The 261,550-nt window shown below is 44.9% G+C and overlaps 10 protein-coding genes, 2 long non-coding RNA genes, 6 other non-coding genes and 1 pseudogene across 26 annotated transcripts; 12 read left to right on the forward strand and 7 right to left on the reverse strand.

Annotated features, from left to right (window-relative positions):
• Positions 1-11,215: 11,215 nt before the first annotated feature.
• On the reverse strand, positions 11,216-26,120 carry PTGES3L (prostaglandin E synthase 3 like). Of its 4 annotated transcripts, XM_090290812.1 has the most exons (17): positions 25,932-26,064; positions 25,232-25,345; positions 25,075-25,141; positions 24,872-24,970; positions 23,299-23,388; positions 22,578-22,631; positions 19,367-19,498; positions 17,337-17,496; positions 16,130-16,187; positions 15,529-15,685; positions 15,317-15,433; positions 14,956-15,086; positions 14,691-14,757; positions 14,439-14,530; positions 13,955-14,009; positions 12,890-12,984; positions 11,216-11,449 (listed from the first exon to the last, which is right to left on the reverse strand). In XM_090290812.1, the coding sequence occupies exons 1-17, from the start codon at positions 25,937-25,939 to the stop codon at positions 11,314-11,316; spliced, it is 1,632 nt and encodes a 543-aa protein (XP_090146938.1). In that variant the 5' UTR covers positions 25,940-26,064; the 3' UTR covers positions 11,216-11,313. The 4 variants fall into 4 exon arrangements, with proteins under 4 accessions (XP_090146938.1, XP_090146935.1, XP_090146937.1 ...); XM_090290809.1 differs by lacking the exons at positions 22,578-22,631; positions 23,299-23,388; positions 24,872-24,970; ... (1 more) ...; positions 25,232-25,345; positions 25,932-26,064 and adding an exon at positions 19,628-19,709; XM_090290811.1 differs by lacking the exons at positions 11,216-11,449; positions 12,890-12,984; positions 13,955-14,009; ... (6 more) ...; positions 17,337-17,496; positions 19,367-19,498 and adding an exon at positions 21,673-22,089 and having other exon boundaries at positions 25,932-26,120.
• Positions 20,610-22,281, forward strand: LOC149998523 (uncharacterized). The gene is made up of 2 exons (XR_016513943.1): positions 20,610-20,743; positions 21,583-22,281. It is a non-coding gene; the product is annotated as an uncharacterized LOC149998523 (long non-coding RNA).
• Positions 26,121-26,451: 331 nt separating the features above from the next.
• Positions 26,452-35,152, forward strand: RUNDC1 (RUN domain containing 1). The gene is made up of 5 exons (XM_090292300.1): positions 26,452-26,976; positions 30,453-30,611; positions 31,621-31,819; positions 32,254-32,373; positions 32,799-35,152. Exons 1-5 carry the CDS (start codon positions 26,482-26,484, stop codon positions 33,662-33,664), a joined length of 1,839 nt encoding a protein of 612 aa, XP_090148426.1. The 5' UTR covers positions 26,452-26,481; the 3' UTR covers positions 33,665-35,152.
• A 3,909-nt stretch (positions 35,153-39,061) lies between these two features.
• On the forward strand, positions 39,062-41,875 carry RPL27 (ribosomal protein L27). Its single transcript, XM_090290568.1, has 5 exons — positions 39,062-39,144; positions 39,388-39,470; positions 40,394-40,563; positions 41,570-41,680; positions 41,788-41,875. Exons 2-5 carry the CDS (start codon positions 39,390-39,392, stop codon positions 41,834-41,836), a joined length of 411 nt encoding a protein of 136 aa, XP_090146694.1. The 5' UTR covers positions 39,062-39,144; positions 39,388-39,389; the 3' UTR covers positions 41,837-41,875.
• A 1,654-nt stretch (positions 41,876-43,529) lies between these two features.
• Positions 43,530-53,645, forward strand: IFI35 (interferon induced protein 35). The gene is made up of 7 exons (XM_090292521.1): positions 43,530-43,711; positions 51,795-51,911; positions 52,285-52,432; positions 52,505-52,611; positions 52,715-52,901; positions 52,994-53,100; positions 53,322-53,645. Exons 1-7 carry the CDS (start codon positions 43,691-43,693, stop codon positions 53,514-53,516), a joined length of 882 nt encoding a protein of 293 aa, XP_090148647.1. The 5' UTR covers positions 43,530-43,690; the 3' UTR covers positions 53,517-53,645.
• Positions 53,646-53,795: 150 nt separating this feature from the next.
• Positions 53,796-60,652, reverse strand: VAT1 (vesicle amine transport 1). 2 transcript variants are annotated; one of them, XM_090292519.1, is made up of 6 exons: positions 60,126-60,651; positions 57,116-57,323; positions 56,547-56,717; positions 56,364-56,453; positions 55,537-55,778; positions 53,796-55,380 (listed from the first exon to the last, which is right to left on the reverse strand). In XM_090292519.1, exons 1-6 carry the CDS (start codon positions 60,534-60,536, stop codon positions 55,297-55,299), a joined length of 1,206 nt encoding a protein of 401 aa, XP_090148645.1. In that variant the 5' UTR covers positions 60,537-60,651; the 3' UTR covers positions 53,796-55,296. The 2 variants fall into 2 exon arrangements, with proteins under 2 accessions (XP_090148645.1, XP_090148646.1); XM_090292520.1 differs by lacking the exon at positions 56,364-56,453 and having other exon boundaries at positions 60,126-60,652.
• Positions 60,653-61,960: 1,308 nt separating this feature from the next.
• RND2 (Rho family GTPase 2) lies at positions 61,961-65,488 on the forward strand. The gene is made up of 5 exons (XM_090292522.1): positions 61,961-62,205; positions 62,671-62,758; positions 63,542-63,651; positions 64,348-64,482; positions 64,677-65,488. The coding sequence occupies exons 1-5, from the start codon at positions 62,104-62,106 to the stop codon at positions 64,929-64,931; spliced, it is 690 nt and encodes a 229-aa protein (XP_090148648.1). The 5' UTR covers positions 61,961-62,103; the 3' UTR covers positions 64,932-65,488.
• Positions 65,489-79,695: 14,207 nt separating this feature from the next.
• On the reverse strand, positions 79,696-126,650 carry BRCA1 (BRCA1 DNA repair associated). Of its 3 annotated transcripts, none has more exons than XM_090292728.1 (23): positions 126,455-126,650; positions 125,425-125,523; positions 115,733-115,786; positions 114,067-114,144; positions 112,850-112,938; positions 112,145-112,284; positions 110,943-111,048; positions 109,763-109,808; positions 108,481-108,557; positions 107,752-107,865; positions 104,047-104,141; positions 101,544-101,715; positions 99,726-99,849; positions 96,855-97,045; positions 94,063-94,370; positions 91,731-91,818; positions 89,014-89,091; positions 88,457-88,497; positions 85,858-85,941; positions 82,836-82,890; positions 81,183-81,256; positions 80,738-80,798; positions 79,696-79,869 (listed from the first exon to the last, which is right to left on the reverse strand). In XM_090292728.1, exons 2-23 carry the CDS (start codon positions 125,502-125,504, stop codon positions 79,724-79,726), a joined length of 2,301 nt encoding a protein of 766 aa, XP_090148854.1. In that variant the 5' UTR covers positions 125,505-125,523; positions 126,455-126,650; the 3' UTR covers positions 79,696-79,723. The 3 variants fall into 3 exon arrangements, with proteins under 3 accessions (XP_090148854.1, XP_090148853.1, XP_090148851.1); XM_090292727.1 differs by having other exon boundaries at positions 97,014-97,045; positions 104,497-107,865; XM_090292725.1 differs by having other exon boundaries at positions 104,497-107,865.
• Positions 126,651-127,538: 888 nt separating this feature from the next.
• On the forward strand, positions 127,539-158,323 carry NBR1 (NBR1 autophagy cargo receptor). Its single transcript, XM_090292729.1, has 22 exons — positions 127,539-127,641; positions 128,141-128,307; positions 131,032-131,142; positions 133,821-133,883; positions 134,566-134,584; positions 135,354-135,376; positions 141,807-142,001; positions 142,703-142,777; positions 143,243-143,457; positions 144,158-144,325; positions 144,694-144,903; positions 145,384-145,543; positions 145,640-145,930; positions 146,586-146,735; positions 147,214-147,289; positions 147,816-147,926; positions 148,187-148,351; positions 149,494-149,914; positions 150,675-150,769; positions 151,408-151,465; positions 152,179-152,287; positions 156,581-158,323. Exons 3-22 carry the CDS (start codon positions 131,041-131,043, stop codon positions 156,752-156,754), a joined length of 2,880 nt encoding a protein of 959 aa, XP_090148855.1. The 5' UTR covers positions 127,539-127,641; positions 128,141-128,307; positions 131,032-131,040; the 3' UTR covers positions 156,755-158,323.
• LOC149998531 (pancreatic progenitor cell differentiation and proliferation factor pseudogene) lies at positions 136,665-137,396 on the forward strand (annotated as a pseudogene).
• A 596-nt stretch (positions 158,324-158,919) lies between the features above and the next one.
• TMEM106A (transmembrane protein 106A) lies at positions 158,920-168,473 on the forward strand. Of its 2 annotated transcripts, none has more exons than XM_090292341.1 (8): positions 158,920-158,984; positions 160,860-161,089; positions 161,610-161,673; positions 162,823-162,976; positions 163,851-163,991; positions 164,103-164,146; positions 164,612-164,665; positions 167,935-168,473. In XM_090292341.1, the coding sequence occupies exons 2-8, from the start codon at positions 160,882-160,884 to the stop codon at positions 167,972-167,974; spliced, it is 705 nt and encodes a 234-aa protein (XP_090148467.1). In that variant the 5' UTR covers positions 158,920-158,984; positions 160,860-160,881; the 3' UTR covers positions 167,975-168,473. The 2 variants fall into 2 exon arrangements, with proteins under 2 accessions (XP_090148467.1, XP_090148466.1); XM_090292340.1 differs by lacking the exon at positions 167,935-168,473 and adding an exon at positions 165,021-166,362.
• Positions 168,474-171,574: 3,101 nt separating this feature from the next.
• LOC149998533 (uncharacterized) lies at positions 171,575-180,252 on the reverse strand. Of its 2 annotated transcripts, none has more exons than XR_016514222.1 (3): positions 180,110-180,252; positions 176,389-176,691; positions 171,575-172,476 (listed from the first exon to the last, which is right to left on the reverse strand). It is a non-coding gene; the product is annotated as an uncharacterized LOC149998533 (long non-coding RNA). The 2 variants fall into 2 exon arrangements; XR_016514223.1 differs by lacking the exon at positions 171,575-172,476 and adding an exon at positions 173,064-173,286.
• A 283-nt stretch (positions 180,253-180,535) lies between these two features.
• LOC149998534 (U2 spliceosomal RNA) lies at positions 180,536-180,726 on the forward strand. The gene has a single exon (XR_016507293.1). It is a non-coding gene; the product is annotated as a U2 spliceosomal RNA (small nuclear RNA).
• A 3,240-nt stretch (positions 180,727-183,966) lies between these two features.
• LOC149998535 (U2 spliceosomal RNA) lies at positions 183,967-184,157 on the forward strand. The gene has a single exon (XR_016507288.1). It is a non-coding gene; the product is annotated as a U2 spliceosomal RNA (small nuclear RNA).
• A 3,278-nt stretch (positions 184,158-187,435) lies between these two features.
• On the forward strand, positions 187,436-187,626 carry LOC149998536 (U2 spliceosomal RNA). The gene has a single exon (XR_016507289.1). It is a non-coding gene; the product is annotated as a U2 spliceosomal RNA (small nuclear RNA).
• Positions 187,627-192,179: 4,553 nt separating this feature from the next.
• On the reverse strand, positions 192,180-192,370 carry LOC149998537 (U2 spliceosomal RNA). Its single transcript, XR_016507291.1, has one exon. It is a non-coding gene; the product is annotated as a U2 spliceosomal RNA (small nuclear RNA).
• A 3,278-nt stretch (positions 192,371-195,648) lies between these two features.
• On the reverse strand, positions 195,649-195,839 carry LOC149998538 (U2 spliceosomal RNA). Its single transcript, XR_016507292.1, has one exon. It is a non-coding gene; the product is annotated as a U2 spliceosomal RNA (small nuclear RNA).
• A 3,240-nt stretch (positions 195,840-199,079) lies between these two features.
• Positions 199,080-199,270, reverse strand: LOC149998539 (U2 spliceosomal RNA). The gene has a single exon (XR_016507294.1). It is a non-coding gene; the product is annotated as a U2 spliceosomal RNA (small nuclear RNA).
• Positions 199,271-208,707: 9,437 nt separating this feature from the next.
• On the forward strand, positions 208,708-210,640 carry ARL4D (ARF like GTPase 4D). The gene is made up of 2 exons (XM_090291084.1): positions 208,708-208,804; positions 209,361-210,640. The coding sequence occupies exon 2, from the start codon at positions 209,456-209,458 to the stop codon at positions 210,056-210,058; it is 603 nt and encodes a 200-aa protein (XP_090147210.1). The 5' UTR covers positions 208,708-208,804; positions 209,361-209,455; the 3' UTR covers positions 210,059-210,640.
• The last annotated feature ends 50,910 nt before the right edge of the window (positions 210,641-261,550 follow it).

A 261,550-nucleotide genomic window follows, 5' to 3' on the forward strand; every position in this document is an offset into this window, starting at 1 on the left:
GCCTTTTAAGACAATGACTCCTTCTGGTAAAATAATAACTCGAGCATTTCAAGGAACGTTGGTTGCTGTTATTTTTTTGGTCTTGCTGAGTTGACATTTGGGAAGGTGACATTTGAACTCACAGGTTATTTTAATTTTTTAAAATTATAGCTCTTGGCCTGGCCAAGTGGCTTAGGTTGGAGCATTGTCCTGTACACCAAAGGGTTGCAGGTTTGATTTCCATCAGGGCACATACCTAGGTTGCAGATTCCATCCCCAGTTGGGGTGCCTACAGAGGCAACTGATGGATGTTTTTCTCTTACATTAGTGTTTCTCTCTCTCACTCTTTCTTCCTCTCTCTCTCCCCCGCCCTTCTCAAATCAATAAAAACATATCCTCATGTGAGGATTTTAAAAAAACATAGTTCTTGCTTTTTCTGACTAGAAAAATATCACACAAAAGAATTATAAAGAAGACTATTTCCCTAAGAAGTGTTGGAAACTACTGTAAAGTATAAAGATGAAAATGGGAACAATTTAAAGATTTTTATTTTTTTAAAAAAAGCCAATCTCATCACCCAGAAATAATTCCAGCTAACATTTTGAAGTAAGAAGTATTGAGTGTAACAACAACAACAAAGAAAAACCAAATCAACATGGAATTAAATAGCTGCTGATCTTCAGACAAATATTTCATCAGGTACATTAGAGATTTTTCTAAAAGGTAAAAAAATAAAATGTAAAAAATATTAGGAATCAGTTGGACCGCTATGATTTTATCCCCAACTTATATAGTTGTAATGAAAGTCATCAAAATGGTATAGTTCTGATTTAAAAGTGTGTATTTATGAGAAAACATCTCCTGAGTTAAAACGTCCTTATAATCAAAATGGCAGAATAAAAACTGTGGGGTCTAAAAGTGTCAGGCTTTCCCCAATTTTTTTCTTTTTTGTTTACTATACTTTGCTGTGTGTTTTTTATTTTTAATTAATTTGAGAAACATTTGTTTCTAGATAGTTAAACTTAGTCAATCCCATAAAAATCTGAAGACCTCTCTGACATGTAACTGGATAATCACAAACCTATTTTTTAATTTTTAAAGAAGTTTAAAATCCATGCCTACTTTTAAGTTCATTTTCCAAGAGAAAGGCCTAGGGAAAAGCTGAGTTATAAACACAATATCCAGGGCTGCTCCAGCCAGTAAGCACCATGACAGACACCCTGGCTGCGCAGAGGTCCCCACGTGACCCTGCTCTCCTGGCGCCTCCCCCAGGACCCGCACCCAACATCGCCACAGCAGCGAAACCCAGCCAGGGCCTCCCAGGGCCCGGCTTCAGAGCGCCAGGCCCTGGCTGACTGGCACCATCCTTCAAGCTCAGGGGTTGTCCTTCACTCCTGTCTCACACCCACTCCCACATCCAATGGCTCAGGAAGTGCCCTAGGCTCTACCTTCAAGTACATGGAGAACCCAGCACCTGGAGCTGAGCCGCCACCTTCAGTCACCCTGCCGACAGCATGGGCCTCCCAACAGACCCCACCACCTCCCCCGGTGCCTCCTACAGTCTTCTCTCAATAGAACAGGCACGCTGATTAATTTTTAAATGAAAGTCAGTAAAAAATAATAAAACCAAAACAAAAAGATAATGAAATAAAATTAAAGTCAGACCCTGGCCCTGGTACCTAAAATGCTTCGGTGGGTGAGATGTCATTCCGAGTAGGAGCTGTACTTCTGACAGGTCCACAAACTCCCATCTCTCTAAGCTCCTCTCCTCCCACTCCAGCCCCCACTCCAGCCACTCCGGCTCCTTGCCGTCCCTGGAGCAGGCCAGGCACATTCCAGCCTTAGGGCTTGGCACTCTGTCCCCACACTCTGCCCTCAGATACCCCTTTGCCTGAGGCCCTCATCTCTGTCAAGTCTGCCTGAATCTCATCTTCTCAATGAGGTCATCCATGTCCATCTGATTTCGGATTTCAATCCACCCTACTACTTTCCTCTCTCCCCTCCCAATTCTCCTCTTCCCTTCTACCTTTTTTGTTTTCTATATTGATCATATTTATTGTTTATTGTGTGCCTGGATCACTCAAACATAAGCTCTACTAAGGGCAGGAATTGTTTTATTCACTGTTGCATTCCAAAATAGTGTCTGGCACAGGGTAGGCACTCGGTAAATATTTGTTGAAATAAGTCAGTGCTCATTTCATAGCAATTAATAAATAATTTGAATATATCACCTAAAAATATGCTATAAAAAGCAGTCAATGGAGCCCTAGTTGGTGTGGCTCATGCATTGAGCACCTGCCTGTAAACCAAGGGATTGCAGGTTCAATTCCCTGTCAGGGTGCATCCCTCGGTTGCAGGCCAGGTCCCTGGTCGGGGGCATGTGAGAGGCAGCCAATCTTTCTCTCGCACATCAATGTTTCTTTCTCCCTCCTTCCCCCACTCTAAAAATAAATAAATAAATAAATTTAAAAAAGCAGTCAATGGAAAAAGAAACAGCAAAGTGCATCATGGGGAAACAATTGTGGTTAGCAACTATTATAAATCCAAAATGATTGTACCTGAAAAAACATACTGTACCCAAATTTAGAGCATCCGTCAGTCCCACCCCGACCCCAGTTTACCTGACTAAAGTCGGCTTGGCCTTGGTGCTAGAGAAAATACTGCTCCTGCTTTGTCAGTTCTCAATTTCATTTCAAAAAATTATAACTTGCTTTATTTTCAGATTGTGACTTTCTTGAACACTGCATCTCTCTCTCTCTCTCCCTTTTTTTTTTTAGAAGTTCCTAATTGTCTTTCCATTTTCTCATTGGAAGATAAAGACCTGTGGCTTCAGCTCATGGAGGACTTTGGTGTTCCTCGTTATGACTCAGCTGCTACGTCGCGATTTCCTTACCTGCAGCCCTCCGTCGTTTTGCTGTTTCTTACATCCTATGTTTTCCTTTCTTGAATTCATCTCTTGTTTTGCTGAAGTTCACCCAACAAATCAAACCAAAAAGTGTTTGTTTGTTCCTGAAAGGAAGCAGAGGTGGTGATCTTTCTGAGTCCTTGTCTGTCTGTCAATAAGTCACTTTTGTTCGTGTCTAGAACCTTGTCAAGTGTATGTTCCGGGTGAGTGCTGATGCCGTCCGCGGCTGGCCTTGCAGTCACAACTTTCTTCATATGTTGCCCAGGGTCCCTCTGCATATCCCACTGTCTCACAGTGGCTATGAAACCACATAGAAACAGTTAATGCCAGCTCTCCAGGGTAGATATGCCCTCTGCTTGTAAGAAGTAGCGAACAAATTCAATGTGAGTCCATCAGGTAATATTATGAAGTCATCAGTGTGTCTTGCCATGGAAGTCTGCTATGAAAGGTTTTATAAAAATAAATCACCCGTTGACTTATCACTGGGGGACATCTAGATTCTTATAAAGCAAAGTTGCTTAGAGCAAAGCATGGCTAAAAGAGCCAGAAATATGGAACGTCATTGTTGCTCTCTATCAACAATCAAGTGGTAAGAGGGCTGCAGGAAATTAAAGATGCAGAATGTCAGGAAGATGGAGAAAGGTTGAGAGACAACCCAGAGGTAACATTCAAGCCTCAGTTTTACAAAGATGAAAAGAAAAAAAAGAAAGAAAAAGTTATCTTGTAGCCATTGGTAGAATCAGTACAAGGAAATTCAGAGGGAGCCTAGGAAAATGGGAATAATAGGTGTTGTTTTCTGAAGTAAATTAGGACCCACCACTATTCAGAATCTCTGGTCTTGGTGGAGTTAAATGCGTAAAGTATGGAGCATCAGTTTAATCGGAAAAGGGTTAAAATTCTGAAAAACGCAAATGATAGATTATTTCCAGAGGCTACCTCATCTCCTGATTCCCTGCTTGCATTTTGGGAAACATCTGATTACTCCACAGCCCACAGATGAGGTCTTCAAAAGCAACAAGAGAACAAGACAATTAGAAGCCGCCTTTCAGACTGACTGAACGAGCAGGGGCTCTTTTATTCTTTTTCTGGCCGAGGTCTGGGCAACCACGGGCTCACAGCACCCTCTGCTGTTCAATTTCAGAAGATGGTGCCCGCTGGGTGTTGGGTCTGAGACTGCTAAAGGATTCTGGTCCAGGACGAGAGGCAAATTATAAGAGCAGAAGAAATTCAAATTATATTTTCATGCAAACCGTTGGAATGAGTTAATCTGGCTGGTAATAGACAGCAAAGACAAAGCAAAATAAAATTGGGCAGCTGAACTTGTCCAGCACGGCAGCCTTTCAGCCTTTTCCAAGCTGAGTGAAGTTCCCCATTCACCCACACCAAGGCTCCAAAACAGGGGGTGGAAAATACACTTTTTCTAGCACCATATGTGAAACACATGTAATTCTGTCTCCAGAGACATCGAGCCCAGAATAACAGAAAGGGGGTGACAGGAATAGAATTAAATGAAGGGAATTAGGGGCTTATCTTTCGGACCCTAAAAGTATAAACCCCTGGCTTTTTGGTTCCAACATTATAATGTATGTACCTGACCTAACAGAGATAAAATTAGAGACTACATGGTAACATTATAATGGCAGGTTTTCACTTCTATTTATATCTTGCTTATTTGATCCTTTTTCCTTGCCAAAAGCATCAGACAGCCTCAAAGTCCTTAAATGCCCTTGTCCTAAAATCACTTATTTCACCATGAGAGAGGCTAGTTTATAAAAGAAAAGATATTGGTCATATATATAATTTTTGCGCTCTTTTAAAATATATTAATGGGCATATCAAGAGGCCATACAGCATGATAGTCAGGCAGATGGACTCGAGAGCCAGCCTGCCGGTTCAAAGTTGTGCCTGCCATTTACTAGCTGAGTGACCTCGGGCAAGCTCCTGTTCCTCGGGATACTCATCTGTAAAATGGGGGCGACGATAGGATCCACCTCCTGGGGATGTTATGAGAATTAAATGAATTGCTTAGAACAATGCCTGGTAGAACTAAAGATTAAACAATACCAAACAATAAAATAAAACTTGTGCAGGGACCCTGAGGTCTGCTTTTCATGATTTAAAACAGCAAATGGCAGAGGTTTCTATCAAGCATACTTCCCCTGTGTTCACGAGGTCTGTTCCGGACTGTGTGTCTTTCACCCTCTCTCTGCCAAGATAGAACACTGGGTTTGCCTTCCGCCAACAGGGAGGGAGGGAGGCCTCAGGGGTCAGAAGAGGTGGCCTAGCAGTGGGGAGAGGGGCTCATTTGGGTGAAGAATAGCACAAGTTTCATGTTGGTCTTCCTTTTGCCTTCTTGTAGCAGCCACATAAAAGGTACCAAAATATGTATGAACACAGGGGTGAATCTAGCAGCCTCTTCGAGATCCTGGTCACCTTTTGGGGCTGCAGACAATTCTCAGCTCCAGAATTTTCACAAAGAAGGGCTTAGCACTGGCCCTTGTAAGGGAAACCATCAGAATTGTCTTAAAACAATCTTTCATTTTTGTTTCCCTTTTAAGCACACTGCTTTCTTTGAGATGTCCCAGATGCTGGAGATCCCGAGAGGACTGAGTTCCCCACAAGCTGTCCTTGTCACTGTTACAGCCCGCCTCTACTCCCCAACCCCTGTTTTTCTCTGTTTCTTCACCCTGTTGTTTTCTTCTTTAACAGATGTATAATTTTACACTTATCCTCTTTCCTGTCTTTTTTCCTCTGTGGCCATAAATGCCATCAGAACAGTGACCACAGTTGTATCGTTCATCAACGTGGCCCAGTTCTTAAAACAGTGTCCAGCACACACTACTCTCAATAAATATCTGTTGAATAAATGAACAGATGAATTCTGTGTTTATTATATGCACAGGAATAACAACAACAACAAGTAAAATAATATGAAAGGAGGAGGAATTGTCATTTACACCGGAGAAAATGATGACCCACCCTTATTTCTGCAACACTTGGCTTGGAGGCTGGTGTTTAAAGATGAACAGGGATATTTACCAGCAAGCTTTGGCTGAAGGTTGCTTCTGCAGGGAGTTTACGCAGAGGCTCAGCAAAGGAGAGAGAAGGCTGTCCCTGTGAGCGTCTCCTCTGCCCTGGACGCAGGTCCAGGTTAGTTAACCAAGACTTGCTCTTGTTCCTTAACGTTGAGAGCCTGGCATGCTGTCAGCAGTAGTCTGCACAGAAGGTACAGACTTTTCGGGAAAAAGAAGGAAACTTCTCCATCACTCTTTCCCAAGTAGCCCTGGTTGCCCTCCATCAAGGGCTCTTTAGTCATAGCTTGGATCAAATTCAGGAAAGAGATGGGAGACACAGAAGCCTTCTGCAAGACAGTTTCTCAATAGAGTATGTTGAGCTGTCTGTTTTCCCAGCGTGGCCCTAGAGTTTATTTAACTTCTAATTAAGGAAAAGACCTGGCATTCTAGTGCAGCTTGGCCGACTCACTGATTTCCACTCAGGATCAAAGGGTGGGGCTATAGGACATTTAGGCACAATAACTTTCTGATTCACTCTGTCACTGCTCTTTGTCCATTTCTCACACTAACATTTGACCCAGTTCCTACCTACCTGTGCACATACAGTTACACAAAAGAATCTCACCTTGGTGCAAACCACAGTCTCTATGCTTTAGCAATTTATGGGAACTTAAGTCATAAAACTTTCTTAGACAAGGAGCCCCTTCTTACTATTTTTAAGCTGTAGAAGTGGGTTATAATAATACTCTGGGATATATCATCTATTACATGTATGTGTACATAAAACTCTATCACATTTTGTGCTAATTAATAAAATACCTATTATTCTGTTTGTACTAATTTCATGTTACTTTAATAAATAATCAAACTGTTCCTCTCCCCTCGCCCCCACTCTCCTTGGGGCATTGGATTAGGGCCCCTTTCACAGGCACAAATGACATCACCAGTTCAAAAAACAGCTGCTTCATTTCCCTTTATTTATACAATGAATTACTGTTTTCACATAATTTGCTCAAGTGTTTATGTGTTTTGCTAATTCAGTTATTTCACACAGTTTCTCTTTCTTAGGACACTGTTTTCATGTCCCCAATTTTAGGTGAAGGGGTTCAGGGAGAGTCTCCATGGGGAGACCAGACACCCTGATTTGCCTGAGATGATCCTGGTCCGAGACCGTGGATCTGGTGTGATGTGTGGACACCCCTTTCGCTCTCAGAAGTGCCCAAGTTTGGATAACAAGCAGAACCCACCTGAGTGCTGGCAAGCAAGGGTGGTCTCCATCCACTGCTCTCTTTATAATAAACTGATGAAACAAAGGTGTAGAGGGACAGAGGGAGGTCACAGCACACACACACATGAAAATGAATTCACATGGGTTTCTGTTCAAGGGAATCCTGCTTGAGTCCTTCTGTAAGTAAGGGATCTTCTTTGAAGCAAATAATACTTCCCTGTCTCCCACCAATGAGTCACTTTGTACTGCATGAATTTTACACTATGGTTTTGTCTTACTATATAGCACTCATTTAACCAAGAAAAGCAAAATGCAGGGAATGTACAGTATGCTGCCATTTGTGTTCCAAAAGAGGGAAGATTTGTACACACCTATATAAAAATACTACCAGAGGATACATGGGAAATTGCTGACAGTAGTTGTCTCTGGCAAGGGAAATTGGGTAGCTCAGTAGCAGGGTTGTAGGAAGACTTTTAAAAATCCTCACCAGAGGCTATTTTATTATTTATTTTAAAGACAGAGGAAGGAAAAGAGAGAGAGAGAGAGACATCAATGTGAGAGAGGCATCGATTGGTTGCTTTCATATGCACACCAACCAGAGATCGAACCCGCAACCCAGGTATGTGCCCTGACCAGAAATCGAACCTGCAACTTCTTGGTGTAAGGGAGGACACTCCAACCAAGCCACCTGGCCATGGCGAAAAACTTTTTAAAAATACATTTTAACAATCTCTTGATGATGCCTTTTGTACCTCAAGATATGCCTACATTTTGCCTCCAACTCAAATTCCCCTTTTCTCTGGCCATCTCCCTGCAGCTCAGCTCACCCCCTAATCCGCCTCCCAGCTCCAGCTGAAAGCCTCGGGCTCCAGATTCCTGCCCCTGACAAGCAGGCCGCCTGTGGCTTTCAATCTCACTAGACAAGGTGTTTCAGCTTCTTTCATTTTAGAAGACTAATTGGACTCTGTCATTCTCTCCTTGGGGGCTCTGACACCTGAGGAAAATTAATTGTCCACCGGATCTGTTTCAACCCAGAGGCCCAGTCCATGCAACATCAGTTCTCTCCCATTAAACCGTGTTGACAGCCAGCAGCTCATTTAACAAGGCTCCTCCCAGGGCTGAAAAAAGAATATGGAAACAGCTCCCACAACCACAGCTTATCTCCCCTGGGTGTCAGTTTTCTCATTTCTCTCCTGTTATTTCATCCTGGCTATCTATGCCTTGACCATATTTGTTCTGATAAAACTTGGAGCTGGATCTGAGTGTTCAGTTGATTTCAGTTTAAGATCTTAATTACAAAAGTGAAAAATTTTTGCCAACACCAGCAGAGAGCTTTTTCCGTGAATGAAGGGCTACATGTTTATCACTGTACATGGTTATGTCGGATTTGGGCCCATCGTGGACTCGGCTGTTTAAATGACTCACAAGTCACTGGAGTTGGTGTATTATTTATAAGTCAGGTACGAGGTCCCCTGGGTTATGAAACCTTGAATTTTGAGGCAGTGCTCTGTGGGATGGGAAGAGATGCCTTTGGGCAAGTCACGTAAGAGTTTATCTCCTTTAATGGTGAAAATAGCAAATTTTGTGTTATTTTACTGGAATAAAGAAAAAAAAGTGCTTATTTCTTCATTTACCAGATCAGGTTGTCAATCTCTAAGGTTCCTTCCGGGGCTAAAATTCTGTGTTAATTCTGTGACCTTACTTAGGATAGTCCTCAAAAGATTTGAAACCTAGTTGGAAAATTGGGAATCAGTGCTAGACAGCTTCTAAAATTGGCGTTGTGTTTAAATAAGAGGTAACTTGTGAACAAGTGCCTCCTTTTTATTTCAAAGACTAAAAGGATTATCGGTCGGATTTCCTAGTTTTGCAGACTACATTCTTATTCATAGTACCTTGAACTTCCTACAGGTATATCACATGCACATGTAATCACATTACTTCACCAGGAGACCTAGGATTCAACCAGAAGTTTGATTTGAAGGACCCTCACCACTCCAAACATCAAAACTGATAGACCCTGTGAGGAAAGAACTCAGGGGCTATTTGGGGGGATTTTGTCTACACTTTAAATGAAATGGCACATTAAATATTACATGTTAAATTTGAAGCTAATCCTCTCAAGTAACTACTTCCAGGAGCTTATTGCGCAATGGTACTGCCACTAATTAAGAACCCGCTGGCCCCTAACTTCCCTGAATTTCATCTATAAATTAAGGTGGTCGCACTAAACCAATAGTTTGCACATGGTGCCCTGTGGCACCACGCAGCACCTCGGGGCCTTCCCAAGAGCCTGCAGAACTGCGAGCCTCCACTCCCTCTTCCAATCAGACTAAAGCAGCTTTCATCCATTTCTACATGTAAAACTTTATGAAAGAAAGTTCCCATTATCTAAATGGAAAAGTCTGGAAGCCACTGCACTAGGTAACCACTCCATTCCCTCCAGCAAAATTCTACAAAGCCCCGTTCCTGGCCTGCCTCGGTTGCTCTAGCAGGGACAGCAGCAGAATTTCCTCATGAGGACTTTTACCTGAATAAAGTCCTTGTGTGAACAAGGTGAACAACCCAACAGAAGCTATTTGCTGGTAGCTATTGGGCTCAAAAGAAGCCTCCCTTGGGCTCAATCATAGCTCCAAAGTAACCTAGGAAAGCACGTGGGGTGCCTGCACCCTGTCCACAGCACCCCCAGGGACACAGCTCACCTGGGGTTGGCCATAGGGCAAAAAATCACCTGTCCTCAGGTCAGCTTGGGAAACCCAGTGTTTTCTTGAGCACTTATATCACGACACCCCAGAGAAGTAGGCACTGCCCTCACTGCCATGTTATCAGTGAGGAAACTGCAGGCTGGATAACTTTCCCAAGGCAAGTAACAGAACCAGAATTTTTTTCAGTGTACTCTTTAATTTGTGAAATATAGCCTCATGGAATAAAACATACATGTAGACTATAGTGAATATTACAAAGCAAACACCTGTGTAATATGTAACTGCTACCCAAGTCAAGAAATGGAACATTGCCGACATCCCAGGCACCACCCTCCCACCCCCATGCTAGGTCCCTTCTCTATCCTGCTTCACGCCCTCTCCACCCCCGAGGTAAATGCTGGCCTGAGTTTTCAAAGTCATCACTTCCTTGCTTTATTTTTATTTTTTATTTTACCACCTAATAGATGTACATAGTCAGGATTTCTACTCAGGTCTGTGAAACCCCAAAGACTGTGCTCTTAACCTCAGATGCTTCCTCTTGTTCTATCAGCTGCTGAAAGATGAGTTTAAATCTTCTATCAATTGTGAATTTGTTTCTCCTTTCAGACCTGTCAATTTTTGCTTTCTGTATTTTGAGGCTGTTATTGGACACATACAAATTTAGAAATACTTTATCTTCTTTCACTAATGTCCCTCGTGATCTCTAACAATGATTCTTAAAGTATTATAGCTTATAGCCTTAACGTCTCATTTGTCTGATTTTAATAATGCTACCTCAGCTTTCTTTGGATTAGTCTTCATGCATCTTTTTCCATACTTTTTCTGCCTCAGTAAAAATTGGAACATTTTTCTACTATATATTTTTGTAGCTTCTTGACCTATTTACAAAGTCATTAATATTTTATAGTTCTGAAATATGAGGCTAGAAAAGGAAATAAGGAAAAAAAAAAAAAGATGTGAATAATGCCCTGGCCAGGTGGCTCAGTTGGTTAGAGTGTCATCCTGCTACACCAAGGTCATGGGTTCAAATCTCAATGAGTGCACATACAAGAAGCAACCAATGAATGCATAATTAAGTGGAGCAACAAAATTGATATCTTCCCCTGCTCCTCTCTAAAGAAAAAAAATTTTTTAACATGAATGAGTCAAAGCCCTAGGACAAGCCTCCAGCCTGACTCGCACTCTCCTTTGGCAGCTAGGTTTTGATAAACTAATGCACTTCATCAGGATACAGCTAGGTTTTGATAAACTAATGCACTTCATCAACATAACACTCATTCACACAGGTTATGTCTAACATGACCAACTTAGTAACTGTTTATTCAGATACCTATTGCATAAACACACTAGAGTATATTATATAAAGCAGTTACACATGGTACCACAATTATTACAAGTCAAACTATTTTATTGTCCAAGAGACTCTGGCTGTGGACACCGGAGGCCCGTTCTCAATGGCAGGAGCACCAGGGAGACGCTGAGTCCTCACTCCTCAGCACTCTGCGTGCTGATGTAGTCCTGGAGAAGCACCTGCACCTCTGCCCGCCGGCTCATCTTGGTGGCCTTACCCTGAAAGCGGCCTTTCTTTCCTGCTCCTTTCCCTTCCAGCACCTCAGCCACCCTGGGAAACAGAGATAGATACAGTCAGGGGAGGGAGGTCTTCAAGGGAAAAGCCACAGAAAAACCCAGAGCAGCCCTGAGTCTTTCCCCATGGGCTAAGGGGAGGGAGGAAGAGCAGATGGCTTCTACAAATCCTTCATAAAAATACTTGCCCATGTGAACAAAAGTAATATACCGTGTTTATTGTAAGAGTGAAAAACTGGAAACAACAGAAGTGTCTATATAAATTACGGCAACCTCCAGGGAGCAGGGTGAGTGTACACCAGGGGCAAAGGGCTACAGACGTAACACCTTCGGGGAGCAGCGGGGACGCAAACTGCGCGTGAGTGAGAAAGGTGGGGCCATGGCAACCTGCGCCAGCCTGTCCTGTCTGAAGACAGGTTCCTCACAGCCACTACCGTGTGGGAATGTGAGCCCAAGGTTGCCAGAGTGCCTTTTTCTTTTCATTTTTTGAGAAAAGCTAGAATTATGTATTTTAGCCCTGGCTGGTGTGGCTCAGTGGGCTGAGCACCGGCCTGTGAACCAAAAGGTCACTGGTTCGATTACTAGTCAGGGCACATGCCTAGGCTGCGAGCCACGTCCCCGCTTGGGGACAAAAGATAACCAATCAATGTTTCTCTCCCACATTAATGTTTCTCTCCATCTCTTTCTCCCTCCCTCCCCCTCTCTCTAAAATATAAAATCTTAAAAAATAAAATAAAAATAAAAAATAAATTAAAATCTCCTAATTTTAAAATGTAGCAAGTAATTTAAAAAATTTAAAATAGCACACAGGCCAAACCAGTCTATAAGCCAATTCTGGCTACCTGTCAGGATCCTCTATTTTAAAAGCTTGTTTTCCTACAATGCTTTACAGTGAACATATATTCATCGGAGCCACTCAGGACTTTGAAAACTTACTAGAAAGAACAGGGGGCGCTACACCACCATATCTAATTTAAAATAAAATATAAACAATAATATAAGGGGAAAGAAGTCCAACAAAGTTCTAATTTTTCACTACCAATTACATCAATGCCTTTTTTATTTCATTTCAAAATTCCGATTTTATTTTTCCCCAAAGAGTTTGTGCCCATGCTCTGCTGGTGCCTTAAGCATCTGCTGTATCTGCCTACTGAGAACCCAGCACCTATATTCATGTATAACTTATGAATCCCAATTTCTAAATGAAAAGGCAAAGCACATGAAGTTTAGAGCCAAAAGACCTGAATTCAAGTCTCAGCTGTGCCACTCTGTGAGATCCCAGGCACATGGTGTGTCATCCCTCACCTGTGAAACTGGGAATGAGCGCTGGTGATAATTACTGCAGCCACCTCACAGGTCTGTGGGGTGAATCAAAATGAGATTGCAGATGCGGTGGCCTCTGCCCATGGGGAAAGGGCTGTATGAGGTTAGGCCTGTAGGCTCTCCCACCCATGCCAGACAGCCCACAGAAGGTTACCTGGGCCCCAGGGTCTCTACGGCCTCAGCTGGCCCTGCCAGTAAGAAGAGGCCAGCGCCTTTCTCATCGCCCACAGTTAAGAACAGGAGGGTCTCCTAGGAGGTAAGACAAGGAGATGAACCCTGATACTTAAAAATTTGGGGTCAAACCCCTCAAACAGCACACTATGCTCAGTCTCAAAACAGATTTTAAAATCATATTCAATTATAAATACATCAAATCAACATGCTGTATACCTTAAACTTATACAATGTTGTATCTCAATTCAAAATAAAACAGCTTTTCTCCCCTAAATCACAAGTGATGCTCTGGGTGAGTGATAATGCAGACCCTCCACTCTGGCCCACTGGAGCCATCAAACTTTTTGACCACAGGAACTTAGGTGCAACATTAAGAAGACACTACTGACCGCGGCCAAACATAAAATGCCTTTCGGGACCTGAATGTCAACCTTTGCAGCCTGGCCACCGCCCCCCACACCTCACCCCCCATGCACCCCATGTTTCCTAAACCTCTGTTTCCCTCTGCCTGGCCGCCTCTGCTCCCTTGTCTATGATCACTTAGCAGTCTTCAAGGCCCTCTTCCGTCAAATCTCCCCACCTTTTCAGGTAAGGGGTCCCTCTGCCTCTAGCATTTACCACCCTAAATTATAAATGTTGACAGAATTATGAAAATAGATATACACACTGCTTTTCCCAGAACAGGTATTCCAAAAAGTGTTTTCTTGGAGTAAATATGAAAGAGAGACCTGGAAGTCAGGGCTGTCAGGATGGGAAAGGGCAGCTGAAGCCAGGGGAAAGGGAAATGGAAGGGATGGCTTTCAAAGGGCCTAGCTAATCCTCATATTTCTGCTACAAGTGGCTTGGAAACTGGTAATGTCACAGCCCCAGATCTCGCTCAACACCTAAAACAGAGCTTGGCTCATAGCGCTGATCATAAGAAAAATGCTGACTGAATTTCTATTCCCTGCTCTTCGCGTGTTCCTGTGGAGGGACGGCAGCTAAACTAACGCCCTTCATTTAGGTCTCCACCCAGGGTACATAGAGGACCTCATGCTCCTCTTACCTCTGACCGGATCTCATTGGCAATGATATTCATGAACTCAGAATCACCCTCCTTCCTACAACAAAAGGCACAGACGTGAGATGCGTGTTGTGGAGAGGGAGCTGGGAAACCGCAGGGTGCCCAGCCTCCCTGCTGCCTGTTTGGGCCAAGCCCCAGACACTCTTAGCAAAGAGAAAGAGCACTGGCTGAGGGCCAGCAAGATGTCCTTCTCAGAATCAGCAGTTCATACAAGCTCTGCATTTATTTGTCTCCCTTTAATAGGATTCACCAAGACACGTGGAGATGTTAAATGGTAAAGGAAGCGAGGGACAGTGATGAAAGTCAGAGTGAAGATGTTACACCAAACCCAAGAAATCTTATAGGTAACATTTCTTAGGGTCCACCCAGCCTTGAGAATACCAGTGAGAGACCCGCCACCGACGACGCACTGCACGCAGGGGAGAGTCCGAGCCCTAAAGCCCAACGCTCCTGCCCTGTCTCTCACCTGTGCAATGTGACCACGCCTCCCCAGTCAGGGCTGCTCCTGAGGCTGTGGGCAGTGTGCACCGCCAGGTCTCTCAGCAGATTCAGGTTGTTCTGAAATGGGTGGAAAGGATAACAAGAGAGCGCCACCCTCCCTCCACTTCATCCCCGCCCCCCACAACAAACTACACATGTGGTTAGGCGGAGAGGCTGAGTCCGGGGAGCCTGTTCCAGGCAGAGCCCATGCCCTCTGTAGCCTCCAAGGAATAATCACCTTCTGCAGGAGCTTGCTGGAGTTCTGCAGCTTTTTCACTGCTTCCACGTGATCCTCTGATCCACACCTGCAAGTGAAAGGTCCGTGGAGATCTGCCCAGCTTCCCAATTGCTTTTGGCGCTGGGTGCACATCCACAGCACTTACCAATCATGAGTACATCTTACCCCCCCAGAGACAGATTATTCTGTCGGCCTTACAGGTAGGAAAGCTAAGCCCTGGGGTGTCCAGGACCTGAGAAACAGGAGGCAACAGAAGGGGGCATACTTCAGCAGGGCAGTCAATGCTTTTTCAGTTCCATAACTTCTCTCCATCCACTTAAGCACCCGGTTCCCAGCCAGAAATATCAGGTTGGTTTTGTTCTTCTTCCCCTTCTCAGTGCCCAGAATTTTAATGACCTACATGAGGTGAGGGGGTAACACACATACATACACACATGCAGAAACCACAATGGGTGCTGGACCTGAGGTAAGGAGACATTTAGACCTCCCCCTCAGCTAGAAAGCAAAAAAGGAGTGATTTCGCTCAGGACTCCCCAACTGTCCCCACTCTATCACTCCCAACCCTGTCATGATCCCATACTCCCTAACACCCTCTCCCAACCATTCAAAAGTCCTTCCTCACCTACCTGAAGGTCACTGAGATTGCTCACATGGGTCCCACAGCACATGTTGGAATCAACACTCTTGATGGTAACAACTCGAATGGGCCCAGCATGATCGTCCGGCAAACCCCGGCCCCTAACCTAGAACTCAGGGGAAGGAGAGGGGCTGTCTGAATTTTGATGAGGACCCTCAGAGGGCCATCCTACGGAAGCCACCCCACTGGCTCTTCCCTCACCTGCTCCACCTCAGGATCACCTAGGCTCAGTTCTCGTACAGTCACAGGCAACCGCTCTCTGATTTTTTCATTGATGCTCTGCTCAATGGTAGCGACTTGCTCTGCCGTCACAGAAGGGCAGTCCAGCTCGATCACGCTCCGGAGTCGCCCTAACTCCCTGTCAGAAGAACAGTAACCACAGGATGCTAATAATGACAATAATAATATCTGAAAGTTTGCAGTTTACAAAGAACGGCCATGTAAATTATCTTATTTAATCCTCGCAAAAGTCCTGCAAGGTAGAGAGTGTCACTTCCATCTCATAGGTGAGGGGTAGTAATGAATGTGATCAAGGCCACAGCACCCAGGACTCACCTTATAGGTCTTTAGGCTCATAATTCTATGTTCCTTCCTAAGCAATGGCAGATCTCTCTCCTCTCATCCAAGTGTTTCCCGCAAGAAACACGAGGTCATCCCCACCCCATCTTCAAGATGAGCAGGAGAACACAGCAGACTTTGAACACTGCCCTCTCTTTTACCCTCCTATCCCCGACCCTTTACTGGGAAAGGAGCCTGTAGTCAGGGGCCACGCTCTACAGTTAGGCGTATGCCTCGTGCTCACCATGATGTTGTCTGCAGCCCAAACAGATGATCAGCAACCGCTGTGATGAGATGCTGCGCTGAGCATAGAGAACAAGAGAGCGAAGAGTGAGAAGCCCAGACAGCCACCTAGTCCCACAATATCATTATAGAAACTTTCCTGGTTGAAGACTTGTCGGGCAATGGGTAATATCCTCGAGATACTTTATCGAAAATTCACATGAGAATTCTGCAAGAGGCTTTATGATGCCAATTCACAAAAGAGGAAACTGAGTCCTAGAGATGTCAAATAAAGGAATGTAGCCTATCAGAGGCAGAATTTGAACTTAAGTTCTAATGTGCCACATTCATTCAACAAATATTTATCAAGTGCCTACCACATGCAAGGCACAGTGCTTAACATTAGAGATATGGTATTATCCCTGATTGATGACAGTGAGGAGGAGGAAGAAAAGAAGGAATTAACTATGAAGGCAATGGGAATAAGACAGCCAAAGGCCTTGAAGAAGAAAAGAAACAGGAAAAAAGAGAGAAAGGCCAGCATGGCCAGAAAGCAGAGCAAGAGGGAGGGACACCAGCTGAGGCTGGAGCAGCAGACAAGTCCCAGCCCAGGTAGGTCTTGGGAGCCATGATAAATTTAGCTTTATCAAGAGCAACAGGAAGCCTTTGAAAAGTTTTAAGCAAGAGCAACATGATCAGATTTAAAATTTTTTTTTAAGTCTCACCCGGGGACTTTTAAAAATTTGCCTTTTTAGAGAAAGAGAGGAAGGGAGAAACATCAATGCAAGAGAGAAATATTAATCAGCTGCCTCTTGCACGCACCCCGACTGGGAACCAAAACCGCAACCCAGGCATGTACCCCAACCGGGAATGGAACCAACAGCCTCTAGCCTCAAGGAACGATGCCTTTCCAACTGAGCCACACCAGCCAGGGCTGGGTGACTTTTTAATTCCATTTTGGACATTTTGAGTTTAAGAAGCCTATGAGGTATCCAGATAAAGACACCAAGTAGGAACTTAATAATACTCAAATCTAGCACTTATTCTAATAGTTTTACTTTAATTGCTCATATTGCTTTTATAACATCTGTCATGTCCTGTTGATTCTGAACGTTTCTCTTTTCCAAAAAGCTCACTCCTAGAGAACCCAAATCATACCTCAATCATCGCTGTATCCCCACACACAGTATCTGCCCCTTCAACGAATCCCCTGCCCTTGCCCCACCTACCTGAATGCTGCTGCATGTGGTCAAACCTGCGCTCCCAGTCCACCCGAACGTGGACCTCAGCCCCAGGGATCAGGGGTTTCTGTGTGAAATGATCAGCCTGGGCCCCCCGGCGCGTCACTCTCAGCACAGAGATGTCATTGATTGTACCACGGTCATCAGGCTGGGGATAGAAGTAAGGATAATCAGTGGTGGGAGGCAGGGCTCCCTTAACTCCTGGATACAAAGACCCTCTAAGGAAAGTGTGTGAGAAACATGCCCAGAATTTGAGATTCCCTATGGAAAGCCAAGCGAGGTGGTCCACCTTGTTTCAGGAGGGAACTGTCTCTGTCCACTTCACTGAATACCTATATATTTTGTTCTTCAGAACAGAATAACAGGATTAAAACAAAGATGGTAACTACAGCAATGAAGGTTTCAGTAAAATCCAAAGAACCTTAATCCTCACTTTCATTCCCTTACTTTAGATCCTTATCTTTCAATAATTTTTAAAATGATCTTAATTTTCTTCCTTCCCTCCATTCCATCCTCTACACTGCTACTAGAATTAGATTCAAAAATATTCCTTCAGCCCTGGCTGGGTGGCTCAGTTGGTTGGAGTGTTGTCTGTACAACAAAAGGTTGCGGGTTAGATTCCTGGTCAATACACATACCTAGGTTGTGGGTTCAATCCCTGTTTGGGGCACATACTGGGGGCAACCAATTGATGTTTCTTTGTCACATCAATGTTTCTCTCTCTCTCTCTCCCTTCCTTACTCTCTAAAAATCAATAAAACATATCCTCAGGTGGGAGTTAAAATAAAAAATAAATTTAAAATATTCATTCACTTAAAAAATAGCAAGTGCCAACTGCTTACAAGACACTGTGCTTACGAAATACAATGTAAACAAGACTTGATCCCTCATGGAACTTCAGAGTCTGGAGAAGAATAGACATGCAAACAAGTAATTGCAATATCATCTACAACATGCCATAGAGGAGCTCAAAGGAAAGAGACCTAACAGTCTTAAGAAATCAAGGAAAACCTCCTAAAAGAAGTGATGTATAAAATGAGATGTTCTATGGCTGCCTGAGGTCACAATTTTTCTTTGCAGGTCAGAAAACCTCTGTGTTGGGAAAATCCTTGTAATAATGATGACACTGATATAAAATTGGAACTTTGTCACTATCAAGTTTACTGAACATGTTCTCCCATGTCATTTCTTTGCCTAAGTACCTCCATGGCTTTCCATAGCTTCCTGAATGAAGTCCACACACCTTAACACATCCTTTAAGGACCTCTGAACTGACCTCCACTTACCATTCCAAGGTCATCTCCAGCCTGTGATCTATCAACACACACCACAGACTCCAACTATATCTGACTATTTGCAGTTCACTAGTTTTGTCAGATTCTTTCAGGCTTCCCTGCCTTTGTTTGAGCTATTATCTCTGCCGGAAAAACCTCTCCCATAATGCCCACCTTTGGTGTTATTATCCGCCTTCCCCATGTTCACACTGGACCTTGTCACTACCCTGTTACAGCACTGGTAAGTCAGCCCTCTGTCATGCTCGCTCCCAGTAATGACTTTTCGTTCCGGTCAAACATTAAGTTCATTCCTACCTCAGGGCCTTTGCACTTGCTATTCCTGCCACCTGGAATACTTACCCCTCCCCCACTAGCACTAGCCAATTACAACGGCTTACCCCCCTCACTTCTTTTAGGTCTCTACTGGAATAACTTGGCCCCCTACCTAGGAGAATATCCCTACAGTTTTGTCTGTCTTCTCCAGTGAATACTAGTATTCTACGTATGTAGAGGAACTGTTTTGTTAACCCCTTATCCTCAGGGCCTGGAATAGTACCCAGAATGTGTTATGGTTAGGTAAGTATTTGTTGATAAATATCTGCTGTGTGGACAAGTGAAGTGAATTGAACGTCCATCGTTTTCATTGCGGCGGGGGTCAGAGGGACAGCAGAGCATCTTCCAACTGGGCAGAAAGGAATCAAGGGCTTCGTGGGACGGAGGAGGAGTAAAGGAGATGTCTGTTACCTGTCCCCCGCCCTCGGGGAAAAGCAGCGTGTCTTCCAGCACCACTTGAAAACCGTTCAGCACTTCCTTCTTGCCATTGCTTCCTTCGGTCTGCAGCTCCGCTGGGCGGCAGGAGACCACGGTGGTGGTGAACTGAACAGAAAGATGAGAGTGTAAGCCCGGACCCCAGCCCTCGGTACGCCGGGACTGAATCTAGCTCGGCCCTCCCTCCACACGGCGCCCTCTTCCCCCACCGCCCCATCTTCGCCAAGCCTGCCACACCTCCCGAGCGTAGCTGTCCCGCTGACACTGGAACGCCATCACTGTCGTCTGGGACGCGGGGAACGGCGCGCACTGAAACGCCAGGGGCGGACGGAGGCCGAAAGGGGACAGTCCTCATAACGTGTGTGTCTCTGCGCGGAAGCGGGCAGGTAAGGATGGGGGTTGGTCGGGACAAAGTATTGAAAACGCAACTTGCAGGCGTTCGGGGCTGTTTAGCAACTGTTCTGAGACTTCGAAAATGAGCAGAGGATGAAACTGCGTCCTGAACTTGTCAAGGCACTGAATTTAGCCCGTTGTGCTCCAGGGATGTGTTAGGTAGAGGTGGGGAAAGTGCCTGATACACGGCAGCGTGCCCAATAGGAATGTAATGAAAGCCACATTTGTTAATAATATATTTTATTTAACTCAACATATCCAGAATATTGTTCATCGTGTAGTAGGTATATAAAAATAAGATTATTTTCCCGTACAAATTTTTCGAAACCTGGTGTGTATTTTACACTCACATCTCAGCTCGAACTGGCCACATTTCAAGTACATGTGACTGACTAGTGCTACCTAATTGGTCAGTGTAGATAAAGAAGTTATCAAGCTGCAGTCAATGCCTTAAAACTTCAAACTATTTAAAGTTAAAATTAACTTTCTTTCTGCTCTTTCAAACAACTAATAAGCCTGAAGACTCCGATGTTCCAGAATTTAGAATTTTCAGAAATTAGGATTTTTAAGGTAGTAATGGAGAGCATACTCTATGTGTTACCTAATGCACTCCATTTGGATTTCTAGAGCAACATCATGTAATCAAACTCAATATTTATGCTGAGAAATACGCTAAGTGGAATAAACAGACTATATAAATAGCCTCACATCATTTTAGGTCAGGTCATGTTTTGCTGTCAAATGAGTTTTGGTGTTTTTCTTTTGCTTGGTTTTGTTTGTTTGTTTTGAGTTTTTTTGGTCAGTTTTCAGAACTTCTCGGTTTTCAAAATTGTGGATAGGGGATATGCTGTACAAATTCAAGTCCCAGCTTTGCCACTTATTGTGACCTCTTTGATCACCTATGAAGAAAAGACCTAATTATGTTATAGGGCTGATATGAAATTCAAAAATTTTAATGAGGTAAGAAATAGTAAATTGTAAAACATAATATACTCCCCCACTCCCTCAGGCAATCCCCCCACTGTTGTTCATGTCCATGGGTCATGCATATAAGTTCTTTGGCTACTCCATTTCCTTTACTGTACTTTACATCCCCATGGCTATTCTGTAACTATCTATTTGTATTTCTTCCTTTTTTTAAAAGATTTTATTTATTTACTTTTTAGAGAAAGGGAAAAAAAGAGGTAGAGAAGCATTGATGTAACATCAATAGATTGCCTCTTACACACCCCCAACGGGGGACCTGGCTCGAAACCAGGGAATTGGGAGTTGAACCAATGACTTTCAGTTTGCAGGCTGTAGGTCAATCCACTGAGCCACATCAGCCAGGGGGCCCTCCCAAGTTTTTATCCACAACACCTGGTGAGAGACTGGCCTGTTCCACATCTGCACGCCTCCTACCAGTCTGGATGGATGTGGTTTCTTTAATTCTGTAGTTGTTAAACATCTATTCAACCCAATTTCTGATGGTTCTGAGGGATGGTTGTTCTATATTTTAGTTGTAATTTTGATGCGGTTGTGCAAAGAGGAGAGCCATTTCTGCCTATGCTGCCATCTTGACCGGAAGTCCATTAGCAGTTGCATTTAAGTTTAATAACTGATGTCAGCTTTAAAAGTATGTACAAAGAGATTTCTGGAGTATGCAGGAAGCTGAAGTAGGTTTCTGGCTGGTTCTAGGGTTGGCAGTATTAGCCATATAGCAAAAGACTGGTTTCTGCTCTGAGAAATCAGAGCATGGATCTGTGCATGGGAAAGTCCCCCAGGTTGGCTACAGCCTATTCCCACCATCTTTCTTCCAGTCTCAACAATGAGGACCAGGATCTCTGACACCCACGAGGGAGAAGAGGCTTGCCTCCAGGAAAAAGAAATACAAGCAAAAAAGAAACAGACCAGTTCCTAGAGATTTATTATAGTCGATATGCTACTTCTTTGGCTTCCGCTCTACCACATATATACACATGCTCAAATATTCAAGAGAGCCCTGATGAGCAGCCCAAACACAGAGATTATAGACAATTTGTAGGAAGTCAGAAGTGCCACCAGTCTACTCCTTTGCTATTCTGCCATCTGATACAGCAGCCATAGTCAAGTGCCTAGTAAAAAGAAATAAAGCATGAAGGAGGACCCTTAATTAAGAGCTTCTAGGAAAGATCTGAGATGCCAGAGAACCCTGGTGCACAGCCAAAGACCTGGACAAAGGCCCAGGCCCTAGCTTGTCATAATGACTGGAGGATAGCCACAGCATCCTCCCCAGCTCTGCTGCACAGAAGTTAATTATTTGTCACATCAGCACCGTCAGAATCATCCTAGAAAAAAAGAAAAAGACAAAAGCACCTGTAGAGTATGCAAAGAGTGCACATGTGTTCATAAACACTGCTCACTCCCTTCTGCTCTCCAAGTTTTCTTTTGTGATTTTCTAAGTCACGCAACTTCTTGGAAGGCTAATACAGAAGGATTTAAATTTTGGAAAATAAAGTAAACCACTAGGACTCAATAAACAGCATTGTGTCATGTATCATTTAGTTTCAGAATTTCAATTAATGCTACTGCTCCTTACAACTATAAAGATAGTCAACAGTGCCAGATCTGTTCTAGGATGGAGAAGCAGAGGAAGAGATGGAAGTGAGGAGGGTATTGCTGGAGTTTTTAAAGCCTGGAGAATATTCAACTTCCTCTGTTAAATTCTAACATGCATTGAGAACTACAGTGTGCAGAACAGAGACAGGAGCTTTCCAGTACCTTATTTTTAAGGGCCAAAAGGAAATTCAAGGATTGAGAGACAGGCTTTACTTACATCCAGATCATCCATGGCAGGGGGAGGTCTCTTGGTGCTGACCTTGTTCAGAAGCTAGTGGGAAGAGAAAAGGAGTCACAAGAAAGGACAGCAACCTGCATACTGATGGATCACAGAAGAATGGTCCCAGCCAGACAACTGCCTATTCTTAAAGCCCCTAATACATCAGGGAAATGAATTAGAGAAAAGTAAATTCATTTCCTTTTTAAAAGGAAATTTAAACACACACAGACAACCCTCCTTACTAATCCAACTCAGGGTCTGCTAGTGTTTTTGCAACTTGAGTAACTAGTACTGAAATTCTGAAACCAAATAACTCATGGCAGGGTACAATTTATTGAGAAATAGTGACTTTTAATGTGAATTTTATACTGCTTAGTTTGAACTTCCCTTGAAGTTGTCTGGCTCAAGAAAACAAACACACATAACACACACACAATAGAGAACAAAAATTACAGAAAAATAGAAGAAGATTTAGCCAAATTTTTTCAGAACACAGGCTATCTCTATTAATAGTGAGTGAATGTATGTATATAATTTCACTAATAGAATATTCATCTCTCCCATCCCTACTAAATAAACATCACATAAAAAATGTAAAGAGTATCAGCACCAATGAGCAGCCAGTCTGAGGAGCTCATATATTTCTGCCTAGCCCTAATGACAATCCTCCAGAGAATGTGTGCAGAGAATAATCAAGATGGGCAGAATATGGCATTACCTCTGCATAATGTTCCACCTGAGCCAGTTCTGCCTCTTCATCCCCTTCCCAGTCTCTCCAGTTATCAAAGTCCACAGACAACCACACTGGCTACAAGAAGAAGCATGGACAGTCAAAGGCCAGGAGGGCAGCAGAAGTGCATAGAAAAACGTGCTTGTGTGCACAGAAGCATGCTGGGGGAAGAAGGTCAATGGAAGTAGTCTTCCCAACAGTACCCCTTTGACTAACCCCACCTTCAGACTGCCACATTATAATCATCATCCATAAAGATTTCCAAGACCCTATTAAGCACAATGCCAGGCATAGTACAGAAAAGCATAGAAATTCTGCCCTCCAAGAGCAGATTGACTAGGGAGATAACACATCTGGAAATATAACTGTCAAAAATATCATAGAGTCAACCAAGCATGGAAGGGAGAACCCTTTGAGGCCCGTGTTCCAAGTTCCCACACTTAGAGAAGTTATTCACTCATTCATTTAACAGATATTTATTGAACAGATAGTATGGGCCAGACTCTGAGATTGGCCCTGGGATTATAAAAGTGTTCAATACATAGTCCCAGACATCAAGAAGCAAGTGGGGAAGGGAAATGTAAATAAATCATTATAATACAGTGTGGAAAGGGTGTTGGTAGGTTGTATAGGGGATATTTTGGGAACCCAGGCTTCTTGAAGTCACAGCCTTGAAGGATGAACAGGGGTTAGGTGGGAGAAGGTAGTGGTGATGGAGGCTTTCCAGGAAGAAGACACAGCTTGAGCAAAGGTACAAAGCTGAGAAATAGCCTGATGTCTGTCAAAGAGCTGCAAGCAGCTTGCTGTGGCTGGAATGTGAAGTTTGAGGCAGAGAGTAATGGGATATGAGGCTATAGAGAGAGGAATAGCCAGGTCATGATCTTATATGTCACACTGTGGTGCTTGGACTTCAACCTAGAGTACAGAAGTTATGAACTCAAATGCCCAAAAGAGTCAGGAAGACAATGAAAAGGAGTCAAGTGAGGTGAACCACATGCCCCATTTAAAGCTCCAACTCGAGGCATTTGGGAATTTTAGATCAGTGTGGCCAAAATCTCCATTTTTCCAGAGAAGCTAATAATCTGGATTTGTAAGTGAAATCTCCTCATTTTTATATGTCAGCAACTAATCAAAAATTCTAAATATCAGTAGCCAAAGTAATTTTTAACACTGTGAAGACCACTAAAATAAATTTGAGAGCCAGTTTCAACCAGCAGACAGCCAGTTTGCAGCCTTTAGGAGAAAAGAAGCCAGTGGGGGATCTTAAGTAGGGGTCTGACAGGGTCAAATGCAGTTTTAGACACACCATAATGGGAGCGCTGCATTAAATAGATCGGGGGTGGGGCTTAAAATATGCAACAAACTTCACCCAGTGACGGATGAGGCCTGAATTAGGAAGAGATAAAATAATGGGTTCAATATTATCCAACAAATCAGAGGCCGGACCTAGTGAGTAATAAAATGTTGGTGGTGGGAAAGAGGTTAGGGTGATTCCCAGACCTAACTGGGGCACCTGTGTACATGACAGAGAGCCCAGGAGAAAAAGCAGGCCCCTCCCTACCTTGATGTCCTCCTTGGTGAGCCTGGGCCAGGCCACTTTCTCCTTCCATTTCCTCACAAAGCAAGTAATGGAGCGGCTAGAGCGCTTATCCTGAGAGTCCTGCCAGAGAGAGAGCCTCATTCTTAGGGTCTGAGGTTTAGAACGAATCTCCCATTTCCCAGGCGCCTTCCCATCCAAACCTGACTGTCCCACCCCATCCTTACCTTGGAGTTCACCTTGGCGTAGAACTCAATCTCGTTGTACAACTCCACTCCATCGGCATTCTTGCAGCTGAGGAGATGCGCGAGACTGACAGTGGGGGCAGTGGGAGAAGGGAAACGTTCCTGGGAAACCGGGTCCTACAGAGGGGAGGGCCATTACCTGAACACAATGCGGTGGTCTTCTATGAGCACATGGACATCCGTGCTGTCCTCCACACAAAACTCCATGAACACATACTTGGGCCTGTCGTACCACAGGGTCCGCGCATGCTGCCTGAAGAGGAGTCGAGGTGGGGCTTCATAGGGGTGGGAGAGGGAGACTGAGCGCATTTGGGAAAGATGGGAGGAGGTGGAAACCTAAGGATATTTTATGCTACAGGCCTGTTACAATGGAGCTAAAGGAAACATGAGGAGGTGCAAGCAGAGTGATGGGAGTGGTGTGTGTAGTGAGGGTGAACCTGGAGAGAATCAAAAGTGTGAGAGTATCGTTGGCCCTGACTGGGTAGCTCAGTTGGTTAGAGCATCATCCTGTTGTGCTACGGTTGTGGGTTGGATTCCCAGTCAGGGCACATACAAGAACCAACCAATGAATACATAAATAAGTGGGACAACAAATCAATGTTTCTTTTTCTCCCTTCCTCTCTCTCTCTCTTTAAAAATCAATAAATTAAAAAAAAATTTAAGTGTGAGAGTACAAAGGTAGTGAATTAGAGAGACCCGCAGAGGTCACATGGCCTCTAACCACCCCAAAGTTACAGAGACCTGGGGTCTGGGGTTCCCATGGGACCTCGCAGAACCTGTTGCGCCCAGAAAACGTGAGGCAAGGAATATAAAGGGAAAGGGAGGCCAGAAACACTCACCGTGCCATGGCGGCTCCCGCTGCCCGGTTGCGTTTGGAGTGCGAGGCAGGGGCCGCTATCTTTAGATCCTGGTGACTCCCCCAGCAGCTGCCTCTCCTTATATGGTCAGGGGAAGGTTCTAGAGGCTGGGAAAACGTGGCCCTACAATCAGGGGAGCTGCACTCTGAAGAGACTGTAGGACAGCATAATCCCTGCAGCCCTTCACGTCTCCGAGTCTCCAGAAATGTACAGATTTAGGAAGAGACGACCCGCCTTCTGAGACCAGGGCAAAAGCTACACTACACTATAGATAACACGGAACGACTTGTCCCCTGCTTCATTCACCTGTTTCCCCAACGCTTAGTACATTCAGTGCTTGATTCACAATAGGCGTTCAATACAAAATTATTGGCCCGAATTAAATCCTCTGGGAAGGCCGGCCCTCCACGACTTCTGAATTCGGTGACAGCTGAGCCCCGCCCACCAATTCCTAGTGTTTCCCTGCCTGCCCGCGCGCCGTTGCCAAGGCAGCAAGGAGGCGCGGCTGACGTGCGCCAGCGTTTCCGGGAAGATGGCGGCCGTCGAAGTAGCTACGGAACCGGTAACGGGGGTAACGGCTCCTGAATCAAAGGCAAAGGACGAAGAGGAGGAAGAAGAGTCACTGCTGCCGTGTGAGGCGGTGCGCTGGGCCCCGGTGGGGGCGGTGGCGGAGGCCGGTCCTGGAACGATTGCGTTCTCGGAAGAGGCGGCTGCCGAGGAACCCGGCGCGGTCCCGGGCTCCCCGCCTGACTCGCCTGGCCGGACATTGCGGCGGCTGCGGGCTGAGCGGCGGCGGCTGGACTCGGCGTTGCTCGCGCTGTCCTCGCACTTCGCGCAGGTGCAGTTCCGCTTGCGCCAGGTGGTGCGCGGAGCGCCGGCGGAGCAGCAGCGCCTTCTGCGCGAGCTCGAGGACTTTGCCTTCCGCGGCTGCCCCCACGTCCTGGGTTACGGGGAGCCCGAGGACCCCGCCAGCGACGAGGGCGACAGGCTGCCGGGGAACCGGCCACTGTTGCGGGGCGAGGACCAGGTGAGCAGCTGGGGCCAGGCCCGACGAATATGGGAATAGGAGGGGTTGGGTAGGTAGCGATGCTGACGAGGATGGAGATAGTATCGGTGAGAAGGCGACCCATCTAGGTGAGTCTGCGCGTCTAGGACATGATTGAGACAGATGTGTGGGGCCCGCAGAAGTGCAGGACGGAGGCCTGGGAACCTGGGATGAGAACGGTCCACCGAAGATGTGATGACATGAAGGGCAGAGGAGCTGTGAGCGAAGAGAGTGTTCAGAGGGCAGCAGAGCAACCAACCAAAGCAATGCTGCTCCTGCTCACCTTATACAATACCTAAGTCCTGGCACATTTGCTGATACAATGCCCGGACCCTGGGGATTGGGAAAATTGGCTAGTGAAAGAGCAAGTTAACTGGAAATCATGGAAATTTAGATCTACTCTGTCTGTGCTTTCCTGGAACCTAGAGAAATATTCATCTTTAGACTTTCTTGTCTGATCGATAGCTTTGGTGAACAGCAGAGTATCTTAGTAAGTAAAAAGAAACAACTCCTGATTACATGAATTTTCTAATGCTGGTATTTTAAAATTCCTTCCCCATTCTGCTTAATAACTAGGTGTTCTAAATGAGGTTCTTTTGGTAACTGACAAGATTTGTTCACTTAGCCTACCTCAAGAAGTTATGAGAATCTGTATACCACACCAAGGGCACATTGCCTTACAGGAATAAAAAGGATAGAAAAAATTCCTCTGGTCAGTCTCTGTTAGATGTGAGGAGCACCAAAGGTTCTCTGTGGATTTGCTCTTTTGATTGTTCATTTCACTTTCAGAAATAGTACAGCTTTGGGGGAAGGGGAGTGTAGTGCTCAAAAATACCTAATAAGCAGCTGTAATCTTGTGTGCATATATTGACACAAGAACAGGTAGTGCCAAAGTGAGGGATATATGCCAACCAAATGATTTACTTATTTTCAGTTTCTAGTTTTTTTAAACCAGTATTTTATCTCACTTCGTAGTGAAGATTATTTCTGTTATTTCCTGTCTTGCACCAGAGCTCATTGTTCTATCTTTTTAAGCTTGTTTGCTCACATTCCAATAAATAGCTTACTAGAACTGCTATGGCAAGTGACAAAGCTCAGCAGATATTCTCATGAAAATGGAATCAGGATTTATACCTGGTTTCTTTTTTCCTTGGCTTCATACAGTTAGGGTACAATGGGAGCACAAAGTTAGTTTACCCAGTTCTTGCTCCTTGAGCTGGTTAGACAGCTTCCTCAAGTCAGTTTATCACAGTAGTCTCCACTTATCCAAGGGGGATACGATCAAAGACCTGCCATGGATGCCTGATACCTTGGATAGTACTGAACATATATACTGTTTTTTCCTATATATGCATACCTGTGATAAAGTTTAATTTATACGTTAGGCACAGTAAGAGACTAACAACAATAACATAATAAAGTAGAACAATTATACTGTAATAAAAATTATAAAATAATGGTTACCTGAACACAAGCACTGCGGTAGCAGTACCACAACAGTCAGTCTGATAACCAAAATGGCTCTTAAGTGACTAATGGGTGGGTAGTGCATGGAGCGTGGATACCTGAATACTCTGGACAAAGGGATGAGTCAGGCATAAGATTTCATTATGCTGCTCAGAATGGTGCACAGTTTAAAACTTTTGAATTGTTTATTTCTGGAATTTTTCTATTTAATATTTTTGGACCTCCATTGACTGCAGGTACCTGAAACCACGGAAGACGAAACTGCTGATAAGGGGGGACTGTTGTGTTTAGAACATGTCCTTCTGTACCTGATTCAGTAGCATAAAACAAATGTATATTGAGCACTTACCCTGTGCTAGGCCTTGAGGGTACAAAGCAAAGCCTTTGCCTGTAAGGAGTTCAGAGACTGGAGGAAACAGAATCCTAAACAAATAACTATAATGTGACATGAGCTAAAGTATAGGTGTGTGCAAAATAGAGCAGAGGAAATGATCAGTTCTGCCTGGGGAAATCAAGGAAACGTCATAAAGGATAGCTAGGCCTACATTAAACAGGAAAATGAACAGGAGTCTAAGAAAACACAACACTCAAGAAGTATTGGAGAAGGAATATTCTGAGAAAAGGTTTGCTTTCATGTCGAATAAAGGTAAAGCAAGAACATTGCTTTTTAAATAACTTGGACAAAAAGTTAATTTGTTGTTTTCCATTTGTTCTCTCTCTCATACCTTACTTCTGGAGGGTTTGGTGAGTACCATTTTAAGGTTAAATTTAATATCCTACAGACTTCTAGTTTAAAATGCAGCCTTATACCTGCATGATCTGCTGGGTTTGCTTTGTTTTGATACTAAAGAAAGGCATGGAAGAACCAGTGTTTGAATATATACAGTAGTCCCTCTCTATATCACAGTTCACTTATTGCGGCCTCACTGTATCGCGGGATTTTAAAAAATATTATATTTAATTATTTATTGCGAATTTTTCGCTATATCACAGGATTTTGCGGTACTGTATACGTATGTTCTTAAAGTTACGTAGGTTTAAGAGTGTAGAATATGTTTAAGAACATAAGTAGTGTTTATAAAAGTGTGGAAAAGGTTAACAAGGGAGTGGGAAAGGTTAATAAGGGACCGGGAATGGTTTATAAGTGTGTGGGAAGGGTTTATAAAGCCTTAAAATATATATAAATACTAAAATAAATATAAGGTTCCTACTTCGCGGATTTTCACCTATCGCGGGGGCAGGGCAGGGGACGTGTCTAGAACGTAATACCCGCAATAAGTAAGGGAATACTGTATTAGCAAGACTTTGCCACCCTGAACGGATTTTAATAATTTAAATGCAGAAACTGCCTGGTGGCCAACAGTAGGAAAAGGAGTCACTGCTCAGAGTAACTTACCAGATATTTAAAAAAAAAAAAGGGAAAAAGCACTATGACCTTCCCACCCCCATTACTTAGCTTTGGACTTTTTTTTTCATTGTCCCAGGTATCTGCATTTATTCTTTTGATTTTGAAGATAGTTATAATACATTGGAGGGCCTCTGAATCTTTAAAAAAGTGGCTATGTGTTATAAAGCCTTTCTCTACAACCTTAACTCCATATTCCCTGCACAAAATATTAAGGAGTTGTTCTGTGGAAATTGGCTGTGGAGGATGGCACGGCTCATTCCTGGGAGGTTGTCTAAGATAAGTTATCTCAGTCCTAACCAGACCTTTGGGTGGAAAAAGCAATATTAACAAAAGGCCCCGTTATATTCATAGATTTTTTCCAATGAGAGACAAATATTTTCTTAAAGAAAACACAAAGTTAATAAATTTCCCCATGTGAAATAATTATTCCTATTTTTTAGCCTATCTTATAAAGTCTGCATTTCATCTGAATTATTTGGAAACCTTTTATATTTTGTTAGTCATTATTAGCTTTACAGGTTTCTTAATATGCCCTAAATTTTCCTTTGCCTGTGAAGTAAACCTAAGTATTTTTTCATCTTAGAGTGAGCAGGAGAAACGGGAACGTCTGGAAACCCAAAGGGAAAAGCAGAAGGAACTGATACTCCAACTCAAAACCCAACTAGATGACCTGGAAACGTTTGCCTATCAAGAGGGAAATTATGATTCCCTGCCACAATCCATGGTCTTGGAAAGACAGCGGGTAAGTAGGTATCAGAGGTGCCTCCACCATTGCCTAAGGTTACCTCGTTCCTTCCAGTGTTTATTCTTTCCTAGCTTGTTTGCCCTGGGCCTTACTGAAAATCCCTTCACTGGCCCAAATCAAAGGGAAATTTTACTGTTACATGGGATCAGTCTTGATTCACCATGGAAACACAAGTTCCAAAGCCTTAAAATATGATGATTGAGCTCTATCTTTTTGTTGATTCTTATTAATCATAGTAATGATACATAACAATAACTAATATTTAGTATTTTCATTTGATCATTAAAACAGTTCTACTTGCGCACATTGTACCATATAAACTAGCTTTTTTTCCCCCCACAACCAGTTGATAAATATTCTAGGAATCCACACTGACTTTAATGTTGTGTTTATCTAAGCCACAACTAGGTAGACAGGTAAATCTGCTAGTAGAAATACAGCTACAGCCTCCCCTACATGTTGGTCTCTCACTGTGATGTGGCTTCTTCTCTGACTGGGTTTGAGTTACATTACCTAGATTTCATTATTATTAATAATGTCACTGGGATATTTTGGCTATAATGTACTTTGATGTTTTGTAAAAATTTTTCTTTTGTTGCCTCAAGTAGGGCAAGAAGGGATGAGAGGACTAGAAACTAAGAGAAACCAGTATTTATTCTCCTGAGACCTTGGGGGAAGCTAATTTGAGGCTTTTGGGATCATCAGCCACTTTGGGTTATTCACACTTTTGGTCTCCTGAGTGAAAGTCGCCTAGCCTGGTGGAACATTTGCAGTGAGAGGAGCCATTTCTGTCAGAGAGGAACCAAAGGTTCTTGTTATTTGCATAGAAGTAAAAGGTCTCATTGCCTTGATAAGCACTTGTATCATTTCTCTCACAAATTTGGGAGTTCTCCATGTCTTTGATTTCTGTCTAAGGATAGGAGGTGTACTAGTAAAGATTCTCCTTCTTCCTGATCTTCTCCCTGAAAGTCCCAAAGGGTGTGCTCGTTGCTTGTGGTCTTGACAGGTGATCATAGATGAGTTAATAAAGAAACTGGACATGAATCTGAATGAGGACATCAGTTCCCTGTCCACTGAAGAGCTTCGGCAGCGTGTGGATGCAGCTGTTGCACAGATTGTAAACCCAGCCCGAGTGAAAGAACAGTTGGTTGAGCAGCTGAAAACTCAGATTCGAGACCTCGAGATGTTCATCAATTTCATCCAAGGTCAGAGGAGGGTGGACAGATGTTGTGATAATTATATGTATTGTAAGTAGTAATACCTAAAGGTGCCAGTCTCGACATACTATTTCAGATGTTCGATCACATAGTGAGGGACCCAGCATGCAAGAGTAGAAAGAGCTTGGATTTTAGAACCAGATAGCTAAAACCCAAGCCCTGCCCTTTACTGGCTTCATGCCCTCGGGCAGGTTCCTAACCTCTTCAGTCCTGCTCTCCTCACCCATAAAATGATTCATGCTTCCTTCACTCAGCAAATATTTATTGAGCCAACTACCATATGCCAGTCACTGTTCTACACAATTAAATAAGATATATTTGTAAGTCTTGTCATGTAGTAGACACTAGTAAACGTTCTTCCTTTAAAAATCTGCCATCAGGGGGCTAAAGAAGTATCTTTTCTTTGTAACTCCTCATTACAGATGAAGTGGGAAGCCCGTTGCAGACGGATAACGGACACTGTGAGCACAAGGCCAGCGGGAAGACAGGAAATGGCTCCACCAGAACTGGCAGCAGCCGACTGCCCTCAGGAAACAGCAAACGTAAGTACAGCTTTCAGATTAGCACATCTGTAGGGACAGAAAGTAGATTAGTGGTTGTCTAGAGATTGGGGGGTTGGGAAGAAGTGAATAATGAGAAATGCCAATGGTACGAGATTTATTTTTGGGATATAGTGGTTACACAACTCTGAATATATGAAAACCACTGAATTGTACACTTTAAATAAGTGAGTTGTTTGGTATGTGAATTATATTTCAATATGGCTGTTGTTAACTGAAAAGAAGAGAAGTCCAGTGGCATTCTTAACTAAAAAAAAGTAAGTCCAGTGACAGCCTGGTTGGCTCTTGGCTTTATGTGGGACCCATACATAGCTCAACAGCAAGACTTGATTTCATCTTGTGACTTGTTGAACATACCCCTGTGTCATTATGGCCCTAACTGACGAGTCATTGTATTTTCCAAACAGCAAAGGCAGAAGATGTGAGGAGAGATCGGGAGACAGGGCTGCACCTGATGCGGCGAGCACTGGCAGTACTCCAGATGTTTGCTGTTAGCCAGTTTGGTTGTACCACGGGCCAGATCCCACAAACGCTGTGGCCAAGGGGCCAGGCTGACAGGGACTACTCTCCCTTACTGAAGAGGCTGGAGGTGTCTGTAGACAGAGTGAAGCAGCTAGCCTTACGGCATCAGCCACGTGACCATGTCATCACCTCTGCCAACCTCCAAGACCTCTCTCTGGGAGGCAGAGATGAGCTGACGACAGCTGTACGCAAGGAGCTGACAGTGGCCGTGAGGGACCTGCTAGCCCATGGACTGTATGCCTCTTCACCAGGGATGAGCCTTGTCATGGCCCCCATTGCTTGTCTGCTGCCAGCCTTCTCCTCGGCCCCTGAAGCCATGCACCCCTGGGAGCTCTTTGTAAAGTACTACCATGCTAAGAACGGCCGCGCTTATGTGGAGTCCCCAGCCCGGAAGCTCTCCCAGTCCTTTGCCCTGCCTGTTATGGGAGGCACTGTTGTGACCCCCAAGCAGAGCCTACTGACAGCCATCCACATGGTGCTGACAGAACACGACCCTTTTAAGCGGAGCGCAGATTCAGAGTTGAAGGCCTTGGTGTGCATGGCACTGAATGAGCAGCGTCTCGTGTCCTGGTTGAACCTCATCTGCAAGTCGGGGTCACTCATTGAGTCCCACTACCAGCCCTGGAGCTACATGGCACACACAGGCTTTGAGAGTGCCCTCAACCTGCTTAGTCGCCTTAGTAGCCTCAAGTTCAGCCTCCCTGTAGACCTCGCTGTGCGCCAGCTCAAAAACATCAAAGATGCCTTTTGATGAGAGTGCCCAGGCCCTACCCTAGGACCTTGCTTGGTAAAGATAGATGGTTAGTCTTCTAAGATAGGAGTAAAGAGTGGGAGGAAGGTTTAAAGATGGCTTTCCTAGACAAATGACTGCAAAGTCTGTTTTCCCCGCTGACTTGGCATCTCAGAAAGAAATTCTGAGACAGTTAATGGTTCTTCCCTGGTGTGTAACCACAGTGTGTATGTGGGACATATATTTGAGCCTACATAAAAGAAATCAGTCGTGGCACACTGTTAATGCACCAACTCCTGATGCCAGGTCTGATGTTCAAAGAATCCAGGTTTCTCTAACCATTCTCTTTAAGACAATGAAGGACAACGTGAGTGAGTGTTGGTCGTAGAAGACATTTGAGTTGAGGCTTCTGTAAGTCAAGTTGGGAGCCGAGGTCAGGGGAGGCTATGTATATTCCATAGCTGCCTCGAAAACTAGGAATGTGGGAATATTCTAAGAACAGCATTTCTAAGGGAGTTAACCACAAGTTAATTTTCGTATGAGCCCTTTTTCATCTAGAGGTAAGAGCTAAAGTCTGTTCCTGATGAGGGGGTCCTCTTCTCATGCACAGACGATGGTTTTGGGGTTTGGAGAGGGTTTATAAGGAATGACAACCATCATCTGGTACCATGTCCTCGGGCAAGTAATCTTTCCTCTGTGCACCTCCCAACAAGACATTGACAGTGATCTTAGGAGTAGATGTGTCAGGGGTATACTTCTCAAGAGAACCCTGCCACTGAGTCAGGTGTGGATAGGAAAACAAATCAGTGACCAGCAGCAGCTCCTTCCTAGGCTGTGACTCCATTTGTCCTGGAGGCTGGATGATGGAGGAGGTTTGATCATGTAGGGGGTGGGAACTAGGACAGATTGCTAGAGCAGTCCTATTTGGTCCTCAGTGTTTTAGCCTTTTTAGTTCATATTTGCCATTCAGCCTGCGTACTGCTCCAGGACTGATAAAGATGGTCAAAGTGTTAACCACTTTCTAGAAAACCAAGTGGGCTCCCAACACTACTGATTCAGCATGTTTCATGTATTAAATTGCCAGCTGCACTTTATGTCTGCACTATTATATAGTGCATTTTAACTTAATTTTTTCCAGCAATGTTATTTATGATGTATCGTTGATAATTCATTAGAATTAGTTTTCCTGTGTGAAGCAGAATAAATGTGAATGTTGTGAAAAGTGATATATCTGTGGTTGCTAGTAAAGTCTAGTATTTTGTGTAGGTTTCTTGTAAAGATCTTAAGAGATCCTTGATTTTGATTTGGAAGTCTGTCTGGGCATTATCAGCCCATCTGACCCAGATCATTTCCCAGAAGTATGTCTGGCTCCTGACCTTTCTGTCTTTTCTCTGCCCTCTGCCCTGGATCAACTCAACTTTGGTGGTGGTATTTTTCCCCCCATGAATAAATTCACTAAAAAGTGCCCTTACAGAAAAAATAAAAAATAAAAATAAATTTTAAAAAGTGCCCTTGGCTATATCACCCTGTCTCACCCAGGCCTGCAATTCCATCCCCACAGCAGATGTCACCACACATGCCACTTTTGGAATTGGCACTTTTAAACCCATTTGTCTGGGTATCATTTAGGGTGGGTATAACTGGTATAGCCATATGGTGTAGTCCTGTATCACCCCAGTATTTTTCTAATCCTCAAAAATAATTTGTATTAGGCTTTGTACTAGCATTGTGGGAAGCATTATTGTTTGTCTCATCCTAATTCAATTCTTACTACTTGTAAGGCAGGCCATTGTTACCCCATTTTATAGCTGAGGAAAATAAATGGCAGAAAGGTTAAATATTTTGTCCAGGTTTACATGATGAAAGAGCTGGGATTTGAATTCTAGTTGCCTGAGTCCACATCCTATAGTCTTTGTACTCTCATGTTACCTTATTGAATTGTGCTTCAGGGAAGAGAAGCTATTTTCCACATGCCTGCCAGAAATTTCAGCTGCCAAAGAACTAGGCTGCAGGGAGATGTTTAGGCAGCCATTGCTCTGCCAACTTCTTCATGAAATAGATGTGTAGACAGACAATCAATCCCATCAGCATCCCAGCAAATATCTGCTAGTCACTGATCCGTCGGCAGCCGTCCGTCTCGAGAGACGATGGTGTAGCTTCTTAAGAGTCTATCTGCACCGCCGAGAATGGCTGTGCAGTCCGACTCGGGAGTGACACGGTATCTGTCTCCTCCCGTGTTGAATCGACATCTTGCGATGACGCTGGAGTGTCCTCTCCAGTGAAGCTGAAGCTACAGAGCCTGGGCAGGGTGATATGGAGGGTCTGCTGTTGCCCATGCAGCAGACCCCCCCTCTCTTCGCAGCTGAAGGGTCCAAGGGAAAGACGGAGTCAATACAGCTTGGCTTCAGGTGCGCCGCAGGAGTTGCCGGTGTTGACTACAACGTCAAACCGCCTTAGGGACTCCGGCTCCGGATTTTCTGTCGGGGTTTACTCCCTTAGCCTTTCCCCTGAAGAGGTATGCCGCAAGGCAGCGGAGGTTTTTTGGAGTCAGAGTTTTCAACCTTCTCTGATGTGCCCTGACTGGAAGATCGAACCAGCGACACTTAGCTCGCAGGCCGACGCTCAATCCACTGAGCCAAACCAGCCAGGGGAAAGTCACTGATACCATCTGCATTATAACTGAGGACAGAGCTCTGCCCTTGTCTTAGGGTGAGGTAGAGGGGACAAAGGAGGAAAGGAGGAATAGTCAGCTCAGGTCTAAGGCTGTGCAAGTATAGAATGAAAAAGCCATGGAACCTTGGCTGATGTGGCTCAGTGGATTGAGTGCAAGCCTGCGAACCAAAAGGTTGCCAGTTCTATTACCAGTCAGGGCACATGCCTGGGTTGTGGGCCAGGTCCCCAGTTGGGGACATGTGAGAGGCAACCAATCACACATAATATTTCTCTCCTTCGCATTCTCCCTTCCCCTCTCTAAATAAAATCTTAAAAAAAAAACCCCAAGAACCATGGATATGTGTTCAATGCCAGTGCAGGGTCTGTTGTAAAGATTACTAAGGTGCTCTGCATTTATTCATTACTGAGTGCCTATCAACTGCCTGGGCCAGGCCAGATGCTGAGGAGAGATAAGAAAAACATAACTCGCTGCTTTCAAGGAACACACACCTAGCTAAGGAGATACCAAATGGAGATTTGGGTGGCTTGTTAAAACGCAAAGTGCTGAGTCCCATCCCCAGAGTGTTTTAGTAGCTCTGGAATGGAACCTGAGAATTTGCATTTCTAACAAGTTCCCAGGTTTTGTTGCTGCTACTTGTCTAGGGATCACACTTTGAGAACCACTGATCCAAACCAACTAAGTTATGTTCTACAATGAATATAAGTATGGATTAGATTGCTGAGGGAACACAGAAAAGAAAGAGATTAATTCTGCCTGGGAGAATTTTGAAGTGGTTTTGAAAGATAGATAGGATTTTGCCTGGCTGTAGTGAAGATGAATGAAGATACATGGAACAGTCTGAATAAAGACCCCAGGGCTCAGAAGAGGTTGGATTTTTGAGTAGCTGAGCTGGATGGAACACATGGGGTACAGGAAGGGTATGGAGGAGTCAGGATCTTATGCTGAAGGAAAGGTAGAAAGGAAAGGAGTGAGTTCAAACAAAGTATTTCAAGCAAAGTGGTGGACTTGAGAGTTGTGTTTAGAAAAGTTACTCAAAATAAGATATACACATTATATGGCTCCACTCCAGACCTGACTTGGAATCTTTGGATTAGAGATGCATCTTTAATAAGTACCCCAAGCAATTCTGACCACAACAAATTTTGAGGAGGGTCTGGAGAAGAAAACAAACGGGCTTGATCAATTAGGGAGCAGGTGGAAACAGATAGAAAAAAAAGGCTTAAAAGTCATAAAGAGAAATTCACAGGGTTTAGTTATTGATTTGATGGGGAGAGCATTTGTGAGAAGAATCCAGACAATTTTAAGATTTCAGGGTTTGGTTTGTATTTTCCAAGGGAGCAACAGCAAAAGAGGCAGAAGCAGATAAGGAGGCCAGGAGAAGACCATGGAAGTGGAAATGGGCAGGGTGGTGTATTATAGTGGGAAGAGCACTGGGTTGGGAATGGGGAGAACTTGCTCTGTGTCACCAACTCTGACTTTGCTGCTGTAGAACTGTCATCTTTGAGAGGGCAGAGTAGATGACCTCTGAGGTGCCTTCCAACTCTAAAATGTCATATTCCAAATTAAAGTAAAAAATATTTTAATTGAATATAGAAATATAAGTACATAATTGAGGTGATAAACCATTGGAATGGGGTCCTGAAGCCTGCAGGGAAAAATTGGTCCCTGAAGAATCTCAAGAAGAGCATTGATGAAACTGATTAGGCCCACATCTTGCCCGACACCAATCCTTTAGATTTTTCAATATTCAGATGAGCAAAAACTGTAAGATGGTCTCTTTTTCTTTTGCACTCAGAAGACGCCTAAAAAACCATCTGAAAGCACTTCCAGTAAGTAGTGGAAATTCAGTTTGAGAGCCAAATAGACCTGAGTTCAAACCTAGCCTTGACTCTTACTATTGATTAGGCTCAACGTCAGAAAGATAACTTATACTTTCTGAATCTGTTTCCTCATGTCTAAACGGGAAGATAATATCCAACATGCAGAGTTGTGAGAATTAAATAGGCTGTCGACTTAACTAGAACAGAGTGGGTGCTCAGTATCTTGACAGGGTAAACAGTATAGGCTCAGAAGGACTGTTTAAGTCTGTGTCCAAGCTCCACCACTTACTAGCTGTGGAGTTTGGGCAAATTACTTAATTTCTCTAAGCCACCGTTTCTTCAACTGTAAAATGGAGATAATAATACCCATCTCCTAATGTTGTTATGAGGATCAAATGAAATAATATACATAAATAGATTAACTCGGCTTAATTCACTGATGTTATCACTATCGTCCTCCTTCACTGCTTATTCTAGTCTCTAATGTCTAAACATCACGACACTCTAAGTGTTGAGAACAATACCCTTGTTTGACTGATGTTCGTCTCTCCCTCCTTACGCCTAGTAACAGTTCACATGGTGGGCACTAAAAATGTCCATTTTGTTCCCTGACCCTTCCAAAGCAAAAAAGGTAAATTTTGAACTGTGTTCCCTCCTAGCGCCAGAAAAAGGAACTACAACCAAGGAGGCTGCGAAGCAGCTGAATGAAAACGGTACGAGCAGGGTAGCCTTCCTTGCTCTTCCTTCCGTACGCGCAAGACGGCACTCCTTGGCTTTTTTTCTACTGCTGGATCTGCTAATAAAGTTTGATTTGAATAAATGAGAGGCCAGGACTTGCTTTCCCCACAAGAGCTTCTTCCGCCAGCAACCTAGAGGCTGAGCGCCTCGCAATAGGCAGGTCGAGACTCAAGGGGCAGTACCGGAAGTGAGATCACATCCTCCGGGGTGAAAGGTTAGCGGAAGTGCGGTTCTTTCTTTTCTGCGCTAGGCCCCAGCGGCTGCTGTTGGTGAGTAGAGGGTAGGGGAGTGTGTTCCAATCCACCGCCATCCGCGGCTTGGGGGTCGAGTTGTGGGACAGTGCTGAGTACATTCCGTTCCTCCGTCTCTGGCAGCTTCGTAACGGATCCTGTTCGATGAGCAGGGCCCGCAGGGGCCTGGGCTAAGACGACAGTAAGCGCAGCCTGAAGTTCCGGGCCCGCACGCAGTCTGGGCTTGCGAATTTCTGAGCGGCTCCTTGTTGCTCTCTGCAGAAATGGGCAAGTTTATGAAACCCGGGAAGGTGGTGCTGGTCCTGGCTGGACGCTACTCTGGACGCAAAGCGGTCATCGTAAAGGTACCGTTCTCGCGAGCCTTTATGGTCGTGTTTCCCAGGAATCGGGCCGGTTTCGGAGGACGGCAACCTTGGAATTCAAGAACTAGTTTAAAGCATGAACCATTGAGCATTGTGGGTAGAGGTGGGGGTGTAGAGAAATTTTGGAAGAGAACAGTGGAAACTAAAAACAAATGAACTAAATTGGGCACCTAACCGAATGCGTCCTCTACCAAGAAGACAATTATCGTCAGCGCTTGTTCGGCCCCTGGCACACTGGCTTAAGGGGTTTTCGTGTCCACTCCTTGCCGTAACCATAGGGGATTCCTTTAGAGATGTTCAGTAACTCACCTGAGATCAAAAAGGTAGTAAGTGCTGCAGCTGGGATTCTGTAAAGAGGAGAAATTGTTTCTACGCAGAATGGTCATTTAGCGTATTTTGCGCTTCAGCATTTGCCTTTTACCTACATCTTGCAGCCTCTTGAAATATCCCTAAACTCTGACCACATGCAGTACTGGTTCTAGGTGTTTGAAGGATGCTGGTACTCCTGGTTCCTCTCCCCGTCCTACTTGAGACTGGTTTCTGGAGTTGGACTGCCAGTTTGGAATCCTGCCTCTACCCCTTACTAGCAGTGCAGTCCTGGGGGAAGTTAAGAATTGTAAAGTCCTAAGAAGCAGTACTTGGCAGGTAGCAAGCACTTCATAAATATTAGTTGTTTTATGTCTCTTACCTCCCAGGACCCTTTCCAGATTCTTCCTGGTGGGCATGAATACTGCTCTTACCCTTGGTACTCTTCAGTGTCTGCTTTGTGTGGTTTTTCTCTGTGAGATAGTGGGTGTCTGAGACCTGGGAGTGGGGGTAACCTTTCTATACATGCTGTACCTACGTCTAACACAAGGCCTAGGTAGGCCCTGAATTGATAACAAATGTAATTCTTGCTCATTCAGAACATTGATGATGGCACGTCAGACCGCCCCTACAGTCATGCTCTGGTGGCTGGAATTGACCGCTATCCCCGCAAAGTGACAGCTGCCATGGGCAAGAAGAAAATCGCCAAGAGGTCTAAGATCAAGTCTTTTGTAAAAGTTTATAACTACAATCACCTCATGCCCACCAGGTGAGCATTTCAAGAATGGGAATAAAAGCGACTGTTTCTTCACCCTTCTCTGCCTTGCTGAGTACGGAGACAACCTTGCAGTCATTCCAATGTGGGGGGAAAGGAAAAGATACCATTTTCAGTCTGTGGCTTAGTGGCTGTGGTTTCCAGTCTTGCCCCTTTCGTACATCTTAGAGTCACCTTCCTGTCAGTTTCCGTAGTGATTTCCCTAACTTGGCCAAGCGGAATTGGAAAGTCTCCTCCATGCAAAAGTTGTAAAGATGTTTCACCTGTTTCCATCCACAGTAAACACAAGCATAGGATCTGGCTTGCCCTCCTCTTCCACTGTTCCATTTTCACAGGATAGTTGTTACAGGCTTTCGAAAAGGGTGAACAAATGAAAGCAGGTCTCCCTCGGCTTCCCTCCGTGTTTTATGTACAGTATTGTGCGGCACATACACTATCCTGATACAAGGGTTATGAAGGACGACAAGATTTGAAAGAGTCCCAACCAATAATTGCCAAAACCCAGCAGCATGTGCCTTACAGTTTGCGCCTGGGGCTTTATGTTTACTCTTAGTTTGCTGACGTAAAAGAGCAGAGCCATTTCTCGCGTGCTGGAGAGGTGTGAGATTGAGGCAGCCAGCTGCCCGGCTCTTGCATTGTCATGGTAAGGCTCATGGACCCTGCATAGGCTGAACTTGAACACTACTAAATGCAATGGCTCCAGATAGAAAGCTAGCCACCCACTGGGATCAAAGTAAAATTTTAATAAAGTGATAGTTCCTAGAAAATGAATAGTTGGGAAAATGGAGAATGAAGTGTGAAGTTTTCCAGTGGTCAAATCTAAATGAGGCTGTTAACATTGGAGATTCCAAAGACTGTCATCAGGACTTTTAAGACAGCTTTGGTGATTGTTCCTATGGAGTCTGATCCTGGCACCACAGTGTCCCAGGGGGACTTGGGGGACTGTGTAAAGGCTCTGGTAGCATATGAGCTGATGCTACCTTCCCATAATTGTCCCCAGATACTCTGTGGATATCCCCTTGGACAAAACTGTTGTCAACAAGGACATCTTCAGAGACCCTGCTCTGAAACGCAAGGCCAGACGGGAGGCCAAGGTCAAATTCGAAGAGAGGTAAGTTCAGCTTTGGTGGTGGGTGTTGGGGTATGGTGTTACTAATTCCCATGAAGGGAATTTTGTCTTTATTCCTCTTCTCATTGATGTCCTTTTTTCCCCTCTAGGTACAAGACCGGCAAGAACAAATGGTTCTTCCAGAAGCTGCGGTTTTAGATCTTTTTTGTTTCAATCATTAAAAATCCAAAAAAAATCCCTGCGTCTGCCTGTTGCATGTATTACTTATTAATCTGGGAAAGGAGAACAGTCATTAAGATGAAAGACTAGTGGGTGAGGGGCTGTGGGGAAAAAATGAAAATGAAAAGCTAAATTTGCCTTTGGGATTATCAACTAGCACTAGTCCAAGTCTCAAAGGGTAACATGTGGTCTGCTGCGCTGCTTCCCAAAAGGGCTGCTGCTGACATTTTTAGGTGAGGAGTTCTTCAACATCCCTGGCTTCAGCTCATACCTAGAGAACCTGACAACCCACCACAAGTTGTAACAACCAAAGGCCCCTCTGAGTGAGTGGGTGAGCACTGGCTACTTTGGATTGAGAACTAACCTGAGGTTCTCAAACCTTACCACTGGTGGTTGACAAACCAGGGTCCCACCCTGTGGTTTAGATTTAGTTGGTAAGCATATCTAGCTGTTCTCTGGTGATGCTGGTATTCCTCTGACGAGGACCACACAGTGGGAATGGAGACCCAGAGCAGCCATTTCTAGTGGGACTGGAGAAAGGTCCCCTAACAGCCTGGCTAGCAGAGACACAAGAAAGGGTCTGATTCAAGGGGCATGGGATACTTGTGACCCTGTTTTATAGATTAAGTAGACTCCAGCTGAGCTGGTTCTAAGTCACTAGATGGAGCTAGGATCCAGGGTCCTGTTTGCCAAAGCTGAGGTGCTTAGCACACTTCCACCTGGGGTGGGAGGCTGTGACAAAGAAGCTCAGTAAATTATTGGTGTAAAAACCCTGGACTAGGTGAAAATACTAGGAAACCACATGGTGTTTTATGTAGTTTCATTTTGGTTCCTTACCTGTTAAGTATTGGGCATCTTATTGAGACACTTCTGTTAGCTTGTCTGCTCAGTCACAAATGGAACTTAAACTCTCCTTTGATCAAAAATTCAAGTTCTTGCCCTGATGTGTGCCTCAGTTGATTGAGTGCAGGCCTGCAAACCAAAAGGCTGCTGGTTCTATTCCTGGTCAGGGCACATACCTGGGTTATGGGTTAGGTCCCTAGTTGGGGGCGTGTGAGAGGCAGCTGTTTGATGTAACTCACACATTGATATTTCTCCCTCCCTAACCATCTTTTTAAAAAAAATTCTCACTCTGCCTCAAGCCCAAGTTCAAATACTGTCCAACCAGGTTTGGATACATGCTTCACTTCCTATGTGACATTGGGCAAGTTTGTATATTAATGTGCTTCAGAAGTTTGGAATTTCAAATGTAAAATCATTAAAGTAAGACAGCCATTGTTTTAAAGATAGGGTTTAATTCATTCAAAGCAGAACCAGTACTGGGCGCAAAATAGTTCTCAACAAATTAGGTATAACAGCTTTGTGAACTTGGTGGAGATTTGTCCTGGTTGCATTTGTCATTCAGTTGCTTCATCAGTGCATGCGCCGGGCATGATTCTGGGCTCAAGGGAAATATCCATTAACAAAGTAGACAAAATTCTACTAATGGGCTTGACAGGATACGATTGGTTGATTGGGGCGAGAATTCAGTTTGCATGTGGTAAGGAAGCTTCCTCTGAGGCCTCATAGCTGGATGAAGTTGATTTAGAGAGCAGGAAGTCTCCTCCTAAGAGTGGGGAAAAATCTGTCGGGGGCGTGTGAGCAAAGGGCAGGGCTTTAGCTGAAACGAAAGTGGAAGCAAAAAGATTGCAGGCAGAACCATTCGAAGTGCATTTCAGGCTCTGCTGGGGGAGGTCAAATCTCAGAAGGTAGAGGCAAGGTGTAGTCTGGTGAATTCTGCCACTTTGTTTCCAGTTTTGAAGACTCAGCTCCTGCGAGCCAGCTCCCAGACCCATGCCAGTGACTGAAGATGATGTAAGTGAGGAGGGGAGTGTTGAGGGTAGGAAGGAGCAGAGGAGCACTCCTCTTGGGAGGGCTGGGTGGCCAGGCCTCTCCCTGTCCATCTCGATCTGCTGAAGGTCTGGGGAGAAACCTGGTGGGATTTTCCTCTCCCATATGGAGTTAGTGCCCTAACCTAGTGCCTCAAAGACAATTCTCTATAAGCTACACTTGAGCTGGTGAATTCCTTGTGTGAATATATTTTTCTGGGGAGAGAATTCATAATTTTCATTAGATACTCAAAGGGTTCTGTGACCTATAATTTTAAGAATTGTAGACCCTGGCTGGGTAGCTCAGTTGGTTAGAGCATCAACCCAATACATCAAGGTTTCGGGTTCAATCCTCAGGGCACATACAAGAGAACCAATGAATGCATAGGTGGATGGAGCAACAAATGGATGTTTCTCTCACTCTTCCTATGGGAGCAATAAAAATTTATAAAATCTTTTTAAAAAAAGACAAAATAGTCAACCAATGAATGCATAAATAAGTGGAACAACAAAATATTTGGGACAACAAATCGATGTTTCTAAAAATCAGTTATAAAAAAATCAATAAAAGAATTATTCTAATGACAATTCTAAACATTTAAGAAACGCTCACATTCTTATTTCCTAAGATCTTCCCTAACAAGTTCTCCCTCTCCTTATACTTCCATCTCAACCTTGGGCCCTCTTCTGGGTCAGAGGAAGAAATATACCTCCTCTGAGAACTAACCTCCCCCCTGCCTATTATGGTCCACAATTCCTTGGCCTGCGAATGGTCCTACTCATGGGAGAGTAAGCTCTGTGAGAAATTATCCCTGATTTTTTTAAAAGATTTTATTTACTTTTTTTAGAGAAGGGAAGGGAGGAAGAGAAACATCAATGTGTGAGAGATACATCGATTGGCTGCACATGTGCTCTGATTGGGAATCAAACTGGTGACCTTTGGTTCGCAGGCCAGTGCTCAGTCCACTGAGCCACACCAGCCAGGGTTAGCCTGTTCATTCTTGATCCCCAGTGCCTAACACTGTTCCTGGCATGCAGTAGACACTCAATAAACAGCTGTTGGATCTCATCCCCTCTTCAGTTTCTTCAATCTTTCCTTCCCTGATAGTACCCTGTTACAAATACACTGATCTCTCACTTAGAAATTTTTCATTTGCCCTTTAAATGTAATAAGAAAGACCACAGGCTCTAGAGCCAACCTGCCTGGTTCCAAATCCTGGTTCCTGCAATTGTGTGGCCCTGGGAAATTTATTATTCACTCTATAAAGTTGTCATCTAAGCCCCATTTCCTTATCTATAAGATGAGAATTATAGCCCTGACCGGGTGGTTCAGTTAGTTGGAGCATCACCCCATACACCAAAAGGTTAATGGTTTAATCCCCCTTCAGTGCACATACATAAATTGTGGGTTCAATTCCCCACCAGGGTGTGAACAGGAGACAACCAAACACCATCTCTCTCTCAAATCAATAAATATATCCTCAGGTGAGGATTTAAAAAATGTTAAAAAAAAAAAAAAAAAAAAAAAAGACAGTTATAGCAAAGCCTCCTCGTAAGCATACTTAACTGAAAGAATTAAACCAGATAATCCATACTAAGCACATAATACACGTTCATTATTGCTAATATTATTGCCACCCTTTTCAGAACCCAACTCCCCAGGACCATCTTGATTCACCCCCACCTCAGGCCTACCTCTCTGCTAAAACTCCTTTAAAGGGCCTTACGTATTAAAAAGGAAAAAAGAAAAGTGAGTTCAGAAAATTGTTTTTTTTTAAGTTACACTAAATTCATTATTGAGAGAACCCTTATTATTAATATTTTGGTGTCTAATTTCTCAGAGTTTTTATGCATTGATAAATATCCTTATGAATTAAAACTTTTTAAATCAACAGACTGGGCATCCTACCTTATATACAGTTCTATATTTTGCTTTTTTGTCTTATTGTGAGCATTTTTCCATATTGTTAAATGTTCTTCATTAATGTCTTTTAATTGCTACATAATATTTTATATTTATTTGGCTATTCCTTTGTGGTTGGATATTTTCTTTGTTGTTGTTGTAAACAAGGCTACAATAAGAAGTCTTGTACATGAACTTCTGACCATTTCCTTATGATAAGCAGGATTTTTTTTTTCCTCAATCTCGCTAGTCGTTTTTCAGTCTTCATCTTGGTTGGTCTGTTAGCAGCGTTTGGCTTAGCTGTTAGCTCCTTCTCCTCACTGAAATCTTTCTTCATTCTTCACTCCTCTCCTCTCTCTCAGGTTTCACTAGCAACTCCTCTGCATTCTTCTTGGCTGGTTCTTCCTTGTTCGCCTGACCTCTTAGTATTGGGTGCCCCAGCAATCAGTCCATGGACCTCTTCTCTGTCTACACCCACCCCCCTGTTGCTCTCATTTAGTTTTGTGACTTTAAATCTCTTTAAATAATTCCAAAATTTATACTCCCAGCCTAAACTTCTTCCCTGAATGCTAGATCAGTAGAGGCAACTGCCACTATATGTCTCCACTGAGATGCTGAATAGGCACTTCATACATAACATGTGCAAAATAACCCCCGAACTTTCTGCCCCCAATCTCTTCAACCCACAGTTTTTCCCATCTCAGTAAATGGCTCTTCTTCCCTCCAGCTGCTCAGATCAAAAAGCTTAGTCATCCCAGACTCCTCTCTCTTCCACACCCTATTTCTGAATTTCTGATCTATCAGCAATTACAAGACTTTTTTTTTTTTTGTCATTTTTATTTAGACTCTTGACTACTCCTACTTTTCGATCTTCCAGTCAGGGTACATCAGAGAAGGAAAACTCTGACTCCAAAAAACCTCCGCTGCCTTGCGGCATACCTCTTCAGGGGAAAGGCTAAGGGAGTAAACCCCGACAGAAAATCCGGAGCCGGAGTCCCTAAGGCGGTTTGACGTTGTAGTCAACACCGGCAACTCCTGCAGCGCACCTGAAGCCAAGCTGTATTGACTCCGTCTTTCCCTTGGACCCTTCAGCTGCGAAGAGAGGGGGGGTCTGCTGCATGGGCAACAGCAGACCCTCCATATTACCCTGCCCAGGCTCTGTAGCTTCAGCGTCATCACAAGATGTCGATTCAACACAGGAGGAGACAGATACCATGTCACTCCCGAGTCGGACTGCACAGCCATTCTCGGCGGTGCAGATGGACTCTTAAGAAGCTACACCATCGTCTCTCGAGACGGACGGCTGCCAACAACTCCTCACCACCTCCACAGCTACCACCTGGTCCAAGTCACTAACATCGCTCACCTGGATGCTATAATAGCCTCTTAAGTGATCTCCCTGCTTGTGCCAATTCCCCACATCAGTCTATTTACATAACAGCCAAGGAATCCTGTTAACATTTAAGCCTGCCTATGGCTTCTCACCTCACATCAAGTAAAAGGCCCTGCTTGATCCAGCCCAGTTTCTTCTGTGACTTCATTTCCAATCACTTTCTTTCATTCCCTCTGTTCCAGCCACATTGCCCTCCTTGCTATCCCCCAAATACACCTGACAAACTCCTGCCTCAGGGCTTTTGCACTTGCTCTTCCTTCTGCATAGAACTTTCCACCACATGTACCCATGGCTTGCTCCTCCAAGTATATGGTCAGATAGTGAGGCCTATTCTTATCACCCCATTTAAAACTGTCCTCCAACATGCTCTGTCCTCCCTTCCCTGCTTTGTTTTTATCCATAACACTCAGCACTAACATAATATACATTTTACTTATTTATTCTGATATTGTCTGGCTCATCCCCTAGAATATAAATTCCACAAGGAAATTTTCTTTGTTTTGTTCACTTCTGTGTCCCCAGAGCCTAGGACAGGTCCTGGCAAATGGTGGATGTTCACTGTTGAGTGAGTGAATGAGTAAGCAAGTGAGTGGTGAGCAAGTGGCCTTCTGGTAGCCCTTTCCATTCAGCTCAGTTTCATCCTTCTTCCTCCTTTGTAGCTGACACTTTCCAGTCCTGGCCCTGGCACTGCTTATCTCTGACCATGTCTTCTGTTTCTTCTCTGCATTCTGTCCTGACCCCTGACCAGGTTGCCTCAAAGGCTCTTTTCCTCAGAAAGCTCTTCCATCTTCTTGGCTTTGACCATCACCATGGGCTGTTCTAACCCAGAGTCTTATCCACCAAGTCCTGTCCCTGACCTTGTGTGTCTTCAGTAGCCTTGGGTGTGACTGACTTTGGCCCATTAGTTAACCTTGATGAATCTCACATTCCTCATCTACAAAATGGAATTTATTAAAATAGAAAACATGAGACATAGCAGTTATGTGCCAGGTACCACTTCCAAACAAAATTAAATACTGACTGCTATTCTGCCCATTTTATAGGTGAGCAAACCAAGGCACAGGGAGTTTTAAAAATAACAACAACAACTTGGAGCAGTAACAGGAGCTGATGTATACCCCAGAGGTTTGGCCCCAGTTTGTGCTCTTAACCATTATGTTAAACTGCCCCCGAATACTGCCATGATGAGCATAGATAACATGAAATTTTATCTTATGTGGTGGTAAAGTTCTAAACTCAGCAAGTAAGGCAGAAGAATGTATGTAGTCAAAATTAACCTTACATCATGGACTTAACCCAGAAGTATCCAGAATTGACAGTATCTCAATGAGCTCAATGTAGAGTGAACTGCGATTTTTGTCAGTTGAGCACCAGATGGACAGAGCTTACATTTACAGACTATGTTATCTTGTTGTATAAATAAACAACCTGTATTGTTAAATTCAAGTAAGTGACTACAATTGGCCTGTGTTGTCTTTAAAAGGGTCCTGGAAGAGACGAGTTTCAGTTGGGAGTTGGAGACAGGAGGCAGTTTTGTGATATATAAATGAGATGGTGTCCAGCTGTGCCCAGCACTTAGCAGGCCTGGCTCCCTTTCCTTGCCCACTGGGTCAATGGCATTATACCAAACTCTGGGACACCCAGGTCCGCAACCTGGCATCATCTCTCCTGTTCATTTCCTTCTGTCTCCTTAATGCAAAGATCCACAGAGTCTGGGAGCTTTTCCTCATGAAATGTACTCACCCTCATGTGCTAGTTTGTGCCTCCTGCCAGAGGCCCAGGTCAGCTCCTATCACATCAGTGGAAACTAGAGCCACGGAGCCTGGGTTTGTTTCCCTCACTCCATAGTTCCTGCCCCAGTTCATCCTGCCATCACTGCCAGGATCTCTTTTGAACACTACATGCGTCACCTCACGCCCCCTTTCAGAAATCTTCACTATTCCCCATTTCCTACTGCTATCACAACTAAACTCTCTTGATTGAGTTTTTCTGTAAATTACTCTATTTATAGAGCTGCTATTTATTTTTATTAAGCTATTTATTGAATAGCATTGCCAATTACTGGATTTCCAATTATGTATGATTAAAGATTTAAAGCAGGCTCTGACTGTGTGTCTCAGTGGGTTGGGCATCGTCCTGCAAACTGAAAGGTCACTGGTTCAAGTCCCAGTCAGGGCACATGCCTGGGTGCAGGCCAGGCCCCCAGTTGGGGGTGTGTGAGAGGCAACCGATCAATGTTTTTCTTGCACATCTATGTTTCTCTCCCTCTTTCTCCCTCCCTTCCTCTCTCTAAAAATAAATAAAATCTTTTAATTAAAACAAATATTTAAAGAACTAAAAAGAGGTTGAACTGAGGACTGAATCCAGCCCACTATTTTATTTTTCATATATATTTTTTAATTGATCCATCTTTTTCAAATAAAAATCCAGATCTCTGATTTCCCTTAAAAATGAGAAGATATGGGATACTGGCACCACAATCCCATGTGAGAAAACTCAGAGCTAAGAAGAGGTTGCCACTTTAGCGGGGACGTGCTCTCCCAGTTTGTCAGAGTCCCCACCACCCCCTATTATACTATACTGGCTCCTTTGATTCATTAATGTCATCTAACCGGCCCTTACAGGTACTGAGTTTACAACCCCTTGTTTACAGAAATGTAAAGAATGAGGTACATTTCTCACTATTCATAAGCCAGCATTATTCAAGCCCTAATATTCCTCTGCTTAAAAGTGAACTCACTGAATGTCTTCAATGCTCTCTGTAATATGCTTCCACCCTATTATTTATTCACTTCATTCATTCATTCAACACACATTTTCCGAATGTTTGTTTTGTGCCAGGGACTCTACTGAGTACCAGCAATAACAGAGAAGACCAGGACAGAGTCCTGTCTCCCTAAGTGAGTTCACATTGACACTCTGGACTGACCTTACTTATCAGGCTTCCTAACCACAAGATACTCTGCCAGCTAATGTCTACTCCAACCGACAAACAAAGGTGCATTTATTCATATCCTTGGTGTCATTCCCCTGCCCATGCTGTCAGCTCTTTTTCTCTGGGCCTGCTCCAAATCACACCCATCCTGAAACACTGCTTGGAGCACTGGAAAGGGTGGCAGTCAAGGGACAAGCTGGGAGGTGTGGAGTAAATTACTCTCCAACCCTGGGTTTAATTTCTTCATTGTAGAAAACAAATTGCAGTGCAGGGTCAGACTGCCTAGGACTGAATTACTTCCAGTAAGTCACTTAACCCTCTGAGCTTCGGTTTCCTCACCTATAAAGTAAGAATAAGAGGGTATTTACCATATAGCATTGTTGGAAGAACTGAGTGATATAATCCACATAAATGGCTTAGCACAGGTGCTCTCCCTTTACAGAGCACACCTACACCTTTCCATCCCTCTGTCCTTACCCCCAGGTGCATTACCTTTGCCTTTCTCTCTCCTAAGCTCCAAGGGCCTTCCTTCTGCCTCTGTAACTTGTTTCTTGAGTCTCTGTAACCCAGCTGGCTCATTTCTACTACATCTGTAACTTTCTAAATAATCTTTATCTTATAATTTGAAAAAAAAATTTTTTTTAATATTTTATTTATTTATTTTTAGAGAGGAGGAAGGGAGAGAGAAAGGACAAGAGCCCTGGCTGGTATGGCTCACCTGGCTGGTGTAGCTCACCTTTTAAATGAGGGCCTGCAATCCAAAAGGTCACCAGTTCAAACCCCAGTCAGGGCATATGCCTGGGTTCTGGGCCAGGTCCCCAGTTGGCAATATGTGAGACGCAGCCAATCAATGTATCTCTCTCACATTGCTGTTTCTCTCCCTCTCTTTGTCCCTCCCTTCCCCTCTTTCTAAAAGTAAATAAATAAAATTTAAAAAAAGAAAAGGAAGGAAGGAAGAAGGAAAGAAGGGAAGGAAGGAAGGAAGGAAGGAAAGAAGGAAAGGAAAGAAAAGGAAAGAAAGAAAGGAAGGAAGGAAGGAAGAAAGGAAGAAAGAGAAAGAAAGGAAGGAAGGAAGAAAGGAAGGAAGGAAGGAAAGAAAGAAACATGGATGTGTGATCAATCAATTGCCTCTCACACACCCCCAACCAGGGACCTGGCCCACAAACCAGGCATGTGCTCTGACCAGGAATCAAACTGACAACCTTTTGGCTCACTGATTAGCAGTTAGCATTCAATCCACTGAGCCACACCAGCCAGGGCAGAAAAAAAAATTTTTTTAAATAAAAAAAATAAATGGCTTAGCACCTTGCCTGACATGTTAGTGCTTAATACATGTTAGCTAATAGTATTATAGCATTTTGCAACTCTTACGCACCCACTCCTCCTGGAGACCTCCCTCGCTGTGTTAACCCCTTTGTGATTGCCCCTCCTCCAAACTCCGGCTGTCCTCCACAAACAGTTGTGTGATTGTGCACAGTCTTGGGTACTGTTTTGTACAAGCCTGAGGGTTAGACTCTTGTCTTCCACTGTCCTGTGTCAGTAGTACCCAGCACCTCTCAGCAGGAGCTCAATCGGTGTTTGTTAAACTCGAGGTATCAATAATAAATCAGCCATGGCTGCGACAAAGGCTCCTGCCCTTCAGAGAGTGGCTGAGGCCGCCAAGTTCTGAGTAGAGGAGGCCAGGACCAGCTCAGAGCCTGGTAAAGCAGTTGGGTTGTTCTTGGGCTGAGCATCAACTCTGCTCCTGGAGAGTCCAGAATAGAAACCCCCTTCCCCTGGGCTCATTCATTGTCTGGGGAGGCCAGTGGATATTTGGTTGTTTCTCTCTTCTCTAACAGGCAGTCTACAGGGAGAGCCTATTTCACACCATTCAGAAGGAGCAGGCCAAACTAAAGATGAAGCTGCAGCAGCTGCAGCAGCTGAAAGGGGAACTCAGGAACTGCCCCCAAGATGAGGTAAGCTGGGAGAAGGGGTGTGGCCTGGTAGAAAAAGCTGGAGAGTTCTTAGTTTCATGCCTGGCTCTGCCACTTCTTGCTGTGTGACCTCGAGTATGTTACTTGAACTCTCTGAATCTGTTTTTTCATCTGTAAAGTGGAGCTACCTCCCTCACAGCTTGTGTGAGGACAAACTAAGATCCTGTATGTAAAGTGCCAGAACAGGCTTGACCTGTTTTCATCCACTCATTTATCCAGCTCTCCTTCCAATAAATGTATTAACCCCTTATACTCAGTATCAATCACATAGAACTGGGAACACTTCCTTCCTGGGATGGAGTGGGGAATTCTCCCATCCTTGAAGCTGCATCAGCTTCCCCTCCCCCATCTCCAGGTCCCATTCCCAATACCTGAAGTTCCCCTGGTGTTCCGAGGACACACTCAGCAGGGCAGGGAAGTGCCCAAGACTTTGATTTCCAACCTGAAGATCTGCTGCCCTCTGCCTGGAGGCTCTGCTCTGATCACCTTTGATGACCCCAAAGGTGAGCTCTCTGGGAAGCTTTGGGAGGGAAGCTGGGAGGCTTCTCAGTACTGATCCTGCTCCTCCCACCCAGTGGCCAAGCAGGTGCTACAACAAAAGGAGCACAAGATCCACCTGGAAGAGTGCAGACTGCGGGTGCAGGTCCAGCCCTTGGAGCTGCCCATGGTGGCAACTGTCCAGGTGACAGAATGGCAGAGTCCTGGGACATGCAGGGGGTGCCATGCACCTGGACACTGAGGAATAGGGGTGTGCCTGGGACCACCTCTCTCTCGTATACTCCTAGGTGTCCAACCAGATGAGCAGCCAGAGAGTGCTGATCAGTGGGTTTCCTGCTGGGCTCAAGCTGAGTGAGGAGGAGCTGCTGGACAAGCTGGAGATCTTCTTTGGCAAGACCAGGAATGGAGGTGGTGATGTGGAAACCCGGGAACTCCTGCATGGGGGTGTCATGCTGGGCTTCGCTAAGGATGAAGGTAAGGGCCCTACAAGGGAGATTACAGCAGATGCATCAGGCCCTGGAGGAAAGCACTGGATGCTAACGGTCTGCTCCTTCCTGTCCCCACAGTGGCCCAGAATCTGTGCCGGATTGGCCAGTTCACAGTGCCACTGGGTGGGCAGCAGCTCCCTCTGAGAGTCTCTCCCTACATTAGTGGAGAGATTCAGAAGGCAGAGGTAAGTAGGAAGGCGGAGAATGGGGGCTGGGCCACGTAACCTGCCTGCCAGAAGCTTGCCCAGAGAAAATGATGAGCCCCCAAACCCCACTGACCTACCCACTACCAGCCTTTCCAGGCCTCTTGCCCCTCCCATGCTCACAGGAGTACTGCCTGCTCCCATCTCCACCCCCAGCCCCGGACTCTTATGAGCCTTTGCTCATCTCGTAACTCCTTTTCCAGATCAGGTCCCAGCCAGTGCCCCAGTCAGTGCTGGTACTCAACATTCCAGATGTCCTGGAAGGCTCGGAGCTGCATGACATCCTGGCAATCCACTTCCAGAAGCCCACCCGTGGGGGAGGGGAGGTGGAGGCCCTGACAGTCGTGCCTGCAGGAGAGCGAGGCCTGGCGGTCTTCACCGCCGAGAAGCAGGGCTAGGAGCCTGCCCTTCCCAAACTGGGCTGGGTCAGGTACACGCAGAAGAGACATCATGCTAGTCACCAGTGGGCAGGGACTCCGAGTTGTGAAACGCTGCCCTAGAACAGTAAAAGTGTTTCCATGGTGTAATATTCTTCCTCATTTTATTTCATTAAAGGAAACTTGATTTGAGCATGGAAGGAGGCTGGGGGGAGGGCAGAAACCCTAACTTTCCATCATTAGCTCTGGTCTTTCACCAGCTCACCTTCCCCTCAGCTCTTAGAGGCAACATCCAGGAACCAGGGTTTGGCTTTTTATTGACACAAACACAAAAGGCAGCTTCGGTAATGGGGTGGGGTACACAAAAGCAGAAGTCGCGCTTCACACCATTTAGGCCTCATTTAAACAATGAAGAGGCTGAGCCCTCCCCACCGCCTCCCATTGGCAATGGCTGGGGCAGTAACCCTTCTTAATTCCAGCTTAGAGAGCAGAGGAAGTTACACCCCTACCCCAGGAAGTCCCCACTTTGGTTCCAGCGGCCCAGGTCCTAACCCCCCACATTTTTACTCCCCTGCACCATCTCCCCACCCATGTAAACAAAGTTTGGGGCTGAGTTTGGAAAGGTACCTCCCGCTCTGAAAAGGCAGGGGGCAGGGAGCCTCCCATGACTATATGGGGATGTGCTTTAATTTTTACTTTGGTCCCATTATAAGAAATAGCATTGCCTCCCAGAGCTCTGGCTGGTAAATGCCACACTTATCTGCAAGGCTGAGAAAACTTTCCCACCTCTTTCTCCTCAACTACTGATAGAGAAATGACACCCTCAGAGAGAGAGACAACATGGCACAGAACCCAGGAGGTTAAGGGCTGCCTCCCTCCCTGTCCCCACCCCCAACCCTGGCACACACACAGATTTTTGGCAGTGTTGTGGGACTGGGGAGCAACAAAACCAGCTCCACCAGAACAAGGAAGGCACTGGGGACTTTAGGGGTAGAGAAGGAGGTACAAGACAGGAACCCCCCCACACACACACACACACATACACAAGCACAGGTTTTCCAATGCTAAGGCACTGAGAACAAATCCAGAGAACTCAGTGAAGGCAGGGGGCTCTGCGTCTCTCCCAGAGTCTTTACCTAGGAGAGCAGGTGTGATTCCTGCCCTTGTTGTAAGAGGCAACGCTGGTTAAGAGTGGCAGAAAATCTGGAGGTGGAAGAAGCCCAACTGTGCTTAAGAAGTTGGGGACAAGAGGACGAGGCTATGCAGTGAGGTGAGGGGCTTCACAGGTGGGCGCTAGTCAGCCTGGGGCTGAAAGGACAGTAGGGCAAAACAGGGACATGCTGGACTCACACAGATTGGCCCCATTTCCTGAGCCGACATTTCAATTCTTTGGGGAGGTAGTGGGGCAGGGGCAGGAGGGGAGATGAGGCAGAGGCGGAAGCACGTAGAACAGAACGGGAAGGGATTGGCTAGCCTTGGCACAAAAGCAGCACAGCAGGCCCAGGGAAAGGGTGGGGGCAGGAAGCAGCCGGTCTCCTTCTGACCCTCCCTGTCCCCTTGGAAGGGCCCAGACATCCAAGTGGTCGCTTCCCAACCTCTTCAGAGGGCAGGAAGGAGGGAGGGGGCATCCCTAGCTAAAGAGAAAGAACAGAGCAGGGGAGAAGTCATCACCACGGAGACCTCTGAGAGAGAGAGAGCAGAGCATTATGATAAAGGATGAAATGCAGAGGGTCTGGCGGTCAACGTAACACAGCTTCCGAGCTTCCCTCTTCCTGGGTACCAAGAGCCTCCCTGCCCCGCCCTAGTTCTCCTTCTCCGGCCCAGGTACCAGGATGACTTTGCCCACGTTCTTCTTCTCCTGCATCTGCTTCATGGCATCCGCCACCTAAAAAAGAAGACAAGACTCTGCTCCCAGTGCCATCCAGCCCCTCCAGAGAGCCAGCCTAAAGGAGAAGGCTCTCCTCCTCCCAGAATCCAACCCCTGGGACCTCAGCCTTCCAGAGTCCTGCCCAGGCCCTCTCAGCAGAACCACCCCACTCACCTTTTCAAAGGGCCACACGGAGTCAATGTGGGGTTTGATGTGGCCCTGATTGTACAGAGCCAGGAGGCGGGCCACCACAGCACCGACCAGCTCCACCTCGCCGTCCAGGTAGCCCAGGTGGAAGCCACACACAGCTCGGTTGGCCTGCAGCAGCTGCAGAGCTGTCACGCTGAACTGATTCCACCATGTGCGTGCCAGGGCCATCAGGTTCCGCTTGGGGCCTGTCAGCAGGTTGGCCATCCCTAAGAGATAAGGAGACACAGCCTGTGAATCCAGGTGCCAGGCACATCCCTGCGTGTCTGGATCCATGTTCATTTGCCCCCTCTGGGCCCCTTACAATGATCCATACCAGTGCCTGGGAGTGCCAGGATAATCCCTCACCTGCAGGCTACCAGGCCCAAAAAGACTCCAGCTAACTCAAAAATGGTCCTAATCTTTATTTATTTTCATGTATGTGAAATAGTTATTTTAAATTTCATTTTGCAATTACAGTTCACATTCAATATTATTTTGTATTAGTTTCAGATGTATGAAAAAATTTTTTAAATGGAAATGCAGCTTGCCCAAGAAGCCTAGGAGAGTAGGACAGAGGAAGGCAGACTGGCTGATTCTGCATCAGGAATAATCTCTAAACAAGAGCCCAGAAAGAACAAAATTTACTATGACCGGCATGAAAGGTTGTGAAAGAAAATGACAGTAGCTGCACCCAAGAGGCAGCAATATGAATGCAACACCAGGCTGCCCCTTTTTCATTCAAAAGCCCCGTGCCCCTCTATCCCACCCTGCTTCCCCTAACTCTCCCTCTCCAGCCCTGCCCACTAACTCACCATAAGTGATCAATTTGCCCGTGGGTTTGAGGAGGTTATAGCCCTTAGCAGTATCTGATCCACCCAGAGGGTCCATGACAATGTCCACGCCTGTCACAGAATAAAGGACCCAGGAACACCATTAGAATCCATCAGTCCGGAACTCCCCTTTCTGTCCCATGCCATCCCCTACCCTGACCCCACCTTTGGGGGAGATCTTTTTGATCTCATCCATGTAGTCAGTCGTGTGGTAGTCAATAGGGTGTGTGACCCCATTCTCCTTCAGCACCTCATGCTTGCTGGCCGAGGCCGTTCCAAACACCGTCACATTGTCCACCGTACGGCACAGCTGCAAGGCAGCCATACCTACACCCCCTGCAACAAGACACTTTCATAAGGAGGGGATACAGAATCACCCAGCTACCACTCTCCATTCTCACCTCTCAAGAACTGAGCCCATCACCCACATTTTGCCTGGGCTCATTTGGAGACTTTCTGCCTTCATCTTATGTCCAATTTCTATGACTGAGAATTGGGGGAAGGGTGGTTGACTAGGACGGGGTGCTGAGTGAGGGCATGTTGCTATGGATTGCACACCAGGCTGGACCTGGTGCCTGAATGTTGCCACGGCAACAATACTGCAGGGGCCTAGGCGCCATAGGCCAAGGCAGCCAGTGTTACCATGACAACAGTCCAGACATGCCGCAGAGAAGGGGCCTCTAAGGAAATAAGGGTAGGGTAAGGAGCAGCGATAGAGGGAAGGGGCCTGTTACCTGCAGCCATGTGTACCAAGACGCTGTGGCCAGGTCGTAGGTTGCCAAAATCAAAGAGGACCATGTATGCTGTGACGTAATTGACGAGCAAGGCAGCAGCTTCCTCAAAGGTCATGGCCTCAGGCATCAAGAAGGTCTGGGCAGAAGGAACTGTCACCTCCTCTTGCCACATGCCTGACCGAATCAACACCATTACCCGGTCCCCTACCTTGAAGAATTGAAGGAGAGCATGATTTATCACTCATTCATTCACCCATTGGCAATTTATGACCTTCTGTTATGTACAAGGCCCTCTTCCTGGTAATGAAGTAGCAGCAGAAGCAGCAGTAGTAGTTATGATCATAATAATTATTATAATATATCATCAAAAACAATTACAACGTACCTTTATTGAGTGCTTACCAAAGTCCAGGCCCTATTGTACTTTATATATAAACATTTAACTAATCCTTACACCAGCTCATTGAGGTAGATACTATCTTTATCTCCATTTTACAGATCTTTAGACTTCACTATTGTGTAAGGTCCCTGATGTAAGAAGCTTACAGTTAAGGGCAATATGAAGTATTATTAAAGAGATCAAACTACTTCTATTTAAAAAAACAAAAAACAAACAGGTTCCACTGTTTACTGATGATGTGACTTTGGGCAAATAAAAAATTACTTAACCTTTTTGAGCCCCAGTGTTCCTATCTGTAAAATAGGGCAAAATGAGAGTTAAATGACAAAAATATCATTTAGTGACTTTTTTTGGCCAGATGTCAGCCACATAGTAGACACTTAGTAAGGTTAGCTAACAATAACAATAACAATAATGACAGTAACAGTAGCTAGGAGGAAGGTCACCAATCCAATAACTGAAGGAAGAGGAGTATGTGGTAAGGGCCACAACACAGCACAGGTAAAGATCTCTGAGGAGTTAGGGCTGGGTGTGGCCACCTCAGGAGAAGTATCTGAGTCAGCACTGGGGGCCCAGAAGATATTTTCACCCAGAGATGGGAGGAGGGGTGATGGACAAGGAGAGCCCACACAATCCCTCCCACCAGGAAAAGGTATTTTTCTCACTCTTAGCCACCTGCAGGACAGCCTGCTTTCAGGAAGGAAAGGGAGCAAAGAAAACAGAACCCTTCTCTGGGTATTCTCAGGGGACAGGAAGGCCTCTCCACACTGAAGAGCAGAGAGGGAGGTCTGGGTGCTGTTCTGGGACAACCCAGGTCCATCTCAGTCCCTTCCAGGAATGATGGGAATTCTGTATATTAGTGAGACTTGGGATCTATGGGGAAGGAGGATGGGACTCCCCCACACACCCTTTTTCATGTCATCAAAGCCCCACATTCTATTAACGAGGAGGACTGAGAGCAGTGTGGGCTCTTTCCCTGCAAGCACTGGTCTGAGATGAGGTCTGGGGAATGGAAGCATTCCACCCCAGGACTCAGGACTTAACAGATTCAACAATTACCCAGGAGAAGTGGGAAAAGTACTGTGGTCAGTTTGGGTGGTAGCCAGTCCCAGATCTGGCCCAGAACGACACTCACCACTTACCCTGACTAAATGCCCACCCGTCAGCCCATCGCAGAGCAGGGTCAGCCAGCCCTGATATCAGGAGGCAGGGAGGGTTCTCCCCTCAGAATGCAGCCTCTTACAATCAGATTCTTACACTGGACAGGATATCCTGTATTTACCAAGTGGAAAGTGTGGGGAGGGGAGATTAGGTGGGTGGCCTTCAGCAGTAGCATGAACTATGACTGCCCCCACTAAAAAAAAAAATCCCTCTTAGCAGCTTTTCAAGAGTGGGATTGTTTAGAAGTCAGTGGAAAGGGTGGGGCCATAGCTGAATCCAGGAAGAAGCCCTTTAAGGAGGGGATGTCTGCATGTACAAGAAATCTAAGAATTCCAGCTCTGGAATCTAGGACTGGCAGGTCCAGCAAGAAAAAGGCTGTATCTGAGAGGCCTCTCTGCAGGAGCCTGATTTGTAAATAAACCCCTAAACAAATGATGTGCAAAGGCTCACCCCAGGCCTCTCCAAAAGTTGGTCATTTGGAACTCTCCGGTGTCCAGGGTTGTGGCCAAGATTAATGATAAACGAAAAGGAGAAACAGACCGGCAGAGCTGGGTCAACCTGCTGCCGGTGCCACACCTCCCACCCCAGAGCAAACAGGCATGGCCGGGGGTGTTTTGAGGGTCCTCCACAAGGAAGGCTGAGCCAGGTTCTGCCCGCCAGAACGTCCCCAAGGGCAGCCATGGGGGTCGTGACTCGATGGCTGAGTCACTGGAGGAGATATTGCAATCACGCGAGACAGAGTCCAAAACAAAGGTCCAGAGACCCAAGCTCAACTCCGTCTCTCTACCTCATCCCTGCCACCACCAAAATCAGGCTGGCAGCCTAGGGCCAGTGGACGGGTGGTGGCCGGCTCCCTCTCTTCCACGATGGGAGTGCCTTGTTCTCTTGGCCCTGTTCTGGGAGGGGCCGCCTCACACACCCACAGACCACGGGGCTGCATGTGACTAGGGCTCTGGCCCAGCCACGTGCCCCCGCCCAACTAAGACTACATAGCTCCTCAAGCTCCCTTGAGGAACAAGGCACCAACCGTCATTTAGGGTCACAGACCACAATTACCCGGGGAGTGTTTGGTGGGCAGGGGTACAGGTGTGGTTTTACTGGGGATTTGGGGGGGGGGGTGTAAGGTCAATGAGCGCATGCGCCTGGGCGCCTTATTGTTTCCCCCTCCCGGCACACACACCCACCACCACCACAGCCACTTCTGGGCGGCGGCCACAATTAAAAATGGTTGGGAAGCGGGCGATAACTCTGTCTCCACCCCCTACCCCCAAACATAAATCCAGCTCTCCACTGGCCTCAGAGCCCAGGCTCCTTTCCTACTACGCCTTCCATGGCCGTCTACTCCAGTCCGTGCCACTTTCCCTTGCCCTGCCACACCCCCGGCGCCCGCCCACTCCTGCCGTACTACCCAGTGGCCGGCGCAGCCCTGCTTTAGGCTGGTCCGCTCACCTTGCGGTCGCTGACTCCCTCGCCCACCGCGATCACCACTCCCGCGCCCTCCATGCCTGGGGTAAAGGGCAGCGGCGGCAGCCGGTCGTACAGCCCCTGCCGGGCCATAAGGTCTGCGAAGTTGAGGCCGCAGGCCCGGACGCGCAGTGTCAATTGGCCGGGGCCGGGGGCCGGGGGCGCGGCCGGCCGGCTCTGCAGCTTCACCTTGTCGTAGCCGCCGAAACCAGTGAGCACCAGGCTGCGCAGCGGCGGCTGCGAAGAGGCGGCGGCGGCTCCCTCTGAGGCCGTGGGTGGCTGGGCGTCGCCAGCTGCTTCGGCATTCTGAGGCTGAAAAGAGGCGTCTTCCGCGGCCCCTGCCTCGGCCTTCGCCACAACGGTGGCCACCTCGGCTACCTCCCTCTCCGCGGACATTGCTGGGACTCCCGACTTGCGCGCACAGCTGGACTAAGGGTGCACAGCTGGGGAAGGCGGGGCGCGCGTCAGGGTGAGCCGGGGCTGCGGACTCTGAGCGGTAGGGGCGGGGTGCCGGCCTGGAGGCGGGGCCTCGCGCGCCCCCTTAAAGGGCCAGAGCCACAGTACGGGTGCTGCGGGCGCGTGAGAAGTGTAGATTAGTGTAGACTGCGGACAGACACACGCGAGGGCATTCTTGGGGTCATGCAGATCACGATTTAATTCATTTACTTATTCATAATAAACTTTTTGCTGGTTAAAAACATAGGTTAAGGGGTGATCCCAAAACCTGAGCTGACATCTGATTTGCGGAGCCAGCCACTTGTGGACGGGAACCCAACCAAGTTGTTCCTCAGGCTGACTCTACCCATTTGTGATCTTTTTAGTGTGGTGTAGCAGTGACAAACTTGGATCAGGGAGACAGAGTCGTTAAAACTTTCCGTTTGCTTTTGTTTGTTAAAGCACTGTGCCTTAATTTTCTCTTCTGTAAAATGGTGAAAATGTTGCTTGGTAAAGGATAAAGATAAAATTAAATCGAGTATCCTCGATTTAAAGACATACTTTTAAAAGGAAACAGATGTTATATAAACGCAAAACAGTGACTCGATTATTTTTAGATTCCGGACCAAGTCTGAAACGATTTTTAGAGCTTGTCTCTGGCTCCAGGAGGGTTATGACTCTGGGCAATTTGATCTGCCTCTTCTTCACTCCCCAGCTCCATCTCCCTGTAGTAACCACCAGAGGACGCAGCTCCCCCAAAACTTTTCACCCTGCTCTTGGCTGGAGAAACTCAGTCTTGCCTCCCTGCTAGTCCAGTCCCACAGTTAAATCACCAGAGCCTCGGACTAGGCCATCCGTTGCCATGGGGACGGAAAGCCCTGACGTCGCCACTTCCCTAGTGGGTGTGTTATGGGGGAGTCCAGACCATCCTAACCCCAAGACTCCCCGCCGGGACATGAGTATGGAGGAGGGAGACCGGACCCAAAAGGCTCCCTCCTTCTCCTACCATCTCGCGCCTCCTCCTGTTCGGGAAATGGATGGTTGCCCCCGTGCGTGTCCGCAGTAGCACATCGGCGAGCCCGCTAGAGCAAGCAAAAGGCCCGAGCTGCGGGCGCTTGCTGATCCCACCCTACCCCTCAGAACTTAACCCAAGCTCCGCCCGCCCTACCCCCAAGGAGTCAAATCAGACAAATAGCTCAGCTCAGCCCGCCCCAAACCGGCAGGGGCCCCTTGGATCGCAGCAGAGCACTAAAACCCTTCTCTCCCGCCTTGCTTTCCCTGGGTCTCTCCTTCCCTCCAGCTCCCCTGAGCCCCGCCTCCCGGCTGCGCGGGCGGGAGGCGGGGCCAGGGGCGCGGCCACCGGGCTGGAGGCGGGGCAGAAGGGGGGCCACGGCCCGGGTAGGGGCTCGGCGCGGGCCCGCGAGATGCCGGTGTCGGCGGCCGGAGCGGCTGCAGCTGCAGCGGTGGGGGAGGCAGCAACGGGACCCAGGAAGGGGGCAGCGCGGGGGACCGGCGTGTAGCCGGGACCATGGAGGGGCAGAGTGGCCGCTGCAAGATCGTGGTGGTAGGGGACGCAGAGTGCGGCAAGACGGCGCTGCTGCAGGTGTTCGCCAAGGACGCCTACCCCGGGGTGAGGGACCGGCGTCTTGGGAGGAGGGAGCTGAGGCCGCGGGGTTGGGTGACTGGGGCCTGGGGACGGACAGAAATGGGTGCTGGGGTCAGCAGGTCCTCTGGGCAGAGGACCAGGGGGTGGTGTTGGGGGCTCTGGAAGGACTGCAGAGGATTGGGGTGGGAGGAAGTCGGAATCAGAGTGAGATGAATAGGGTTTAGGGGAAGCAGAGGATCCCAGAGGGGGCCCTAGGGAGATTTCGGGGGTCCAGGGCATCGGAGAGGGGAAGAACTAGAGGCTGGAGGGGCTGGGAGTGGGTCTAGGAGCCTGAGATTCTCTGAGGCCTCCGCTCCCAGGATCTCCCCTTTGCCCAACACCAAACCAACTTGCGTCCAGGGGCTGGGCTGGAGGGGGTGTGGGAATGAGGAGAGCATTTGTCAGGGGTGAGGACTGCAGAATCTCATCTTGACCCATCCGTGCCTGCAGAGTTATGTCCCCACCGTGTTTGAGAACTACACTGCGAGCTTTGAGATAGACAAGCGCCGCATTGAGCTCAACATGTGGGACACTTCAGGTAACCAACTCTTTGGGATCACCCTGATGTCCAAGGCCCCCACCCCAACCCCTTCTTTGGCTGGACCTTTAGGCTTCAGGTCAGTTCAGCCCATATATCTAATTCTAGGAGAAAGGAAAATAAATTTTCTGCTTAGAGCCAGATAAACTGAGGCAGAGCTTGCTGACATACAGAGAAACCATGTCCTAAAAGATAAAAGCCTAGTATCCAATCCCCTCTGCTGGATTCTGCCTACCTGGGAGAGTTGAGAAGGGATGCTGTTTGATTTGGGAACATGTTTTTTAGGAGATTGGGTTGGGTTTAGGAAAGATTTAGAATTTCTTTGCGTGTGGGAACTACTTCTCAAAACTGAACTATAGAAATTTGAGATCAAGTCCCAAGAGGAAGGGAGAGCTCTCTCGCTTGTCCAAAAAGGAGGGTTTTTATTTTTACTCTGGTCCCCTGGAGGTCATTAGAAGATGTCTGTCAAAGCTCAGAAAGCATATGCAAAATTTTGTGAGAATGTTCAGAGATTTCATGAGCTTCTCAGACTCAGAAAAGATTGAATGATTACTTTTAGAGAAACCCCTAGGGAAGTGGAGAGCTGTTTTCTGCTGTCTAACCTCCCCTCTGCCTGTCGCCGCCTTGGAGAAACACAGACCCCTTGATGGGTGTTAATAACTGCTCGTTTCCATTCTCTGCTCCTAGCATTTCTTGGCCCAGATTGCTGAGGGCTCCCATTCCCTTCCAGGCCTTCCACCCATTCAGGACCCTCGTCTGCCCTCTCCCCATGTCTTTTCTCAGGTTCCTCTTACTATGATAACGTCCGGCCCCTGGCATATCCCGACTCAGATGCTGTGCTCATCTGCTTCGACATCAGCCGACCAGAAACACTGGACAGTGTCCTCAAGAAGGTGGGAGCCTGGGGAAGAAGCAAGCTAGGCTGAGGGGGACAAGAAACCATGGTCCTGACACAACATGAGCCATCAGCTGGAGAGTGTGTAAAGCTCTCATCATTCCGACCCCCTTTCCAGGATAGGGCTGGGTAGGGCATCTGGGGGCAGTGGGGGAGAGCAGGGAGAGGTACTCAAGAGATTTCTTAGTCATTCTCCCCATCTCCTTGGGCATGGGAGCCCCAGATGTACAAATTGAGAATGCCTCTCCTAGAGCTCAGGAAAGCCCTGTGGTCTCCTCTCCAGACCCCTGTTTCCATGAGAAAAGCCCATGGTGAAAGGACAGAAGTCAGCTAAAGCAGTCTCAGTTCTCAGGTGGGGGAGGGGAGGGCTGAATGGGTCTGTTCCCAGGAATACATTTGGGAAAGAGGGTGGGAATGGCAAAGCTCCAGACTGGCAGACACTTCATGGCCCGTGAATTAGAAGCAGGGTACAGACCCTACAGCCCCACCCCAGCCCTCTCTTCCCTCTCCTCTCACACCCTATTCCTGCTTTCAGCTCAATCCCCCCATTCCCACCTCCTTGCTCACACAAGACAGTCCTGAGGGGTATTGGTTTCTGCATGCTGTGAGGAAGGGTGGCCTCCTAGTGTGGAGCATGGTTCACCCTGCGCCTCCTTCTACCCCTCCATAACTCTTATTTTCTTTACCCAAATAGTGGCAAGGGGAGACTCAGGAGTTTTGTCCCAATGCCAAGGTTGTGCTGGTTGGCTGTAAACTGGACATGCGGACTGACCTCACCACACTGAGGGAGCTGTCTAAGCAGAGGCTTATTCCTGTTACTCATGAGCAGGTGGGACCCTTGACCTTTGACCTCATCCCAGCCTAGATCTCCCACTTCACGGACCCTCTCAGTCTCTGATTTGAAAAGACACTACTTTGTTCATCCATTCTCCTGGCATCTGACCTCTGACCTCTGACACCCCTCACCCCTACTGAGCTGCAAGCTAGTTCTCATAACTCCCTTCATGTACTCCATCCTTCCAGGGCACTGTGCTGGCCAAGCAGGTTGGGGCTGTGTCCTACGTGGAGTGCTCCTCCCGGTCCTCTGAGCGCAGCGTCAGGGATGTCTTCCATGTGGCCACAGTGGCCTCCCTTGGCCGTGGCCATAGGCAGCTGCGTCGTACTGACTCCCGCCGGGGACTGCAGCGATCTGCTCAGCTGGCAGGACGGCCAGACCTGGGGAACGGGAACGAAGGCGAGATACACAAGGATCGAGCCAAGAGTTGCAACCTCATGTGAGGAGCAGTGGAGGGACAGAGTGTCAGGAGGGGTGGTGAAGGGCACAATTGTTCCCCTGCCTGCACTTGACTTCCTGACTTCCTGACTCTGGCTGGGACTTCAGGGCAGGCAGAGTGAGCAATTCTCCTAGACAAGGGACCAAGAGGCAGAGGGTGCCACCATCCCCCACATCATCAACCCCCTCCTCTCCACGGGAGGTTGAGGGAGCTAGCAGAGCAGCTATCTGCCAGCAGCTGGAACGGAGCAGGGGGTTTGGGGAGCTGGCATCAAGCAGTGACCTTGGTTGAGTCTCAGTATATGAAGGGTGCCTTCCTACCCCACCCCTAAACCCCATATCCTGCTTCTGGTTTTCTTCCCTAAGAATAGTGTCCATTCCATGACTTTCTATTTCTTCGCCTCTCACTTCTACAGCTGTTCTCACTCATCTTAACCTCCAGGCAACCTGTACTAAACTGAAAAGCAAATTGAGAAGCTCCTCCCCCCCATATACCCACCAGTCCTAGCTCCTTCGTCTTCCCCCAACAGTCCCCAAATAAAGCCCATGTCCATGGAAAACAGCTGTGGCTTTAGTTTTGTTGCTTTAAAAACAAACAAAAAAACCAATCTACCAATCTTTAGCAGCAGTAGGGAAAGTTAGACTTCAGGAAGAACTGGCTCACAGAAAAAGCAGAGGAAGCACGGGTTGGATCAGCGGTGTCCCTTTAGGAGCCAGAGGTGGGGAAGTGAGATATTTTGGGAATATTCATCTCACTTAATGACCCAGACATGCTAAAGCCATTAGGGAGTTTTGAAGTAGACTGATGCGCAGTTCATCACTCAGCCCACCTGGGGCCCCTTCTAGTGTGGGAGGGGTCCTGCTGAAGTGGCCCAGGCACTTTGCTCACCATTTCCATACCCCCCCCCCACCTTGGAATCTGCTAGTGCCCTGGGAGCTGTGGGGGTAGGGAGGGCATCAAAAGCCTCCACATCACAGAAGCTGACCCTGGGCCCAGTGAAGTTTCCCAAGGGGACAGAGATTTGATTACGGGATCTCCTCAGAGTGGGGACAGGGGTTTTCACCCTCTTTCCATTCTGAGCTCCTTAATGATTTTGGAGGGAGCATCAGCTGAGTTTAGGGTCACCTCCCCCAAACCCCTAGAGAAGGAAAGCTGGTGGAGGGGCTGGCTGGAGCACTTGTGGTCAGGAAAGACAGTGCGGGTCTGTTTTCTCCGGAGTCTGGTTTCACATTGTCCTGTATTCCCTCCCTGGCTCTGGTCCCACTGGCCTCTTTTCGGTGACATTCTCCCGCAGGAACCATCCCTGGCCCTCCCCTCCCCCAGCCCCAGACAGTTCTTCCAGACACACTCTGGGAGAAAATGCAGACCTTACCGTCCCATCTTCTGGGATCCCCCTTAACTCACAGCCCATCTCCCCATCATTCATTCAGCAGATATGTACTGAGCACCATCTGTGTGCCAGACGCTGACTTGGGAGACTGAAAGAACCAGTCTCTTTGACCTGGGGACCAGTCCATCAGAAATAAGAGGTACCCCAGGTGTGACAGTGCCTTGGCTGAGGGAGCTGCTTACAGCCTCAGGAGCCAGTCTTCTGAGCCAGGTCCTGAGAGTTGAAGAGGAGTTTGCCAGACAGGAAAGGGATAGGAAAGGCACTCAGGACAGAGGGTAGAGCATGTGCAGGCACATGGAGAGGAGGAAGAACATGGCACGGTTGGGGCTGCCGTGGTGGGAAGGGCAGAAGGCAAGGCTGCTCTTGAAGGTCAGTGCAGAGCCCATCAAAGAACCAGGACTTTCTTCTGAGGACGTGAGGACGTACTAGGGATTTCACGCAGAGAATGAAGTGACCAGATTTGGTTTTTGGATAGATGGTTATCTGGATAAGGTGATGGGGGCTGGAGGATTTGGCTCTGAGATATGTCATTTAAAATAGCTTCTCCTGTCCTGGCGGGTGTGGCTCAGTGGACTGAGCATCAGCTTATGAACCAAAAGTTGCCAGTTTGATTCCCAGTCAGGGCACATGCCAGGGTTGTGGGCCAGGTCCCCAGTTAGGGGTACATATAAGAGGGACCCAGTCAATGTTTCTCTCCCTTTCTCCCTCCCTTCCCCTCTCTCAAAATAAATAAAATCTTTTAAAAAATAAATTAAAATAGCATTTATTGGTTGATTCTTATATGTGCCCTGACCAGGGATTGAACCCTTGGTGTATTGGGAGGATGCTATAACCAACTGAGCTGTTAGAGCCTCTCTTTGCCACTTTGTACTTTGGTACAAAGCAGGCTCAAGCCTGTAGCAGCCAAAGTGCAGTGTTTGTGCCCCTCTTCTCTCCCAACCTCCCTCTCCTGCCTTGGCCAGGAAGGCAAACACATTTCAATATCCGCCTAAAGCAAACATAATTAGGAAGATAAATCAGTTGGAGGAGCCCCCAAAGTTTAATACATTTCCAATACCACTAGCAACAGCTTTTCGTCCCCTCCGCAGGTCTGGGTTGCCAGACGTTTCATTTCTGGGGAGGGGTCGTACCTCTGCGCTGAGGAGCCCAACAGGTAGGAGGAGGGAATGGGGCTGATCCTCAAAGCCCCTGCAGGCTGGAGGGAGGGACCTAACTCCCACCCCCACCCCAGTTGCAGGAGTCAGACTCCGCTTCCTCCTCTGCAGCTGTTTCCCCCACAAATTAGACACCCATTTGGGAAACAATGTAGCCTCGTTAATAATTTAATGAAATAAACAACTAATCATGCTGTGATGCTTTCAGTGTTTCTTAACTTCAGCAATCAGCCTGTCCCGGAGGGAGGAGGAAGGGCTGGGGCAGGGGCTGGGTCTAACCCCTGAAATGCTTCAGCTGAGCAGGGTCCTCTCCTTGTGACTCCAGCCTTCCCAGGAGGGACAGTCTTGTAAGGATCTTAAGAACTGGAGGCAGAGGTTTGAGGGCCTGGGTCCCAGCTCTTCCCCTTCTCCCTGGGGAGCCTTTGGCAAGGCTCTGCACTTGTCTGAACCTCAGTTTTCACATCTGGGAAAAGGGCGCTGACACCACACCTACCTCGTGTTGTTGAGGAAGATTCAGAGGAGAAAGGGAGTAGAAAGCTGTTTGACCCTTAAAAGAGGGCGGAGCTGATGTCAACCTTAATTTTTTTACACCTTAGACATCCAGTGCTTCGGAGCTGGGCCTGAGGAAATCAGGAAGGCTTCTTGAAAGGGGTCCCTGTGCTAGGAATTCAGAGGCTGGAGCAAGGCCAAAATGCAGGAGGAGGAGGTGACTGTGCCTTGCTCTTACACCTGTCCTAACGTCTAGAGAGAGCTATGGTGACTCCTCTAAAGGCTGGGGCTTTTGGTCCCTGTTTTCTACCCTCCATTACCTTTTCTGAAGTCTCTGCGTGAGGACCCCATGTTGCCATGGCGACCCCACCCCAGATACACTCAGACTGGTCCTGAAGGCTGAGGAAGGTAGGAAGAAGGGGTCCTGCCCCTGAGGTCACCAGTGGACACCAGCAGTCCAACACAGCTCTATCCACCAACTCCACACTCTCTTCCCCAGGAAAGGGGGTTGGCTCTTCTGTAGTATCCCCGCTTCCCTCTCTGCCAACAAAAGATTTTGTTCCACACACTCCAGCCCCTCCCCTGCCTTCCCCCTGCTGGGTTCCCAGGTCTCTCTCCATCCCTTTAGTCAATTCCCTACTCCCTCTCCTCAAGGTTGGGGGTGAGGGTCTGACAGGGGGAGGCTCCAGCTCGAGGCCAGTGGGATGATTCCCAAGCAGCTACCTCCCAGGAGCCACAGAGACAACAGGGACACGTACCACGTACGTAATTGCTCCTACCCCCAAGAAAATGCCTCTGCTGTTGACTCCTAAATAACAGATGTCTGTCTGCATATTAATGAGATGGGACGAATAATTGGTGAGTTTTTCATTCAGTGTCAGAATGAACCCAGAGGCCTTATGTTCATGCACATAGACACCCACTCACTACCACCCCCGCCCGCTCTCCCTTCCCCCCAGAGCACAATGAGACAGACACAGATGCTGGCAAGCTTGACCCGCAGAGGGAAGGGGCAGACAGGGAACTGGGAAAGGGTGTCAGCAGGAGGGAGACCTCAGAGGTCTGGGACTGGGCTTGTCGGGTTTCTCCGTCCTGATTGCCGTCTCCCCAGCCCCCCAGGGGCAAAAGCATGCATTTGTGAGATTTCACCACTGTTCAGAAGGGGCCCAGAGGAAGGTGGGAACAAGGGGTAAAGAGGGGCTGTCTAGGGAGGCAGGCACTGCCTAGGGGAGAACAACAAAGCAGTGGCTTCCATCAGCGAGCTTGTGCCTCCCCGGAGCCTGGAATCAGTCGATCTCTTGCCTTGCTTTCCCCTGTGCAGGCTGGGAGGTGGAAGAACGGAGGTTTTGGAGTCAGACAGGTACTGCTTACCAGCTGGGTGCTGTAGTACAAGTTTCCTAACCTCTCTGAGCCTCTCAGAATACCTACCTACCTTGCAAGATTGAAAGGATGAAATAAGATAGTGTCATGTGTCTGCTTTAATGCTTGGTTTATAATAGGTCACAACATGTGTTTGTCCTCTCCCCACTTATCCCCCAAAACATACCAATACAACCTGAAAATTGTTGCCTCTCCTACCTGACCCATCCTTGTTAAGGCAGGGGTTAACTAGAAGTTTAGTAATTATCCTGGCTTCCTGGAAATTGAGAGGAAAAGAGAGAAAGGGGCAGGAACCGAGAAAGAAGCTTTGGTGGCCATAGGAGAGAAAACTGTTGGAAACCAGGTCTGGAATAGAGGGAAGAAGCCACAGAGATAAAGAACCCTGAGCCAGCTGGAAATGGAGTCGGTATCGCAGGAAAGTGGAGTGAACCCTGGAATGAGTCTAGAATCTAGACTATAGATTCTAGAAGCCCCAGTTCTGCCATGAACTCACTGTTGGACCTTTCTTAGCAAGTCTCACCCCATCTTAGCATCTCAGCCTCCTCATCTGTAAAAGGATGGGGTTGGTTTGCTCTCTAAGGTCCCTTCTCATTGTGTGAGAGTTCTAGTGGCCTGGGGGAGCGTAGTGGAGGGGGGCAGACTTGCCACCTCCCGGCGATGGCCCATCAGTCACTTTTGCTTTCTCTTCTTCCCCTTGGTAAATGGATCTGCTGCGCCAGCAAACAACTGTCCATTGTGTCCTAATGAGGGACGAGCAGGGAAAACCAATTACTTATGATGCAAATGAGCGGCGGCTGCAGCCTCCTGGCTTCCACTGAGTGCCTCTCTTTTGCCCAGACCCCAGCGCTGCCCCATTGGGCTTTTCTGCCTAGCCCCAGCTCCCATCTGGTCCTGGAGGAAAAGGGGGGAGGCCCTTCCCATTGTCACGCGTTGCCACTCCCTGCAAGGAGCCTCAACCTTCACAGCCTTGAGAGGCCCAGCTTCTCTCTCCTCTCTCAGAGCAGCTCAGTTTTTGTTTTTAATTGAGGTGAAATTCACATAACATACAATTAGCCATTTTAAGGTGTACAATTCTGTGACATTTTGTGCATTCACAGAGGGGGTGCAGCCACCACCTCTCTGGGCTCAGGAGTTCTGTCCTCTCTGCCCATCTCCACATCCCATGGCCTCCAGTGGCACAGGGAAGCGGCTGAGGCCTCAGCCAAGGGTCAAGGAGTAATGGAGGCCGGTGTTGGGCTAACAGCTGAGAAAAGTCCACAGCTGCCTTGGGGTGAAGGGGACAAGCCCTGCACTCTGGGATGGAGCCAGGGTAGAAGGCTTGGGCTTTGGTGGGAAGGGAAAGATCATCACTGCCTCCCCCAGCACAGCCTTGGGGCTGTATCTTTGGGAAATGGCCTCTGGAATTTCTGTGGAGGTTTTTTCTCCCCTTAAGTTCTCTGGCATTGGCTTAGAAACCAGATCTTGGTTTCCATGGCTTTCAGAGCCTCTGTGGGCTTGGGGAAGATCCCACTTTGGCAGCTGTGGAGGGACCTAAAACAGCCCTCACAAGCCCCGTGCCAGGAGAGATCTTCTCTCACCCGGCCCCAGGGACAGGCTTCACTAAGGGAAGATTTTCTACCTACTTGGCACTAGTTTATTCCAGAGTCCTATAGCCTAACAGCTGGGAACACCCACACAAGTTGTAATTTGAGTTTCTCTTGCTAATATACAATACCATTTGGTTTTGTGTCTTTTCAAGAGAAGATGGCAAACATCTGCTTACCTGTGTGTCTATTACTTTCAGATTGACCTTGTTTTCCCTTTTCTAATCTAGGACATGTGGTAATGCTTAAAAAAAAAAAAACCAACAAAAAAACCTCTTCTGGAGTTAACCAGTGCCAATCGCTGCAGCATTGCAGAGAAAAAACTTTACAGGGTCACAAACTTTCCTTTATCTTCCCTAGCACCTGCCTTCACTCAGCTACAGTCCACACTCCCTCCCTCCCAGACAAAACACAGTCCAGACAATATAATGAGGGCATTCCCATCTGTGGGCTAATGAATAGGGACTCCTGGGTTGGTTAGCTCCCGGTCTGCCACCAACTCACTAGGTGACCTTGGGCAACGCCCTGGCCCTTAGTTTTATCACCTATAAAGTGGGGATAACAATTTTTACCCTGGCCATCTCCCAGGGAACAAGTGAGGAGGGAGAAATAATGGCTGTACCGGTGCTTTGAACTTGCAAAGAGATGATCATGAACATCATAATTATTTCTGCACTAATGGCGGCAGCCATTTATCTGTCCTGAGTAACCGGCCTGGAGGTGGTGGCCTGTTGGAGGACATCTGGGTGGGGAAACTGACGTTTTCAGTCTGGGTGGGTATTGTTTTGATTAATTACCAAGGGGTAGGCTTCATAATCGCCAAAAGAGAATCAAGGAGGAAATCCGTACATGTGGGCTGAGAAGAGGAAGAGTGATTCATTCTTGGGTATTTAGATCTTTTATATTGTTTTTGAGGTAAATCGGGGTCCTGGAAAAATAAGTGGGAAGATTGAAAGGAAAGACCACTCCCAGTGGCAGAATGTCTAATATCATTGGTAGTTTGCCAGGGACTAAAGTTTTTGAGGGCGGGGCCAGCAGTTGATAAACCCTTCACTCAATGAGACCATTCATTCATCCTTGAACTTACTCATTAAGCAAACACTCATTGAGTCCATAGCAAGGAATCTGCCAGGAACACAGCTGGGTTACAATGAAGACAAAGTGATACTAATCCTGCCCATAAGGGCCTTCTAGTCAGATAGAGGAGAAAGTGTCATAAATAAAGCAAAACTTCTGGGGTGTTGTGAATGGGGAGAGATTCTGGCCTGGAATACCTGGGAAGGCTCTATGGAGGAGGTCAGGTGGGTAGGACTTGGGCCTGTGGAGATGACAGAGCAGACCTGGCTCAGGACAAGATACAGTGTGAGCAAAATCTGTAGGTCCCCATATTTGTTGGTCAGGGTGCCTGACAGGGAGCGGCAGGCAAAGCATGGAGAGCTTGGGTTTGGGCTTGGGATGGAAAGTCTGGGGAGGCTGGTTGGGTGGATCAGAAAAATATACCCTTAGAATACTCTTCTCAAAAAAGAAAAAGAAAAGAAAAAAAGAAAGACTCTTCTCTGTGGATCAGGTACTCCCTCCCCCATTCTGGCAGGTGGGGTTCTTACCTGGGCCTTCTGGAATCTCCTGGCTTCCTTTTCACATGGCCAAATCCTTACCAAGCTCCGAAGGCCAGCCTGAGATGCTTCACTCAGAGGTTCTCCCATAGCAGGCGAGAGCCTGACCCCACCACACAGCCCCCCAAAGGGCTTCCAAACCAGAGGCACAACTCTGCAAAGATTTTCTGTAGCTTTCTTGCCTCACCCATTGAATAGTAAGCAATTTGAAGGCCAGAAATGGATCTTTTCTCTCTTCCACAACCCTAGTATATATGGACACATACATACACACAGGCTACCACAGAAGTGGGCATGGATTCTCCCCTCAATCATTGCATTATTGGTACTCGTTGCCTCCTAGGGCTGGTTCCCAGCACAATTTAGCTTCACACAAATCTTTGTTTGAATCAAAGCTTTGCCACGTTTGCTTGACCTCTTAAGGCATCATTTTCCTCTTTTGTATGTTGGAAATAGTTCATGGGACTTAGCAGGAGAGTGGCAAATGAGTCACTAATGATTATTATTATTATTATTTTCTGAGAGCCAGCAAGATCAGATGAGACGGTCTTCAGAACCCAGGGCTGGGTTTGCTGGATTTCTGTTTTCCTTCCATTTTAATTTATCCTCACCCGAGAGAGAGAAAGGGAGAGAGAGAAACAACGATTTGAGAGAGAAGCACTGATTGGCTGCCTCCTACATGCACCGAGACCAGACCAGGGATGGTTTGCATCTGGACTGGGACTAGGACAACCTAGGTGCCCTGATCGGGAATCAAACCACACAGGACAGGGCCCCATCACTTTCTTTTTTAAAAAAATTATTTTATTTATTTCTAGAGAGAGGAGAAGGGAGGGAGAAATAGAGGGAGAAAAACATCCATGTGGAAGAAAAACATTGATCAGTTGCCTCTCACATACCCCCAACCGGGGACCTGGCCCACAACCAAGCCATGTGCTCTGACTGGGGATCGGACCGGCAATCCTTCGGTTCATAGGCCGGCACTCAATCCACTGAGCCACACCTACCTTTTAATTTAGTGCTCTTCTCCCATCTGCCTCCTGTTTTGTCCTCTTTGGGTCTTTCCTGTCACCAGTCTACAGATCTGCTGGCCTTTCTCCCTCTAGGTTGCCTTTCTCTTGTCCCCTCAGAGAGCCCGCTGGTAGCTAACTCTCACTGGGCAGGTTGTCTGTGCCTTGCTCTTCATCAGTCAATAAAACTAAATTACAAAATCATTTGTTTTATTTGTTCTGGTTACCTTGAGGGCTGTCTGAAATTGCCTTTAGAAAGCTGTATTTGCACATCTGTGTGCTGGAGTCAAAACTGCAGCTGTGGTTCCATTGCAATTTAAATATAAATAAAACCTCCTAAACCTCTAGTTTTCTTTTTCTTTTTTTTTTTTTTAAAGCAGTCTGGCACTTCTGCTCCTAGGTTGCTAACATAGTTTAATCTTTGTCCTTTGCTTTTGATTTGTTTCAAGGGCCATTCTGAAGTCAACTGAAGCCAGCTGCTGCAACCTGGTAGATAAGAACTAACTATTCAGCCCATAAACCTTAGTTTTTCTTAACAGCCCTAAACTAAGATTCACCTCTTCTGGAGACAAAAGATTAGACTATAGGTAGCAGCTTAAAACAATTAGCACCCTCTTTCACTTGAGCTTGCTTCAGAATCAGATCGCTGGGTCCCACCCGGTTTCTAAGACAGTAGGTCCAGAGTGAGGCACCAGGACTGGCATATCTAACAAGTTACTAGATGATATTGTTACCTACTTCCCTTCCCCATCAGGGGACCATGGTTTGAGATTCACTATACTAAACTGCAAATTAAAGTTGCTTTATGATTCCAGGTCCCTGAAACAAGGAGTCCAAATTCCTTGTGACTGGCCCCCACAAAATGGGGGGGGGGGCGTTCTCTAGTTCTCCATCCCCTCAAACCATTACTTAAGATTTTCCTGATCATTCACTCATTTAAGGATCAGCTCCTTTGGCCACCCCCTCACTCCCTGCTCTCCACAGGACCTGGCTGTCTCCAGTTCTTAATTATCTATTTGCTCAGATTCATTTCTTTAATTTTCTCCTTGTTATGGGCAGATTTACAGGCGGTTTGAGGGAGCTAAACATCACTGAAGTACGGAAACGGGGCTCTGGCTCAGCCATTTTATAGCCTTTGATAAGCAAGCTCTCACGGTGCCTGGCTAGCAAGCCCCATTCTTTGTTGGGCTTCTGAGTGTACATCTGCGGGTCCCCCGCACCCTGCCTTCTCTCTGCCCTGCCTGCCTCTGGCGCTTCCCTTATCTACTCCTCGCAGCCTTCACAGGATACATTCCGGGCAGCTTGGCTCCTTCTGCTCCAAACACCCAACCCTGATTTCTTTCTTTTTCTCCAGCATGTTTTTGAGTCAATACTTTGTTGGTGATTCTGGTTGTATTTTTGAGGAGATAATCTACCAAACCCTTCTCTAGGCCCCTCCCCTCGCCTGTGTGATAATCCCTCCTCTTCATCCTTTCCAGCTCCTTTGCAGAAATCCATTTCCTGAAATTGTTACCAGACGAGGGGCCTGGCCCTGAGCGGGTCTGCCTTGAGCCCGCTGTAGTGTGTGAGTTCTTGACTTTGTGTAGGAAAGATTTCAGAACATGAATCCAGGTGACTTATGAGGATACATTTATTAAAGCTGGGGGCAGTAAGACAAGGAGGGTTTAGCAGGGAAGAAGCAGCAGGAGAGCCTAGGCTGGGCTGCCTTGGCAATAAGGAAGTCAGAGAAAACGGGGCTTTGGGGACAGGTTCAGGGGATCAGCCTGGGACAAGCTGCCAGCTGCCCATTGCCTTAGAGTTTAGGAGACCCGTGCCTGTGGGGAAAGAAGTGGGGCAAGAAGGGAATGGCACAGGCTGCTCCCCAGAGGGTAGCGCATGCCGGGTCCTTTGTCTTGAGTCTTTTATCTCTTTTTTGCAGGTGGGAATCTTAAGGGAGGTCTCAATAGAAAATTCATCAGTTCTCCAGGTGTGCCCTTTCAGGGTCATGGTCTCCACTGATTGGTCAGTGACAGGGCAGGGACTCTTTAGCCATCACAGTTGGTCTGGCGTCGTCTGCCTGGTTTTCCTGCTTTTCTGGGCCTGGAGCTGAAATACAACTGAGGCCTAGATGTTACCTCCAGGGAGGAAAGGCCATCCTGGGGGCGAGGTCCTTGTTTTCCCAGTTTTGCTCTCGGCCAGGTCTTCTGCCCTGGTGACCATCTGCACCTGGCTGTGAATTGTTTGGCTAGTTTGTTCAGCTCTCTGTCTCAGTTTTTCTATTCCACTTGACAAGGAATTTCCTAGCTTCTTGCTATCCTATCTCAAAATGAGATACAGGCAACACAGGAACTAGTTCCCAAAACACTGCTTTGATCAGATAGGGCTAAAAATTGTGGGATGGAAAACTGGGAGGACATCTTAAAACCAGAGGTTAAAGGAACAAGTAGATTTACTCCATTGTCAGATAAGACTCTTAAACCCAGCGGAGCATCATGAGGCAGGGCCAGAAGTTGACTTCCAAGAAAAGGTTACAGAGCTCAATAAAAGGGGGTGCATGAGGGGAAGCCCTGGCTGGTGTAGCTCCGTGGATTGAGTCAGCCTATGAACCAAAAGGTCGCTGGTTCGATTCCCAGTCAGGGCACATGCCTGGGTTGTAGGCCAGGTCCCCAGTTGGGGGCATGTGAGAGGCAACCAGTCTGTTTTTATCCCCCATCGATGTTTCTCTCCCTCTCTTTCTCCCTCCCTCCCCTTTAGCTAAAAATAAAATTAAAAAATCTTTTTAAGAAAATAAAAATCATTGGGGGGACAATTGTTGGGAGACTGAGATAATCACAGAAAACATTTCAATGTATCCTAGTCATCTCTGCTTTCAGCCAGGATTCCTAGGAAGGCAGGCTGTCCTAGAGAGATGTTGCGTTTTCTATTAACCTATCAGTGATGGGGGCAGCAGGCTGAGGCCTGGCTCACCCCTCAGGGTCGAGTAAGCCATGGCTTGTCACCGGAAATGAAACACGTTTGACTAAAGACTGGGTGTGTGTAGCATTTGCTTCCTGCCTGCCTTTACTGCTAACGCTGAGACCCATGGATAGACTCTCTGGCAGGTAGAGGGGTCTGGCAGGGGCCCTCAAGGGTCGTGCTGTAGGTGAGGCTGAACTGGAAGGCTTTGACAACAGAAAGAGAAGCAATCAAAGCTGGGAAGCTGGATGGGAGCGGAAATGGAGTAGCCGTGATTCAATCCTGTAAGTCCCTTTGCTTAGGGCCACTTTCCCAAGCAGAGCTGCCACGTGGAGGCAGGAGCCTTCTACAGCCTCCCACCATGACCCATAAAAGAAGCTAGAGTGCTAGTTCCCCTCACAACACACGCCTCTCTCCAAATTCCCTTGAGGCTTGATGCAGTGCCTTCTGCCCTGGGTCAGTGATTGATGCAGAGGGAAAGCTGACTGATGGGACAGAAAGGGCATAGGCTCGTCTACTAGCTGTGCAAACTTTTGAGCGAAATCTTTATTTTCAGTTCCCATTCTTCAAATGAGGTGACAAGTACCCACTTCCTAGAGCTGTGATGAAGATGAAATGAGATAAAAATGTAATAATGGCAGCTAGTTCTATTTTCTCTGTTCTTCCCTCACCTGCCCACCCTCTTTACAAATATAGCAGCACAGAATTGTGTGAGGATTTCATTCTCTTTGCCTCAAAGAGGATTCCAATCTGACAGTGTAAAGACCAAGAAATGATGACACAGACTATTACCTGTGGATTAAGCTTGTTAAATAGGAGTGGTTGTCAGAGTTCTGAAGATTCCTCCCTAGATTTGTCCCCAGGTTATTTAATCAAACAGGAATTTAGGTACTGCTTTGAGGAGGCTTTGTAGATGTACTTAAGGTTATGGACTATAAAACAGGAAGATCACCCTGGATTACCTGTTGGGCACAATCTAATCACTTGAGCCCTTAAAAACAGCTGGCTGGAACATCACCCCATACACCAAAAGGTTGTGGGTTTGATCCCTGGTCAGGGCACATATCTGGGTTGCAGGTTTGATCCCCAGTTGGGGTGTGTACAAGAGTCAACTGGTTGCTGTTTCTCTCTCTCCCTTCCTGTCCCTAAAATCAATACGGTATTCCCTCACTTATAGCGGGTATTACGTTCTAGACCCCCCTGCGATAGGTGAAAATTTGCAACGTAGGAACCTTACATTTATTTTAGTATTTATATATATTTTAAGGCTTTATAAACCCTTCCCACACACTTATAAATCGTTCCTGGTCCCTTATTAACCTTTCCCACTCCCTTATTAACCTTTTCCACACTTTTATAAACACTACTTATGTTCTTTAACATATTCTACACTCTTAAACCTACATTAACTTGAACAACATACGTATACAGTACTGCAAAATCCCGCAATATAGCGAAAAATCTGCGATAATTAAATATATTTTTTAAAGTCCCGTGATACGAGGCTGTGATAAGTGAACCGCGATATAGAGAGGGACTACTGTAAACATATCGTCGGGTGAGGAAAAGAAAGAAAGAGAGGGAGGGAGGAAGGAAGGAAGGAAGGAAGAGAAAGAAAGGAAGAAAGAAAGAAAAGAGAAATTCTCTGGCAGGAATTAAGAGAGATGAGAAAGAAGAGGAAGTCAGAGAGACTCTAAATATGAGAAAGATTTGACCAGCCATTGCTGGTTTGAAGACAGAGGTAGGTCACCAGAGCCTAGGAATGTGGGCGGCCTCTGGAAGCTAAGGATGACGTCTGGCCAACAGCCAGCAAAGAAACGGAGATCCTACACTACAACTGCGAGGAACAATTTGGCCAACAACATGAAATTGAGCTTAAAAGTGGATTCATTCCCCAGAGCCTCTGACAGGAACACAGCCTTGCTGACACCTTAATTTTGGCCTTGCGAAACCTGAAACAAAGAACCCAGTTGAGCCAACTTGGACTTCTGACCTACAGAACTGAGTAATAAATGGTCATTGTTTTTAGCCACAATGTTTGTGACAATTTGTTATGACAGTAATAGAAACGAATACAATAGGCTGTAAAGTCCCTTAATAACCCTATCAGGTAGGTATTGTTACTATCCCCATTGTAGAGACAAGAAGACTGAAATACAGGGAAAAGGCCCTGAGAAGGCTGCGGGCTTGAGCAGTAAGAACAGTTATACGTGGTGGAAGCATTTGCTACCAAGTTTATTTGCAGGTGAACAGTACAACATTTACAAAACATATTATGTACAATCAAGTCTGCACTACCCTCATACACTAGGGGCTAAGGAAGACCTAGTCCTTCCAACAGCTATAAACAGTCCTGGGTAATGAGTTTATGAAAAACACTTTCTCTTCCTTCAGCAAGCAAAATTATTTATGAAGGTGTACATTCAGCAATAGGGAGCAAAAGGGAAAAAATTACCTCAAGGAACGCAACAGCTCCTTTCCTGGTGGGATCTGTCATTTTACAGATATGAAATATTCATATCAGAGATCTTATATTTCAAGAGGAATGGGTGACATATCAGAGCTACAAGAGTAAATATTTTATTTATTACCAACAGGGAATTAGAAGACTCTCTTTGGACACCAGTTCTTGTCTAGACTTGGAGATCAGCATCAGCGTGACCTCCCTCTCTAATTAACCCTCAAAATTCATATTCATATCCACTATCTGCCTCTGAATTCCCTTCCCTATGCTCCACTCCAACATCTGAGAGCTCCCCAGGACTGTTCTGATGTTAAGTTGCATCACAGATCCCTAAGTACTCACCTTCCATTTAAAGGTTTGATTCTTGGCCTTTATGAACACAGGGTTTTAAGGAAACAAACTCAGGGAAACCATCTATTCTCCTGAGGCCAGCTACTCTGTGCCCCAGCTCTAAGCCGACAGCCCCAGTACAAGGAATAGGGCTGATAAATAATGAATCAGCATCTTGCTCAATTGGTGGCATTTAAAATTCTTTTCAGGTGAAAAATTACCACAATTTTGTGCTCATGGCAGATTTCAAAGGGAGACTTGAAGCAGAAAATCTTTAAGGGACCCTTGCACAGCCAGAAGTTCTTTTCAGGCTGAAATACATAAAATATTTAGTAACTAGGACTGTGGAAGGACTAAAGAGGAAATCCCAGGGCCTGGAGAAAGGCCCTTTCTTAAGCTTATTCCTGGGGGGGTGGGGGTGGGGGCTATGGAGACAGGCTTTAAATACACTATACACATGGTTGGCAGGAGTTAGCAGCAGCTCTGGGGATCTGGGGTATCAGGTAGGTGTCCAGCTCCTGGCACTGGTAGAGGGCTACGCTGTCCAAAACCCACTCTCGGGTCACCACAGGTGCCTCACACATATGCCCAATCACTGAGGAGAGAACACAAGCAAAGATTAGTGTCAATTCACATTTTACCGGACCAGGCTCTAGTCAATCTAGTCAGGGGACCTGGTTGAAGGAGTTCTCATGGTTACTGAGGAAGAAGCCAAAGTGTTGCTTTTAATCGATGCTTCAGGCCAGAGCGCCTTACTCAGGAGCCTGAGGAGTGACTGCTGGTAAAAGCCTACAGCTTCTGATAACGTTATTAACACAAATTTCAGTGCGTTAAAGGAAAAGTCATCAGAGAGAGCAAAAGAGCATTGAAGTTTAATGATGGGGAAACATTTGCAATATCTTAAGTGAAAAAGAAAAGTAGTATGATAATCATGATCACATTCGTGTGAAATACATAAATACACACACACAGACACACACACGCATGAGCACCTGGAAGAATTTTATGGTGATCATCTCCAAGTGGCGAGATTACTGGGATTCTTTTATTGTTTATGTTCATTTCTATTTCATGTAATGAACATTCATATTTAACCTCCCCCCCATGGAAATAGTTCATGCATTACTTTTATAATGCAAAATCAACCAATATACAAAAAAAAAATGTTTGAAAAGGACATTTTAGCCATTCATTCATTCATTCAACAAATATTTATCGAGCACCTCAAATGTGCTGAGAACTGTGCTCATTAAGCACCAGGTCACCTGTGCTGACCCAAACTCATCCCACCGGACTCCATATGACAAACACATACATGTGGCCTTCTGAAGCCACACAGGTGCACCATCCACTCCAGTTCATCTAAACAGGACATTTAGACCTAAAAACACCAGTCATCAGCACACTTAACCTGGGCTCTCTACCCCACATTCCTCCTGATAAAGGTTTACAGCAAGACTTACCATGGCAGCCACTGTCCTCTGTCCAGGCATCTGGCTGCATGACCACGATTGGGTGAGTGCCCTGCATCCCCAGGGAGGAAACAACATTGAGGATGTCAGAACAGGACTTTGGGAACAGTCACTTCACCATTTCTTGATGGTGTGCTGAAGCTGGCTACTCTGGGCCAACCACACAGGATGACAAAGGGCACACAGCAAAAAGGACTAGAGGTAAAGAGCCTCCGCTCAGTATTTTAAATACTTATAGCTTTCAGGTCCTTACTCGTCCCTTACAGATGAGTCTCCTGGCACAGATGCGTGGTCAGAGAAGGCTTGGGGTGAAGGGAAGCTTCTCAGGCTACACTGGGGTATGAAGGGGTGGTTCATAGGGACTGATGGGGGCCTCCTTGCTCAATCAGCAGACAGAATATTGTGTCCCCGCCCCCGTAGGGCACCAAACGCTTACCTTGCTGAAGGTGAACGATGAAGGCTCCTTCACCACAGAAGCCCCACAAAGCTGCACCATCCACTCTAGTTGATCTAAATAGGCATTTACACAGAAAATCACCACAGTAATCTACACATTTAACCACCTTGTATACCACACTCCTTTGAATGAAGACTTCTCAGTGGGAGTCCCTGTCTCTACCCCAAAGGGACAGAAAGGCCTTACAGGAGAGGGGTATGGACCCTAAGTTAACAGTCACTGATATGCAACCTATTCTAGTTATCAGTCCCCATAAGGCCACTTGGCAGATAAGATTTAATAGCCTCTCAAACAAAACACAAGAAAAAAAAAAAGATCTAAATTCCATCAATTTGCTAAATTGCTGGCTAAGATACTGTGAAAAAACAGCCAGTCTTCTCAACCTTCTTGCCTAATTCTATGTTGGTAATTGGTAATTATGGCCACTAAGAGCACCAGACTCAGTGGTAATTACTGTAAATGTTAAGAGACGGGAAGACAATTCAGGAAGGAAGGAAGGAAGGGAGGGAGGAAGGAAGGGAGGAAGGAAGGAAGGAAGGAAGGAAGGAAGGAAGGAAAGGAGGAAGGAAGAAAAACCTTGTCATCCTGGACAGAGACTCAGCACATCAACTGGAAAGGCTACATGGTGAGCTGGTATCAGCAATGTCAGGGGAATGGAAATCAGAAGAGATTGTACCTAAATTTTATATGTCCCTGGAAAATTAGGAGAACTGACCAAGGGTGGCTTCTGGACCCCTTTGGGTACTCTTTTCTGTCAACCCATTTATAAAGATTGCTAAGATACTCCTCTTTGTCTTAATATTTGAGGTCAACTGACTCACTTCCCAAATGATACCCACTAGAGGCCCTGGTTTTCATTATACCGAAGTACAAAAACACTGAGAAATCTATGTGTGACATGTGGGAATTTCATAAAAATTCAATCAATAGCCAATAAAGAAGACATAAGCAACATTACTTTGCCAGGCTCTCTTGCTGCCAGTCATCTATCCCTGATCAGATGTCAAGACCCTCTTTTGAGAAGAGGACTTGATCCCTGGGGCAGAAGTGGGCACAGCCTTCGTTTTCAAAATAACGAACCAAATATACACATACACCAGCGCCTCAGTACCACACAACTCCATAGTTGAGCCCCACAGCACTCCTGAACATCACATCACAGGCAGTGTCAAATTTAATGGGAAAATGTTAATCAAGTCTTCTGCTACTCTGGGCCTGTACTGGGGGCCCACGTTCACAGGGGTATGCAGCTGCGGTACTTTCTTCACTATCAAATGAAGACGGTTTAGGAAGAACAGAACTCTCTTCCTAATTTATTTCTCCCCCTTTCTTAGACCAAAGAGCAGGTAAGAGAAGCTCTAACCCATCTGGAAACAGAACGTACTGTTTCTTAGACATTAATTCTTCACTGGCTTCTAGCTCTTGAGAAAGGGGCACAGGACTAGTTCTTTTTTCTTTTTTTTTTTTTTTGTCATAGGGTAACATTTAGGTGCAGTTTTGTCCAACAGGTGATAGGGAAGGAGACTAACCTGCCACTAAGCTGAGGAACCCCCATAGATGATCCTTCCTATAACACTCCACTATGTAAGGGAAAGGCTGGTGCTGGGCTCTGCCGTTCTCCCAGTCTCTTACCTGTGGGCATGTTGGTGAAGGGCCCATAGCAACATATTTCTAGGCCCCTGAAGATCTGGGAGGAGAGAGGAACAGAGGGATAGAGAGAAAAAACACTAGTTACGAGAGTATAAGTTTTATAAAAAACAATGTAAAGAGACTCTCAGAAAATAAAAACTTCCTTTTTTCTTTTTGTTACCATCTGACAATTTCTACTGTTAGTTCCCAGAGACAATCAGTCCAATGTCCAGAACACTGGTGGAATTTAGGAGACATTCCCGAAGTGTGTATGCGGCTGGTCTACCCTATAGTCATGCTTTGTCATTCAAGGGCTGAGCATCCCACCTTGCCACCAATCAGGCCAGGCTCCTCCCTGATGACCTTTTCTTTTTAGAGATGAGAGGGAAAAAAGTCCTTATTTTGTTTAATGGCAAGAAATTCAGCTATTTGCTGATGTTTGATGTTTATCTAAACTTGGTACCTCAGGACTAACTAACCATGACCCTAACTGGAAGAGAGGTCTACATTTTACATGTACACACTCCTCTCTTCCTGGTCTCAGGGCATCTTGTTCCTGCCTTCATGCCGCTCTGAGAATGCTCAGGGTTCCTTCCGAACAGTGAAGTGAAGCCAGGTTCTGCCTCTCCCCACTGGGCTGACCTGACCGCCTGGATTCCAGGAGACGCAGATCACATCATACCTCCTAGGCGCCCCTTCCACTGACAGCGCTTGATAGCACCATCCTAAAGAACTTCCTCTGATGACGGGAATGTTCTATATTTGTATGAATAAGGTAGCTACGAGTCATATGCAGCTGTTGAGCACCTAAAACGTGGTTGAGATGAGTGAGAAACTCAACTATATATTTTATTTTAGTTATTTACAACTTAAACAGCCCATGTAGCTGGTGGCTACTGTGTTGGACAAATTCTTACACACGCGCTGGCATTGGTTCTTAGGGAAGGACTTGCGTGTCATTTAAAAGAATAAATCTAAATTTGTGCCAGTTGGCTCGATATATATCATTTGAGTAACCCTCGTTTCCTTTACCCTCTTTCTTTCTTCTCATTCCACTAAAAAGAAAATTGCCTAGGCCTAGAACTCACCTTGCTTCAAATATAAGACTGGGATAAAGAAAAATCAGGAAGCTAAAAACACATGACTACCTTTTAGGAAATCCCCACCGTCACCCCCATTTTAACTACAGCCAGAGGACAGGGGAATGAAAAAGGACAGCAAAATAGGTCTGTTTCTGTTTTAAGTGACAGCCTCCATCTGTGCCATTCTCGATGTATGAACAAACTGAATCCCCAACCTGTTAACAGGACCTAGATGCTCATAATGCTAAAAGTTCTCCCTGGGTAGCCAACTGGAGCCCAATGTTGCTATAAAAAGTACAAAAGATTAGAATTCTTTTTCCATCCAGGCTGATAGTCATTGAGGAGTACGTCTAGTTATGAGATAAGAAATGTGAAGTTTCACCTCTACAAATACATTTCTTTTCCACGGGAAAATACTATGGTGATATTTTGTATCTTCAGAATGTCATTACTTTAACCAGGTCCTCTTCATCACTGCCACCCCAAATACAGGAGAAACCCCCAAACACCGAAATTTCCTTTGAAGGAGGGGAAAATCTGGTGCTAACTCTGCCTTGCACACAGTGGAACAGAAACAAATGGCGGCTGGCAGAGCACCCCTGGGTGAGGGCAGGAGCAGAAGCAGGGCTGGTAGCCTTTTCTGGCATCTGGAAGTCCCTTGATAGGTGATAAAGGTTAGGGTGGGCTGACCCCAAGGACTCAGAGTTCCAGGGCTTGATTTGTGATCATCTCCCAAAGCAGGCTTCCTTGGAAAATCATCTCTACTGGTTCTCCCTCAAGTTCTGTAAAGGGACAGAACATCTTGGTGGGGCTGTTCTGAAAAGCCTGGTGGTGCACTTGAAAGAGGAAGAAATGCAGACTGGGAGCATAAGCACTCAGTTAGGGACCTGAGCAAGCTGCTGGCGTGGGCCTGACAGGCAGGTGTGAAATCTTGCCTGGGCTCCTCCCTGAGAGAAGGACATAGTTTTGGTCACATCGTTTGCTACAGGATGATCTGGGGAACATCGCTTGTGTGTTCCTGGGCCTCTAGTCCTTCATTTTCAAAGTTGTTAGACTAATCTATTTTTCTCCTTTGTGAAACCTTCTATAATTTTCCAAGAAACTAGAACACTGGCATTTAAAGCTCAGATACTGAAGCTAGACTGCCTGGGTTCAACTTCTAGTTGTGGGTTCATAATTAGCTGTATGAGTTTGAGAAACTTACTCCACCTCTCTGAGCCTCCATTTTCTCATTTATAAAATAGGCGTAATTATTGTACATGTCTCAGAGGTTTGCTGTAAAATTATTATAAGTTAAAATATGGTTGAGTGTTTAGTACTGGCATATAGTGAACATTATATAGATGTTAGCTACTGATTATCAATCATTTTCTCCTCTATGCATGCACTGAGAGCATTGTGTACATCCCCTTTATAGCACTTACCACACTGCTTTAGAGAAACACACTATGGTTAAGTGGAAAGAGCAAAGGGTTAGATTCATATCTGTTTCAAATCCCAGCTCTGCCACTTTATCAGCTGAGATTTGAACCCCAAACTGGACCAAAATTACATTGCTTCTCAAAATCACTCATATAATGGATATAATACTTACTTACCTTATTGGCCAGAACTAAAAAAGAACCTATGTATTCCCTCACTTATCGCGGGTATTACATTCCAGAACCCCCCGCGAAGTAGGAACCTTATATTTATTCTACACTCTTAAACCTACGTAATTTCAACAACATACGTATACAGTACCGCAAAATCCCGCGATATAGCGAAAATCCGCGATAAATAATTAAATATAATATTTTAAAAAATCCAACGATACAGTGAGGCCGCAATAAGTGAACCACAATATAGAGAGGGACTACTGTATATGGAAGCACCTAGCAATATGTAATGCCCCTTAAAGATGAACTAAGGGGGCTGGAATCCATGGGGGAGGAGGGCTTTACCTTTCTGTCTTGGGATTCTCTTGCTCGCTTTGGACCTTGGTGGTTCCTTCCGTTGACAACATCTCCTCTGACTTCAAAATCACGCTGAAAGAAACCAAACCCAAACCACAGGGCTCAAAGAGAAGCCTCCTTCAGTAGAAGGATATAAGGAATTGAGCATTGCCAGGCAATGTTCTGACCGCTTCCCCCAAATCACACTTTTTGGTGGATTGTGTGAAATGACCAGCATCTCAGCTGCTGAAATCAATTTCCTGAAGCAAATCTTTGTGGGCAGAAATTAACAACTTGTTTTTCACCTCACTGGGACTTAATGTATTTTAATTTTCAACATCTATCTCCTCTCAAAACATTCACTTAGCATTTAGATTAGACTGCTAATTCTGTGCTGTTATAAAGATAACTGGAGAGTTCCTGATCTGTTAAATCAATTGTGTATTACCATCTAAGGGCTTCTCAGATTTTCACTGATAGAGCTAATAAATAAAACCAAAATGATAAAATATATTCAATACATTTAATACACTGAAGAAAAAGGTTTTTCATAATCACTATTTTGACTGATCAAGGGTGAGGATAATGGGATTGGGGCGGTTAGAACTTTTGGGAGAAATCTAGGGAAGAATGCTTAGAAACAATTCTGACAAAAACTCAAGATTGTAGGGGAAGATCATATCTGTTGCCAAGAGTATTACAAAATAAAGTCATGGTAGTATAACCACGGGCTGATATTAGGGGAAAGACTATTTAACACTTCCTAGTCACTTAAGTGAGAAGAATCGGTGATAAATATGTCATCTATTTGGAGATGACTCTCAAATTTATAGGCTTGATTTTACCCCTGTCCTTACTTAACCTCTCTACCTAGATATCTAGTATAAACCCCAAAATTTACACATCTAAATGGAGCTCTTTTTTATAAATTATATGATTACTGACATAACTTAAAACAGCTCTTGATTCTAACCCCTCTCCTCCACTATTAATACTAACATCCATCCCATTGTTCAAACCCTCACTTCCTCCCTTTACCTCATCTTCCAAATTTAACCCATTAGTAAGACCTATCTCCAAATGTATCTCAAACCAACCTCGTCTGACCACCTCCATGCCTCCAATTACCCTACACAGAAAATCGAAATTCCTTACCACGACTCACACCAACTCCTACCTGATCTGGCCCTTGTCTCTATCTACTCCAATTACTCACCAGTTACTACCCTCCAGCTACACTAGTCTATTTTTCTCTAACAAACACTTTGTTACCTACATTTTTCAAGGCCAATTCTTTTATTTTAGGTTGCAGCTCAAGCATCTCAGAAGCCATCCCTGGTCTCCTTAACTAAAATACTCAATATCTTCCTCTGGTCAGTAACTAATCTGCTATTTACAATATTTATTGGTACGTTAAATGTTCTTTATTATTGTATATTTCCCTCAACAGAACAAGATTCTGACCAGACGATGGACCTATGTGCTGCATTGCTGGCGCCCAGCACACAGCAGGCTCCCAATAGTATAAGCCACTGAATGAAAGTTAAAACTAACAAAAATGTCACTTAATTATGAATATACTGAAAAGTACATAATCTATATTTTAAAGATTTTATTTATTTATTTTTAGAGAGAGGGGAAGGAAGGGAGAAAGAGAGGGAGAGAAACAGCGATGTGTGAGAGATACATTAATTGATTGCCTCTTACGTATCCCCAACTGGAGGCCTGGCTCACAACCAAGGCATGTGCAATGATTGGGAATCGAACTGGTGACTTTTTGGTTCGTAGTCCGCACTCAATCCACTGAACCACACCAGCCAGGGCAGTACATAATAGTTTAAAACTTTTTGCTAGTTTTACTTTTCCTGATCTGTTGTCACCAGCAGCTCTTAAATGGCTCTGTTCTAAAATTATTCCTCCTCCTACACTCATCTTATTTATCTCTCACTGTTCTCAGTATCATAAAGAGTAACATCTCTTTGAAGGAATCTGATTTCTAAACAAATAGATTTGCATATCAAAATGAAGGAATTTTCTTCACCAACAGTTAACAACCCATTCTCTACCATTGTCTATGCATATAAGGAAGTAAGATTTAGGAGGGCCTACTTCTTTTGCTTATGAATCTCTCTTTTGCTTTATAAGTTTCTTTTCCTTCCTCCAAGGAAAGGACTGTCTCTACTGAAATTTAGAACAAGTGAATGATGCCACAGAATTTCCAGGTTTGCTCTTGCATAACTTTTTTTTTTTAATTTTATTTTTATGTATTTTTAAAGAGAGGAAAAGGGAGGGAGAAAGAGGGAGAGAAACATCGATGTCAGAAACATCCATCAGCTGCCCCTTGCAGGTGCTCTCACCGGGGACAGAACCTGCAACCCAGGCATGTGCCCTAACTGGGAATCAAACCAGCAACCTTTAGCTTCACAGGACGATGCCCAACCAACGGAGCCACACGAGTCAGGGCTGCTTTGCATAATTCTTGATGATTCCAGTCATCAAGGGGAATCTGTGGAAAGTTTTGCGAGGAAGGGAGCAGCTAAACTTTCAGCGATTATGTGACTCAATGGCACCAAGTCTTTCTGATTAGTTTTTAACATCAAGTACCTACCTCATCCAGAATCTTTCTTTCTTTAATAGACTGGGTCACCCCTAAAGAGACCACAGAAAAGTCAGATCACAATGCAGAAGAACATGCTCTTTTAATGGAAGTGGATAGTGAAGCAATTCACAAGAGAGCTTGGGAGGAATAACTCTGAGCAGAGGTCCCCTCTCAATAACGCCACAGCTCTTTAATAAGGCTTGTAGATTTCCTTCTGGAGACACAGTTGACGCTTAATCCAAACACTATAATAGTGCCTGCTACACACGAATTTCTGCCTGCTATTAAATAAATCCCTAGTTCACTCTAACGTTGCTAGGAGCAGATTAGGTCCTATTAGTTATAAAAAGAAATCCATTTTCCCAGCATTACCAGCTTATCTGCACAAAGAGATATGCGTTAGAGATAAAGCTTGTTTTTATCATTAAAGACCTTTTGGTAATTCAGATACAACATCGGCAAACAAAAACCAAAAAACAAAACCTTAGGTGTTAAAATGTTAGGTGTAAAAATGCATGCAATTCTGAAGTGTTAAAGGGAGGAGGGGAGAAATACACTGTACTTACAGAAATAGCTAACTACCCATTTTCCTCCTGCAATTCCCAGAAAATATTTCAGTGTCCGTTCACATACAAACTCAGCATCTGCAGAATGAACAATATCCGAAGGATTAGTAGAAGTTGAAAACAAAATCAGGAAGTGCTGCTCTCACAAGCAAAAGAGCTCCAGCTCCATGTGGTACTTGAAATCAATCTGGATCGATGATTCCAATACTCCAGTGATAGAATCAGAGGCTGGAAGCACCTCTGATTATACCAGCATATATGGATCTTTGGAAGCTGGAAAAGATTGATATGAAGTTAAAACCCGAGAAAATGTGTGCCCCATCTTCTAGATGCCAAGACTAGCTAGAGACGTCCATTACTGTGTTCAGGGAATTATCTACATCAGTAGCATTGATACATATGGATGGGGAAGCTTTATTTTACTGGATGACAATATGTGAAAGGAGAAGAAAAAGACTATTGTTGAAATCCTATATCTGAAATGTCAATGTAAGTGACAAATTTTCACCCCCAGACTTCTACCTGGGGAATCCTAATCTCCTAATTCCTAATTCCCTTGAAAGGGACAGGAAAATACAGAATATTTTCATGGCTTTTTCCCTTTCTACCTAAGTATTTCAGAAAGCAGTAGCTTAAGAATCACTTGTTTATTTCCTAGTGTTTCAAAAACCCCTTTGAAGAATAAGCAAACTGAGGAAAGAAGAAATGTTTTTAACTAAATCTAAACACAGCAGCCCATCTGCCATTAGTAGCAACAGCCATTCTCCCTCACACAATTCTTCACAAATTATTAAATCTTTTTTATTTCATCACAGCTTTATAGCTTTTTGTTTAATGGCTGCAAAAGTTGATTTTTAAAAATATTTTTAAAATTTATTTTTAGAGAGAGGGGAGGGAGAAAGAGAGGGAGAGAAACATCAATGTGTCAGAGAAACATCGACTGGTTGTCTCTTACACGCCCCCAAGTGAGGACCTGGCCTGCAACCCAGGCATGTGCCCAGATCGGGAATCAAACCTGCGACCTTTTGGTTCACAAGATGATGCTCAATCCACTGAGCTACACCAGCCAGGGCAAAAGTTGATTTAGTAATATGCTTTAAACTCAGAAATTTTAGCTCATTTTTAGTTCAAAAGTTATACTGCCTTTGAGTTTAAAGATTAATCACTTCAGATTTAATCTACATTTTAAAGTTTCCTTTTTACCTTCCAGCAGCTTTGATGCAAACTTATAGCTTAACATATATTAAACTTTAATGACATTCACTTTTAAAATAGTACTTGAAGTACCTTGTTCTGGCATTTGGTTCCTGTATTACCCTCTGACCCTGTGGTATGATGTGTATACAGTAGAAACCTAACATCTTAGAGATTCTAAGGCAATGTGCCCCTGGCAAGGAGTTGGGACCCTCTACTCAAGGTCCTGCAGAAATGTGAACAGAGTGGCCCATTGTATTTCCTGAAAGTCAATTTTGTTAGAAAGGTTTTAAGAGCTGCATCTCCTAGGTGCTGCATGCACTGGTTTTTGCTCCCTGGCGCCCATGAAGGAGTCTAACTGCTCTTCCCGATAACAACTCTTCAAATATTTGAAGACAGTGGTCTTCTTCCCTTAAGCCTTTTCATTCCTCTCTCTGTTCTTCAAATAACATTGTTCTAAATTCCTTTTCCCCATCCTCATCCTCAATCTCTGGATAAATACTCTCTAACATGTCAGTGACCAGCTTTAAAAGAAGGCATGTTGCTCAAAACAGAGCACATATCTTCCAGACAGTCACTCCAGCAGAGAATATAGTAGGGGAGGTGGGGGTCAGGATTTTCACTTCACTTGTTCCAGACATTGGGCTTGTATTAATTAGGCCCAATTTCAAACAAGCTTTTTAGCAGCCCTGAAATGTTTACTCAGATTTAGCTCATAGTCAACTAAAAGCCTCTGAGGTCTCTGTTATCATGGGAGTCATAATTAAGATTTAAAAAGGGGAACGTGGAGTACAAATGAATTTTCCCTTTCTATTTTTCCTTTTTCATATGCTAGGCTATCTCAGAGGTGACAATGCACTTGTTTCCTGAAAAACTCTCAACCACACTCAAACCAGTGTTTGCATGGACCTAGGACATGAAATTGACATGAAACTAGGGTTCTAACCACCCAGATATTGAATAAAAACTCATTTCTGTTCCATTCTCCTCTTTGCGCTATCTGTTCCTCCAGCACTTAAACTCTGCCTTACCAGAAAGCCCATACACAGAGTAGTCCAGGCAGGGTCATTCTGGTTCACCACTCTCCAAATTTTTTTTAAATAATTAATTTTTTATCCTTACCCAAGGACATGCTTATTGATTTTAGAAAGAGGGAAAGGGAGGGAGAGAAACATCCATGTGAGAGAAACATCGATTGGCTGCCTCTCATATATACCCCAACTGGGGACCGAACCCACAACCCAGACAGGTGCCCTGATCAGGGATCAAACACCACAACCTTTCAATTTGTGGGACAATGCTCCAACCAAGTGAGCCACACCAGTCAGGGTGACCACTCTCAAATCTTAACCCAAAACTAAAGGGGGTCAGGAAATAGGAAAACTATTATTTTTCTTTCACAAAATAATAATTGATGGACTACTGGAAGACTTCCACCCATGCTATGCTTAATGAATACTCCCATTTCTTCATGTAGTTCTACGCAACACATGCAACACATTTTATAAAGGTTCTTGGCGTACCTGTTTTCATAATGACATGAGTAGTCTCTTCACTAATTAGATCAGTTAAAGTGATGTGGTGTTTTCTGGCAAACTTGTGCACAAGCATCTGAAATCCAATAAAATATTACATTATTATGTTACCTCTAGTGCACAGCTTAGAGCATTAGTTATCTTAGTTTTGAATCTCCGTTTCTTTTCCTCAGAAAAGGTACATTCTTTTATTCGAACATGTCTGAAGTCTCAAAGTAAATAGCAATTTAATACAAATTATGTACAAATCAGAGTAAGAAATTCTAAAGCAGTTCATGCTAGCAGACCTGAACTATAACCAAAGATTCAAAATAACATTAATATTCCCTTTCAGAGTGATATTCTGCAGAGCATTGGATTCTTCACAGAGTGATACTCTGCTATACTATAATTTAGAGTCATCAGCCTATACTATATAAACTGAGAGGTAACTAGCCTACACAGAAAGTTATTCTACAGATATATGGCTTAAAAACAAGATACAATTCTCTGACAGTTATAAAACTTTCAAGTCAAGAGTGTAAAAACTATCAATTCCTCTTAAGGAGAAGAACTGAAGAGACTCATACTACTCCCAAAAGAAATTTAGAGCCATCTAGCTATTATCTATCAATCAAAAAAAAAAAAAAAAAAAAAAAAAAAATCAATAGGCAGTTAAAGAAATTAACCAGATCCATTATGGAGACAGCTGACATAATTAGTAGCTACAGTTTGGTAAATAACAGTGTTTATCAAGGCCATCATTTATTAGCCACCGTCACCCATGCCAATATTTATGCGCTGTACAATCCTGCAATGGAGATCAGGCCGTGCTTCTTTCAATGCTGCCTCGTTCCATATTGCCACAGGGCACTAAAAAACAGGCTAGAGGAGCTAATGATATCCTCCCCGCTTTTGCCACTGCCCTCTGCCAGGATCATTAGCAATTCTGAACTGATTAATTGCTGAAATCCCAGCCTTGAAACAGTGTTCAGTTAGAAGAGCAACTGCTGAAAAGATCATCTTAATATGGGCTTCAGAATTAATCATGTGTAATACAGTCAGCAGCTTTCATAATAAATTTACCACACTTCAGCAAGTCTGAATAGAGCTGAAAAGTTTTCCTCTTTGCTTGTTTATAGACAATATGTACCCAAGCCACTTATAGTCTAATCTGCAGTTGCCCATGGCAGGAGAGATTAGATCATTATAGCCTTTTCTGAAAAGCTGAACTCACAAAACAAGGAGTGCTAATTTTCAATGAATAAATGGGAATTTAAGATATTCTGGAAACAATCAAGAGCAACATAGACCCAGGTATGAATGTTCAGAGCAAATAGCTGGTCTGGGCACCTGGTTGTGAAATCAGAATTCTAGAATTATTGATGAGAATTTACTCATTGTATCTTCGAGGGCAGACATAGCTTCCTTTGCCTTTTTAGTAGTGGGACACATCTGGCCACAGAGAATGTGAGCTGAGCTGCTACCCAAAGAGAACTCAGAATGAGAAACGGTTCTTATCCTAGGAAAGATGTATTAAGAAAGAGACTTAAGAATGACTGGGTCATCTCTCAGTGTGTAATTTATTACAACCTACTACTGAATCCATTTGATACTCTCATGTGTTATCTTGTCATGGTTCTTTGAGATATATTCACTCAATTATTTTATTATGAAGCGATAAGATGTCTGCAATCTACACTCAGTCCAAGTAGAAATAATGTCTCATTGGTTTAATATTTTAATGGGTAGTTTTCCACAGTGTGAAACAAATTCCTGTTTCCCCATGAGGGGACCAAAGAGATGTCAAAATCCTAATAGGAGAGAGGGAGTGTGGTAGGGCAGAAATGATAGGGCAAGCTATTAAACACCTTTGTCACAAGCCAGGATAACGGCAAATAAACACCGGAGAAATGTCACTGTCTGGTGGTGTGCTTGGAACCAGCTTGAATTTAGTTAATCAGCCCTATGTTCTCTCAGATGTGAACCAAGGTGCGGAAAAGATGCCTTCTGGGGAGTAGAGCTACACTTACTTGCTTTTTTAAAATAAAAATAAAGATAAAGTTAAAATTAAAACGTTCTATAACATACACAAAACTATAATCTCTCTGCTAATATTTAATAATCGTTTCCTTAAGTAAATATAGACAAAATAATCCACACTACAGTTTTATCTAGGTCCAAAATTTCTGAAATTTGTAATGGAAATTAAATTACATAGAAAAGTTTCTATTTCCTAGGTTTCTTCCTATAGTTATTTATTGCTATTACCTATTTAAAACGAATATTTGTAGTACATTAATGAAGTCTCAATCATAGGGAAATGCATACAGATACTTACAAATTCTTTGGGGGTCAAGCCTGATGCCACCATAGATATTTTTTTGTTGACTGTTTGTGTAGAAGATATCACTTCAGGCTTCTCCCTGCTCACACTTTCTTCCCTCACATTATACCTGGCAGTATTAGTAGTCTGAGCAGCAGCTGGACTCTTGGCAGATTCTTCAACTTGAAAAAGGGGTAGTTTCAATGCAGAGGTTGGGGTTGACATGATGCTAACATGAGCTGACTCTGGGGCTCTGTCTTCATTGGGATCATACTCTGGGTCATCGAAGAGGCTGATTCCAGATTCTAGGTAAGGGGTTCCCTCTGAAAGGAATGGGGGGATAAGTTTAACTTACATGACAATGGATCTTGAATTACGAAGTCTAGTCTCTGCTAAGAATTAAAAAGATAGATCAGGTCCTGAGTGGTGTGGCTCAGTGAGCTGGGCATCACATTCCAAACCGAAACGTCACTGGTTCCCATCAGGGCACAGGCCTGGGTTGTGAGCCAGGTCCTTGGCTGGGGGTGTGCGAAGGTCAGCCTATCGACGTTTCTGATGTTTCTCTCACACATCGAAGTTTCTGTCCCTTTCTCCCTCCCTTTCCCTTTCTCTGAAAACAAATAAATAAAATCTTAAAAAAAAAAAAAAAAGATCAAGTTAAGTTAAAAGAAAAATAGGTGTGCTAATACACTGTTGGTGGAGATGCAAAGTGGCTTAACTTTCTAAAGCACATTACGTTCCAAAAGTCTTGTGTGTTTACACTTCCAGTCAAGAGTTCAATTTAGAAATATATCCTAAGGAAATAAAAGATGTATGCACAAATTTAGTCATAAAATGTTCACTGTAATATTGTTTATAACAGTAAAGTTTTAGAAACAACCTAAATGTCCAATAATAGACTAGCACCTCTATTCCAATGGAGTACTCTTCATCCGTTATGTTTAATTACAATAAAATAGAAATGCACACACCTATGTTCAATACAGTGTGGGTTTTTTGGTAATTAAAAAAAAAATTTTTTTAAGATTTTACTTTTTTACTTTTGCAGAGAGGAGAAGGGAGGGAGAAACAGGAGAGAAAGAAACATCCATGTGCAAGAAATACACCAGTCAGTTGCCTCTCACATGCCCCCAACTGGGGACCTGGCCTGCAACCCAGGCACGTGCCCTGACTGGGAATCAAACCAGTGACCTTTCAGTTCACAGGCCAGCGCTCAATTCACGAGCCACACGAGCCAGGGAACAGTGGTTTTTAAAAAAGCTAATTGAATAGCTATATAAAAAGAAGGAAATCCTGTCACATGCTACAGACATGGATGAACCTTGAGGACAGTATGCTAAGTGAAAGAAGTCAGTCACAAAAAGACAAATACTGTACTTTTCCACTTATAGGCGGTATTTAAATAAATAAATAAATAAATAAATGTTTAAATCCTCCCCTGAGGATACATTTATTGATTTTACAGAGAGAGAAAGGCAGGGTGGGGAGAGGAGAGAGACATATCCTGGGACAGAACTTACAACTTAGATATGTGCCCTGACTGGGAATTGAACCTGTGACCTTTCAGTGCACAGGATGACACTCCAACCAACTGAGACACACCAGCCAGGGCCATTTATACGAGGTATTTAAAGTAGCCAAGTTCTTGAAAACAAGTAGAATGGTGGTTGCGCCAGGGAATCGGGTAGGGGAAATTAGAAGTTGCTGTTTAATGGGTACAGTTTCAGTTTTGCAAGATGAACAAATTCTAGAGAACAGCTGCATAACAACAGGAATGTACTTAACACTACTTAACACTTAAAAATGGCTAAGGTGGTAACTTTTGTTATATACTTTTTACTGCAATAAAAAATAAAAAATAAAATGCCACTGATTTTAAGATGCTATCCTATTTTAGAGTCCAGTCCTAACATGAAAAAAATTTGAGTCTTAGAATCTATGACATGTCATATTATAAGGTTTGATGTCTATAATTTTGGTTATTTTACTTAGTTTAAATATTCCTTTTTTATTACCTATATTATCCAACTGCTTGGCAACGAACATATAGTACTTTAGCAAGGAAGGAAAAAAAAGGTTGAAAATGAGAAATATTCCATTTTTGTTTTATCATCCATGATGATATCAATTAACTTCTTCACTTAATAAATCATCAGGTATCATCACCCAATTAAAAACAGAAAACCATCCCAGAAACATTTCAGAAAATTTCACTCCATCAGAAAGTAAGGATAGCTATATAGAGTGTATGAGATTCCTAAAATGACCCTAATTAAAACGGACAAATACCACATTTAGATGACAAAGAGCACCTTTTATGATAATGTGTTTTTGAGGATTCATTTAAAATTTTCTTTAGTAATTCAAACTTTGATTCACAAGCCATAAAACACACCATTCATTTAAAGTGATTTATAAAGCATAAAATATATAGCCATTTATATTCATTTATTCAGAAAATAAGAACTTACTTTGGAGATTTGACTCATTTTTCAATCAAGGACAGGCCTAAAACTTTATTCTAGGGCTTTAGAACTCTTATCTAACAGTTGAAATAAAATATTTAGAGCACACCAAGCCTATCTCACCTTCAAAAAGAGTTATACCAATATACACAGATTAACAAATGCAATAATTTTCAAGTAAACTTGGATTAACATTCAGGCTATTTTTTAAAAATGGGTTTAACTTAAACAGATATATTCATAACATACCAGTACATCTAAAAGATGATGACCAGAACATCTTTAGGTAGGATTCAGAGTAAAATAAAAGTGTTTTCTCCAACAGAGTAGATGAGATATTACCTAGATCTTGTCTTGGCAAATAAGACTGTTCTGTTAAACCTTGAGCCTCAGACTTGGTCAGCTGTTGCTCCTCTATATCAATACCCTTAACGAGCTCCTTTCGAGGTGGGCAGTTTCTGCTCTGAAGACGCTGGGAGTGGCTGCGCACATACCACTTACCATCTAACAACTGGGATTTAGAAGGGGAAGGCCTAGAAAGAATGAAAGGAGAAAACCATTAACCCAGCTTTCCATGAAAGGACTTATACTTTCTGGGCAGCCAAAACATAAATGAAGCAGCTCATTGTCAGGGCGATACCCAAGTGATGGCCAAAAGTCTGGATTCATGATGTTTCCCAACATGTGAGGGTTACAAAGAACATCACCCCTTAAGATCTGGTCTGAGGCAGTAAGTATACCTCCTAGTCGTTTAAAAAAGCATGTCAGTAAATTTCAGCAAATTATCTGTCGCCATTCACTCAAATTCCTGAGTCCCCATGGTTGTGTTAGAATTAGATCTCTCATCAAAGTAGAAAGTTGATTAATTTTGACATTGTTACACTCATTCTTTCTACTAATTTCAGCAAAATTCATAGAATCATCCCTATCTCTTGCCTTTTCAACATCAAATCATTCTAAAAACAAAAGGCAGTTATATAATAATGTTTGAAGACTTTATGCACACATACACTCTTTCAGATTTTAGGACTTTGCTGAATAATTTAAGAGATTTTTTTTAAAGATCTTATTTATTTATTTTAGAGAGAGGGGAGAGGAGGTAGAAAGCAAGGAGGAGAAATATCAGTTGGTTACCCCTCACACATGCTCCAACTGGGGACCTGGCCTGTAACCCAGGCATGTGCCTTGACTGGGAATCAAACTGATGACCCTCCCGTTAGCAGGAAGACACCCAACCCAATGAGCTACAACAGTCAGGGTGATACTTAACAGATTTAAAGGACCCCAGAGATCAGCTACTTAACTCAAACAATTACTATGTGTTTACTATGAGTCAGGCACTAAAACTAAGCCCTGTGGAGTAAAGATGAGCAACACCTAAACTGCTGCTCTCAAGTAGTTCAATCAATCGTGTAGGTTCTTTAACAGAAGTCTCTTAGGGGAAGGGAAAGGAAGAGCAGATTTATTTGGTCTAAATATTAAATGGGTGGTTAGCTCAACTAGTTAGCTTGGCAATGAAGCCATTACCTCTCAACATGGGTTTAATGACCCATGGATGTGAACAATGGTGTGGGGATTGCCTGAGGGAGTGGGAGGTGCTGGGTGGAGAGGGGGAAAGAGGAAAAAATTTTGGACAACTGTAATAGCATAATCAATAAAATATAATTAAAAATACACTTTTAACAATAAAAATAAATATATAAACATGGGTTTAGTGCCTATGGAGGCCAGACCTTTTAATTCTGTCACAGCCACAGGGCCAGTACTCCAGTCTCAAAAATATATCCTCGGTCCAATTCAAGAGGTTGGGAAAGATGGTGTGATTAGAATTTTGACAACTTTGTCACGATTTCCAGAAAGATAAATATACATACTCAGTAGGAACTCAATAAATATGAATTTCTTTTCTTTCCTGGAGTGCTGAGATATGTGATCTAATGGCTCTGAGACTCTTTCCTAAACTATGAAATAGGAATAATAGTCCAGAACTTGTCCTTTTACCTTCACAGTGTTATTGTAAGGATCAAATGAGAATGTAGGTAAAGTAATCTCAATAGTGATTTGAGCCCTGGCTGGTGTTGCTCAGTGGATTGAGTGCCAGCCTGTGAACCAAAGGGTCACCAGATTGATTCCCAGTCAGGGCACATGCCTGGGTTGCAGGCCAAGTCCCCAGTTGGGGGTGCACAAGAGGCAACCACACATTGATGTTTCTCTCCCTCTCTCTCCCCCTACCCCTCTCTCTAAAAATAAATAAATAAAATATTTAAAAAGAAATGATTTGAATAGACACCCTGAAAGATATTGTCAATAGTTCCTGGAATCGTCGTCGGCAGCTGTCCGTCTCGAGAGACGATGGTGTAGCTTCTTAAGAGTCTATCTGCACCGCCGAGAATGGTTGTGCAGTCCGACTCGGGAGTGACACGGTATCTGTCTCCTCCCGTGTTGAATCGACATCTTGCGATGACGCTGGAGTGTCCTCTCCAGTGGAGCTGAAGCTACAGAGCCTGGGCAGGGTGATATGGAGGGTCTGCTGTTGCCCATGCAGCAGACCCCCCCTCTCTTCGCAGCTGAAGGGTCCAAGGGAAAGACGGAGTCGATACAGCTTGGCTTCAGGTGCGCCGCAGGAGTTGCCGGTGTTGACTACAACGTCAAACCGCCTTAGGGACTCCGGCTCCGGATTTTCTGTCGGGGTTTACTCCCTTAGCCTTTCCCCTGAAGAGGTATGCCGCAAGGCAGCGGAGGTTTTTTGGAGTCAGAGTTTTCCTTCTCTGATGTGCCCTGACTGGAAGATCGAACCAGCGACACTTAGCTCGCAGGCCGACGCTCAATCCACTGAGCCAAACCAGCCACGGGAGTTCCTGGAATAAATTAATAGATAAAGGCAAAAATTTTTCCTTTAATTAGGGCAAGGGCTGCCTTGCAGAAGTTTACCATTAGCCTCCAGGCTTGTTTAGGTTTTAGTTCTATGCTTTGTTTTGACCTTCATAAGGAACAGATAGATCATGCATTTCTCATGTTGTAGCTCATGCCTTGTATAGGTCCAAAAAGCCTATATACAACTATACAAAAGAAGTATCCTAGAGCAATGAGAGGTTAGAAGTGTCTGTGTACAAAAAACTAGAGATAGTATGGTGAAAAATATTTAACAATAAGAGTTCAAGATAAGTAAAGATGTTACTTAGATACCACAATTTGACTTTTACTGCTTCTTACCTTTCCACTCCTGGTTCTTTGTTTTTACTCATGGAACCATCCAGAGACTCTTGAAGCTTATCTGCAGAAAGGCTTCCTGGATACTGACTTACAGGATATTCACTAATTTTCTCTGACATTAATACTGTTTTAAATGGAATGAGAAAACAAAGAAATTTACTGCTTTGTCCTGATGGTGAGAACTCAGGTGAGTATCAATGTTTTTCAAAAGCAGCAACCTGTGACAGTCAAATTGGTTTTTAAGCAAGTATATCAGACACAATTTTATCAACACAAGTGATCCAGCACTAAATGGAACTACAAAAATAAGTAAGAGGGACACTATAAGACTGGGTAAGTAAGAATACCCAACTGAGACAGGGCTGAAAAAAACCATAATTTACATTTTTTAGCCCTGAATGTTAAGAAAACAGAATTGGAAAATTTTTTTTTTTTAATCTCTACAGAAAACTAAATTATACTCAAACCCCCTTACATAGAAGAGAAGAGAAAGTACTGGAAAGCAAAGAACATTCCCCTTTCCATCCCTACTCCCTCCATATCAAAGATTATAAAATGGGATGTGAGCTTTCACATGTGTGGGAAAATAAGAGGGGAGGTGTCACATGCGAAAGAAAAAACAGGTGATATTTTGCTTCAGATTTTCAATTAAGAATAAAAGAACAAACCAAAAACACCCATTCACACAAAAAACCAACGTGCCGACTTTTTAAGGAACCCTGACTACATGGAGCTAATGATGAAATGGCATAAGAAAAGAAAAAACACAAAACGGACCCAAGGCAAAGTTCTGACACATCAGTATATTCTTTTTATTTATTAATTCCTCCAAATGTATTTCTGTGTCACTGCTTTCTAGGAAGTAGCTCGAAGGCAGGCAGAAATATTTAAGAAGCAAAAATACTAAAAATTACAAATGTCTTCTATCCATTAAAAAGTCACCAATGGCTAATTTATTTCAAGCTCTTATCAGAAAAGCTAAAATCCATAAATTGAAGCAGAAAAATGTAAACAAAGGGCTGTATTAATTAAACTTTTTAAGATACTGGGTGACCTGGGGGCACATCATTATTGATTTCCTCAGTTAATTCGCAAATGCATTATTTATAATTTTCTTCGTGCTTATCTTTTCTGGACCTGTGAGTTTCTAGGGACATAAGAACCCTGCCTTGGAGCCACCAGCTGCTGAAAGTAAACAGAATCTAACTATGCAGGTTTTCTTCCAACTGCACATGTAAAGCTTTTTAATAAGGGTATCATTTCCCCCCAAATTTAGGGTGATAATTGGTAAAAGTAATGTGCAGTCGCTAAGCAATCACACCGAAAAGAATTAACCACTGCGAAAGGCCCTGGCTAGTGTGGCTCAGTAGATTGAGTGCCATCCTGTGATCAACAGGCAGTTCCTGAGGTAAAGGGCATCTCTTCCAACAAACCAGAAAGCACATGGAATAGCGCTTTGTGATCTGACACCCATGGTATGAGTGTTTTCTTGTTTATAACAAGCTTTCTAAACTAATGGGGTTACCTATTTCCAATCTCTCCCATCACACTCAGCTTCCTATGGGTTCCCCATAGCCTCTCCTTATTGTGGGTACTCAGACAATGCCACTTTAATGACTATCTCGGTCTCTCTGAATGGTAAGTTAATTGTAATCAAGTACTAGAACCAAGGCTCTAAAATTCCCCATGGAGTGACTCAAAAAATATATGCTGAGCAAAGATCATAAAGTGTTCAAGCTAGGTCAACATTTTTCTGGAGATAAAGACTTAGAGAGGGGAAGAATTTTGCTTAACAGGAATTTGGCCAATATTACAAACCTTTTTCTGATGTGTTTTGTTCTGGATTCAGCAGGTCCTCAGAGGCACAAGAATCAGCTATGGGGGACGGGGACCTGCTGGAAGGCTGGCTCCCCTGCTGCTCTAACACAGCTTCCAGCTGGTCCATTTCCTGCTTGATCTTTATCAGGTTATCTTGCATGGTGTCTCTCTGCTGCAAACACAAGAAATGACACGGAGAAAGCTACACTCTTTTAGAAACTTGCCAGAACGAAAGAATATGTCATACCAATTAATTTTAGCATGGGAATTAAAATCACCTAGTATGGAATTATAAGTTCTGGCTGAACAACTTTTAATCCAACCATATTCATACAACTAATACCCATGAAATTATTTCAGAATGATATGAAAGGAGGAAAAAAAACTCTTCAAATTCTCCCCCAAATAGACTTGCTTTATTGTGATGTCCTTTTGAAGTTGATTACAGTGCTCTTTTAAAAGCTCAGAAGCAAAAAAAAATAATAATTAAGGTGCTTAAACACTTTTGATATTTAAAATTAGCATGACTGTTAACATTTTACACAGGCTGTGTTTCAAAGACTTAGTATTGTGGGATTCATGAGATTTGGGTTAGTCCATACAAAAATGTCAGATCGCCGACCATCTGAATAAAGCCCCCATAAAGAAAAAAAAAAAAAAAAGTCGATTTCTGGCTTGTGAGGACACTTCTTTTTCTGGGATCCTTTGAACACTTAGTTTCTAACAGAAAGAACAAAGAGATAATTCATTAATTTGTCTATTTGTTCATTCAACAACTATTTGTTGACCATCTATTTTATAATGTGTGTGTCAGACACTGTCCTAGCGCTGGGGATCTAGTCCACATGGTGCTGCCATTGTAGATGGTGACAGGGTATCTACAGAACTTCACAGAGAAGGGAAGGGACCAACAGAAACAGTCATATGAAAGCCTATAAGGACAATTATTGTTTTCAACTCAAGATAAGGGGCTCTTCATTTATGGGGGTCATGATGTTTATTTCTCCACTTCAGAAGGATATCTGCTAAGTATAAGGTTTTTGATAAGCAAAGTATTTGGTAATTAATGAGATTTACAAAAATATACCTTTCTTCATTACTTTTAGAAAGAACATTAATGGTTGTCAGCAAACCCTGGGGAAACACAGATTGTTTCACCCTCCTGTTTTCTTCTTCTGACCCTTGAAAATGATTTGCCCTCCACTAAGAACTAGCCATCTACTTTCTCCTGCTACACTGAGTTAATAGTCTTCAGGAGGTTTTTATGACCAGAAAATGTATTCCCAGGTTCGTAATGGCTTCCAGTGCCATCCTGAGACCCTTGCTGCCAAAGTCTGCAACAGCGCCGTTGCCACCGTGTGGTGCTTGTGAGTAGTTCCACTGCTGATCAGAAAGAGCTGGCCTAAGGAAATCTGGAACGAAACCGGATATCCGTAAACTTTAGAAGCTGTGTTAAGACACGACTGTCATGACCATCACATCTAATCTCTATGTGGCCATTAAATAGGTTAGAAAATCAGAAAAAAATAGTAATGGGAGAATTAGTTAACTTTCCTTTGGGTTTTCCCAAAGGAATTACTGTATAACTTGGACAATTTCCCTGTAGGCAAATGGACAGATAACATTTGAGCGAGCTGAACCAAACTGGTTACCAAGTTTTCTTGATTCTAATTCTTAAGTGTTTCTCAAAGTAGCCCACTCTTCTATTTCCCACTATGCTACCCTGATTTCTACTTTTAATACAGATATATTACTGTGGAAATTCCTCAAAAGCATGTTTATCATGCCTCTTACTTCCATGAGGACCTTAGTGGTATACCTGCTCAGATCAGTTAATGCTTTCTGAACACTACATTATTACTCATTATAGCCTGCAGGATAAAGTCCAAATTGCCAAGCATAGCATTCAAAAGGCCCTTTGTACCCTGATTTCTTTTATTTCTCCCCCAAACACTCATATGCCCTGTCTTCTAGTCACACAGGACAACTTTGCGCTTCCTGGGCAGTTCATACCTCGCTCGGTGCCTTTGCCCAGATTGCTGCCTCCCTTCTCTCTCCACCTGGAAAAATTCTTATCTTTCAAGGCCCAGTTCAATTATCTCCTTCAGAAGTTCCCACCAAAAACACATCAACAGATGATCCCTCACTGCTTCATTTATACTGCTAATGCACTGGTACACCAAAGTGGAATATGTGACCCTCCTTTGATACAGTACCGCTTTGATGTTTTCCCTTTAGAGCAAATGGATTTTGACAGTTTAGCTTATTCACTAAATCCAGTATTTAGTGTCAGTGAGCTCGGTGGTATGTATGTGGGTATGTATGAAATAAAAGGTAGCGTAAGTTCTATCTAAATAGTGATTATAATCTGAGGAGACAACGTACCACACACAACTGTTACACCACTGATTCTAAGGGATGATACAAGCAAATCTAAGAATGTGGGATGCATTCTACTGAATGCAGAAGACACCACACAAACACATTCATGCGTGCTTTTTACCTGAGTGGTTAAAATGTCGCTCTGAGAGGACAGCTCTGAACAGTCTCCAGAGAGGTTTATTGCACTCTCATACTCATACTCAGATGCTGCTTCATCTTAAATGATAATAAAAATAAAGATTCAAATGTAAAAATAGCCAATACTGCAATTTGCTGTAGCTGTTTCTTCCCACTGGCAGGACAAATATTGCTTTCATGTTACAAAAAATGATTACACTCCCTTGTTTTGGGACACCCGGATTTCCTCTAGAAATCATAACAACCAGAAGCAAGTCCACCAACAATTAGGGCATTTAGAGGTGTTCCAGCTAGGTGAAGGACTTTTAAGGAAAAGCATCTTAGAAGAAACATGCTTCAAGTTCAAGAAGCAGCTACTTTAATTGGAAATTCATAAAATGTGCTCCCTCAAAGAATAAACATTTAGCTCATTTCTATAGAACAGTTGCAATACCTAAGTTTGAATCCACACTCTGCTCTTCTTGATTATCCTCTTCCAGGTCAGTTTCCCCTCTGTCATCGTCTGAAACCAATTCCTTGTCACTCAGAACTTCCTGGTTTTCAGACTGATGGCTCACTTGCTTAGAATGAGAATCAAACATCAAGAAAGAATCCTGGGTGTTTGTATTAGCGTTCGAGCCTTCTGCTACACTGTACTGTGAGAAAAATAAGCTATGAGAACATCTCGCTTTTTCGTTGAGATGATGTTCCTGGAATGCCTTTGCTGCCGTTACCTGGTTACTGCAATTCTTTAAGCTACTCTTTGAAGATACTAGGTTCTCCTCTGTTTTCTTAGACAGACTCTCTGTGGCAACATTATGTCTGGTAGATGGAGAAGGTATATTGCCTACTTTACCAAATAATAAGTGTTGGAAGCAGTGAAGCTCTTCATCCTCACCAGACATGTCCTCTTCTGAGGACTCTAATTTCCTGGCCCTTCTTTGGTGACCATGAGTCAAACATGTATGAGATAAGGGGGTAGGGCTTCTTCTGAATTCTTTCTGGACACTTTTGCTAAAAACAGCAGATCTTTCCTTAATGTCAATTTCAACAAAGCTGCTATTCTCATTTATTTTGTCATCATTTAACAGGCCATCTGGTGTCTCAGAACAAACCTGAGAAGCAGGACTACTTCCCAGAGGTTGTGCCAGGTTATCTAAAATCTGACATGGAGAGGAATCTGCGTTAACAGCTTGGACTACTTGCTTTTTTATTTCAGGATGTTCACAATTACTTATAGGAAGGCTTGGCTTATAGACTTCGGGTTGCATAAGACCTGATCTGAGAATAGCACTTAATTTTGATCCTCTGTTTCTGCCTAGTTCTGCTTGAATATTTTCACCACTGGAACCTACTTCATTGATACTAGAGCATACTTCGTTAGTACTGCTTGAGCTGCCTTCTTTAAAAGTACTTTCTCGGTTATTCTGGCTAACTGTGCACACTGTACTTTGAATGGTGTTCTCATTTCCCATTGCTCTTTCAGGTGACACTGACTGTTCCTCAAGCTTTTCGTCTGGCAGGTTTTTCTTACTTACAGTTTTAACAGATGACCTGTTGGGGGAAATGGATGGTATATGATATGGGTTTTGTGAAATTCTGAGTTTATTTTCAAGAGTGATTTCAGTTTCATTGCCTCTGAACTGAGATGGCTGACAGAGCCTAGAGATTCCCTTCATACTGTACTTGGCATACTCTCCTGGCTTTTTGTCTTTCTCACAAACCACAGGAAATCCTGCAGCTGTGTGAACTGCCTGTACATGTTCGATTGTAGAGTCTTTCTCTCCCTGATTTTCTTCTTTTTGTTCACATTCAAGAGTAACTTTCGGACTTTGTTTCTTTGTGGACCCAGATTGGGCATAGATCGTTGCACATTCCTTTTCTGGATTTCCTGGATTTGAAAATAGAGCAAATGACTGACGCTTTGAAACTTTGAATGTATTCTGTAAATATTGTGTATCGAGTTCACTCTCTTCCATTTCTATGCTTGTCACCCAAGTGTGGTTAACTTCACATCTCAATAGATCCTTAAAGCCCTCTGCATCATTTTTAGTATCTTTAGAATAATCATAGATAAGCTCCTTTGGGATTTCAATTGCTGCACACCCACCTGCACACTGATTTGGTGCCGTTTTTGCCTTCCCTGAGGTGTCAGGTTCCAGTAATGAGATACTATACTCAGTGCCATAACCAGTTTCAGGTACCAATAAAGTATTGGTACTCTCCATAGATCTATCAGTTTGCAAACTTCTTCCTCCACTTAATATCGTGTCTTTGAGGACTTTGGTACTATTAGACACTTGAATTGTTCCTAGGTTCTCTTCTATTTCTTCTCTTTGGATGTTAGAATCAACAAACTCTTGACGTTTATTAGAACTTGAACCATCAGTAAAAATACCAGGTATGTTTGTTAAATTTAGTTCTGGAAAAGCATTACTGGCAAGTCTTTTATTTATTTGTTCATTTGACTTGTTACTCTTCTTGGCTCCAGTGGCAGGTTCTTTACCTCCCATGAGTTGAAGCTCTTTGCTGTGTCTGACTGGTGTTTGGTCAGAATTTTTCTTCTTCACCTCTTCACTGCTAGAACAACTATCAATTTGTAATTCAGTATGAGTAGGGCTTGGATCTTTATTCACTATGAGTTCAAGTGCATAAATATGCTTGGTAGAGGTCTTCTTCCTCAGCTTAGTCTTCTTGGGCGCTTTTGAACTATGGATATTTAATTCTAGTTCCATATTACTTATGCTGCTGCTTATAGGTTCAGCTTTAGTTCTGAAAGCAGATTCTTTTCCCAGTGATTCTGTTGGGTTAGCATTTTTCTCTTTCTGAACATAATCAACTTTTGTTTCATTCCCATGACCATTATTAGTAATATTCATCACATAACCCTTCTGTTCTATTTGGTCAGTTCCCTCAATTATCTTCTCAGCAGTCTTTTGAACAACTGCCAAATCTACTTTCTTGATAAAATCCTCAGGATGAAGGCCTGATGTAGTTCTCCTTTTACGCTTTAGTTTATTTGTAAGGGGACGCTCTTGCGTTATCTGAGGTTCTGTAGCAGATACTCCTATAATTAGGTTTTCAGTTGTCTGGTTCAAGTTAGGGAGGCTTGCCTTCCTCCGATAGGTTTTCCCAAATATTTTATCTTCAATATCTACTGGTTTGGAGTGGACTCTTTCACTTTCACATGTTAAAGCAGCAGGAGGTTCACTGGTCATTGAGACTATTTTCTCTGGAGAACCAGAATATCCATCTACTTCACTCGGAGCTTCTATTGCATCAACTACTTCCATATTTGATTCAGACCTCTCATCATGTGAGCCATCAGAAGTGAGTATTTCATCACGTCTGGAAAACCACTCATTAACTTTCTGTATGCTACTATTCCGTATTATCCAAGGAGTATCTGGGGAATCTCTAGGATGGTCAGAGCATGGAGATTCTTTTCTCCCATTTGGGGGATCAGCCTTCAGAACTACCCTTTTCTCTGTGCTGGGAGTCTGCCTATCACTACATGTTTCTTTACTTTCAGCCCATCTGCTCTGCTGGCTCCTTGCTAAGCCAGGCTGCTTGCTTTTATTACAGAATTCAGCCTTTTCTACATTCATCCTGTCTTTAGTGAGTAGTAAACTGCTGTTCTCATGCTGTAATGAGCTGGCATGAGTATTTGTGCCACATGGCTCCACATGCAAGTTTGAAACAGAAATACCCTGATACTTTTCTGGATGCTTCTCAGTTGCATGATTCTCAGTGGTGGTCAAATCTTTATTACGGGACTGATGATGTTCAATATTTGTTATGTCCTCAGACAATTCACAAGCAGCTGTAAGTATACAAAAATAACAGGTAATTAACAACTAAATTATAATGAAAAAATACATACATACAAGTTGGGGGTAGAAATTAAACAACTGGCTATTTTTAGAGAAACTGTCTTTTTAAATAACCAAGTATAGTGAAAATGTAGTTCATACTCTTTAACATAATTCCTAGATTCTCATTAGTTCCACTCAAGATAATTAGAACTTAAATTTCAGAAATCTGCCTACTCATAAACCACACCCCCTATTTCCGTAACCTGTAACAGTTAATTAAAAGCAGACTTTGGGCATCAGACATAACTGTGCTCTGTTCTATATTTGGACTCATACACCCTATATTTAAATACCAGTATGCAAAAGATGAAATATAAACACATAAACTTAAAGTAAAAGGCTACAACCAGTTACATGGGGTACTATTACAATCACACCACTCTAGTACCATTGAAATAGATCAGGCTGTACCATAACAGCAGAGAAAGAATGATATTCTACCTCTGCCAAGAGATGTTGTGAATTATAAATGTCCCAAATGGTCTTCAGAATAATCTAATTACAGTACTGTATCTACCCATTCTCTCGTCAGTGCCTGTTATGTTGGGAAGACTTGCCATTACCCTTTTTTGCAGGACGCAGACTGGCTCCAGACCCGGCTCCTTGAGAGGCGATTTGTAGTAATTCGTGCTCCACCACACTACAGGGGAAAGACAAAGGCCTTAATGAGAAACACTGCTCACGTGCTCAGAGAGTTGTCAGGTGAGCAAGATCAAGTATTTTAGCTCCTTTAGATGGGGTGGCAGTGAACTGGTCAATTTAATTCACTTTTCGAAATCTGCTCTTTACTAACTACTAGTCAGATTGAAAGGGTCAAAGACTGATACACAGTCACAAAAATCAGAGCAGGAATGCAGAACATTGCTTTATGGACATGCAAATGAGAACCAAAATTTAAATGATAGCCTATTTAAATACAAACAATAACCAAAAGACAGGAAAGCAAAAACAAACAAAAAGCGTTCCCACAAAACTGATAAGTATATTTTAATGAGAATGCAGGAACAAAGATATGTAAAAAAGGGAGCACTGGGATGAACAGAATGTAAAGAATGCACCCTTCTGCCACTCTGCCTTTTGTGCTTCTTTTCAGGCTAACAACCACTTCCTCTCAATTGAGAGATTAGGAAAAAGCTATTTGCAAACAAATTCTGATTGGCAATGACATCATTATAGTTCAGACAAGATATCACAGATCTTAACGGCAAACAATAATTCCTAAGGAAAGCAATTTGCCAGGTAACAACAGTTTAGGGCTGCTTGTACATTACTGTATAATTTACATAGGAAAAGTTTGAGAGTTAGATGGAATTAAGAAACAGACAAAACAAAGAAAAATGGAGTCCTCTAGCCCTAACTAGTGTGGCTCAGTTGGTTGGGTGTTATTCCGCAAAGCAAAAGCCCTCCAGTTTGATTCCCAGTCAGGACACATGCCTAGGTTGCAGGTTCAGTCCCCGGCAGGGGCATGTATGAGAGGTAACCAATCAATGTTCCCCTCTCTTTCTCCCTTCCCCTCTTTCTAAAAAAAAAAAAAACAAAAAAACCTTAAAAAATAATATAAAGTGGAGTCCTCTAATATTTTCAGCAGCCACAATGATCACTGTATCAATACTACTGTACATGAGGAACTAAGCTAGAGCAGAGCAGAACCATCTGCTGGAAGTGAGTCTGTGAAGAGTTGTTATTTTAAACAAAAAAAAAAAAGGGAATTTTGTCAGCTATAAAATGAGATTAAAGTAGATGGTCTATTTCAATGCCATAATTCTAACCCAAAAAATATCAAACCTTAATGTTAACTAAATACAAAAATGCTGGCTTCATGGACAAATGCTCTCTTTGACTTACCTATAATAATTTGCTTTATTAATTGTATCTTCAGAAGAATCAGATCCTGAAAAACATCAGATGCCAAAATCAATAAAAGAATTTTTATTGAAAGGTTAAACTAAAAAAGAAATGTACTTTTTGTAAAACAGACACTCATTCAATAAATATTTACTAAGCACCCACTATACGGCAGGCACAATGATACATATGTCAGGCAATACAGAGAAGTAGTTGTAAGCACAGGCTCTGAAGCCAAATTTCCTAGGTTTGAATCATGGCTCTCCCACTTACCAACTTCACTACCTCTCTGTGCCTTAATTTCCTCATCTGTAAAATAAATATAATAATACTAACAACCGCAGGGGTTTGTCAGGCCTCTCCCATCAGTTTTACAAGTAAAGTACACAGGACCTGGACTACACTAAGTGCTCCTAAACATTGGCTCTTGTAATTTTGATTACTGTTGTGTCACAAAAATAATCAAAATAAAAAAAATCATAAGTCTAGGAAGTTATGATTTTAAGAGGGAAAAACACATACAATTTCAAGAGAATCTGGTAAGTGCTGTGGTAAACATATAGTACTGCTTGGGAGCCCAAAGAAGGGCCACTCTTTCCAATTATAAACATAGTCTAAAGGATAAGACAATTAGAGAAAACTATCTGAACTGAGCTCAGCTCTTCTTAGAAGTTTTTCTAGTCTAGTACAATATATTTTGGATCCTTCCAAATGCTGTAGCCAATCCATCATGTTCTTTCTTATCCATCTTTCTAAAGTATAGTAAGTTCTCACTTAACGTTGTCAATTGGTTCTCCAACTTCAAGCAAACTGACATATAACAAAACCAGTTTTACCATAAGTAACTGATATAAACAAGAGTTACGTTCCTCTGGCATCTCATCATGTTATAACAAAATGATGTTGAAAGAAATGTTATTCAAGGACCTGCTGTATATTTACACATACTTATAACCAGATTATCTTTCTTTTGCTCTCTTTATAAAGTAAGGTTCTTCAAGGTAAGAGCTTCATCTTTTGCATTATTTATAAATACAAGATAAGGCTAATAATATTATTTTATTTTCAACTCCCAAAGTTCCCTGACATTGTGTTCATTATCACCAAGGTTTCTGGTAAAACTGTAACACAAAGAATCTAGCAACTACTATTCTAAACTTGAAAACTATGAGGTTCTTACCCAAGTCAATGTAGACAGATTTACTCTGAGATTGTACCTGCTGCTTTGTCCTCAGTGATCTCTCAATTTCAAGGTTAGAAAGTTGGACACCAAGACTGGTTTCCTGCTAAGTAGTAAAAAATAATCAACTAATTATTGGCTAGTTCTTTGCTTTTTTTTTTTCTCCTGAAGAAAAACTTGAGGCCATGGAAAAAACAAATAGACCATATTAAATTAGCTAAAATTTATGACAACTTAGAAAAATCACTCGGCAAACTATACATCAAATGTATGTTATGCTCTGATGGTTTGAATATTTTTTCCTCTGTGTTTTACATTTTTCTAAACAGAATATGTATTATCTGTGTAATTTTTTGAAGTATAATATAAGAAAAGCACATGTTGGGCCGTGGCCAGGTAGCTCAGTTGGTTAGAGCATTGTCCTAATACACTAAGGCTGTGGTTTCGATCCCTAGTCAGGGCACATACAAGAAGCAACCAATGAGTGCGTAAATAAGTGGAACAACAAACCGAAGTTTCTTTCGCTCTCTCTCAATTCAATAAACTTAAAAAAAAATTTTTTTTAAGAAAAGCATATTTTGAAGCTAATACTTTATATTATAGTATAGAAAAAGAATAAGATTCATTTAGTACACATTTCCAATCACATCTCATAACAGGTTTGGCAACTAAGTTTTAAAAAAGAATAAATAAAAACAACAAAAACCCACCAATCCTAAATTCATGCAGTATAAGAAAGTATTTAAAAACCCAACATTACTCCCATGAAGTTTTCCTTCTCCTTTTTGAGCCTTTCAACATCTACTGAAAAATGAATGCTGATACCATAAGAACTATTATTTTTGAGATCTCCATTATTCATTCACATGAGTAACAACAACAAATCACTTTTTTTTTTTTTTACAATTATACCTTTTTAAATTGAAGAAATTTAAGTATAAAAATTGATTTTCTTTTCAGGCAACTTCTCAGAGGAAATAAAATAAATACACTTCCTCATGCCTGGAGGATTGCCATATTAGGTACACAGACCTTCTCTCAACTCCTCTAACCCTTGTTCATTAGAACACTTGTCCAACTACTTAATTTACCATGTTACCTTGTTTACTGACTTCTTCTATAAATCCATGAGCACACAGCACATTCACTAATTCACAATACTCAATAAAGAGATTTTACCATATAAACGAAAATGTCTTTACCAAAGTAGGATTTTCGGGTTCACTCTGTCGAAGTTTTTTGGCACGGTTTCGGTAACCCAAACTATGGATGATAGAAACTTCCTCCTCTAGATGCTCAGGAGAATTATTTCCCTTTTTTGAAAAGTTGTAACTATTTGCAACTGTGAATTACATGGGAAAACATTTTTATAATTGGAAAAATGTATTACTTTTAATTACAGAACCAAGAGAAATCCTGTGAATGTTCTTTGTTGTATTAAGACAACGCATTATAGGTTACTTATAATTTTTAAAATCAACTTTGGAAAGTCTGCTAGGAAACAAACACACAGATCATCAAAGTTATTTCTACTCCTTTTTTCCCACCTCAAAACTAACAAATTTGCTTACTAATACCATAGTTCACTGAATCTAAGATACCAACAATATAAGAAGCACCATTATTTTCTATGCCACTAAGAAAGAAAACACACAATGACACACCATTGATGATAAATTGTCCTCAATTTTGGAGACCTTAAAATGTAAAAAATGTGCATTTTAAGATTGAAAAAATAAAGTGTGAGACCAGCGGGAATGATTTAACAAAGAGATTATAGATAGAGCTAAAATTAACCTAGACCAAAAGGTCATATCACCTATTCATAGAAAATAATTGCATAAACCACCTGCTGAGTTTTACCCACAGTCACTGAGCATTGGCCCCTGGGGCTATACAACACTTACACTGCAATCCTGTGTCAAGCTCAAAAGCATGAATAATTTTCAATAGCTCTTCAACAAGGTGACTAAATCTTGTACTTTCTTGTAAGCTTCTGAAATTAAATTATTTGAGAGACACACTTAGCAAGTAATTACCAGCTTTTTAAGGACACTAACATAAGGAAAGATGTGTAAACTAATTTTAAAAATATGTAGAAACAGTAGAAAAACTATATTCAAAGAACAGAGCAAATAGTGACATGACATAATCAAAACATCATTGACTTCAGTATTTTTAATAAATTTTTTTTTTTGCCTTTCAAGCCTACCAAAAGCCTATAACATCTAAAACAGTATTCTGAAGACATAGTAGGTATACATCCACTGCACAGAAAACTTAGTATTCTTAGCATCCGAACCCCATCCAGCGAACCTCCTACTTCTAGCTCTCAGGGATTTCTGTCAAAGGATGATTACATTATTTCAAAAGCACAGATAGATCACAATGTCCAAAGAAAGATTCTGATTTACGGAAGTTGTAGGACAATATAATTCATTTATCTCTTTAAATATCTGAGTAACTACTAGGTGCCAAACACTGGAAAAAGCGTTGATTGAGACAGACAAAGCCAGTAACCTAATAGAACTTAAATCCTGGCCAGAGGGATGCATAATATATAAATACATTGTGTGTGTGTGTGTATAAATAATTAAGTAGAAATTAAGTGTGCAAGGAAGAAAAATAAAAGGGATCACAAGACAATGGGGGCAGGTGATACTTTAGATAAGATTACAAATTCTTACACCATTCAAAAGCATTAGAAAAGGACAACAAAGTGCTAATACCTGTATAAGGTACCATGACATTTTCAGGAAAATCAGCCCTGGCTGCTGTGGCTCAGTGGATTAAGTGCCGACCTATAAACCAAAGGGTTGCCACTTCGATTCCGAGTCAGGGCACATGCCTGGGTTGCAGGCCAGGTCCCCAGTTGAGGGGTGTGCAAGAGGCAACCACACATTGATATTTTTCTCCCTCTCTTTTTCCCTCCCTTCCTCTCTCTAAAAATAAAGAAAGTATTTTTAAAAAGCTTTCAGGAAAATAACTTAAGAAATAATTTATTCTGTCAGCTAAACACCCTTTTATACATTTTTCTGCTGAGGAATGGTTTGACAGGAACACCAGCTATGGTATTAAGGAACTCCTACTTTTTCCAGCCTCCCATCACTACCCAATTATATACCTTTTGGTTACATCATTCTTACACAAAGGACACTGTGAAGGCCCTTTCTTCTGTTTGAGAAGTTTCAGCATACAAAATCTATAAATTACGAAGAATAAAAAGAACAATTCAAGTTACTCTTTTTTGTAGAGGGAATATTCAAAAAGTTAATAGCCATGAAAAAATAATTTCACAACTGCCATAAACAGCTATTTTAAAGGTAATAGCAGGTGAATTACAAGTAATGGCTTTCTTTAATTGTTTTTAGATGCTGCATAAGCAGAAAACTAAACTACATAAGCAATGATCTATGAAAACTGAACTTATATGCATATGGCTTACTGTTTTGAGCAAATAAAACTTATTGAAGAGTTAATAAGGTATATTTATATCAATCAGACATGAAGGGTAAGTATTTCAAGTAAAATGATTATAATTAACTTAAAAACTCAACACCTCACTACAAAGATAGTCATGATGACAGTGTGGTAGTGGTATAAGGACAGGCATATATATTGATGGAACAGAATTGAGAGTACAGAAATAAACCTATTCATACATGGTCAACTAATTTTCAACAATGGCAAGACAATTAATTGGAAAAAGAATAGTCTTATCAACAAATAGTGCTGGGACAACTAAATACCCACATGCAAAAAATGAAGCTAGACTCCTACCTCACACAATTCAAAGAAGTTAACTCAAAATGGATGACAGAACTAAATGTAAGAACTAAAACTAAATCTTTGTGACCTTGGGTTAAACAATGACTTCTTAAAAAAACAAACAAACACCAAGAGTACAAGCAATCAAAAGGAAAAATAGATACACTGTACATCAAACTTAAAAACTTTTGTGCTACAATACCACGAAAAAAGTGAAAGAACAATCGACAGAATGGGAGAAAATATTTGCAAATCATATATATCTGATAAGGGACTTGTATCCAGAATATATAAAGAATTCTTACAATTCAATAATAAACAGAGAAATAACCCAATTAAAAATGGACAAAGGGCCCTGACTGGTGTGGCTCAGTGGATTGAGCATGAGCCTGCAAACTGAAAGATCACTGGTTTGATTCCCAGTCAGGGCACATGCCTGGGTTGCGGGCCAGGTCCCCAGTTGAATGTGTACAAGAGGCAACTGATCGATGTATCTCTCGCACTTTGGTGTTTCTCTCCCTTTTCCCCTCCCCTCCCCTCTCTCTAAAAGTAAATAAACAAAATCTGAAGAAAAAAAAAAAGAAGAAGAAGAAGGGGAAAGTGGGACACGCAGAATGTACAGAAAAGGAAAAATTCAGGGGAAAAATTGAGATAACTGTAATAGAACAACAACAAAAAAGTTCAAAAAATAGAAGAAAAATTGGCAAAGCTGTAACACAATTTGTTTATTTCACAATGCTTGCAATCTGCTTTCACCCATGGACACACACAAAAACAAACAGCTGTTCCAAGTGAGTTGACATCCCACTAGATAAATATGTCAATATTTTACCAGGAACTATGGCTACAACCAACTTAGGATGACTTTCTGAGTATTTTCTGAGGCAGAATGAAATCAAGTTAGATTTTTTTTTTTAACTTAATTGAAGAAGCTAAAGCTTCTATAAAGTTAGGTGTTTCCTGTGTTATGAAGAATAAGTACAAAAGCTAATAACGAAGTCAGATAAAACATTCAAACTTACTTGCAAAATATGTGGTCACATTTTGTGGAAACAGGTTCTTTGATTAACTCCAGACTAGAAGGGTAGGGGGGAAAAAGATAAAGAAAAAAATGCAACTCAATAATTCATTTAAAAATAAATATATTCTTAGTAAAGAATTTCAACATTAAGTGGCTATAACTAAGTCAACACAAGGTTTTAAGTTCATTCCATAAATATTTATTAAATGTCTGCTGTGTTAGGAGCCAAAAATACAGCAAAGAATATGATCCTTAGCTTCACTGAGCTTTCAGACATAAAAACAGAATATATATTACTCTTTTCAATATGCTATATTATATTGATAGCATTTAAAAGATTAGCTGATATTACTTCATATCAATTAGGTTTCAATGATATACTTTTTTGAGCTATCAGTGGGTACACATCCTATATCTTAACTAAACTTTAAGCTTCATAAAGACAAAAACTTCTTGTATTTCTTTTGGATTCCCACACAGCATTTGTTTGTTTCCTGCATGTGATTGCCTTTTAAATTTCAAGCATTTATACAAATAAAATAGTAAAATGAACTCCATGTACCACCCCAGTTTCAACAGTTATCAACTCACAGCCAATGTTATTTCATCCATGACTGACACCCACACAAGGTCCAGGTTATTTAAAGATAAATCCTAGCCATCATATCATTTCATCTATAAATATTTAGGAATATATCTTTAAAAGAGAAAGACTTTTTTAGAATAACTATAAAACATTACTATTCCTAAAAAATAACTTCCTTTATATATATATATATATACATATATATATATAAAATTAATGTTCTAATTTTCCTCACTGTCTCATAGAAATTTAATAATTAATTGACCTGTAGAATTTCCCACATCCTGGATTTTGCTGATTGTAACCCTATGGTGTGTGGTTTAACATGGTCTTCTAGCTCCTACTTCCTGTAAACTTAGACCTACAGGCTTGATCAAATTCAGGTTCAATTTTTTAGCAAGAACAGTTTTTGCTACTGTGTGTACTTGTATTACATCACTTCAGGAGGTACATAATGTTTGGTTTATGATTACTTTGTAAAAACAGAATAATAAATACTAACTGAGCCCTGGCCTAGTAGCTCAGTGGGTTAGAGTGTTGTCCCGATACACCAAGGTTGTGGGTTTGATCCATGGTCGGGGCATATACAAGAATCAACCAATGAGTGCATAAATAAGTGGAACAACAAAAAAATAGATGTTTCTCTCCCTCTCTCAAATCAATAAAAAAAAAAAAAAAATTAAATACTAACAAAAAAATAAACTTAGAAAAATATCAAAATTTGAAGAAAAGAAAATACATCACCCAAATGCCCATTTCTACCCATCTATCCACAAAATCTCAAGGCCTTCCTGAGATTACTTCATTCACTAATATAAAAAGTGTTTACTGAGCATCTACTACATGCAAGCAAGCACTCACTGTTCTTGGAGATGGAAACACAGCAGTGAACAAAATAAAGCCTGTCCTTAAGAGAACTTAGATTCTAGTTGTGGTGGACAGTTGATTGAGAAATAAACAAGAACATATGGGAATAGTGCCAAAAGTAAATAAATAAATAAATAAAGTGAGTGGGCTAGGGAGTGCAGTGTCTGTGAGGGACTATACACAGGTAAGGAGAGGCCTCAGAGGTGACATTGGTGGACAGCTGAAAGATGTGAGGAAACCAGCTGTGCAACAATTGGGGGAAGAGCATTGCAACAGAGGGAGCAGAGAAGACAGACTCAAGCAGGACCATGCTGGTGTATGGAATCCAGATGACGAACAGGCAGCATGTTAGGATGGAATAATAAAGGGGAGAGAAGTACTAGAAGAGGTCAGAGAGGTAGCTGAGAGCCCGAGCAGGTAGGAACCTATTGGCTTTCATTCTGAGAGTTTTAGAAACTGATTTTTGGTAAAGTTCAAGCAGGACATCAAACATTCCTGTGTATGACAGGAATGTGGTTCTTTTCATTCAACGTTTACCTTTTTAGAAAAGGATCACAGGAAAACCTGGGGGGCGCGCTCCCTCTCGGGAACAAGCCTGCACCTTTGCCCTCCCCTCCTCTCCTCACCCCAGGCCGGTTTACCTCTGCCTTTCCCTCTCTTAAGCTCCAAGGGCCCTTCTTTCACTTCTGTAACTTGTTTCCTCAGCCTAGCACCCCAGCTGGCTCACTTCTACTACCTCTGTAACTTTCTAAAAAAACTTTCCCGTATTCTTTGAGTTCCTGGCTCTGAAATCTTTCTTTGCTGAACTCAGGAACCGAGGTGCAATTTCCCAACACCGCGGTAACAGACCAGGACGAGCAAACAGAAAGAAGAAACTTAGAGAAAACAGGGATGATGATGCAGGGAGAAGGCAATCAGTAACTGAAACAAGAACAGGCTCCGACTGGGAAAAAAGAGAAACTAGCATTCCGAGAATGGTCCTGGAAATTAAAATTTAGTAAAAATGAAAAAAGAATAAAAGTTTTGGAAACTGAAGCAGAAAATGTCCAAACTGTCATTTATACCCAAGTTAGCCTGACCTCAAAGCCCATGAAAATAAAAGAAAGATTAAAAAAAAATAGCTGGGGGACAATAGCCTCATTGTGGAGTGTTTGGTAACACAACTCTTAAAATCATGGGGTTTCTGACGCAGCACAAGGGAAAGAAAAGCAAAATATCACAGTAAGTCAGAAGGCTGGGTTTCTACTACCAGATCTCCTTTTTCTTAGCACAGTGACCTTAGGCCAAGCACTCTACCTGACTGAACCTTACAGGAAACTGTCACCCACTCTACAGTGAGAATAAAATTAAATGCTACTTGGGAAAATGACTTGTACTAATGTTAGTATTATTATTAGGACTGAATGTGATTAAAAAAAAAAAAGAAACCTGACAAAAAGAACTCTGATTTGTTACCAAATCGCTATTCCACCAATAAGCTAAATATCAAAGACATTTTCATTAAAAGGGAAAGTGGATTTAGTTATACCACGTGGCTTTCATTCTCACCACTGACTCAATAATTACATTTCAGTATGGTAATTACAAGCCAAACTATACGAACATACTCTAAACAAACTTTGAACGGATGAAAACTCCAATATGTAAAAAGGTAGAAACTGTTGAAAAAAAGGCTTGAAGAGGGATTGGGAATGAAAACACAAAAATGAAATGTTCCTCTAATAGGTCCTGATGAGAGTAAATGTTTACTATAAATAGTAAAGTGACTCAAATATTTTAAACACTTTTTAAACCAAACACAACTTAGGCCTACTACATGTCTACATTTTGAGCTTCCAAAATGGATACATAATTGGAAAAAGAAGCTAGGTTAGGTTTCAATAATAACAACCACCCATCAGGATACGCATTTTAGAACACTGTTTTGAAAGTCAAAAATTTTATATAATCGTATGTAAAAAGTTAGAATGAACTACCAATTATCAGAAACAAATGCCAATAGTGACTTAGGGGCCAACCAAAGGAATTTTAGCTCCAGAGACCTCAAGAAGGTCCGAAACCTACTTTATAGCTACCATTAAGTATCAGTGTTTCCAGTAATTATTTATTAAGACATAACAGCAAAGCATACTGTCCTGGGCTCTGTAAAAATAAGAAATGTGCAGTAGTTATGATTCCCATCCTAGAATTTCCCATTTAAATGAGTCTAACAATGACTAGAATTCAGTTTTACTAAGTTTAAAAGACTAAGTATATTTCTAATAGAAAACAGATTTTAAAAATGTAAGCTGTAAAATATATAGTATTTGACTGACATGAAAATTCAGCATTAATTTTCATCTTGCATCTTTAATTTTTATGTATCTGAGTTTTTTAATTGATGGTTTAATTTTCTGCAGAAATGTGAAATAAATGGACCCAAATGCCACACTACTGAGGACATTTTGATCACTCTTTGTAATTAGGAGTTTTATGGCTTTTTGAAAGCAATTTTTTCCCCAATTGCCATTTTCTGCTTCTCTGGCTCTGACGTTTCATAAATTAGGCTATAAATCTCATTTAGCTCTTGTTTTTGTTTGGCTGAAATGCTGAGGGGCAAGGGAGAAGAGGGTTTCCTATAAATCTTGTATCTCTCTGAAAACACAACTTGTATTTTCTCTTTTTAAAAAATATTTCATTTGTTTATTTTCAGAGAGAGGGGAAGGAAGGAAGAAAGAGAGGGAGAGAAACACCAGTTGTCCCCAACTGGGGACCTGGCCCCACAATCCAGGCATGTGTCCTGACCAGGAATCAAACCGATGACCTTCCAGTTCACAGGCCAACATTTGATTCACTGAGTCATACTGGCCAGGGAGCATTTTCTTTCATCTTATTTACTTGATTTCAAATATGACAAACTTTCATGAAGCACAAAGGAAAATTTACTTCAATTTACTCTCCTTTGTTCAAGATAAGGAGCAATAGGTGCAGCTTTCCAATTTATTTTTTGAATGTTACCCACTATACTAACCATCACCATGTGAAAAACCACTAAACTATCAAAGAACCACTTTAGTTTATTATTTAATATCTTCAACAAGTGTTTACCATTGGCTACTATATGTTCCAGGCACAGTTCTAACTCCTAAGGATATGGAAGTAAACAAAATAAAAACCTCTGCCCTCATAGTCTATATTCTGTAAGGATAGAGAAACAGTAAAATAATTATATAATGTCAGATAGCCGTAAGAGTTAGAGAGAAAAATAAAAAAGTTTTAAAGAGTGTATTGAGGGTGGGTGGGGGTGTTACAATTTTAAATACGGTTGTCTGAAAATTCCTCTTTGAAAAGGCAGTATTTCAATCAAGATTTGCAAGCCATGCAATTAGCATGGGAAGAATATTTTAGATGAATAGCAAACATAAAAGCTCAGAGGCAGGAGAATATGTTGCAGTCTGAAAAACAGTTAAGAGGCCAAAATGACCAGAGTAAAGAGATTAAAAGGGGAAAAGGTAGACAATAACTTTTCTAAATTTCCTTTCTGGATTTTCACCAAGAGACTGAGGTATGATTTTAATTTATTTTGTAGGTTTAAGAGATGCCACAGAGATCATCTAGTGACTGCTTGATAAGGTTCTTAAACTTTGTTGTGTATGGACTCTCTTTGGCAGCTGGTGAAGCTCAAGAACTCCCTTCTCAAAGTAATGCTTTTAAATAACTTTAAAAAAAAGAAAAGATTTTATTTATGTATTTTTAGAGAGAGGCGAAGGGAGCGAGAAAGAGAGGGAGAGAAACATCAATGTGTAGTTACCTCTCACATTCCCCCAACTGGAGACCTGGCCTGCAACCCAGGCGTGTGCCCTGACAGGGAATCGCACCAGTGATGCTTTGGTTCGCAGGCTGGCACTCAATCCACTGAACCATACCAGCCAGGGCTCAAAGTTATGCTTAATGCATTTTTAAAATATAAAACCACATAAGAAACTAATTATATATATTTTTAAAAGTATATTTCATTGATTATGCTGTTACAGCTGTCCCAATTTCTTTTCCCTTTGCTCCCCTCAGCCAATGCTCCCCTTCCCTCCAGCAATCCCACTCCCCTTAGTTCATGCCCATGGGTCATGCACATAAGTTCTTTGGCTTCACCCTTTTCTATGTTATTCTTAACTTCTTCCTGTCCATTTTGTACCTACCCATTATGCTTCTTAATCCCTGCACCATTTCTCCCCCTTCCCCCTCCCAGCTGATAACCCTCCAAACGATCCCCATACCTATAATTCTGTTCCTATTCTAGTTGTTTGCTTAGTCTGTTTTTGTTTTTATTTTTTAATTCTGTTGTTGATAGTTGTGATTTTGTTGTCATTTTAATGTTCATAGTTTTGATCTTCTTTTTCCTAAATAAGTTCCTTTAACATTTCATATAATAATGGCTTGGTGATGATGAACTTCTTTAGCTTTACCTTGTCTGGGAAGCACTTTATCTGCCCTTCCATTGTAAATGATAGCTTTGCTGGATAGAGTGAGTAGTTTTGGTTGTAGGTCTTTACTTTTCATCACTTTGAATGCTTCTGGTCAGTCCCTTCTTGCTTGCAGTTTCTTTTGAGAAATCAGCTGTTAAGTCTTATAGGGACCTCTTTATAGGTAAGTCTCTTCTTTTCTCTTGCTGCTTTTAAGATTCTTTCTTTATCTTTAACCTGTAGCATTTTAATTATGATGCATCTTGGTGTGGTCCTCTTTTGGTCTAGCTTGTTTGGGACTCTCTGTGCTTCCTGGTCTTGCATGCTATTTCCTTTGCCAAATTTGGGAAGTTTTCCTTCATTATTTTTTCAACTAAGTTTTCAATTTCTTGCTCTTCCCCTTCTCCTTCTGGCACCCTATGATTCACCTGTTGGCACGTTTAAAGTTGTCCCAGAGGTTCCTAAGCCTCTCCTTGTTTTTTGTTTTTTTTTTCCAATTCTTATTTCCTCATTCTGTATTGGTTCACTATTTATTTCTTCCTTATGTCCCAAGTCATTGATTTGAACCCTCGTTTCCTTCCCTTCACCATTCTGTGATTTTCCTTCGTTTCACTTAGCTTAGCTTTCGCTTCTTCCCTTATGCATCTGCTGCATTCAAGCATGTCTGCCAAGTTGTGAGCATCTTTATTACCTGTGTTTGGAACTCTGTATCTGTTAGGTTGGCTGTCTCCTCATCACTTACTTCTCCCACTGGAACCCTGATCTATCTGTTCCCTCTTTTGGGCCATACTTCTCTGTCTCAACTTGAGAGATTCCTGTGTTTCCCTCTGTGTCTTAGGTAGAGCTGTCGCACATGTTACGTTGTAAGGCGCAGAGCCTTAGCTGATCATCAGTACCAGCGACCTGTTTCAACACATGTGTTGTGGCACTGTATGTGGAGGAGGGGTCTGAGAGGGAACAATGCTGCTTGCTTGGCACTCACCCCTTTTCCAGGCACTTATCCCACAGCCATATGGGACTCGTGCCCCTCTAGCTGTTGTCCTGGTTGTGGTTCCCAGAGTGGGTGGGTCTGCAGACATTCTAGGACCATGGGGGCTCTCCAAACAAACGGAGTTGCTTGAGAGACCCACAGTTTCTTCCTCTGCCCCAACCCCCACTGGTTTACATGGTCAGAAGGAATGAAGCCTGTGAGCTGCGTGGTCTGGTCTGGTGCTGGGAGCACTCCCCATGTGTCCCTTCCTACTTTTTTTTAATGTGCTACTGTGCTTTCTGCCAGCCTGCCACTGTCACTGCCGCTACACCGCTTCCTCTCTGCCCCAGCTCCACCCCTTACTTGTCTGGATGAGTATTTCTTCTTTATATCTTTGTTTGTTGGGCTTCCATGTAGCTTAATTTTCTGGAACTTCTGGTTGTCTCAGTTTTGAGGGAGTTGTAGTCCTTCTTAGTTGTGGAGGGAGATGCAGCATGTCTACCTACACCTCCATCTTGGCCTCTGGACTCTTTTGTCTAATTATATTGAATTACAGTTTTATTCATAGGCCTCCAAGGGTCATGGATGGTGATCAAATTAAGAGCTCCAAAATATATACAAATCTTTCAGGGTGTTGAGAATGTTCTATATCTTAACTAAGTTACACAGACTATATATACACACACACACATATATATGTAATTATATAATTATATATAAATTATTCCTGGCTGGTTTGGCTCAGTGGATTGAGCGTCGGCCTGCGAGCTAAGTGTCGCTGGTTCGATCTTTCAGTCAGGGCACATCAGAGAAGGAAAACTCTGACTCCAAAAAACCTCCGCTGCCTTGCGGCATACCTCTTCAGGGGAAAGGCTAAGGGAGTAAACCCCGACAGAAAATCCGGAACCGGAGTCCCTAAGGCGGTTTGACGTTGTAGTCAACACCGGCAACTCCTGCGGCGCACCTGAAACCAAGCTGTATTGACTCCGTCTTTCCCTTGGACCCTTCAGCTGCGAAGAGGGGGGGGGTCTGCTGCATGGGCAACAGCAGACCCTCCATATCACCCTGCCCAGGCTCTGTAGCTTCAGCTCCACTGGAGAGGACACTCCAGCGTCATCGCAAGATGTCGATTCAACACGGGAGGAGACAGATACCGTGTCACTCCCGAGTCGGACTGCACAACCATTCTCACAGATAGACTCTTAAGAAGCTACACCATCATCTCTCAAGACGGACGGCTGCCGACGACGATATAAATTATATAATCCTTGTCAAAACTCATTGACTTACATACTTAAGATCTCTGCATTTTACATACTACACTTGGCCCTGGCTGGTTTAGCTCAGTGGATTGAGCGTCGGCCTGCGAGCTAAGTGTCGCTGGTTCGATCTTTCAGTCAGGGTACATCAGAGAAGGAAAACTCTGACTCCAAAAAACCTCCGCTGCCTTGCGGCATACCTCTTCAGGGGAAAGGCTAAGGGAGTAAACCCCGACAGAAAATCCAGAGCCGGAGTCCCTAAGGCGGTTTGACGTTGTAGTCAACACCGGCAACTCCTGCGGCGCACCTGAAGCCAAGCTGTATTGACTCCGTCTTTCCCTTGGACCCTTCAGCTGCGAAGAGAGGGGGGGTCTGCTGCATGGGCAACAGCAGACCCTCCATATCACCCTGCCCAGGCTCTGTAGCTTCAGCGTCATCGCAAGATGTCGATTCAACACGGGAGGAGACAGATACCGTGTCACTCCCGAGTCGGACTGCACAGCCATTCTCGGCGGTGCAGATAGACTCTTAAGAAGCTACACCATTGTCTCTCGAGATGGACGGCTGCCGACGACATACTACACTTCAATTTTTAAAAAACTTAAATATTCTAGTTCCCTCTTTATTTTATGGATGAAAACAGACAAAAGCGCACTCAAACAGTCAAAGAGACTTGCAGCTTTGAGGACTTGCAGTATTCTTATTTAAATATACAGGGCTGGCCCTGGCTGTTGTGGCTCAGTGGATTGAGTGCTGGCCTGTGAACCACAGGGTTGCCAGTTTGATTCCCAGTCAGGACACATGCCTGGGTTGTGGGCTAGGAACCCAGTTGGGGGCACACAAGAGGTAACCACACATTGATGTTTCTCTCCTTCTATTTCTCCCTTCCTTCTCCTCTCTCTAAAAAAGAAATAAACTCTTTTTAAAAATAAATAAATAAATAAATATACAAGGCTTCCCTGGTGCCTGCCTGGGTTGTGGGCCAGGTCCCCAGTTGGGGGCATGTGAGAGGCAACGGACAATGTTTCTCTTGCACATCGATATGTCTCTCCCTCTCTTTCTCCCTTTCCTCCCCTCTCTGAAAATAAGTAAATAAAATCTTAAAAAACAAACAAACGCAAATTAATTCTAACAGGGCTAGTTTCAGCCAAAGGTTATCCCTAAGACCTACCCACTCACAGACACCAATCATTCCTAATTATTTTGCCATTATTAAGTATGTCCATTCCAAGTCATCAAGCTGGCTTTAAAGTTGGATGGAAAGCTCAAGTGCCACTCAGTCCAAACCAGATCCCTGCCCCAATGTAGAACCAGTCAAGACAGTGTGTGGACTAGGGAAGACATGAGGCTGTCGGTATTGAGACAGTATAAAGGAAGGGTAGGAAAAGTGGAGGAGTAGTAATATTTTGTATTCTTAAAGCTCTTCAGTTAAGAAAGGCAGCAACTTTAATAGCCTAATCTTAACAGACATAATTTTTTCTTCTTTCTGTGTAAGTTCAATTCTATTTATTTGCATAGGATATAATCATACAAGGAAGAATCTCAAATTAATAAAATCTTCTGTTGACTTACCAGATTGGACACTCTAAGATTTTCTGCATAGCATTCAGGACATTTTGTACTTCTTCGATGCGATCTGCACATAAATCCATCTCTTCCTTTTACAATGAACTTTAACACAAACAGATGTACATATAAATAAGTCACTTTAAAAGTCTTCAAAAACAACAGCTTAGTTTCACTGTCATTTTTAAATGAGAGAAATTTAAGACTGAAGTGCTTTAAAATAATATATATCAACCATAGAACTAATAACAAGAACTTTACTTTTTTAAATTCTACGTTTTTCACTGTAATTAAACCACTGTAAATTCTGTTTTTTTCATTTCCTTTTGGTCTCTTCCTTTCTCCAAGCAAGGGAAAGTCACACTGGGTGACTGGGTGAGTCGTGGTAGCCTCAGATTTCTCCAATCATCCTGTTTTCTTTTCTTGCATAAAACCAAAATGAACGAAAAGAAAATCAACACCAACCAAGGCTCCCCACTCCTGTCCTTCCCCAGTGTTTTCCACTGGCCTGCACTCAACTCAGAAGCCTCAGGCACATCCATGCCAGCAGCATCTGTGGCTAGTGATACCGGTCTACTTTCCTCTTGTCTCTTCTCGGAAACGCATATGAATTCAGTTCACGGCTCTCCCTCCCACAAAATCCTGTCTTCCCAAACACATTCCTGCCCCTATTCTTCCTCAGGGTCCCCTTCTCACATTATCATTCCGTCTCTTTACATTATGGTGTCCCCCTCAAGACACATTCCAACTCCTGTCATCAGGATTCCCCTTCGGACACACCCAGCCCCCTTCCTTATCCTTGATGCGACCCCCACGTCCCGCCCCGCCGCGACCCCAAAGTGCGTCCCTCCCCACGATTATCCCATACTCAATATCTTAGCCTTCTCAGGTTCCACCCTCCGCCCGCCCCAGCCGGATATAACACCCATCTTGCTAATCCTTCAGAAGTCCCCTTCCCAACTGCCTCCACGCCTGTTTCTTGCCGGTCCCCCGGAGCACCCCTTGGGCCCTCCTCCCCTCCCCAGGGCTCTCTCACCTTTACTCAGGGCAAAGCATCTGAGCTTTCCGGGCCAAGGGATCCAGTTATCTGTAAAGCCCCCCAGACCCTCTTCAGTCCGGAAAGGTCAGTGAACCTACGCTGCGCAGTCGCAGTTTCAATTTAATCTGTAATTCCCGCGCTTTTCCGTTGCCACGGAAACCGGTCAAGATAGCTGAGCAAGAACCTCTCAGAATGCGACATCGAAACACGTTAAGGAAGGGCGGAAGAGTAGAACAGAAAGAGCCAAGTGTGTCGAGGCTCCCAATTGGTCATCCAGTCTGTCCCTGTATTGCGTAATTAGTGAGAGACGGAAGAAAAGGAATTCTCCCGGAGTTTTCTATTAGGCGCCAGCTTTCTCACCTCTACGCTTCCAGGGGCCGCTTATTACGTCACTGTAATTGCTGTACTAGGGTAGGACTCGCTGAGGTCCAAATTGAGCGCGAGGTAGTGCCTACACGCTCGCAAGAGTAGGTCTCGTTCCTCAACCCTTCCGCCGCAATGGAAGGCTCCAGTTTAGGTGAATAAAAGGATTGTAGGCAAAAGAACTACGATTTCCAGCATGCATTGCGGATCAAAAGACCTTCGCCAAAGTGTTCCTTTGAAACTGTAGTCTTGGGAGGGGAGCTTCCGACACTGGAAGCGGGCATGATTCTCAGGGCAGCCCAGTTGACAGACTGAAGAGCTCCGCATTCTTATGCACGTCAGCAGATATAGGTTGGATTGTTAATGTTTTCGTACCTTGAGAGCGGAGAATAAGCTAAAGAACTTACAAGTCCTTGGGAGACTACAATTCCCATCTATCCTCACGCGTTCGGGTAAGTAGGCCTTTAAGGTCAGTGACCTAAGGGAACGCAGTGGGCGCTGAATTTACCTGGGAAGGGGACTGGTTCCAGCCCACGGCTGCGCATTCGTAGTTCCGCCCCTCTGCCCCAGTATTTGTTATTGTTGTGCAGTTCTGGCTGCTCTTGTCCAGCCCCCGCAAACGCATCCTCAGCCAATCACTAGGGTGGTAACTTTGAGGGACAAGTAGTGAAAGCCAATCACCTTGTCGGAAACTTAGAAACTGGGGACTAGGCCCGGTCTCTATCCGCCATGTTAGATTCATCCCGCAGGGGTAGCAGCAGAGCTGGCAGCGAACGGTCCCTGCACTGGCTCCGGCGGCGCCCCCCGGGGGCGGAAAGCTGGTAAGGACTTGCTGCGGTTACCTAGGGGAGGGGACACGTCGCACTGAGGGGGCTTGGGGAAGTTCAAGGGAGGAATCCTGTAAGGAAGAGGGGCGACTTTTTCTACGTCTGGGGGCAACCGTTCTTTTCAGTGACTGGATGGGAGAGCCGTGCTTGTTCTGAGGGGCCGAGGGGGCGGATACCGCCGGAGGGATAGAGGGTCCTTGGCTCAGAACGGCCGGCTTCTTCGGATAGAAGACTTGAAATTCACCGGCACAAAGAAGGCCTATGCAAAGAAAACGACAGAGTCCTTAGACGGTGGTGACACTGCCTTTGGGACATGGAGTGCTAGGAAACAGTAACTGGAAGACTAAGATGAAATCTGCAAGAAAAAATAATGACCACACAACCTTCTCACACCATCCCCCTGCTCTTTTTAAGAACCTCATGAAGTAGCCTCCTTGGTCAGGGACCTCTGATACTAGAAAAGTACCGTTTTTCTATTTTGTTAAACACTCAGGTTTCCAGGTCATACATTTTAACGTCCGGGATATCTTGTAAAAGCCTCTGGTGGAGACAGTAATCAAAGCTCAGGTTCCCAGGCCTGCTTCATTAAAGAGATTTTTGGTATCCTGGAAAAAAAAAAGAAAACGACGTAGAGGAAAACCTGACTTGTGCCAAGCGAAGGTGAGTCAGTGGCATGAAGTTATAATAATGCCATTTAGTAAAAGCTGAAGGCCTAGGCGCCAGTTTGGTGATTTTATTGTCTTTAAACATAACAAGGACAGATGGGCCTAAGCATAGCTTTGGTGTTTCCACAAGTTCAAGATATATGTTCTTGCTAAAAGAATTTTCACATGTAAGCCAAACGGCAGTTCTTGATGAAGATTTGAATGTGATCCAGCTAAACTAGCCTCCCCCACTTCCTGGTTTCTCATCAGCCGACCAGCTGGATGAGCTCCAAAGTATCTAAACTAATTTCCAGTTGTGTAATTTGAGAAGAGGGGAGGAAGATTAGTTTCCTCTGGACTCTGGAAAGTGTGGAAGTGTGTCCCTCCGAAGTTGAGAAGTGAGAGTGTTTCAGAGTCCCCACTTTTGGCAGACTGAATTGGTCACTTCATTTCCCTGATTTTTTTTGCCCAAGATTCTGGGGAGTTGACAGGAATTCTTTCCAAGATTTAAGAACCTCCGAAATTGTATTCTATAAGACTAGATGTCAGCAGGATTGCTAGAACTGATATTATTTTGGTGAACTTGACTCTAGGTGGAGACAAAGAATGACAAAAAAATCCTTGGTCCTCAGACCGTCAAGGTCCTTTTTAATGACCTTGTTTGGTTTTGTATTGTTTCACAGGACAGTATATTATGCTGTGGAAAACAGAACTATTTTAGATTCTAAAGACAGATTTATCATCATAATTTTTACATCTGAGTAACATTTTCAAAGAACTTGCACACATTTTTTATTTGATCCTTACGATAACATTGTGAGGTTGTCAAAACACAGATATTCAACCTATTTTGCAGATTAAGGAATTGGAGCTCCGAGGTTAAATGACTTGCTCACAATTATATGGCTAGTAATGTGTCTGGAACCCAATTCTTTTCAACCCTGTGCCCCCTCCCCCATTATACTGTAAAGTTCTGGGATTTAATCTTATTCATCTGTCTTCTGTGCCTGGGTCAGAACCTGACTCTTTGTAGATGCTTAATAAAGGTATGTCAGTGAATATGTTTAAAGGCTGACATTTTTCATTACAGCTTATATTTAGATGTAAACAAACTTTTTTCATAAAGTCATAAAAACAAGTCAACCTGACAAGTACTAAGTAAACAAAATCCTTAAGTAAAAATAGACCTTGGCCTGGTAGCTCAGTTAGTTAAAGCACGTTGTCCCAAAACAGCAAGGTTGTGGGTTTGATCCCTGGTCAGGGCACATACAGGAATCAATAAATGAATTCATAAATAAATAGAACAATAAATCTCTCGCTCTCTCTCCCCCTTTTCTCTCTCTAAAATCAATAAATAAAAACAATTTTTAATTTTTAAGTAAAAACAACTGACCAGAATAGACAATCATTTAAGGAACTGTTAACTCTTTAGGCACGATGATGGTAATGTGGTTATGTGTTTAAAAATTCTTATCTCTTAGAGGTACATACTCAATTATTGTGTGGATGAAATTATGGGTATCTGTCAAAATAATCCAGTAGGAAAAAGGTATTGTTACAAAAAGATTAGTCCTGAGTTGATATTAATTATGGAAGATAGCTGATGTGTCCATAGAAGTTCAACATATATATATATATTTAAAAAGAGGAAGGGGGAGAGAGAGAAACATTGATCCGTTGCCTCCTGTATGATCTCCTATTAGGGATCAAACCTGCAACCTTCTGATGTACGGGATGATATTCCAACAAACTGAGCCACCCAGCCAGGGCTCATTATGTATTAATCTCTTCTTTTTGTATAGGTTTAAGCTTTCCCATAATAATCACTTTTTAGAAAATTAAATTGCGCCCTGGTTAGGGGTGGTTCAGTTCGTTAGAGCATTGTCCTGACACACCAAAGGTTGTGGGATCAATCCCTCGTCAAGGCACATACAAGAGTCATCCGGGGATGCATAAATAAGTAGAACAACAAATCGATTTTTTCTTTTTCTCTCTAAAATCAATTTAAAAAAATTTTTTAAATTAGATTGCTATAGTTTGGTTAAAACATTAGTTGACTGCAGTCAATCCACATTAGGGGGGTTGAAAGTATGCAGAGGTATAGTTGAAGTAAGGTTAACCTTGAATTGATCATTGTAGTTAGGTGTTCATTACTCTTCACTTTCTTGTATGTTTGAAATTATTCATAAAATAGACTACAAAAAAAGATCAACTTGGGTGAAGGGTGTTGAATGCTACCCTAGTGTAGTTTCTTTGCTAATGTTTTGGCCTCTTAAGTTGTCAAAATTGATCTAATAGAGAACCTGGATTGCTCAAGACTTTTTCCAAGAAATGTAGAGTGTTGCTCTCAAGTTATAAGAATATAAATTCCCTGATGATAGAGACCTAATCCAATTTATTTATCTTGATATCCTGCTATTAGTAGATAGTAGGTATCTGCTTAGTTAACTAATTATTTAAAAGTTCCAGGAAATTCTAAAGAATTTTACAAATGTTAGATGATTTCTGTGAGCGTGGCCAAAACTTACATTCTATCAGCATTTACCCTTGAGATTTGTTTTAAACCACCCAGTAGATTGTAAGAGGCAGAAGAACATAGACATTGTTTTCTCATTCACTGCTGTGTCCTCTTAGCCTAGCCCAGCCTATACTAAGTTCTCCTAAGTATTTGTTGAATGTATGTTTATGCAGTTTACACTCTTCCTAATGTGTTTTCTCTTGCTCATCCTCTCAACTCTAGCTCCCCAGCATGGAACCACAGGTTACTCTAAATGTGACTTTTAAAAATGAAACTCAAAGCTTTTTGGTTTCCGATCCAGAAAATACAACTTGGGCTGATGTCGAAGCTATGGTGAGTTTCAGCTTTTTGTTGTTGTTAAGATTTTGTTTATTTTTAGAGAGAGAGAAAGAGAGGGAACATCGATATGTGAGAAAAAACATTGATTGGTTGCCTCTTGCACACCCCCAGCCGGCAACCTGGCCTACAACCCAGGCATATGCCCTGATGGGGAATCGAACTGGTGACCTTTCAGTTTTGGGGATAGTGCCTAGTCAGGGCTCTGTTAACTTTGTTTCTCCATTTTTTAAGCATATGTGTGTGTGTATATATATTTTTTTTTCTTTTTTTTTTTTTTGCCCCAGAGGTAACTTTTTAGCAATGTTGTTTCATAGCTGCAGAGTCTGTTATATTTACCATTTCTGAGCCTTTTGGAAAATTATTTTGACAAGGGTTCAGTATTCACATAGGAGACATGCCCCAGTAAAGGGAACGAATAAATACATTTCTTTTGAAAAATTTAGAAAGGAAAGGTAAAGTTATATTTTTAAGTGAGATAGAACTTAGAAAACCTATTAATTTTGGAAACCGTCTGAGGAATGAATTGGTGTGGGCCCAACCGTAACCAGGCCCCAGAGGAATGTTCTCTTGCCTGAGAGCAAATATGTTACTGTGGTTTGTGAACCATTTGAGATATAACCTAATGTTTTGCAAGCGCTGATTGCTTGCTTTTATTGCTATGTCAGAGGTTATCTCTAAGTCGAGCAGAAAAAACTACTGGTGCTTAGACAGCAGCTCATGTTTTTTGGGGGTTTTTTTTTGGTGGGGGCGGGTGGTTAATGCTTTTCCTCCTCTTGGTTTGCCCTTTGTACTTTTGTTTGGTTTGCAGTAGTGAATGTTTTACTTCCTGTATAACTATTTATCTAACAAAACCCTTTGGTAAAAATCTGCTTTTACTTGGTTAGTAAAAACCTTTTAACTGGTTGTGTGTTATGACAACTAAAAGGGAAAAGAAATCGTGGAGAGACCACAAATTATGGTCTAATCTAGTCCTCTGTCTTTAAGCAGATAAGTTCTTTATTCTGTCTTAGACAGATGGTTATCCAGAAAGTTGGATCTTGTTTGTCAAATGATCTGAAAATCAAACACAGTTAATTTTTTTCCTAGTAAATTCGCTGACAGCTTACCATTTTTCTTTATTGTAAAAGTTAAATTATAAAAGTGTAGTATGTGCCCATTATAAATGGAAGTGAAACAATCCAAAAAAGTTAACATACCTCCATTCCCCCCTCCCTGCATCCACTGTTTCCACCTCTCTGGGGTAGACAGTGTTAACAGCTTTATATGTATTTAGCCACATTTCAGTCCCGTCTTCCCATGTTTATACAAATATCATACTAGAATCGTATTATAAACATAGTATGCAGCTTGCTTTTTTTTTTTTACCAACAGTATATTATAAACATAGTTTTCAATGAATAGATAAGAATCCAAACTCATTTTTTTTAAAGCATAGTTTGTCCACAGTGTTGTTGGTATTGTATTACAATTTAATCCTCCCTTATTGAAAGACTAGTTATAGTTATAGTTATAATTTTTATTTTTTAAGATTTCTATTCATTTATTTTTAGAGAGAAAAAGAAAGAGAGGGAGCAAAACATCAGTGTGCACTTGCCTCTCGTGAATCCCCAACTGGGGACATGGCCCACAACCCAGGCATGTGCCCTGAATGGGAATCTAACTGGTGGCCCTTTGGTTCTCAGGCCAGTGCTCAATCCACTAAGCCACACCAGCCAGGGCTATAGTTATTTTTTGTTTTTTTTTTTAATTGAGATATAATTGGCATATTAGTTTCAGGTATTCAGCATGATTATATACATACCACACTAAGTCTAGTTAATATCTATCACCATGCATAGTTACAATTTTTTTGACTGGAAGTTTGTATCTTTTGACTACCTCCACGCCCTGCCTCTGGCGATCACAGTGTGTTCTCTGTGTGTCTGAGTTGGTTGGTTTGTTTATTTTTAAGATTCCACATATAAATGAAATCATACATTATTTGTGTTTCTCTCTCTGACTTATTTCAATTAGCATAATGCCCTCAAGGTCAAAAGGTTTCGTGTTGTTTTTTTTTAACCACTATAAAATAAACTACAAGGGATAGCTCTTTGTATATAACTTATGCACTGTTCTGTAGGATAGTTTCCCAAAGTAAGATTAATGGGTCACAAGACATGTGATTTTTATTTTTAATTAATATGCCAGGTGCTTTGCAAAACAGTTGTAACAACTCACAGAAATATATTACAGTGACCTAAATTTTTGACAACTTTGGATGTTATGGCTTTAATTTTGTTGTTGTCGTTCTGCTGAGATGACATCACATTGCTCTAATTTGCATTGTTTTGACTACCATTAAAGTTTTAACGTCTTTTCATATATGTTACGCATATCTGATTTCTTTCTTGTGAAATTTCTGTACATTTTTGCCCAGTTTACCTAGGTTGTCAATCTTAGGATTAGCAGTTTTGCAGATGCTCTTTGTGTATTACAGATGTTAACTCTTTGTTTTGAGTTGCAAATATTTTTCCCAGTTCATTGTTTGTCTTTTGACTTTGTTTATGGTATTGTTTTTAACCATATGAAATGTTTACTTTTTATGCCCATCGTTTCTTTTAAGACATCTAGATTTCTGTTACAAACTCCCTTTTTGATACCTTGATCATAGAGTGTGTACATTTCATTTGCAGGTAAAAGTTTCATTTGATCTGAACACTATTCAGATAAAATACCTGGATGAGGAAAATGAAGAGGTAAAGTATATTATGGTACCCATTGTCAGGTACCCAGAGTGGAGACCTTATTTCTCAGGACTGATGTGGGGCTCAGAATGCTGTTTATCCCACTTGAGTAGTGATTTAAATGTATTTGATAATTGCATATTCTAAGTTGGCGTGTGACACTTGAGATGGAGTTGAGAAATGAGAAAACATTTAAGAAAATTTGAGAGAGAACTTTTAAAACTATGTAGTGATCTTAAGTGTAACACAAGTTGCCGTTTAATTTATAATAGTAAAAATAATAACGACCATCAAGTGGTTACAGTGTGTCAGTTTAAAAACAACACTACATATTAGATACTTTATTATCATTGCTGTTTACCCATGAGGAAACTGATGCTCAGAGAGGTTAAGTAATTTGCCCAAAGGCACAAGAGCTTGGACGTACAGTAGAGTAGGGGTTCATTCCACACCCTCTGGCTCCAGAGCCCAGGCTCCTAATTATTATATTATACTGCTGCTTAATGTACCTGAAATAAAGGAGGATAAAGTAGTTAAGCAATAAAGTTTCTTAATTATTAGTTAGAAGTAGTTCATGGTACTAGAAAAACTGAACCCCTGACCTGAGATTTGGCATCTATCCTGTGAGATTTGTCCTAGAAACCTGCTCAGTTGTGAGAGGTTTATAATTCACTGTTGCTCTTCTCTTTTACAGGTATCTATCAACAGTCAAGGTGAGTCAAAAGCCTTCATCTGTTCATGGGCTATGCATTTCCATATACACTCAATCTTGTTGTAGTATTCATTTTAGAATAGAATTTTGTATACAGTAAATTGACATTGCACTCATTCATCCATAGGCATCAGTTACGTAGCAGATTTTTATTTGATAGCAGTTTCTGTGTATCGACTGGTGCCTTTCATTGGAGCCTAAGAACAGCTTTAATGGGAGCTTCTTTTATATTTAAGGTGTTAATCTTCTGAAAATATGCCTCCCGGTTCAACACATGTAACTTGTTCTCCTGTGACTTGGTATATATATATTAATGTCAATTTATAAACGAGGGGTATAGAGGAGCTTATTTGTGAGATGATTGTTCAGAGCCTGAGGTGCATTTTCCCACAGGAACAATGTTATATTTGAAGTTTAGGTTCCCAGACTAGCCCCCCAAAACTTGTTTTAACCAACTGAAATGATAGTATTAACACTACTCATGAACTCCCTTGAGTCCTGAGCTTCACTAGGCCTAATGTAAGGGATCTGGGTGGAGGTTTCATAATTAGAAGGCTTCAGTAGCAAAGAGAGGAACTTAAAGGGGAGAGCTAACCTGCAAGTAGTGTCTGTTTGCAAGGTGATGAGAAGGGAGCTTGTCAGCAAAAACGTAGTAACTGTTCATGTGTAAGGAATGTAAGCTAAGAAATCTTAAAGGATTGGCTATACTTAATAGAACCTTGTGGGCTGGTGAAGAAATATCACAGTATATATGTTTTTTGTCCTTTTAGGAGAGTATGAAGAAGCACTTAAGGTAATGGTTATTGCATCTTATTTTCAAATAATTTAAGAAATATTTATGACTAAAACTTGAACCTGATGGCTATTAGCTATGGGGAGAAACTAATGAATGTAAACAGAGAAACACCTGTTTTTAGGGAAACTACGATGAATAGGGCATACCACTCAGCAAAAGGTAGCTCCTAATATAAAGGTTTTTTTCAGTTATCATTCTGTCTCATTGCTGGTCTTGGTGCCAGTATTTAAAAATACAGAGAACTCTCTGGAATGATGCTTTCTGCTTGACATTTTTTATTGTCTTTCTCCACCTTGATCCTCCTACAGAATGTTGCAGTATAATGTGGAAAAATTTAAGGTATAATGTGTCTAGTTACAAACAATCTCTTGTTCGTCAGTGATGAATTAGAGCATTCCTGAAAGTCACTTCTTTAAGGTGTGCCGGCTGGCCTTTCATTACTATCTTTGTAATTAAGGCTTTTCTTTAAAGTTTGTCCTTATGAACTTCTAATGCAAGACTAAGCGATTTTCCATAATTAGTTTTGGTCTAGGGAGGGAAAGGCAAGATTTTCTTATTGGGAGCTGGATTTACCCTTTTTGGTTTCTGGTCAGAATTGCTATTCTGGGTGCTACTTGTTTCAGTAGTTTAGCCAGTGTCTTCTTGGTTTTTACTCAGAAATCCTTATTTACCAGCTAATCTCTTGGTTTTAGATATTCAGACTCTTCCCTAGATTCTCATAGTCAAGATACCCATCTCTGTTAATAATTTCTCATGCTTCATAATTTCCCTGTGCCCTATTTCATGTGGTCTCCCTATTTCCCCTTTGCTTTTAAGCTAATCCAGCAAGCTGTTCCCCCCATGCCTCTTCAATTTTATGCAACTTTTCCTGGTTTTCTCTTCCTGTTCTCAGAAGCTACAGTAGTTTCATTTAAAAAAATCATCTAATATCTTCAAAACTAATACCTTTCCCACAATCACTATTAGTTTACTTGTCAGTCAGAAATCTTGGACCTTAGGAGTCTAGAGTTTATATAAGCCTTTTTTTTTTTTTCAGGAAGCAAGACTTTATATATAATAGTACTATTTAATATTTAAGGTCCCATATTTATATTCAGACACATTTCCATGATAAATTTTTTTCTACAAGCTTTACCGCACATCTTACTAAAAACTTCCTAATTTCTGATGTAAAATTGGGTTTGGCAAACTATACCTAGTGAGCCGGCTGTATATAAATAAAGTTTTATTAGAAATAGTCATGCCAACCCCCGCATGTCTCCGTCGTAGGCAGGCCTCGCGGGGCCTCCTCTTCAAATGGGCTCCGTGACCTAGCGCCTTCGTTCCCGCCACCCGTGATCGCGCGCCGAGGTCCGCGAGGGGTTGCCGCCGAGGTTCCCACCAGCCCACAAGCAAGAGCATGGCAGCCATCCCCTCCAGCGGCTCGCTTGGTGGCCACCCACGACTACTACCTGCGCTGCCTGGGCTCCACTTCCAGTAACAGCTCCTGCGGAAGTGCGGAGTACCCTGGAGAAGTCCTGCCCCACCATCCTGGTCTCCCCAAGGCTGACCCAGGTCACTGGTGGGCAAGCTTCTTTTTCGGGAAGTCCACTCTCCCATTCATGGCCACCGTGTTGGAATCCCCCGAGCACTCGAAGTCCGCCCAGGCCTCCAGCAGCGTGATCACAGGTGACCTGGCTCGGGAAGCCACTAGGAAGCCTCCCGGCAGCCAGCCTGGCAGCATCAACGCTGGGCCCGTGTCCTGAGTGGCTGCCACCAGCCACCAGACATCCAGAGGCGCTAGGCTCTTTTGAGCCCCTCCCCCTCCCCCTTCCCCCCTCCCCACTCCCCACCCACCCCATAGACTAGGCAGGCTGCAGCAAGCAGAAGCAGTGGGCTCTTTTATATCAAAAGCAGCGTAACACCAGAAAGGAGGTTGAGAGAGCCCCCTCCTTATACCCAGACCACATGCAAGCCTTCCTAACCCCTGTGACCACGTGCCTTGCCCCCAGTGGAAAATAAACCAGGAGCAGCCAGCAAAAAAAAAAAAAAAAAAAGAAATAGTCATGCCCATTTCTTATGTATTGTCTGTGGCTGCTATTCTGCTATAATAGCAGAGTTGTGACAGAAACTCTGTGGCCTGTAAGCCTAAAATATCTGTTATGTGGCCTTTTAAAAAGTTTGCTGATTCCTAATTTAAATAATGTCTTTCAGACTTACTGGCCATGGAATGGTGTTTTAAAATGAAATCTTAAGAAGACTAATGTGTGAAATACTGGGTGACAAGTTGGGGAAGCTAAAACCCCATAAATATGACTTCTAATTTCTTGGACACTGGAGTACCTTCATGGAACCTCAAATGCTTCTTATAGTAGAGTTTTCAAAACAGGATTTTTAAGATGTTCTTCAAAAAGAAGTGACCACTTAAACAGGGTTTCTAAAATACTATTTTTAGTAAGAAAAGAAACTCTCAACTCTAGGACATAATTTTAAGTTTCTCAGGTTCTGGTATTGAATTTTTTTGAAAAGTTGAGATTTAAATCCATAAATGAACACCTACGTAAAAATCAGTTAAACAGAAAAGTAGTAACCCAGTTAATGAAAATATCTCACCTAAGAAAGTGCTGCACTAAAAACCTCCTTTTGTGTTTTTAATAACAAAACTATTCCTAGTTCACATTCTTGGCAAAGAAAAAGCAGCTGACATGGTATATGTCATTTAATTTAATTAAACATTTCCCAGCCTAATTCACCATACCTCCTCTGTTTGAGTGTCACTTTTTAAATCATTTTTAAAAGTTTTCAGTTACAGTTGACATACATTATGTTAGTTTCAGTTGTACATCCCAGTGGTTAGACATTATATAACTTCCCAAGTGAGCATCCTGATAAATCTTGTACCCATCTTACACCATACATAGTTATTAGAATATTATTGGCTATATCCCCATGCTCTACTTTACATCCCCATGACTCTTCTGGAACAACAAATTTGTGCTTTGTAACCCCTGTACCTTTAGCACCCATGCCCCACCCCCCTCCCATCTGGCAACTGTCAAAATTTTCTCTGTATCTATGAGTCTGTTTCTGTTCTGCTTGTTTATTTTGTGTTTTTAGATTCAAATGTTGATAATTACTGTCATTTTATTGTTTATATTTTTGCTCTTTTTTTCCTTCTTACAGAAGACCCTTTAACATTTCATATAATACTGGTTTGGTAGTGAACTCTTTTAGCTTTTTCTTGTATGAGAAGCTCTTTATCTATCCTTCAATTCTTTTTTTTTCTTCTCCAATTCTTTGTTATTCAGGAACAACAAAGAATTGCAGTTCTGAACACACACTTTATGGTGAACCACACCCAAGTCCAGACAATAAAGGAGAGACTGTATTTGTTTTTTAAAATTGATTTTAGAAAGGGGGGAGAGGAAACAGAGGGAGAGAGTGAAAGAGAAACTCAGTTTCTTGTTCCACTTATTTATACATTCATTGGTTGATTATGTGCTCTGATAGGGAAATGGGTATCAAACCAGCAACCTTGGTGTATGGGGCAGGACTGTTCTTTTACAGATGGAAGGGGGCTGTTGTAAACAAAGAATCCACTGAAGGGAACTGGGAGTTGGAAGTGTTGTGGCTTCTTATTGGCTGAGCTTTAACAGTTTCTCATTGGTCTAGTGGTTCCTGGGCAGGAGAAGATCCTCCTTCCTACTGGTGTAGAAGAGCAGAAAAACTTCTTTCCTTTTTCTTTTTCTTTTTTCTTTTCTTTTCCTTTTTGTCCTGGCCATCTTTGGAAATGTTTCTTCGTCTGTCTGGAATTCTCTGCATCCACGCAGGGCTTCAAATATTAACTTATTATTTTTCAAAACTCACACTGTCCTTTGATTCTAAATGACAGCTTTGCTGGGTAATCTTGGTTGTAGTTCCTTGCTGTTCATCACTTTCAATATTTCTTGCGTGTCTCTTCTGACCTGCAGGGTTTCTGTTGAGAAACCAGCAGACAGTCTTATGGGAACTCCCTTATAGGTAACTAACTGCTTTTCTCTTGCTGCCTTCTTTTTTAATCCTCACCTAAAGACATGTTTATTGATCTAGAGAATGGGGAAGGGAGAGAGAGAAATATGGATGTGAGAGAGAAACATCAATCAGTTGCCTTTTCTTATGTGCCCACAACCTAGGCATGTGCCTTGGCTGGGAGAAAAACCCACAGCCCCTCAGTTTATGGAACATCGTTTTAACCAAATGAACCACGCTGGCCAGGGCTCTTGCTGCTTTTAATATTCTCTTTGTCTTTAATCTTTTGTACTTTAATTATGATGTGTCTTGGTGTGGGCCTCTTTGGGTCATCTTGTTTGGGGCGCTCTGTGCTTCTTGGACTTGTATGTCTATTTCCTTCACCAGGTTATGGAAGTTTTCTGTCTTTTCTTTTTTTCAAATAGGTTTTCAATTTCTTGCTCTCTTACATCTCCTTCTGGCACCCCTATGATGCAAATGTTGATATGCTTGAATTTGTCCCAGGGGCTCCTCACACTCACATTTTTTGGATTCTTTTTTCTTTTTGCTGTTCTGATTGGGTGGTGGTGTTGTTTTGTTTTGTTTTGCTTTGCTTTCTTCTCTTCCAAATCTCTGATTTGAGCATCACCTTCATCTTCTCCATTGTTGATTCCTTGTAATGTGTTCTTCATTTCAGTTAATGTAGTCTTCTATGATCTTGTTCTGTTATTTCATTTGGGCCATGTTTCTTTATCTCCTAATTTTGGCAGCCTCCCTGTGTTTGTTTCTATGAATTAGGAAGAGCTGCTACATCTCTCAGGCTTGGTAGAGTGGCCTAATGTAGTAAGTAGGTGTTCTGTAGAGTCCAGTGGCACAGCCTCCCTGATCCACCCAAGCAGGGCACTCGAGGTGCCCCCTCCCCGTGACAGCTTGTACACCCTCTTATAGTTGAGCCTTGATTGCTTTTGGCACATCAGAAGGAGAGATTTACTGGCTCCGACCACCATGGAGCCTCAGCTCTGCAGGGGCCCACCCCACAGAATAGGATTTACTTCAGCAGGTCTCTGGTACCTGCTGAGTCTACCCCAAGTATGTCGATTATGGAGGTGGTTGGGTGGTGGTGCTTTGACGTGGTCTATAGATGTCCATTGTGTGCACTGGCTCTGGGGCCCTCTGGGAGTTGCAGGCCAGGGTCAGCCGCCACCTGTATTCTGCCTGGAGCCATCCAGCATGAGCTGTGAAGTGATCTGCAGATGTCTGCTACTTGTGCTGGGCTTAGAGGTGTCCATGCGAGGCCAGGCTATGAATCAAGGCCAGTTTCTGCTAATGCCCAGCCTGGGATCAGTTAGGGAAAGGTATGTGGCTTGCTAAGGCCAGATGCCGATTGTTTAAGAGATTTTAGGAAAATCTGAAGCTTGAGCCAAGATAGGCCATTCATATGGAAAACACACTGGAAACAGTTTGGGTGGGGCAGGGCCTCAGGGAATCCCTAGGGCAGGGCAAACAATGTGAGCCAGGTTGATGGAGTCTCAGATATGGCACCTGCCTTCCAACTCTGTGGGGAGAGGGCTCATCAAAAGAATAATGTCCCCTGCCAGCACTGCTCTCTGGGAGAAAGCTGCCTCCAGCCCCCAGCTCTCACCCTGATGCCAGAAGATTTAGTTCCTCCCCATATGTGTCTGGTGCCTTTCAAACTGCTGCCCCAGTGCTAGAGCTCAAACGGAGTGAGTCCAAGTAAGTCAGTGTACTGACCCTTTAAGGGAAACTGCCTAGGACTCTAGAAGCCCTCCATCTGATTAAGCCACAATCCACACTGGTTTTTACAGCTGGAATAATGGGACTTCTCTTCCTGGTACTGGAACCCTGGGCTGGGGGGCCTGGTGTGGGCCTAGGACCCCTCGCTCCTCAGGGGAACCTTTGCAGCCTAGATGTCCTTCCTAATTTTTATCTCCCACACATGGGTATGAGACCAGCCCATTCCATGTCTTCATCCCTCCTATCCGTCTCTATGTGGCACCTTTTAAAAAAGATGTTATTAATTTTTAGAAAGAGGGGAAGGAAAGGAGAAAGGGTGAGAAATACCTATGTGAGAAACATTGATCAGTTGCTTGTATGCACCCCAGCTGAGGATCAAACCCATGACCCGGGCATGTACCCTCATCAGGAATCAAAGCGGTTACCTTTCGCTTTGCAGGATGATGCCCAACAATTGAGCTACACCGGTTAGGGCTGGCTTCTTCAATTCTCTAGTTGTAGGACTTTCATTCAGCCAGATTTCAGGCAGTTCTGAATGATGGTTGTTCTGTAGTTTAGTTGTAATTTTGATGTTGTTATGGGAGGAGGCAAGTACTGCATTTACCTACTCCACCGTCTTGACCAGAAGTCCTGTTTGAGTGTTTCTGAATTTTCTTTGGGGAAGGAGAATCACAGTGTGTTTTTATTTCATAACAAATGTTCTCAGATGGCAGTTAAGCAGGGAAACCAACTGCAGATGCAAGTCCATGAAGGCCACCGTGTTGTTGATGAAGCCCCAACCCCAGTTATAGCAGAAAAACAGCTAGTTACCAGGACAGGGAAGAAGCCACTTGCACATTATTCTTCACTGGTGAGAGTCTTGGGATCAGATATGAAGACCCCAGAGGAACCTGCAGCACAGGTATGAAGGAAATGGACTTGTCTCTACAATTTTTTTTTTTAAGACTTTGTTTTTAGAGACGGGAAGGGAGGGAGAAAGGGAGAGAAACATCACTTGGTTACCTACTGCCCCCAACTGGGGACCTAATCTAGAACCCAGGTACGTGCCCTGACCAGGAATCGAACCAGGGACCTTTTGCTTCGCGGAATGACACACAACTAACTGAGCCACACCGGTCTACAATTTTTTAACCTTTATGTTTCATTCTCTCTGGTGACTCTTCAGAAAGATTGGGAGTTATGGTGACCATCTCTGAGTTTGTTTGTTTTTTTTAATCCTCGTCTAAGGATAGGTTTATTCATTTTCAGAGAGGGAAAGAGAAGCATTGGTGTGAGAAACAGTGATCAGTTGCTTGTCATACACACCGCAACTGAGGATCAAACCCACAACCTTTTGGTTTATGGGACAGCGCTCTAACCAACTGAGCCACCTGGCCAGGGCTATGTCTGACTTTGAAATTACTAATAGTGGTAACTTCTGGAGACGGGCGAAGAGAATGACAGAGATTTTGTTTTTCTTTTATACTCCTTCATACTGTCTCTTTTTATTACCACATTTTATTTGGAAAAAAAAATCCTCAAGATAACGCATTTCAGGAAAATTATTTTAAATAAAAATAAAAAGTAATGTCCAAGATCTCGGATTGTGTTTTCTTGTGGCAGTTTCCACTTGATCCACATGACGGGGACCAGCCTCAAGACAAGCCCCCAGACTGGTTCACAAGCTACCTGGAGACAGTAAGTATTCTCTGTGACTTGGGTTTTAGCAGCACTGTGTGGAATGTGGAAGAAATAGAAAGCCAAACCCTAATGACTGCTGCCTCTGGTAGCTAATAATTTCTAAACTAGAATAGTTCCAGTAAAGAAAGTTCTCAACTTTTACAGTGATGTACCAGAAAAAGAGTACATTTAATTCTAAGGATGTAAGGGAAAGGGACAGATCCATACTTTAGAAGGAAGAAGTTGGAAATTTACTCTTCAAAAGAATTTCTTGATATTTTTTGAGTCATTTTAGCTGTGGGAGAAATACACCTTCTTTTGCTATGTTTCTGTCCATTCATTCAGTAGATATTAGCTGTTTATTATGTTACATCATACCATAGATGTGTGATGGTCTGTTTGGTATCTTCATGCCTTTTCCCAATATTGAAACTGAGGTGTCCCTCCCCTGCTAATCTTCTGTCCCATGTTCTTGTGTTCTAGTTCAGAGAGCAAGTGGTTAAAGAAACTGTTGAGCAACTTGAACAGAAATTACATGAGAAGCTTGTCCTCCAGAATTCATCCTTGGGTTCCTGTCCCTCAGAAGTCTCAATGCCTATTTCAGAGGAAACGCTGTTTTTGCCAGAAAACCAGTTCAACTGGCATATTTCTTGCAGCAGCTGCCAAAGGAGAATCTTTGGTGTGCGCTACCAGTGCAGGTAAGCAGTAACTTGGGAATGAATAGCTATTGGTAGGCCTTAGAGCAGGCCTTCCTGGCATTCTGGGTAAGTAATGGGAAGTTGGCTGTACGCTATCTCTGAGCATCAGATATAGCAGCTCTGGATTAGAGACAAGCTATTCTTCACCCACAAGAAAAAATAACTGCCCTGACCAGCATGGCTCAGTTGGTTGGAGCATCCCATAACCAAAAAGTCGCCAGCTCAATTCCTGGTCAGGGCACGCACCAATTGGGGCATGTGCAGGAGGCAGCCAGTTGAAGTTTCTCTGTCACATCGATGTTTTTCTCTCTCTCTCCCTTCCCTTCTCAAATGAGAATAAAGTAAACCTTTAAAAAATAAAAATAACTATTTGAATAACTATTCAGATTGTTGTGTTCAGATATGCATTTGAATAACAGAATCAGACAAAATTATATTTCCCAAAACAAAATAAGGTCTCCAAAATTTGTCTCCCTGTTCTAAATGCTTTCATACCTTGTTTCCTTCCATAGATTGTCCTTTGAAATGGGTAGAGGTTAAATGTTACTCTCCTCATTTTATTAATGAGGACAATTGAGACATGGCATGGTCGGGTGGCATGCCCCAGTTACCACGTTGCTGGTAATAGAGCAACTATGGAAGTCTGGTCTCATAGCTCCCTACCTCAGGTACTTCCCTCTGTGCCACTTTCTCCCCATAGTCTATGTCCATCTTACAACATTTGTGAAGATTGTGAATCAGGGCCATATGCCCATGACTCCAACCATGTCCTGCTAAAGTTGCGGAAACCTGTCGTGGCTTCCTCTGAACCATTCTCTCACTCAAGGTTTTCTACTCCTCGTCTTCCTGCTGCTCTGGAACAAGCCAGGTAAACCATGTATACATGGGATGTGTGTTCTCTGTTTGCCCTGTTCTTTCTAGTGACAGGCTGTGAATCACAAAACTACAGTCTGCTTATTTCCTGCCCATTTCTAGTTGATGTGCAATGATTGGGACAATTATCCAAAGTTAATGAAATGGAAATGAGAACTGTAGAAAGAGGTTAAGAAACTAAATTATATACCTACCTGAAACCTATATAATTTTATTGACCAATGTCACCCCAAAAAGTGCAACTGAAAAACATAAAAAGAAAAACTAAACTAGAAGCTGACACTGACGGAGACTTCAAGTGGCTCAAAGTAGCTTCAAGATTTGTGAGATTTGTTTTTCATTCTGTCCTTTGCTATCTCACAGGCTCCAGAAACAGGTTGACAAGAACTTTCTTAAAGCAGAAAAGCAAAGGTTGCGAGCTGAGAAGAAGCAGCGTAAAGCAGAGGTCAAGGAACTTAAAAAGCAGCTTAAACTCCGCAGAAAGATTCACCTGTGGAATTCCATCCATGGACTCCAGAGCCCCAAGTCGTCTGTGGGCCGACCTGAAAGCCTTCTGCAGTCTCACACCCTAATGTAAGCCCAGGGCCAAGGTGGGAGCCAAGACGTGAGGTCCAGCCCTCTAAGACTGGAACTTCAGCCAAATTCTGTCATATTTATTGGCAGTTCCTAACACCCAAACCCTTAAAATTTCCCATTCTCTGACCCTAGCATTTATTTTGACTTCTTTTGTTTCCACCTTCAGAAAGATAGGAACCAGTAAGGTTCAGAACTGGTGGTGTGATCTGTTTTCATTGGAAGCAGTCTGGATTTGAAGCAAAAAGAGCAACTATTTTAAGCCTGACTAGTTTTATTTATAGACCCTTTCAGTTATTCTTCATAGCTTTTTAGTTCAGGAGTCAGATCTGCCTTCCGTTTGTTAAAAAATGTTATTAGTAGTTTAAGTCAAATGCATTAGTACATCCCCAAGAGTCAAGAGTCTGGGACTACAGTGTTGGTCATTTAGAAGCCATCACACCCAACAGCAAGCAATTGAGTGTCTGAATTTCTGTTCAGGCTTCCTTTGCAGCCCTGTGCTCCCGTTATACCAACCCTCAGTGCAGCATTTGTGGATGAGAATTTGCCTGATGGGACTCACCTTCAGCCAGGAACCAAGTTTATCAAACACTGGAGGATGAAAAATACCGGAAATGTAAAGTGGAGTACAGACACAAAGGTATTTTTCCCACAAAAATGTAAAGATAAAGTGATTTGAAGTGACAGTGCTCAGCTGACAGGCTTGCTCTCTTTCCCTTGTCACTGTTCATTTCAGCTCAAGTTCATGTGGGGAAACCTAACTATGGCTTCGACAGAAAAGAAGGATGTTTTGGTTCCCTGCCTGAAAGCCGGCCACGTGGGAATTGTGTCTGTGGAGTTCATCGCCCCAGCCTTGGAGGGAACATACACTTCCCATTGGCGTCTTTCTCATAAAGGCCAGCAGTTTGGACCGCGGGTCTGGTGCAGTATCATAGTGGATCCTTTCTGCTCCACAGAGAGCTCTGATAACATTGAAGAGGGCATGATCAGCCCAAGCAAAACTGATGATTTCACCTGCCAGCAGGAGGTAAAGAGCCCACTCACAGCCAGTCATTCTTTCAGAAATCTGGAAAGGCTAGCTTCATCCTCTCTCCCCCAAAACACACTTATATTGGGTCTAGTCCTCGGGGGGAGCCTTTTTGGGTGTGTATCCTTCACATCTGGTGCAGGCAGCCCTCAGTGCTTCTGTATCTCTTTGTAATGATGCATTGTCAGCCTCTGCTGTGTGAGGGAATGTAGGGCTGCCTGGCTGGCCTGTGGAACTGCTGGACTGATGGCTTTGCTCTTAAACATTCGTCTCTCCTGAGTTTCCCTTGTGTATGTTCCCTAAATACTAATGAAGTCTTACCTTAGTTGTTACTTGGTGCAGCTTGTCTTAGGCATCTTCCCTGTATTAGTTGGGCACTTTTTTTTTTGAGTGTTTACTGTTTAAATTTAGCTACCCAATGTTAATGTCCTGGTTTTGACTCCTGTTACTATGGTTTATCTAAGTTGTCATTATGGGAAGCTAGGTGAAAGGGGATAATAAGTGAACACTATACTGTTTTTTGCAACTGAATTTTGTAAGTAAAATTACATCAAAACAAAAAGTTTAAAGCGTGAAGTACAGCGTTGTTTGTCAGCTTGCCTTTTTGAGTTCTGTTGAAGGGCCTAAAATTTGTCCCAATGGTTTTTCTCTGTAGGAAGCTTTTCTTCTAGCTAAAGAAGAAATTCAAATTGGTGAAGCAACTGAGCAGACCGAAGGGAAAGGAACCTGCATCTCACAGAAGACAAAAAATGTTGCCAGCGAGAGAGAGCTCTACATCCCATCTGTGGACCTTTTAACTGCCCAGGTGGAAGATTGAGCACTTTGAGGGGCAAGGGACAGAAAGCCCTGGGGAAAGAGTTCTTAATTTGTTGAAGGTGGTATAACCATAGATGGTGCCCAGAAATTTAGAGATATGCCCACTGTAATCCAGTTGGATGCATTGAATGGCAAGGAGATCTGTAGAAGCAAGTTTTTAGACTAAATGTTTGCTCTTCATTTGGGAACTCAATCTTGTGGTTCACCACAACTTCCCTTTAGTTGCCTCTTCGTTTCTACCTGTTGGTTCTCCACCCACATTGTACTTTTTCTCTTTCCTGCCATTTGGTTATATGAACATCTAGTTCCCATTTAACTCTCTTCCTTGATTTCACTTGACTGAGGTGAGGAATGAATTTGAACAGAGTTTAATCTAGGTTAATGTGGAGCTCAATGCCCTGCAAGTCCCATAAAGACAAAGCATGGCCCAGTGTGCATCACCTAACATTGCCTATTTCCCCCTCCAGGATCTGCTGTCCTTTGAGCTGCTGGATATAAACATTGTCCAAGAGTTGGAGAGAGTGCCCCACAACACCCCTGTGGGTAAGAATGTCACTCAATCTACCTTGTTGGTTTTATTAACAGGAACAAAGGAACCACAACCTAGACTCTGGTAGTTTTTATTCTGAGTAAATCGACAGCAAGGAGTTATCTCACAATGTGATATTAAAACTACACTCATGTCCATTTCCCTTTTTTCCCCTGTTGTCTGTCAGGCAACAAGACAAGTTTGTGTAAGGCCTCCCCACCATTAAGGGACTCTTGTCCCCATCTTTCTTTAGATGCTTGTGTCCCTTTGTTCCTTTACATTCATGGTTCTGTCTTGGACATGGCCTTCTAGACCAGACAACTGTTTATGATCCTTCCTGCACTGATTCATCTGTCTAAGATACTTACCTAATAGTCTGAAGAAATTCTTTACAACAGGTCTTAGAGCATAACTGGGTTTATGTTAGCTCTACAGGAAGCAAGAAGCCTGTGAGCTGCTGCTTCTGGATACAGACTTGATGATGTGATGCTTTTTTTTTTTTTTTTTTTGGTTGATGGTTCTCCTGTCTTCATTCTCCAGATATGACTCCATGCATGTCTCCTCTGCCACATGACAGTCCTTTAATAGAGAAGCCAGGCTTGGGGCAGATACAGGAAGAGAGTGAAGGGGCGGGATTTAAAGCACTCTCTGGTAAGGGGTTAAACATTTGTAAAGTATTTGCATCCTCCCCTTCCATACCACACCTTGTTTTTACACATCCCCTCACCCCAACTAACCTTACCTTAGTATGTAAATGGGTTTTCTGTAGCATCTCATTTTTTAAAGTCTCCTCACCTTGACATGGCACAGATAGCTGCTGTTCCCTGGCATAATATCAGCATGGGTACATGACTGGAGAAAGGCTCTCAGTCCTTTAAACACGAAGTATAGACAAGGTTCATGTCTTTCAGATTGTACGACGTCAGGAAAGAGGAGAGCCGAGAATATTACTTCAGTAGAGGAGGCAGAAGATGACCTGAGCGGGACCCAGTTCGTGTGTGAGACTGTAATTCGATCCCTTACCTTGGATGCTGCCCCAGATCACACCCCACCTTGCAGACAGAAGTCCCTGCACAGTAAGTGTCTTGACTTCGCCCACCCAGGAGGGTGATGCCTGAATTGTGATGGTTAGACCTGAATTAGGTACAAGTGCTCTTTACTGAGAGTGGAGGCCTAATGATCTTTGTTACAATTCAGATCATGGTGGTTTCTTTAGACTGTACATACTGTACCTGGCCATTTTAATTAGCTTCAGGAGCAAAGCAGCCACCATAACTCATCTCAGGGGCAGAGTTACAGCAGCAGGCCACAGAGGAAAAGCAGCTAGTTGTGTGGCCTGGGTTATGTGGGGAGGGAGTCTTCCCGTAAGGTGACAGAGCTCCTTAGCAGGGCCCTCCATTGGCAGCTGAATTGTCTCCTTTCTCCAATGGCAGCATCCAGGAAATAGTGGGCAAGAGCAGGAGTCCCGAACTAAGTTTCTCAAAGTTAAATTCTGCTATAAGAAATTTCTTTATTACAAATTTCTAGATACCAGATAGGTAGAACTAATGCTGCATATTTTAAGAACTATACAAAAATTGAAATTCTGGTGCGTCAAAATAATATGGGAAAATCTCTTGTGTTTATTACAGTGAAATTTGACCTATAACTTTAAATATTATTTGTTTCACTTTTATTTAAAACACATGCATAACAAGAAAAGCCTGGAAGGACTAAACGCAAAATGTTCACAGTAGTTATTTCTGGGATTATAGATACTTGCTTTTTCTTCATGTTTTGCCAATTTTCTACCATGACTACTCACTAATTTGCAAAGAGGAAGAAAGTAGGCATATAGTCCTACAGTACTCACCACCTAACATCTCTTTTTATAGTATTGCAAGCTAGTATGTCAGTTTTGACCCCTATCTCAGTATATTGAACATTATGTGAAGAAGAAAAGGGATGAGGCCTCCTTGTTTTAAGATTCATAGTACTTCTCAGAAGCCTAGATGTTTCTACCTACCTTGTTTTTGTGAGCTTCAGTTCTGTCTAGCTTTGCATAAGCTTCAGACTTAGAATATGGCCATGATATGGTTCCAGCAACAACACCCCTCTGGGCCATCCCTCTCTGGCTTTTATAATTGTAGCTCAGGACCCACAATGCTTTACCAGATAAGAGTAGCTCCAGGGGCTGCTTTTGGTTTATGCTTTACAATTGTTTGCTTTCATCCTTTAGTGAAATTTGCCTCACCTGAAGAGGGACCACTTGGAGATGAGAGAGAGGAGATGGTCCATATCACTGAGGAAGAAGCTGTCGTAGAGGAGGAGGAAGATGAGCTCAAAGATGAAGTTCAGAGTCAGTCCTCTGCTTCTTCAGAGGATTACATCATCATCCTGCCTGAGTGCTTTGATACCAGCCGCCCCCTGGGGGACTCCATGTATAGCTCTGCGCTCTCGCAGCCAGGCCTGGAGAGAGGTGCTGAAGGCGATCCTGGGGTTGAGGCTGGGCAGGAACCAGTGGAGGCTGGGGAGAGACCCCCTGGAGGGGAGAACCAGCTGCAGGGGTACAGCATCAATGACATCCTCATGACCTCACAGACTCTGGACACGGTGCCCCTAACCCCAGAGGTGGTGGGGCCTCCACCACAGCCGCCCAGGTACCACCTACACTCCCCTCAGCTGGGCTGTTCTTCAAAGGTGAAATAAAGAGAGAAATCAATCTGATCTCAAAACCTGTTTTTCTTCACCCCCAGCATGGGAAGAAACTTTCCCATAGTAAAGTCTGAATTTAGATGAATAAAAGTTGTACTTCCCAGTATTTGTGGATTCTGGATTCAGAGAAATGCTTGTTTTAGTTAACCTTAACTATCTTGAATATCATCTATCTACTTATGTTTTGATCTTTGAGAGCCAGTTTTTAAACACAAACATTCCTAGACCTTCCCTCTCTGTTCTATTGACTCATGGGCAAAGGTTGCAGAAACTTATTCTCATATTAACCCAACAAAGTATAATTAGGAAGTTTAATCTATTATGGGAAGAGTATACTATAAAACCAGAGAGAAATATTTTTAATTCTCTATCAGATTCTGTGTCATTGCTCTCTCATAGGACGGAAAACGGTGGAGCCCTGACTAATTTAAACTATCTTCTCAAGGAGCTATTTCCCTTTATTAGCACCAGTCAGTGTAGGGGGAGGTGACTAGACTAGCCAGTCTTTCTAGCTTGATGGTGGCTGAAGAGGAAAACCAGGAGAATGAGCCCCTCTCACCTGATCCCTAAATTCAGGCATGTGATCGAGACCAGAAATGTGAACCTTCTGTAAAGAAGTTGGCACTGCTGTGCTTTGTGTATTGTTTCCCCACGATTGCCACAGGTGCCTTTTCAACTTACTTTCAATATTGTGTCTTTCTGAAGGAGCCCTCCTTGTGCACAGCATCATGGCTCCCCAGGAGTGGATTTACCAGTTACCATCCCAGAAGTTTCTGCAGTCCCTGATCAGATCAGAGGAGGTAATGACCAGCCTGAGCTGTCTCTTTTTCTGTGCTCCTTTCTAATGGAAACCAGGTAATAGGCACTCTGTCTTTGTGATTCTTGGCAGTTTTTAGAAACTTGCCCTTTCACTCTTTCTGTGCTCCTCTAGCTTAATATTTATTACATGAGGCCTTGTAGAGTTTGGCATCGTGCTACAGTAGAAAGAACACAGGCTTTGGAACCGGACCAGTCTAGGTTCCAGCCCTAGCTACATGTCTCCTCACTGTGTGACCTTGCAGTGGTTTGGCAGGTTTATAACACCTGCAGGTCTGTTTCTTTATCTACAAAATAAGGAAAATAGCACCTTAAAGTTGTGAGTAAACCCTCAGAAGTCACTTTCCACAATTTCCTTAAAAAACAAAAACTTAAAAAACTAATAAACTGGTGTGATAGGATTATAGAATTAATTTTTTTGATTCAATAAAGTCACCTTGCAATGCATTTTGGACAGTTTCTCCTTATCCCTTTAACCACCTGGAAATTTTTCCAAATATTTAAGTAAAAGGTTTTCAACATTGATCCGATTGCCACCTGCCTCAATGACAGCCTTACCGAGAGGCAGGAAACGCTAGGGACTGTAGACACTGCATCTAACCAATAGCTCTTTTGCTTTTAGAGCCCAGAGGCTCATCAGGACTTATAAACAGCAGACAGAGGAGCTATGACCACTCAAGGTAACGGGACCTTATGCAGCTTCTTCCTCAGAAGCAGGTGGATATCCTAGTGTTGCTTCTGCTTAAGCCTCTTGGAGCATGTGCCACTCCGGAGAGCAGAAAAGGAGAGCCGTCATTCCTTGTTCTTATTTCTCCTACAACTTGTGAGCTGCACTGAACAGAGGGCTAAAGTTGGTGTTCAGGAGTTCACATTGCATACCAGAAAGGAGTGCCCTCAACTGCAGCTCACCCTTAGTACCAGAGGAGAAGGCAGGAAGGTCAAGCCCACTGTGCATCTTAGTAACTTTTTCTTAGACACACCTGCCTCTGCTCCTAGTCATCTCAGAGCATTGTCAAGGTGGGCTCCTCCCTACAGTATCCAGAAAAATTACATTTCCTTCAGGAGGTGTTTCCTCTTGAGATGATAATTGAGCAGACAGATTGCCAATACCTTACTGTGCCCTTAATTTTCAGCTGGGACTACAGGCTGGCATGCTAACCAGAGTGGTGTGTTTTCTGCAGTACCCATATCTTGCAGCAGTAGAACTGGGCCCTACATCAAATCAAGATTTGTAGCTATAAAACTGATCTGAAAACAGTTACATTCTTTTTTTACAACTGATTTTTTTTCTCAAGGAAATCTCATTTTCTTTTAAGGATTAGAGCTTCGATTACTTTGTAGGAAGATAATGGTTTGTGTTTCTTTAGGGAGATAATTTAGTCTTCCTCCACAGGCACCACCACCATGGCAACAGCATTGCTGGAGGACTGATGAAGGGGGCTTTGTCAGTTGCTGCCTCTGCCTACAAGGCCTTGTTTGCTGGACCACCAGTCACTGCGCAGGTCAGTGCATGTTTTATTTTCCTAAACCAAATCCCAGTCATCAGTGAAAATGGTGGCATCTTTCCAGGTTGGAGAGTAGCATGGCATTATAGAAAGCATAGCGTTAGGGTTAGTCTTCAGTTAACACACAGCCTCCACCACTTTTCTTGCTGGTAGGACTTTGGCCAAGTTTCTTAAGGGAGGAAAAGAAAAAGACCTGACGTTTGTTGAGGAACTACTATGTGTGGAGAGCTCTTCAAGTGCAGGCACTACCTGACGAGTAAGGCCCCAGTCCTGCCCATAGACAGTGGGAAACAAGTGAGGTAAACGGACATTTACAGTAGAGTGTAAGATACTATATTGATGTTCTTGACAGCTGGAACACCTCAGCCTGATGTGGGCCCCTGGGCCGGACCAGGGAGTACTTCCTGGTAGATGGTGCCTGAACTAAGTTCCAAACGACAAAGTTAGTGTTTGCCAGGAAAAAGAAATAGGAAGGGCATTGTAGACCAAGAGCAGCCAGTAAAAAGACTTGGAAGTGTGAGTCTGGAAGGTGAGTATAGGCTAGTAAGAGTAAGAAAAGACCTTAGCTATGCAAGCAGATGCTGTGTTAAGTGTTTTGGAATTGATTTTAACATTAGTGGGAGGAGCCATTGAAGGGTTTTAGGTAAGTAATTACCATGATAGATTTGTTTGTAGTCCAGTGTGAAGGCTGGTGGAGCTGAGAAATCCATTTGAGAGTCCATGTGTAGGTGGAAAAGAAGGGTAGGAGAGAAATAGATAGAGATGGCAGAACTTGGAGATTTACGATTAAATGGCTAGAAGTCAAGGATAAATCCCATTTCTGGTTTAGGCGATCAGTAGTACCATTCATTATGAGAGGATATGCAGGAAGAATATATTTGGGTAGGAGGAAAAGAAAATTAGGTCAGTTTGGATAGTGCTGAATTTGAGGCACATCCAGGTAAAGTTATCCAGGGTGCAGTTGGCTATGTACATCTGAGTCACGGGAGAGATTTGGCCTGGAGATAAAGTCATTTGTATACAGGTTATAGCAGGAGCCATGTGATTGGATGAGATTTTCCAGGAATACTGTAATGGGGAAAGCAAGAAACAGCCTTTAAGGATCATGGAAAGAGAAGACTGAGAATTTGGAGGCAAATGAGAGAATTCTGTGCTGGAGCTTAGGAAAGGGAGTCTTAATGAGGAGGACCTGGCCGGCAGCGTGAAAAATGTGAACAGGTGGAAAGGACTTTGACAATGCAAGAATGCCTCACTTTCAAATAGCTGGGCTACTCACCCTGGCTCGCTAGCTCGGTTGTTCAGAGCATCATCTGAATAAGCCAAGGTTGCAGGTTCAATCCCTGGTCAGGATATATACAAGAATCAACTAATGGATGCATAAATAAGTGAAACAACAAATCAGTGTTTCTCTCTCTTTTCCTCTCTCTCTGAATCAGTAAATTAAACAAAAAATGCTGGATTACAAAGGAAAAGAGAGTGAAAGCTAGGATACATAAATCAGAGGGAAACATTTTTAAAGTTGGGCAAGCCAGTAGCGAAGGAAGTTAACAATCAAGGTGAAAGAGGATAATTAATAGAAAAAAGGACTGAGACAATGAAAGGTAACGATATAGAAATCAGCACTTGGAAGGATTAATTTAGCAAGAAGGATGGATAATTCTGAAATGAGAGGAAAGAAGAGAACAGTGATATTAAATGTAGAGGGAAATGATGGAGACTGCTCAACACATTTATATACTTTTTTTTTCCATAATTCTTTTTTTTTTTAATGTGTTTTATTGATTATAATGTTACATTTGTCCCAATTTCCCTTCCCTCTTCTCCCCTCCACCCGGTGGCCCCCCTCCCTCCAGTTGTCCCCCCGTTTTAGACCATGTCCATTAGTTGTGCATATAGTTCTTCTCAACCTCTGTCTATTCCATTCCCTCCTACCATGCTCCTTAATTCCTATATCATCTCCCTCCCTCTCCCCGTTCCCCCTCCCTGTTGACCTCCCCCCAATATGTTCCCCGTACCTATAGTTCTTTTTCCACTCTCCTTGCCTGTTTAGTTTGCCTTTGTTTCAATTCCCTAGCTTCCGTTGTTGTTTCTTGTGATGCGGTTTTCATTTTAGTGTTCATAGTTTTGACCCTCCTTTTTCTAAACCAGTCCTTTTAACATCTCATATAACAGTGGTTTGGATCTAATGAACTATTTCAGTTTTATTTTGTCCTGGAAACACTTTCTCTGCCCTTCTATTATGAATGACAATTTCGCTGGATAGAGTATTCGTGGTTGTAGGTTTTGGATTTTCATTACTTTGAATATTTCTTGCCAGTCCCTTCTTGCCTGCAGGGTCTCCCTTGAGAAGTCAGCTGATAGTCTAATTGGGACCCCTTTGTATGTGATTCTCTTCTTCTCTCTTGCTGCTTTTAAGATTCTCTCTTTATCTTTAACTTTTGACATTTTGATTATAATGTGTCTTGGTGGTTCTCCCTGGGTCCAGTTTTTTTTGAACTCTCTGTGCTTCCTGGACCTGTAAGTCTATTTCCTTCCCCAAGTTTGGGAAGTTCTGCTTTATTATATTTTCACTTAATTTTTCAATTTGTAGTTCATCTTCTTTGCCCTCTGGCAAACCAATGATTCTTATGTTGGGCCTTTTATAGCTGTCCCAGAGGTTTCTGATCCTCTCACCCTTGCTTCCCGTTTCCTCTCTCTGCACTGGTTGACTGTTTGTTCCTTCTCTGTGTTCTGGTTTGTTGATTTGAACTCTGGATTTTATTTCCTCACCATCTGTCTCGTATGTGGTTTTGTTCCTTTCATTATGAGTGTTTTTCGATTCTTTCTCATCTTTTTCCAGATCTTTTGTTAATTCTGTAAGCCACCTGATAACAATGGCCCTGAACTGAGCCTCTGACAGGTTTCTTATTTGTTCATCTGTCAGATTCTTCATCTGTTGCCTGGTGAGCTGCGCCACTGGGATTTCTATAGTTGTCCGCCTCATTTTGACAGATGCGTTTTGTTTTCTTGGGCCGGCTGTCGGGGGCAGTGCCTGCGTACTCGTCACAACCCAGCGACCGGCGCCGATCCGCAACCTTTCTTGCCGGCGCTTTGTCGTCACTGCCTAGCGACCAGTGGCGATCCGCAACCTATTTCGCAGCCCTGTGGCGCTTTGTTTGGGGGCGGGGGTCCAAGATGGATTCACACAGTTATTCCGCTAGGAGACCGGGATCGTCCTCCCGCCCCCTGGGCCTCACTGTTCGAGGGGATGTGGTGGCTGCTTCTCCCAGCGTTGGGGTCGCGAGCTGCCGGGGGTTCGACTGCAGCCGGGATTGTCCTCCCTGCCGCTGGGATTGCTCTCCCTGCCGCTGTCCCTGGTGCGACCGCAAACAGCACCGCCCCCTTTCGCTCGTCCTACCTGCCCAAAGGGCGCCGCTGATTTATAACTTCATACGTTGGGCTTCCGTGTAGTTTTATTTTCTGGAATTTCTAGTTATCTTTTGTTTTGAAGTAGTTGTACTCCTCTCTAGTTGTAGAGGGAGGCCGAGCATGTCCGTCTAAGCCTCCATCTTGGCCGGAAGTTCCTATATACTTTCTTAATACTCTCAACAACCCTGCAAAATAGGAGACATTCTGTATCTCCATTTTCATAAATAAGAGAATTGATACTTAGCAGTTAGTAAATACATGGTATTCCAAGTATTAGGGGGGTTTAAGAAGTTTCCACCACAGGGTTTGGTCCAAAGAGGGAGTAAATGAATGTTCGCTCCCTCTTACCTGGATCACTTCTATTAAATAATAATAATTTAAAAAATAAAAAAAATAAAAAAATCCTGGAAGGTCACCTAGGATGTAATTTTCCAAGCAGTTTTTTTTTTTGTCCAGCTCTTTTGTGAATCTGACTAAATTTCCCATACCAACTTCCAGTAACAGTCTCTTCTCTTGCTTATACTTGCCCCATCCTCACAATTACCTTTATTTTCATAGGGCTTCCAGCGCTTGTTTGCATCCTTTCCTTCATCTGGCCAAAGAATATTTCCTTCTGAAAGTCCCCTCTGAAGCATTCTCCTCCTAGTTCTAAGGAGAGTTCATTAGTTGTCCAATCTTAGGTACAAACCATACCTGCTACAAAACAGGGCACTCCCAGTTCCCCCCTTCCCCTCAGGTGGCCTGTTAGTACCATGTGGACAGGAGTGCCATATCTTTGCATCTAACCTAATATCTTGAATAAATCTGGAAAGATGTGACTTACAAGATAAATATGTAAATTATACAGAAAATGTTATTCTGCTTTTTCTTGACTCTACACAGCCAGTAGTTTCTGAAGATCAGACAGCAGCCCTGATGGCCCATCTCTTTGAAATGGGATTCTGTGACAGGCAGCTGAACATGAGACTGCTGAAGAAACACAATTACAATATCCTGCAGGTTGTGACAGAACTCCTTCATGTCAACAACAATGACTGGTACAGCCACCGCTATTGAGGCGTGACCATGTATTAAATAACTTTGCCTGCTGCTCAGAGATGATCTTTATTGTCATTGGGGTGTGGGGTAGAAGCCCTTGCTTATTTTTTAATCTGATAAATATGTATAGAGCCCACCATTGAATTGTCAAGACAATACCTGTATTACAGTTTTTTTAGAGCAAATCAAAGCCCACTTTAGACATTGAATGAATAGTAGAAAGACAAATTTTCAGTTGATTTGGAATAGAATTTTCACCATTTTAGTGCATTGAAGACTATAACTTGAACTTCCTATACAACCATTTATCTTTCTGCTTGTATTGAAGTTGAGTATTTTTCTTGGTTAATGTGGATGTTTTTATGGGGTTATATGTTGTCATATTTTAAGAGAAATTAACCCTGAGAGTTGTTTTCAAGAATTACTCATAATTTCTCTACCCTACCGCAAGCCTCGTAGTTATGTGGTATTGAAATGATGCCCAGAGCATGATAGGAATGTTACTTTTCCTTTCTCTAGGAGAAAGTCATTTCCCTACCAGACTTAGTAATTGACACTGTTGTTTTCTAAAGAACCCATTGATGAGTTTAAGAATATCTACTTTCTGGGTCTCTGCACTTCAGTGAAAGAAGGAGGTATGCTAATTAAGCCACCAGCACCTTTTGAGCAGTGTCTATTGTAGTAATTTTGCGTACATTTTTCTTTTATTTAAGGGAGAAAAAATTAGGTAGTGTGAAATATTTTGCTAATCCTATAGAAGAAATAAAAAAACTTCTATTAAATGGAAAGTAAATTGAACAGTTACCTTTTTTCTTATGTCAGGGCAGATCTTATTTCCAGTAGTGGGGGGAGGGGGAACAGAAACAGGTGACCAGTGAAAGGCAGACTCCTGTGTTTATCTCAGGAAGTTCAGGGGTGAGCACACAAGTGTGTGTAAGGCACAGAAAATCCTGATGACTTCCTGAATGTTTGTTCAAGGGTACCTCTCCCCAGAGAGTAGAACAGGAAGAGGCTGGTGTTTTGCAAAACTTGGGGGCAAATACTGAAAAAGTTTTGGTTTAACCCCAGGTTGAGTGGGGAATAGCTTGCTTCCTGGGGTGCAGGTCCTCACTGTTTTCAGAAGAGTCTTAGGTACAGTTGGTGAAGGAAGAGGTTACAAAAAAACACTAAAAGATATATTCGTGAAAATGACTTCAAGAAAAAGAACCTTACACCCCCAGGGTGAAGGGGGAAGGATAGTAAAATAGTATTATTTAACCAGGTTGGTATTTATAATGAATGATTTTAATTAATCATTAGCCATAATGATGTTTATTTACAGTATAACTCGAATGCTAATTGATAAGCCAGGATTCAGACTGCAAGCCAAACAGGCTCTTCATTATTTAAAACGTTTATATCCGGGCTTCTGGGTAGAGACTGAGCAGCAGGGTGTGTGTAATTGGGTTGATGTGGGGCGGGACCTCTTGACCATCTGAGTCGTATTGTAGGGGTCCAGGAGGGCCCTGGGTCCGGTTGTCCGCCCCGTTGTACGTGTACATAACCGCCGGGAAAACATGGTGAAATAAAGGTTCTTTGAAAGTCCCACCTGGATTGGCTGGTCCTTGCGGAAGCAGCGTCCCGAGCCTGAGCGACCTTTGAAGAGCCGAGAGCAGCTGCGGCGGGAGGGACGGCCCCCTGCCTGGGAGGGCGGGGCCGGAGGGGCCGGGGCGGAGCTTCCCGAGGTACTGAGTCAAAGCTTGGGGCAAGCCCCTGGCTCCGACACTTCCGATGCCGCTTGTTGTCGCTGTGTAGCCTGGGGGTAAGGCGTTCCCTTCTCTCTCTTGGGGGGGGCAAAAGCCAAGGCACCTTCCATGCCTCCTAGCCCGATGACACCAGCACACACGGCTACCAAATTTGGCTAACGGACCCTCGGTGTCTGGTGGTACGTGAAACCCCGCCTCAATGAAATTTCAGCCTCTTCCTGAGTTCCTGTCCCCGTCCCCCACCCCCACCCCCACCCCGGAGTAGGGCGGGAAGCAGCTTGGCCCTCCTGGGGGAAGCGAGGGTCGTTGGCTGCTACCCGCTCCCCACTCCATCCAACGTGGTGCATTGGATCCCCAGGACTGCTGAAGGGGCCCGGTTGCCCTGGCCTGCCCCAGCCGTGGCCCCTGGGGGCCACCCTGCCGAGCAGTCCCTCCTCCCCATAGACGCAATCACAAATCTGTTCTTGAAGCTGAGAGAAGCCCAGATCTCTGACCTGAACCAGGTGAGGCTCCCTTTGTTTTATTTATTATTTTTAATTTTTATTTATTTGATTTTAGAGAGAAGAAGGGAGACAAAGGGAGAAGAGAGAGAAAAATCAATTTGTTATTCCACTTATTTATTCATTGGTTGTTTCTTATATGTGCCCTGACTGGAGATCGAACCCACAACCTTGGGTATCAGGGCAGTGTTCTAACCAACTGAACAACCCAGCCAGGGCCACTCCTATTTTAGCCCAGGAAGGTCTGAGTTTGCCTCCCCTGCCCACTCTGCCACCACTCGAGTTCTGCAGAAAGAACCTGGATTTACCCTTGGCCTTTCCTAGTGAAAGAGAAACCCTGACATTGCAACCACCTGCCCCTAGGTATTCTTTCTTTCCCCACCTCAGAAAGCAGTGAGGAAGAGGTTCATGTTCCCTTCCAGGATTATTTTAGGATTCTTAGCCTCACCTGTGACCAGTCTAACCTTTCTCTTGTTTCAGAGAATCCCTGCCTTTCTATTAAAGCCTGCACCTGCCCAGGCTCAGGAATGGAAGTTTTTCTTCCACACTGGGGCTGGTGGACCTCACGCATTTCTGCCTGGGTGCTCTAGAGACCTTTAGTCATATTCTTGCATAGGAAGAAGAGACTGTGCTGACTTCCTTCCCCTGCTCTATCCAACTTATTTCCCTTGAAGTAAATGACTGCTCAGCAACTTTACAGAAAAAAAATAAGTGCTCTGCCATTCACTTAGGAAAGTCCCTTAAAATGAAATAACTTCTGCTTTTCTTTTATCTCCTGTAGGCAGATTGAGCTCTCCTACAATCATGAAAGGAATTGAAATTCATTGAGATTTCTGACCTGAGAGTCCAATGTAACTGCTCGATTTTCCATACCATAGCTTGCTTATGTTAGGGATAAAGAAGCAAGCCAGTGACTCAAACCAGTAGGAGATAGGTAACATGAATCATGGAAAAGGGGCGAGGAAATTACATTCTGCAGCTCCACACATATCTCTGGGATCAAAAGAAGGAAGATTGTTGTCACCAAACACAGAGAAGTGGGAAGATGTAGTTAGATAACTTTGCAAATAAGTTGGAGATAGACCTATAACTAGATTACCCTTACTTAATCACACCCTGAGTTAAGTAGTTAATCGCATTAGATCGTGAACCTGGATTAACCAGTAATGGAGAAACTGGAGAAATGGGAGGAGAAGGGAGGGGGAGCTAATCGCATTACAGTATTCCCTCACTTATCTCGGGTATTAACATTCTAGAGCCCCCCCCCACCGCGATAGGTTAAAATCTGCGAAGTAGGAACCTTATTTATTTTAGTATTTATATATATTTTAAGGCTTTATAAACCCTTCCCACACACTTATAAACCATTCCCACTCCTTTATTAACCTTTCCCACTCCCTTATTAACGTTTTCCACACTTTTATAAACACTACTTGTTCTTAAACATATTCCACACTCTTATACCTATGTAACTTTAACAACATACGTATACAGTACCGCAAAATCCCGTGATACAGTGAAAAATCTGTGATAAATAATTAAATATAATATTTTTTAAAATCCCGCGGAACAGTGAGGCCACGATAAGTGAACCACGATATAGAGAGGGACTACTGTACTATCAAACCAGTTTTCTTTGTCATTTCACATGCACATTCTCCTGGCTGGTGGTGTGCCTGACTGCAGACTTGTGAATAAACGCCTCACTTTGCTGCTCAAGTCCTGTGTCCCGGTTTTTATTGTGAGCGTTTCTCACACTTAGGCTTGAACTTGCTGAAAATGTGGTAGGACTCCTTGCCAATCTTGAGAACCTAAAACTAGAGTGACCATCAACATCAGTGCTAACAAGCTTAGCATTGAACTTTGTTCTTTTCTCAGTAGTGAAAAAGCCCCCTGAACGATGGGTGAGACGTTCTCCCAGCTGGGGGCTCAGGACGATGAAAACAAGCCGATCCTACCCCCTGACCCAGCCATTGTCAGCAAGACTCCCAGATACACCAGCAATGGTAGCAGCAAGTTTTTTTCTTCCTGTGCATCTTGTGAAAGGGCTGCTGGTGCCAGCTTTGTGACTTGTCCCACCTGCCAGGGCAATGGGGAGATCCCTCAAGGTGAGTGGCTCGAGGCTCTGGAAATAGCCTGACTCCAGGAAAAGCTCTTAGCAGGCAGCCGGCCTATGGTCAGGTGCCTCTGAGACTCCTTGAATGGGATTAGGTCTCCCAGCCCTTTGTCCCCCAGTTTCTGGCTGGCCAAGGAGATGTTAACCCCTCCTGCCCTGGTTGTACTCCCTAGCCCCAGGGGTATCCAGCCTCTCTGCTCCCTTAGCAACAGTGTCCCTTAGGATACAGGAAGTTACAAATTACTTCTCCAAAGAAGCTAGGCTCTGATTTGCTGGTGGCTTGCAGAGGCTCTTCACACCTGTTTTTGAAGATCTTGCTTTCATTCTAGAGATGGCAAAACTGAGCTGCCAGCTTGAGCAGCACAGCCCAGTGCTTCCAGTCCCGCTTTGGGGCAAAGGAGGCATGGTTCTGACATTGCTCTGTGGGGTGGAGGGGTACTTCTGGCAGGCTGGCACAGGAAACATTTACCGTGGACACTTCTTGACCCTCCCTCTCACTTCTTTCTCTACAGAGCTGGAGAAGCAGATGATGGTCCTCATCCCCTGTGGGGACCAGAGGCTGAAGCCTAGGCACACGTAAGCCCCTCTTCCTACCCCTCAGCTCCACAGGCCATTGCCCGTGAGGGCTGTTCCTCTTTGTCTCCTCTATTCTGCCTCTCCTAATTTTCCTTCATGAATTCTACCCTAAGAAGCCTCAGCTTATTGGGCTCAGATGTACTAGTCCCGTTTCTGTAGATCTTCCTAATTTAAAGAATCCGGGGCATAGCTACCTAAGGCCACTTAGTGTCTTTCTCATGGGCATCACTGCCTCCAAGAAGCATGGCTTCCGTTTGAAGACAGAGAGGACCTCTTGACTCTGCAAGTCCCTCCAGGAGGGAGGGGGTAGCCCTGGCTGCAGTAGATTTGGGGAAGTTATTTTTCCTAAGAGCTTCCCTTGTTGTGACAGTTCAGACCTACTTGTTCTCTTCCCAGTAGAGATGGAAAACCAGCTGCTCTGTTCTGAGACACTTCAGAACCTCAGAGGCAGCCCCGAGTTTCACTGGGGGTGGGGTGGGGGTCATGACGCTGATTATCATCTAGGTCCCTTGGACATGGATCCCTACAACCTCTTCCCAAGGTCCTCAGCTTCATTCTGGGAGCCAGCACCCAGTCCTCCCCACAATTACACCAGAATCTGAATCTAACAGTGTCCCTCATGAGATACTTGCGAGGTGCTCTTTAAGGCACATCTCAATTTCGAATTATATGGACAGATGATGTCCCTGTTCTGAATATTAAGAACTCTCAAAATTCATGTGGACTTTTTCCCATGGTAATAACTAACATTTGTTTAGCTTTAGTTATGTGCCAGAACTTAGTGCTTTTTTTTAATGCATTAGCTTATATCAAATTCTGTGAGGTAGGTACAGTTATCTGGTCCATTTTACAGACAAGAAAACTGAGGCTTAGGGTTGCTCAGAACTACTGATCCAATGGATGTAGGAAGCTGGGAATGGAAGCCAAGCTGTCTGCCACCCAGTCCTGTGCTCCTAACTGCTCTGGGCCACATCTGAGTGTAGGCTAGTCCTGCACACATGGGGGGCTGAATATAATTTGTGGAGGACAGGGTGCATAGGAGAACCTTGTCTATGGAGAGGAGTGTCTGAACGTCTGAACACCCCCTCCTGAGTCTCCTTGGTGTTCAGACTTGTCCACTTCCCCACCCTGGGTCCTGCTTTCCCACAGGAAGCTGTTCGTGTTCCTGGCAGTGCTCATCTGCCTCATGACCGCCTCCCTCATTGTCTTTTTCCTGCTTCCCCGGACCATTGCGGTGCAGCCTGCAGGCCTCAACTCCTCCACAGTGGCCTTTGACGAGGCTAATATCCACCTCAACATAACGGTGGGTGGGTGCCTGTGCGCTGGTCTCTGACCCCACCTTCCCAGCCATACTCCTCTATAGCCCTTGTCCAGTGTTGTGACCCTGGGCACCCGGAGGGTGTTAGAAACCTGGGGAGCAGCAGGGGCAGCCCTGAGCCCTACAACAGATTGTGTAGGATTAGGACTTCCCACAGTGAGAGGGGTCCCAAATCAATCACAGGGTGTAATGGGGATGGCATGCCTAAGACTCCCTGGGTGGGCGGGGTGAGACTGGATCCTGAGCCAGGTTAATGTTTTAGTTAAAGTGACCCCTCACCATTAAGAGCCTCTGCAGGGGCTCCTGGCACTGCTACTCAGCAGCTGAGGCCCATGGTGGGGGTTGTGAGAAACGCTCACAATAAAAACCAGGACACAGGACTTGAGCAGGAAACCGAGGCGTTTATTCACGAGTCTGCAGAGTCGGGCGCACCCTCAGCCGGAGAATGTGCGCCCCAAGTAGACGAAGAAAACTGGTTTTATAGTAATGCGATTAGGTCCCCCTCCCCACTCCTTCTCCCCGGTTTCTCCATTACTGGTTACTCCAGATTTACCATCTAATGCGATTATCTAAATGCCCCTATTGTGATTTGTAAATATGTTACTACTGTCAACTCCCTTCTCCCATTTTCCCTTTGTCTGGTAATGACTATCTTTCTCCCTCAGGATGTCCCTCAAGACCCTCTAATTACATTTGCCCTTTGATACTAATGATTTTCTACTGATTTGGGAGTCACTATGTCCTTGTTTCTTACAGGGTGGAGCTCAGTTAGCCTGAGGGGGTGAGCATGAAACTGTTTGACTTCCCCTTTCCAAGGATGCCCACGCTCACCCTTCCCTTTCCTGTCTTCATCCCCTAGAATATCTTGAACATCTCTAATAGCAACTACTACCCCATCACTGTGACCCAGCTAACCATCGAGGTTCTGCACCTGTCCCTCGTGGTGGGGCAGGTCTCTAACAGCCTCCTCCTACACATAGGCCCTTTGGCCAGTGTACAGGTGACTCCCTCTCCCTGGCTAGCCTTGCCCACAGGTGTGTGGATGTTTGTGGTGGTGGGAAGAGGGCAGCAGCTGAGCTGGGGCTAACCCCTATGCCTGTTTGACTGGCAGATGTTTTATGCAGTAGCCAACAGGATCCAAGATGGAAATACATAGTGAGTATTCCTTGATCCGCACCAGATTTCCTGATTGCTTAGCAAACCCTGCAGCCAGCATTTGGCCTGCACTCATGACTGAGGCTGCAATGATTCAGGATCCCCAGCCTCTGGCTGTTTGGGCCCAGACTGTGATGAAAAACAAGGTAGAATTTGGTTAATCCTTACAATATGTGACCTTGGACTCTTCAGCCTGAACTGCTGAGAAGGATACATATCTTGTTTTCTGCTGAGGGAGGGGCCAGCATGGGCTTGGACTGAGCAGGTGGGGATTGGAGAAGTGATATTGCAGCAGGGGTGACAGACTCTCCTGAGGCAGAGGGTGGGGGGAGGTGCGGCGTGGGATTAGGCCCCTGGTGGAAATCGGCCCAGGAGGTGAGGAGTCTGGGACTTGCAGGGCTCTAGGCCTTCTGATAGGCTGCTCAGTGTGAAACATGGTCCAATGTGTTTCTCTCTCTCTCTCAGCAAAATCTGTAGCTGGCTGAACGTCAAAGTCCACCATGTGCTTTTACACATCCAGTAAGTAGTGCTTGGAGCCTGGTATCCCCTCTCCCACTTCTGACTCCAGTCTCTCCTCAGCCCCACCTTGTGAAAGGAGAGTCATCCAGGCAGACCCCATGAATCTGTTAGTTCTAGGGAATAACAGGTCCAGCCCCTTCTCTAGGTCCCACCTTAGTTATAAGCTATTTGTGTGACAGCCACAGAGCTGTCTGGAACACAGGTGGGGCAGCAATCCCAGATGCCTTAGCAGAGTGGAGAACAAAAGAAGGGCAGTATCTGAGGGAGCCAACACTCCTACCCCCCAGACAGCAGAGCCTGGCCAGAGCTTTTCTCTTCATCCCAGACATAGCAACAAAGCTTGCTTCCTCTCCAGGGGCACCTTGACCTGTACCTGCCTGAACCATTCAGAGCAGATGGTCTTCCAGAGCTATGAATACGTGGACTGCAGGGGAAACACATCAGCGCCCCACTTGCTCGTCCCTCACCCACCATGACCTGTCTGCTGTCCCCAAACTCCAGGCACCAGCCAGCCTGGTCTGTACCTCTCACTACTCCGTGGTGCCCAGCGAAGGACTATGGTGACTTTGCCAAAGGAAAAGTACTGCTTTATCATACCCTCCCATGTGCCCCTCCCCCCAGCAATATCCTCTGGTTTCCACGGAACCAGAAGCCTGGCTCTTCTAGGGGCTGCCACCAGGTTTTCCCCTTGGTCTGTCTTGAGGAGTTTGACCTGATGTTTACTTGGAGTTCCTGGAGTGGCCCCTACCCTTTCTGTTCTGAGCACCTTCGTTGCCCAGCTCCTCAGGTCTGGCCTTCCTCCTGCCTGAATGTGGAGAAAGCTTTAATTTTATCTGGCTTTAAAAGCATGGATTCTTTTCAGGTTCTCCATCTAGTGATGGAGAACACCTCGGGGGACATTCAGTGCTGTCTCCAGAGTCTCTTAGGGTACATAGACGCTCTCCTGTGCCTCCTTGCTTTGGTCCTGTGACAGTAATGGTGATGGTCTGCTTCTCCCTGGTAACTTGTCCTCTGCCCATCTGACAACTGAATTGGCTGAGGCCCTTTGGTTCTGCATCCTACCTGGTTCCTAGGAAAATGGCTGTTCTCCAGTCCCAGCTTCTCTTCTCCATAAAACAGTTTTTTTATTCCCTTCACAGCAGGAGCAGAGTAGGAGGGGAGGGGCAGGAGGCACCTGGCACCCCTTGGGCCTACATAGGAAAATCAGACAAAGCCAGAGTTGTTTTAAAAGGTGTTTATTGAAGGAGAGCTTCTCGCTGGTGGGGAGCCCACAACCCTGAGCCCATGCAAGTGAGCACGGCCAGCCTGCCAGTGGCCCGGCTGCTGCCCCCTGGAGGCCGTCGGAGGTGAAGCTGCCGGGCTCTGCTGCACCAGGACCCACCGTTGGCCCCCACAGGCTTCTGCTTCCCTTGGGGCGCTGACCGTGCGGAGCGGCACATCAGGAGGGGCTTGTCTAGACCTCTCCTCTTTGTTGTCACTCAGATGAAACTAAGCCCCAGGTACTCCAGGTCCCACTGGGCTCCAAGCGGAGGTGGTTTCTGTTCTTTAGTGGAGCAGAACTGGGATTTGCTCACTAAGGCGGTGTTTATCAGACAGGCAGAGAGGTGAGCTTAGGTGGAGGGGAAAGCTGAACCTGAAGTAGGATGGATGGGGGGGGCTACCGGTGACAGAGCCTGGTGACTGGCTGGCTGGGAGAGTGAGAGAGAGGAGGTCTCCAGGCTTTCATGTCTAGGCAGCTGGGGTCAAGGTGGTGCTGGCAAGAGCGCAGAGGTCCAGGAAAGCCAGGCTAGAGTTTCCGCTGTGTGTAGGTCACCAAATGTAAAGAATTTATATTGTAGTCAATAAACTATACTTAACAATGGTAAAAAAAAAAATGTCTCCTGTGAGTGGGAAGGGAGCTGGTGGACATGTCCCATCTCAACCTGTTTCTTGATGTCGTAGTGGGTGTCCAGGCCTCTTCGCCAGGCCCTGAGCCCCTCGATAATGTGTCCTGTCTTTCTGGCTTCAGAGAGGTGGCTCCCAAGGAGCTTGCTCTCCCCCCTTTCTCTCACTGTTTAGCTCTAAGGTTGGTCCCTTCCAACGTCAGTCCTGTTCTGTGCCCCCCCCCCCCCGTCCTCCCTGCCAGCTGCTCCCCTCAGGAAACAGTGCACTGAGGGGCTCCTTCAGTCTGACCCAAGGTGATGCTGTGTGGGCCTCAAGAACAGGACTGTGGTATCCTCCTCGCTGCTCCCAGGTGGAGAGGGGCATAGGCTGGAGGACCCTGGTGTCAGCTTCAGGAACTGGTGAGGGGGATGCCTGGGCCTTTGGAGCCTCTTGGCTGTCTCAGCTCCTTGGAAAGGCTGTGATTCAGAAGAGTCCTGTGGATTTTGTGGGCCAGTGTCCCTCCCCTCCCCAGGGCCGGGTGTCCTGTGCCCGAGGCTATAGCTACCCTTTACGTGGAGCTCTTTCTCTCCACTCCTGCCTTTCGTCACCCATTCAGTAGCTGAATGCCCACTGTGGGCCAGGCATTACACTGGACTTGGGGGGCAGGGAGGGCGGTCCCTGTCTGCCACCTATTTCTACTGCTGCCAGACCTGCTTTGGTGGGAGGCAGCCCCTCCTTCCCGGCTGTATCTCAGTAAGCATCAGCTAGGAGGAAGGTGTGATGGCTTCTGGGAGAGTCAAACCTGAAGCCCCAACAGAACTATCATTGTTTTTTTTAAAAAAAAGCCAGTAGTAGAGCTGTAGACCTGGGAGTCCAAGGCCAAGTTCTCCCATTGGCTCTGCCTAGAGAAGCATGTGCTTGCCTTTTTACTTTCTTCTCTCACCCTCTCCAAGCCCTTCATGGGTCTTCCTGTCCCCTTCCCCTCATCCCCATCTCACAGAGCCGGCCAGACTCACTTCTTGGCAGGGAGAAATCCCATTCCATTCCCAGCCAGCCGTCTCTTCTAGAGTGGATCAGGATGGGGTGGCTTTTGAAGTGGAGATGTTGCTGGGTGGTGAGACGTTGGGGTTGCTTATCTGCCTTTTATGCCCAGTCGGGTCTTGGGCTCTATCTCTGGATCACCACTGCTGCATGTAATTTGTTGACTGAGAAGAGGAAGAGACAGGAGGCAAAACAGGTTAGTTAGGAGTTTCTGAGCCTGCTGGTTGCAGAACATGAAGCCTTTTGAGGCCAGAGGAAACAAAGTGAGCTGGAACAGCTCAGTCCTCATCCTACAAGGGTTAGAACTGAGCCTGGCTCTAAGCTAAGTGCTTTTGATGCCTTCTCTTGTCATTGCCACATGCCAGTGCTCATGGAACCTCTGTGAAGGAGGTGGTGTTACCATGACAAATGGATGGAGCAGCTGACGTTCTGAGATGAAGTCGCTCGACTAGGGAGTGGTGATCCTGACTGAGACCAACAACCTCTGACTTGAGGTCTTGGCTTCCTCCTGTTCCAGCTGCCTCGACCACCATCAGCACTTCAAACAGCCCCCTTACTTTGCTTCTCTGGCACCTGTCTTATCTCTCCAAATAGATTGTCAACCCCTCCAATTATGCTTAGTGCGGAGCAACCACCCCTGTTTAGACATTTTCAGGGGGTAAGGAACAGGAAAATCGGCCATCCAGAAGTGACTTGGAGATAATTACAGCCCTGACCGGTGTGGCTTCATTGGCTGGGCATTGTCCCACAAAGTGAAATGTCACCAGTTCAATTCCCAGTCAGGGCACATTCCAGGGTTGCAGGTTTGGTCCCTGGTTGGAATGCGTGTGAGAGGCAATGGGTCAATGGTTCTCTCTCACACTGATGTTTCTCTCCCTCTCTTTCTCCCTCCCTTTTCCCCTGTCTAAAGAATAAATAAATAAAATCTTTGAAATAATTGCAGCCCCTCTCCTACTCCTGCTAAGGAAGCTCTCTAGACTCTGCCACACTCACCCACAGCACACTCAGACATGCAGCTAGAGCCTGTCTGCCTTTTGCACTGCCTCACCGTGAATCGTTGGTAGCCGGTGTGTTTATCTGGGCTAGGCTGGTCTGATTTCCTGAAACCTGACCATGAAACAAAGCACATGTTACACATCTGGCAGTTTCTGGGACTGGAACACAGCAGAGCCAGGCTCTTTGCTATGTGAGCAGGGAACAGGTGGCAGCCCCTACCTGGGGCAAGGCACAGGCTGAGCACACCCCGAAAGTTCTGCTAGGAACTGTGACTCCCTGCTCCAGGCTCACAGGTCTCAGTATATCTGTTGCTAACCCTGCAACTCCTGGCTCTGTCACCCTCACCCCCTCAGCCACCCTCTCCTGAAGCTGGCACCCTTCTTTGCAGTGCTAGGTTTGTGCAAACACACTCAGAGGGAGTGGTCCCCAAGTCAAGGCCAAGAGTGCTGGGGAGAGTCAGAGAGGGTGGGGTAACAGATGTGGATTCTGAACTATAGTGCTGGGATAGGAGGCTTCGCACTTACCAGGATATTGAGGGATTTTCCGCCCTCCTTGGAATTGGTAGTTAAAACACTTGGATTGGCTGTCAGCTTGATGGGCGCCCCCTGAGCCAAGCTGGGGACCAGGCTTTTGGGAACTGTGATGATTGTGCTGAGTAAGAGGGTCTTGGGCATTTCGCTGCCTTGGCTGAGGTGGTGGCTGTGGTGGCGGTGGGGGCTGCGGGGGCAGTGGCTGGGCCTGGGCCTGGGCCTGGGCCTTCCCCCGCGACGGCGGCTGCTCTGCTGCTGGCTTTGGCGGGGGTGGCTGTGATTGCACCAGTGAGCTCTGCACCTCCTTCTGTGACTCTGGCGATAGCTTGGGTTGTTTCTCATATTGGCATCCCTCCTCATGTAGTTTCTTCAGTTTCTGGCAAGAAGCCCCCAGCAAGTGCCATGCTTCCCCCTCCCACCCAGTCACCCATCTGCCAGACACCACAGGGAGCAAGACAACTGAAATCCAGAGGGAAAGGTGTCCCGAGGGTCTCTGTTCCTTGGAGTTGGAGGCTGGGCTAGAGCGTGGGCTCTCTCCCTTCACCCAACACAATACCTAAGAACTGTTTCTCTGGTGACAGTGTCCCCAGTGACCCTGGCACAGTCCCTGCCCAAGAAACATCATTCTCTGAGCACCTCCTAGCTTGGGAGCTATGCACTAAAAAACAGTTTGCTGTACAAGAGGATAAAGAATAGTTTGGTACAAATGCTTTGAAACAGCACTGTCCAGCTCTGGCTGGGGTGGCTCAGGGGACTGGGCGCCAGCCTGTGATCCGAAAGGTCACCAGTTTGATTCCCAGTCAGGGCACATGCCTGGGTTGCTGCCGGGTCCCCAGTTGGGGGTGTGTAAAAGGCAATGGATGTTTCACACACTGATTTTTCTCTCCCTCTCTTCTTCCCTTCCCCTCTCTCTAAAAATAAATTTTAAATATTTTTAAAAAAGAAAAGAAACAGCACTGCCCAATAGAAATAAATATAGTATGTGCCATGTATAATTTTAAATTTTCTAGCAACACAAAGAGTAAGAAGAAACAGATGAGACTAATTTTAGTAGTAATTTTATTTAACCTAATACATCCAAACATTTGATTAAAATATTACATAATTTATATTATTTGTTTTTGTACCAAGTATTCAAAACCCAGCAAGCATTTGACATTTAATAGCACATCTTATTTAGAGTATAACATTTCAACAAAAATAATTTAGATTTAGATTTCATCAAATTTCCAGTTGGAAAAGTAGATCACATATCCAAGTTGTTCCAAACATAAAGCTTTCCAATATGTTAACTGAATATTTGTTTTAAAATTTATATTTAAATGAGTTGAATGTATATAGTTTTAAATTCAATTCATCAGTTTCACTGGCCACAGTTCAAGGGCTCGATGGCACGCAGGTTGGCGGCCACCCTATTGGACAGCACGGCTTTAAAACCTCCCAGGCCTGAGCTTCCTCAGTCCCCAACTTGGGCTCAGCAAAGCTGAGTCACCCCAATGCACACGTACACACATACGAGTTCATCCAAGAGAATACCAAAGGACCTCGCTTTCCTCTGATCCCAGCAAAACAACATTCACAAGATAATAGATCGCTTCCTAGGGGGTCTATCTTCCCTCCCCATTCCCAGATCCTGATGAACTTGACCCCTCTCATGCACCTGCTCTTGCTGCTGCTCTTGTTGGGCCATCAGCCACCTCTTCCGGTCCAAAGCCATCTGCCGGCGGCGGGCCTCCCAGTGGTAAGCACTGACCATGATGGTGGGGGCAGCAGAGGGCCCCAGGCAGGGGATGGGACAGGCTAAGCCTGGGATGCTGCCATTGCCCCCACCACCTCTGTCACCTCTCATCCAAGCCCACTGCCTGTCACCAGAACCACCTCACAATGTGGCCACTGCCACGACAACAGGGCAGGACCCCCTGCCTTGGGGAAGAGGGAGGTGTCTTCCCAGGTCTCCCAGGGAACATCTGTAATGTACCTTCCTTTCTAGGGCCCTGAACAGGTAGAAGATGCCTTCCACCATTAGCTCAGAGTCTCAGAAGGTCCCATGGACAATTCTGAAGTCAGCTGGCATTTCTCTCTGGTTTCTTTCTCCTATCCTTCCTAGGATACCAGCATCTTCATCTGGCCCTCTGCTTTTCCCCCTACCCCAAAGATCTCTGGAGTTATCGCTCCCTCAGTCCTTTATCTCTTCCTCCTGTGCTGAGTCAGGAGGAAAGAAAATACAAAATCCAGGCCTGAGCCCCATGAAGTGCAAGGTAGCTGATTGAAAAGTATCCTAGCCTTGGGGTTTATAATGCAGGGCACAAGCCTAAGAGTCTAGCTCTTCCTCTGACCCTGAAGACCCTACCTAACCTCTCTGGGCTGTTTCCTTGCCTGTAGAACCAGAAGGACATTACTTGTTACCTTCTTCAGCAGACTGGTATCAGGACCAAATGGATTAATGGATGAGAAATGTACAAGAGGAAGTATACAGCTGTTAAGCTACAGGGTGGTTTTATTTATCATCCTACCTGACTTGTGTCCCTAGTATGTGGAGTGGCTAGGGGAGGGGATCATTTTCTGCTGCCCAGAAAGCTTCCTGGGACAGGGTCTGAGTAGATTATTGATTGAGAGAAACTCTAGATCCCTCGGAATGGATGAAGAAACTACTCAGACACTCACCAGCTGAGGAAGAAGGGAGGGGGTTTTCTCTGAGGAAAATCGCCCCCGTTTCTTTATTAGCCAGGGTTTTTATCTACTTTCTACATGGGAAATGCATAAGAAAAACATGCAGCCCTTCACCAAATGGTTGGGAGTGATAACAAAGGGAAATGCAGATCAATACAGAGTAGAAAGCCCAGGTATTTTCCACAAGTTCAAAAATATTTACTCTTACTCGTTCTGTTTTTCACATTCTACTGACAAGAATTCGGGGCTATTCAGAGAAAAACAGAGCAGGTTCCCTTTTCCTTAAAGGCCAATTTGTATTTCTATTCTATCTTTAAAATCCCCTGGAGGGTGGGATTCAGACAAAAACCCAGCCGGGTTAAGGCCCAGGGCGGGCTTCACACAGAGGTCAAAGTTTTGAACCATGTCTGCCTGTCTCCCACAATTGATGGGTCTCCTACAGATACCTGCCTTGACACATAGATATAAAGCTTGCTGGAAACAGCAGAGCCTGAGTTTGGCTTCAGGCCTGAGGGTATGGTAAGGGTATAGGTGGAAAAAAAAGGACTTCATACCCAGCCCCAGCCTCAAACACTGTGGTAGTAGAGGGAGAGTGCAGGGAGCAGACCTTGAACCAGAGAACAGGTGCCTGGAGAGCCTGTCAATTCAGGCACCCAGTGTAGTGGGTCATCTTGGGCGTTGAAGTCAGACAGACACAGATTCAGGTTCAACCTGTAAGAAACAAGAAAAATAGTGACTTCCAAACCAGTAGAAAATAATTAACAAAGGGCAAATGTAATTAGAGGGTCTCTGAGCCCGAGTTAACAGTATTAGCATATTTACAAACCAGAAAAGGGGCATCCTGCAGCTCAGCACAAATGCTTCTAAAAACAAAGGCTACCTGAAATCAAAATGGGGAGAGACAGTCATCACCAGACTCAGGGAAAATGGGAAAATGCAGCCAGACAGCCCCAGCAAACAAGTTAGGGAAATTTCAAAGGAGAGCTGGAGACAGACCTATAACCAGATCACCCTGAGTTAATTTTCACCTTCAGTTAATTTAGATAATCATGTTAGATTGTAACTCCGGAGTATCCAGCATGGAGAAACAGGGAAGGAGAAGGAGGAGGAGCAGAACGGGGCGGGGGGGGGGGGCTTTATTTGCATTAGGGATAAAAACAGCGAGCTCCATCTTTTCATCGCGCACCTTGATTTGGCTTTTAGGCTGCGCCCAGAGCTGCAGTTCTGTGAATAAACAACTGCCTCAGTTACTGCTCAAGTCCTGTGTCCTAGTTTTTATTGTGAGCATTTCTCACAAATCCTAGTTGTGTGACCTACCAGCTGGGACGACCTAGGCAGGTCACTCAGTGTCTCCAAGCCTCTCCTGTGAAGGTTGCTGAAAGACCCCATGGAACACATGGCAAGTGCCTGCTCTCCCAGTGACACCAAGCTGTGGCCGGCAGGTAGCTCTACTGAGGGGCCAGTGGGGCACTGAGCCTTGCTGGGTCTCTTTCCTCCTTTGCTAGCACCCAGTGGTGTCATCTGCAACAACAGACGACAAGGGTTTCCAGATGCAGAAGATGACGTTGAGGCTTCTTACTGGACATTTATCTTCATATAACTAATTATAAAAATATTTAGATGGAAAATGGTAATAGGAGTAAGAGAAAGGAACTCAACTTCCCAATTAAATGTGAAAAGGAGGAAGTGGGTCCTTGTTTGTACCTCTGGCTCCCTCACTTTCCCTCTTATTCTCCTCCTACCCTAGAAAGAACCGGGATCAGATCCGGAGAAGCTCAGGGTCGGGGAGATGGACTGGGCTGAATTTAGGGAAATGTTCCCAACCCTCTGAGCCAGTCCTCACGCCAGAGGAGAGGTTTTTGAGCTGACTCGGCCAAGATTGTGCCCCTTCTTTATCTCCCTTTCTGAGCCCCACTCCCGCCTCCCCTGTGCACACTGTCTCCCAACCCCGCCTCTGACCTCAGACTTCCCTCCAGTTCCAGGGTTCTACTCCATGGCCCACTCTACCCCTTCCAGTCTGAATTTTAACTGATATTGGCCCTCAGGGAACTTCCCATGCAGTCACCTAGTTGTGCCACTTGCATTTTTAAAGCAAGCTTGTTATTATTCAAGACCTAGAACTATTTGTAGTGGAAAGAACAAAGTATAGTTAGAAGCAATGGGCCAGGTAAGTCCTGTGAAGCACCAGCTGCATTATTTATTAGGTGTGCAAATATGGTCTAGTTCCTCTATCTCTGATCAGTTTCCTCACCTGCAAGGTAAGGGTAATAATACCTCCATCCCGGAGGTCTTGTGATGATTAAAGGAAAAAATTCATGTCACGCACAGGTTCAATAAACCAAGGCTTTTAATATTACATAGTATTCCACAAATGTAAGATGTTATTGATAGCGACACCATTATTTTATGTACCCCTAAGCAAGAGAGGAAGAAAGAAAGAGAAAAGAAAAAAGAAAAAAAAGATGCACTGACATGTAAACAACTGGTATTGCTTTCTCTTGACATCAAATGCAAGATGCAGCCTGGTTTCTTTTTCTTTCTTTCTTTCTTTTGTCTTTTTGTTTGTTTGTTTGTTTGTTTTTTAGAAAAAAAAAAATATTTTATTGAGTCTACAGAGAGGGGAAAAAGGGGAGAGAAACATCGACTGGCTGCCTCTTGCACATGTCCCAACTGGGACGGAACCCCAACCCAGGCATGTACCCTGACTGGGAACCGACCTGGCAACCTTTCAGTTTGCAGGACGACGCACAATCAACTGACGCCCAACCTACATAGAGCCACACCAGCCGGGGCAATCCTGAGATAAAAAGGTGTAAAAAAAAGATGTGTGTCTTGGAGGGGGTGAAATTGGGCACCAATCCGGTGGCTCCCCACAGGATTCCTGGGCTCTAAATGTCTGTCTGTCCAATATCTGGATGACCTTGAGCTTTCCATCTGGGAACCTGGGTTTCCTTGTAGGCCAAGTAAGCACAGGACAGAAGACTTCCAGGCTGCTGGGAGGCACACTCTGAGGGGCGGAGGCTGCTTTTGCTGCTCCCTGCTGGCCCCTGCTGGCCCTGCTGCTGTGAAGAGGGAATTGGGTCTTGGCTGAGAGGATGACACAGTGCCCCTAGGGGTGGTGAAGTGCAAGTAAAGGAGCAGAGGGGCCCCGCAAACCGGATGGGATATTAAATGCTGGTCCAGGCTTCCGCATTGCGGCCTCAGCAGCAAGGTTTCCAGCTTCTTGAAATCAGCCACCACACACACGAGTCTGTCTCCAGAAGGTCTGATTAGCTCGAATCTCCCTTCTGAAACTCAGTTCCTCATTTGTTAAATGGGAATCATTAACCCTGTCCCATTTTTCTCACTAAATGGATGGGAATGAGGACCCACCCTTCATAAAGATGTAAACCACCAGCTAAGAGAGGGGGCACCTTAATGCTGTGGGAGGAGGAAGAGAAAGAAGTTTGAGGGCTTTGGTGTGTCAGCCTCAGCAGCCTCAGTTTCTTCAGATGTAAAACCAAGTAAATACTTTTCGTTTGGGATTGTCGAAAGAAAGTGTGGGGCTATGCCCTGGCCTGGTGGCCAGTTGGTTGGAGCGTTTTCTGGACGTGCCAAGGTTGTGGGGTCGATCCCTGGTCAGGGCACATTAGTGAGTCAACTGGTGGGTGCATGGATAGGTGGAGTGCCGGGTAGATGTTCTCTCTCCCCCTGCTCTCTCTGGAGCCAATAAAAATTTTTAAAGATTTTATTTATCTATTTGTAGAGAAAGGGGAAGGGAGGGAGAAAGAGAGGGAGAGAAACATCAATGGGTGAGAGAAACATCCATTGGTTGCCTCTCCCGCACCCCCAACTGGGGACTTGGTCCTGGGACCATATGCCCTGACTGGGAATCAAACCGGTGACCTTTTGGTTTGCAGGCCCACTGAGCCACACCAGCCAGGGCTAATGATTTTTGTTTTGTTTTTTTTAATTAAAAAAAGAAAGAAAGAAAGGGAGAGAAAGAAAGGAAGGGAGGGAGGGAGGGAGAGAGAGAGAGAAGGGAGAAAGGTAAGAAGGAAGGAAGGAAGGAAGGAAGGAAATGTGGAGATTTGCTGGCACATCAATGGGTGTTCAATAATGGCAAAGAAGTTTTGAAGCCCAATTCTTGGCTGAGTGTAATTAGTTTGGGGGGCTTTTTAAAAGTTTAGTTAAATTCTTTTTCTTGAGCCCAACTAGTTTTATGGATCCAGTCTAGCTGGCCATGAAACTTGCTCTGCAGCACACAAACTGATGTTTTAGCCCCAGGATCCTGAGTACATTTTGGTTGAGAGGAGCATGGGGCAAGCATTTCGCTGGTCCACATATACTTCCTCAACCTCCATCATATGTGACTCTTGGGAAATCATACATCCTGGTTCTCAGGGCTGGAGTAGCACCGCCTGTCAAAGAAATACAGTGTAACAACTCTAAACCTCCGTTAGAAAAGAATCTATTCTTGGCTCATGTCTCAAGAAACATTAAAGGTAAGCCAATTAGTAACCCTTGGCAACCTAACTAGGTTCCTATGTTTTTTATCATCCCATCCACAGTTCTCCTTCCATCCCATACTTCTTGGAGCCTCTTAGTCACAACTCAAAAAGAAAGAATAAAAATTTAACTCACATGTAATGGGTGCCTTCCTTTTTCTCTGTCATCACCAGAAGATTCTAGAAACTGCTTTGCAGACTCTGCAGAGGCTTAGAAGGTAGGGGTGAGAAAAGAGTGTTGAGAAATTGATTTTCAGCTGTTGGTAGTGGGAACTGAGATCCTGAAAAATATATTTGCTGCTTCTCCCTCAGGCTCTCTCCTTCGTTCATCAAGTCCTGTAGCAGAAAGCTTCTCAAATTTTAATGCATTCTAGGAGCTTTGTTAAAAATCAGATTCTGATTCAGTAGTTCTGAAGCCCATGGTTCTGTGATTTGTTTTCTATTTGAGAGAGAGAGAGAGAGAAACATTAATTAGTTGTTCCACTTATTTATGCATTCATTGGTTGCTTCCTGTATGTGCGCTTATGAGGGCTCCACCCACAGCCTTGGTGTATCAAGACGATGCTCTAACCAATTAAGCTAACAGGTCAGGGCAGTTCTGCTTTAAAAAATTAAAAAAAAAATTTTTTTATTTGTTTGTTTGTTTGTAGAGAGAGGGGAAAGGAGAAAGAGAGGGAGAGAAACATCACTGTGTGGTTGCCTCTCACTTGTGCCCCCAACTGGGGACCTGACGTGCAACCTAGTCATGTGCCCTGATTGGGAATCGAATCAGCGACACTTGGCTTGCAGGCCGACGCTCAATCCATTGAGCCACAGCAGCCAAGTCTAAAATTTTTTAAAATTATTTTTAGAGAGAGGCGAAAGGAGGGAGAGAAAAAAACATTACTATGTGGTTGCCTTTCGTGTACCCCCAACTGTGGACCTAACCCGCAACCCAGGCACGTGCCCTGACCGGGAATCGAAGCGGTGACCTCCTGGTTCCCAGGCCAGCGCTCAATCCACTGAGCCACACCAGTAAGGGCCAGTTCTGCATTTTTTAAATGCTCATAGATGACACCACACTTCTGGTCAGTATCACATTTTGAGCAGTAAGGCTGTGGCAAAATGTATATCCCACCTTTAAATAGTTTTAAATTAAAAGAGGCCATATGTCCTGACTGGTGTGGCTCAGTGGGTTGGGTGTCCTCTGACAAACCAAAAGATCGCTGGTTCAATTCCCAGGGCACATGCCTGAGTGTCGGGCCAGGTATCTGGTTGAGGGTGTAGGAGAGGCAACCGGTTGATGTTTCTCTCCCTCTCTTTCTCTCTAAAATTAAATAAATAAAATCTTTAAAAACAAATAAAAGGGCATACGCACCCCTAACTTTGCTGGCTGTTGCTAGAAAAAGCCTCCCTTGCCCACTGCCAGGTCAGACAGACTAACCTAATATTGCTGCTACTCACAGAAGTGTAGACTTTTGAAGCGAGTGCTTTTGTTTTGTAACTGAGGGAAAGGAGAGGGTGAGAGAAGAACTGAGGAGAGGGAAGGGTCAGAGAGAAGGGAGAGAAGGTTGGGGGTGGGGGGAAATGATCTCTCTCTCTCCATCAAGGCATCTCCAACTAGTTGTGAAAGCTGATGTGATGAAAAGAACACGGTGAAGCCATGCAAGAAGTCAGGGTAAAAACTGTGAAGGCAGGACAGCTGCAGGGCGAGGAAAAACAGATACATGCGGGGCCTACACTTGAAGAGGGCGACGTCCCCAGGTGGCAAAGCGCCCGGCAGCCCTCTCGTGCCTCAAACAGGGCACTCAGGGGCACCTGGAGTTGTCGGCCTTGGCAGGGGCAGCCAGCCATTGTCCGGCTGTGCGCAGGCTTCCCCGGCAGCTTTTGTGAGCAGTGGATGTGGCTGAGTGGCGGCCAGACGAGGAATGGAGGAGCGTGGCAGAGGCCCCTCGCTGACCACAGGGACAAAGGTCACGTCCACCCGTGTGATCTCAGGCCCCGCACAGTGGCAGGCACAGAGTAGGTGTGCACCGAAGAATCGGTTGAATCGAACGTTTTTTTTCAAAAGCCGGGATATCAGAACTTGTGGGGTTTTTTGTTTGTTTTTAAGAAAAGTCCAGAATAGGTCTAAATACATACATAAACAGAGATGCATATATTTATATATAGAACTGTTATATGACAAAGGTGGCATCTGAAACTGATGAGGACATGGGCTATTCCATGCATGATGCTAGGACAACTGGGCAGCCATCCAGAAAAAAACAGGGTCAGATCTGTCCCTGAACTCATATACCAGGACACCCGCTACGTGGGACAGAGACGGGATGCAAAAAGATCAAGGATTCCAAGGAGGGCGGGCAAAGGATAGCAACACTGGCTTCACGGAGAGAAAAGAGTAGCTGATCTTCAGCCCAGGAGAAGAGGCGCAAGTCTGCTCACAGTAAGAGACCCCACGGGATATCGTGCGTTAAGTCTGATGACCTGATGGTTGGGCATAATCATTACCACAGGCCGGGAGGTCTGCTAACTCACTTTCTACAGGGACAAATCGCATTGTTTAATGTTTATCCACCTTCTCATTCAACCAAAAAGATACTAAGTGTCTAGCACATGCCAGGCACTGTTCTGAGCACTGGAGATATACACATACACGTGGACAAAAGAGACAAGGATTCCCCGCTCTGGAGCTCGCACGCTATCAGGCTAAATTGGGTCAACAAACAAGTAAATGTCTAAAAGCGTCAGGTGCTACGAGCCACGGAGCAAAAGGTGCCACGCGGCGGAGAACGGGGGCTCCTGGGTGCACGAGGGAAGACTGAGCACAGGACAGTGTGCCAGCCGTCAGTATTCTCATTTTGTAGGTGAAGAGGCTAAGCTGCGGAGAAGTGAGCTGCCCGAGATATTTTCCCTTTGTGTTTGGTTCTTACAGATATATACTGGATGCCGGTCATGTGTCATTATTCCTAGCAATGACGTCTACTAACTTCTCATCTCATTCTCTCCAGTTTACAGGTGATCTGTGGGAGGCAGAGGGTGAAGCGAGGAGGCCGAGTGGCGTACTAGGAGATACGGTCATTGAGGTACACAGCGGTGAGGGCCCAGGTCTTCCAGGTCCACGCTCTTTAGCCGCCACACCAGACGGCTTGGTCCCCGTCTCGGCTGACCCGAGACTCGCGCGGCAGGCTCGGCAACACTCGCTTCTCATCGTGAGCGGGACACACGGCGACGTTTTCTCTTTCTCTTGGTGCCTTTTTCTAGGACCCACGCTCTCGGCTTCACCGGCGGATTCCGCCTCTTCCACGAACCAGCCCTGAACGAGCCGTGTGGTTTTGGGCAAGTTGCTTGACCTCTCGGCCTCAACTACTCCATCTGCAGGTGAACTTTGCGAGTTTGACACACGAGGAAAGCACTTAGCACCAAACGGTAAAGTGTTTCCTATCGTGTTGTCCACAGGCCATGCAACACGATGCAGGCTCGGTTGTTTCAGTGTCACAGCTACGACCCTGAAACTTCACTGGAAGCTCGTGGGCCACAAGGGTCCACATTCTAGACGACTAAACCAGGTGGCCTCACTAACTCTATTTATGTGCCCTCACTCCCACAAGGTAGGCATTAAGGTTCCCACTTCTCAGCTGGGGACCCTAAGGCTCGAGAGGTGAAGGAGTTTTGCCCAAGTGCCCTGCCGACAGGCGAGGGCGGGGGTCCTGACGAGCAGGGAGGGAGTCAGCCCTCGCAGGGCCGGATGTCCGGTATCAACTCTTCTCTCTGCAGCCCCTGCCAGGCGACCCCGGACAGGTGATTGTCGGCCGAGTCCGGGGCCTGGACCGAGCCAGCCCCCGGGGAACCCACTTGTCTTCACAGCGATGACCTACCGGCTCCCTTCGGAACTAGGGCCCCTCTGCTCCAACTCCGGTCCACCGACCGCGCGGACCGCAGACGCCCAAATCTCCTTGGTTCTGTCATTTCGCGCGAGCTGGTACGAAGGAAGAGCTCGTCCACTTGCCCAGTTTCCGCTCATGCGCGCAGCGGTCGTCGACCGGTGGGGGGAGCGAGAGCGACTCTCACGGAAGAGGCGGAGCATGCAAATTAACACCGTCCCTACAGCCACCGGGCCAAGCGGATATAAAAATTCATTAAAAAACGTAGAGAACTGAAAAAACTCCTCACAGGGTGTAATGTATTCTTTATATGTGCCAAGATACTAAGGAGGTGAGACTTCGCTTGGTGGTGGCCTAGCTCACCGTGAGTGTAATAGGGGTGGCAGGAAGAGGATGCCGGCGAGGGCAGACTAGACTGGTATCGCTTCTCGGCCTTTTGGCTAAGATCAAGTGTAGTATCTGTTCTTATCAGTTTAATATCTGATACGTCCTCTATCCGAGGACATTATATTAAATGGATTTTTGGAGTTGGGAGATGGAATAGGAGCTTGCTCCGTCCACTCCGCGCATCAACCCGGTATTGCAGTACTTCCGGGAACGGTGCACCCCCTTCGGGGGGTTTATGTATACGGTCTTTAATAGCAGATGTGTGGTGCTGGTGGGTTGCTATCAAGTGTTTCTCGCCTTGCTTGTCTCTCAGAGTTCCTCGGATGGTTGTCTCTTAGTTGTACGCGGTGGAAAGAGTTTTGAGTTGAGCTGTTTGTCTTCTTCCCATCGCAGTTTTCTTCAGTTCTGCTTTGTCGATCTGGTTTTACCTGTCTGCACTGGAAAAACTACATACTTTCTTTTTCTTCCGTCACTTTCCTTCTCAAGGAGCTCTTCAGTGTTGGGTATATTAGGAAGATAACTTAACTATATTCTTTCTCTCTGAGATTTGGGTTGCAAGTGACACGGCTGGGCAGCTGCTGGAATAGAGACTGACCAGAAATAGTTCCTGCGCTCAGGGAGCGTCCTACCCAGGGTCGGGACTACGGCACTAGGGCATCTGTCCAAATGGCCGGAATACCAGGCCGGACAAGGAGATGAACCAGATTAGCGAGCAGAGGTGCTCTCTCTCTCCGCCCGCCCCCCTCCCCCCGCCCCGTCTGAACAGAGATCGTGAAATGGGGAGCCTGAAAGGCCATGTCAGGTTGCAGGCAGGCAAAGCACATTCTTCTCTACTGTCTGTCATCCGTTCGTTCAACAAATATTTATCAGGTGCCTCGTAAGGGCCGAGCACTGTCCCAGGTGCTGAGGCTAGATATGCAGCAAAATGTCTACCATCAGAGTGAGGAGCAAATAAGCCAATAATGTACGTATATTTGTGAATATACTCCTGTATCTATGTGTCTCTGTGTTTATATCTATGTACCTCTACCTATGCCCTGTGATGATTATAGGTGTCTACAATGACTTGGAAGCTGGGAGAAAAAGCCAGGTAGAGTGGGATGTGAAGCAGGAGTGCCCAGGATGGGGAGTGGGAGATCGTCCCCAACACTATGAAGTGGTTATTATCTGTATTTCACAGATCGGAAGTGACTTTCCCTAGAGGGCACTTATGAAGAGATGCCTATATGTGCTTGGCACGTCCACGAGGAAATGTAGCCCCACGAGGACCCTAATCAAGAGAGGTGTTATTATCTCTGTTTTACGGTTTACAAAACCGAGGTCCCACGCAGTTAACAGGCTGATTAAATCCTGACTTTACTTCACATTAGCTGTGTGACCTTATGCAACTTGCTTGGCCTCTCTGAGCTTCGGTCTGTAACAGCGCTGTCTGCTGGAAGTAATGTGAGTCGCATGTGCAATTTTAAGTTTTCTAGTAAGTAGCCACATTTAAGGAATACAATAAAATAAAGAGAAATCGGTGAAATTGTTTATTTAATGAAACATATCCAAAATATTGCTTTAATGTGTAATCAGTATAAAATTATTGAGATATTTTACATTCTTTTAAACTGTCTTCAAAATCCCATGCGTACTTTACACTTACCGCACATCTCTCAATAAGGACTAACCGCATTTCCAGTGCTCAGTTAGCCACGTGTGGCTGCCGCCTGGGACAGCGCAGGTCGGTAGAATGGGGATGATGGTACCAAAAAACCCGGTAATCAAGATAAATATCTTATAATCAAGATAAGATAAACTGTATTAAAACAGTATTTATCCTGACTTTTGAAGAGTTTTCTGTGCACACTCCACTAAATTACACACGCACACACACACACACACACAAAACCTCAAGGCAGGTGCTCACTGGCCTCACCCTAGTTTTGGCACTACACAGTAATGATTGATGATGGATGGTGATGATGATGATGATGATGATGATGATGCTACGAAGAAGGGGGAGGGGGGAGGGGCGGCGGCGGGTGAGGAGAGGAAGAGGAGGAGGAGGAGGAGGAAGACTGTTCACCTCATAAGACTGTCAAGTGAATTAAATGAGATAATACACGTACAGCGAGCGCTCAGCCCAGAGGCTGGAACTGGGAAGGGCTCCGGCAACACCTGCGATCAGGCTTTGTGTGCAGCAGGGTGCAATGACCGACTGGGTTTCGGCCTTACATCCGTGATACGTTCTAGCTTTTCTGAGGTCAAATGAAAGAAATATCCCCACCCCCACCTAAACTGAAGTTCTGTTAGGAAGGAGGATGGGAAAGGTAAATGCTGACTGGGTAGCGGGCAGTCTCTGCCAGGGAGAGAAACTTGGAGGGGCGGGGGCGGGGGCGGGGGGAGGAGCTTAACGCATTGCCTGGCCTTGATGTCCAGAGCATCCCCAGCAGTCACCTCACCGCTCTCCGATGTCCTGCCACCCCTGTCCAGATCTTCCCCCACCTTACCCCCGGTTCCGGCCGGTAGCCTCCTAACTGCTGCTTCTATGAATCATCCTGACTTGGGCATCGTTTATTTCACTCAAACGTTTACTGAGCACCTACTATATGCCCGGCACTGGGCTAGCGCTGGGACCTAGAGGTAAGTACTGATGAAGTGACCTCCGATTTCAGTGGGGGAGATAAAGGACTGCGCCAAACGGTGGTGAGTGGTGAACTTGAACTACGTACGAGCTGGGATGAAATACACAGGTGAGGAAGAGGTGAAGGGAAACGATGTCGCGGACGAAGGGAGCTTGATGCGCGGAGCCCAGGATACGGTTCATTCACAGGAGCACCGAGAGAGGACGGTGCTGGAGTTGGAGAGAACCTCTCTCCGGCTGCCCTGCCGGGGTCTTCCCACATGACACGCTCCCCTCCCCGACCTTTCGCTCCCCTGACTCAGAATGAGCCCGTCATCCGACAGGACAGATACGAAGCTCGCCTTTCCGCCGGCGGACTACCAAATTGCACACAATACAGTCTGGGCGTCTCTAGCGACTGTCTTGCGACTTGCCTACCGACCTTTTTTCCTTCAGGAAAGCTCTCTGCCAACAGCCCCTTTTCTGCAGGCCTCTCTTGCCGCCCAGCCCTTAATCCCCTTAGGTTCTGTCTTTTCTCTCCGTTTGTACAAAAGAGGAGCTCGACCTCTCAAGCCCAGGTTCAGAGGCGCCGCGAGGGGGAGAAGTCGGCCCGCCGTAGCCACGCCTCCTTGGGGGCGGGAAAGGGCTGGCATGCAAATTAGGAATCGCGTTGCACCCGAGATATATAATTTCTCTTTAAATTATGGAGAATTAAAAACTGGGCACAAGGGCTTGCTATCTAGCGATGCGATGGTGCTGCCAAAGAAGCAAAGGAATTGAGACCTGCTGGTGACCTGGCTCACCATGAGTGTAATAGGGGGGGCAGGACGGGAGTAGCGGCGAGGGAACGTCAGTCACCATCGCTTCTCGGCCTTTTGGCTAAGATCAAGTGTAGTATCTGTTCTTATCAGTTTAATATCTGATACGTCCTCTATCCGAGGACATTATATTAAATGGATTTTTGGAGTTGGGAGATGGAATAGGAGCTTGCTCCGTCCACTCCGCGCATCGACCCGGTATTGCAGTACTTCCGGGAACGGTGCACCCCCTCCGGGGGACAAAATAGGTTGTGCAAAAAGCAGTTTGTCCGTCTAAGGAACGGAAGTTTCTCTCTAGAGATTTCTGCCTTTTTTTTCGTTGTTGTTACTTTGTTTCTTTACACGCAGCCGTAGGGGTGAACAGAGGTCTCTCGCCCCGTGGCGCGCACTTGTCTGTCTCTGTCTCTTTCTCTCGGGGGAGGGCTGGCGGGTTTCAGTTTTATTGTTCCTTCTCATAATAAGGCGAGGAAGGGAGCTTTGCCTCCCCTAGATAACTGACTGCTGCTACCCGCACACCATTGTGCGAGCTGCTTGGTTTGACAGGGTCTGGCCCGGCCCTTGTAACTGCACAGGTAGAGCTCCCTTCGCAGGATGGGCCTGGATGGGGCTGGATGGGGCTGGATGGGGCTGGTCAGCACTAAACAGCATTGCTTGGGCCCAGCCAGCATAAGGTCTCCGCAGGCCCTGGAGAAAGTGTCCCAGTTCCTTGTTGGTTGGCCTGGGGGCCTGGGGACTTGGACTCTGGCCTGGGTTGTGGTGGGGTGCCAGCCGTAGTCACCTTGGGCGATCTGCCACATGTGGACATCCATGGGGCATGGCCTGGGGCTTGTCTAGGGCCATCAGGCGGATGCAGTCGGCCACCTTGCTGGTATATCTTCCTCTCAGGACTGTACGCGTCCACCGCCATGAGCCTGCTGATCTGTGAAGCAGCCACCAGGACCAAACTCATCACACCCTGTCTCGAGAGAGTTATCACTGTGCTTTACTTCGCCCTCCACCGGAGGCGGGCCCAGGCCCATTGTTTGGTTTCTGGTAGAAATAGGTAAGGCGCCTGCCCGTGTAAACGAGTGCGTGCTGCCTGACGTTGGGCCTCCTATTTAGGTGACTTCAATCCGGTTCCTCCAGGTCAGAGGCAGATTAAGGTCGGTTGAGGCCCAGGGCGCAGAAGATATTGGGCCCCTTAACAAAAGAGAGAGAGAGCGAGGGAAAATAAAAATACACGTTAACCATATTTTATGCAGCGTAGTAATGAAACCAAACTTGGTGTCATTAGAAGAAAGTGTACAGCTGGGGTCTGTCCGGGCCGAGGGCGTGAGCCCGGTGCGCCCGCCGTTAAATCCGCCTCTGCTCCAGGTAGCCCTGACCTCGCTCTGCCGGACTCCTACAGTCCAGAACAAAACAGGACGGTGAGGTCCTACCGACCCAGGCCTTCCCTGATAGGGAAGGAGAAGCCGTTCTTGTAGATCGGTCGCAGCGTTTAGCCACCTTGGCTGCATACGTCGGAATCTCCTGGTGGCCCATGGAAATCATGGTGGTGTCCCAGTGCCACCACACAGGACCGGAATTCCAGTCTCTGGGGCGGGGCCCGAAGCTGGGGTACTGTACTTCAGAGCTCTCCAGGGGTCTTGTTGCCCTCCAAGCGCGCCTGCGGGAGCGCTCCTCGGAGTGTCCAGTGAAGACGCCGCCGCCTCCGGGCTGCTTACTCTGGGCACATGCCAGTCTTCACCCAGCTCCTGCAGATCCACTCACGAGTCGGGCTTGTGACCACACCGGACTGCCTTCCTGTTAACACGCCGTGGGCACTCAGTAAACACTGTGGACTGAGGGGACCACGGAGTCCCCGGCTCTGTCACAGGCGGGAGGCCGCTCAGTCCCGAGGGGAGACCTTTGGGCCCGTGTGGAACAAGTTCCCCTACCTTCCTGGTTGTGTTGCCCCTCTGCGGAACCACGTGCACCCCCTCCCCACCCCAAAATTTGTTTGGGATGGCGATACTGATGACACCACACAGGCACCAAGAGGGTATGAAAGGTGCATGACACAGCACGGGGCTTTCCGGGGAGAGCGGATTTGAAAACGGTCTGAGAGCCAGCAACGGAGACTGGGCCGGTGTCTTCCGGGTGGTGATCGGAGGGCCTGGAGCAAGGCTCTCTTAGCAGCTTGCCCAGCCGCAGGGCGGGAGGGGAAGAGGGAGAGGGGAGGCTGAAGAGCTGTCAACAGTCAAACGTCCCAGAGAAGCCAGACTGTATCACACGCTGCGAGCGGCTTTCTCCTCCGTGAAATGGGGAAAGGGAAAGACGCTCTGCTCTCCTCGGGCACGGTACCTCTCTGTGACCTTCCACTGTGGACAGTCAACAAACTCCATTGCCTCAGAGTCTGATGGCCGACCAGCCGCGTCTTGCTTCTGCAGACAACGGTTCCCAGACTGAAATGCCGTGACCTGATCTGAGGAGGGCTCCAGCCAGAGCGAGGGCGGGGCGAGGTTGGGGGTGCGGGTTCGCGTGAGAAGAAGCGGAACCAGCTGGCCGGGTCTGGGGTACGAACGAGTCTGTGAGGGGACGGACATGGGGGTGGGGTGGGGGCGATTACGGTAGGAAAGAGCCCACCAGAAGCAAGCGTTCTCTGGCGCTGTTCCGAGGCCCGGATCATAACCCACAGGTGGCTGGACAGGTCAGCAGGGTGCCAACCAGTCCCCTCATTCCCCGAGTCGCTCCGCCTTGCTTTACACCTCTGTGTTTTGCCCACGTTCTTGCCTCAGACTCCAGTGCCCAGATTTGCGACGGGAAATGTTCCATTCCGATGAAAGTGAAGGCTCTCTTAGGACGCAACCACCCGGGACCCGACCTGTTGGGGAGAGGACTGGCGGCCGGAAGAACGGGGACGGGAGCAGAGAGGTCCTGGGGCAGGGAGGGGCGGGGGTAGGGATTCCGGCGGCTGAAGAGCCGTCGTAAATCGCGACGTGTCGGGGCGCTGGCTGAGCGTGTAGGAGGCACTGCCCCCTTCATCGATCGGTCGTTGAGCGTGCATGTGCAGTACGAGACGGGGTGGGGGAGAGAGCAGTGAACAAAACCAAGTTCTTGCTTTCAGGGGCTCCAACCGTGAGAGCTGCCACCCTGTGCCGAGCAGTACCGGGCAGCCGCCCCTCCTCTGCGGTGTGGCTGCGGGACCCTACACACCGACAGGTGAGACCCCAGCCGGGTTTGGCACCTCTGCACGCGGAGGCGGTGGGGAGGGTGGAGTCCGCTGCGTAGGCCACGCCTCTTGGGGGGGGCAAAAGGCGGGGCATGCAGATCAGCAATGGCTGTGCTGCATGGGAACGAGGGAACCACCAGGGATACAGGATTTCTGGTTAAAAATATGGAGCACAAAAGATCTGCACGAGGAGTCCGGTGACATCCATAGTACTGTGAGCGACGTAAAGAGATAAGACAAGGGGTGAGGGTTAGCGCTCTCACCGTGATTTTACTATGCGTGACACGAAGGGGGGGCCGGCGAGGGCAGACTAGACTGGTATCGCTTCTCGGCCTTTTGGCTAAGATCAAGTGTAGTATCTGTTCTTATCAGTTTAATATCTGATACGTCCTCTATCCGAGGACATTATATTAAATGGATTTTTGGAGTTGGGAGATGGAATAGGAGCTTGCTCCGTCCACTCCGCGCATCGACCCGGTATTGCAGTACTTCCGGGAACGGTGCACCCCCTGCCGGGGGGCAAACAAGTCGTCAAAAGTCAGTCCTGGCAGCGCTAGGTGCTCCCTCTTCCTCTGTCTCTCTACCTTCACCCCCTGTCCGCCGCCTGCCCCCCGTGTGCTAGGAGCAGGGAAGGCGTTCCCCAGCTTTCTCATTCGTCCCTTGGGGGTTCTTCATGGGTGCCATCTTCTTCCAGGTTTGAAAAGTGCCTCTAGTGGTTCGCATCGAGGAGCAATGGGGCATGCGCATGAGGGCGGCCTGACTCACATGGGCAAAGCGGGGATGGGAAGTGTGATCAGGTCTCTGTTTCAGGAGAGTGTTTTACAGCAGCCAAGGTATTTGTGACAACATGTTTGAACTTCAAGGGCACTATGCTAAGCGAAATACGCAGACACAGGGAGAAATTCTGCATGGTCTGTATGTTTTTATCTGCATGCTTGTTTTTAATTTTTTAACTTTATTCATTTGAGAGAGACAGAGAGAGGAGTCTGAACGACCGAGCTACCAGCCGGGACTGATCTGTATGTTCTTAATTAAACATGGTCCTGGTGTGCTGAGGATGTTACTTCGTTTCTGTGGTCTTCCTCCTAAGTACTCACAATTCCAGTGTAGCCATGAGAAAAACATCAGACAGATCCAAAATTAAAAACATCCTATGAAATTTCTTCTCTGCATTCCTCAAAACTGTGACGGTCATCAAAACAAAAGAAGTGTGAGTGAGAAACTGGGGATCCAGTAAAGATGGCGGTGTAGGCTGACATGGCTCCCCTCTTCGCACAAGCACATCAAAATTACAACTAAAACATAGAACAGCCAACAGCCAGAACCGTCAGAAATCGAGTTGAACGGAAGTCTGACAACTACGGAATTAAAGACACCACATCCATCCAGACCGCGGGGCGTAGACGCAGAACGGCCCGGTCTCTCGCCCACATGTGGTGGATAAAAATTTGGGAGGGATATCTCAAGAGTGAGGAGTCCCAGCCCGGGGTCCCAGTGCCAGGAAGATAAGTCCCCACAACTTCTGGCTGCAAAAACCAGCGGGGAGGGCCCGGGCTGGTGTGGCTCAGTGGATTGAGTGCGAGCCTGCCTGCAAACCAAAGCGTCGCCCGTTCGATTTTCGGTCTGGGTTGCCGGCCAGGTCCCCAGTTGGGGGCCAGCGAGAGGCAACCACACATTTGATGTTTCTCTCCCTCTCTCTCCCTCCCTTCTCCTCTCTCTAAAAGTAAATAAATACAATCTTTAAAATAAATACATAACTGAATGAATGAAGGAATGAATAAGAAGAATAAAAAAATAAAAGCCGGGATTCAGTCAGTGGAAGAAACTGCAGGAGCCCCAAGCAGTTCCTCCTAAAGAACCCAAGGACTCAGCTCATCAGGGTTAACAGTGGAAGGGGGAGAATGGGAGAAAAGGTGCGGGGATCAAGAAGCATAATTGGTAGCAACAAAATAGGGGATGTTAAGAATGGTGTAGGAAAGGGTGAAGTCAAAGATCTTACATAAGGGACCCATGGACATGAAGTAAGTCAGGAAGTGGGCTGCTGGAGGGAAGCAGGGTGCCGGACTGCTTTTAAGATTCTTAATCTTTAACCTTTGGTATTTAAAAATATATATTTTATTTACTTGTATTTAGAGAGAGGGCAAGGAGGGAGAAAGAGGAGAGAAACATCTATCTTACTTGCCCCAAACTGGGGACCTGGCCCACCACTCAGGCATGTGCCCTGATTGGGAATCAAGCCAGTGTTCCTTGAGTTCAATCCACTGAGACATACCAGCCAGGGCTAACTTTTGGCATTTTAATTATGATGTGTCTTAGTGTGGTCCTCTTTGAGTGCAACTTGTTTGGGACTCTCTGTGCTTCCTGACTTGTATGTCTATTTTCTTTGCCAAATTAAGTTTTCTTTCATTATTTTTTCAAATAAGTTTTCAATTTCTTGCTCTTCCTCTTTTTCTCCTGGCACCCCTATAATTCAGATGTTGGTATGTTTGAAGTTGTCCCGGAAGTTCCTAACCCTCTCCTCGTTTTTTTCAATTCTTGTTTCTTCTTTCTGTTCTGAGTGCTTATTTCCTCCTTTTGTTCCAAATCATTTATTTGAACTCCAGCTTCCTTCCCATCACTGTTGGTTGCCTAAATATTTTTATTTCACTTTGTATAACCTTCACTCTTCCTTTGCTTTTTGGCTCTATTCAGTGAGTTCTTTCACCATTCCTATCACCAGTGTTCTGAACTCTGCATCTGGTAGATTGGTTATCTCTGTTTCATTTAGTTCTTTTTCTGGGGTTTTGATCTGTTCTTTCATCTAGGCCATGTTTCTTTGCCTCCTCAACTTGGAAGCCTCCTTGTGTTTCTGTGTATTAGGTAGAGCTGCTTTGATTCTGTGTCTTGGTAGTGTGGCCTAGTATAGCAGGTGTCTTGGAGGGTCCGTGGCACAGCCTCCCTATCACCCAAGCTGGGTACTCGAGGTGTGTGCACCCTTCATGTGGGCTGAGTACAGCCTCCTCTTGTAGTTGAACCTTGGTTGCTGTTGGCAGATCAATGGGAGGGCCTTACCCAGGCCAGTGAGCTGTAAGGACTAACTGACCACTGACTTGCAACCTCCACCCTCTGTGGAGAATCAGTTGTGCAGGGGCAGGGTGGCGGTGCTCCCACATGGTCTGTAGCTGTCCACAGTGTGTGCTGGCCCTGGTGTTCCACAGGTGGTGCAGGCCAAGGTCAGCCCCTATCTTTTTTTTTTTTTTCCTGGGGCAACCCTGTCTGAGCTATAAAGCAATCTGAGATGCTTGCCATTTGTGCCAGGCTTGGAGATTCCCAGGCGAAGCCAAGCTGTGAATCTAAGCTGGGTGCTGCTAGTGCTGGGCCTGAGGCTCACTGAGACAAGCGGTTGCTTATTTGATATGATTTAGGAAGTTGTGAAGCATGAGCCAAGACCAGTCATACATATGGAAAAGTAGCTTGGGTGGTCCTGTGAATTGGGTGGGGCAGAGTTTCTGGGGATCTCCAAGGTGGGTCAAACAGTGTTAGCCCCGTTGATGGAGTCTCAGATATGGCACCACCTTGCCAGCTCTGTGGGGGAAGGGTTTAGAAAATAAACAATAGCCTCTGCTCACCTTGATGGCAGACACTTCAGTTTCTCCCAGTATACAGCTGGTGCCTTTCAAGCTGCTACCCTGGTACCTGACCTCAGCAGGATTGAGTCTTATTAGGTGAGTCCTTGGGTTCTTTAGGAGGAACTGCTTGGGGCTCCTGCAGTTTCTTCCACTGACTGAATCCCGGCTTTTATTTTTTTATTCTTCTTATTCATTCCTTCATTCATTCAGTTATGTATTTATTTTAAAGATTGTATTTATTTACTTTTAGAGAGAGGAGAAGGGAGGGAGAGAGAGGGAGAGAAACATCAAATGTGTGGTTGCCTCTCGCTGGCCCCCAACTGGGGACCTGGCCGGCAACCCAGACCGAAAATCGAACGGGCGACGCTTTGGTTTGCAGGCAGGCTCGCACTCAATCCACTGAGCCACACCAGCCCGGGCCCTCCCCGCTGGTTTTTGCAGCCAGAAGTTGTGGGGACTTATCTTCCTGGCACTGGGACCCCGGGCTGGGACTCCTCACTCTTGAGATATCCCTCCCAAATTTTTATCCACCACATGTGGGCGAGAGACCGGGCCGTTCTGCGTCTACGCCCCGCGGTCTGGATGGATGTGGTGTCTTTAATTCCGTAGTTGTCAGACTTCCGTTCAACTCGATTTCTGACGGTTCTGGCTGTTGGCTGTTCTATGTTTTAGTTGTAATTTTGATGTGCTTGTGCGAAGAGGGGAGCCATGTCAGCCTACACCGCCATCTTTACTGGATCCCCAGTTTCTCACTCACACTTCTTTTGTTTTGATGACCGTCACAGTTTTGAGGAATGCAGAGAAGAAATTTCATAGGATGTTTTTAATTTTGGATCTGTCTGATGTTTTTCTCATGGCTACACTGGAATTGTGAGTACTTAGGAGGAAGACCACAGAAACGAAGTAACATCCTCAGCACACCAGGACCATGTTTAATTAAGAACATACAGATCAGTCCCGGCTGGTAGCTCGGTCGTTCAGACTCCTCTCTCTGTCTCTCTCAAATGAATAAAGTTAAAAAATTAAAAACAAGCATGCAGATAAAAACATACAGACCATGCAGAATTTCTCCCTGTGTCTGCGTATTTCGCTTAGCATAGTGCCCTTGAAGTTCAAACATGTTGTCACAAATACCTTGGCTGCTGTAAAACACTCTCCTGAAACAGAGACCTGATCACACTTCCCATCCCCGCTTTGCCCATGTGAGTCAGGCCGCCCTCATGCGCATGCCCCATTGCTCCTCGATGCGAACCACTAGAGGCACTTTTCAAACCTGGAAGAAGATGGCACCCATGAAGAACCCCCAAGGGACGAATGAGAAAGCTGGGGAACGCCTTCCCTGCTCCTAGCACACGGGGGGCAGGCGGCGGACAGGGGGTGAAGGTAGAGAGACAGAGGAAGAGGGAGCACCTAGCGCTGCCAGGACTGACTTTTGACGACTTGTTTGCCCCCCGGCAGGGGGTGCACCGTTCCCGGAAGTACTGCAATACCGGGTCGATGCGCGGAGTGGACGGAGCAAGCTCCTATTCCATCTCCCAACTCCAAAAATCCATTTAATATAATGTCCTCGGATAGAGGACGTATCAGATATTAAACTGATAAGAACAGATACTACACTTGATCTTAGCCAAAAGGCCGAGAAGCGATACCAGTCTAGTCTGCCCTCGCCGGCCCCCCCTTCGTGTCACGCATAGTAAAATCACGGTGAGAGCGCTAACCCTCACCCCTTGTCTTATCTCTTTACGTCGCTCACAGTACTATGGATGTCACCGGACTCCTCGTGCAGATCTTTTGTGCTCCATATTTTTAACCAGAAATCCTGTATCCCTGGTGGTTCCCTCGTTCCCATGCAGCACAGCCATTGCTGATCTGCATGCCCCGCCTTTTGCCCCCCCCAAGAGGCGTGGCCTACGCAGCGGACTCCACCCTCCCCACCGCCTCCGCGTGCAGAGGTGCCAAACCCGGCTGGGGTCTCACCTGTCGGTGTGTAGGGTCCCGCAGCCACACCGCAGAGGAGGGGCGGCTGCCCGGTACTGCTCGGCACAGGGTGGCAGCTCTCACGGTTGGAGCCCCTGAAAGCAAGAACTTGGTTTTGTTCACTGCTCTCTCCCCCACCCCGTCTCGTACTGCACATGCACGCTCAACGACCGATCGATGAAGGGGGCAGTGCCTCCTACACGCTCAGCCAGCGCCCCGACACGTCGCGATTTACGACGGCTCTTCAGCCGCCGGAATCCCTACCCCCGCCCCTCCCTGCCCCAGGACCTCTCTGCTCCCGTCCCCGTTCTTCCGGCCGCCAGTCCTCTCCCCAACAGGTCGGGTCCCGGGTGGTTGCGTCCTAAGAGAGCCTTCACTTTCATCGGAATGGAACATTTCCCGTCGCAAATCTGGGCACTGGAGTCTGAGGCAAGAACGTGGGCAAAACACAGAGGTGTAAAGCAAGGCGGAGCGACTCGGGGAATGAGGGGACTGGTTGGCACCCTGCTGACCTGTCCAGCCACCTGTGGGTTATGATCCGGGCCTCGGAACAGCGCCAGAGAACGCTTGCTTCTGGTGGGCTCTTTCCTACCGTAATCGCCCCCACCCCACCCCCATGTCCGTCCCCTCACAGACTCGTTCGTACCCCAGACCCGGCCAGCTGGTTCCGCTTCTTCTCACGCGAACCCGCACCCCCAACCTCGCCCCGCCCTCGCTCTGGCTGGAGCCCTCCTCAGATCAGGTCACGGCATTTCAGTCTGGGAACCGTTGTCTGCAGAAGCAAGACGCGGCTGGTCGGCCATCAGACTCTGAGGCAATGGAGTTTGTTGACTGTCCACAGTGGAAGGTCACAGAGAGGTACCGTGCCCGAGGAGAGCAGAGCGTCTTTCCCTTTCCCCATTTCACGGAGGAGAAAGCCGCTCGCAGCGTGTGATACAGTCTGGCTTCTCTGGGACGTTTGACTGTTGACAGCTCTTCAGCCTCCCCTCTCCCTCTTCCCCTCCCGCCCTGCGGCTGGGCAAGCTGCTAAGAGAGCCTTGCTCCAGGCCCTCCGATCACCACCCGGAAGACACCGGCCCAGTCTCCGTTGCTGGCTCTCAGACCGTTTTCAAATCCGCTCTCCCCGGAAAGCCCCGTGCTGTGTCATGCACCTTTCATACCCTCTTGGTGCCTGTGTGGTGTCATCAGTATCGCCATCCCAAACAAATTTTGGGGTGGGGAGGGGGTGCACGTGGTTCCGCAGAGGGGCAACACAACCAGGAAGGTAGGGGAACTTGTTCCACACGGGCCCAAAGGTCTCCCCTCGGGACTGAGCGGCCTCCCGCCTGTGACAGAGCCGGGGACTCCGTGGTCCCCTCAGTCCACAGTGTTTACTGAGTGCCCACGGCGTGTTAACAGGAAGGCAGTCCGGTGTGGTCACAAGCCCGACTCGTGAGTGGATCTGCAGGAGCTGGGTGAAGACTGGCATGTGCCCAGAGTAAGCAGCCCGGAGGCGGCGGCGTCTTCACTGGACACTCCGAGGAGCGCTCCCGCAGGCGCGCTTGGAGGGCAACAAGACCCCTGGAGAGCTCTGAAGTACAGTACCCCAGCTTCGGGCCCCGCCCCAGAGACTGGAATTCCGGTCCTGTGTGGTGGCACTGGGACACCACCATGATTTCCATGGGCCACCAGGAGATTCCGACGTATGCAGCCAAGGTGGCTAAACGCTGCGACCGATCTACAAGAACGGCTTCTCCTTCCCTATCAGGGAAGGCCTGGGTCGGTAGGACCTCACCGTCCTGTTTTGTTCTGGACTGTAGGAGTCCGGCAGAGCGAGGTCAGGGCTACCTGGAGCAGAGGCGGATTTAACGGCGGGCGCACCGGGCTCACGCCCTCGGCCCGGACAGACCCCAGCTGTACACTTTCTTCTAATGACACCAAGTTTGGTTTCATTACTACGCTGCATAAAATATGGTTAACGTGTATTTTTATTTTCCCTCGCTCTCTCTCTCTTTTGTTAAGGGGCCCAATATCTTCTGCGCCCTGGGCCTCAACCGACCTTAATCTGCCTCTGACCTGGAGGAACCGGATTGAAGTCACCTAAATAGGAGGCCCAACGTCAGGCAGCACGCACTCGTTTACACGGGCAGGCGCCTTACCTATTTCTACCAGAAACCAAACAATGGGCCTGGGCCCGCCTCCGGTGGAGGGCGAAGTAAAGCACAGTGATAACTCTCTCGAGACAGGGTGTGATGAGTTTGGTCCTGGTGGCTGCTTCACAGATCAGCAGGCTCATGGCGGTGGACGCGTACAGTCCTGAGAGGAAGATATACCAGCAAGGTGGCCGACTGCATCCGCCTGATGGCCCTAGACAAGCCCCAGGCCATGCCCCATGGATGTCCACATGTGGCAGATCGCCCAAGGTGACTACGGCTGGCACCCCACCACAACCCAGGCCAGAGTCCAAGTCCCCAGGCCCCCAGGCCAACCAACAAGGAACTGGGACACTTTCTCCAGGGCCTGCGGAGACCTTATGCTGGCTGGGCCCAAGCAATGCTGTTTAGTGCTGACCAGCCCCATCCAGCCCCATCCAGCCCCATCCAGGCCCATCCTGCGAAGGGAGCTCTACCTGTGCAGTTACAAGGGCCGGGCCAGACCCTGTCAAACCAAGCAGCTCGCACAATGGTGTGCGGGTAGCAGCAGTCAGTTATCTAGGGGAGGCAAAGCTCCCTTCCTCGCCTTATTATGAGAAGGAACAATAAAACTGAAACCCGCCAGCCCTCCCCCGAGAGAAAGAGACAGAGACAGACAAGTGCGCGCCACGGGGCGAGAGACCTCTGTTCACCCCTACGGCTGCGTGTAAAGAAACAAAGTAACAACAACGAAAAAAAAGGCAGAAATCTCTAGAGAGAAACTTCCGTTCCTTAGACGGACAAACTGCTTTTTGCACAACCTATTTTGTCCCCCGGAGGGGGTGCACCGTTCCCGGAAGTACTGCAATACCGGGTCGATGCGCGGAGTGGACGGAGCAAGCTCCTATTCCATCTCCCAACTCCAAAAATCCATTTAATATAATGTCCTCGGATAGAGGACGTATCAGATATTAAACTGATAAGAACAGATACTACACTTGATCTTAGCCAAAAGGCCGAGAAGCGATGGTGACTGACGTTCCCTCGCCGCTACTCCCGTCCTGCCCCCCCTATTACACTCATGGTGAGCCAGGTCACCAGCAGGTCTCAATTCCTTTGCTTCTTTGGCAGCACCATCGCATCGCTAGATAGCAAGCCCTTGTGCCCAGTTTTTAATTCTCCATAATTTAAAGAGAAATTATATATCTCGGGTGCAACGCGATTCCTAATTTGCATGCCAGCCCTTTCCCGCCCCCAAGGAGGCGTGGCTACGGCGGGCCGACTTCTCCCCCTCGCGGCGCCTCTGAACCTGGGCTTGAGAGGTCGAGCTCCTCTTTTGTACAAACGGAGAGAAAAGACAGAACCTAAGGGGATTAAGGGCTGGGCGGCAAGAGAGGCCTGCAGAAAAGGGGCTGTTGGCAGAGAGCTTTCCTGAAGGAAAAAAGGTCGGTAGGCAAGTCGCAAGACAGTCGCTAGAGACGCCCAGACTGTATTGTGTGCAATTTGGTAGTCCGCCGGCGGAAAGGCGAGCTTCGTATCTGTCCTGTCGGATGACGGGCTCATTCTGAGTCAGGGGAGCGAAAGGTCGGGGAGGGGAGCGTGTCATGTGGGAAGACCCCGGCAGGGCAGCCGGAGAGAGGTTCTCTCCAACTCCAGCACCGTCCTCTCTCGGTGCTCCTGTGAATGAACCGTATCCTGGGCTCCGCGCATCAAGCTCCCTTCGTCCGCGACATCGTTTCCCTTCACCTCTTCCTCACCTGTGTATTTCATCCCAGCTCGTACGTAGTTCAAGTTCACCACTCACCACCGTTTGGCGCAGTCCTTTATCTCCCCCACTGAAATCGGAGGTCACTTCATCAGTACTTACCTCTAGGTCCCAGCGCTAGCCCAGTGCCGGGCATATAGTAGGTGCTCAGTAAACGTTTGAGTGAAATAAACGATGCCCAAGTCAGGATGATTCATAGAAGCAGCAGTTAGGAGGCTACCGGCCGGAACCGGGGGTAAGGTGGGGGAAGATCTGGACAGGGGTGGCAGGACATCGGAGAGCGGTGAGGTGACTGCTGGGGATGCTCTGGACATCAAGGCCAGGCAATGCGTTAAGCTCCTCCCCCCGCCCCCGCCCCCGCCCCTCCAAGTTTCTCTCCCTGGCAGAGACTGCCCGCTACCCAGTCAGCATTTACCTTTCCCATCCTCCTTCCTAACAGAACTTCAGTTTAGGTGGGGGTGGGGATATTTCTTTCATTTGACCTCAGAAAAGCTAGAACGTATCACGGATGTAAGGCCGAAACCCAGTCGGTCATTGCACCCTGCTGCACACAAAGCCTGATCGCAGGTGTTGCCGGAGCCCTTCCCAGTTCCAGCCTCTGGGCTGAGCGCTCGCTGTACGTGTATTATCTCATTTAATTCACTTGACAGTCTTATGAGGTGAACAGTCTTCCTCCTCCTCCTCCTCCTCTTCCTCTCCTCACCCGCCGCCGCCCCTCCCCCCTCCCCCTTCTTCGTAGCATCATCATCATCATCATCATCATCATCACCATCCATCATCAATCATTACTGTGTAGTGCCAAAACTAGGGTGAGGCCAGTGAGCACCTGCCTTGAGGTTTTGTGTGTGTGTGTGTGTGTGCGTGTGTAATTTAGTGGAGTGTGCACAGAAAACTCTTCAAAAGTCAGGATAAATACTGTTTTAATACAGTTTATCTTATCTTGATTATAAGATATTTATCTTGATTACCGGGTTTTTTGGTACCATCATCCCCATTCTACCGACCTGCGCTGTCCCAGGCGGCAGCCACACGTGGCTAACTGAGCACTGGAAATGCGGTTAGTCCTTATTGAGAGATGTGCGGTAAGTGTAAAGTACGCATGGGATTTTGAAGACAGTTTAAAAGAATGTAAAATATCTCAATAATTTTATACTGATTACACATTAAAGCAATATTTTGGATATGTTTCATTAAATAAACAATTTCACCGATTTCTCTTTATTTTATTGTATTCCTTAAATGTGGCTACTTACTAGAAAACTTAAAATTGCACATGCGACTCACATTACTTCCAGCAGACAGCGCTGTTACAGACCGAAGCTCAGAGAGGCCAAGCAAGTTGCATAAGGTCACACAGCTAATGTGAAGTAAAGTCAGGATTTAATCAGCCTGTTAACTGCGTGGGACCTCGGTTTTGTAAACCGTAAAACAGAGATAATAACACCTCTCTTGATTAGGGTCCTCGTGGGGCTACATTTCCTCGTGGACGTGCCAAGCACATATAGGCATCTCTTCATAAGTGCCCTCTAGGGAAAGTCACTTCCGATCTGTGAAATACAGATAATAACCACTTCATAGTGTTGGGGACGATCTCCCACTCCCCATCCTGGGCACTCCTGCTTCACATCCCACTCTACCTGGCTTTTTCTCCCAGCTTCCAAGTCATTGTAGACACCTATAATCATCACAGGGCATAGGTAGAGGTACATAGATATAAACACAGAGACACATAGATACAGGAGTATATTCACAAATATACGTACATTATTGGCTTATTTGCTCCTCACTCTGATGGTAGACATTTTGCTGCATATCTAGCCTCAGCACCTGGGACAGTGCTCGGCCCTTACGAGGCACCTGATAAATATTTGTTGAACGAACGGATGACAGACAGTAGAGAAGAATGTGCTTTGCCTGCCTGCAACCTGACATGGCCTTTCAGGCTCCCCATTTCACGATCTCTGTTCAGACGGGGCGGGGGGAGGGGGGCGGGCGGAGAGAGAGAGCACCTCTGCTCGCTAATCTGGTTCATCTCCTTGTCCGGCCTGGTATTCCGGCCATTTGGACAGATGCCCTAGTGCCGTAGTCCCGACCCTGGGTAGGACGCTCCCTGAGCGCAGGAACTATTTCTGGTCAGTCTCTATTCCAGCAGCTGCCCAGCCGTGTCACTTGCAACCCAAATCTCAGAGAGAAAGAATATAGTTAAGTTATCTTCCTAATATACCCAACACTGAAGAGCTCCTTGAGAAGGAAAGTGACGGAAGAAAAAGAAAGTATGTAGTTTTTCCAGTGCAGACAGGTAAAACCAGATCGACAAAGCAGAACTGAAGAAAACTGCGATGGGAAGAAGACAAACAGCTCAACTCAAAACTCTTTCCACCGCGTACAACTAAGAGACAACCATCCGAGGAACTCTGAGAGACAAGCAAGGCGAGAAACACTTGATAGCAACCCACCAGCACCACACATCTGCTATTAAAGACCGTATACATAAACCCCCCGAAGGGGGTGCACCGTTCCCGGAAGTACTGCAATACCGGGTTGATGCGCGGAGTGGACGGAGCAAGCTCCTATTCCATCTCCCAACTCCAAAAATCCATTTAATATAATGTCCTCGGATAGAGGACGTATCAGATATTAAACTGATAAGAACAGATACTACACTTGATCTTAGCCAAAAGGCCGAGAAGCGATACCAGTCTAGTCTGCCCTCGCCGGCATCCTCTTCCTGCCACCCCTATTACACTCACGGTGAGCTAGGCCACCACCAAGCGAAGTCTCACCTCCTTAGTATCTTGGCACATATAAAGAATACATTACACCCTGTGAGGAGTTTTTTCAGTTCTCTACGTTTTTTAATGAATTTTTATATCCGCTTGGCCCGGTGGCTGTAGGGACGGTGTTAATTTGCATGCTCCGCCTCTTCCGTGAGAGTCGCTCTCGCTCCCCCCACCGGTCGACGACCGCTGCGCGCATGAGCGGAAACTGGGCAAGTGGACGAGCTCTTCCTTCGTACCAGCTCGCGCGAAATGACAGAACCAAGGAGATTTGGGCGTCTGCGGTCCGCGCGGTCGGTGGACCGGAGTTGGAGCAGAGGGGCCCTAGTTCCGAAGGGAGCCGGTAGGTCATCGCTGTGAAGACAAGTGGGTTCCCCGGGGGCTGGCTCGGTCCAGGCCCCGGACTCGGCCGACAATCACCTGTCCGGGGTCGCCTGGCAGGGGCTGCAGAGAGAAGAGTTGATACCGGACATCCGGCCCTGCGAGGGCTGACTCCCTCCCTGCTCGTCAGGACCCCCGCCCTCGCCTGTCGGCAGGGCACTTGGGCAAAACTCCTTCACCTCTCGAGCCTTAGGGTCCCCAGCTGAGAAGTGGGAACCTTAATGCCTACCTTGTGGGAGTGAGGGTACATAAATAGAGTTAGTGAGGCCACCTGGTTTAGTCGTCTAGAATGTGGACCCTTGTGGCCCACGAGCTTCCAGTGAAGTTTCAGGGTCGTAGCTGTGACACTGAAACAACCGAGCCTGCATCGTGTTGCATGGCCTGTGGACAACACGATAGGAAACACTTTACCGTTTGGTGCTAAGTGCTTTCCTCGTGTGTCAAACTCGCAAAGTTCACCTGCAGATGGAGTAGTTGAGGCCGAGAGGTCAAGCAACTTGCCCAAAACCACACGGCTCGTTCAGGGCTGGTTCGTGGAAGAGGCGGAATCCGCCGGTGAAGCCGAGAGCGTGGGTCCTAGAAAAAGGCACCAAGAGAAAGAGAAAACGTCGCCGTGTGTCCCGCTCACGATGAGAAGCGAGTGTTGCCGAGCCTGCCGCGCGAGTCTCGGGTCAGCCGAGACGGGGACCAAGCCGTCTGGTGTGGCGGCTAAAGAGCGTGGACCTGGAAGACCTGGGCCCTCACCGCTGTGTACCTCAATGACCGTATCTCCTAGTACGCCACTCGGCCTCCTCGCTTCACCCTCTGCCTCCCACAGATCACCTGTAAACTGGAGAGAATGAGATGAGAAGTTAGTAGACGTCATTGCTAGGAATAATGACACATGACCGGCATCCAGTATATATCTGTAAGAACCAAACACAAAGGGAAAATATCTCGGGCAGCTCACTTCTCCGCAGCTTAGCCTCTTCACCTACAAAATGAGAATACTGACGGCTGGCACACTGTCCTGTGCTCAGTCTTCCCTCGTGCACCCAGGAGCCCCCGTTCTCCGCCGCGTGGCACCTTTTGCTCCGTGGCTCGTAGCACCTGACGCTTTTAGACATTTACTTGTTTGTTGACCCAATTTAGCCTGATAGCGTGCGAGCTCCAGAGCGGGGAATCCTTGTCTCTTTTGTCCACGTGTATGTGTATATCTCCAGTGCTCAGAACAGTGCCTGGCATGTGCTAGACACTTAGTATCTTTTTGGTTGAATGAGAAGGTGGATAAACATTAAACAATGCGATTTGTCCCTGTAGAAAGTGAGTTAGCAGACCTCCCGGCCTGTGGTAATGATTATGCCCAACCATCAGGTCATCAGACTTAACGCACGATATCCCGTGGGGTCTCTTACTGTGAGCAGACTTGCGCCTCTTCTCCTGGGCTGAAGATCAGCTACTCTTTTCTCTCCGTGAAGCCAGTGTTGCTATCCTTTGCCCGCCCTCCTTGGAATCCTTGATCTTTTTGCATCCCGTCTCTGTCCCACGTAGCGGGTGTCCTGGTATATGAGTTCAGGGACAGATCTGACCCTGTTTTTTTCTGGATGGCTGCCCAGTTGTCCTAGCATCATGCATGGAATAGCCCATGTCCTCATCAGTTTCAGATGCCACCTTTGTCATATAACAGTTCTATATATAAATATATGCATCTCTGTTTATGTATGTATTTAGACCTATTCTGGACTTTTCTTAAAAACAAACAAAAAACCCCACAAGTTCTGATATCCCGGCTTTTGAAAAAAAACGTTCGATTCAACCGATTCTTCGGTGCACACCTACTCTGTGCCTGCCACTGTGCGGGGCCTGAGATCACACGGGTGGACGTGACCTTTGTCCCTGTGGTCAGCGAGGGGCCTCTGCCACGCTCCTCCATTCCTCGTCTGGCCGCCACTCAGCCACATCCACTGCTCACAAAAGCTGCCGGGGAAGCCTGCGCACAGCCGGACAATGGCTGGCTGCCCCTGCCAAGGCCGACAACTCCAGGTGCCCCTGAGTGCCCTGTTTGAGGCACGAGAGGGCTGCCGGGCGCTTTGCCACCTGGGGACGTCGCCCTCTTCAAGTGTAGGCCCCGCATGTATCTGTTTTTCCTCGCCCTGCAGCTGTCCTGCCTTCACAGTTTTTACCCTGACTTCTTGCATGGCTTCACCGTGTTCTTTTCATCACATCAGCTTTCACAACTAGTTGGAGATGCCTTGATGGAGAGAGAGAGATCATTTCCCCCCACCCCCAACCTTCTCTCCCTTCTCTCTGACCCTTCCCTCTCCTCAGTTCTTCTCTCACCCTCTCCTTTCCCTCAGTTACAAAACAAAAGCACTCGCTTCAAAAGTCTACACTTCTGTGAGTAGCAGCAATATTAGGTTAGTCTGTCTGACCTGGCAGTGGGCAAGGGAGGCTTTTTCTAGCAACAGCCAGCAAAGTTAGGGGTGCGTATGCCCTTTTGTTTGAAGTTGTACACAACTGGACAATGGCTGTCTGCCCACGTCGGCCCTTTCCTGCCTCAGGAATTGTGGGTACTGGGTACAGGGCGTGGCAGTGGAACATCCCCTAGTATCACCTCTGCATGGGAACAAGTGAACCTGAGCTGTGAGGGAATTACGGCTGGGCACCAAGAGAGGCCTGCAGAAAGGAGCCTTTGGCAGAGGGTTTTCTTAAAGAAAGGCAAGTTGTTAGGCAAGTTGCAGGGTAGTCACTAGAAATGCCCAGGCTATATTGTGTACAATTTGGTCATCCCCTGGAGATGAACTTTATATCTGCCTTTGTATCTGTCTTAGACCTGTTGGATAGGGGCTCATGCTGAGTTAGGGGAGCAATCCTTTATTTCCCCTGATGAAATCAGAGATCATTCAAGTAAGTGACCTCACCAGGCATTATCACCCTCTTGGAGCTCCTTGTTGCTATTTCTTGCTGACGACCCAAGTCCCCTCCTTCAGCCAAGGCCACCCTTGAGGGCCACGCTCCTGTGCAAATGGATGCTGGACATCTGTCCCCACGTGGATCTTTCTGCACAGAGGCTGCACCATGGCTGCAGCTGAGCTCTTTGTAACCTTCCTGTTTTGCCACCTCCTCCTGCCTTGGCCTTCCCTGTCATTATTAGGCTCTCAATAAAAGTATGGGTAATGTAATTGAAATTAGAGTTCCTGTTCAAATAATGTTCATTCAAATCTGATTTCACCTCCACACAAAAAATTGAAGAGGGTGAAGTTGCCATTTCCAACCCCAAAATAGATAAAAGACCCTGTCTGAAAGACTCCAGGAGGAGGCAAAGGAAGCCTTACTTAATACTTAACCTCCGCCTCCTCCCCTTTTCATCAGGAATCAGGCCGTGTCAAACATATCCACCAGGGGGCAGCGTCTGCTGCTTTCCAGCCCTTGGATGAGCGCTGGGACCTGGTTTTCGAAGGGTTGCCTGTGAAAGGGCCCCTGGGTGGGAACAAGGGGAGCTAGGGGGCCCTTTTACACATTTTTCCCCCCACACTCATTTTAAGAGGTAGGTTATGTTTTTTCCATGTTATTTTTTTTTTAAGATTTATTTATTTTTAGAGGAAGGGAGGGAGAAAGAGGAGAGAAACATCAATGTGTGGTTCCCTCTTGCGTGCCCCCAACTGGGGACCTGGTGTGTAACCCAGGCATGTGCTCTGGCTGGGAATTGAACCAGCGACCCGTTGTTTCACAGGCCGGCGCTCAATCCACTGAGCCACACCAGCCAGGGCTCCATGTTATTGAGGAAACAAAGCTAGGGTTTGAAAAATTGTCTTTGTGATTCCCAAGCTGACAGCTGCTCCTTGGAATCCACTCCCCCACCTCACCCTTCTCCATTCGTGTGTGCACTCAGACAAGGACAGGGATGTCCTCAGCCACTTCCTAGAGGAGTTCCATCCATTCCCTCCTCTTCCCTGCTTGAGCATGGACTATCATGGGGAAGGGACCTGGAATCATCTAAGCCCCTCATCACATGCAGAGGAAACTGAGGATCCCCAAGGGAAAGCGGCTTTTCCAAGCCAGTCTACTAGTGAAGGACAGAACTCATGATCACTCTCAGCCCAGGGTTTCAGCCTGCCAGGCTTCGAGGGGGGCCTCTCTCTCCAGAGTCAACCTAACCCCTAGCTTCTGTTTTTCTCCTCCAAGAAATCCCTCCTCTCCATTAAAGTTCAATAATTCTCAGACCTTGCCAAGAATGCTCAACCCAGTATCACTAGAACCCCCAAGGGCTCAAGGACCCCAGACCAAGAAACTCCCAGGCTAGGAGTGGATGTTTGCGTCCCATACTCAGGGAATCCCCTAGTACATTTACACATTCCCTCATGCACTCACGAAATCCTGCGAGATTTCCGGACTGCCTGGTGTGCCAGGCATAGTGTTGGGCACTACAGAGCTCTGGATGAGAAAAACTAGCTGCTGGGCTCAAGGCTTAGTCTGGTGGGGGAGACAGCTCTGCGGACAGGCAGTGGCACAGCAGCTGGAATCTGATCCAGGTGGGTGAGCCAATACGGGGAAGCAGACAGTTTCCAGCTAGTCTGTCCTGTCTAGAATGCTTACTTGACTCCTTGTCCCTTCAACTTTGGTTCTAATGTTGGTCCAACCAATTGGAGAGGTCTTCCTAAGTACCCCCTAAATCTAAAGCAGTTCCCATCCCCCAGTCACTCTTAAGCACGTGTCTGCTTTATTTTCCTTGATGGCATGTATCACCATCTGAAATTAGCTTATTCATTGTCTGTCTCTCCCCACTATAATGTACATTTCATGAGGGCAGGTCCTTATCTCATATAGGGCTGTATGCTCAGAACACAGAGTGGTGCCTTGCATGTAGCAGGCACTCCATATGTGAATGTTCAATGTACAAATGTTTGGATGTCTGACACAGAGAATCCCCTGACCCAGGTGAAAAAAGAAATGTTTGGATGTTTTTGCAGTGAGTCCCCCAGTGCACTACATCCCGGGCTGTGATCTTGTGGTGAGAAAGGGCTGCAGAGGAGAATGATGCCAGTTTAGCAAATGGTCATTAATGGAGGAAGGCTTCCTGGGGCCAGGGCTGGGGGTGGGGACTGCAGTTCCCTTTTAAAGGAGATATGATTGGGATAGGTCCACAATCTGGTGCTACCCTGACAAGCTGGGCCCCTTTCTTCATCCCACCCCTGCCCCACCTTCTCCTTCCCATTTGTTCATCAACACCTTCCCTGGCAACACAAAAGGTGAAAGGTGGGGTAGGATTGCCAGTTTCATATCCTTTATCAGATAATCAGGAGACAATTTCTTTCTTGGGTGTGAGGCCTGGGAGATACAGGAGAAATGTTAAAGAAGTTTCAAAGATTGTTGAAGAAACATAAGACAATCTATGTTTTCAGTTCTCTGTTTCTGTGCGGTTTTGGTTTCGTAGCCATTGCAACATTTCTTCAAAGCCAAGTTTGGCCAAGTTTTCACTGAGTAACCTTGAGTAAATTACCTAATATTTCTGTGCTTTGGTGTCTTCCTTTTAGAATAACCATACTTATTTCTTGGGTTGAGTTGTGTATTAAAAAAGGAAACGCATGCAAAGTTCTTAGACCAGAGCCTGTCACACAGTGGCCACTCACTGGAGCAGTGGTTCACTACCTCTTGGCCTGCTCTGTCTTCCACTCTCCTGACTCACTGTGCTCAGCCCCACCTCTGCGCCTTAGCTTTTGCAGCCCCCTGCAAGCCCCCCAAATGGGGTTCTAACAAATCTAAGGTCTTAATCTCTTCAGAGATTCAAGGAGGATTCTAGCATCTTAGACGTAACCAAGTGGCTGGTGTTGTAGCAGGGAGAGGAAGAAGGAGGTGGCAAGGCAGGCTGGTGTTAAACACATGGGGAGCTAGTGGGCAGGAAGGGCTAGACCCTCTTCTCTGGCAATGACTGCTTCTCCCCTTTTTCCAGTCTCCCTCAAATATAGCCTTTAAAAGGTTAATATTGAATTACATAATAAATGCAAGAACCTAGCCTCCTCGGAAAAATGAAAACAGAGTTATTATTTCATTTTCCTTTGATTCCTCTTTCCTCCTTCATTTTTACCTTGTTATCACTCTTATCCTTTTGGTCACACTTCCCCTTTGTGACATCTTCTCTTTAGAAATGCCCAGATTGTATCAGTCTGCCTCCCAGTCCTGAGTCCCTCCTAATCAACCCTATACACAGGACTAATTAACTTCTAGAACCTTTCCAGAAGCTTTCGTTTGACACTTTTTCTCCCTTCTCTGAAGTCCTATGAGTCATTATGTACAAAGTCTCAATACGTGTACTGTCCTGTACTGTCACTGGGTTCCCTGTGTTGATGAAAGAAACATCCAACATGTAGAGAATTTTTATAAGAGTTTATTTGAGCCCAAACTGATGACAATTGCTGGGGTGCAAGGTCTCAAATGCTCCCGACAATGACAGTTTAGCGGTTTCTTTTATGTATTCAAAATTAAGCAGGGAAGTCGTCGTCGTCGTCGGCAGCCGTCCGTCTCAAGAGACGATGGTGTAGCTTCTTAAGAGTCTATCTGCACCGCCGAGAATGGCTGTGCAGTCCGACTCGGGAGTGACACGGTATCTGTCTCTTCCCGTGTTGAATCGACATCTTGCGATGACGCTGGAGTGTCCTCTCCAGTGAAGCTGAAGCTACAGAGCCTGGGCAGGGTGATATGGAGGGTCTGCTGTTGCCCATGCAGCAGACCCCCCCTCTCTTCGCAGCTGAAGGGTCCAAGGGAAAGACGGAGTCAATACAGCTTGGCTTCAGGTGCGCCGCAGGAGTTGCCGGTGTTGACTACAACGTCAAACCGCCTTCGGGACTCCGGCTCCGGATTTTCTGTCGGGGTTTACTCCCTTAGCCTTTCCCCTGAAGAGGTATGCCGCAAGGCAGCGGAGGTTTTTTGGAACCAGAGTTTTCCTTCTCTGATGTGCCCTGACTGGAAGATCGAACCAGCGACACTTAGCTCGCAGGCCGACGCTCAATCCACTGAGCCAAACCAGCCAGGTAATCACATACAGTATAAGTTAGAATATACCAGAACTCACAAAACAAAGATGTTTTTCTTTTTTGTAGGCATCTAAAAGTGGAATTATCTGCCAATGGGGGGAAAAAAGAAGAAACCATATTCCCCCAGAGGGAGGGTACAAGCTTGATTTCCTTTTTTTTTTTAAACAGATTTTTCTATGGCTAGCAAAATTATGCTCATCAGTCCTTTGGTATCCCACGATATCTTCCATATTTTGTGGGTCTGTAAATCATCCACCTTCTCCCAGACTTATGGCATTTGGAGGTCCTATAAGGGGCAGCATCCTGCTTGAAGATGAAAATGGTTGCTTATCTTTATAGATGCAGAGAGAGGCCTGAGGGAGCAAATAAAGGAAATGGAGACTAATGGCTGTGGGGAAAGGGGAGAGTGATTGGGGTAGGGATGGGGAAGAGTTTGAGGAAAAGGTTACATTGCAAACTGGTCAGTTTGCCCCCAAGTTGCAAACTCTTCCCCAAGCAGGGAAGTAAGAGGGACTTATTTCATGAGGGTGTGAAAAAGCAATGTGGGGGCTGGATTATAGCAGTGATTTTTACTTGGTGCACCACAAGAATCTTTACAACATGCAATATCTGACTATTTAGTCAGGGGCACTGACCTCTTTTCCCTTAGACAGTCAAATAAGAAAATGATAGCAGCCAACACAACCATAGCCATCAGGTGTGAATGAATCAAAATTATAACTTTTTTTTTGTCAGATTGGCAAAAATTATATTTTTTGGTGTGCTGCAGAATTTTAGTAATTAGTTTATGTGTGCCATGTGATGAAAAAGGTTGAAAAACCACTGGATTACAGTATAGTCAATAAGATTATGTCAAGTTTACTTCAAAGGTATATTAACCAAATCCACAAAAATGTTGGACAGGGCTTGCTTAAGGGAAAGAGAAACCTTTCACTGAAAAGTTATATTCTTGGTGTGTAACTACATGAGCTGCAGACAGAAGTTGGAATTTATTATCAGATCACCCTGTGAGGTTACTTTTGGTAGAACCCTTTTCATCCACACCTGTCAGGGGTGGGTCTTGTCTTTCTCACTAGAGAATAAGCCCTCTGAGGCCAGGCCCCGTGGCCTGCACACCCTCTTTCCCACTCATGAAGAGCACACCATGTGGTTGAGGCCAATAAATGCCCGCCCTGTGGAACAAAGAAGAATTCTGTTTTTATCTGCTTGAACGAGGGAGGCCCTTAGGGGATCTGTGGGCCAGAACTCTGACCAGCGATTGAGGTTTGTTTGTTTGGTTCTTTTTTTTTTTTTTTTTTGCTAGGGACGCCTGGCCCTACACCCTCATGCATGACAGAGGGATAGTTCATTGGTCAGGGGCTCAGGCACTGGATTGGGACAGGTGCAGGTGCTTGTTCAGCCTTTTACTATATATGTTTGACCTTGGACCAATCATTGAACCCTTTTGAGCTTTCTTCACTTGTGAGACACAGCAACACCAATCCTTACCTCCAAGGTTATTGTGAGAATCAATAAGGATAATGAGTTTAGACTTTTATGGGGTTCCAGGTTCACACAGGTTTGAATATCAAATTAGGAAAGATAAAAGGGGAAGACTTAGCAGCCCTCGGGAAGAACCTGGTGGAGGAATTTTACACGTGGGTGGAAAACTCTGCCTGGGGAACAGGAATGCGGTGGTATTATTAATTAAGCTCTTTACTTCTCTTGCGTTCAACGCTGCCACACGTGTGTTCCTTTAGCCCCTCCCACTATCTACCTCTGATTACTCTCAAGTTTAATACCAACTATTAGAGTATGGTGGAAAAGATCAATTAAAACGGTCACAGATTGAGCAGACGCTCATTTCTGCGAGGTCAGGGCTGCAGCCCGCACAGATCCACGCCCGCTCCGCTGCTGCCGGGCTGCTGATTGGCCTGTGTCAGCGTGACGTCACACGAAGGTTTTTAAGGCCGAGTCGCAGAGCGCTCGGCAGTGACTGCGCACCGGAGGCAGTACTGGAGTCTGGCTTGGCAGTTCGGGTGGCTGGCCCGGAGGGGCGCCGGAGAACGCCGCTGACCGAGGTAAAGGGGATGTTCAAGCCGGGCTGGGGCGGCCCCGGTGCAGGGCCTGGGGAGTTGGAGTCGGCGATCCGAGGAAGGCTGGCAGAAGAGTGTGGCTGGGCGGTGGAGAAGGGGTCGCGCGGGGTAAGGAGGCGCGTGTGGAGGGTGGGTGGGAGCAGGCGTCAATCTCCGGTCTCAGCGCCTGCACGCTAACTCTTAATTTACGGGCGCTGTCCAACCTGCCCCTTCCCGCGAAGATTATTGCCGGGGGATTTAGGGGTCGCGGCCGTCTGTTACCGCACCACAAGCTGAAGAGGCGCTGGAAGCTGACCGTCTGTCGGACCCAGGCCTCACTCACCTCAGTGCCCCTGACCTGGGGGTTACTCTAGGTCTCATCGCCCTTGTAAGGGTCCCGGGGAGAGGGGAACGCCTTTCTTACACCTGCAGCTGCTTAGAAAAAAAAAAGAATTTTTAAAAGGAAGTATGGGTGGCTAATTTAGGAAAGGATCAAGAAGTTGCACATTTCATGTTTGTTTAATCTCTTCTTTTTTTTCTCTCATGAACCTTCTCTGTTCAGATAACCCAGGCGTGGTCCACAGAGCCTGCAATTTCAAGGCCAATTTCGTGCCTCTACTGTGAGCCCCAAGACCCGCACCTTAGCTGGAGCTCACCATGGGGAACCACTTGACAGAGATGGCACCCACCACCTCCTTCTTGCCCCAGTTCCAGGCCCTGCACGTTGTGGTCATTGGGCTGGACTCAGCTGGAAAGACCTCCCTCCTTTACAGACTCAAGTTCAAGGAGTTTGTCCACAGTGTTCCCACCAAAGGCTTCAATACAGAGAAGATCCGGGTGCCCCTGGGAGGGTCCCGTGGCATCACCTTCCAAGTGTGGGATGTTGGCGGGCAGGAGAAGCTGCGACCACTGTGGCGCTCCTACACGCGCCGGACAGATGGGCTGGTGTTTGTGGTGGATGCTGCCGAGGCTGAGCGGCTGGAGGAGGCTAAGGTGGAGCTACACCGAATCAGCCGGGCGTCAGACAACCAGGGTGTGCCTGTGTTGGTGCTGGCCAACAAGCAGGATCAGCCTGGGGCACTGAGCGCTGCTGAGGTGGAGAAGAGGCTGGCAGTCCAAGAGCTGGCTGCTGCAACACTCACCCACGTGCAGGGCTGCAGCGCTGTGGACGGGGTGGGTCTGCAGCCAGGCCTTGAGCGCCTGTATGAGATGATTCTCAAGAGGAGGAAAGCAGCCCGGGGAAGCAAGAGGAGACGGTGACCCCAGGCCGCCCCCTCCTCACCCGTAGGGACGTGCATATTTGGTCAGCCAGGCAGAGCCTCTGACCCTTCACTCAGCCCCAGGGTGCAGGACCTGTCCACCTAAATGAAGGACTGAGGAGCACACTGGGTGTCCTGCTCTGGTGTGGCGCTGGGGAGGGGGATGTGAGGTGGGCTGTCTACTCACATCTCTCCCTCATCCTCCCCTCTGGAGATGTGGGGGCTGCAGGATTGAGGAGGCTTCAATATAAACTGCAAATCTACCTCAACTTTCTTTCTTGTTTTTCTTTGGCTTGTTGATTAGATGTGTTTTGGGTCAAAGGAAAATTGCTTAGAGAATGCATTTGGTATGAACAAGAATGTCTCTGACCCATCTCCACAACTGGGGAGTCCCCCCAGGCTGCTTTTCTAGGGATGCCAGTCATAATAGTCTTTCTTTTTGTGTCTGTGTGAAAGTGCCAAGACTCTCCCCATGTTTGTAGATCCACAGCCGTTTTATAAGCCATGTGTATCCTCTGTATTATTAACTATTTTTTAGCATTTACCTATAAGTTATTAAAGACTGATGATACTATACCTCTAACCTTGGCCTGGCATTTTCCCTTCTCCTTACCTAACCGTGGGGACAGTGCAACAGTTCTCTGTGGGCAGGGGTTTGGGGTTGGGTGGTGAGAATAACTTGGAGTTGAATTTTCTAAGCAAGCACTCTTTGGAAAATTAGAGTTGAACTTCTCCCACAATCTATTGCCTAATTGCTGCCATTTGGGGGGGAGGTTCTTCTCGTTCCTGCTACTTTTCTCCCCTCCCCTCATCCTATGGCTCTTGCTGCTGCTACAAGCTGGTCCTTGCAGATTTAACTTCAAATGTGCTGGTTTGAGCTGTTCCTAGGTTTTTGCCCCTGGGGATACCTCCTTAGGTCTATATAGGTATGTCCTCAAAGAGCCATTCTGTCCCATTCTTCATTCTCCCCAGCATTCAGATTGGTCTGAATTTTTTTTTTTCAGCCTTGGGGGGCAGGGATCCTGTGAGAATGGAAAGTAATTCCTTCCTGGCCTAAAGCCACCTTGGGTGCTCAACCTGCTGACTGTGCTTATTGGCAGCAACAGCAGTGGCTGGTGCTGGGGAAGCCTGGGCTGGATTGAGCCAGCCTGGCCCTGTGACTAAACCATTAGTCTCCTAAGCTCTGGAAATGATAGCTACTCCCAGGAGAGGGGCAGTAGTAGCAGCTGTTTGTGCCTGGTGGGAGTGAGGACTGCTGGACACCCACCCTGGGAGAGGAGGGGGAAGGCATAGGCCACCAATCTGAGCAGTGATAGTAACACCAGAATGCCGAGTGCCCATTCCCCCTCCTCCCCAGTGTCAGGGCCTGCTGTATGTGAGATAACAAAAGAATCAGATCCTCCTAATTGGTGGGAGTAATGAGTAAAAACCCAACACAATACTTTCCAGCCCCCAGCCCCCGAGTCACACTCCCAGCCTCTGTGCAAATATGGGATCTCCAGAGCAGGTCCTTGCTCCAGAATGAGCTAAAAGGAACTGGGAAGGGAGAGAAGGTGTTGGCAACCCTATCCTGGGGGAGCCTTCCTAAGGAACTTGCTTCTTCCAAGCCAGGCTGGCAGAAGCCAAGTTTTGCTGCTGAGTCTGGGCCAGTTCAGATTTGCTATCTACCTCCCCCAACTCCCCCTGCCCCATGGCTGCCAGGATAGGGGTGAGTGTGCATTGATCCGGAAGGGTGCCCAGTGTGCATCAGTGCTGGGGCCTACTTGACAGAGCTGCTGGGCTGGTTCTGCTGGGGACATGTGCTACCTGGCCCCCCTCTACACATGCCTGTGACTCATGGCTCTCAGAGTGTCCTCTTTTGCAGCCCAGGAACAGGCTGGGGAGGACCTGGCACATGTGTTCTCTATTTCTGGTTGTCTGGGGGACTGAGGTCTCTGGAGTTGGGAGGATACATCCATAGGTCCTTCCTCCCTAGCAGAGGGGCCTCCAAGGTGCCAACTCTTGGTTCTGGCTCTGCCAAGCCCCCTCCCTGATTAGGACCATCTTCTGCTTCCCCGGGGTAGGCTCTAGCCCTGGGGGTCATGTTCCACAGAAGATCATTGAACGTTCCAGCTCTTCCCCACATTCCTCTGGCCTGACCAGCTGGTGGGGGTGGGGAGTGGCACAAGTGAGAGTGAGGTGAAGCCAGTTGCCTTGAAGGGGTTGTGGGGAGAGGAGAGCACTGGAGAATTCTAATTAGAAAGCTACATTCTGACTGGGTGTAGGTGGGGAGCTTTGGAATAATCTTACCTTGGTCCATCCTGCCTAGGCATTCTGCATGTTGAGCTTTTGGGCCAGTGGTTTGGAATGGGGATGGAATCCGGGTTGGGATGGGTTGTAGTTCCCTTGTCCTAGTTTCTTTATTAAATAGTCTTCCTTTGAGACCCTGAGGACAGATGGTCTCGCGGAGCCAGGAATGGTGGACAGGCATCAGCTGCCTATGAGGTGAAGCTGAAGGAAACCAGTGGGCCTAGAGTTGGGGCCCCCTTCTGAGCTGCCCTCCCCTCCAACCTATCCTTACACAAGTTGGACTATAAAATTTGAATGGAGAGCACTTTCCCTGGGGCCTCTGCCCTTTCCAAGCCCCTTCTCATGAAGGCAAACATAGCAGTGGTCCCCTTCCCATGCCCTCTCCAGTCCTCTTATGTTGCACTTACGGAAGAGAAAAAACAATGAGGGAGGAAAGAAGACCCTAAGGCCCAGAGCGGGCAGTGACTTGCCCAAGGACACATAGCTCCTTAGTGATACATCCAGATCCTTCCTCCCAGGCTGGCTCTTTGTACTCCTGGCGCAGACAACAGGAGACAGGAGCCAGGCGGCAAGCCCAGCGTCTCAGAGCTCTGACATCCCTTTCCCTTTCTCCCTCGGCCTTGATTAGACTAAGGGCTAACCTTCTGCTCCCTCATTCCCATTCCTGCAGAATGGGAGTTTTATCTCTGAAGTCCAGTATAGCTCTGGCCTCAAATCTGGCCAGAAGTCCCCACCCTCCTTTCACACTGACCATGTGTTATTCCAAGTCTTTCTTGAGACGGACGCCTCCACTGGGGCCTGGGAAGCACTGAATTCCACTGAACCACTGACGTGCACAGGACAGCCTGTTCTCCAACACATGCTGTTTTGGATGGAGGCCAGTGGGAGGGAGGACTGAATGAAGGCGGTAAGGAAGGCCTGGGCCAGCACTGGGCTGTAAGGGGTGAGCACTCTGTAATTACACATCATTTCCAAGGCCATCTGCTGGACCAGGGCTGGGGAATACGTAGGAGGGTGTTACAGGACCTCCTCCTTAGCTAAGCCAGAGGAGGGTATTTTCCTTCCTTTCTTTTGTTTTTAATTTTCTCCCTCACCCATCTGCTTACAAAAGTAATGGATCTTTGTAGTGAAAGCAATTTAGAAACTTAGATAATGGGAAACCCCATAATGTAAACTTCAGAACTAGCTAAACACTTGAACAGGTTTTTATATATCATTTTCTAGACATTTTTTCTTTGCATATTCACAAAAGGTAGGTATATATAACACGTGGGATTATATAAGACATATTGTCATATAGTTTTGCTTTTCGCTTTTTTTTTTTCAAACTATAAGAAAAAGCTTATTTAGAAAGTCACATAGGTAGAAGAAGTGAGTTGTAGAATAAATGGGCTCAGGAAACAAGTTACAGAGGCAAAAGAAGGGCCTGGGATGGGGTGTGGGGCACAGACAGGAAAAGCGGGGGTGTGCTCCTAGGAGGGAGAGCCTGCTTTTCTCATTTATATCTTGGGCACTATTCAGTGTCAGGACACACGGATTTTCCTCATTCTTTTTGATGACTACATGAGATTCCATTGTATGAATGCAGCATAATTTATTAATTAAATTCACAGAGTGTCCACAGTAATGAACTTCCTTGCACATATTTCTTTGTGCAACTGGGGGAAGATATCCTTTAAGAGAAATTCCTGGAAGTGTAATTGTGTCAAAGGGTATACCTATTTCAAGTTTCCATAGATAGTGCCAAAGTGTGTGTTTGTGTAGAGAAGGTTTGGGTGGGGAGGGAAGTTTATCCAGCCTCCGCGTCCCCAGGTTTCAAGGCCTCTTCAAACTGAGGGGCATGTTGTGTGAGGTAGACATTATACTTCTCTTGCTTTTGTGGAGGTAAGAAAGAAAATCACCAGCCTGGGCCGGGTAGCTCAGTTGGTTAGAGCGTTGTCCCTGACATGTCAAGGTGGTGGTTTGATCTCAGGTCAAGAAACATACAAGAAGCAACCAATAAATGCATAAATAGGTGGAACAACAAATCGATGTTTCTCTCTCTCTTTCAAATCAATCAATCGATAAATTTTTTTTGAAGGAACAAAATCACCAGCAACTTGGCAGAAGATTTTCAGGTATGGCGAGTGAGCTTGCGCTGATTCACCGGGCCTGGGGATTGAGCCCCATTCGGAGCTGTCTGGCTGATGCGGAGGTGGGCAGATGGTGAGGACTCCCTAGGCACCCGGCTTCTCACAGAAAGCAGGCAGAGTGGGCGAAACAGCTCCTAAAATACTGTAGATCTCCAGGACTTGGCTCAGGGAGGGAGTCAGGCTGTGACTAGGAGTGCATATGTGAAGCGAACAGGGAGAACAGACCTAGAGCCTGAAGGAGGGCAGCAGAGACTCCTGGCCTCTCCCAGAGTGGCCCGGACTCCCCGAGTGGGGACCCTCACCAACTGCTATACCTTGTGGACTCCTGGAACAGGGAGCAGGAGCCTGAAGTGTCAGATACCTCAGACACTGGGGCTGTTTTAGGGCTCCACCCCTGATTAGTTCATTTAGGCTCCTGGTCTAATGCCAGGCCTATGCCCCTCTCTAGATGGGGTGGCAGGAGGTAGGGAGGCAGGAGGGTTTATCCCTTTAGCACCTCCCATCCTCTTCTCATTAGATCTAGTGAAGAGACTGGTGGGGGAGGGTAGGAATGACAGCTGCTGAAAGTGAGGTTTTGTGCTTTTGATTGTATTTGTTTTTACAAGATTATCCATTGCTTTTCACTCCAGATGCTGACTCTTATCCCTAGGGAGAGGGAAGTCAGAACTGCTTACTCCCTCTCTGGAACTCTTCCAGTCTGATGGCCGAGGAACAGAACAGCCACCAGTCTGACCAGGCAGCACCTCAAAAAATAACCCACAAAGCAAGACTGGGCTCTGCCACCAACTTCTGTGACCTTGACCAAGCCATTCCCAGTCTCCTGGCCTCAGTGTATACTTCTCCTCTGCCCAGCATCTCCCTTCCCTCCAACAGTCTTCCCTCCTTTAGTTAATGTCCATGGGCCATGAATATAGGTTCTTTGGCTTCTCCATTTACTTTACTATTCTTAATGTCCCCCTGTCTATTTTGTCCCTACGAGGTATGCTTCTTGATCTCTGCTCCTTTTCCCCCATCCTCCCCTTTCCCTCTTCCCACTGATATCCCTCTATATGATCTCCATATCTATGGTTCTGTTCCTGTTCTAGTTGTTTGCTTAGTTTGTTTTTTGAAAAAATTTTATTTACTTCTAGAGAGAGGCAAGGGAGGGAAAAAGAGAGGGAGAGAAACATCTATGTGTGAGAGATACATTGATCAGTTGCCTCTCGCACCGCCCCCCCCCAGTTGGGAACATGGCCTGCAACCCAGGCTTGTGCCTTGACCAGGAGTTGAACCGGCGAACTTTCAGGGTTGCAGGCTGGCACTTAATCCACTGAGCTACAACAGAGCTTTTTTTTTTTTTTTTTTAGATTATTTGTTGATAATTGTGAGTTTGTTGTCATATTACTGCTCATAGTTTTGATATTCTTCTTTTTCTTAAATGTGTTCCTTTAACATTTCATATAATAAGGGGTTGGTGATGAGGAACTCCTTTAGCTTTACTCTGTCTGGGAAGCGCTTTATCTGCCCTTCCATTCTAAATGATAACTTTGTTGGATACAGTAATTTTGGTTGTAGGTCCTTTTCATTACTTTAAATACTTCTTGCCAGTCCCTTCTTGCTTGCAAAGTTTCTCTTGAGAAATCAGCTGACAGTCTTATGGGAACTCCTTTGTAGGTAACTCTCTGTTTTTCTCTTGCTGCTTTTAAGATTCTCTCTTTATAACCTTTGGCATTTTAATTATGATGTGTCTTGGTGTGGTCCTCTTTGGGTCTAGCTTGTTTGGGACTCTCTGTGCTTCCTGGACTTGTATGTCTATTTCCTTTGCCAAGTTAGGGAAGTTTTCATTCATATTTTTTCAACTAAGTTTTCAATTTCTTGCTCTTCCTCTTCTCCTTCTGGCACCCCTATGATTTGGATGTTGGTATGTTTAAAGTTGTCCCAGAGATTCCTAATCCTCTTGTTATTTTCTTTCAATTCTTGTTTCTTCATTCTGTACTGGTTGACTGTTTATTTCTTCCTTATGTTCCACATCATTGATTTGAACCCCAGCTTCCTTCCCTTCACCATTGGTTTCATGTGAATTTTTCTTAATTTCACTTAGTATAGCCTTCACTTCTTCTTTTATGTGTTTGCTGTACTCAATCATTTCTGTGAGAATCATTATCACCAGTGTTTTGAACTCTGCACCTGTCAGGTTGGCTATATCTTCCTCACTTAGTTCTCCCTCTGGAGCCTTGATCTGCCCCCTCTTTTGGGCCATACTTTTCTGTCTTCTCAACTTGACAGTCTCCTGTGTTTGTCTCTGTGTAAAAGGTGGAGTCGTCTCACTTGTTACGTTGTAAGGAGTGGAACCTTAGGTATTCCTCAGTGTGGGGCGACCTGTTTTATCTCCTTGTGGTGCTGTATGTGGGGGAAGGGTCTGAGAGGGAACAATGCTGCTTGTTCAGCATTCACCCCTTTTCCAGTCACTTCACCCACTTCCTGTATTCGACTGGCACCTCTCTAGCTGTTGCCCTGGTTGTGGTTCCCAGGGTGGGTGGGTTTGCAGACGTTCTAGGGTGGGGGCCCTCTAAATGGACTCTCCCTAGAGAGGGGCAGTTTCTTCCACTGCCCCAACCCCCATTGGTTTTCACAGCTAGAAGCAATAAGGCTTTATTTTTCTGGTGCTGGAACAGTGAGCTGCGATGTCTTGCCTGAGATTGGGATCAGTCCCCAGGTGTTCCTCCTGATTTTATATGCGTGACTGCTCATTCTGCTGGCCAGCCACAGCCACTGCCTTGCTGCTGCTGCCGCCGCCTCTGCACCATGTCCTCTCCACCATAGCTCCGCCCCTCCTACCCATCTGGATGAGTATTACTTCTTTATATCTTTGTTTGTTGGACTTCCGTGTAGTTCTATTTTCTGGTAGTTCTGGTTGTTTTTTGTTTGTAAGTAGATGTAATCCTTCTTATGGTTGTGGAAAGAGGTGAAGCATGCCTACCTATGCCTCCATCTTGGCTGGAAGTCAATAAAAATCTTTAAAATTTTTATTTATTGATTTTTTAGAGGGATAGAGGAAGGGGGAGAGAGAGGGAGAGAGAGAGAGGGAGAGAGAGAGAGAGATCAATTTGTTCTTACACTTATTTATGCATTTATTGGTTGATTCTTGTATGTGCCCCAACCAGGGATTGAACCTGCAACCTTGGTGTATGGGGACTTCCTATAATTCTCAGTACAAGGTGGGTGTGGAGAACTTCCTTAATGATCTTTCTTCCTTCCTCTTATCATTTTCTGAAATTACATTATTTGTTTTGTTTTTGTTTGCTGTCCACTTTCATCTCTAGGTTGTGCTTTTTAGGAGGACAGCCCTCATCCGTTTTGTTCACCATGTATTACCAATGTGTGTGGCGGGCACACAGGAGGTACTCAGCTCATATCTGTGGAATTGAACCTTGGCCAGGTAACTCATTTGGTTAGAGTGTCATCCCAATACACCAAGGTTGCAGGTTCAATCCCTGGTCAGGGCACATACAAGAATCAACCACTAAATGCATAAATAAGTGAAACTACAAATCGATGTTTCTCTCTCTCTTTCTAAAAAAGAATTGAAGGGTTAGGGGTCTTCTCAATAAAGAAGTAGTTTTAGACTATAAATGCTGACAGCATTCAAGAAAGAATCTATCAGGTAAAGTTAGAGAGTTTATCTGGAAAGTCTTCTTGGAAGAGGTGAGGAAAAGAAGCAGATTTAGAATCCTAATTAAGTATTCTAATTAACGAGAGACTTGGAGGACTGTGGGCTTAGGAGGACTGTCTTGGCCCTATCTGCTGCTCAGGAGGAAAGACCTGAGTATGAGGTTTAATAAACCCAGCTTTGTTTCTCCCTCTTTAGTAACTGATTACCTGGCCTTGGATGCTCCCTGGAGTCTGTTTACCACTCCCCTCCCCCAAGTCCTCCCAAGGTCACCCCAGAATAGTCAACCTGTATCTAAATTCCCATTCTCTGACTCCCACCCCAGAAGAGCCAAGTGTGGGGCAGGTGTTGGGAAGGGACTCCCAAGATTTAGACCTGTGTGGCCCCATCTGGCAGCCATGAGTCACATGTGACAGAGCAGAGATTATGTAACTGAACTGAACTGAGAATACTGTGTGAAACACAGCACAGAGTTTAAAGACTTAGTACAAAAAAAAAAAAAGAATGCAAAATATCTTATTCATACTTAAAAAAAATTGATTTGAGATAGAAAGAGAGAGGGAGGGAGAGAGAGAGATAGACACCGATTTGTTGTTCCACTTATTTATGCATTCATTGGTTACTTCTTGTATGTGGGATTGAACCCACAACCTTGGTGTATCAGGTTGATGCTCTAACCAACTGAACTACCCAGACAGGGCATCATTCATTCATACTTTTTGTTTTTATTATTTTATTATTTTTTAAAGATTTTATTGAAAGAGGGAGAGAAGCATCAATGTGTGGTTGCCTCTCATGCACCCCAACTGGGGACCTGGCCTGCAACCCAGGCATGTGCCCTGACTGGGAATCAAACCAGCGACCTTTTGGTTCACAGGCCAGTGCTCAATCCACTGAGCCACAGGAGCCAGGGCTCATTTATACTTTTTAACATAGATATGTTGAAATAAAAAATTTAAACACATTGAGTTAAATAAAAAACTTAAAATTAGTTTCATCTGCTTCTTTTTACCTTAAAAAATATGGTTACCAGAAATTCTAAAATGACATGTGGTTTACAGTCTGTTTGTTGACAATGCAGGTTCAGATATTTGGAGGAAGGAGCATTGTGGGTAAAAGAATGGGAAGTCCATCATTCTTATCTTCTGAAATCAGAAGAGAAACAGATCAAACTGCAGCAGCCTGGAAGGAGGGCGGTGACAGGAAGGAATGAAAATCCCAACAGAACAGCATACCCTCCTTCCTGAACACCTTTCTGAATAGGTGAAGACTTTGCATATCTTGAACTGCCTAAAAAGATGGTATCAAACTATGATTCTCAATGATCCAAACCTGATTACTTAGCAGGGGTTTTTCCTAGCTTCATTCAATGAGTTTTTACTCTATAAACAGCAATTTAACTGTTTGATATCGAGCCCAGATACCTTGAATCCACAGAAAATTCCTAATATGTTCTACTTAACAGTTTCTGAGGTTTTCACCATCTTGCCCTCCCCTGTTGCCTTCTGTTCAGCCTACCTTGCACCCCACTCAAAGGTGCTGGAGAGGGCTCAGGCAGGCAGTACTGAGGGGGAAGAGGTCAGCTGGGGGTTTGGATAATCTACAAACTGGATTATCTGCCTCTGCTGAGTTTGCACCTTCATAAGCAGGTGGCCTATAGGCAGACAAGATGTACTGGATGAACCATGGGAAATTAGGTTAACTCAGAGACAAGAGGGAGAGAGGGAGAGAGAGAGAGAAGGAGAGAGGGAGAGGGAGGGGGAGAGAGAGATAGAGAGAGAGAGAGAGAGAGAGAGAGAGAGAGAGAGAGATCCCCCCGATAAAATCTTCCACCTATTTATCTCCCATCCAGACCATTAAGTCAGTTTCTCATTTTTTCAGTGACGGACATACCATCTAGGCAATGAAGTTCAGGTGCAATCTGTACACAAGACCTTCTGGATCTGGTTTCCTAAGCCAAGGATCCAGGGGCACATGCTTTATTGAGGGCAAAGTCTCAGAGGGAGCAGGATGGGCTTTCAGAGCTGGAGTCTAATTTTGGTTTGATCCTGTGAGGCAGCTCTGGATGAAGAGTGGAACCCAGAAAGGATCCCTCCAGAGACAGAAGGCTGGTCTTTTATATCCTCAGCAGTGAGCTAATTTGTCTGCTGCTTGTTCAAGTCTCCTGAGAAGGGACAGCCAGGAGCCCTTGGAACCAAAACTTACAGCCAGTCCAGGGGATGTGGGTGGGACATTGAGGGCATCTCAGGGTGGAGGCTGAGAAGACAAGAGCCAGCTCACCTGGGCCAGCCAGAGTCCTGATTGCTGGCTCTGTTTGGCAATCCAATCCTCTGCTACTTTCACCCTTGGCCTCAGCCTTAGCCTCAGCCCTTATCTGCCTTTGTCTCGCCTTGTTTCTTCAGTCCCTGGTTCCTGTGATTGATCTACCCCTCTCTTTTCTGGAGTTTATCTGAAGCTTAGGGTGAAGCACTGAGTTTCTTCCAGAGCCTCCAGGAAGCTGGGGCTACTGAGTCATCCCAGTTTACTTCTTCCTTTGCCAATGGGGCAGCTGAGCCACGTTGCTCCCCCAGGAAGAAAGTTTTGGTGTCCCAGGGGACATTTGACCTAAACCTCTTCTCTTGTGTTCTGCCTTCACTGGGTGTATCCATTCTTACCTTCTCTGGTGAAGAAAGGACAGTTTAGGAGAAAGTCATTCTCCAGGCTTCAACATCACAGGGTACGTTCTCGGGAAGGGAAGGGTGGGGTCTGGGCTGGCTTCCTTAGAAACATGATCATAGAAAAGGTGCCTCCTTTCCCTGCCCCCCTCAAATTCAAACAGGGACTGGGGGAGAGGAAGAGATGACCCTTTCTGCCCAAAGGCTGGGGGGGATGGATGATTTCCGAACCTTCCTTTTCTCTGGCATAGCCCTATTTTTAGAGGTGCCAGAATTCTGAGGCAAAAAGCAAGAGGGAGAACAAGAGCCCTCTCTGAGAGCATGTGGCTGCTCTTTTACACCCCAAACCACAGAAAGTGCCCAGAGCCATGCCCTCCACATGTCCCTGTTCACACACATGCACCCTCAGATTGTTGAAACCAGAGCTGCTGGCTGCAGGCAGGGGAGTGAGGATGCAGCTGTGGGCAGGTGTGGGTGGCTGCGTACCCTGCCTTCTGGGAGGCGGCACCTCCAGCACAGCTGCACAGGTTTCACCTGAGCCCCGCCCTCGCCTTGGCCCTTGTGGTCAGGGTGGGCTGGAGGTGAGCTGGAAAGCATTCTCAACAGGCCCTTAAACTGTCAGCATATCAATTCCTTCAAGGACCAAATCTGGGGGAAACTCATCTTAAAGAACAGCAGCAGGGATTGGGTCTAGATTGCTGAGTGAACTTCAGTGATGGTTGAGAGAAGCACTAATTTTCTCTGATGTATGTGCTGAAGACAGTGTGTGGGGCCAGGATAAAATTTGGGGTCCAGACCAGGGAAAGGAACTGTGAAGGCCCAAAGCATTTGGCACCTCTGAACCAGGGGAAGGAATTGCCTGACTGGATGTGTTACCCACATGAGGCTGGGGCTGGGGCTGTAATTGCTGTCATTTGTTGATGAATGCAATTTGCAACTGGCTTCTCTCCCTGTGACAGGCTTCAATTAGAGATGCTAGAAGGGTCTGGAATGGGCGGGGGAACAGAGTTGTTGTTTCCAAATGCTTTCTCGGTCCCCTCTCAGATCTCTGCCCTACTCCTCAAAAGAGGAAGTCTTTAGGCTAATTAATCGTCCCCCTTTGCCCTGAACTTACCCCCAGAATTATAACTTCAGAACAGGCTGGTCTGGGTTGCTAAGGATTTCTTTTTTTAAGAGAGAAAGAGGGGAAGGGAGGGAGAGAGAAACATCAGTTGCCTCTTGTATGCGTCCCAACCAGGAACCGAAGCACAACCTAAGTGTGTGCCTTCACGAGGAATCAAACTAGCAACCTTTCTGTTTATGGGGCAATGCCCAATCACCTGAGCCATACTGGTCAGGGTGGGGTGCTAGAGATTTTAAAACTCAACTATGTTTAATTTAATTTAGTATTTTCTCATTTATTTTATTTTTTATTTTTTAAAAGATTTTATTTATCTTTAGAGAGAGGGTAACAGAGGGAGAAAGAGGAGAGAAACATCGATGTGAGAGAAACACCAATTGGTTGCTTCTCATACGTGCCCCCTGACAGGGCACTGAACTTGCAACTCGGGCATATGCCTTGACCAGGAATCGAACCAGCGGCCTCTTATTTGCAGGATGACGCCCAACCCACTGAGTCACACTGGTCAGGGCTCTCATTTATTTTATTTTTTTTATCTTCACCCAAGAACATTTTTTTTCATTGCTTTTTAGAGAGAGAGGAAGGGAGAGAGGAAGGGAGAGAGAAACATGGATGCGAGAGAGAAGCATCCATCAGTTGCCTCCTGTTCGTTCCTGGACTGGTGATCGCATGTTCCTGGACAGGATAGAATCCGCAACCTTTTGGTTACAGACGACCCTCCAACCAACTGAGCCATACCTGCCAGGGTTCCTTTATTTTAGAACTTTTAGAAGTCCTATAGGAAGACATTTGAGCCAAACTACTTATTTATATCTTCTAGTCTTCTCTTCATCTCATCAAAGGAAAAAATATGAGGCAGAATGTTGGAAAGAAGAGAGAAAAAAAATCAGCTTTTCATATATATATTATTGATTTCACTTTCAAAAGACTTTAGGGATGCTAGAAATCATTTAGTCCAATGGTTTTCAAACTCTTTTAAAAAAAACAATGGAAAAAATCAATGGAAATGTTTCTTCAAACAGAGACTAACATTGAAGTTCAATGTGTAATCCAATGATAGATTCAGTTAAAGTGGAAGTGGGGACTTTGCGCTTCCTGGATTGCCCCCCCCCCCACTACCCCTGCCTCTGTGGCCTCCCTATGATATCTGTAAGGTTCAGTTAGGGTGACAAACTCTTCCAGGTTTGTCTGGTTTTAGTACTGCAACTCCTGAATCTCAAGAAATCTGCAGGAACTGGACAAACAAGGACAGTTGGTTGCCCTACACTCAATGGAGCATGGAAAATCACTGATACAACCCCTTTGATCTATTGATAAAGATACTGAGGCCAAGAGAGGTGATGTGTTTGAAGGTCCATAGATAGATTTCCCATGCCAAGGAGCAGCCTATATATTAGGGGGAAAGTTGTGTCTCTTAGCCCTGTATCTCTGTCCACTTCCAAATCTCTCTCCTACTTTAAGAACCTTTCTTATGAAGCCTTCCCTGATTCCCCTAGAAAGAGTTATGTTCTCTCTCCAAATTCTTCACTTAGAGCATTTCTTAGTTCCATGTCTCATTTACTTTCATATCCCTCAACACCCAGTACAATGTCTGGCAGAGAGCAGGAATTTAAAAGATGTTTTAGATATATGGATGGTGAATGTGTGAACAGATGGATGGATTTGGAGGATGGTGGATGGTTGAATGGAAGGAAGGCTGGACGGGAAGATAGATACATGGAATGGACGTGTGGATAGAAAGATGAATGGATAGAAAGCTGGTTGCCGTGTTGAAGACTTTCAGATGGAACAGCTGGGAAGTTTCTAGACAAGTTCCTCTATCAATGGCCCTAATATGGCCATTTTGGTTGGACTTGATTTTTGGAATATCTAACACACTAATATTTAGAGGCAAAGATTAAAGCAGCTTCCTAATCCAATTAGAAGTCATTTGAATTGGTCGTTTTTGGATTATTTGTGGCATTGCTTTCCTCGATGAATAGTTATGGTTTAACTACACAAATACAATATTTGATGAAAATACCTCAAATAGGCAGCTGATGGCAATGACGAATACTGTCTGAAAATAAAACAGTTTAAAAATATCAGACAAAGGAGAGTGTAGGAAGCAAGGGGAGAGCGTGAGCAGTCGGTGAATATAGTCAGCAAGACGATCAGGACTCCAGGGCTGGAAAGGCTGGATCCTGATAGGATTCCAAGATCAGGATCAAGATATAATAAGATACAAAGTTTTGAAAGCAAGAAGGAAATGGTGTTGATCACGTCTGGAAGTAAAACATTACCTTAAGTGATGATTCATGATTCTTTCTTCACCTACTGTTCATTCACCTTCAATTTAATGAGAGGCCCCTCGGACCCACGTGTCAAGACAAGCACTTTCACTTACATTGTCTCGGCCCATCGAGCCTGTGGGCAGGAAGACAGTCTACACACTCTCAGATGTGCACATTCTTCTTGGGCGATTTCATCCACGCCCAGGGTTTTAACCACAGCAGCTATGCTGACTCCCAAGTCCATACCTCACCTCTTGAGTCCCACACCTTACCTGTATCCCACTGCTCAATATCTCCCCCTAGATGTCTACAGGTGCCTTAAACTCAAGAGACCCCACACTGAACTCATTTGTTTCCTGTCTAAACTTTCCCCACCATCCAGATTCCCCATCTCTATTCATAGCACCTTCATGTGACCTACTCAACACCCAAGTCAGAACCTGGGCATCATCCTTTCTCCCTCCCGTCTCCCCACCCCTTCTGCTGGTCACATCACCACATTCAGTGATTCTACTCCCTAAATACCTCATAGGTCCTGTGTCTTCCTCTTCTTCCCCACGGGAACCACCCTAAGTTCAGGTCCCCACCATTTGTCCCTGGGTTACAACCCTAGCCTCTTTGGTGGCCTCCTAGTTTCCCATATTGTACCCTGGGAATTTGATTCTCAGGTGGTTGCCAGACACATTTTTCCAAAATGCCAATCAGTTATCTCCTCCTCTTAAAGCCTTCTGATGAAAGACCAAATGTTTCCCAAATAACACTCAAACTCCTTAGCACCTTCTACAAAGATTTTCATAGTCTGACTACTCTTCTTCCCTCCTCACTCTCCTGCACCAAATCAAGGCCCTTGCTGGCTATGCTCTTGCTCTGTCAGGCTCCTGCCTTTGCACAGGCTATTCCTGTTACCTCAGAATGTCTCTCCTCCTATTTTCACTAATGTATTTCCTCCTCGTTCTTCACGACTCAGTGTTTTGGGTGTCACCTCCTCCAGGCAGACTCTCCGACTACACCTTCCCTTTTGAGTCTGGGTGATGTGCCCCTCCTCTGACCTCTTATTGTGTCCAGTGCTTGTCTCTTCCCTACCTCTGATTGCACTGTAGTATAGCTGCCTGTTTACTTGTCCATTTCTCCCATTTCCATGTGAGATTTCCCAAGACAGGTATGCTGTCTTTCATGCCTACTTTCCTTGTGCTGAGTGTGCTGTTTGGCATGTAGTGTGCCCAGTAAGTGCTTGTTGAATGAATGTATGACCTCCTATAGTTCTCTATCCTCTATGGGCCTTTGAGCTCATCCTCCCTCTTGAGGAGGTCGATTCAGTTCAGTTCCGGATGTGCTGTAGAAATCAGTACATTTTTCTCTCCCCCTCCTCCTCTGTCCCTCTCAGATTTTGCTGGCAGCCACGCCCTTGGCACAGACGCAGGGAACTCAGTCTGTAGAACGTCAGCTGGCAGCGGACAGCCCTTCCCTTCCTCCCTGGCTCTGTCTTCACTCAGCATAAATTGTTTTTCCTTTTTGGGTGTTCAGAGCCTCTGATAGCAGAGGGCTGGGTGGGAGGGTGGCAGCATAGAGCTGTCTGCAAGGAGGCAGAAAAGGGAGGTGTGAGAGAGCCAAGAGGTGGATGGAAGCATTGCTATGTAGGCCCTTTTGAGGGAGGAAGAAAATTTAACTCTTTGGTGCTGCTTGGGGTGGAGAAGCTGGGATGTGCTTGTCCCCTTTTGCTCCCTGGGAACTGAGATTGCCCTGTTGATATTTAGCCTCCTAAACAGTGGTGAGCTTTCTAAGGGAGGGGGAGAGAGAGAGATAGAGTTAAGGTGGGGGGGGCGGTGAGGAAAGAGAGAGAGAGAGAGAGAGAGAGAGAGAGAGATGACGGATTTTCAGAACTGGCCTTGTATAGTCCCTTGCTACCAAACCACTGGGCAGAATCTTGGGGGTCAGGCTACTATTGTTTTATTTTGGAGAACATAGGAAAAGGGACTCTGTCACATACCTCATTCATTCATTCATTCATTCTTTCTTTCTTTCTTTCCTTCCTTCATTCCATTTATGGGTGATGCCAGGTGCTAGGGTGCAGAGATGAATAAGGCTCAGTGCTCAGAGCTCACCATCTAAGGGGTGGTGGATGAGATGTTTAAATAGATATGTTACAACCCAGCAACCCAGCGTGGCCTGGGATGGCTGTGAGAGCAAGCGCTTGGTGAACTTGGAGGGCAGATCACTTTGTCCATGGGAAGGCATCAGCTAAGAAAGTGACATTGGCCCTCCAGGATAGATTTCTACAGTCTTGTTCTCACAACTGCCTCCAACTTCAGGTCCTCGGAGGAGACTCTCTTTAACTCTTCATGAGGAGAGTAGCAGCATATATAGTAGAAAGAGTACTGAATTTGAAGAAGACCACATGGTTACAGATCCTGACTCACCAACTTCATTCATTCATTCATTCACTCAATAAATGCCCCTGGGTCAGATGTGAGACCTTGGAAAATTAGCATTACTTCTCTGGAGTTCAGTTTTCTTGTTTAGATAAATGAGATATTGGTGAAACCCAGCTCATCATTCTGGAGGATTAAATAAACTAATGTACATGACAATGCTTTATAAACTGTCAAGTATTTTGCAAATGTGATCTGTTATTTATCCTTTCACTGAAGCACTCATTCAGTCAGCCAGTAACTATTGAGTGCCCTTTTCTAAGGTCTGACAAGTCCCTCTTTGAGGCAGGAGCCTGTTTTGTGCACGTGAGTTGGATGTGTGTATGAGTTATCTGCTCTGTCTGAAGGGAAGTCCTAGCGTCCCCCACCCCCAGCCGTCACCCCCCGGCTGCAGGCAGGCAGGGACAGGCTCCCTCCTCTCCTGTCTCGCTTGGCCTATGGATGCTGGTGCATGGAGGAGGCCAGGGCACAGGACTCACCAGCCTTTATCACCCTGCCACCAGGACTTGTTTTTTTAATTTAAAAAAAATTTTAGATTTTATTTATTTATTTTCAGAGAGAAGGGAAGGGAGGGAGAAAGAGAGGGAGAGAAACATTGATGTGTGAGAGAAACATCAATTGATTGTCTCTCACACATCCCCAACCGGGGACCTGCCCTGCAACCCAGGCATGTGCCCTGGCTGGGAATCAAACTGGCAATATTTTGGTTCTCAGGCTGATGCTCAATCCACTGAGCCACAGCAGCCAGGGCTTTGTAATTAAAAAATTTTCTTTTTATTTTTTAGATTTTATTTATTTACCAAGACTTCTGTTTCTACAAGATGACTCAAAATAAAATGGTTGAAGAGCAAGTTCATGTTCCAGGCTGTGTCTCTGTAGTGTCTGAATCATCAGGAAGAGAGCCGAATTCATTACTTTGCACTTCCCCCAGGCCCCCCAACACTCACATCAGAAGCACCCTGGAGAAGCCAGGGCTGAGGGTGGCAGGGAAAGAGGCCCTGGCCTAGTGGTGAGCGGGGGACTGAAGGCTGCTCTTCTACCATAGTCATCCTCTCGGCGGATCCTGGTCAGCACATCGTCAGCTCCAACGCGTGTATGTCCTTGACAGTCTTTGAAGTGCTTTTTCTCTCATTTGGTTCCTACAAAAACCTGTGAGGCTGTTACTGAAGAGGCAGAGTAGTGAAGAGGTGCAGTGTGTGGCCCCTGGAGCTGAACAGCCTGTGTCGGAATCTATGCCTATTGCTTCCCAGCTGTGAGATTGAGCAAATCCCTTAACTTCCCTATGTTTCAGTTTCCTCGTTTAAAAAAATAGAGATCATATGCCCTGGCTGGTGTGATTCAGTGGATTGAGTGCTGGCCTGAGAACTGAGGTGTTGTTGGTTCGATTCCCAGTTGGGGTACATGCCTGGGTTGTGGTCCAGGTCCCTGGTTAGGGGTGTGCAGGAGGCAACTGATTGATGTTTCGCTCCCTCTCTTTCTAACTCCCTTCCCCTCTCTCTAAAAATAAATTTAAAAAAAATTTTTAAAAAATATATAGTGATAATAATAGTACCTATTCTATACAGGTTTTTTAGAGATTTATAGCTTCCTTCCTTCCTGCCCATCTTCCCAAATTAGACTGTAAGCTACAGAAAGAATGGATCTTTGTTTTGTTTGCTGCATGTCTGGAGAATTTAGGAGAGTGCCCAACACAAAGAGGTTTGCACGAGATACCAGATGTGAAGGTGCTTTGTAATCTAAATGGGGCCAGAAAAGGGCCCAGCCAATTACCTTCCTATAGAAGGCATAGTCCTGATGACATAGTGTCTTCCCATGAACACATGGTGGTTCCTGAAGAAATAACTTTTGAGAGTGTTCTGTGGTCAGAATATATTCTCTGCGCCCTCTCGGTTTTTCATTCATTTGTTTGTTTGTTCATGTGTCCAACAGTCCTTGAGTATTGCTCCATGTTAGTTCCTATTCTGGGCACTGGGCACAGAGGTCACTCGTGTGAAAAAGGCAGATAGGGTCCTTGCCTAACAAACAGTCTATGGGACAGAGAGAATCCTGGAGGATTCCAATGCTGTGTGCTTGGTGCCGGGACGGAGGGACACAAGGGGGCTTTAGGATCACATAATCCCCATATCACTCCTTTCCAATTTATGGAGGGGTGGGGGCTGTCTGCCCAGCATGGATTCCCTCAGCCCAACCGAGATATCCCTTTTCTCTAGCTCATGGGTGTAGGGTCAACAGCAGATGGGGAAGCTCTACGAAGACCCTACAGGAGGGACCCAGGCTGGTCACATTCCTGCCGTAACCTACTGCCCAGACCCCTGTGTCTCTCTATAAGACATCTGCAGAGCCAGTCACATGATTTTAGCCTGCTCTAATTAAGCATCACAAAAGCAGGGAGACTTGGAGTGCAGCCTGGCCAAGGGGTTATTTATTCCATCACTTGAATCATAATACATCTCCAAATTTCCCTTGATTTGGCTAATTCAAGAAATTAAGGCCCAGAAGTGATGGAGGCAGGACTGCCACTAAGTGTCACAAACCCCCCTCATTTTGTACCAGCTGATGAGAGACCATAATTGTCCAGATGGTGAGAAAGCATGATTAGTCCCTCTTTTATGCCAAGCCATGAGAGAGACGGGAATTAATCATGGAGCCGGGGTGGGAGGGGCCCTTCTGTCTCATCACTGTCTGTCAAGCTGGCAAGGAGGTCCCTGTTGAATATGCAGTAGAGGAAGCTGGTCAGTCTTTCTGCTTAGCTCCAATCAAGTCTAGCTATTGCTTAGGATTCTGGCTGACTCTGCTCCATACAGCTTTTCCCTCCAAGTTTTCTCCTTCTGCTCCTTATTTTGTTTCCCCTTTTTTCTGCACACTTTACTTCTTCACTTTCTACTCACCCCCTTCAACATGTTTTTATCTTCTTGGCAACACTTACCAAGAGTGACCTCCTACTCACCAAGATTAATGGCCTCCAGAATTGTGCCCAACTATTTGACTTCTCTATAATGTTTGAAGCTGTCGGTCACTTCTTCCTTCTGGAAAGTCTCTTTTGTCTTCTGGAACTTCCTCCTTCTGCTTTTCTGATCTTTTCTTCTCCATCCTCACTTTCCTCCCCCAAGCTGAAAATGTTGACAAGTTCCCAGTTTTGTCTGTTCTCTTGGCAGATACTATTGGTCACACAGTCAACAATTATTCTTTTTTTTTTTTTTTTTTTCTTGTTCAGGGAAGGTGACCTCCAGGGGATAAATCATGATTCATCCAAGAAATCACAGTAAATAATTTATCTTTACCTGTGATTTGTTTAAGGGTAGAGACGTGACATAGTTCTGGCCAGTGGGGCATGAGTAGAAATTTGAGTGGGAGGGATTTCAGGGAACAAATGTGTGAGGAAAAGCAGTCCTTCCTGCCTTTATTTATTGATTTATTTTTGAAATATTTTATTTATCTTTAGAGAGAGGGGAAGGGAGGGAAAAAGAGAGGGAGAGAAACATCAATGTGTGGTTGCTTCTTGCATGCCCCGAACTGGGGATCTGGCCTGCAACCCAGGCATGTGCCCTGGCTGGGAATTGAACGAGTGACCCTTTAGTTTGCACGCAGTACTCAATCCACTGAGCCACGCCAGTCAAGGCTCCTTCCTGCCTTTAAACAAGATGTGAGGATACGGTACCTGAAGCTGTAGCATCCATCTGGTAAGCCTAGGAAGACCAACAGGCTCCACCCCAGTGATGCTGCCCTGGAACTTTGATGTAGTTAAGTCAATGAATGTATCAATAGTGGCCTAGTCCTGCTATTCTTATTTTTAAGCTTCTGAAAGCATCCCTGACAGATACACTGGGAGATACTAACGTCTCCCATGACTTCAACTACTAGCTCTCTGTTGATGCCTCCCAAGTTTATATGTTTAATTCAGACCTCTTGTTTGCAATAGCACAGACACCTTCACCTGGGTATCCCTCAAACCTAATGTCTAAGAACAAAACCCCATCTCTGTATCCTCTTATTCTCAGACCAAGGAAATTTGCCTCCTGTCATCCTGCAGTACTTTATTCATACCTCAGTTACTTGTTTTACCTGCTTGTCTTCCCCTTTAGAATTTAAACTCCCAGAGCTTTGGAAACATTCATCTTTGAATCTCTAGTATGAAGTAGAAGCTCATTAGGTTCTAGTAGAACAAATTAATTTGCAAATGTCAGATGTATTTAGCTTCAAGTAATAAAATGCCTAAAGAATAGTAACTTAAAATGTAAAGGCATTTAATGATTTCACAAAACATGAAGCCGCTCAGCAAGGTCAGGGCACTGATCAGAATCACTGGGGTTGTCTTGATTCAGGATCTCCTAGAACCTGAGATACTTTATGGTTGCAATGTAGCTGCCACAGCTCCAGCATTCCAACATAACATCTTCACACAACAGCCTTCCAAACAGGAAACAAGAATGAGGGCGGGGTGGGGGGCAGATCTTGGTGGCAGCAAAAAGGCTTCACTGTTCACATGCTTCTCTCTTTTTGAGGATGCAAATCCTCTTATTATTTATTGGTAGCTAGAATTGTTCAATGCTCTCTTGGATGAATCTCTAGGAAAGGAAACAGCAATTACTACTAGAAATGGCTTAGACCAGTCCCAAATCATCCTTGGTGCTGGACACATTGCTGTGTGATGAAAGCAGGTTCTGTATATAGGCAGAAAGGGGAAGTACCTGCTGTATCAATGATGCTTGCCACCGATGTGCTTGGTCTTGGTCCACGTGCTTGCAAAACCCTCACTGCTTTCTTAGGCACCCCCAAGATACATGCAGCTCTGTGCCAAGTGCACCTGTGCAGGAACAAGCCCTAAATGCTCCACAGCTGAGATTGATTGTGTGCAGTCCCACAACATGTGAACTTGCCCTCTCAAGGGGCTGCTGCAGACCATTGTGAGGGTTGTTTGTTACACATGGGGCCACTGTCAAAGGAAACAGGAAGAGGCTGAAAATTGAATCTGTTTGCCAAACCACACACTGTGGCATGGGTTGTGTATATTTGAAGATAGGGGCGTTTCTATTCTTACAAAGGCTGCCCTGCCTTCTGCAAAGGCTGTACCAAGTTATACACCTACCAGCAGTACGTGAGAATGTCCATCTCTGCAGCCTCTCCATTGGGTATTATCACATTAGAAAATCTTCAGCAATCTCTTGTCTGGTCTCCCTGGCTCCAGCCTTTCTCTAAGCATTTGCTATCAACGCCCAGATTTATCTTCCCCAAGAACTTCTCATGATCTCTGATAGTCTCTCACAAATAAGTTAAATCCCTTCTCATTCCGGGCCCCTCAGGACCTGGCTCTACTCTGTGCTCCCAGCCTTAGTTCTCATTACATTACCAATCTTTTGCCTAAACCAAACATGTGCTTATGCTGTTCTCCACCCTCAAATTCTTTTCTTCTTTTCTGTTCATTCTTGAAGCCATGGCCCAGATTGCATATCCTGCAGAACACTCCTTGGCCACTGTAGCCTGACCTCTTATCACCTCTGCATTCCTTCAGTTCAGTGGTTCTCAAGCTTGGCCGCATGTTGGGATCACCTGGGAAGCTTTAGAAAATACCAGTGTTGCCCTGGTCGTGTTGCTCAGTTGGTTGGAGCATTGCACCCGTGTAACAGAACCCACGGGCTGTTCAGTTATTAGAGGCCCGATTGCCCGCCGCCAGAAGCATAACTCTCAATGCCAGAGTTTGGTGAAAAGAAAAAGAATGATTTATTTAATAGTTATATAGATTTAGATTATTTGTGGACTTCTGCCGTTAAGTCTTATTTTCTTTAAAACACCCACAAACATATAGTTCTGCCTCCCCCTACCAAACCAGGCTGGTTTTAGAAAAATACAGTCATTTTACTTCCCAGACACAGTTCAGTTTTACCAGCAGCTCCCAATCATTCGATCCTGATTGAGGAGGTTTTTCCTGTGTTGCGGTGCCCTCCAGCTCTTAATGCAGAACCACGTGGAGTTTCCAGTCTCCTTTCAAAGTACATAGAGTTCTCCCTTTCCTTTCAAAGCCGCATGGTGTTCTCCTCCTTCCTTGCACATGGGATTTGCCTGATCTTTAGGGTTTGTGACACAAAGTGCTCAGTGTCCTTTCCCTCGAATACTTGCTGACATTGGATATTTTAATTCCTTTTAATCTTTGCCAATTTGACAGGTTAAAAAAATTGTTTTTCATTCATGATTGTAATTCCATGGTGTCTCCATTTAGTGTTTTCTGTTTGTTTCTTTGTTTGTTTGTTTTTTCAGGTCATGACATAGAGACACTGTGGGCTTTTGATATATTGCGAATCTCTAATAAGGGTCACATAGTTCCACAGATGAATTGCTCTGGGCTGTGACTCCAGATTCCTGCTCACAGATAAGTACGTAGTGGAGAGTAAGGTAGGAAATATCGCCATAATTCTAAAGTTCAATGTCCTTTCTCCCAACCTCCTATCTGAAAGGGAGAAATATTTTGGAATTTATGTAAAAACATCTTTATGATTTTGCCTGTTTAAACAAGCCCTTGTTTTAAGTCCTGGGACCAAGGTTGATGTCCTGTCCAATCACACAGGAAGTGGTGTTTTGTGTTGCTTCCAGGTTCTACTGGCTTGGGAAAGAGGGCAAAAAAGACGATTTAAGTGCTGCCATCAGCTCTCGGGATGAATGGCTAAGTGAACATGCTGATGAACAATTTGCATGTTAAGAGGCGATTTGGGAGTTTGGTAAATAGTCCATGATTGCAGATAAACACCACCTGCCACGCTGTCCACAGCAGTGCCCCTCTGCCTGGGAGGGAGAGTTTTTTCTAGGGCAGAAAAGCTGTTTTCCTTTTCCTTCACTCTCCAATGCTTTTATGCTAATGTTTGGGAGCTAGACGAGAAAACTGGATTTACAGGAAGTTTAGTTAGTTCCTCAGGGAAGAAGGAAGAGCCGTTTTCAATTGAGGCTCGTCTACTTTTAATTAAATTGGAAAAGTGGTGACTGCAGAGACCCTTTCCAAGACCCCAAAGGTCCCTTTAGTGTGCTCTGTGAACTCATGCTGGTTGGAATGCAAATTCTAGGGCCCTAACACCAGACCCAAGGTAGGCTGGCATCCTTAACAAGCACCCCTGGGTGATCTTATGAACCTTGTGGCAGTGGGTTCTAAACCTAGGTGCATCTCATTATTACCTGGAGGGGGTTAAAATGATAGATTCATAGGCCCCAGTGCCTGGAGATTCTGATTCCCTGGGTCAGGAATCCTTGAGTGTGGGAAGTGGGAAGGATTCTTTCAAGGGATTTTGGGAAGCAGGCAGGTCTGGGAATCACAACCCTTAGGAACTGATCAGAGGTGAAACCCTGGGAACCCCCCACTCAGTCCACAGAACCTGGAGCAGAAGAGGCAGGGAGCGAGGCTGAGGGCTGGGATCTGAGCCCAGGACTTGGAGCCAGATGAGCATTAACTACAGAGCTCAGAGGCCCTTTGAATCAGCCCCTCATTGGCTCCTCTTCAGTGGAAACTGCGTCCTGCAAGCTAATTTCTGCACTGAGCCTATCTGAGCCAGGGGAGGCTATGGGGGGAGGTTGGAAGGACACTGGACTAAACTTAGCAAGTTGAAAATTTCCTTCTAAATTTGATCAACTCTGTGACACTTTCCCTAACCCCTCTGAGTGGGGGTTTGATGTGTAAAATGAAGATAATAATTACCACTCTAGACATTATGTACAATTTATTAATGTTAGGAGAAAGACAAATAATAAACAGCACCAAGAAAATGCATGAAATCACAGAAATTCAAATTTAATCCAACTTGAAATACCATCAGTTCACATAAGTGAATGAGAGTCCTTAATGCTGGCCAAGTTGATGCACTCATACACTGTCAGGAAACATTGTAAATTGCTATATACCTCCAAGAAAGCAATATGGAACTCCTTGCCAAGAATCATAAAGAGTTCCACACCCCATTGACTCAATAATCTCATTTCTGAGAATTATCTGAATAATTAAAACAGAAGCAGAATTATGTGCATAAAAATACAGGGTGGGGCAAAAGTAGGTTTCCAGTTGTTCATATGAAAAATAATATAATAACTAATCGTCGTCGGCAGCCGTCCGTCTCAAGAGACGATGGTGTAGCTTCTTCAGAGTCTATCTGCACCGCCGAGAATGGCTGTGCAGTCCGACTCGGGAGTGACATGGTATCTGTCTCCTCCCGTGTTGAATCGACATCTTGCGATGACGCTGAAGCTACAGAGCCTGGGCAGGGTAATATGGAGGATCTGCTGTTGCCCATGCAGCAGACCCCCCCTCTCTTCGCAGCTGAAGGGTCCAAGGGAAAGACGGAGTCGATACAGCTTGGGTTCAGGTGCGCCGCAGGAGTTGCCGGTGTTGACTACAACGTCAAACCGCCTTAGGGACTCCGGCTCCGGATTTTCTGTCAGGGTTTACTCCCTTAGCCTTTCCCCTGAAGAGGTATGCCGCAAGGCAGCGGAGGTTTTTTGGAGTCAGAGTTTTCCTTCTCTGATGTACCCTGACTGGAAGATCGAACCAGCGACACTTAGCTCGCAGGCCGACGCTCAATCCACTGAGCTAAACCAGCCAGGGCTAATATATAATATAATAACTAATAAATAATAATACAACTGTAAACCTACTTTTGTCCCACCCTGTATATATTGCAGAATTACTGATAAAGCAAAAAACAAACAAACAAAAAACAATAAACCTGGAAATTAGCTAAACATTTAACACTTGGGAGATGGTTTAAAATTAATGTAGATCGAGGCAATGGAACACTATGTAGACATTCAAAAGATCATTCATTATGAAGACTCTGTAGCAATATGGAAAATATTTATGAACATTAAGTAAAAATAGCAGAACCTCAGGTGGTATGCTTTTTGACGATACCCCTGTACACTGTGGGAAGGAGTGTAGACAGGGATTGGAGGTGACAGGCAAAAGAGTAGTTATGCAGGTGGCAGGATTATATGTGCTTTTCTCTTTTATAAATTTTTTTCATAATAGAAGTGATTAATTCCTAAACTGTGAGAATTGTTATATGTTTGTTTAAGCTTGTTGGAAGTGACTCTACCATGTATGAGTCATAATTTCATCCCTATCACCCCAGGCTGATAAGACTGGACACCCTCTTCATTCAATGCCCACCCAAATCCTGGGGAGGGAGCATGAGGTGAGGCCTCTAGGCACCTTCAGGCTCTAGGGACAGTGCATGTTCTGTTCTGGTGGAGTGAAAGTGTGCACAGTTTCCTGGGCCATCGTGGGGAGTGGGGAGGAAAGGAAGACCCATGGGTAGTAGGTCACAAGGGGCTCACAAAATAGAGAGGTAGACACCTTTGGGGAGTGTTCATTTGTCCCGGTGGTTCTCAGCTGAGGCTGGTACTCTCCCTCAGGGGACATTTTGAAAGTCACAATGATTGGAGGGTTTATTACTACTGGCATTTAGTAAATGGAGTTCAGATAGTCCTGTAGAACAAATGATCTGACCCACAATAGCCATAGAGCCCTTGCTGAGAAACACTGATCTAGTCTACACCCCACAGTCAGGGCCGCCACATACAGGTGTATGGGTTGCCCACTGCACAACTCTTGAAGGCATCATTCACATATGTGGGTTCTGAACCCAAATTGCCTGAGTTCAAATGTCAGTTTGAAGACCTTGAACATGCTGTTTATCTTCTGTGTACTTCAGTTTCCTAATTTGTAAAATAGTAATAGTAATGAATTTCATAATAATAATAAGATAAGAACAGCCTCATAGGGTTATTCCTAGAATTAAATGAATTAATATATGTAGAATTAATTTTTTAGTATTTTTAATTGCACAGAACACTTTATTTCATTAAAAATTAATTAGAAACATATTTTTAACTCAAATTTCTCAGTCTCCAAGTGACCCAAATCAGGTATCTTTAACTGACTTGAATATCTACATTTAACTACTAAGAGAGTGTAACTACTACTAAATTATTAATTTGAATAAAGAGAACAGAATCAAACTTAAAATCAGATATACTGGGAACAAGTAACAGAGCTGTAACTGTGTGAACATGTACAAGTTATTTAATATGTGTGGAATTTAGACCAGTGCCTGGCACATGGTAAATGTTCCATTCGTGTTAGATGATTATTATTCTCTGAGATCTAACTTCTCCATCCACTAGGGTGGGGCCCCAGTGTCTACTCACTGAACTTGACCATATATGCTCCGATTCCTGCTCTCCCTGAGGTTTAACTTTTCCTGGTTCTACCTGTAATCTTATAAACTCCCTTTCTTAAGGTTGCTTGCACTGGTTTTTGTATCTGTAACCAAAAATCTTAATAACTAAGGGAAAAAAGATGCACCTGCGTAGAACAACAGTGGATAATACAAAAGAGCTTGCAGTTAAGTGTGAGATTGCTTGGCCTAGAAAGCCCATCAACGTCACAGACAATACCTAATCATAACCAAATGAAATCTTGATTCAAAACGCAAGTCATTGAGCAAAAGGAATGCTGCTAGCTCGGCTCTCATTCTGTGTTCTAAGAAAACAGACAGACCAAACGATCAGGACCAGTCTAGACACAGATTAAATAGTCAAGGCAGAGTGACTCTCTCTCTCAAAACCACCCCTACTAGCACCTGAAGTTCTATCCTTAGCCATTCCTGCCTTTGTTCAGCAGGGGGTCTTCTTTGAACATGAGAGTGCCCCTGGGAAGGGTGAGTCTGAAAGCCTGCAACACTCTACTGTGAATGTGTTTATTAAGCGGCTTCCTCCTGCCTCCTCCACTTCCCATCCCCAACTACCAAGGGGGGCAGCAATGGAGCCTGAGGAGGATGGAGGAGGCAGAGTGTTGCAGAAGGGATCTTCCTTCAACCCCATGTTGAGGGAGAGGGTAATGAACCTTAAGGAACTGGAGAGAATGCTCTGATTTGTTTCTGTCCAGCATGGTGAACAGCAGGAATGACTATAGTTGTTCTCTTTGCCAAGGACCAATCTTATCTGGTTGCTCTGAGGTGAAGGAGGGGAGTAGGGCTGGCTTTTGGCTTCCTGGAATTGTTGGTCATCACCCATTTGCTAAGCTGGTGGTTCTCAAATTTTACTGCAGTTAGAATCATCTTGGAAGCTTTAAAAACTCTTGGTACTTCCTCAGTTTGCACCCGGATCAATTAAATCAGAATGTCCGGTGGGAGTTTGCCAGGCATCAGAAGGTTTTCAAAACCCCCAGGTGGCTCTGATGAGTAGCTGTCCTGAGCATTTACGGTGTGAGGCACCTTAGTGACAAAACAGATGAGACTCTGGTTCTTACCCTCCAGACACATGCTTAATTTTTTTTTTTGTAATTTTGAGAATATGTTTTTTTTTCAAGCTGGGGACAGTGAAACAAGGAAGGGCTTAGGATAGAAGAAGCTGAAGAACAGAGCCTAGATGGGGCTGCTGTGGCCCACTGGCAAGTCAAAGAAAAAGGGGTTTTGGAGACAGGTTCAGGGGGTTAGCCTAGGACAGGCTGTAGCTGCCCACTGCTCCCTGGTTGCAAGTCTTGTGGGGCCCCTTAGAACTTAGGGAGAAAAAGCATGCCTGAGAAAGAAAGAGGGAAGAAAGGCATGGGCCTGCTCCTGGGAGGGAGAGCACACAATGCTATTTTAAAAAAATTATTTATGTATTTTTAGCGAGAAGGGAAGGAAGGGACAAAGAGAGGGAGAGAAACATTGGTGTGTGCTGATTGGTTACCTCTTGCAACCCCCCAGCCAGGGACCTGGCCCGCAACCCAGGCATGTGCTCTAACTGGGAATCGAACCTGCAACCTTTCGGTTCATAGGCCAGCACTCAATCCACTGAGCCACACCAGCCAGGGGACAATGCTTAATTCTTAACATTCGTTTTCCTCTGTTGGTGCACAGTTCTATCAATATTTTGTTGATATGGTTCATATATCGCAAAATTCACCCTTTTCAAGTGCACAATTCAGTGACTTTTAGCATATTCACAAAGTTGTACCACCATCACCACTATCAGTTGATGGACACTTGGGTGTTTCCACTTTTTGGTTATTGTGAATAATGCTGCTATGAACATTTGTGTGCACGTTTTTTTGTGTGTGGATGTATGCTTTTATTCTCTTCGCATACATCTAAGACTGAAATTACTAAATCACATGGGAACTCTATGTTTAACTTTTTGAGGGACTGCCAGGCTGTTTCCAAAGTGGTTGCACAATTTAGCATTCCTGCCAGCAATATATGAGGATTCTAATTTCTTCACATCCAAGCCTATCAGTGAAAACTCCCTGGGGGTGGTATCCTTTGAGCTGAGCCTCAAGGACTGGAAGGACTTCTAGAAGTTGAGATGGGGGCAGTGATGAGGTGGAAGCTTGTCTTTGGAACTAGGTACTTTGTCTGAAGCTTATATTTTTCTCTCTTCTTCATTATGTCCCCTCCCCTCTTCAGCTTGTGCTCTCATTTCACACAGTCTCTTTCTTTCCTTTCCCTTCCTTTCCCCCTTTTCCTTTTCACCCAGTGGAGGCCTCCATGAGCCTCCATGAGTCCCTCTGGTGTCCTTGGTCTTGTGAAGTCACTTACTGCTGGGTTATGAACCTGCTGCTCTGAGGCTGCGGGACCACTTTTGGTCCCTCAGTAGGGACTCTGCACCCCACTCCAAAAGGAAGCAGAGTGCTGGTTGGAGGATTCTTCCCTGCAGCTGGGTGCTGCTGCTCAGGGAGAGATGGATTTAGCGCTGGGTCTCTTCCAGTATAGGTTATTGAGCAAGGTTTCTGTGCAGACAGACATAAGGCCTATGTTGGAACAACAGCTGTACCAGCTCGAGCTTGTTCAGTTAATAATTTACTGCTGGGGAAACTGGGAGTTAAATGAGCCAAGAGGCGTGTGTGTGTGTGTGTGTGAACTTTGGGATATCTCTGACAGCAATTTGTTAATTGTCCAGGAAGATTCTAAAGCTGTCTGAATTCTAATGTCCTGCCTGCCATGCCACACTGACCCTTTGGATCCATTTTATTAACATGGTTGGCTTTGATTTATGGTTATTTGACTGCTTTGATTTCTCTTTTGAGCTCATGACCAGAGCAGCAGTGAGTGTGGAAGATGGCTCTGTGAGGAATTACGTTCTAGGTGTCCTTATTCAAGGGAAGCTACCAGCTGCCATGGGTTTTCTCTTCTTTGCAGGGTAGGGATGTCTTGCAGCAAAATCGCCCCTTTCTCCCCACTGGCTACCGTGTATGTGTGTATGTGTGTGTGTGTGCACGCAGGACTGGCTGCATGAGTGTATGACCTGTGCAGTCAAGCAGGGCCAAGTAGGGCCCCATGATTAGGAGGACTTTCATGCTTTTGTTTAAATTTAAGATTTTATTTATTTATTTTTAGGGAGAGGGGAAGAGAGGGAGAAAGAATGGGAGAGAAACATCAATGTGTGGTTGCCTCTCGCATGCCCCCAATTCGGGACCCAGCCCGCAACCCAGGCATGTGCCCCAACTGGGAATTGAACTGGCAACCCTTTGGTTTGCTGGCTGGCACTCAATCCACTGAGCCACACCAGCCAGTTCTAGGACTTTCTCTCTTGATTTAATGCTTTGCTGTTATGGTTTTGAAATTCTTAGTTTATGAACAGGGGGTCAATATTTTGTACTGGGCCCTGAAAATTGTGTATCTGATTCTGTGGGTATGCTATGGTTCTTGATGTTGAACTCAAGTGACCCTCCAAGGTCATTCTGCCCTTTCTCCTGCCTTGAGGACCATCCTGAAGTCCTGATTATTGAAGACCTTCACCCTCAGGAAGGCTATGGTAATTTTGTCCAAGAAGCCCTACAAGCCAAAGATATTTATTTATTTATTAAATAAAAATTTATTTGAGTCAAACAGAGGACATGCCTGGAAGCAAGATCTCAACAGAGAGAGAAGAAAATGCATTCTCAGATATCTTAAAAGGAAGAATTTGGGCTCCCTCTCCCTCTTGGGAGCACACCCGAGCCTTTCCCTTCTCTCTCTTCTTCTCCGTGGCACGTTACCTTTGCCTTTCTCTCTCCTAAGTTCCAAAGGCTCTTCTTTTGCCTCTGTGCGTTTTTTAAAAAAACATTTTATTTATTTTTAGAGACAGGGAAAAAGATGGAAGAAGAGAGGGAGAGAAATATGATGTGTGACAGGAACAGTGATCGCTTGCCTCTCTCACACCCCCAACTGGGGACCTGGCCCTGCAATCCAGGCATGTGCCCCAACTGGGAATGGAACCAGCAAGCTTTCAGCCCACAAGCTGGTGCTCGATCTACTGAACCACACCAAACAGACTTACCTCTGTAAGTTGATTCCTGAGCCCACACAGCCCAGCTGACTCACTTCTACTACCACCATAATATTCTAAATACACTTTCCTTTATAATTTGACCAAAAAAAGGTTTTAAAATTTGTTTAAAAATAAATATGTATGGATATATTTTTAATTTCAGAAGGGTATATTGTAGTACCCTTGCTATCCCCTAGTTTTCCTGTTTTCCTGCAGAAGCAAGTACTGTCACCCATCTCTGGGCACCTTCCAGAGAGTCTGTGCTTTGATGAACATATATGTACTTATCTCCATATATTTGTCTCTTTATCAGGTGGTGGGATAACTTCTACATTGTTTTGGACATTTCTCTTTTCACCTAACTATGCATCTTGGAAAATCCCAAATCATCATACAGATCTACATTATTATTATTATTATTGGCAATGATTTCCCATTGTTTGGATTTACTATAATTTACTTAAGTCTCCTACTGATGGACACTAAGTTTGTTTCTGAACTTTTGCTCCTACAAACAGTGTTCTTAGAATTGGGTTGTCAGTTACCAAATTAAAATACAGTCTTCTCAGTTAAATTTGAATTTAAACAATGAATAATTTATTTTTAGTTCTCACCTGAGGATATGTTTTCATTGATTTCAGAGAGAGAGGAAGGGGTGGGTAGAGAGAGAGACAAACAGACATTGACGTGAGAGAGAAACATTGATTGGTTGCCCCCATAGGTGCCCCGACTGAGGATCAAACCTGCAGCGTAGGTATGTGTCCTACCAGGATTTGAACTCCCAGCCTTTTGGTGCACGGGGCGATGCTCCAACGAACTAAGTCACCTGGCCTGGGCAATTAATAATTTTTAATATAAGTATGTTTTATACTTAGGTCGCAAGAGGGCAGGCATTTGATACATAGCTATACTAAAAAAAAAAAAAAATCGTGTTTATTTGAAGTTCAAATGTAACCAAATTCCTGCAACCCTATTTATTGAATAAATGAATAAACGTTTCCTCTCTAGAATGAGAGCTCATGAGGGCAGCTACTTGGATAGATTTCCTGTTCTACCTACAGTGCTTAACAGATGTTTGTTCAATACAGGCATACCTCCTTTTATTGTTCTTTGCTTTATTGCACTTTATAGATATTACATTTTTTTACAAATTGAAGGTAAGACCCTCCACCAGCAAAAAGGTTAGAACTTACTGAAGGCTCAGGTGATGGTTCGCATTTTTTAGCAATAAAATATTTTTTAAATTAAGGTATGTACATTTTTTGACATCATGCTTTTGTACATTTAATACACTACAGTGTAGTGTAAACATAACTTTTTCTATGCACTAGAAAACAAAAACAACGTGTGTGACTTGCTTTATTACGACATTGCTTTGTTACGGTGGTCTGGAGCCAAACCCAGACTGTCTCAGAGGTACACCTGCACGTGGATAAAGGTTGTAATGAGTGTCTTTGTGAATGCTTCGTCTGGCCGATGAAAGCATATATTTGTAGGATTAATTAATTCGTTCAAAGTTTGATAGATTCTGCTGAATTGCCCTCCACAGGCTTCTGATGCCTCTTGGCTAAGTTGTCTAATTATAGTCCTGCTCATCATCTAAAGTCAGTTAACCTTTGGGAAACTTTCCCCTCGAGGTTGCTCTAAATCGGGGTCAAAAAGGAATCAAAAGTGCCAACCTCATTATAGCACCCCTTACTGCCTCCTCCAGCAATTCATGCCAAGAAATGAGGAACTTTAGATGCAAATGGAAGTAGATAACATCTGGCTCATCAGGGCCCCCGGCTGTCTTGTCCCCCAAGGTGCTGGAGGAGCCCCTCGGGCCCTGCCAGCTGCTGGTGATGGATGACTGACATTGGTTAGGCTGTCCCAGAGGTGCTCTTGGGTTCATAGTCCACCTGCCTCCCAATCTTTTAATCTGTCACTGACACAGAACGATTTAATCATTGTAACAAGGCTGTCACGGAGAGCACCCTTGCTCTGCCGTTTCTGCTGGGAAAGGCTGTGCCCCGTTTTTCCTGGCCAACCTAAGCACCTGTGATCTCTGTTTGCCAGCCATCAGATCTGGTTGTTGCATGGATCTGTGTCCCTATTTCACCACTTCCTGTATTTGCTGGCTGACTTTGGACAAGTTACTTAACCTCTCTGGGCATTAGTTTCTTCTGCAGTAAAAAGGGTCTAATAGCTCCTACCTGTTACCTCAAGGATTTGTCATGAAAATTAAAACAAAAGTTTATGGGGAAAAGGGTGGAAATTGTGAAGTGTTCTATAAATATATAATATTTTGAGTTTGAGAGTATGGATGGCAGAGGGTCTTAAGTGGTTTTTGAATTATTATTATTATTATTACCAGTGTGGCTTCAAAATTTCTATCTTAAAGGGCAACCACATGGAAGGTGGGATTAGGGGCTTGCCCTTTACAAAAGAATGCGAAACAGTCAATATCAATCCATAGTCACCATCTAAGCCAGGGAGCAGGGCTGGCTGATTACAGGGTTGGATGAAGCCTCTCTAAGCCACTCTTTGGTGACCCTACATATCTGCCCAGGACTGGGAACTGGGGTCTTAACTCCTTTGGGTTCCCTTTTTCTCTGTGTACAACCTCCTCTCAAGGCTGTTCATCAGGACAGACAATACTGACGCCACCAGCCTCTAGAAACCTGCCATTGCCAGAGATGACTGTCCAACCTAATTTAAAATTGGGCTTCTTCCAAGCTCTCACCTTGGCACTTCTCTATCCTTGGTGGATGAGAGCTCTTGCAATTTAAGGCACAAAGTCAATTTCTCAGCACTCCCTGATAGGAGAGCCTTCCCAGAAGCAGTTGGAAAGCAAAGGAAGTGCTGAGCCCTGGGGTGAGGGAGGCGCTTCATTCTTACCCCACTCTCAGTGTCATGACTGCTGAAGTGCAGGTCCCAACCCACCTGTCCCTGCCTGCCCGCTCTGGGTTATGGCTCTGAACTCTTCTTTTCCCTCTGAAATAAAAGAAATGTGGCAAATCACTGAGAGAGAGAGAGAGAGAGAGAGAGAGAGAGAGAGAGAGAGAGAGAGAGAGAGAGAGAGCGCATTACTGACACAGTCCCTGTGAGCTACAAATCAAGAATAACATCCAACATCTACTTCCAGTGTAAATTACCCCATGAAGCTTCATGTTACACCTTTGCAGAGAGGCTGCCCCTGTAGAGATGCCTTTATTTGCCAGTTGTTGGACCTGACAGCCTCACACCCAGAGGTGGGAAATACACAGGAATAAAAGTCGGGTTGTCTAGGCTGCTTGGAGGTGAGGGAATTCCCTACTGTGGAGAAAACAGATGCAATCAAATCAGATTACCCCACAGTTTTATCTCACATGGTTCTGCACCTGGAGGCAGAAACAAATTCTGAGCTCTAACAGAGCAGAGAAGTGAGAAAGAAAGAAAGAAAGAGAGAAAGAAGGAAAGAAAGAAAGAAAGAAAGAAAAAGAAAGAAAGAAAGAGAGAGAGAGAGAAAGAAAGAAAGAAAGAAAGAAAGAAAGAAAGAAAGAAAGAAAGAAAGAAAGAAAGAAAAAAAAGAAAGAAAGAAAGGAAGGAAGAAAGAAAGGAAGGAAGAAAGAAAGAAGAAAGAAAGAAAGAAAGAAAGAAAGAAAGAAAGAAAGAAAGAAAGAAAGAAAGAAAGGAAGAAAAAGAAAAAGAAAGGAAGGAAGGAAGAAAGAAAGGAGGAAAGAAAGAAAGAAAGAAAAGTGAGAGGTGGCTGAGCAGGTTCCTGGGTGTCTCAACTCCCTGCAGCCACAGAGGGGGCTGCATCCGGCAGAGGAACCATCCACTGTTCAGAGAAGGGTGACCGGCCTGTCAGGTGGCAGCACTACTTTTCCTCATCCAAACTCTTCCTTTCCGTAGAGTTTGGATTAGGAAGCTGGACAAGTCCCTTCAGGGTTCTATTCCAGGCACTGGAAATATGGGCGAGTGGAAGAGGGAAGTGAAAACCTTCCAGTCATCCACTTCCACTCCCACGCCCAGTGTCCCATGACCCCCCCTCCCCGAGCACCGTTTGGAAGTGGATTTTTCCAGAAAGTGTCAGTTCCCTTTTGCTTGGCTCCAGCTGCACTGGCCTACTTTCTGTTCCTGGAGGCCATCTTCCTGCCTCAGGGCCTTTTTCTAGGTTCTTGGAGAGACGTCCCCTTTAGCTGGAAAGTCTCTTCTTCAAAGAGCCTTTTCTTGACCACTGGGTCTTAGGTCCAGTGGGCAGGATCTTTGTCAGGTTTTGCTCCTTGACATTATCTCCATGCCTAGCAAAGTGCTTGGCCCATCACACGTAATTAGACGTCTTGTTTGAATAAATGTTGATGAAATAATCACCCTGCTTTATACTTCCCATAGTCCTTATTGCTATCAAACATCACCCTGTTTCCTAATCTGTTTGCTTGCTTGTTGTCTGTCTCTCTGGCTAGATTAGAACCTCCATGAGGGCAGAGACATTTCTGCTTTGTTTTCCAGTATCTACCATCAATGCCTGCAAGAGTACCTGACATTTAAAGATGCTTGATAAGCATTTGTTTAATGAATGAACAGGGGGTCATGTTTTTCACAGAGAGATGTGTCCAGTGGTGTGGGGGGAAATACCCACACATTGTAGTTGGGTGCAGAATCCTAACTGCAGTATCTTTTGGAGGGACACAGTTCAACTCCAAACAACTGTCTTACCTTTGTGATATAAATGCATCACTAGGACTGGCTTCCCTAGTACAGGGACTCCCTGGTAGACTAGAGGGTTTGAGAGTGGAGGAGGTTCTGAATAATGTAGTTTTCTGGTTAAAGGAGGGCTACCTTGTCCTGGTCCATGATTCTAGAATAGTACAGTATAGTAAAGGTGATTGGCTGTTTATTGACTCAGGGGCTTGTTTGGGAGTGGTATGATCAACATCAGCTATGGTGGCTCCTGGCCAGTGATGATAGACATGTATAGCAAATGTATGTAGGTGATTTGGGCTGAAACCAACAAGGCACCAAAGATTAAGCTTGGGCTATACATTAGGGGGGAGCAAAATATTGGCTTGTTCTGCTTTTGTACTTCCAGTTAAAAGGGAAGTGCTGAAAAAAACAAAATTCAGTTGAAGCTCCAGGTTGGATTGTACCTGGTCAATAGAGATTTTATCATACATTTGGGTTATGCTTTGATGTTACACCACTTTGAATCAGTAATAGGTGATATATATCATGCACAGACGATATGCCAGGTGCTATCTTGAGCTGTTTACATTAATTAACTCATTTATTTTCACAAAAATTCTATGGAAGTACTTATCTCCATTCTACAGATGAGAAGACTGAGGCTCAGAGAAATCAAGTGACTTGTCTAAGGTTACGCACCTAGAAAGTGACAGGATCAGAATTTGAATCCAGACTCCAGAGCCTATGTTATGCTCTTCTGCCCATGGGGATCAACTTGTCCTGGTTTCCCCAGTACTTTCCTGATTTGGCACCAAAAGTCCCACATCCTGGGAACCCCCTCAGCCCCAGTTAACCTGGGATGCTTGGTCACCTTACTTCTGCCTCTCAAATGCAGCTTTTCAAAGTCAGCTATGCTCTAAGTCATAATGACCTCTAGCCTGTGTGGCATCCAGATCACTGATCACTAGTGAGAGGAATTATGAAAATGACCTGGTAAGGTTTTTGCTATTAAAGTTACCTGGGTATGATATGGAGAAAGTCTGCGGAAAGGACAAAAACAGGAGCCAAGGAAAATATTTCCAAGTCAACAATAAGTACTGACTGAGAGAAAATGGGGTTGGCAAAAAGGGCTGGCTGTGACTGAGACCAGGACACAATTGGAAATAACATGCAATAATGAAGATAACGATGGTGACAGTGGTGTTACCTGGTTGGATGCCATGGCCAGGTTCTATGCTAGTCACTTTTCCCATGTTAACTCACTTAATCCTAACCATGCTCATGTGAGGTAGGCACTTTTCTCCCACTTTACAGATGACAAAGTTGAGGCTCAAGGAAGTTAAACGAGGAGAACCCTTGCAGCAAAGGAAGCAGTTGGCCTTTGGGTGGGAAAGAACGTGAACCGCTGCCTGTTCTTGACTCAAAAAAAAATTTAAAAATTTTAAAAATGTTTGTTGATTTTAGAGAGAGAGGAAGAAATACCAATGTGAGAAACATATCAACTGGCTGCCTCCCATTCATGCCCCAACCTGGGATTGAACCCCACAACCTAGGAATGAATGTGTCCTGATGGGGAATTGAACCCCCAACCTTTTGGTGTATGGGACAACGCTCCAACCAACAGAGCCACCCAGCCAGGGCTCAAATTTTTTTTTCAAAAGTGCTTTCTATTTATAATTTTCCCAGAATCTTTGCGGACAGAATCATTTTCCATACCGATCATCCACTCAGATTCAAACTGGAAATCAGGATGAGGGACTGAGTGCCAGCCTGTTGTCTCTTTCACTCACCAAAAAGATCATCTTTCCTGCAATCAGTAAACTTCTTTAACGTGCAGAACTTGCCACACATTCCTGTTTCTTTTCTGAGTTGGCAAGAATCAGGCATCTGTTCTGTGACTTAGCCAGATAATTGGATGTTAATTAGTGACCGATGAGATAGCATGGAAACAACGACCTGTTAGACATTGGAAGGCCGCAGGAGGAGCTGCTCGGGGGTCTGTGCTCAGGCCCTTGTGGAAGGGCCACTGTTTCGCCTTATTCACCTTGGTGTGTTATTTTTCTGTCACCCTCAAGGGCTCACAATTCCTTTTTATTTGTCCTGGTCTTTTACAAATGACTCCCTTCCTGGTGTCCTACAAAAAATCTTTCCTTTTAAAATAGTACTCTGTAATAGGAGAAAAGATCTCTTTAGAGCTGGGTGATAGAGAAAGGACTTTTTATTTTGTTCTGCAGAAGGAGTGGGCCTAATCTGCCAAAATACCAGTGGCCGTCCTTGATTCTGCTGTCAGATAGAATGCACTACAAAAAGGGGATAGGCTTTTGTTTTCGTTTTATTTTCTTCTTACCATTTGCTTAAAAAAAACAAAAAACCAAAAACAAAAAACCAAACCAACAAACCTTGGAATTATGCAGCGTGATTTAGTAAATGAAGTTGAATGGAAGGGAAGCTATCTGCATGTATTAAAAAAAAATTGTGGTAAAATGCACATACATAAAACTTACCATTTTAATTATTTTTAAGTGTATAGTTCAGTGGCATTAAGTACATTCACATTGTTGTGCTATCTTGTAAAACTGAAACTCTGTATTTATTAAACAATAACATCCAATCGCAGCCCCTCCTCAGTTTCTTCTGACAGTATGTTTTAGGAAGGTCAGAAAGTACATTAAAAATGTGGATTTGTCTCCCTTAACAGACCCAGGTCTGTACTCAGCACTGTTTCTAGGAAGCCATAATTATCCAACCACATGAATCAGTCACCTATAATGAGGTCAAATCATAGAACATTTCCCCTTTACAATTGTGAGCCAGGAAGGGGCCTTGGAGTCACAATTCACTAAAGTCTATTAAGTTCAAGGGCAAGCTCACTGGGAATTAATGGTCCATGCTATAGATGGGACAGATACTGGGATGACATCATTCTGAAGAGAGTTTGAGGGATGAAATTTTTAAAAAGTATTTAAAAAAATTAAAGATAGTAGATGCTCCCTTATAAAAAATTTAAACTGTATAAAAGGCTATAAAGAGAAAATTAATAGTCCTTTTGTTCTCTCACCCATATCTTGTGCTTCTTTCTAGATTAAATATGTATAAAAGCATGTTTCCAAGTATTCATTTGTATCATCTCTTCTTTAAAAAAAGAAGCAACAAAGCAACCTTCTTGTTTAAGCCTCTCTGTCACTTCATGGCTGCCTATGTTCACTCTATGGATGGACCATGATCCATTTAATCATTTTCCTGATAATGGACATTAGGGTGGTTTGTAATTTTTTCCTGTTACAAGCAGTGTGACAATGAACATCCTTGTATACTTGGACATGTAGTTTTGCATACTTGTGTGTGTGTGTGTGTGTGTATAAATTCCTAGAAACAAGATTTAAAAATTGGATGGCCATTGCCAAATACCAAAAGAAAAACATTTAAGACAACTGCTGACCTCTTGAGAAGCTTACTCAGGACTTTTTGGTTGACTCTGTAAACGGAAGCGCTCCCCGCCCAGGCAGGCAGTCAGGACTGTTACACTGATGGAAATGCCATGTGCTCCTGGCGCCTGCATACATTTTGGCCGGAGTACTTCTAGCATTCATCTTCTTTATAAACAGTCAACTTGGCTTTCTGATTTCAAAATCAGTTACTTCGGTGAGTATCAATAAATTCTGTGCAGACTGCTCATCATCCTAGGGGAACCAGTGCAATTTACAATCCAGTTTCTTCACTTGAAGTTTCAGGTGATCAACCAAGGGTTAGCTATTCTAAGAGGCCCTGTTTGAAGAAACTTTCCAGTACCTGTCCTTCTTCCCCAATACCTGTTCTTGGTGGATGTTTTATGAATGTCTATTCAATGAATAAATAACCATAATGTAATTTAACTCTCCTGTGGATTACAAACATCCTGAAGGTGTATTTCCAAGGGCTAAATGCCACCAGCCTAAATCCACACCTAGCATTTAACCCTGCACCCTGAGTTCTTCACTGGATTGCTGGCTTGAATGACCACCCTGAGGCCGGGGGTAAATCAGACTTCTGATTTTTCCCAAAGGCCAGGGGCATCCCATGTTGATCCTGTCTCATCTTGAAGCGTTAGCCCTAAGGAGTAAAGCATCCCCCCTTAGGGATTATCTCATTCATTTCTTCAGGATTGGGTCTGATTGGGTTCTAGCTAGGAATCTGACTGCCCAGGACAGATTTGAGGAAGAGATCCACATCCAGCAGACTCAGCATGCCCAAGGAACAGAAGCATGTGTCAGGTGCCAGGAGCATTAGAGACAGTGCCTCTCATGGACTGTAGGAAGAGCTTCTGCAACTTCAGCTGGGGAAGAGTCCCCAAGTGACAGCGGTGCCTCTGCCTCCATTCAAAGTTTGATCTATTTTCTGCATGTGATTTCTGAACTGATATTCTTCTGGTGACAAGGGAATAAAGCAATGACACACCTCAATCATCTTCATATGCTCAGTGGGAGAAGTCATTTTTCAAAAAAAAAAAACCAAAAAAAAACCCCCCCAAAAACTGCTGGCATGCCCTACTAATAGAAGAGCAGGACAGCCCTGGCTGGTATGACTCAGTACATTGAGGGTTGGCCTACAAACCAAGAAGTTGCCGGTTAGATTCCCGGTCAGGGCACATGCAACACAGGTCCCTGGTTGGGGCATGCAAGAGGCAACTAACCAATGTTTCTCTCCCTCCCTTCCCCTCTATCTAAAAAAAGAAGAGCAGAGGACTTATACAGACAATTTCCTCCTGTCTCCCTGAATCCTTGAATTAGCTTCATGTCATTGAGAGCAGCCAAAAAGACATTGGGGCTGACTGTTTTATCCATAAATAATTCACTAGTTTCTAAGTCCTTTCCTGAGCATTTTATTTCTAAAGCAGCTTGCCTGAGCAAGACCTGCCAATGCTAGATCTAATTGTTTCTAGGGCCAGTGAGTATTCATTTGAAGAACTTTCTACAGGATTGGGAGGCATTAGAAGTGCCTCTCTCTTGCAGTGGGGAATTGAGGTCTCTGGACGTGTAATGCATGAATTCATGAAGAGGTTGGAACTGCTCACAGTTTAAGATGCAGCTTGTGAAATGCAGAGCAACACACCTCGTTTAAGTGCCTCTTCTGCCCCTTATTAGCTGTGTCACATTGGACAAGTCACTTCATGCCCCGGAGCCACATATGCTCATTCATCACATTCATCAATGGTCACTGAACATTTGTAGCACATGGAATGAATGAATGAATGGGTTTATTGAGTACCTGCTATGCTCCTGGCACTGTGGTAGGTGAATTTTCACAGTTTTCTTCTCTGTAAAATGTAGGCAATACTATACCTGCTTTCTATCCCTCCAGGGATTCCATGAGACTCAGAACAAGATAATGTGTGGGAAAGTACTTTGGAAGCTGCAAACAATATAACCATGTGAAGGCCTGTTACCTTTGCCTTTAATTCAGATTTTCCATTTTCTCCATTTCCTTTTCCCGTCCTTCCAAGTCTGTATGAGTTTGCCTGGGTGTGGCTTCATGGGGCTGATTGTTCACCATGTCACCCAAATCCAGTATAGACACATAGCTGGGAGTGTAGCATTTCCTTCCAAACCCATGCCCTTAGGTGCACAGGTCATCTCAAAATGTACAACAGCAGGAGAACACCAGTTTCCCACATGCCGTGGTTAGAGTGAAGCTGACTGTGTATGAATCACATGAAGTTGAAGGGCAGGCTATGGTGATTTTGTGCTGTTCATTCCCATTTTGTCAGAGGCAAGATCTGAACAATCAGGTGACCTTGATCTCCTGCAGCAAAAAGAGCATGGGCTCAGGAGTTAGACCCTCCAAACCAGATCTCTTTGCTCTTTGTATAAAGATACTTGATTCGGCTTGGGCAAAAAGGGGAATCCAGTGGAAGGATCCTAGGGCATCTAGAATCAGGGGTAACTGAACTCAGAGACTTAAATGCCCCCCAGGACACTCTCCTCTCTGTCCCTCCACACCATGTATTGGCTTTATTCATATAGTTTAGCTTTCTTTTCAGAGGGGTTCGTAGTTTCTGGTAACTCTTGTGTCTCATGGATCATAACTTTACCACCAGAGAAGTCCTTGTCTCTTCCCTTAATTCCAATTTCAAAAATCCTTGGAGAAGAAGTCTGATTGGCTTGGCTTGGGTCACATGTCTGGTCCCGGACCAATCAACTGTGGTAAGGGGTGGGAGTGGGGTTCACATCACAGAGACTGGGGAATTCATTGTGAGTCTGGGAGCTAAGTCACTTAGTTTGCCTCTCTGAGCCTTAGTTTTCTCACATATAAAATGGGACTAATGATACCATCCAACACCACAATAAGGAATACAGCTCTCACATTTTGACACTTTTCATCTTGCCCTTAGATTTAGCCCTTAGTGGGGACTGAGAAATAATGAGACAGACCAGAAAAAATTTAACTTATTATTACAAAGAAATTTGGTGACATGTGATGTCTATTTCACATACCGAAAGTATGTAAAGCAGTTACTTTTAAACTGAATTTTCTAGGCAAGACTTAAATTCTGGAATTCAGTGTCTAATTAAATAATACCTTTAAAAATGGTAAATGAAACTGTGAATATTTACAAATGTAGACTGATCTGAAGAGTATTATTACAGAACTGACAAAAAGACAAAAAACACTAGTGCAGGCATAAAAGAAAATAATTGAATGTGAAATCTTTCTGTTTTATGCAAACCAGGTTTAAAACTAATAAAGGGAAAGATAAGATGTAGAAAATTATAAGGCCTAGTTTTGAAAATAAATCAGAAGTTTACAACTATAATAAATATATTAATAATACATTTCACTATACATGCCATTTATAACATACAAGAGTATGTGCAATTAATCAGTCTTTCTTTTATATTTATAGAAATAGTTGGATGATACCCAAAGAGCATGTTTCCTGTGCACTGGAGGAAGAAAGGTCTCTTTGTGAGCAGGAGTGATAATAACCTGAGCACTGTCTCCTAAGAGGCCAGGGAGACAGTTTCTTGATCACAAACCCAGATGGAATTTACAGGCAACTGTGAATGACTAGTTCAGGCCACAGCAATTGGGGGCAATACAGCTCTTAGAAGGAGTTGAAAACTATAATTCAAGGTTTAAACGAATCCTGCTGAAATTTGCCTTTGAAAAGCAGCAAAAATTGGAAGCCTCTTCATTTGAGGTCTGGCCCTGCTTCCTTCCTCCTCTATTCCCTGAATGTTGTAGTGCCTCCCTCCCTCCTCGGGCTGTGATGATAATGACTAAAGCATCTAGCCATATGCCTAAGTAGGTACTCAATAAATACTGAGTCTCTTTCTTTTTCCTATGGCTTAAAACTCTTTCAAAAAAACTGTGGCCCTGGCTGATGTGGCTCAGTGGGTTGAGCGCCCACCTGCAAACAGAAAGGTCGCTGCTTTGATTCAGCACACATGCCGGGGTGATGGGCCAGGTCCCCAGTTGGGGGGGCATATGTTTCTCACACATCGATGTTCCCCTACCTTCCCCTCTATCTAAAAAATAAATAAAATCTTTTTAAAAATTGTGGGCACAATGCTGGGGAACCCCAATATCTAAGGAAGTCCTTCTCCTTGTGCCTTGTCAAGACAAGTATGTTATATTTTATTGTTCTTAGTTTCCTTCTCTGTCATGAAAATCCATTTACTGTTTCATTAAATATGGTTATAATGTTAAAAAAGATCATGGGCACATAAACAAAGTTGGCTACAGACATTCAATTGTCAGAGCAGGTCACATAGCTCAAATATTGACCATGGTACCCACTTATTTGTTTAAAATTGGCCCAGAAGATCCCACAGTGATTCTCAATTTATTTAAATGCTTACTGGCCCATGAAGAATTAGGCAGACAGCAGCATGTTTGGGTCAAGATTCACATCTAGTTCATGAAAATATGTAAAATGCTTATATTTTATCTTGCATTACACAGATACATGGATATAATTATAATGCAGGGTATGTCAAGGGCTCAAAATAGCAGAACACTGATTTAAATTGCAGTTTTGAATTTCTCAAATCACTACCTTTTCTTAAGAAGTCCATGTCCTCATGACATTGGCAGCCCAATAAAAAATCAGAACATATAGTTTATCCTATGTATGTGCTGTCTTCATCATTCATCAGAACATTTCTAACTAGCTACGTGGCTTTGGGCAAGCTGCTTAATTTCTTCAGTTTGAAAAACATTTTCGTACCTACCACATGCAAGGCTTTGGGATGGACTTCAGTGGGATGACTCAGATATGCCTTTAGGGAAAAGGGCATGCTGGGTAGGGACTTTCAGAATAAGTACAGAATCTGCAATAGTTCTGGGAGTCTAGGGCATATTTAGGAAGGGTGGACTAGCATGTGGTTTGGTTTAAGTCCATGGGACATGTAGGGGAATGGGGATAACTAAGGTTGTTGGGGAGCTATTAATTAGATACAGGTATCATAAGGGAGGTAGGTGTCACAGATTTGAAGACTGGGTGACTTGAAGATGTGTTTTAAGCAGCGTTAAGGAACATAGCAGGAAGAGTTAGTGTGGGAAAAAGAATGGTAGTTTTGATTTTAAATATACTACGTTTAAGATCTGAGTTAGATATCCAGCTGGAGCTTCCACTAGGTGACTGACATTTGGGTTAGAGCTTGGAAAAGTTCCAGGGGCTGGAGATATAGATCCGAGAGACACTGGAAGTGATAGTTGAACTTGATTGGCTTTGTACTGATTAGGAGTAGATTCAGCTGATAGAATGGTGGCACCCAAATAATGGTAGCTTAAACAAGACAGAAGTGTATTTCTTTCTCTCTCACGTACTAATTCAGGAGTAAGCATTGTGGGGCTGGGATAGCGGCTCTGCAAGGATATGTATATTAATGTGGGTATTCACCCCTTAGACTGATGGAACTTTGCATCTCCCATATCAGGAAAATGGTGAGAATGCCGTCATGTGTGAAGGGGATAGTTGCATTTTAATGCTTCTGTTGCTGTTTTACCATTTCTTTGTGGGTAGAGAGCTGTGTGTGGATGCGGAAGAGACAAAGGGCGGGGGGTGTTCCTAACAGTGCCTGCTCGTGCTCAGTTCCACCTTTACTCTTCTGCGTAGCTTCCTCTGACAGCACGCTACCTTTCTTAGACTCACGCGCCAGCTGGCTTCCTATTGGGTTCTATCAGTTGGGGCACTGGCAGGAGATTTGGAAGGCAAGAAGAGAGAGGCATTTTCATATTTTTGGATTTCTGGCAGTGCCTGTTGTGGGTGTGCTTGACGTGGGCTGCGGGTTCAGGCTCAGGCACCTTGGTGCTAATAGCAGAGGTGGACTGTGAGCCCACAAAAGCAGGGACTCTCTTGTACTAATGTGCCTGGTCTAGGGTGAAACTCATAGTACAATACACTCATGTTTTGTTTTTGGTAAAAAACACCCAACAAAACTTGCCATCTTATTCAATTGTAAAGCGTACAGTTATGTAGTGTTAAATATATTGACACTGTGTGAAACAGATCTCCAGAACTTCATCTTGCAAATCTGAACTTCTAGACCCATTAAATAGCAACTCCTTTTTCTCCTCCTCCCAGCCCCTGGTAACTATCATTATCATTCTACTTTCGGTTTCTATGAATTTGACTACCTTAGATAAATAGGTACATGATTTTTAAAAGTTTACATAATGTAGAATCTCACAGTTGAAAAAAATCTTAGAAATAAGCTAGCCTAAGGTGGCAACTGATTTTTTAAAAAGTCACTTTGGAGCAAAAAGGGTAGGTAATTACTATTATTATTATTATTATTTTTAATCAATAAAAATCATACTTTTTTTGTCAGATGGGCAAAAAGTATATTTTCTGTATGCTGCAGAATTTTAGTAATTAGTTTTGTGTCATGGGATGAAAAAGGTTGAAAATCGCTGCATTAGGGAATCAGGGCAGTGTTTCCCAAATTCGCTACATTAGAACCACCTGGGGAGCTTTTAAAAATCCTTATGCCCAGGTCACACCCAGACCAATTAACTCAGAAAGTCTCAGAGAGAGAGTTTGGTTACATTATCTTTTAAATCTCTTCCAACTCTAGGACTTTGTGAGAAATATGAGTGATTAAATAGTGCATTTAAATCCAGCTTTTCCTAGGTAGCTGACAGCATGACCCCTATCAGTCCTTGTTACACGTGAGGTCCCATTAGGTCCAAGTCCATGGGGATGAAACAGAATGGGGATTTCTGCCTGTGCTCAGTGGTGAGAATTATCAATCAATATTGCATCTTTAGATCTTTCAAAAATGTTTGTGTAAATTCTATTCACACCAATATTTGCGAGTAGGGAGTTAGGAAAGATCAGAGTCCTTCTGGGTCGCGTAAAAGCAAATATATGACTAAGAAGAAAAAAATATCTTTGCCCCACACATACCCACGTGACAGAGGTTTATTCTCACTTCCCCTTTTCTTCTCCCTCAGCCAATTGGCAATAAAAGAGGGTAAAATGGTGATGTCGTGGAACAAATGACTTTGTGTGAAAGCCAAAACCACAGGCTGGTGTTTATGGGAGGACGCAGGCTGGGGCGCTACTGAGGGGCAAAGGGGTTGTTTGTTAGGGGACACTTTTGATCATCACTGAACAGGGCCCCCTAACTCTATCTCCTTCTGCTGGGCTCTGAAAGCAGGAGCTTAGCTCTCTAATTGCCCCATATGCTGGTTTTATTTAGTGGCTCAGCTGGGTGGAGTGACCTCTAGAAAGAGATGCATTCATTTTTAGTTACCTCACCAGATTGCTAATTTTCACTCTGGAAGCATAAATCACCATAATCACTATAACCCAAGATGGAGAGGCAGCTATTCCAGCACCAGGGCAGCAGCTGTGGCGGCCACTGAAGCTCCGATACCTGAAGCTCAGGGCGTGGAGAGCCGGCAAGGAGCCCCCACGGAGCTGCTCTGCCTGGCACTGTCAGATTTGGGATGGAGGGCATGCTAGAAACTGGCCTTTCTTCCTTTGGGGTGAAGAGACAGAACTCCTGGAGGAGCAGTTTCTTTTGAGTTAGTGGAAAAGTGTGCCGATTAACACAGACTTTTGGCCCAGGGTTTATTGGAGAGCTTTTTACGTGCTCAGCTTGCAAATAAAATGTCAGTCCCTCTTTTCTCCGGTCTCTTCCCATCAACACACTTCTTGGTTCAGCTTGTTCTTTCCATCTTTCTTGAGGAAAGCCTTAAAAGTTCCTAAAGGGCTGCTCTGTCTGTGGAGTAGCTACTCTCTGCCTCACTGCCTCACTACTAAATTCTCTTTCACTTGAAACTTAAAAAAAAAAGTTTCTAAAGAATGACCTCAAATAGAAACCAGAGGCTACAAAAGTACCCCATTCACAGAGGTGGGGCTACATGAGAGAGGGAGGGGGAGAGACAGAAACATCGATATGAGAGAGAAGCATCAATCGGTTGCCTGCCATATCCCCAACCGGGGATTGAACCCACAACCCAGATATGTGCCCTGACCGGGAATCAACCCAGCAACCTTTCAGTGGTGCATGGGAATGACATTCCAACCAACTGAGCCACATGGCCAGGGCTTTCCAGACATTTTAAAGACAGCCCTTAAAATGAGAGAAAAAGGAGGAACTAGATTGTCTCACACACACACACACATTCACACACATACACACTCAGAAGGAGAGAGGGAGAAAAAGGAGAAGAAAGAAAAAAATAAAAATAAAAAAGCTAGTTGAGGCAGAACATTTTTTGCCTAACATTGAAAAGCTTTAGAGAATTTAGAGCCCAAAACATCCATTTAATATTACTGATGGCAGGTTGATGGCTCAAGAAGAAAGGGAATTTTAGGTCAGGAGCATTTTGTGCAAGACTGAGGCTGTGCTTGGGCATTAGAAGATAAGGCAAATAATGGATTGCAACAGGAGGAACTGTCCTGTGAGATGGCCCTCACCTCCTCCTCCCAGCTGCCCTAGGAAACAGACCTGATTTGTGTTTTTGTCTTGCACTCACCTGCCCTCATACTAAGGCTGCAGAGTGGCCAGAGTTATAAACACAGCTCTGTCACCCACTAAGGGTATGACATTCAGAGTGTTCTAGTTCTTCCTTGATGGTTTTCCATCACCTTTCAGACCCCTAATGATCCTTTCCAGGACCTACCACAATGCCTGGGCACAAAGTAGATGTTCAATATGTGTTTGATGAATTGATTCATATTGGAGAAGAATTTGGAAGAAAAGTTAAAGAATGAAAAATGAGGGTGTTTCACTACTTTACTTTCTCTGGGGTCCTATCCCTATCAGCGAGGACCTCAGATGAAAGGGCTCAGACCATTTCATCAATGTCTTTAGGTTGGTTCCCAGGCTCTCCAGTTGGCTCAGGGCCCCAGTGGAGCAGTGAAAAGGGGGCCATTTTTTTTTTTTTTCTGAAGTCTCTCTTCATTAATAACAAGCACAGTTAAGTGGTAGTTACATGCTTAGAAGTAAATCATTCTGATGTTGCCTTCCAGAGCCAGAGGCAGATTAAGGTTGGTTGAAGCACTGGACGCAGAAGAAAATATTGGGCCCCTTAAAAAAAGAAAAGGAGACAGGGAAAATAAAAATATTTATTTATATGCACAGAAAACTATTTTTAAAACCATAAATGAAACAAGTACATATCCACAAACTAATCTGCAGGGCCCTTCATAAGTCGGGGCCCAGGACACGCACGTGGTGCACCCACCGTTAAATCCGCCTCTGTCCAGAGCAGAAGCATTCCCCCTCAGATCTCAGTTTTACCCCAGCAGAAAAAGCCAGCGCTGTCTTGCTTGCAGCAAAATTATTTTGTTTGGTGATAGGAAGTTCTGTGATTTTTCTCACCAACTTCCCTGAGGATGCCGCCTTTCAGCTACACACAGATTATTTCTGCCCTCCTCCATCCAATCTTGAGCTGCTAAGAGTTACAGTACATTCTTCTCTCATTCCTGCCTCTCAAGTTCTTACCCAACTGCCCACAGTAGAAGCAGTCTCTAGGACAGACCAGAAATAATGTGAGAATTGTGGTTAGGGTTGACCACATATATCAGTCTGGGAATAATCATAAAAACAAAGCCCTGTTAGGGTCAGTAGCAATGATAATTTATAGTCTTACACTGTTACTCCTTGTGAGGGTGGTGGTATATAATTTCTTATCCATCACAGGTGGTGGTGTGGTTAGTGACTAAGCATAGACTATTTGTTTTAATTATTTTTTTGGAAGGTAAATTATTTACTGGGAACTATCAATGGCTATGTTAAAAGAGTCACATGAGGGTTGTCCAAGGAAGATAATATAATAATAATGGGGAATTAATTATATCTGGTATAATTAAAAAATATATGATATCCAAAGGACAATGAGAATGCATTTGAGTCAGCATCTTTTTTTTTTAACTTAAAAAAATTTTAAAGGTTTTATTTATTTTTAGAGAGCAGAAAAATGAGGGCAAAGGAGAGGGAGAGAAGCATCTATCAGTTGCCCCTTGCACGGACCAAACCCACAACCCAGGCACGTGCCCTGACCAGGAATTGAACTGGCAACCTTTCAATTTGTAGGACAACACCCAATCAACTGAGCCACACCAGTCAGGGAAATAGGTTCAGAATATTTTATGGGGAGAGAGAGTAGTGTTGATGTAAAAAACATCCAAACCTGTAGATAATTTTTATGAGTTTATTTGAGCCCAAACTGACAGTTGCCAGGAAACAAGATCTCAAATGCTCCAGAGAATGACAGTTCACAGCTTCTTTTATGCATTTGAAATTAAGGAAGATTACATGATGATGAGAGAAACCAAAGCAGGGACTGGATTAAAAGGTTATGTGCTCTCTTGAGAGTGTATGCCTTTGAGGGGTATTACTTCTGGCATTTCAAAGGTGTATTAAGCTAGATGCATAGGAACATTGGAGAAGGCTGGCTTAAAAACCTTTTGTTAGGTAAAGTATAGGCCTGGGGCATGACTACCCACCACAACCTGCCCAGTTAGAAATTTATAATTTATTACAGCATCCCAGTAGGATTCTATGTGCATCTGTGTTTGGGCTGTCAAATTATCAGTACCTATGTATTTACTTGTTTTCCTTCAGCTTCAAAAGAAATTCCATGGTGTTACAGGAAATATATGTGTTGCATAAAAATTTTCACTTTGGAAAACATGCAGTTAATAGTATATGTAAATAAAATTTAATAAGTTTTACTGTTAATAGTTACTATTGAGATAAATGTTTGATAATTTCCAAGCAATTAGAAAAGTTCTTATGGTCTAACACTGTTACTCCTACTACCTGTTATGGTTCTATAGCCATTTCCCCCCCCACAGAGCTTTTATTTAAAAAAAATTGTTTTTATTTATTTTTAGAGAGAGAGAAAGGGAGAAAGAAAGGGAGAGAAACATCAATGTGGGAAAGAAACATCAATTGGTTGCCTCTCGCTTGTGTGAGAAATGTTCACAATAAAACACTGGGACACAGGACTTGAGCAGCAAAGCGGGGTGCTTATTCACGAGTCTGCAGAGTCAGGCGCACCGCTAGCCAGGAGCACGCTCGAGTGAAGTAATCAAAATAAACTGGTTTTATACTAATGCAATTAGCTCCCCCTCCCCTCTCCTTCTTCCCCGTTTCTGCATTATAGGTTAATCCGGGTTCACAATCTAACGCAATTAACTACTTAACTAAGGGTGTGATTAATTAAGGGTAATCTAGTTATAGGTCTATCTCTAACTTATTTGCAAAGTTATCTAGCTACATCTTCCCATTTCTCTGTGTTTGGTGATGACAATCTTCCTCCTTTTGATCCCAGAGATATGTGTGAGGAGCTGTGGAATATCATTTCCTGGCCCCTTTTCCATGATTCATCTGTTAATTATCTCCTATTGGTGTGAGAGTCACTGGTTTCTCTATCCCTTACACTTGTCTTCAACAGGGGACTCGGCCGACAACCCAGGCATGTGCTCTGACTGGGAATCACTCAATCCACTGAGCTACACTAGCCAGGGTGCCACAGAGTTTTTAAAACAAAACAAACTCCAGATTTTCCCCCCTTTCAATTAAATATTGGAGGAAAGCAGAATATTAATATAATTTTTTAAAAGGCAAAGTACAAAGAAGTCAAATGGAATAAGCCCCTGATATCCTAACTCCAAACTGGCAAGTTGTGCACATGGAATCAAGTGCAGGATTTTCCATTCTTTTCATGGGGAACAGGAGGAAGAGAAAGCAGAGGAGTAGGAAGAGCTCAAAGGGTACAGTACTGACTCCTTAGGAACCTAGAAATATGGAGGTCTCGGGAGCAGTGAGAACTACTGCCCCAGGGTTCTCTCCTTTTGCTATTGTTTAGTGCACGGTGAAATGTTGGATGAACAGAGTCCAAAAGTGAAGCAGTATAATGTGGCCTGAAACTAAAAGCAAAAATGTTTGATTTTCTCCTTTTCAACCGATTACAAGACCACTCACTTTGGGGTGCCTCCATTTCCTCCACAGAGCAGTGTGATGTGGAAAGGTCCTCACCACAGAATTACTGCAAAGAAAAGGGGACCTGAAGTAGAAGTTGGGAGACCTGAGCTTATGACTGGGTTCACAGCATAGCAGATATTTTGGGGGACATGTTCGAGAGGACTGAGGGTATTAGCACCATTAGCATGAGGAAAGTCAGGGGTTGAGAAGTGATTTTTACAAGAGAAAAACCAGGTGTTAATTCTGGGGACTCAGACCGAGGGGATCTGTGGTTGATAAACCTTAGTGACCATTGTCTCCGTCTTGGGAATGGTAGTAACTGCCATTTATAGTGTTTACTGTGTCAGGCTCCTTGAATAACTCTCGTTTAGTCATCACCTAAACTCAATTAGAGCAACATTATTCCAGTTTTCAGAAGAGAAAACTAAGGCCCCAGAGATTAATTTGCCTAAGATCACTCAGCTACGTAGTGGGTATCAGTTTCCTTATCTGTAAAATGAGTTAATAACATAACTAGACTCCTTTGACCGCTGGTTTGTCACAAAGGCGCTTGCCATAGTCAGGAGTCAGGTAAGAAGCAAATCCCTGGGAATATAGGGATCTCTATTGTAGG

Source organism: Furipterus horrens, unplaced genomic scaffold (genome assembly GCF_987537825.1).
Source record: "Furipterus horrens unplaced genomic scaffold, mFurHor1.1.pri manual_scaffold_11, whole genome shotgun sequence".
Taxonomy (NCBI): domain Eukaryota; kingdom Metazoa; phylum Chordata; class Mammalia; order Chiroptera; family Furipteridae; genus Furipterus; species Furipterus horrens.

Coding starts and splice junctions, on each gene's coding strand:
- PTGES3L (XM_090290812.1), bottom strand. Junction 25,142..25,231: donor GACCACCGCATTGTGTTCAG/GTAATGGCCCTC, acceptor GCATCTCCTCAG/CTGCAAGAATGCCGATGGAG. Junction 15,434..15,528: donor GTGATCCTGAGGTGGAGCAG/GTGAGGGAAGAG, acceptor CCTGAGTTCTAG/GTTAGGGGCCGGGGTTTGCC.
- RUNDC1 (XM_090292300.1), top strand. CDS start 26,482: ATGGCGGCCGTCGAAGTAGCTACGGAACCGGTAACGGGGGTAACGGCT. Junction 26,977..30,452: donor TGTTGCGGGGCGAGGACCAG/GTGAGCAGCTGG, acceptor TTTTCATCTTAG/AGTGAGCAGGAGAAACGGGA. Junction 32,374..32,798: donor GCCCTCAGGAAACAGCAAAC/GTAAGTACAGCT, acceptor TTTTCCAAACAG/CAAAGGCAGAAGATGTGAGG.
- RPL27 (XM_090290568.1), top strand. CDS start 39,390: ATGGGCAAGTTTATGAAACCCGGGAAGGTGGTGCTGGTCCTGGCTGGA. Junction 40,564..41,569: donor AATCACCTCATGCCCACCAG/GTGAGCATTTCA, acceptor AATTGTCCCCAG/ATACTCTGTGGATATCCCCT. Junction 41,681..41,787: donor AAGGTCAAATTCGAAGAGAG/GTAAGTTCAGCT, acceptor TTTCCCCTCTAG/GTACAAGACCGGCAAGAACA.
- IFI35 (XM_090292521.1), top strand. CDS start 43,691: ATGCCAGTGACTGAAGATGAT. Junction 43,712..51,794: donor TGCCAGTGACTGAAGATGAT/GTAAGTGAGGAG, acceptor CTTCTCTAACAG/GCAGTCTACAGGGAGAGCCT. Junction 52,902..52,993: donor GGGCTTCGCTAAGGATGAAG/GTAAGGGCCCTA, acceptor CTGTCCCCACAG/TGGCCCAGAATCTGTGCCGG.
- VAT1 (XM_090292519.1), bottom strand. CDS start 60,536: ATGTCCGCGGAGAGGGAGGTAGCCGAGGTGGCCACCGTTGTGGCGAAG. Junction 57,324..60,125: donor AGGGAGTCAGCGACCGCAAG/GTGAGCGGACCA, acceptor CAATTCTTCAAG/GTAGGGGACCGGGTAATGGT. Junction 55,779..56,363: donor GGGCAAATTGATCACTTATG/GTGAGTTAGTGG, acceptor CTTATCTCTTAG/GGATGGCCAACCTGCTGACA.
- RND2 (XM_090292522.1), top strand. CDS start 62,104: ATGGAGGGGCAGAGTGGCCGCTGCAAGATCGTGGTGGTAGGGGACGCA. Junction 62,206..62,670: donor CCAAGGACGCCTACCCCGGG/GTGAGGGACCGG, acceptor CCGTGCCTGCAG/AGTTATGTCCCCACCGTGTT. Junction 64,483..64,676: donor TTCCTGTTACTCATGAGCAG/GTGGGACCCTTG, acceptor CCATCCTTCCAG/GGCACTGTGCTGGCCAAGCA.
- BRCA1 (XM_090292725.1), bottom strand. CDS start 125,504: ATGGATTTATGTGCAGATCGCATCGAAGAAGTACAAAATGTCCTGAAT. Junction 99,850..101,543: donor ACAAAACACATCAGAAAAAG/GTTTGTAATATT, acceptor CATTTAAAACAG/TATTAATGTCAGAGAAAATT. Junction 85,942..88,456: donor AAAGAAAGATTCTGGATGAG/GTAGGTACTTGA, acceptor GGTTTCTTTCAG/CGTGATTTTGAAGTCAGAGG.
- NBR1 (XM_090292729.1), top strand. CDS start 131,041: ATGGAACCACAGGTTACTCTAAATGTGACTTTTAAAAATGAAACTCAA. Junction 147,927..148,186: donor GGGATTTAAAGCACTCTCTG/GTAAGGGGTTAA, acceptor CATGTCTTTCAG/ATTGTACGACGTCAGGAAAG. Junction 149,915..150,674: donor CCTCCACCACAGCCGCCCAG/GTACCACCTACA, acceptor GTCTTTCTGAAG/GAGCCCTCCTTGTGCACAGC.
- TMEM106A (XM_090292340.1), top strand. CDS start 160,882: ATGGGTGAGACGTTCTCCCAGCTGGGGGCTCAGGACGATGAAAACAAG. Junction 161,674..162,822: donor AGGCTGAAGCCTAGGCACAC/GTAAGCCCCTCT, acceptor GCTTTCCCACAG/GAAGCTGTTCGTGTTCCTGG. Junction 162,977..163,850: donor ATATCCACCTCAACATAACG/GTGGGTGGGTGC, acceptor TTCATCCCCTAG/AATATCTTGAACATCTCTAA.
- ARL4D (XM_090291084.1), top strand. CDS start 209,456: ATGGGGAACCACTTGACAGAGATGGCACCCACCACCTCCTTCTTGCCC.